We start from the raw sequence: 258,599 nt of genomic DNA, 5'->3' as shown, positions 1-258,599 counted from the left end.
TGTAGCAGTGTGTTAGTATTATCCTCACGACAATCACCCTGTGTGGTGGATGGGGCTGAGAGAGCTCTGAGAGAGCTGTGTGACTGACCCAAGGTCGTTCAGCTGGCTTCAAGCGGAAGGGTGAGGAATCAAACCCGGTTCTCCAGATTAGAGCCCTGCTGCTCTTAACCACTACACAAAACTGGCTCTTCACTAGATAGACAAACACAAGCTTTTTATCTGTTTGCTGCATTTTCCCTTGCTTTATAGCCAATGTTTGGTTCCTAAAATGACACACAGCAATTTGAAATACAGATATTAATAAGAAACAAAATATGCTTAGGGAAGCATAGGGACAATGGAGGAGGTGCCTTACTGCTGCCTCTTCTCTCTCTGGCCTCACTGAAAGAATGGTAACTGGAAGGTAAACAGTAAGGGTGGGGGGGGCACAAGATTCAGCAAGGCCTGAATTCCCTTGCTTGGATACACCAAAGGTGAAATCGCAAAAACCAGCAACTACAAAACCCCCACCCTAGTGTATTTGAATAGCACCTGTTCTGATTGTGTTTGTATATGTCACAACAATTATAGCAATGACATCCACACAGGACAGTGACTCTTTCTTCTGTTTTAGAAGCAAAGGGATTAGCGCTTTTGGCATGGTACCTAGGATACAGACTCATTTGACTGTTTATAGCAATAGTTAGTAATTCTGTCAAGAAATGCAGAGACGGTACTTCTGAGGAAGAATCGCATGCAGCCTGGGAGGTAAGGCATGCAACTCTGTTCCCTAAATGGTCCCCCTCCAGGTATATCCAATTCTTGCATAAAGTTTCTAGCAGATTCTAGCATCCATCAGTGTTTTAAGACTGTCTATAGACCTTGAGCTGGGGGGTCTGCAGTGGATCTACAGACAAATTTCTTAGGGTTGATTCACATCTTAAGAAGGCCACATGGTGACATGAGGCCACCACGAAGACTTGTTAGATATAACTCAGGAATGCCGTGCTGAGAACTCCTTTCTCAAGCATGCAGGGACTCAAATTGGGTCAGGGCTCCAGTGCATGTGTAGAGAAAGGTTCCCCCTTCTTCCCAACCTCACCCGTATGTTTTCCTGACCTGAAATGGCCCCAGAGATCCACTATTTGCCCTGTTTGGGAAGCTTACATTTAACCATCAGTAACTGTGAGTTTCCTCAGTGGGTACATTGCGGCTCTCCTGCCCTGTTTTAGTTCACGAAAATGGTGCAAGGAAGACTGAAGGCCTTCTCCTAACATGCCATAGTCCCAGCCTGAACAACCCCCCATCACTTGGAAATTAAGTTCCCATCTGGGTGCTCCCAAAATACATCTGTACAAAGATAACTTGGTAAGAGACAGGGACTATAGACTAGGCTATTGAGTACTGTCTGCTGATGCAGATACCCTCCTACCATTAAGTTCAACATTCCTAAAGATATGTTAATTATCTACTCTTTAATTTAGAAATGTTTCATCTGTGTGTTCAGCTTTATGCTCATTTTCAAATTTGTGACTACCATTCTCTGTTCTGTTTTCATTGAGTATCTGTTTTCACTGAATGGCCTAACTGTTGAACATACTGTATTTTTGCTTTGTGAATGTCCTAGTTATTGATTATATTGTATTTATGTGTCATATGTAATCCACCTTGGATCTCACTGTGAAAGGCAGACTATAAATAAACAATTACAACAACAAAGTCCATGTGGGGGAACACACAGACTTTGTGACGTGTGTGAATTGGACCTTAAGACAGACATGTGAACACCCAGGGCTTTTTTTCAGCAGGAACGCGGGGGAACGGAGTTCCGGAACCTCTTGAAAATGGTCACATGGCTGGTGGCCCCACCCCCTGAGCTCCAGACAGAGGGGAGTTTAGATTGCCCTCTGCACCGCTGAGCAGCGCAGAGGGCAATCTAATCTCCCCTCTGTCTGGAGCTCAGGAGGCGGGGCCACCAGCCATGTGACCATTTTCTCTGAGGGCAACCCACTGAGTTCCACCACCTCTTTTCCCAGAAAAAAAGCCCTGTGAACACCCAAGGTGAACTGAGTTTGGAACCAACTGGTTCTTCCTGTTTCCAAGAGACATTAGCTATCCAGAGTGCTCACTGGCTGGCTCTTGTGGCAGTCATGAAGTCAGTTGTCTCCTGCCTCCCCACGTGATGGTTCAGAGCACTGTCTGGAACTCCCTTTAGTCTTCCCTTCAGAATCTGCCAAAGCTATTATCAGAGGGAAAAGTTGGATGAATATCCACACAGGTATAGTGTTCCCTACTTCAAGCTGCTTTCAGATGTCTCCGATACCAATCATCTCTCTCCCAACAAGGGTTTACTTCCTAATGTTTACACTAAACTGCCACACACACCCCACTACACAAGGAACCAGTGCAGCATGCATGTGTACATACACATGTGCACACATATACCAACTGCAGCCACATACATTAGAACTTTTCCTAACCCCAAAGGAAGAAAGACACAGGAAGCTAATATGGGTAAGAAAAATAAAGGAGGCAGAATGAATGAATGAATGAACGAATGAACGAATGAGAAAATTAGAAGGAAAAATAACAGGAAAAAGCCATAGAAGGAAAATGAATTACTATTCAATTCTAAATAGAAGGATATAACTATAAGTGCATTAAAGTCAATGGGATTAGAAGAGTATAACTTTGCTTCAAACTGAAGCATGAATGAATGAATGAATGAATGAATGAATGAATGAATAAAAGAAATGGAAGAGAGGAAAGATGAGAAGTGAAAATGACAATGAAAAAAGATTTGTGGAAATGATACCAAAAGCAAGATAGGAAGGGCAGGGGGGGGGAATGACATAGAAAAACAGGAAAAGTGACAAAAGAGTAAAAGAGGGAGAGAGGTGACGACCCAGGAAAGTATTTATATTATCATTCTTTAAAAAAATAATAATCTATTTTCAAGACACAGCTTAGCTCCTTATAAAATACCGCACGTCCACCTATGCTAGGAGTTCTCACTGCACAGTTCCACTGCCCACTGCACAAAATATGGTCAGCTGTACAAAAGGATAAGTCAAGCCTCTTGGAAATTTAAGTTTAGTGTTTATGCAGAAAGGTTATTTTCTGGCTCCATGCAACAGAGACATCCAGTGCTAGGCTAACTTGATGGTACGGGATCAGCACTCCTTCGGAAGAGTTTGTAAGCATTGCTCACAGGAAAAGAAAACATGAAATGAATGGGAGCAGCAACTCATTGAAGATATAACAGGTCGAAATGTTGAGAGTTAATTTCATCTAGTGTGAAAACAAATGGCAAGATGGTATCATCATTTTGTTTCCAGCTGAATTCAGTTCTGTTCAAAAAGACCTCATTGCACAACCAGATGCGCAAGTTTTTCCACGACCCAGATATCCATGAGCCTACACATGCCTAGATTTCTGTTGGGTTGTAGCCAATGTTTTAACACTGGGTCATGTCACCAGAGCTGTGGGAACTGTACACCCCACAGATGGCCCCAATGAAATCCGTGACATCCTATACTGATGTCAAAGGACTGACAATATGAGAACCCAAGAAAGACGGTTCTGTGGCTCTTTCTGATTGACGTCATTTTGAGAATGTAAATGAGCCTCCGAATTCTCACGAGGGAGGAGTTCAAGCCTATCCAAAACTTCCAAGGATGGTCCCAGCTAAAAATTTACCCCCGTGTTAGGATTCCGTCTTGAAACCACTGGACTGCATACAACAGCAATGTTTTCATTCTTTAGACATTTTATACCATTGAGGAAACTTCATAAAGAGCAATTGAAAAATGATGTTCTTTCTTTCCTCTTGTTTAAAAGGTTCCATGTGTCACATTGCTTTGAATAGATGGAAAGCAGATGAGGCCCCCCAAAATGGGGGCGGGTAGGGGAAACACTGGCTGGCAATGTACAAATACACACACCCCACATTGGCTGCAAGTTGAAATAGACACATACTCATGATCTCATTTGAACGCTGCTTATATTAAGATTCTTAAAGCTCTTTTTAAAATCCCCATGGGGCGTATTTGCTGAAGACTGTGATATACCATGAAGCTAAACAATTTTTCTTGCTGCAAAAATATTGACGGAATCTGAAATTCATTATGGACAAAGCTTTGCATTCATACTTTGCTGTTGAACATGCCATGTAAAAGGAGTTTTTCTGATGAAATTCTTATTACAAAACAAAGAGTTTACAAGTCTGCATCTGTAGCTTCTTCCTCTCTTGCAGGAATTCTTAGGTTCTGTGGCTAGGAAGAGAACAATTGGCCACAACAGATGAAGGGTTTCTGTGACTCCCAAGGTACTCGCTTCCAAAAGAAGCTACCTATTATAACTCCAGATAAATATGTGTTTTGGTCTTGCCACTTTCCAATCAGTGAGTATTCCTTACACGTCTCTGCAACAGATGTAGTTAGTTCAATCACTATAAAACCACCTGTTTTCAGAACTGTCTGCCCATTGCATTTCTGCCTGAATTCCATCTTTAGCCTCACCTCCTTCCAATCAGGCTATCTAGACCAGTGACTCATGAATACATACAACCAAAGCACTATTCTGCCCCAAATGGCCTCCTAAAGGCCATTTTTACGGAACTGCCAGAAGCTTAAAAAGGTGGATGCGCCAGTGGAATACTAGCCCATGTCATGTCTTTAGACTGCATGTTCTTTGAGAAACAAGACTGACTAGTGTGTAAGCTTTCTGCACCATTTTGAGATTTCAAGATACATCAAAAGCAATCAGCCATTCAGTTTTGTAAACATTCTCTTGAACACAGATAGAATGTTATTGCTTAAAACAGAGGTGGTGAGAACAATGTAAACCATTTTGGGTCCCCATGGAGGAGGAAGTGGAGTATAAATGAAGTAAATAAATAAATAAGGGAGATGATAAATGAGGGAGACAATAATGGTGACTTAGTATTTATATAGCACCTTTTAGAGAGTTTAAAGTGCTTCATGTCCATTATCTCAATTAAAGACTTACAATAATCCTGCAAGATAGGCAGGGTTATTTATTTACTTCCGCAGCACTTTTCAACCACAAAAGGTATCCAAGGTAGTTCAGAAAACGAAGATCAATTAAAAAAAAAAACCTCAAATCTGCTTAAAATGTAACAGGAGGTAGTAAAGCTTGTTGCTATCATGTCAATCAATTCTTCAAAGGCCATTTGGATCCGAAACGTTTTCAAAAACCTCTAGGTGGCTCTTCAGAAATGGTGCAAACCTCACCTCCCAGGGCAGGGAATTCCAGTTCGATGGCGCAGGCACTGAAAAGGCTCTTCTGTGGATTTCTCTCGAGACAAGCTGATTCCCAAAGAAAGGCCTCAACCAACAATCTCGTTCAGATATGGTTGATATGGGAGAAGGCGGTCCTTCAGATACTTTGGACCTAAAACACTTAAGCTCTCAAGATCAAAGTCAGCTCTTTTATTTGGACTTGGAAGCCAGCAAGAAGGCAGTGTCATTTATGTAGCATTATTCTTACACATTCATTACACACTGGAGAGATTTGGGAAACCCAGGTTCAATTCCCCACCCTAACATGGAAGCTCACTGAGCGGCTTTGGACAAATTACACACTCTCGACCTCACCTCCCAGGGTTGTTGTGAGTAAAAAATGGAGGAGAAAAGGATGACGTATGCTCCATTAGGTCCCCATTGGGGGAAAAGGCAGGGTATAAATCAATTAAAAATAGAATTACTGGAGTTTCCCATCCAAATGCTAGCACCTGTACTGCGTACTAGCTGAAGCCTCTGCTCCATCTTCAAGGGTAGTCCCACAGATAAAATTACAGAAGTCTAATTTTAAAGAAATAAACAACAACTTCAGATGTTAACAAGGCCGCTATTCGCATAATTGCTGAGAGGACCATGTATGCTTCTCTGATCTTCTCAGAGGAAGTGTATGATAAAAAAGTGTTCTCTTGGAAGGCTGAGAGTGCCTTGCTTAAGGCTACCTAGTGAGTCCTTAGCAGAAGCAAGATTCAGGCCAGAAACTTAGTACAGACTCTCGGGCCAAAATCATATAGGCACTCTAAAGCTCAGGAATGCTAAGTGCAATAGTAAACCAAACAAGCACTTTCAGGGTCATGAGGGAATGAGCTGCTTCACTGCCCTAACTCATGACTGATGAGTCGATAGTTCTAGGCTGCCTAGAACACGAGTTTTGAGTTCCTTATTTGCAACACTCCAAATGTAATGTATGATGCAAGATCTTTAAAAAACCTGCTGACGCTGGAATTTCTAGCCTTGTGTTGTTAAAATTAAGTCTTGCTTAAAATCTACCTCATTTCTAGGGAACACTCCCTCCCCAATATTTCTTCATTTTACCATTAAATATATTAGACTTGAATGTTTTTGAGAATAGACAGTGATTGCCAAGCCGCATAAAAATGCTTTATTTGGGGGGTCTCCTTATGGGACAGCAAGAAAGGTATGAAGGGCGTGTTATACCTTTACTGAATCATCTTGGAGGCATTTTGTGATAACTGTTGCATTTCATTAAAGTTGCAAGAAAGCAGACTTCTCTGCCCTCCCCCCTCCCATTAAAAAGAACACTGAACAAAAACTCAAATGATGCAATGTTTTCCCCTTCTCTTTTTACCTGGGCTGGAGGAATGTTCTGCAAAAGAAGAACTATACTGGGGAGATTTCATCTCTGTTTCAATTGGTCATCAGAGCTGAAGGAATGCGTGAAAAAAAAATGAGCCACTTATGAATACGATCAGATAAGGAATTGGAAAAGCATTGTTCGGGGTGGGGGGTGGGGGAGAGACCACAAGGAGATGAAAAATCCTGGCACAGCCTCTGCCAAAAAAAGTCTAGAGAACAAAAGGATCTTGACAGCTTTGAGATATAATCGGAACACATCTAAGATAATGACATGGCAATTTAATGGAAGGTAAGTATGAATAGCTAATCATCGTCATAGGTGAATGGAACCTCCAAAACCAGAGGCAGTACCCCCTGTGAATATCAGTTGATGGGGGAGCAAATAACAGGAGAAAGCCATTCCCTCAAGGATTTCTTGATGCATCTGGCTGGTAACAGGATGGACCCTTGGAGAGGGGTGGGGGAAGGATGGTCCCAAACTGGAGAGGGGTGGGGGAAGAAGGGGGCTACTCTCTTCACTTTCTTGGGAGATAACAGCAGAATTTACAACTCAACCCTCTGCACGTTTACTCAGAAGCTACTGTGACTTAGTTGAGGTATACACCCAAATTATACCTTGAATTGAAACCACGAGCATCCTCAGCACAAGTACAGGAGCTAATTCGACCTCAGCCATCAAATATAGGGTGCAACTCCAGGTTTCCTGGGCTGCCTTCTTTTCCTGTGCTTTTTATTTCTTTGTCCTAGTTTCTCCCTGACCCTATTCAAGGCTGAGGAGCACTGACATCGCAATCAGAAGGTCCCAGGTTCAACCCTTAAGAACGTAAGAAGAGCCCTGCTGGATTAGACCAGTGGCCCGTCCAGTCCAGCACCTTGTTTCACACCTTGTTGGCCCTGGAGGGCCAACAAATGGCACAGAAGCCAAAGCCTGCCCCTGAGGTTGCCTCCTAGCACTGGGTTTACTGCCTTTGAATGTGGAGGTTCCCTTTACCCACCATGGCTAGTGGACATTTTGGACCTATCCCACTGAATCTCTCTCACCCTGCTTTGAAAGACCTCTGTGCTTGTGGCCATCACTATCTCCACTGTCATGGAATTCCACAGTTTATTGCTCGTTTCTCTGTCCTGTATCTACTGCCCACCAAATTCATTGGGTGCTCCCTAGTTCTAGTATTATGGGAGAAAAGACTTTCTATCCGCTCTCCATGCACCTTCTGCAGTAAAAGGGTCATAGGCCGCGGAGGCTGAGAAAGGCTTTTCTCTCCCGGAGACTGAGGAAAGCTGCTGCCCCTCCAAGTAGGCGATCTTGAGCAAGAAGGTCTAGCACAGCAGAAGGCAGCATCATAAATTCATGTATGCATTCAGAACACAAAGCAATGTAGGGATTAGGACCAGATAAAAAGGAAGGTGAGGCAAAACCCATAATATAATGCAGAATTAACAACAGGGCAAATGGAAGAATCCAAACTTGACATATAATTGGGTTTCTTTCGCCACTTTACAGAAGGTCCTTTTATTGTGGCCCTTCAAAGCACGCAGGCCATAGTTCATAGAAGGACTGCCTTGTGCTTCTACCCAGAGCGGAATGCATTGAATGCTACATACCCCCTTAACCGCAAAACCACTTTCATTAGTCCTGCACAGCAAATATGTGTGTAACATTGTATGTTCAACAACAGTGCACAGTAATTTTTATTTGCCATTGCTTTAAAGTTTTAAGGGGTTTGTGTGTGTGTGGGGAGGGGATGTCCTCTCTCCTCCTCTATTTTTGGAATGGTTATTTATTTTCTGACCCACCAAAAATGATCTGCCTTTTATGTGATAATCGACATCTCTTCTTTATCCTGTTTCTCATTCACCAAGTTGATAATGCTCTTAAGATACTTCACGAATTCAATCCGGACATCTTCAGGTTCTTCCTCGAGACTGGAGTGTATCAGATGCAATCTTTTCAGCGGCGAAGCTGTCAAGTTCAAAAGGAAAACAGTTAGAAGATGGAGAAAGGTGAAGACTAACATACGAAGCTGTCTTATACAATGTTGGACCATTGGTCTTCCAAGTTCAGTGTTGTCTTCTCTGAGGTCACAGGCAGCGAATGATCTTTCCTAACATAGATCCAGAGGAGTCAGCCGTGTTAGTCTGTAGTTGCAAAATAGTAAAAAGTCCAGTAGCATCTTTAAAACTAAAAGTTGGTTAGTCTTAAAGGTGCTACTGGACTTTTTACTATCTTTCCTAACATCCACTCCCAAAAGACCAACCCATTTTTATGCAGTTAACAGGCATGTGGAGCTCCAAGTCTGGTTGGGACTGTGCTGCATGTGAAAGAGAGGTTAGGCCTTACCCCGCACCCACAACCACCAGCACCATTTTCTTGATCTGAAATGGCCCCAGCAGGGCACTATTTGCACTCTTTGGGAAACATATAGGCACTAATATGGTTATCTGTAGATTTCCCCCCAACAGGGCAAACCGTAGCTTCCTGGAACCATTTCAGATTGGGAAACTCCTCCCTCCTATCACAGTCCTGATTAGAAGTGGGGCATGTGCACCTGAGAAGCTGGGAGATCCAATCATGGACTGCCACAGTTTTGTCCTGCTTAGCCTTAACACTCTTTAATTGTAGACGCCTAGAGTCTGAACCTGGGACCCTCTGCAGGCAAAGATCCTGCTTTACAAGTGAGCCACAATCCCTCTGAAATGAACATATTAACATGCCTTATACAAAGTCCCAGCAGTCCATCTACCGTTCCAGGTCGAACACCTTCTAAAGACCTTTCAACAAGAGATGCCAAGGACTGAACCTAGAACCTTCTGAATGCAAGCCACTGAACTGCGGCCCCTTCCCCTAAATAAAAGTATACTTTTAGTTAAGTGCTGGAAAAATCAGAGTTGCAGTCTTACGCAAAGTGAGGTTCTCTTTGTCTCCTCCGCTGCCGGGCTTGTGATGTGCAATGAGCAGGCACTGGCTGTCAAGAAGCTGCCGCTGCTGAACGAAACAGGAATACCACATCTCAATTTCCTTCAGGTGACTGGGCAACTCTGGGTTGAAGACTATGATCACGCCATGGGAATCCTTCATCAAAGCTGGCCAGCAGGTCTCAAACCTAGAAAGGTAACAAAACCTGTAAGATATCTTACTAGGTAGAGACTTTGCACCGCTTTGCAAATTTTTATATGCAGGCGGTTCATTTGCATTACCTCTCCATTAACATGGTAGGTGCCAGGCCACAGAAGGCAAATATGTGGCTCTTCTTCTGACGAAGGGAGCTTTGACTCTCAAAAGCTTATACTCTGAAAATCTAGTTGACCTTCAAGGTGCTGCTGGACTCAAATCACGTGGCACGTGACTCCTCTGGAGCCACCAAATCTGTGCCTTGCCAGGCATTTCATTTTTTAAAAATAAATTCAATGCATTTTAGAAAATCTGATAAGCCTGTCCCTTTTATCAAAAGGATATTCCTTCCAGGTGGAATGACCAAGAGCCCCGGCATTGCCCAGAAAAGAAAACAGAGAAGGTCCTAATCTATATTGAAAGAAATGTGTTTTTCACACGGGGACAGGCTCGTGTAGTTTTCCTGTTGCTGCTGCAGCTGCTAATATGGCACAATGGTGACAGGGCTTCCCGCAAAGCAGGTTTCCTTGGTAGTTTTTTTTTAAAATGTTATATCGATATACTGTTATACCAAGGATGTATCAGGTTCTCAGCTTTAATTTTTTTAAAAAAGTCTTTAGTCTATTTTGCTGCATTTTCTCTGCAAGAAAATGGGCCACATATATTTTTTTTAAACGAAAGCTAAGAATTCAGAAACCTTAACACATATTTTAGTTTAATGGTATAACATGACTAAACTGCCAACTGGCCAAAAAAGAAAAGAGAAACCCTCTACAGTAGGAAGAGGAAATGGCTACTGCAGGGGACTGGCTGTTGTGTGGGCAGGAACACGAAAATACAAGTTTTTTGCAAACATGGCAGCCACCCAGGCTTTGCTGTGATCCTTCCCCAAGATTTGGAGCAAAGCAGCTTTCAGAAAGATTGGAAAAAAGACTAGGAAACCCTGAGAAGTTCACAAATGTGCTACAATGCTGTGGAGAAGGAAAAAAAGCTCACTTCCCCACAGCATTGAGTTCAAGGCAACTATCCAAAGAAAGCCAAACACAGGGACATGCATATAACACAATTCCTGATGACCTACAAAATTAAATTAGACTTTTAAGAAATCCATTGGATCACTGTCCAAGGGTGAGCCAATTAATGTCAGATTTAAAAGTATCTCATGGCCAAATTTTCTAGCCACAGAAAGTGACAACAGCCACAAATTTTCACCTCTAGATGGTCATTTATACTTAATACCCTGCTATCCATCTCTAAAATACACAGTAGCAAATGCCTACATTTAGAGTCAGCAAGCTATATAAAACAGACCTACTTACTTGTGGTCACCTCCACAATCCCACAATTCAAACCGATACTCTGTGCCTTTGCTGCTTTCATTGATATGGGGCTTTTCATATTCCAGGATTCTAAAATTAAATACAAATACACACATGAAGACATCAGTCTGTAAGCTTACTTATACTCCCAGCTGCCACTAGAAACATACACACACTCATACGCACCTCCCCAATCCAACAACCCCTGCAGACTTTGAAAAGAGAAGCTCCTGTGCATGTGTGGCGCATTCCACGGCCGATTCCAGATGGCCAGTAATTGCGGTTTTTCTGCGGAAATAATCGCTTACCGGCCACACGTTCACTTTCGTCTCCATCCGCTTTGTCTCGCAGCGTGCCGTGCCATCCCGCTTCCGGATATTCGCACGGCCAACTGAGGTACCCGGGATTGGTTGTTTCCTCCCCGTCACAGTTGACGTCGGGGGCCTTCATTGGTTTGCATTTCAGGTTTTTTTTAAAAAAATTTTTTTTACGTGTTTTGCGCAAATGCGCAAATGTGCAGGTATGCGAATACGCAGCGTCAACTTTTGTGCATTTGTGCGCATTTGCGCAGTTCAATGTGCACAAACGTGCGACTGCGCAAATGGCGCCCGGTTTTAAAAAAAAAAATTAAGGGAATATTGTTTCCGGCCAGCCGCCAATGGAAGGAAGGAAAGGGGAGGGCCTCTCCACGGCGACGAAGCGTCCAGAAGTGTGCAAACCCGCAATACGGCGTTCACACCGTCCGCTTCTGGAGCGCAACGCAGCACCATGAACCGGAGGTAAGCAGGGACGGGACATTACGGGTTTTTACGAGTGAGGTCGCTGGAAAAGCGAAAGCACTCGCTTTATTTGTGCCCATCTGGAATCGGCCCAGATCAGAAGTACAGTCCTGGATGCCACAGCCAACCCCTTCCTCCAATCAGCTGCTCAACTCACACTACTCAGTATTCCATTCCATCTGTGCACAGGTTTACATTGTACTGGAGCTGTGGGCCAATTATGAGGCACATTTCATTCACCATGTTTCAAGGACAAATGGAAATCATGTCCTTTTCCCTTTAAGTATCCCAGTGTGTTGGACTATGTGTATACTAAACATCAACACTCTATGTCTTGGGGAAGTGCCCTGTCAAGTTCAACATCCTCAATAGCAAGTGAATCAATTTAACAATTAAATAAGGCTGAAATGGAGGAGGGGCAGGAATTAATTTAAAGGAACGCGTTCAGTTTTTTCCATTACACTTCATTGGCAGAGAAGAACCCATGGCTTGATTAGGTAAAGCAGTTCCTTTCACCTCATTTAGGACTCACCTCACCCCTTGAGTTGGGACATAACTGCCGATGCCTTCTGTGCTCTCAGACAAGAAGTTGGCCAAGACAGATTTTCCAGACTGTCACAAATGAGTGCAGAAGTTAGACCATCGTGAATAGTAATACTTTCCTAATACAAAATGCAGTGCAACTTGTGCATTATACTAATCTTGGGATGCTCAAAAATAATAGTCACTATTCTCAGTATTTTTTAAACAGAAGTCCAATAAGCCTCCCCCTGCCTAGTGTTATGGCAGTCAGGCAACTAATACATTCTTACGGGAAGATTTTACCCTTCCTTGCAAGGAGTTCAGAGCACAACCTGTAGCAGAATTCCATTTTATCATCACACTATTCTTATCTAGGCTGTGCCAGATTAGACAACAGGTATGGATCTTAAAAGATGGAATGTACTTGCCACTGCCCCTCCATAAGAATTCCCTGCCCACAGAAAACTTGCACATCAGAAATACGGCCAAACTTTAAATGTTAGTTTTCTAAATGAAGTTTTCTTAAAATATGAGCATTCAGCTATGTGATCCCTCAGGTGCAGCCTGAAGCATTCTAGTCCAATTTTCTACCTCCGTGAGTGCTAGGCCATAGTGATTTCTCCCACAACTTGCAGAATGGCACTATGATCCCAGTTCACAAGAACACACTTTCCACTGTGACACAACAGATCTCATAAACCAAGATTACACAGAAGATGAGTTAATTTATTTAGATAACTTCTACCATTCTTTTATACTAACAAAGCTTAAAACCATATCAATTACCTAAAAGCAGCAAAAATATGAAAGCAAAATTCCTGTTTTATTCTGTCCCAGCATCTGTTATACAGACACCTACTACTTCTGTACATGAAACATCCTTTTCCTAATGATGACTGATAATATTAGAAGTCAAAGCTAGCTCAAATCAGTCCAACATCCTCTACCCAACAGCAGCCAGCCAGATACCTCTAGGAAGCCTACAAAAAAGGAAAAGAGGCATGCCCTCCTCCCTTATAAATCCCCAGAATGCTCCAGAACTCAAAGATCTACTGTTTAAGTACATGGAGGCTCCACTCTGGTCACATTTAGCAAGAACGTAAGAAAAGCTCTGCAGGCTGAGATCAAAGACCCATCTGGTTTTCCCACAGTAGTTCATCAGAGGCCCCACAGGAAGTCCACAAACAGAGGGCTATTGCCCCCTCCAGTAATGGCATTCAGAGGTACACTGCCTCTGTACAGGGAGGCTCCACTTAGCTAGTGTGACTTAAAGCTTTCCATTTCGAGGAAAAAAGGTCGAATGGGGGGGGGTGTTTTGTTGCAAGGACATGGTTTAAATAAAGTTAAAAGACATTTAATTGGTCTTGGAGCTTGCACAATAGCGACCTGACCTCTCAGTCGCTAGTTGAGCTCAAGGCCTCCCCAAGCCAGCCCGAGCACCCACACCTACCTCACTGGGGCCAATGAAGAGAATCTTTACTATCAGCATCCCTCCCGAATAGGCCGCGCGACCTCGGCCTCGCCTGAAAAAGCAACCCGAGCGCAGGCGGGCAAACGGCTTCAGCCAGCTCCACCCACCTCGGCTAGGCAGCGTTGCTAGGGACGTTGCTATGGACAGGAAAAGGTCGCCCCGCCCACAAGGCTGGCAAGGAACTGCTTATCGCCTCCCCCTCCCTGCGCTCTTTACGGGTTTACTTGAAGCTTAATTTTCTCACTATCTTCAATGGGGCTCATTACCACAAGAAGAAGCGTGCAGGAGGATTGTCGCTTTATTTGCTAGCAGGGCTTACAATTGCAGCTCAGCAGTGGAAGTGCCCCACTTTTGTTCCTCTATCCCGGAAGAGCTTCACCTGTTGAATTAGTTACCTGTGTCATGTAGATGCTAAAGATACAGGAGACCTGTTTAAAAAAAAAGGCATTTCTGGAGGGAAACAGGAACTCCAACTGTTTTCTGGTCCCTCTGGGAATTGCCCCTATCCTGTCGTCTGTATATTTGGGGGCTGTCTTATACTATCTTATAGCCCCAAAGATGGCACCAAAGATGATTTACAGAAAGGGGAATAAGTAGGGTTGCCAGCCTCCAGGTGGTGGCTGGAGATCTCCCGGAATTACAACTGATCTCCAGGTGACAGAGATCAGTTCCCCTGGAGAACATAGCTGCTTTGGAGGGTGGGCTCTATGGCATTATACCATTCTGAGGCCCTTCTCCTCCCCAAACCCTGCCCTCTCCAAGCTCCACCCCCAAAATCTTCAGGAATTTTCCAGCCTGGACCTGGCAACCCTAGAAATAAGAGAGGTACATACTTTGTAAACCGCTCTGAGTGGGTGTTAAGTTGTCCTGAAGGGCAATATAAAAATCAAATGTTACTGTTATTATTATAGACCTCAACAACCTTGTCTAATTAAACAGCCAAACTACACAAAAATTCAGAGCAAGCGATGAACAAGGAGTTAGCATAACAGAAACTACACAGCCCAATATTACTGATAATTGACATGTTGATTAATAACCTGTGAAGCTTCCACAGCCATAAAGATTGTTGTTGTGAGGCCTTTATTAGGAATTCACACAGCAGGTCTTACAATAACTAATAGACATCCCCAGGAGCATCCTGGATAATTAACTTAGTGCACTGCTATAAATCTGTTCATGGTTTGCACTTGAATTACTGGCAACAGCTTGCCTCTCTTACTTCCCTTTCTGTAAATCATCTTTGGTGCCATAAATATCTTTCCCCAACCATTTTCTTTCACATACTGGTTATCCCAGCACTCCACCTACCACCCCACCAATATATCTGCTTAAAGATTTAGCTTCCTTTTTTTAAAAGAGCCATATTTGATTCCTTATTGAGCTCATCTAGGCCCCCTTAGCGCAGTAGTACTCACTCCACAGCTTGCGGAGAGCCACATTCACAATTACCATTAAGCAAAAGAGTCAAGGTAGGACCACCTGTCAACCATAAGCCCCACCTGGCAGGGTCTTGACCACTTTCCTGAAACGTGGTAGGTACCATACTGGGAAACGATACTCTGAAAAGCCACAAGCGACATTACCCAATGTGGGTCCTGAGCCACAGAGTGAGTATCGCAGCTTTAGTGAGAGTTGCTAGGGCTTTTATTTCTCAGGAATCAGCTTCCTCCCTTCCCAGGGATGCCAGAAGATAAACCTCTGTGTTTGCACACAATGCTTAGTTTGTCATTGTACTCGCAGCTGTTGAACGTATTTCAAGACAAACAGGTTTTTGAAGCTCTCAAACACACTCAATTCTGCAATTTGACTGCACACTATATAATATTCTATTTATTGGTAATATTTATGTTACCCTCTTTTTACCCATAGGTGTACAAAAGGGTTTAGAAACATCACGCAATTCTGAAATAATAATTTTAAAGAAATCATTAACTTAATCAGCAATAATTTTAAAAAAATTAAAAATAGCAACAATCATTGTAGGCAGCGGAACCAAGAGTGAATTAAAACAAAAGCCTGAGAGAATAACAAAGAGCAAAATCGGGTTACAACAGATCACCACCAGATGCCTTGTTTCAATATGTTACTGTCTTTCAGTTGCTAAATAAAAACTTTGTTATTCTCTCAGGTGGGTAGTTATGGTATGCAGTTGAAGAGCAAGATCTGGGTCCAATAGCACCTTAAAGACCAACGAGATTTTCAGGGTATGAGCTTTCAAGAGTCAAAGCTCTCTTCGTCAGATACGAGGTGTGCACTCCTTGTATCTGACGAAGGGAGCTTTGACCCCAAATCTCCAGGAATTTCCCAGCCTGGACCTGGCAACCCTATGTACAGATTCATATAGGTGTTGGGTGTGTTCTAATCTAGGGTAAATTTTTAATTCATGCAGGATGGTAACACTTGAGTGACTCAAGTTGAGTCATGTTTACCACATTAGATCTTCCCCGGAATCCTGTGACTGATGTAAGTGTTCCACGGCAGCCAAGTATGAATGCCTCAGCAAACAAACTGATATGGGACAGAAAGTTAGAAGACCACTGGCCTAAAGATTCACTTCCAGCTACAGGCCTGATGGAACAATTTATGGAAGCCCTTTTGAACTGAAGCTTTCTCAAACACACCTTGAGAGTGTGAACATCTGGTCGGCAGATGTGCCCCTGTTAGATCCTCTCAATGCCAAGTTGCAGTGCTAATAGTAGTTTTAAAGCCAGGATTGCAGCAGGAGTTTGGGGTGATCGCTGTGGTGTTAATAAGTCCTGCTCCTCTGCTGGCAATGAGATGTTTGTTAAAGAGGTTTTGACTCGTTTTGGAAGAAGGAGCATCTTTCAATATATTATTCTTAAAAAAGTCCCCTTTGAAAAATTTCCCATCCTGCACTGTAGATTGTTTCATGGTGAAACAAAACAGAAGTCCAGGGGCACTTTAAAGAATAACATCATTTATTTCAGTATGAGCTTTACTGAGACACAACTCACTTCTATCTGAAGAAGTGGTCTGTCTCATGAAAGCTTGTACTGGAATAAACGTTGTTAGTCTTTAGTCCCTGGACTTCTGTTTTGTCTTGTTACAATAGACTAACACGGCTACCCCACTGTTTTATGCTGGACATTCCAGACATAAGAGTTATCCTGTCCCTACTGCAAAATTATCCCTACCAGCTTCCCAGAGCAGAAGCACTCTGGGGAACAGATCACCTGTGAGCCAACTATAGCTGACTTCCCTTTTCTCCTCTGTGCACCTTCCACTGTACGAACATAAGCAGAACCTAAATGGGTCATACCATCTGCTCTGGCACCCTGATTCCCACACTGGCCAGCCAGATGATTCTCAGAAGCACACAGGTAGGTCACATTGGCAACTTTTCTCCTCTGGTTGTCTCACTATTTAGTACTTAGAAGTATTCTGCCTCTGTACATGGAGCTCCATTCCCTACTATCACAGCTAATAAGATGAACCCTAGATGTGACTGTCCAGTCCAGACTCCAGCATCCTCTTTCTTACAATGGCCCTCAGATGACCTACTAGCTGGACAGAGTCCAAGTCTGCCCCCCCTTTTGCACATATCCCCCCAGCAACTAGTAGGCACAGCTATACTGCTTCTGAACATGGAGGTTTCATTTCACCATCATGGCTAATTGCTAGGCCTGTCCTCCATCCTCCAGCTTGTAGGCTTTCTGGGGTATCTGGTTAGTCACTTTTGGAAACAGGAAGCTGGACTAAACAGACCACTCCATCAGACATGTAGGGCTCTAATAATGTTATCTTAGGTAGCCGTTTTCTTTCCCCTACAAAGCAATTGCCAGTTCCACAGAGCAACAGTAGCACCTAGTGGCTGAATATACTACAATTCAATTCCTCTGCTCTGTTGCCCTTAACCTGCGATGATTGACAGGTTTTTGCTTGAGGGGCTGGCTGATTTCTCCCCCAGCCTCCTGATGTGTTCTGTTTTCTGTTAAAAAAAAGAAGCTGAAATCCAAAACTATGTTTTCTCCCCTCTCCGTTGCATTTTCTGGCTCAGACATCGGATTCAGGATTTCTTGCCTGTCTTGTTCTGTAAGTGGGTGGGCCACCCGTTTCCTGCTCTGTTGCTTCTGAAGTCTCACTGCTCTCTCTCACTCTCTCTTAAAAGGATCAAGTGGCTTGTCGAGCAAAGGTTGGTGACCTCATTGCATTTGATAACCTGGCATAACTCGCTGGTGTCAAAGCAAAGCAACTTGATACGGCCTGAGAAATCACGATTTTGAGATGCTACAAGGCGGTCTTGCATAGTTATTTACTTCTGGGGCAGCTCATTCATCAACCCCAACTCCCTTGACAGGCTAACATTTGAGACTGTATATGGGGGGGGGGCGTGGAGGAGGTGAGGGAGCTCTCTTGAATCATCTTTCACTCACCCCAAAATTGATTCCTCTTTGCAGGTTGTATTTCTTCCTCGCTGGAGTTTATATTCTGTAAGAGAAAACAAAGTCTACAAGCTTAAGTACATTTCTGGCTGCTACAGGACTCCTAACCCCCTAGCAGTGGTTCTCCGAGGTCCCAAGCAGAGGCCTTTCCCAGTTGTAGGATTCTGTACCCATACTGAACCCAGAATAGGGTTGCCAGCTCCAAGTTGGGAAATTCCTGGAGATCTAGTGTGTGAAACCTGGAGAAAGAGGGGTTTGGGGATAGAAAGGACTTTGGCATGGCATAATTCCAGAGTCCACCACCCAAAGTAGCCATTTTCTCCAGATGAACTGTTCTCTGTGGCTTGGAGACCAGTTGTAATTCCGGGGGATCTCCAGCTACTACCTGGAGGCTGGCAACCCTAACCCAGAACCATCTACATGCAGAGCATTTATTTGTTAAGAAAATACTTTGTAAGCAGAGGGTCCCGGGTTCAGTCCCTGGCATTTACCAGCCAGTCCTTAAGAATCTTGGTCCCAGGCTGCTTAGGTAGAGAGTCTTGAGTTCTCCTTCAGCCTGTCCTGCTTCTTTACACAATAGTAGCTGGGAATCCATCACATGTGATCTTCATCTGGTGCTGCCATGTGCATACCTGTGCCCTCATGGTATACACATGCACAATTCATATGAGGGAGTCACATTTACAGCATAGCCTTCTTATGTACACTCAGCAGAAACAGCTTGTTTAGATATTTTTCCTGGTGTACACCCTTCAGTGCCAGTAATATAGGCATCCAGACAAGAGGATCAAAACCTGGCTTGGTTTTAGGGTTGCCAACTGCCTGGTGAAAAAAAATGACCTGCCCCTTTAATAGGGGCTTCATGGCATGTTATTTATCAGGTGATATTATTTACCTCCGTGCCACGAAAGGGTTCAGCTGTCGACTTCCACATATTCAGCCTGTTAAAGGCACATTTTCCTCCAGGCCTGTTGGCAACCTTACTTGGTTTGTAAAATTCTGGCGTATTGGCAACTTTAGTTTCAGTTCCTCATTCTGCTGCTGGGTTGTTTCTGTTACCTTTTGCTGTGGTCTGTGGGAGCCCTGGAGAACATGAGAACATCTTGGGGCGGAGACAGGCAAGCATTTTGAAGCTTCGGCTGCCCCTTTCTGCACATGAAACCTCTATTAGACAGAAAGGGCATTTTTCTCCAGGGCTGTTGTCAACCCCACTCTGTAGCCAAGGGACCCAGTGCCAGGGAACTATTATGTATTGAGCTAGTTTCAGGTAAAGCTAGGCTCCTCAGGTCTGAAATCCTATTGGGTAGTAAATTAGCAGCAGACAATCGATTCTCTAGGATGCGGGCCAATTGCTGTTTGGTAAACAAGTTGTGTTGTATTCAGGGCATGCAAATAAAGGATCCTAGTTGCATGTGTTCCTGTTTGTGGGTCACTGAAAAGCGGCATAGTTTGGGTGTATATATCTGGCTCTTTCGGGAGCATGGTGGTCAATTGTATTTGCAATAAAGATGTTCTGATGAGCTGAAATCACTATGGGCCGAAAGCACGAACCTAATACGAACAAGGCAGGATTATGCATTCAGATATCACATGTAACCATGGTTAATAATTCAACTTCAGGCCATGGATTCAGATCCTCCTTTGGCGGACTCCCAGATATCTGGGAGAAAGGCGGGTTTAAAAATATTTCAAACAAATAAAAGTACATGCACTTTAAAGAGTTTTTATCATTATAGATTTATCGTTTATCATTCATGTTTTATTTATGTGTTTTATTTGCTCAGTCGTGATGTCCTTCGGCCCCATGCAATAAACATTCTGATTCAATCAAATAGATTAATTACCAGTTAGTGGAATGACAGGAGTTCAGATGATCACAGAATGAGTTTAATTAAACCAGAGCTTCACATGATGTTTGACCAGAGCCACAGAGTAGAGCATCGCATGCAGAGAGAGTTTTAGAGGCAACCAAGGGTTCAGAACTGAGTGGACCCATTGTTTCAATTCCGCATGTAGCAGAATGCAGAAAAAGGTAATCTTCCATAGCCTAAAATGGTCATAATGCAGAACCCCCTTCAGACTCGTGAAAGAATTATCATGTGCCCCTGATGGCTATTTCACCACGTGGAAGAGAACAATTATGGGAACCAAGCCCAGGGGAACAGCAGGAATTCTTCACCTGGTGATGACATTTCTGTGTAAAACTGAGTGGTATAAAAACTCACTCTAAAACTTCTCACCAGGATCCCACCCCATATTGTGTCTGTCGCTTGCTGTGTAATACAATTGTAGCTACTGTGTGCGTTACGTGCCATCAAGTTGCTTCCGACTTAAGGCAACCCCGTGCGTTAATAACCTCCAAAACATTCTATCATTAACAGTTTTGCTCAGGTCTTTATTTATTTACACTCTGTTTTTCTCCTCAATGGAGACCCAAAACAATTTACGCCATCCTTGTCCCATTTTACCCACACAACAGCACCCCTATGAGGTAGGCGAGACTGAGAGAGAGTGATGGGCCCTAGGTCACCCAGTGAGTTTCCGTAGTGCCGTGGGGATTCAAACCTTGATCCTGGTCTGGCGTTCCAACCATTACTCCACACTGGCTCCCAGAGAATGACGCACAGATTGAAAATCTCAAAGAAATATCCCCACAGATGCAGTGAAAGGTTTGAATAATGTATAACAGGAAGAGTACTGCAATGCCAGATCGCATTACCAGAGAAACAAGAAACAAACCAATGAGACAGAAGTTTTGTACCTGAGGATGCTGTTAGGAATTAGGATTACCTCCAGACAGCCCAGAGTGGTTCCTTTAGTGTGAATAGACTGAGAAGATAAACCCCTGGGTAGAAGAAGAATACCAGAGATTTCAGTTGTACAGCAACAGAAGAAGAACAACGGAATCTGGCATCACGTTTTATTTGCAGAAAGCTCTCCCTGCGGCTAAGCAGAGATGCCTCTTGAAAAGGGTGAAGGGGGGTTAATCAAATTGATTTGGACAAAGTCCGTGGAAACAAGAAGAGTCCTTCATTTGGGGGATGAGGAGCCTGTGAACAAAACACAGAGAGGAGTGGTATGTGGAGGGGAAAGAGAGAGAGAGAGAGAGAGCGGCTGATCTGGCAAACCTCTTCCAGCCTCCATGTGGAATAAGTTACCGGAGGGGGGTCCTAAGATTCAAGCCAAGCTGGATGCCTGGAATGAAGTGATGGCAGATGGGCGGCAGGGGGGAGGCGGCTGCAGGATGGAACTGCTGGGGGGGAACCGCTTCCACAGTAACGGTGGGCGAGGCAGTGGCTAAAGTCCAGTGGCTGAAGAGAGGACCTGAGAGCCAATGTCTGCCTTTGCAGCACACTCCTCGTGAAGCTTTGGCCAGGTAGCAGTTTCACTACCCCGGAGCCACATTAAGACATGCATAATACCTGAAACCATATAATGTCTGCATTTAAGCTGCTGGAAAGAGCTCTTGGTTGTTGTTGTTCCTTTATGCCACATTACCCTAGCTGTGCGAGTGGTGCCAGACACAGTTTTGTAGGTGACACAGACAGGCTTTGTCCCCAAGGGGCTTACAGTTTAAAATTGTGAGGAAAACTTTCACAATATCCTGTATGAAGTACGTCTTTCTCCCCCTCTTTTCTCCAAAAAAAAAGAGTGTGATTCTCCACTCTACCAGGAAACTCACTGGATCTTGAACCAGTTGCTCCAGGGCTGGTCTACCTCATAGGGTTGTTGTGAGGATAAGGATGGGAAGAACCTGTGTATGCTGCTCTAAGCTCTTTAGCATAAAAGTGAGATTGAGATAAATGTTTTTCTCCTGCCCTTCCTCCATGAAGATTAAGTACAAGGATCCTCCCCCCACTGGCAACCCTGTAAGGTAGGCAGGCATATTATCTGGCAGACCCATTTGTTTAATCCCAGGTAGGGTTATCAGTCCCCCGGTGGTAGCAGGGGATGCCTCGCTTTCACCCTTCACACACACCCCACTCACCTGGACGGCAGGCAGAAAGGCACAAGAACGGACCTCCCGGGTGCGCTCCTGAGGTGACGCGATGATGTTATTTCCCGAGAGTGACATCATTGCACCACCTCGAGAGTGCTCTTGAACTTTGCAACGGGCCAATTTGGATGCCAAACGGGCTGAATTGAGGCCCAAACTGGCCCACTGTGATGTGCACATGCACTCCTGCGATGACATCATCTGGAAGTGATGTCACTGGAAGTGACGTCATCAGACAGGCATGGGAGCACACATGCACGCGAGTGCCTGCCCTCACACCGGGAGGGTAAGGGGAACTTTTAACCCTAATCCCAGGTGTCCTGCTGTCACTTATGAAGCAACAACAGAAGTGTAAATTTGTGAGGCCCAAAGAAAAAGAGTCCGATGCTTGGGGCCCAAAGGAGAACGAGGAGTCCAATTCGAGCTTCCCAAACCCCTCTGAGGAGTGCAGTTTTGAGGGCAAAAAGTAATCTCCAGTCTTCATTTTAAAAAATGTCTGAATCAGTTCCTTGTTTTTCTAAGTCAGTTACGCAGTCCTGGTTTCCCAGGCTAATGTTCAATCAATATCTTTATCACGCTCTCTCTCTTTTTCAAAAAAAGACAGTTTTAGAAGTCTCTATTACAGTAATAGGATGTCTGGTTTATAAGGTCGGGCCTGTTCCTATTTCTGGTTTGCTCTTCTCCCAAATGAAGCCTTCCTGATAAATGGGCTGAATGGATATTTTTTTTGGCTGCCTCTGCCTCCGGACTGCACTGGTTCCAATTTATCAGCATAGTTTTGAGAAATTGTGCTGATAGGGCAGCTCTGATAGGCACCTTGGGGGGAAAAGACAGTCTATTTATTACTGTTAATGCGGGCAATTACATGACACATCTCCAAAAGAACTCTGAATGAAACATCGTCTTTCGTTGGCCCCTTCCAGCAGAAGTTGCTGTATTCCCTCTCCTTCGCAAATTCTCCCTGGATCTGGTGACTTTGATAAAGGGAAATGACTGTGCATTTCCAGTTTGGTGTAGTGATTAAGAGTGACGGGATCTGGAGAACCAGGTTTGATTCCCCACTCCTCCACTTGTAGCCAGCTGGGTGACCTTGGGTCAGTCACAGCTCTCCGGAGCGCTCTCAGCTCCACCCACTTCACAGGGTGATTGTTGTGGGGATAGTAATAACATACTTTGTAAACCACTCTGAGTGGGTGTTAAGTTGTCCTGAAGGATGGTATATACATCGAATGTTGTTGTTGTTGTTGTTACATTAATAGAAAGTTGAGTACTAAGTTGGGCCCCAAGGTACATCGGTTACCCAAGGGGAAGTGGTTCAAATATCTACAAAATTCTCTCTGCTTTAGGATTTTAAAATGGGTTTCATAGTCATACCCTGTCTCCCAGGGAATCCTGGGAACAACAATTCTGTGAAGGCCTACAGATCTCTTACAAGAAATTCTCAGCATCCTCATTGAACTACAGTTCCCATGATTTTTTGGGGGGAAGCCTTGACCTTGAGCCTTCTAGAAAACCAAAGCAATTTTATAGCAAAGTCCTGTACATGAGATATAACTGCATATATCTAAACGCACATGGAGGCTTGGGTTTGAACACGACTTGTTTCCACCCATGTATGCTTACCATTGTGTGAACAAAGACTAGGGTTGCCAGCTTTTAGGGGGCGCCTGGAGTTCTCCCAGAATTACAACAACAATTAATACCCAATATTTGCCCTGCTGAGCTTTCCAGTTGTTCTGGAAACCACCCCACACCCTGCAATGGCACTTATTTTACAGATGCATCAACAATGTTTTAAAAATATGTTCTGGTTAGCCATAGGTGAACCCCATGAGTTAAATGAGTATCCCATTTAAATCCAGGGCTTTTTTTCAGCAGGGACGTGGTGGAATGGAGTTCTGGAACCTCTTGAAAATGGTCACATGGCTGGTGGCCCCGCCCCCTGATCTCCAGACAGAGGGGAGTTTAGATTGCCCTCTGCGCCGCTCCAGTGGCATGGAGGGCAATCTAAATTCCTCTCTGTCTGGAGATCAGGGGGCGGGGCCACCAGCCATGTGACCATTTTCACCAAGGGTGATTTAAACTTTTAAAAACTCCCCTCTTGTTCCAGCTGACCCAAAGTGACATCATTGGTCCTGGGAGCGTATGTGCACTTTGCACTTGCGCATGTGGTACCAGAGCCACCACCTCCAGCCAAGAGTTGCCCCCTGTGCTGGCAACCCACTGAGTTCCACCACCTCTTTTCCCAGAAAAAAAACCCTGTTTAAATCCAATATAAGAGTTTACTTAAACGGGGCATGATGACCCCTAATCCTATTCTCAACCCCAACTGGGCCATCTGATGAACCCTGTAATCCAATCCAGACATTCATAAATAACTTGTTTTGTGGTCTTCGTGGGTTCATGCTACTTTAGAGGCAGGGTATCTTATGACTGAATGTTCTCTCCCTATGTTAAAAAAAATCCCTACTTATGGAAAGCTAGCAAGTCATGTATTAATTCTCTTTGCGTGTAGGGAATTTCTGACAAGATCAAGCGTTCAAACAGCTGATCTCCCTAGCATTCCAAAGTGATACCGTCCCAACAGGATTGGCTCCAGGCTAAAATTACACCCTATGCCACTGTTCCAGCACTTCCCCTTTCATCTAACCATGAAACCCTAAACAGGGCTTAGACTGGAGTAGCTCTGCTTAAGATTTCACTGTAAGGCCATTTCCACACACCCTTAAAGGGATGGCACACTAATGGAACCCTGGCGACATCTTTGCAAAACGGATATGGGCCATTTGGCTTCCATTTTTTCGGTGCCTTTTCTGGGGCCGCAAAAAAAGTGCCGGAAAAACAGAAACAAAATGGCCTGCAACTGTTTTGTAAATGGAGACGTCTGGATTCATGAGGAAAAGCTGCCAGCATTCAGTGAGTGGGCTGTCCCTTTAAGGGTGTGTGGAAATGACCAGATTCTGCCTTTACCCTATTTTTTCTATTGCAGTGACACCTCTGATGAATGTCCACCATGCTATGACATCCCCTCTCAGAGATGACAGTGGAAAATGCTAAGCAGAGATTCACTCTTTGTCTGCACTTGGATTTAGTGTAACGAGAAGGCAAAAATTCTCACTGAATTCACATCAAAACTCATATCCTCTGACACATTGAATCTCACGGCTAATTAGAAACAGAGATCTACGTGTTGGTAACATCCAGTAGTGCTAGTGCTGGTATGTTACTGTGAAAGCCTTTTTTAAAAAAGGTTATCTGCAGAGCATGGGAATACAGTGATGACGAGGGGCTTGCGCCAGTCCAGGCTGCACAGTCCAGAATTCTGTCACCCCAAATAGCCAGTGAAAGATGTTTCAGACAGATGTGCTCAGATTCGGAGGACATCTTCAGAAATGACAGAAGTGTGGAAGAAACAGGAATCAGAAATGTCTCTGATTTCCTGTTTCTGCACTTTCCCCCCTCCAATTTTTCTCATATCATCCCTGTGAGATAGGTTAGACTGAGACTATATGACTTGCCCATGGTCATGGCAGAATGGGGATTCGAACTTCTGTTTCCTGCATCCTAGTCTGACACTCTATTCCCTTCGACACACTGGTTCTCAGTTTTAATTTATTTAGAACATTTATGCCTCGCTTTTTCTCCACAGATACAAGACAGCTAACAATGCAACAATGAGTAACAAGGACAGAAAATATAACTGTCCAATTAACAACAAGCACAAAAATTAAACACACAATTTTTTAAAAAACACACATAACTGAAAAATGCATAGAATTAAAATCACACAGAATAAAAAAAATACATAATTTGAATAAAACACAGAATTAAAAAGAATGCAGCTGAATCTTGCTCAAATAATTTACTTTCAAGAATACTTTCTGGAGTAAAATTGCAGGATTTGAGTCTAGTAGCACCTTAGAAACCTTAGAAGCCATTCTCCCGCCGGGAGCCTCCCTGGGGGAGCAGCTGGGTGGTTAAAAACATCGTTTGCCGCATATGAGCATCTTTGTGGTTATGAAGGTTCTGTGCCTGGGGAAAGATAATGTGATTAATTGTATACGCTGTAACTATTTGTTTGGTGGATTAGATTCTCAAATTGTACATTGACTGCCAATGAAATTTATATAATTGTGCAGATTACATGGTCTTCTTGGACTGGTTGTTCCTTCTTGGTTCTGCACCTTAGAAACCAACAAGATTTTCAGGGTATAAGCTTCTGAGGGTCAAAGAGCTTTGACTCTCGAAAGCTCATACCCTGAAAATCTTGTTAATCTCTAAGGTGCTATTGGGCTGGACTCAAATCCTGTTCTACTGCAGAGAGCCAACATGGCTTCCTACCTCCATGGAATAAAACTGTTTTGCCTACCTTTCTAATAGTGCAGTCCTAAGCAGAGTTACTTCAGTCTAAACCCATTGATTTCAATGGGCTTAGATTGGAGTAACTCTTCTTAGGATTGTACTGTAAGTATAGTGAGTGCAAAAAACTCCCCACACCCACCCTGGTAGGCCATTCCAAAGGACAGGGCTCCCCACAGACCAAGCCCATGACCTAGCGGTTGCGTACCAGCAGTACTGAGGAAAGGCTCCGTACATAGAAGTCTGTCTGAAGAATATAGCTGGCTCACGGGATTACATTGGATAATGTGGATGGATAAATACAAGGGCCCTAGGCAACAGAAGGCATTCAAGGGCCTGCCATCATGTGCAAAAATTATAATTGTGCATTACTCCCCCACCCATGTTAAAAAGTGCAAGCTTCCAATGTGGCTCTTCAGAAGTTCAGTGGCTGGGAACACTGGGTGTGCAAACTTTAATTTATTTCATGTTAACAATAAAATACTCAAACTGAATGCTCCAATGCCAGAATTAATTGGTAGAAATTCTACTTGCTAAACCAGAATTTCTTTCTGGAGCACAAAGAGAGAGAGTCTAGAACAGTGATTCCAATGTTTTCGGTACAGTGACCCACAAGTCTCAGTTTTCTTCGTGTGGTGGCCCATCCAGGGCTGGCCAAAGAGATTGAGAAGGAGCCAGGGTGGGTGGGTGGTACCTGGTTGAGGAGATGCGAGAAGATGGCAGACGGCAGCAAAGACATGGTTGAGAATAATAATAATGGTGGAATAATAATAATAATAATTAATAATAATAATAATAATACAGGGCAGAATTATAATAACAACAACAACAACATTTGATTTATATATTGCCCTTCAGGACAACTTAACACCCACTCAGAGTGGTTTACAAAGTAAGTTATTATTGATGGTTGTTGTGGGTTTTCCGTGGTCTTGGCATTGTAGTTCCTGACGTTTCGCCAGCAGCTGTGGCTGGCATCTTCAGAGGTGTAGCACCAAAAGACAGAGATCTCTCAGTGTCACAGTGTGGAAAAGGTGTTGGCAGGTCATTTATATCTACTCAGGAGGGGTGGGAACTACAACTATGTCAGGAACTACAATGCCAAGACCACGGCAATACAGCCCGGAAAACCCACAACAACCATCGTTCTCTGGCCGTGAAAGCCTTCGACAATAAGTTATTATTATCTCCAAACAATCACCCTGTGAGGTGGGTGGGGCTGAGAGCGCTCTGGAAGAGCTGTGACTGACCCAAGGTCAGCTGGTTTCAAGTGGAGAAGTAGAGAATCAAACCCTGTTCTCCAGATTAGAGTCCTGCCACTCTTAACCACTATACCAAACTGGTATATACATCAAATATTATTATTATACTTATATATGCCTCTTTTTCTCCTCCTCTCATTTCTTCTTGTGCTGAACAGCTCCCACCTACTCTCCAACCTTCCCCCCACCCTTCTTCCAGCAACTATGATAAAGTTACAAGTTGCCAGACAGCTTCCCACCTCCCATTATTGTTGCAAAAGGGGAGGGCAAGGTGGGAACAGGAGAAGCTGGCAAGAAAGGAGAGGAGAGAAAGAGAAGGATGCAAAGGGCAGGAGCAGCCATTAGAGATGGCTGGCCTACGACCCACTTTCAGAGGCTTTGCGACCCACTTTTGGGTCTCGATCCACAGGTTGGGAAACACTAGTCTAGAACAATAAAAGGAACAGATGAGTATAAATGGCAACATTTGGAAACCAGCAGAAGAACGTTTTAGTCTCCGGGACACTCTGACCTTAAGTTACAATTCTTCGAAAGAACTTCAAAGGGAGTTTCCCACAAGAAACTAGGGAATAATTAATCATGAAGTCTGATACTCTTCAATTAGGTCTTAATCATTATAGTGGATTTTTGTCATGCATTTAGCTTTGCAAGTAGATGGGAATCACATATTATTTAAGGAGTGAAGGGTCACTGTGTTAATCTTGTATACATTTGCATAGAAATGTGCCAGATTCTTTTGATCCTATTTTTAAATATTTTTTCCCTCCATGCCTGTGCATGAATATCTGTCTGCTGAAGACACACTTCATGAATTTGATGCATAATGTTCTAGGCCTCTCAGAGGGCCAGAGACTGGGGTTTGGGGGGATGCACTGTGGTTAGAGAGTTGGCCTAGAACCCGAGGTTCAAATCCCATTCTGCCATTGCTCGGTGACTTTAGATGTGTCACACTCTCTCAGCCTTACCTACCGGAAGTCTCTCTACACAAGGCATCTTACATGGGGACGCTCAAGTGACTTTCTGTGCAGTCTTATATTCAAGTGTATTCTGTCTCCCTAGCGGTGCATGTGTATCCATAATGGGAGAACAAGTGTAAGATCTTTCACTTGATCCTATTTGTGTCTCTCTACACAAGACATCTTATACAGGGATGCTCGAGTGACTTACAGTGGAATCCTAAGCCCAGTTACTCAAGTCTAAGCCCATTGATTCCAATGAGCTTAGACTGGAGTAACTCTGTTTAGGATTTCACTGTTACTTTCTGTGTGGTCTTATATTCAAGTGCACTCTTGTCTCCCTAGTGGGGGAACAAGTATAAGATCTTTCACTTGATCCTACTTGTGTGGTTGTTGTGCGAATGAGGTGGAGGAGCGGAGAATGATGGGATAAGCTGCTTCGGGTCCTTACTAGGGGAAAAACAGGATATAATTTAAAAAAAAAACAAGCAGTGAGACCTGGGCCACTTACAGCTTTTGAGATCCCTGCCGACAATAAAAATGATGAGTGTTACCATTTTTCACCTAATAAGGTGCATAAACACAAGAGGAGAAATGTAAGGCCTTCGTTGAGGTTTATAGACCAAGACCAAAAGATCCTCCTACAATTCCTTCTGATTGCCCAGTGCCCAGGGATGGGGGGAATCCAGTCCATAAATGTTTATGCCATAATAAATTGGATAGTCCTGGAGGTAGCAAAGATTCCTTTGTCATCTGCTGTTACAGACCACCAGGGCTACCCACTGGAATTCCTCCACTAGCACAGAGGAGCTTGTAGAAGCAAAACCCAACATAGGGGTGCTGTTAGTCCTGGGAAAAGAAGGAAAGAGGAGACAGGTCTGCACAAAATCTGTGCGTGCCCTGTCGGGATTTTCTAACCTGCGGACCAGCCCTTCAACTCTGGAGCGAAAATTTGGGTACAATCTCAGCCCTTTCTCTCTGCAACCCAATCAGGAAGAAAGGGAAAGGTTGGAAAAAGCAGCTCCAGATTCCTTACTCTTTCCCGCATGGTTCTCTTGAAACATTTCCCAGGCTGGCTGTTAAGCGTTGCTTCCCACTGCCTGTTCCAACCCAGCTGCAGCAGAAGCGACGCCCCTGAAGGGTTAATCCGCCCCCCCCCACCTCCCGCCCCCTTTCGGAGGGAGCTGCTGAACCAACCTCGCTCCGGTTTGAAAAGGCACCCGCAAGATGCCTGTGCGCCTAGGGCGCACCGAGGCAGCGCCGGCCGCTTGGTGACTTTGGAAACGGGCTCCGGGCAGGTCCCCGTTAGCAACCAAAGAGACCAGCGACGGCCCTTCTCCTGCCTCGGACCCCCCCCCCCCCAAGCCCGCTGGGGTCCTCCTCAGCCCGGGATGCGGCCGTGAGCTGCTGGTTTTTGGAGACCCCCCGACCCGCCTCCCTTAACTTGCGCGCCGGGGTCGTTGCATTCCAAGCGCCTCTCCAAGATGTGCCTGACTCTGTTCCTGGCTTGGTGCTGCTGCTGCTGCGGGTGCTTTTGGGGCTGTGCCTTCGGGACGGGATTTCTCTACCAGTTCCCCGCCTCGGCCCTGCAACACAACTACCCGGAGCAGAGCTCCGCAGGGCCCTCCGGCAACGGCTTTCCCAATCGGCGGTGAGTCCAAACCATTTCCAGAGCGGCACTATTGGCAGCAAGTGGTGCGAACGGCAATGGCAACTTCAGGCTTAACTGGGACGTGCCTATTCTCTCTTTCGGGGAACGGGGTGTCTTTTATAAATAATAAGTACTGGGGCTTAATCAGGTGGGTGTTTGAAACGAAGGGAGCTCTGGCTCTCCAAAGCTCCTACCCTGGGAATCTAGTGGGCATTTATGCTGCTACTGGACCCGGTCTTGCTTTTCTACTACAGACCAACACGGCTGCCCACCTGAAACTGCCTTATATGGAGTTAGATCACCGGTCCATCTTATTCAGAATGAAAAATAAATAAATAACAAAATAAAGGCAATGGATTAAAAAGTTGCTTCATAATACATAGTAAGAGGCCGTAGATCCTAGATGCATAAAACAGAAAATATAGCAGCAACCTGCTAACAGGAAGCCCAGGTGATTGATGATGTTACCTGACAGGTGGTATAGTGAGGACAGCATTCCAACTGACAGAGTGCCATTACTGAAAAGGCCCTGTCTCTACTCTCCACCCCCTTGCCTCAGAAGCAGGAGGGCGCACAGAGCAGAGGATGAGGTGCTGATCAGAACTGGTGGGCAGGTGGATATGGGAGGAGGGGTTCCTTCGGCTACCCTCCTCCCAGGCTGTAAGGCTCACTCTTTAACCAACCAGTTGCCATGTGAAGCCATCCATGCCACGATGAAATGGAGGTAGGGAGAATGTTGTAAACCACTTTGGGTCGCCACGGGGTAGGAAAGTGGGGGGAAAGTATAAATGAATTAAATTTTTAAAAAACCAAGAAACCAAGTGATATACCTGCATGTGTGAAGCTGCTCTCTGAGACCTTCAAATGTTGTGAGCTCCTGACCTAGTTTGCATTACTGTGTGAAAACCGCATGTGGACCACAGTTGAGCGCTGCACATTTGTTTCACTGTAGCGAACACAGATTTAGGAAGCAGCAACCGCAATCGTCACATGTGATATGTACGCTTCACAGTTTTCCTTATCAAGTATTTTCCAAGTTGGGAAAGCATAATGTGTGATTGGACGCATGTTCAGGGAAACCCCCCTTGTAAAAAAATTATATGCCCCTCTTTTTCTTGAGGACTCTTTGGATGCACTCCACTTTCAGAGGGGAGGTGGATGGCTACATAAGATAGGCATTTCTCTGTGGTTGTGCCTTGTCTGTAGAAACTCCCTTAGCTATTCATCAGGCACCTACTTTGATGAATTTTCATGCGCTGGGTAAACATGTTCGTTACTTTCCTGGACTTTTAATGATGTTTAAGTGATGGGTTAATAAAGTCTCCCACTTTTTTAACCTATTGGAGGTTTTATTCAGTTCTTATTTATTGCTGACGCTGACCTGGATAGCCCAGGTAAACCTAAAGTTGTCAGATCTTAGAAGCTAAGCAGGGTCTGCCTTGGTTAGTAATTGGATGGGAGACCTCCAACAAAAACAAGGGCTGCAGAGGCAGGCAATGGCAAACCACCTCTGTTAGTCTCTTACTGTGAAAACTCCACCAGAGGTCGCTATAAGTCAGTGATGACTTGAGGGCAGGAATTCATTTCATTTAGTACTGACTAGTGGTCTTTGCAAAGGGAAAGAGGGTACATTTTCAAATGCTGTCCTCCAAATCTCTCCCTTCAAGATACTCTAAGTCTTAGGGGATTGACCAAGCTAATTTCCCCGCCTTGGTCTATTTTGTACCTCTTAGAGCATGCTCAGTCCCCCTCAAGCAGTTTGAAGGTGGGACTCTCTTTTGGTTCATATACAAAGTCATATTTTTCTGCATACCTGGGAAGGCCCCTAAGTAAGTTGAAACTGCTATGTTGTCAGTAGCTGACCTGGTTATGCTGCTTTTGGGATCATAATCGAGCCCATCTACTTTAATACTAGGAGAAGTGAGGTTTGTTTTATATCTATGTCTAGATTCCGTTTTTCAGAGGCCCTATCAAAGCAGGAACTCACAATTCTGTACAGTATGAAAATCTTGGCCCCTGTCCACTAGAAGGATACTCTTTGTGAGCCACTTAGTGGTATTCAGACTACAGCTTTTCCAATCCTGAACTATGATCCAGTGCGGTCACTAGGGCTTACTCGTGTACAAATGTATTCTAAAGTTTGATTTTTTAAATACTGTTTTCAATGATTGTGGTTAGCTGCTTTGATAGATTTTGTTCCCCACCCCCAGACTAACCAGTAGGTGGCATTTCAGATCAGGGGAAAGGAGACTGCAGAGAGCCGGAGAGTCACTCCACGATCAGGACTGTCTTGTGCTAGGAGCTGCACACCATTCCTTCCAAGTACTTTGCCTAGGCCAGTTTCTTGTGCTATGTTTTAGGACAGCCAGAAGACAAAGGACATGTGTAGAGCATTCACAGGGAAGGAAGAGTGAGCTGAAATGAAAAATTAATCTACTAAAGCTTTAGACATTGCTAACCCTTGGAGGTGATAGTTAAAAGGACATTTGTTTTATCTTTGGGTTCTGGTGTGTTCTTACAACATGGAATGCAAAGACAACGTTCAAGGTGGTCTTTCCTTTGGCCTTGCGAAGACGGCTGTGTTGTAAAGCAAAGAATGCAACTTGAGGAATGCTTGCATTCCTTCCAACTTGAGAATGCACGCATCTGATGAAGGGAGCTGTAGCTTTTGAAAGCTTATGCTACAATAAAGTTGGTTAGTCTTAAAGGTGCTACTGGACTCTTTACAACATGAGGAAAGTTTTCATGCCTAACACCCAAACACACAATTTTGACCCCATCTGTGTAATTAATTGTTACTGTTTTGAATTGCACTGAATTATTTTTTTTTTGTCATTAACTTCCTTGGGCCTTTTTGCGCAGGCGATTTTTGCTGCTTTTGGCCCCATATCTCTTCAGGGGGAGTTAATTCTCTGGCATTCAGAAGAAAACCTGAAGAGGTATGGAGCCAAAAGTGGCAAAAAAAGGCCCTTAGTGGGTCATGCAAACCGCTATTCTGAATAATGCTTTTTATGGGTAGGGTAGGGGGCCCTGGGGCTGAGTTTAGGGAACCAAAGGGGTGGTGGCCCTCAAAAGTATGGGAACCACTAGTCTGTAGGAGTCTTACATACAGAATATAAAGAGGATTGGAGATAGGGTTGCCAGCCCCCAGGTGGTAGCTGGAGATCTCCCAGAATTACAACTGGGCTGTTTCCACACGGCTTACCTTCTTCCGGAAAACAGCATCTTCACGCGCGAAATTGCGTGACAAGATGCTGTTATCGCACAAGAAGACGCTATCATCACAGAAGACAGCATCTTCTTGTGCGATAACAGTGTCTTCCTAGCATGATTTCGCACGTGAAGACGCTGTTTTCCAGAAGAAGGTAAGCCATGTGGAAATGGCCCTGATCTCCAGGCAACAGGGACCAGTTCCCCTGGAGAAAATGGCTGCTATGAAGGGTGAACTCTATGGCATTATAACCCACTGAGGCCCCTCTCCTCCCCAAACCCCACCCTCTCCAGGGTCCTCCCCCCAAATCTCCAGGAATTTCCCAACCTGGACCTGACAACCCTAACTGGAGATGATAACAAGGTAAATCTGTTCAGTTCCAGGAGTGGTAGGATGCCCGTTTTGCATACACAAAAGTTCCCAGTTCAGTCCTTGCTACTTCCATGGCCAAGGAGTGATTTCTGAAGTGGAGAGTGTACTAGAACCTTTTTTGCTGCATCATGTTCCAAAAACAGGAAAACTGTGTTCTATGTTTGCTCATGTTCAAAATTTCAGAGAGCAGCTGTTTTATGCGTTCCACAGAAAATGGAGGCAGACACCCTTGAGGTGGAGAGAAAGGCTCCGTTATTTCACAGTAGTCAGCTGGGTGCAAGAAGGGCTCATCCTCAGTCCTTATGAAGGAACCCGTCGAGCCTCTTGGAACACCTTTGTGGGTTCCAGTTTGAGAAATGCTGTACTACAGTAGCTGTTTTGTTTGGGAGATCCCTCAGCCTCTGCTTGATTTGCCTGATGGGTATGTTTGTCCTGCTTCCGGTAGCAAAAGGAAACCATATTCATTCATTCATTCATTCATTCATTCATTCATTCATTCATTCATTCATTCATTCATTCATTCATAGTCTGCCTTTCTCACTGAGACTCAAGGTGGATTACACAGTATGAGATTAGGACCATTTCCATACACATTGAATAATGCACTTTCAATGTACTTTAGCAATCCTTTGGAAGTGGATTTTTTGTTCCACACATGGAAAAGCAGTTCCAAATGTTCACTAAAGAGTATTGAAAGTGGATTATCCAATGTGCATGGAAGCAGCCTAGTACAATCGGTATCAAAGACATTTCAATACAGTATCAAGGACATTTCCATAAACAATGCCATAGGGTAAATAGATACGAGTTTAAAAGTCATGGTATTAGCAAGAATCCAGTACAGAGTAGAAGAAATACTGAAACAGAACAGAATCAATTCTAGGACTGACATTAGACAACATGGAGCACAGTTGGTACATAGGAGTACTGTACATATTTAAAGCAACAGATAATATGTAAGGCAATATACTGGTGAGGAAATCTATGGTCCCTAACTCATTAGCGAAGCATCTGAGACCCCCTCCCTAAAATACAGCCCTCCCATTTGAGTAAAAAGCCTTTTTGAATAGTTCGATTTTGCATTGTTTAGAGAAAGCCAGGGCTCTCCTGACCTCCTCAGGCAGGTCATTCCACAGGGTAGGGGCCACCACAGAGAAAGCCCGTGTACAGGCTGCTGTTGACTTCATCCATGTGCAGCCTGGCACCTGCAGGAGACCCTGTTCAGATGAGAGAAGCTGCTGTGGAGGAACATAGGGAGGGGGGCAGTCCCGTAGGTATGCCAAACCAAAGTTTTACTTCATTTGTACCAGGCCTCTCTCCCCAAAGGGGCTTATATAATTCATCTGTCCTTCATTTTTCCTCACAACAACCCTATGAGGTAGATTAGGCTGAGAGGATGTGACTGGCCCAAGGTTACCCAGTGAGCTTCCATCACAGAGGGAGGATTTGAACCTGGGTCACCCAAATTCTAATCCATCACTCGAGTCAGTAAATCACACTAGTATGATGTAATGTGTGAGGTTGACTTTGTGTGTTCTAAACATGCCAGCAAGTGCTGTGTTCACTCTACAGCTGTGGGTATCTCCAGCAGATGTTGGGAAAGAACTTTCGCTGCCTGAGACCCTGAGAGCTCCCCTATCCCCCAACCCTCAGAATAAATTTTTGGAATGGGTTTACAATTCAGTTCATGTTGGGACAGCAGGAAAATCTAGCAAGACTGCCTTGTGTAAAATTAGAGTGTTCACACCCTAGGATGTGTCTCAGAATCCTGAGGGTTCCTCTACCTCAGTAGACAAGACAGCGTGGACATAGAGCTAGAAGATTACTAGAGTCACATGGCATCATTCTCAGCACTTCTGGTCTCAAACCGAACAAGCTTGGGGGCCATGAGGAATTAGTGGCAGGGGGAACAACTGGAAAGTTACACTTCCCCTCTAACATCTCTCCCCTCAAGCATTCTGTGAACGTTCAGGGATATGAGCTGGAAAATCAATTCCCTTCAAAGCTGCTCTCAGCATTTTATGTCCCCTGGAGCATGCTCAGGCCTCATTAGTCTGGTTTTATCTCTTTCAGCTATTTTACAATGTTATTTTCTTCTCCATATTTGGGGAATCTTGTATGTCAACACTTCAACCTTTCGTGTGTGGGGATCCATTGTGCTGTATTCATCACCCGCACAGGAACCAGTGACTTTACTATTCGGTATATGAATTATTTTCCCACGTTAACTTACAATGCAAAGACCATAATGGTTTCAGCATTGCTAGGCCAAGACCTAGAATGACCCCACTCTATTGTCATGTGGTTGTTGTCTTTCAGGCTGTGTGCAGCTTTACTCTTTTGAGTAGACATGGGCATGAATGAAAATACAAATAAAATTTTGTGACGAATTGGGTTGATTTGTGTATCGTGAAAACATGTTTCATGGGGGTCGCATTTGTCACAAAATCCATGACTTTTGGGACCGATTCATTTGATTCATGAATGCTTCGTGATGCCAGACAGGCTGGCACCGATCCATTGATTCCCTGGCAACATAGGCCTGGAATGTTTGCGTACCTTTTTTTGCCGTGGAAACCCCAATCTTAGCCACATAACCTTGATAGGCAGCTTTCCCTGCCAACCTGAGATCTCCCATTCTGTTCTATGAGAGTAACGAGCTGGGGAGAGATGGGCCTTCCGTAGCCATGGGAATACCAATCTCACCCTTCAAAATCCTGTTTGGCTGGTCTGTCTGCCAACCAGAGAGCTCCCATTCTGCTCTATATGAGCGTTTCTTATATAAGCCACAGCTCTGTGCCTCCTGCTTTCAGTTCCAGTAGACAGAGGGAGAGGGAGGAGCTGTTGCTGGGATTTGGAGTGAGAGAGAGTGGATTTGGGAGCTTTGGGCTGGATTTGCTGCTGCTTCAAAAGAGACTGAAAAGACTCTTTCTTATTTTCTGCTTTTGTCCTTGATGGGAAGGTTGTTGGGTGAGGGTGTCTCTGAAGCCTCCCTGCGGATTTGGCATCTCTGGGTATGAACGGGGCCATTGTAGGGCCTCGGGATCTGACGAATCACAAACCTAACGAATCATTTCGTGAAACGGGACAATTTCGTGAAAGTTCATGGTTCATGGAACACAACAAACCACGAAACTCAAGGTTCGTTTCCCCCCCCCCGTTTTGTGCCCATCTCTATTTTTAGTCTATGGAAAGGAAGAGCTGAAAATTATAGAAGCCAGGATGTTTTTTTCTGCCAGTAGAGGGAGCATTTCTGATTTCTAGGACAATAAGAACTTTCATAATTTTTGCTCCAGTCCCAGATAGCTCTATGAGAAATCTCAGGGCCAAGCCAGAGACCTAAAAGATCCCTGAACATGATCTTCTGTGGATCTTCTTCTTCTTTTAAATAAAAGTTAATAAGGCCAGGTGGCTGCTGCGAAGAGTGTGGAAAGGTTTTTGGGGGAAGAGGGTATTTAACCCTTTCCTGCCATACAATTTTCATAGTTTAAATTGCCTCTCCAGAGCTGTTTCGCAATTTAAACTTCCGCCATTTAAGTAACCCTTCTGAAGCTCTGATGCTGCTAGCAATTGCACCTATCTTTTGCCATGTGGTCACTGCATTAATTTCTTTTAACAATACAATCACAAACTGGAACAAAAACTAAGGCAGAGCAACAAAAGAAAACTAGTAAGGCACCACAGGAAGAAAATTACATACCTTCAGATTATGCAGACTGAGTTTGTGTTCTGATCATATTAAGAACTAAAGGGCCAATTCACACATTACAAATTTCACATGTCCCCCGTATGCCTGTCAACAAATATGGTCTGGAAGTCCTGTGCTCAGAATTTCAGTCCCAGGCATCTATGCACCAATTTGGCTTGGGACCACAGCACATGGAGAGAGGCCTCCCCTTCCCCATTTTCCTCACCTGAAATGATCCCAAGGAACTGCTATTTGCTCCATTGGGGTGTAAGAAGTGGAGGACGGTTACACGTCCCTTTCTCAGGTTTCACAGGGAGACAACGAGAGAGTCGGGAAGATGGAGCTGTCAAGAGTCTGTCCATCCTTTTTTCCTACTGTTTTGAAACTATTTGAAATGTAGATTGTGTTCTCAGGGACTTCCTTCCTTCCTTCTTGCCCCATACCCTCCTCTCTTTGTCCTTCTTCTCCATCTTGCAACCAGGGGAGCAGGAGATGCCGGCCGTTTCCACACTACTCACCTTCAATCGGAACGCCGTGGAACATTATGAAAAAAACGCAAAAGATAGCATTTTCTCGTGTGAGTTTTGTGCGACTGCGCAAAACTTGCGTGAGAAAACACTATCTTCCGGGTTTTGTTCACAATGTTCCGCTGCGTTCTGATTGAAGGTGAATAGTGTGGAAACGGCCATCATTCTGCAATCCGTTATCCTTCTAGACTAGCTAGGTTATCCCTACCATTTCCTATCAATCATGGAATCCCGTTAATAAATAGATTCATATTTCTGTGTGAGTTTCTCTCTGTACATGCACTCTGCAATGCAGGCTCTCGTACCCACTCTGCTGCTTCTAATATGCTTGCTTGCTAACATGGTGAAACTTAGGTATAGCCCATCAGTGCCTGTACGTTTCCCCAGTGGGATGTTGGAAAAAAACCCTGACCTGGTGCAACTTAGGTTCCAATTTGGTGTTTATAGAAACATCTGAAGTTGTCTTATACAGAGTCATACCCGTGGTCTGTTACAGGCAATATTGTCTACTCAGACCAGCAGTGCCTCTCGAGGGTTTCAGGCAGGGGGCTTTCCCATCACATACTACCTGAGCCATACTGGAGATGCTGTGGATTAAACCTGAGACCTGCAAGCAAAGCAGACGCTCTATAACTGAGTTTATAAAACTGATTTGTGGGAGGTTGAGGGGGTGGTAAGCGTGAGAGCTGGAGGAGCTCTGGGGCGAAGAGTGCTGAATTTTGAAGCCCCGAGTTCCTAACCCCTCTGTTCTGAACTCACTGTCTTTAGGAAAGTTTTGGCTTTCCTTCTGTATCATGGGGATGATGCTGACCTATGTTACAAAGTTCTTGTGACAATGTACACAAAGAACTTTGAATGTTCACAAGCACTAGATAAAAAGGATTTTTTTAAAAAATGTATATACCATCGGCTGGCACAGAGCCTCCTTAGCCCCCTGCAGCCTACAGCCCATAAGAATCTAACATTAAAATCAATAAGAATACAGGCAATGAAACAATTGCCATTTATATGTCAGTGTTAAAATCACGGGGCCAGAGTCAGCATTAACCTTGGCAGAATAAATATGGGTTTTCAGCAGCCTCCAGGAATGGTGCCACTCAAGCCGCACAAGGGAGGGAATAACTCTTAATATGACAGCATATGGGTTTACTCCTCTACCTGTTGGTGCAAAGACTTTGCAGGGTTGGGAGACAGTTGTTGTTGTTGTCTCAGATGCACATGTAAGACTGAACCTGGGATAGAACCCGCATAGGGTTGTCATGCCAGCACTGCTTTAGCAAATGTTGGGAGATTTTGAGAGCAGTGCTTGGGCAGGGTAGAGTTTGGGTAAGAATTGACATAACTTCTGGATGATGTGCTAGGAATTTCCTCTAATCTCTATGATAAAGACCATAGAGACATGGGGAAATTCCTAGAGTCAGTATGGAGGCAATTTTTCCTCTTGCTCCTCAATTTCTCAAGGGTAGGGAGTTGAGGGTGGGAGTTTACCTGGTATAGATGGGCAAATAGCAAGCCTAAACCAGGAAAATAATGGTGTCGGGGTTGAACCCCACAGAGCATTTCTGCTGACAGAAGGCTTTCTGCCTGCAGAGTGTGTCTTCCTCACCTCGCAGCCTCTGCTGGATTCCCAGATATCCCCTGAAATGCTGTTCTGAGTTCCCCTCTCCCAAGAACAGCATTTCAGAGGGGTGTAGGCAAAAATCCTGGACTTGCAATACTACGCTACCACTTCTTGGGTGAGGCTTACACAAGCCCAGTGTCTCTCCCCCCCCTCCCAATTTGTTTCTTTTGCCACCTAAAAAGGCCCTTCAATGACACGCCAACTTAAAACTGCTCATTGATATATTCCAAAGCAAACTGGCCAGGTGATACTGCTTAAATCCGAGAGGGCTAGAAACTTGATACTTTTGAAGAGAGGAGGGGGGCTGCAGCCCAGTTCAGAGCTTTTATTAGATGTTGGTCTAACATTTGCTTGGCTCCTGTTCAGATCTGGCTGTAGAATAAATAAATGTAAAGCTTGCTTCGTTTCCTTCTCTCCATCTGGCCCTGGCAGACTTGAAGGGCTTGCGGGGGACCTGCTGTTTCTCTCCCTCCCTTCCCCCGCCCTTTCCTTTTCAGTTCCTTGATGTGGTTTATCCTTCTGGGAGTTGGACTTTGCATTTGACCCTTCCACAGAAGGCTTGAGTTAGGAGGTCAAACTGAACATGGCAGAAGACGGGGAGGGGAGTTCAGAAGGGGGTGGGTGGGGAAGGGAAAGCGAAGAGCCACCACCTTGGAGAAAGGCTTTGTGTGAAGGAATGGCTGCAACATCAGCTTGGCCAAAGAAGACAGGCCTCTCTTGCAGCACTTTGGCTTTGCCTCCCTCGCCTCCGGGGACATGTGGCATCTGTGTCCCCAGATTGTGTCATTATTTGGATGAGGTTTGAGCTGGAAAAGGGGTGGGCGACTGTTTGACCCTGTAAACTTCATCGCTGCTTTGACGTTTTGTTTCACCAGCATGCTTGCTGTATCGATTGTTTCTAAACTGTTGCATTTTTTAAAAAGGAACTATGATTTTGAGGAGTGTTTCCCCCCCTGCTTAATCATTGGGGCCCTGACCTCGATGGCCCAAGCTAGCCAGATCTTGTCAGCTCTCAGAAGCTAGGGTTGGCCCTGGTTAGTGGGAGAACATTATGGAAGTCCAAGGTCACTATGCGGAAACGGGCAATGGCAAACCACCTCTGCTCGTCTCTTCCCTTGGTGGTGGTGGTGGTGGGGTCACCATGTCAGCTGTGACAAGATGGTCCTTTATGCCCAATTGTTGGATGCTGCCTGTTGGCAGAGACTTTGTGGCACACAAAAGTTGGGGTTCCCCAAACGAAATGCTAAATCTTAAAATAGTCTTTTCCTGTATTGCAAGCCACAAAATTACTCCCAACTAACTAAAAGATACCCCCGAGGATCTTGCAGCTTCCACTGCCTCACAGTTGTTATGCCCGCTGCCACCCTGACTCCCCCACTGGAGCTGGGGGCAGCCGATGCTCTTTCCCTCCTTGTTAGCCAGGCATCTTTAAAGATGGTGGAACTTGCTGCACCATCTTTAAAGACAGGTGGGGAATTTGGATAGAAGGCATGCGACCTACTCTGTCTTCTGGGTGTGAGAAATGGGGGTACTGAGCGGTGGTGGGGTGGTGAGAGGACAAGGACAGCCCTCCTCATACAGATGCTGGCTGATGGCTTCTTCTAACTACACAGCTCTAACTTCCCCAACCCTAAGCATGTTTCCTTGAAAATAAGGCTCACAGGATTCCACGGGGTTTACTTCCAAAGTCAGTGTGGGCAGGACTGCAGCTTAATTGGAGTGCTTTTTTGGTGTAGTTAGGAGCAGCAGGACTCTAATCTGGAGAGCCAAGTTTGATTCCCCATTCCTCCACTTGATGATGATGATGGTGATAATAATAGCATTCGATTTATATACTGTCCTTCAGGGCAACTTAACTCCTATTCAGAGTGATTTACAAAGTATGTTATTATTATCCTCACAACAATCACCCTGTGAGGTGGGTGCAGCTGAGAGAGCTCTGAAAGAGCTGTGACTGACCCAAAGTCACCCAGCTGGCTTCAAGTGGAGGAGTGTAGACTCAAACCTAGTTCTTCAGACTGTGGTCCCATTGCTGTTAACCACTACACCAAACTTGGGCCGTTTCCACACAGCTTACCTTTTGCTGGAACACAGCATCTTCATGCACGAAATCGTGCCAGGAAGACGCTGTTATCGTGCGATTTTGCACGAGAACATGCTGTGTTCCGGCAAAAGGTAAGCTGTGTGGAAACGGCCTTGCTCTCTCACTTGAAACCAGATGAGTGACTTTGGGTCAGTCACAGCTTCTTGGAGCTCTCTCAGCCCTACCCACCTCACAGGGTGATAGTTATGGGCATAATAATAACACACTTTGTAAACCGCTCTGTGTGAGTGTTAAATTGTCCTGAAGGGAGGTATATAAATCAAATATTATTATAGACAGTACCGCTGTGCCTACTGGGCCTCCTACCAACTGTGTGTAGATCTCCCCATGCTCCGGTACGTGCTGTATTTTTCAGGGCAAGGCGTCACATGTTCCAAGGTTGTTTGTACATGGTAAATATGCACACGGCCTGTGTTCACACAACACGGTGTCTGCATGTATTAAGGATGGCTTTAAACGGTGTTTTTTCATTTAAAAAATGTGCCAGTACGCATATACAAGGGAAGGGAAGGTGGCATGGTATAGCCCAATCTTGTCAGTTCTCAGGCTCATTGCTTGGATGGGCAACCACCAAGGAAGACTCTGCAGAGGCTGGCAATGGCAAAACACCTCTGCTCTTCACTTGCCTTTAGAGCGCCTAATTGGGGTTGCCATAAGCCGGTTGCGACTTGACGGCACGTACGCATGCACACACTCGTATATAAAGTTGTGCTGATTTCCTCCAGTTCTCCCCTCCCTCTGTAGATCCCGGCTAGAAAGCAGATACTCATGTCTACTTTCGCTGGCTGAGTGTGGTGGGCTTCAAGACTGAAAAAGGAGCTGGTACTCAGTACCGGTGCGAAGCATCACAAAAAAGCTCTGGCTTTAGAAGGGGATTAACCAGATGCATGGAGGAGAGAGGTCCACCAATGGCTACTAGTCCTAGTGAAAATGAAATTAACAAGCCCTCTGAGGAGCGATCTCCGCCAGCTCTGTATAGAGAGGTGAAATTGACAGAGCCATTGGCGCTGTCTTTTTAAACTACGCTTCCTGGCTAACATTTCGTCTCCCTACACTTGAGCATCCTTGTGTAAGATGTCTCATGTAGCGAGACTCTAAAGGGAACCTCCATGTTCAGAGGCAGTCAACCTCTGAATAACAGTGCTAGGAGATAACATCAGGGGAAAGCCTTGGTCTCCTTCCCCTGTCGGTTCTCTAGAGCAACCGGTTGGCCACTGTCAAGCAGGATGTAGGACTAGGTGGACCGCTGGTCCGATCCAGCAGGGCTCTTCTTATGTTCTGATTTTCTACAAATGGTGCCCCCTGGAGTCCGGTGTGGCTGAATTCCATGTTCAAGCCAGTTGGAAAGCCACACAGTATGCAGAACAGGGAACTCTTGCGACTTGGCAGCATCCAAAGGGGAAGTATTTGGAAGTTTGCATGCTGCCCTTCTGCTAATTTGCTTTTGGCCCAATTTGAGCAACTGATCCATTTAACTTGGCATGCATCCCCTTCTCAGTGTGCTTCCATACACTTTTTCCCCTCCCCTTCAGCCCAGGGTATTGCGGAACGTGCCGTATTTCTTCAAATAACCACCCCTCTCTCTTTTCATGATTGGTCTGGCTGGCCGTGTACGAATGCCACTCAGAATACAAATTCTGCACTGTGTAGTAAATGCATTTTCAACCGTTCTTAAAGGAGCACTTAAAGCTGACAGGCAAGCAAGAACAGCTTATCTCTGTAAATGGAAGCGAGAAGCCCTGGCTTGTGTAAACTGAGTTCAAACACTGGCTTTCCTCCTTTTGAGTCATTAGGTGACTAGTTCACAAGTTCATGGTGTTGCTGAAGTTATGTTCAGCAAAATAAAAAGTTCTCTTTAAAAATATATATTTTATTGCAAAAAAAACCAGTCTGTTCTGGCTTCCTGCTTTGATAGCCCTAAGGACTGCTTAAAAATCAGTATAAAATACCAGGAATATAAATCATTAAAATAAACAGGAGTAAAGATGCAGCTTGCAGCACTTCAATAATATGCATGTACAAAATTTGTATACTGCTTGTTTTGGTGATTTTGAATGCTAGTTTTTAGCCACTTGTAATCTGCATTGTTTTTAAATTGCAAATTGCTTCTTAAAAACGAACAGTGGCAGTCTTTCACTTCAGATTTCAAAACAGGAATCCCTAAACATAAACTTAAAAAAACAGGTGGGCACAAGAATGTTTGTCAGTTTCCTAAACAGAGGCAATCCTTGGGGTCAAACTAGGGTTGCCAGCCTCCAGGTAGAGACTGGAGATCTCCTGGAATTACAACCACAGAGATCAGTTCACCTGGAGAAAATGGCTACTTTGGGGGGTGGACTCTATGGAATTATGCCATGCCAAGGTCCTTTCCCTCCCCAAACCCCACTTTCTCCAGGTTTCTCCAGGTTTCACTCCCCAGATCTCCAGGAATTTCCCAACTTGGAGCTGGCAACCCTAGGTCAAACACACCTCTTGAGCAGAATTCCACGGCACTGGGACTGCTACAGAAAAGGCCCTAGTTCTCATGGATGGCAAGTTTGCCTCTACACATTGAGGCCTTGTTGGCAGACTTTAAGGCAGAATTCAGGTCCTCACTCAACAATGAAGCTCACTGGGTGACCCTGAAGCAGTCATTCTTTCAGACCACCTCACAGGGCTGTTGTGAGGATCAAATGAAGGCGGGGTGATCTATGTAATTGCCCAGAGCTCCCTGGAGGAAGGATTCTCCACCTTCCACCTGGAGGCTGGCAACCCTGCCTATAAGACTAACACCATTTGTGGTAGGGTATGAACTTTTGAGAGTCACAGCTCACTTTTTTTATATACCTGAAGAAGTATCTGAAGTATCTAAAAAAGTTGGCTATGACTCAGGAAAGCTCATACCCTACCACAAATGTTGTTAGTCGTATAGGTGCTACTGGACTCTTGCTTTTTTCTACGGCTACAGACAGACTACCCATCTACCCAGACTACTCAGACTACCATCTACAGCTACCCATCTTGATCTAGCTCGATAAGGAATGGCTTGTTATTTTAGTCAATGATATACTAGTAAAACTATTCCAGTAAATGGCCTGTGAAATGGCACTTCCTGGTACCTTTGTGTTCACGTGTGTGCATTTGTACGATACATACTAGAGATGAAATGCTTCCATGCCCTGCTTAGATTTAACTTCATAGCTGATCACCCTCGAAGGACGTTGGGGCTAGAATCATCCATTTAAAAAAGGTCTCTCTAACAGCAAAAACAGGGATGATGACTAACCAGGGCCAGGTACCAGAAAATAGTGATTGTCATCGATATACAGGGACTGTTGGAGTATATTATGAAAACCCGGTCATGCAGCAGAGACAAGTAAATGAGATTAGAATCATGGGAAGACCAGAGGATAATGCTAATGCCAGGCCAATTTATGTTTGCAGAGTTGCATGATTGGGGGGGGGGAAGCAAGGAAGGAACCACAGAAATGCCTAGGGTTGCCAACCTCCAGGAGGGTCCTTAAGAACCCCTGGGATTACAACTGATCTCCAGGCTACAGAAAACAGTTCCTCTCAAGAAAAAATGCAGCTTTGGACGATGAAATCTATGGCATTGTACCCTGCTCCCACCCTCCCCAGATTCCGTCTCCAAAACTCCAGGAATTTCACAGCCTAGGGTTGGCAACCCTAGAAATGGCCCTCGAGTTATCTAACCCCGGTGAGTGGGGTAAATTGGATTTTCCAGCACATCATTTGCAAGGGTGGCAACGTCACTAGAAGGCCCGGGAAGGGTTAGTTCCATTGCTGCAGAAAGCCCTGAGCTTGCTTGGCCCCAAGGCTATGTTGGCCGGCAGTTTTCGCCCTTCACTCTGTGATGTCTGATGCTTGAAATGAAACACTCGCTTCTGGTATCCATTCCGTGCTCCTTGACGTGGCTCAGATATTGCTAGAAATAATTGTGGTTCTGCTCTATTCTGTAGAACCTACCATCCATCTCCACTTTGGCAAAGTCTTCCGCTATTTGGCAAAGCTCCCTTCCATTATGACTCTCCACAGGGGGTCTGCACTGTGTGGTGCGTGGGAAATTTGGATGTCATTCCTCTTCATTACCTTGAAGCCCATTATTGTACTGTGCAGTCAGGCAGTTGGGGGAAAAAACCCAGGATAGAATGGGCTGGTTCAGCTGGCTGAGGCGTCTCTGTCTCGACATTCCTTTCTCAAATTGTTGTATATTTCTTCTGTGAGCTTTTTAAAAAAAGAAGCCATTTGTGCCCAACAAAGTAAACGATGGCATTTCTCCCCTTGCTTATGGATTGTGCACTGGCTTTGCTCTGATAACTCTGCAAGTTAACATAAAAGGTGATGGATGTTTGACAGTCAGCGTGGTGTAGTGGTTAGAGTGTTGGACTTGGACCTGGAAGACCCAGGTTCGAATCCCCACAGTGCCATGGAAGCTTGCAGAGTGACCTTGGGACAGGCAGGTCATGCACTCTTAGCCTAGCATGCCTCTCAGGGTTGTTGTGAGGTTGACGACAGGATGGTGTAAGAAAATTTGAGCCCCCATCAGGGGAAAAGGCAGTAGGGCATAGATGAAGAAAATACATAAATAAATACAGGGCTTTTTTTCAGCAGGAACGCGATGGAATAGAGTTCCGGCACCTCTTGAAAATGGTCACATGGCTGGTGGCCCCGCCCCCTGATCTCCAGACAGAGGGGAGTTTAGATTGCCATCCGCGGAAGGCAATCTAAACTCCCCTCTGTCTGGAGATCAGGGGGCGGGGCCACCAGCCATGTGACCATTTTCACCAATGGCGACTTTAAAAAACTCCCCCCTTGTGCCAGCTGACCCAAAGTGACATCATTGTGCGGTCCTGGGAGCATGCGTGCACTTTGTGGTACCAGGGGCACTACCTCTCACCAAGAGTTGTCCCCTGTGTTGGCAACTCACTGAGTTCCACCACCTCTTTTCCCAGAAAAAAAGCCCTGAATAAATATAATTTTGAGATTTTATTATTCAGTTTAATCTCTGTGCTACAAAGCAATTTAGAACCCTCTCCCTCCAATATTTGCTTTGCAGGCAGAAAGTCCTGGATTTAATCCCTGCTACCTATAATTCAAGGATGGGGAACAGATATTGGGGAAAAACTTTTCTCTGCCAGTGCTGTAGATCCACTGATAGCCAGAGTGGATAGTACTAAGGCTACTTCCACCTGGAATTTTTTCTGTGCCTTGTCTTCCAAATTAGTGTTTTTTTAATTGCAGAGCTTCCACACAGCATCGTGTTGCAATTGTCCGCTTTCTAGATTTACCCATCCTCTTTATACTCTTTCCCAAACTTTCTTTACTCTGATCTTTTCAGAAAGAGTGCTGTCCAAGCACATTAGCAAGTCATCTGGAGTCTGCAGTGAGCATCTTTTGGCCTTGCAAAGATCGCACCCATATTGGAGCCATTTTCTTACCATTTGCCCCTCGTGGGCACTATTTTCCTAGCATTTTTGTCTCCACCATTGCACCAGAAGATCTTTTGAGGGTTTGTGTGGAATAGTGGTTACAGTATTGGACTAGAATCTCAGAGACCCAGGTTCAAATTGCTTGTCTGCTGTGGAAGTTTGCCCGGTGACGTTGGGTCAGTCATGCACATTCAACCTAACCTACCTCACAGGGCTGTTGTGAACATAAAATGGAGGAGAGGAGAATGATGTAAGCTGCTATGAGTTCACATTGGGTAAAAGGCTGGGTAGAAATGAAGTAAATAAACAGAAGGGCCTTTCCAAACTTTAACAATTATAGAATAAATAAGAGCCCTGTGGCGCAGAGTGGTAAGCGGCAGTACTGCAGCCCAAGCTCTGCTCGCGACCTGAGTTCGATCCTGGTGGAAGCCGGGTTCAGGTAGCCGGCTCGAGGTTGACTCAGCCTTCCATCCTTCCGAGGTCAGTAAAATGAGTACCCAGTTTCCTGGGGGTAAAGTGTAGATGACTGGGGAAGGCAATGGCAAACCACCCTGTAAAAAGTCTGCCAAGAAAATGTTGTGATGCGACGTTCCCCCATGGGTCAGTAATGACTCGGTGCTTGCACAGGGGACTACCTTTACTTTTATACAGTACAATTTGTGCTCATTGTAACACAGCAACCCATACATCTTCCCTCTCCTCCTCAAATCCTTTCCAGGAAACTACCTGGCGGCAGATGCTTTGTTAATGGAACGGCCTTCCTTGTCCCCTGTTTGGATTGGCTTTATCTGGTTCTATTGACTGCTCTTGATGTATTATTTTACTGGGCTTTTATTCTGTTTGTAAGGTCTGTTTCATGGCTCCTACGGACTTTTCTTTGATATGGTGGCCTATTGACTTTTTAGAATTTTTAAAAATGTTTTGGTATGATGTTATCCCATTTTGCAGGAGTACATGTGCACCTCAGCAAAACAGAAGAAAAAGAATCTCGATGTAATCATACATGCAATTTGGAGTGTTTTCTCATTGTCCATGTGGTTTGAGTAATGGGGGGGGGGGCATGCAAATGAAAGGAAGGAAGTGCAATGAAGGTTGTGGTTCTATACATTAATTCTATACCTGAGAGCCAGTTTGGTGTGGTGGTTAAGAGCACAGGACTCTAATCTGGAGAACCGGGTTTGATTCTCCACTCCTCCACTTGAAGCCAGCTGGGCGACCTTGGGTCAGTCACAGCTCTCTCAGAGCTCTCTCAGCCCCACCCACCTCACAGGGTGTTTTGTTGTGGGGATAATAATGGCATACTTTGTAAACCGCCCTGAGTGGGTGTTAAGTTATCCTGAAGGGCGGTATATGAATAGAATCTTATTATTATATTATTATTAAAATTCTCCTAACTAAACTGGAATGCCGCGCAGAGATTAATTCTAGAACACTAAGAAATGGGAGGGGGACTGCTTATCAAGGTATCACAGTTTCCCCTTCTTTAGACAGTGACAAGTGCTTCTGTGACAATAGATATTACATCGGTTTCCATCCTATTTGCATACCTCTCAGACCTGTTTGCATGTCCAGCAACCAACGTACTCAGGGAAAGGACAAAGATTGCCATGTGTGACAGACCTGGAGGTGAAGGGCCAAAAGAATTAATGGGGGCACACAGCAATGACCATTCCCACCATTTGGCATGCATTTTGCTAGCTGAAGATAATGACTCACCCACCCTTTTTTTGGGTTAAAAAAATGCAAAAGTTCACATTGCTTTTATGGAATGAGATCAGTCCCCTTTCCCACTAAGCCAGTGACCTTTGGGTTTTTATTGAAATGCCTCTCCCATCTCAAGGAGAAACAGGATCTCTCTGGAATGAAATGCTATAAGGAGAACTGGGAGGTGGGGAAGCTCTCCCCAAAGCAAAACACTTCCACTGTTCTCCATGTCCTAAACTGATCTGCATTAAGCATAACACAGAGACCTTTATCCTTACGCAAACAAGAAGATAATTCAATGCAGTTGTCTTCACAGATAATGAATTTTAAGGCAAACCACAGCCTGGAGAAGCAACTTCAACCCTGCAGAGCAGCAAATCAATATATCTTTTAGGTCTACTCTGAACATCCCATTACGCTGTAATGGGATCAAGAAGTGGGACACAGGGTGGGGCTATGTAAATGAGGAGGTGGGGCTACAAACGTAAGAAACTGATTGCTTCTCTTTGACTGGGACGGCCAGTTCCAGACATAGTGAAGACATTTGAAGGAGCAGAAGTCCTTCGGAGAGTTAAAAGTGGCAAAGCCGGGGGTGCAAAGGTTGTCTGCATGAGTGTCTGTCTGCATTTCCAAGCCAAAGGTCTACCTCCAACCAACAGCTTTTGTACAATTAATGGATTTGTTCGCCTCTCTGTAACCACACAAGGAAAAGAAGCAAGATTATTTGTTTGGAAAAGATGGCCACAGTCCAATAAAGAGTCTAGCCCTTTGCAGTCATTATGATTTTAGCTCTCTTACCTTGCTTACTGGAACAACACCACATATATTAACTCCTGTAATACAAAATACTAAAAGAGTCCAGTAGTACCTTTAAGACTAACCAACTTTATTGCAGCATAAGCTTTCGAGAATAACAGCTGTCTTCGTCAGATGCATCTGACGAAGAGAGCTCTGGTTCTCGAAAGCTTATGCTGCAATAAAGTTGGTTAGTCTTAAAGGTGCTACTGGACTCTTTCACTATTTTGCAGCTTCAGACTAACACGGCTAACTCCTCTGGTCCTGTAATACACGCTGTCTTAATTTTGCGTGAATATGGCAATATGTGTATTTTCCAACATCGGTAAAAAAAAAGCAAGATTCGGGTCCAGTAGCATCTTAAAGACCAACTAGATTTCCAGGGTATGAGCTTTCGAGAGTCAGAGCTCCCTTTGTCGGATACCAGGAGTGGGGGTGGGGTGGGAAGGGAGCTTTGACTCTCAAAAGCTCACACCTTGGAAATCTAGTTGGTCTTTAAGTTGCTACTGGACCCAAATCTTGCTCTTCTACTACAAACCAACATGGCTACCCACCGGTAAAAAAATACTTTCCTATCACATGTACCGAACCTGGAAAAAACATGTACTGCCCTATTCATACAAAATGGTGATCGTTTGTGCATGCAGTTACATGAAGTAGCTTTCTACTGAGTCAGGCCTCTGGCCTATCAAGGTCAGTATCGCCTATCTTGACTGGCAGCAGCTCTCCAGAATGGTTTCAGGCAGAGGTCTTTCACATCACCTGGCCCTTTTAACTGGAGATTCCAAGGATTGAACCTGGGACGTTCTGCATGCAAAGCAGGCACTCTGCCACTAAGCCACAGCGCCTCCCCAAAGGAGAGGATTGTGTATAATGAGATAGCAGTGCCCAAAGACTAATGACCAGGGCTTTTTTTCAGCTGGAATGCGGTGGAACGGAGTTCCGGCACCTCTTGAAAATGGTCACATGGCTGGTGGCCCCCCCCCCTGATCTCCAGACAGAGGGGAGTTTAAATTGCCCTCCACGCCAAACGGCGCGGAGGGCAATCTAAACTCCCCTCTGTCTGGAGATCGGGGGCGAGGCCACCGGCCATGTGACCATTTTTGCCGAGGGCGATTTAAACTTTAAAAAACTCCTCCCTTCTTCCACCGGACCCAAAGTGACGTCATTGTGTGGTCCTGAGTTCCACCACCTCTTTTCCCAGAAAAAAAGCCCTGCTAATGTCTGAAAACGATGTAAGTATGCCAGACTGGAGACCCAAGGGGGTCTAGAAATTTCCTGAAGCAAAGTTGGCAGTTAATAGATAAAACAGTGTTTCCCCATAACAAGGATAGTCCATCAGTATTTGTATGTATATACACATCATTAGCCAAGATAATGAAGGGTAATCTATGTATATTTATAATGGTTGCCTTAAAAGTCAGCTAGTCCCCCGCTCCTCTTTTAATTCTACATAGAAAAACTGGCTTTAATTAGCCAAGATTAATGAATGCCAAACTATGTATATCTATATTGGTTGCCTTAGAAGTCTGCTACCCGCCCCGACCTCATTAATTCAACATAGGAAAACCAGCTTTAATTCAGTATGTCTGACAAGGAACCCTTGATGGCATTCAAAGAGGTGTGTACGTTTAAAATGTTTGTAACATACTCAGATTTCTGGGCTGAGGGTTAGACTTTAGCCTCTGGGGGTCCTCGTAACCCTAACTGGGACAGCTGCTAACCTCCAGGTTAGGGGTGCCAACATCCAGTTGGGGGCTGAAGATCTCCTGGAATTACAGTTGATCTCCAGGCTGCAGAGACCTGTTTCCCTGAAGAAAATGTCTGCTTCGGAGGGTGGACTCTATGGCATTATACCCTGCTGAGGTCCCTCCCTTCCCCGAACCCTGTCTTCCCCAGACCTCACCCCCAAAGTTCCAGGAGTCTGCCAACTCAAAGTTGGCAAACCTATAGACTGGTCTTGAGTAAGGGTTAGCAAGCTAAGTCTGATGGGGCAGTGTCCTTTTCGTCCACCTAAGCCAGCCTCTCCTGCTTAGGGTTGCCAACTCCAAGCTAGGACATTCCTGGAGATGGGGGAGGGGGGTTGGAGCCTTGGGAGAGCATATGGTTGCCAGCCTCCAGGTGGTGGCTGGAGATCTCCTGGAATTATTAGTGACCTCCAGGTGACAAACATCAATTCCCCTGGAGAAAATGGCTGCTTTGGAGGGTGGGCTCCCTCACCTCCCCAAACCCCACTCTTTTAGGCTCCACCCCCAAAATCTCCAGGAATTTCCCAACCTGTACCGGGCAACCCTAGGAGGGCAGGATTTGGGGATGGGGGGGGGCGGGACTTCAGCAGGGTTTAATGCCATAGAGTTCACTTTCCAAGGCAGCCCTTTTCTACAGGGAAACTGATCTCTGTCACCAGGAGATCAGCTGTAATTCTGGGAGATCTGCAGCCACCACCAGAGGATGGAGCTCTATTGAATATGGCTTCTAGCAAGTAGTCAGACTGATTGAAGGTACCCATTACAAAGATTGTCTAGAGTACAATAACCGTATATCATTTAAATATTCATGCATGGGTTTATTACGACCATTCTCGGAAACATTCCCTTTCTCTCTTTTACTATATCCCACTATTAAATCAAAGATACATTACTGTATTATAAAGTATTTAACAATATTCATTGTTATACTTTTCTTACCTCCAAATTAATTATATAAGATCCTGGGACATCTGCAGCCTGAGATCTTTTAATTGGAAATGCCAAGAATAGATCCTGGGACTTTCAACATGCAAAGCTTGGGCTCTACCATCGAACCACTTCATGCATAAGACAGGTGCAGACAATGTCATCCCACGGGGGGGGGGGGGCAATTAACTTTCCAGTTCTTCTCCCTTGCTTTTTTCCACCCCACCTTCCTTCCTTCTTTCTGTTACTGCCAAGTTCAGCGTCTTTGACTGATGGCTTGGTACAGTGCCCCATATGTCTTGGTGTTTATTTCCTTTTGGGGGGAAGTACAAAATCCTGGGATGAAATTCCCATTGAGCTGGCTTGGCCCCAAGATAAACCCTCTACCTTCTGGGATTGTCGTTCTTTGGAAAACAGAGCGAGGGAGCGACGATTTGTGGAAACCTCACGGTTGTTTTTCCAAGTGCTCTTCGTTGGCTCTTGTACCTACGATAATCCCTATGAGGAAAGAATTAAGAGTTATGGACTTTTCAGTTTTGGGGGGTTGGGGAGGAAGAGGATGGGGGAATGTGGCAGAGTTTTATTAGATAACACATGGTGTGGAAAAAGTGGAAAGAGAGAGCCCTTCCTTCCTCTTCAAAAATAGTAGAAGCTACAGATGAAAGAACCTACAGTGCATGATTAACTTATGGAACTCAGTGCTACAGAATGTAATTTTGTCTGCTAGTGTAGGTGGCTTTAAAAGGGGGTTGAATACATCTGTAGAGGACAGCCCATCAATGGCTATTAGTGGTGATATCTAAATGGAACCGCCATGCTCAGAGGCTGCATAGCTATAAATACCAGTCGCTGGAGGGCAAGAGCAGAAAGAAGCCCTGCCCTCTGTGTCCCTGTTTGTAGCGCATCTGGGAGCATTTGGGTGGCCACTGAAGAAAACAGGATGCTGTACCAGGTGGTCACATCCACCAGGGCTCCTCATGATATGTACAAGAAGATATATGGCTTGTGCCAACAGCCAGCTGATCTGAACCACTGGCCAGGGCCACCCTGTTCCCCAGTGGGGGCATAATTTATTTTTATTTATTTTATTTATTTATGTTATTTATATTCCACCTTTCTCACTGAGACTCAAGGCGGATTACATAGTGTGAGATTAGTACAATTAGCGGCAAAGACAAGGGCAGGCATTTCCACACAGTGTCAAGAACATTTCCATAAACAATGTCATAGGTAAATGAATACAGTTCATAATGAACTCCAGGGTTTTAAATCTGATTCCTGTGACCCAAAGGAGCCAACCAAAAGCATTCAGGAGCCAGTAAGAACAGGTGGTCCAATTGGTCAAGTTGAATCTAGACGTTGAACCGGTCTAGATTTCTTAACATGGAAACAGATAACTCCCCCAAACTGGGGGATAATTGGATGTGTGGAAGGGCAATGGGCTCACACCTGCTTTATTTCTTTATTTAAAAGAGCTCTCTCATGTCCACCCACAACACAGGTTGATTGTTCTCAATATAATAATAACACACTTTGCAAACCGCTCTGAGTGGGCATTAAAGTTGTCCTGAAGGATGGTATATAAATCGAATGTTGTTGTTATTGTTATTAAAATATTTATACGCTGCCTTTCCTCCAGATAGGATCCCTAAGGCTGGACTCTATTTATGAAGTAATATTTTCCTGCATGCCTTGGGAATCATCTACCGTTGCAGATACTCCTGTTTTGCTGCTTTATCAATTGCCATTCTGCCATCAACAGTGAAATTCAATGGGCTGAGACTGGAGTAACTCTGCTTAGGATTTCACTTTAATTTTGCTTTAAGAACAAGCAGGAGGCACTTGAGGCACTGCAAGATGTGGGGTGTAGCTCAGTGGTAGAGCATCTGCTTGGCATGCACAAGGTCCCAGGTTCAGTCCCCAACATCTCCAGTGAAACAGGTAAAGTCATGTAAGTCATGTAAAAGACCTAAGATCTGGGAGAGCCACTGCCGGTCAGAGAAGGGAAAGACTGAACTCAACAGAATAGTGGTCTGACTCAGTGAGCCGACGAGCGCTTCACGTGTTTACAAGATAAAGAATTTACCACCCAACCCAAGTCCACTCCCTTCTGGATTCTATAATCCAAACCTTGAACAGGCTAACATTCCCCATTTCCCTTGCCTCGCCCTCCCGTATACTCTCACCGAGCACATTCATCAGGCTATAGGGTGTGTGTCCTTCTAGTGAATTTGTGAAGTTGTATTTTTCTGCATACCTGGGAAGTCCCTGAAGTATAAAAGAACTTCAGCCTTGTCTGTGAGCAGCTCCGTAGTTTGGATTTCCTGATTGACACGAACCACCCACTTTATAACAATTATTAGGTATTTCGAAAAATAAAATAGCGGTACAGCAGAATTCGGTGACGTCTCTAGAGGGGATCACAAGAAAGAGAATTGTATTTTGACAGAACAAATGCTTTCCTTTCCAAGCTGTACCCCCTCTGTTTATACCCAGTGCTTACACAATTGTCTGAAACTCAATTAAGCAGTGTTAAAATATCCTTTTGAGACGAGATTTTTCCCCTCCCTTGTTTGCCTTGGTCTGATGTGTTGGAGTGCCATCAGAGGTTCTTAAAATGGAAAATGTTTCACAATCTGCAAATATTGATTTTTAACTGGATAACCAGTTTGGAAAATTTGAGGAACACTTTTTTAAAAAAAACATGCTAAGAAGTGCTGCACAAACGCATGGATTTTGTCTGAAATGGGAGGAAATCATCCGCTGCTTCGCTACAGTTGCCAGGTCCCCTTACCCTCCTAGCAGGAGCAGTGAGACCTGACATTCACCTTTTCTTGCTCCTTGGGAAGTGACGTTATTTTTCAGGCTCGGGAGCATGTGCGAGCTTTGCAGTGGGCCAATTTGGGCCCCAAATCGGCCCACTGTGAAGAACGGGAGCATTCTCAGGGTGGCACAATGATGTCACTCTCGGGAGTGATGTCATCGTGCCACCCTGGGAGAGTGCGTGGGAGGCCTGTTCCCCCCCCCCCGCTGCCAGCCAGGTGAGTGAGAACAGGGGGGACTGGAGGGTGGGAGCGGGGGATCCCCGCCCCCACCAGGGGACCTGGGATCCCTATTCTTAGCAGATAGAAACCTCCTGACTTCAGAGTTCTTCCAGAATTGCAACTACTCTCCAAACGACAGAGATCAGTTCCCCTGGAGAAAAGGGTACCTTCAGAAGGTGGACTCTATGGTATCACATCTCTGCTGAGGTCCCTTCCCATTTCAAACTCCACCTTCTTCAGGCTCCACCCCCAAATCTCCAGGAACTACCCAATTCAGAGCTGGCAACTCTGCCTTCCCTGGTGGCAGAGGACATCATATGTTTACAGCAGTGCACAGGCAGTGAGTGGGTTGGCAGTTGTGGGCCTCAGCTGCTGCCGTACCGGGGGGGGGGTGCTGCTGGCTATCTTGATTAGAGTGAGGCAGGTTTGAGAAGGCCCGAGGAGCATATTGAGGAAATGGGACGATTACAGCCCAGGGTCATTGACTGGAACCCCCCCTCCTACCACCTCCCACCTACCACCCCCCAATATAATTATTAATTACAGGTAGGCCTCCAAGACTGAGATGTTCCCCAGGCATATGGTTGAGGCTGTTCCAATAGTCATCCAGAAAGCCAACTGGCCTCCTGTCAGGGGGGGGGGGCGTGTGATCATCTGCCCCCCCCCATATCAGTTACAACTTGACTGAAAGGCCTGTACCCCCTTCCTTTTTGCCCATCCCTTTGTGTTTTATTGGCAGGGATGGGAGGTGTAAGGTCACTGTCTGGGGGTGGTGTTAACAGGAATTCTGCGGTTTTATTGCAGTCTTAATGTAAATTATGTTTTATTATTGTAACTCGCCCTGAGCCCCTTTGAGGGGAGGGTGGGATAGAAGTTAAATTAATAAATAAATCACTGTAACCTTTATGATTATCAGACTACTTCTGAGCATGTTGGGTTTTCTCTGCCCGCTGCTGTTTCAAGGTAGAGACCACGTACCACCCACGTGCCCCACCAGGCAATGTCCTTGACTGCTTTCCTGAAATGTAGGGTGGGTGCCACATTGGGGAACAAAAGAGTCTCAGGTGGTGTGACCAAGAACCATGTGGCTCTGAGCCACTGAGTGAGTATCATTGGTCTAAAGGAGAAGAAAACCGCAATGGAAACTTGAGGCCGTAAAGCAGTGTTTCCCATGGAGGAGCCCCTAAATTAATTTTTCAAATCCTGAGGAACCCTACCTATGAAAACATGCAATGGCCAGAAAAAGTTGGTGGCGGGGAGTTCAATTCAATTAATGTGAAACTGTTGTCGAGAAAATTTATTTGTAAAGAGTTTCTTTCTCTCTCACACTCAGCTTACATAACCTTAATAACCGTGATATGTTTGGAATTTTTCAGAGTATTTCAAAATTTTAATTTTTTTATTCCGTAATTTCTCATGGAACCTCTGATGATGCCCAGAGGAACTCCAGAGTTCCCCAGAAACTGGGAAACACTGTCATAATAGCAATGATTTATTGGACTGTAGGGACTTGCTTGTTCATCAAGGGCAACTGAAGAACATGGAATCGAATGCACCAACTCCTTCCTGGCCTCCTGTCTGAGCAGCTCCTCCTCCTTATGTGATGTGCCGCATATTCTGCACCTCCCCACCATGGACTTCAAAGACTGTCATCCCCCCCCCCATTCCTTCCTGCTCTTCAAATTACAGCTCCATGTGGTCAAAGCCGTGTCACTCCCATAAAGATTAGAGGGTGCATCTGACAGAAGTGGGAAAGCCTTTAATAATGTTTTATTGCTAGGAAATCCTTGATCCTAGAATGCTGGGTTTAACTGCATAGGGTAATGTAAACAAAGCTCGGTCTTCCCCGCACCCCGCTTTTAAATCTGTTTTCTAGAATTTAGTCCTGCTTAACCTATTTTTCACCTCATCTTGCTTTCTCAAGGTTTCCTGGCATGAAAATGACAGCTGCTCCTTCCTCCAGATTTGGGGTGGGTGGGATGCTGCTACTCCAAGGATAGAGTTCAGTTTTCTTGTCAGGGTCAAAAATGGATGGGGGGGCCTGTGACTGGCTCTGCCCAGCATAGTTTCAAATACAATTACAACTATACAGAGACCTAATTTGGATTGGGATGCTGCATGGGGACCCCAGCCTTGTCCGTAATGAGCCTGGTTTTGCTCTTTTCATAACTGGGATGTTGTTATATTTATTTATTTGTTATTTATAGTACACCTTTCTCGCTAAGAGCTAAACTATAAGAAACGAATTACATGAGGACACATACGTGAAGGGAGTTGCAATGTTAGCTGGGAAGCTGAGTTTTAAAAGAAATCGGAAGGCTTTGTCAATTTCCCCTCTGTACAGAGGAGAGAGGGGAATTTGACAAACCCTCTGAGGAGTAATCTTTGCTGGCTCTGTAGAGAGGGGAAATTGACAAAGCCTTCTGATCTGTCTTTTAAAACCCAGCTTCCGGGCTAACATTGTGACTCCCTTCTTGTGAGCATCCTCGTGTAATTTGTCTCTTGTAGTTTAGCTCTGAGACTGAAGGCGGATTACACAGAGTGAGTTACTACAGTCAATTTCAATAAATAATGTAATAGGATCTATAAATGCAAGTTTACAAGAATTTAAAGCCAGCAGAAATCTCATACTGAGCTGAGGACATGCTGAAACAGAGCATAAGCATATGTTAAAAGACATTAACCAACATAGAACTACTCAGTAGGATCATACTCAAAGCAACAGATAGCACGCAGCAGTCTATGGTCCCTGTCCTTCTACTGATGCATCCTTCTGAGGCCACTTCCTTACAGTTCAGTTCTCCTAAAAAAGCCCTCTTGAATAATTCAGTTTTGCATTCTTTGCAGAAAGCAAGGGGAGTGGGAGTTTTTGCTGGGCCAATTCCAGACGGCCCTCCCCATCCCGAAACGTCGCGTGTCGTTGCGCGGAAAACGCGTTATTTCGCGTTTTTCGTGCGATGACGCACGACGTTTCGGGATGGGGAGGACCGTCTGGAATCGGTCCTGGAGAGCTAGCATGGTTATAGTGGTTTGAGTGTCAGCCTAGGATCTGGGACACCCAGATCTGAATACCAGCACAGCCATGGAAGCTTGCTGGGTAACTTCAGGCCAGCCACTTTCTCTCAGCCTAACCTACCTCACAGGGTTGTAGGATAAAGTTGAGAGGAGACTGATGGAGGAGATAGAATGGAGGAGAGAAGATAAAATGGAGGAGAGCCAATTTGGTGTAGTGGTTAAGCGCAGCAGGACTCTAATATGGAGAACCGGGTTTGATTCCCCACTCCTCCACTTGAAGCCAGCTGGGTGACCTTGGAACAGACACAGCTCTTCCAGAGCTCTCTCAGCCCACCCACCTCACAGGGTAATTGTCTTGAGGATAATAATAACACAGTTTGTAAACCGCTCTGAGTGGGCATTAAGTTGTCCTGTAGGGCAGTATATAAATAAAATGTTATTGTTGTTATTGTTATGATGATGATAATGTGGTAAGCTGCTTTGAATCTCCATTGGGGACAAAAGGGGGGGGGTATAAATTTTTTAACCATGTTGTTCAATGATGGAAATTACATGTGTTGACAACATGAAGGGCCATAGCTTGGAGTTAAGTGCATGCAAAAAGTTGCAGGGTCAAAACCTTGCATGTCCAAGGGATCAGATACAGCAGCCTTGCGAAAGAGTTCTGCAGAGCCTTAGCCAGTCAGAACAGAGAACATTGAACTAATGGCACAGCTCAGTATAATGCCATTTACTGTGTTCCACAATTTTTGGGATAATAAATGTCCAGGCTTTAAAATAACTTCCTGGGTAGGACCAGGGTTTTTTTGCAGCGGGAACGCGGTCGAACGGAGTTCCGGCGCCTCTTAAAAATGGTCACATGGCCGGTGGCCCCGCCCCCTGATCTCCAGACAGAGGAGAGTTTAGATTGCCCTCGAGCGCCAAGCAGCATGGAGGGCAATCTAAACTCCCCTCTGTCTGGAGATCAGGGGGTGGGGCCACCGGCCATGTGACCATTTTCGCCGAGGGCAATTTAAACTTTAAAAAACTCCCCCTTGTTCCAGCTGACCCAAAGTGACGTCATTGTGTGGTCTTGAGTTCCACCACTGAGTTCCACCACCCCTTTTCCCAGAAAAAAAGCCCTGGGTAGGACTGCTGATTTGCGGTGTTTTGATGCATTTATAGATCTCTGTGAGTTTTTGTACCTGTCTTCCAAATAAATATCTTTGTCGTGACAAACAGTTCTGCCTTTGCCGACCTCCCGCTCTTCTCTTCCCCTCTGCAGGCACTGGTGTCACTATACAGTCACCCGGACAGTTTCCTGCCAGGTGCAGAACGGCTCTGAGACGGTGATCCAGAGGGTTTATCAAAGCTGCCGGTGGCCAGGACCTTGCGCCAACTTAGTGAGGTAAAAGCCCTCCTGACAATTTAGCCGGGATTAATCCAGTTGGGAAGCGGGGAGCAGGTCTCTCCAGGGGATAGACAGCAAAGAGGAATTCACCGCCGCGGCTCTCCGGGGGACCGGGGAAGCATTCCGGATGTGGCCAATTGAAAGCAGGCCCTGGCATTTGGCAAAGTTCCTAACGTATCTTTCTCACAACTATCTCCTTAAGAGACCGGTAGGGAGGACGGATTAAGGATTTCACAGTGGTGAAATAGTGGATTATATTGAAACAGTGGATTATATGATGTAGTTCATGTTTTATGTGTTTATTATTTGAAATAAATAAAAAACTATTTTTTTTAAAAGAAAGGATTTCACAGTGGGTGTTCAGACCCATGTGTGTTAGATCACTATTTGGTTGTTACTTTTTGTTTAAATGAACTGAATTAATGGTATTAGCATTGATAGTTTTTTAACTGCCCGTTGTAGCTGGGGAGGGGCCATGACTCAGTGGTAGAGCATCTGCTTGGCGTGCGGAAGGTCCCAGGTTCAATCCTCGGCCTCTCCAGCTAAAAGGATCAGGAGGAAGACGATGTGAAAGACTTCCACCTGAGAGCCCGGAGAGCTGCTGCCAGTCAGAGTAGACAATACAGACCTTCATAGGCCAAAGGTCTGACTCAAGATATGGCAGCTTCCTAACTGAGTCAGACCTTTCATCTTGACATGTGTGCATTTTAGAGCTGCAGCAATGAGCAAATGATTGTGATTACCTCTGCCCTACCTACTCAATACATTTTTATCTTGCCCTTCCTCCAATGTGATCAGGGCAGCCTACATGGTTTCCCCTCCCTTATTTTATTTTCACAACAACCCTGTGAAGTAGAGTCTCTCTACATGAGACACCTGGGCACATGTTCATCAAAAGCTAGGAGCTGGAAAGTGTAGTTTTAAATGACAGAGCTGGCGGAGATTGCTCCGGAGGTGATGGATTCTTTCACAGCCCACTGCCACCTCTGGCGTGCTGGACTGTCTCCCCGTCCAGAGCTTTTGCCCTGCCACCCTTGCTGCTTAAAACTTCAAATTAACCAAGCCTTGGCAGGGCAAAGGCTCTGGAAGGGGAGACAGTCCAGCTCACCAGAGGAAGCAGAGGGCTGTGAAAGAATCTGTCCCCTCCGGAGCGATCTCTGCCAGCTCTGTCATTTAAAACTACGCTTCCTGGCTAATATTGCGTCTCCCAACATGTGAAGAACATGTATCAGAAATATTGTGTAGAGAGACTCTAGGTTAGGCTCAGAGAAAGAAAATAAATGATCCAAGACTATCCAATGAGCTTTGTGGCAGAATGGAGATTTGAACCCAGGTCTCCCAGAATGCTGTAACCACTACACAACTGTCTCCCCAGTTAAAAATAAAAAGAGTTGGGTCAAGTGTCTGGCTTCTCAGTATGTGGCACAATGCAGATATACAACAGAAGCCCTGTAAAAAAAAGATCTTACATTACAATAGAGGGGGGAAAGCTCTCCTTTTACAATTAGGAACCTCCCTCTTCAACCAGCCTATAAACATGTCTTGGTTAATCACCTGAATAGAGTTTTAAATCTCCACTGCGTCTGGTGTGAAAGGCAAAATGGTATATATAGAAGCAACCTTGAGCCAAACTCTATACGTTCCCAGCACAACTTTGCTGTACATATCTCTGTTTCCTTTCAGACTCCCCAGCTGTGGGTTGGGATTTGTCTCCTTCTCTTTACGCAGTAAATTTGTCTTTAGATTTATCAGAGCAAAATTTGACTTAAAAACTTTTTTTTAAAAGAAGTCCAGTTATTTCACATATCTTTTGAAACATTTCCCACCAAAAGAAAAACCCTTTTCCTTGACTTGCTAGCTTTCTGTATGCAAGTTGTTTTTAGTGTGGCGCGGAGCAGCCAGTCTTGTGAGTTTACACCTGAAGCATTTTAATATTTTAAAATTACCATATATAAGAACAACATTGTGCTCTTGTGCATCATAAAAACATCGACATTTTTGGCACATGTGGTCCTAGTTTATTTTGTGTTGATATTGCACAGATGGGCTGTTGCACTTCTGTGGAATAAGTGAAATGTTTTCAGGAAAGACGACTAATTTGTGCAAACCCACAAATCTCAAAGGAAGAAACTTTTGCATGAGTTAAATCCCTCCAAAATTCTCCTTAGCTGTGGAACTTGAGGCATAGTGGAGCTGAGCTCCAGGACTTAGGCTGGAGCAGCTTTCTCAACCTGGAGTTTAGGGCCCCCCGGAAGGAATCTGCAAAGATCTCGAGGTTTTCACAAGTTGTTAGTAAACTCAGAGCACCATGGGCTGACTGGGAGACCAAAACAGAGCTGGAAAGGGCTCAGCCCCTCCCTTGTCCCAATGGAGGGAGGCCCGGTTTGGGCAAGTTGCACACAGTGCCTGGCTTGGTGGTGCCATTGCCCCAGGGTTGGCTAGCTGAGCAGATGAGGTGGGCACTGCTGCGACTGCAAGTCTCCTTGCTTTCCCCAGCCAACTGGGCCCAGGTGGAGGAGGGTTAGGAGAGGTGTAGGGTTGCCAGGTCCCCCTAGCCCCCTGGTGGGAGATGTGGGACCCGGCTTCTACCTTTTAATTTTCACTTTCGTGCATACAGCATGCTTGTGCTCCCAGCTTGGGCGATGACATCACTTCCTGGAAGTGACATCATCATACAGGTCACGGACCACCCTGGGAGCACTCCCACACTCCCCAGGGGGCGGAATTGGGCCCAGTTCAGCCCGATTTAGGCCCAAATCAGGTCGAATCAGGCCGCTGTGGAGCACAAGAACATGCAGTGCCACTAGGGTTGCCAGGTCCAGGTTGGGAAATTCCTGGAGATTTGGGGGGTGGAGTTTGGGAGGGGAGGGGCCTCAGTAGGACATAATGCCATAGAATTTGCCCATCAGAGCAGCCATTTTCTCCAGGGGAACTGGTCTCTGTTGCCTGGAGATCAGTTGTAATTCTGGGAGATCTCCAGCTACCATCTGGAGGCTGACAAGCCAACATGCCTCCTGGGGGTGCACCCTGCGAAGCACGTCCCCCCCCTGCCGGCTAGGTAAGCAGAGGCAGGGATGGAGGGTGGGAGCGGGGGAATCCCCTGCCCCTGGCAGGGGCTGGCATCCCTAGAGAGGTGCCCCCCAGGCCATCAACTCACCAGGACTTTTCCCCAGGGGCCATAATGGCTGCTCCACCCAGCAGAGGGCAAGGTCTTCTTGCACCCAACTGACGAAGGGTCTGATTAGACGATATGTTAAACATGAGTGGGGCTGGGAGGAAACCCAACCTAACTCACACTGTGACTTCGGACTCACCTTAAAAATAAAGGTGGGCTGCCAAACTGGCTCCCAAAACTGGGGCAATGGCAGAAGGAGCTTCAGCATTCCCTCCCTTCCACCCTGTGTGCTGTCAGTAGAAGGAAGAGAACAAACAGCCTTTCCCTTGTGGCCATTTCCTTCTAGCAGAAGTGCGCAGGTTGAAAGGGACTGGGGGAGAGAATGCTGAAGTCCTTCCTCCTGCCGGCTGGCTTGTGTTCGGGAGCCAGTTTGGCCCCCCAGAAGGTGAGTCCCAGGTCAGGGGTTAAATGTGAGTATTGTCTAATCCAGGGGTCCCCAACCCCCGGTCCATGGACCGGTCCTGGTCCATGGCCTGTTAGCAACCGGGCTGCACAGGTGAGTGGCAGGTGAGCGCAGACCCGGCTCTAGGGAGCAGGCGAGGGAGGTGGTCGCCTATCACCCCCAGATGGGACCGTTTAGTTGCAGGAAAACAAACTCAGAGCTCCCACTGATTCTGCATTGTGGTGAGTTGTATAATTATTTCATTATATGTTATAATATAATAATAGAAATAAAGTGCACAATTGTACCATTCTGAAACCACCACCACTACCCTCAGTCCCTGGAAAAATTGTCTTCCACGACTCCGGTCCCTAGTGCCAAAAAGGTTTGGGGCCACTGGTCTAATCAGATTCTAATGTGAAAACGGAGCCCAGAGGAGGCAGGGACGCTCCATTCATGCATGGCTGGTTGTGTGCCCTTTGAAAAGGACTTGTCCGTCATGGGGCGAGCGACATTGAGGGAGGCTGTACACCCAAATAGGGGTCCTTGGGGTGCCACAGTTTGAGACCTGCTGGTCCAGAGGCACATAATACAGCAACCTTTCTGCAGCAAAAGCAAATCTGGATCAGGTCAATGCCTGGATGTGCTTCCTTCCTCTTCTATACCACCTTGGGTTCAATGATGGGTTGGATGTCCATGGAATAAATAAAAGTAATCGGAGAACAGAAGGAATCCACTGTTCTTCACTCTCCTTCTCCATAAATGGAATTGGAAGTCCCCACCCGGAAGAATCTCTGGAGTGTTGTGCTGGCGAAACAAACCAGATGGGAGAGGAAGATAAACACCAGGCTCTTATCTTGCAGAATGGAAGCAACTTTGATCCCAATCTGAAATACAGTTCTGTGTGCAAATGGCTCGCCTTCCAAAAATGCTAAACGTTGCAGGGAAAATATCTTAAACATGCAGGAAAGAGATACTTCCTGTGTGGTCTTCCTGGGCCCCCATTCTCCGCTTTTCCTTGACCTGATCCAAACGTAGTCTCCGCGGTTATTTTCTTGTCATACTGACTCACTTCCACCCTTAAAAAGCCTTGTTTATAAAACGAACCTGTGATACGTGTAGAATTTTTGTTACTTGTTCAAAATGATGCACGAAAACAGCATGCTTTTCAAAACGGAGAACTGTATGCTACTAGGTTTAACCCGTTGTGCAATTTCCAACAAAGCGTAGATTCGACACACGCGGCAACAATAACGCTAGGGCACTGATCACTCACAGCATGATCTGAAGCAGAGTTATGCCTTTCTAACTCAATTGCAATCAATAGTCTTAGAGGATGGCACTGTCGGAGAACTTGATTGGCAATCAAGTCGGAATAGGAAAGAGAATGACCTTGAACACAAAAATGTGCTTGTGGAACTCCCTGCTACAAGATACGACAACGACCACTAGCTTAGGGCTTGTCTACTCACGCCGCAGAATGAGATGTCAGAGTTCTGAGGTTGTTGACTGAACTGTTTCCATCTGCAGGGAGCAGATCACATTTTGAATGTGCTTTGGAGGAAAAGCTCACTGCCTGTAGACAACTAGCACTTCACAGAGCAAGAACCTTTTGTACCATGTCCTAGCTTTTTTACTTGCAGTTTTTGAAAGAGCATTAAAATGAGATCTCCCCATCTTTCAGTTTGAAGTGGCACAGTTCATCCATATCACCTCATTCTACAGCCAGCCCATGATGATAGCTTTAAAAGGGAACTAGACAAATTCATGGAGCATAAGTTCATCTGATACCCCACGCTCCCTGCCTTTATGCGTTGCTGAGTCCCCTTTTCTGCCTACTCTACTGCCTCTCCGAACCTGCCTGAGGTAGCTCACCCACCCCAACCAAAACTAAAATCAAGCACTACAATAAACACAATAAAAACAAATAGCAATAAAATCTATCAGCAAAACAATCCAAGTCAATAATATAAAAAGCATAAAAACAGCAAATAAAATCTAGCCAAGGCATAAAACTACATCAAACAGAGTAATCTAAAACGATATTGATAATGCACTGCAGTCCTCATCCTAGGAGCAGGCCATAAAACAGCTAAAATAGTTGGGACTCTTTAGTACAAAGGCTGGATAAAGCTTCTCTGTAGCCTAAAGAAATCATTCTAGATTTCTCCCTTTTCTATCTCTTCAATGGGGGCCAGTGCCAAAGTCATCGTTCGCCTAGGACAACCTGGGGCCGATGTAACTGGGGAACATGGGAGTCATTCAGGCTAGCTGGAACCTACCCTCTCTTCTGTTTTGAGCGAGCCCTTGAAGAAAGAAGAGACGTGTACATACTTGCCAACAGCTATGGCAGTTTGTCCCCAGCTGTTGGGTTACCCTGTCTTCATTCTTGGCTTTCTGAGCAACTGCTACAGGGAGTTGTTGGTAATGCTGAGCTTTTCTGGAAGTCAAAGATGGCCATAAGCCTGTCCCTTCTGTCAAATGATTCCCAGTTGTCTCTTTGCAAATAGCCATGATTTTTTACTCTGCCCCCAAACAGTACTATTTTGGATAAGTGTCTTGAACACGCAGCAGGTTTATGAATGTTATCGCTTGTAAAAAAAGCAGAGGATTAATTGGACAAATTGTTACGCAATTGAGCATGTGGAATGCGATGTTGGATCAGGCTTGCATTCGTTTATGCTGCTGTCTTGATTGTGGAACATGATGTGAAATGTGGGTAATCTGCAACCATAATTTGGGTCTGCATTGTATCGACCACATATCTCTTCAGGTAGACAACTGTCCTTGATATGAAAGGTGGAAATAGTCTGTGAGCATAATGAGACAGGTTTCGCTCACTCTAGCGAAGGGATAATGATGAGTGCACGTTAAATTGTCTTTAATGTGCTGGAAACATAGGATCGGCGTAAAAGTAAGGCACTTATTGTGCAATCCAAAGCACTGTGACACCCTTCTAAGCCCCCTTACTTCAATAAACCTAAAAGGGTATAACTTTGTTTAGGACCGCACTGTTAATTTTGAATAAAATGGATAGGCAGATTTTATCCCTGTTGATCTGGACGGTGTGTTTGAAAATCTTTTTATTTTATTTGTTTTTTTAACCAAAAAACAATACCCAGAGAAGAAATAACAAAAGCAAAGCAAAATTACAGGACGTATTGGCCCTGTCACGAGCAGTAATCTACCATTTCCCTCTAACAGTGCAATCCTGAGTTACTCCAGTTTAAGCCCATTGATTCCAATGGGCTTAGACTGGAGTAACTCTTCTTAGGATTTCACTGTTATTTTTGGTTTTAACCGATTCTTTTTTACTAGCCAGCATCCTTCATGATATGTTCTCTGTTTCCTGCATTGGGGGGCGGGGGGATCTTGTTGGCTTTGGCTTTGTTGTGAGATCTTATCAGTGATTAAATCCCTCATTTTTCGTATCTATTGAGATTTGAAAGGGGAATGAAGGCACAGCTTTTAACAGTGCAGAGCTGGCCAAGTTGAGTCTGCCTGATGTTTTGCTTGTGTTAGTTACAGGACCCTCATCAGACCCACATACAAGATCTCCTACAGAACGGTGACTGCCCTGGAATGGCGCTGCTGTCCTGGGTTCACTGGAAGCAACTGCGAGGAAGGTAAGCCCCTTGGGACTCCTTTGCATGGTGGCGAAGGTGGATGCGGGTTGAAGCTTCCAGCTGTCCTGATTTAGCATGAACAGCACCTCTGTTTTACCGCCAGTTCGTACAGCTTCTTTTGCTATTTCATATATTTATTATTAATCATTAGTTTCGGGTTTGCTGTTAGACCCAACATGGCGCCGGGATGTTCAGACATCAGAGCTGGCTGTTTGGCACAACTGCTGTCATATCAGGAATCTCATGTGCCCACCTGTCACATGTGTGCCTGTATTCTTTTATCTGATGCACAGATTGTAAGGCTGTTGAAATGAAATGGACTCTGTCCTTTAGCTTCTTCATAAAATGTGAAACCTCTCGTGGCCATGGAATTAAAACATAATTTGTAGTGTCATTGGGGGCTGTAGACCCATGCATAAGGGTTGGGTATATGGAATTAGGTTGAGCTTCAAGGGGAAGGGAAGAGGCACTGGAGAACTGTGCCTGGAGAACTGTTGCCTAAGTTATCAACAGCTGATCCCAAACCTGAAGATGAAAGGAAAACAGAGATGTTTGAGCCAGCTTTTTCAAGTGTGTTACATTTTCTTTGAACTAGTATGGTCATCAATTTCATTTCCTTCCCTCGCAACTTAGCTCTCTTGCAGTTCCCAAATATTGGCCTCTATTTTTTCTGTATTAGATACATATGATAGATGTGTAAAACTGGTCCCCCTCTTTCAACTGATACCACCATCTCCCTGCATGTTGATATGGCATAGTTGGGGCACTTATCCTTTTAAGCAGGTTTTGGTATGCAGATCTGGATCCATTATTATGCATTCAGTTAAGATCACCATCCCTGTACTGGCAAATCCTGAGAGATATTTGGGGTGGTATGGTTATGGAAGGTGGAGTTTTCAGGAAATGTGACATTGGATCCTCCGCAACATTCTAGGAATTCCCATAGTCTCTATGGTAAAGACCATAGATACTGGGAAAATTCCTACAGCATCATGGAGGATATGATGCCACTTACAGGCGGTGGTTTGGAGAGTGTGATGTGACTTCTGGATGATATTCGGGAAATCCCTATAGTCTTTGTGGTCTTCACCATAGAGACTGGATAAATTCCTAGAGCATCAACATCGACACTCTTACCCCCATCTTTCTCCCACTCCTCAAATCTCTGAGGGTGGGAGCTTGCCTGCGGTGGGCAAGCAAATGGCAAGCCTACATCAGATGCAAGCAATTGGCTTAATTGCACATTACATTCCTCATTCAAAAGCATCTCTTTCCCAAGCAGCATAATGTAGACACAAGTCATTTTTTGTGCATTGCATGCAGAATTGACTTAACAGTGCACCGTCTTGTGCATGTAGGCATGGTTTTTTAAAAACCCTACTGACATGACATGACATGACATGACAATAACATTCTCAAACTTCCTCCTATTCATCACGACACTTCCAGTTCAATCTTGGGCAGTGTTACACATATATAAGTCAACTAACATCAGTGCAATTGCTGTGTTCTTTCCTGGGATTGAACAGACATTCTCTGTTTCTTTTTCTATTTCTTTATACCTTTTGCTGGTTGCTACTTTTTTGCTGTTTGTTTTGTGGATTAATTTGTATAATTTGCTCTCGTTGTAGGGTCTTTATAGGTACAATATTATGTCACTTATAGGTGTGTTATACATATTAAGCATTTTGCTAAATTATTGATACACAAGTAATGTTCTAAAAGTGTACACTGATGGGGAAAAGTCGGTGTCAGGAAACAAAAAAAGTCATCACAATAAACAAACCATGGGTTAAATTAACAGCATAGCAGAATGAAACCAAAACAAGGATTTTTTTTCCAGGTCAAAAGAGCAGGGGAAAGAGATCACAAATCATCTTTATTGCCCGCAACTGCCGCAGTGGTAAAGATATGGCTTTCACATCAGGAATGGGAAATTATGGGTATTTGCATCAACCTTAGCATTGGGTCAAGTGTGTATGTGTGTGAGAGAGATTCTGAGCAAACCCTGTTATCAAGAAAGTCTTCTAGGAGCTGGCTTTTGTTTCCTGAACATTTTATTTGCTTTTTTTTTTTTAAGTGTGGGGTTTTATTTGGAGCAACTTTGGGCTGGGGTGGGTGTGGGGTTGCATTCTCTAGTGTTCCTTTCCCAACCTCCTCCTTTTTTTTCACCAAAGATGCAATCTGTCTCTCCTGTTTGCTGGCAACCCCTTGCGTTCTGATAGAGTGAACCGTTGTTCGCTCCGCTCCGGAGTATTACCGCATGACTTGACCCTTTGCTAATAGGTTCAGGTTTTTGGAGAAAAGTAACCACTTAACCATCACCAGCTGGTGGGCACTTCTTTAATGCTGACGGCTACAGATTGTTTAGATTATAATTATCTAAGGAATTTTAACTCTTAACCGGGCAGCCGACAAAGAAGGACCCCAGCTTGCGGAGGAAGTCTGGCTGGTAGTTAGCTCCAATCGGCAGTGTGAGACTCAGACTTTAGATCTTCTCTGCAGATTTCCTTTCTCCTTGTAGGAGAACTGCCGATCTTCATCGTGGTCTGTCTTCCTTCCGAAGATATGTGCCATGGCTGTGTTTACTCAGGCTGTTTTTACACAGTATGTGCTCTCAGGTTTCCCACAATGGGAGCCACTGTTGGGTTCTTAGGCTTCCCTGAGGCTGGACTCATTGCAAGTTCCCATGAAAAGCTTGGATCCCGGTAGGACAAGAAAATTCATGGACGCTTGTCACACATTTTCAAATCACATGGTTCATTGCTAAGCTGAAGTAATCTTAGCAAAGACGATCAAGTTATGCCCATGTGCACCCAAGATACGAGGATAGCCGATCTGCTCCGTAGAGCCCCACAGAAGAGGGAGAGCCAGCAAGCTGGTTACAGTTTCAGACTAGAATCTGGGAGAACCAGGTTCAGATCTCTACCCTGCCATGAAAATGGGGTTGTCAAGACTTTGATGAGCTCCCACTGCCCACCACTGCTCCACTTGAAACAAAGTTTAAAACCTGGCAGCGTTGTGCGTGTGATGATGTCACTTCCAGCGAAACCTGGACGTATGGCACATAGCTCTAGGACTCATCTAAAACTTTATGGTAAAGCCACAGACTTTCTGGCACTTCCTAGAGCTACCTGTCATCACTTCTGAGTTTTTCCTAGAAGTCACCTCATCACACCCATGAGCCCCCACCACGGTCCCTCTCCCAACCCTCCTGCAGTTACCAGGCTTGGCCTGGCAGTCCTACATGAAAATTTACTGAGTGACCTTTGACTGGTTTCTGTCTTTCTGCCTAATCTACCTCACATGATGGTCTTTGTTAGGATAAAAAGGAAGAGGGAAGACCAATGTTGTGAGTCACTTTGGGGCCCCATTGGGAAGAAAAGCAGAGTATAAATAAACTGGGGGCAAGGCACTGTATGTCATCATAGGACACCTATAATAACAACAACATTCGATTTATATACTGCCCTTCAGGACAACTTAATGCCCACTCAGAGCAGTTTATAAAGTATGTTATTGTTATCCCCACAACAGACACCCTGTGAGGTGGGTGGGGCTGAGAGGGCTGAGAGAGCTCCAGAGAGCCGTGACTAGGCCAAGGTCACCCAGCTGGCTTCAAGTGGAGGACTGGGGAATCAAACCTGGCTCTCCAGATTAGAGTCCTGCCTTCTTAACCACTACACCAAACTGGCTCTCTGTGGCTCACACTACTTTACACAAATGCTTTGCCCAAATGCTTACAAATTGCTTTGCAACTATGCCTCACACTGCTTCGCACAAATGCTTTGTGCAATGGTATTCTACATTTAAAACTCCTTTCTTATCTCCTTGCCTGTTTTGAACTGTCTCATCCAGGAAAGCTTTCTCTCTTCACCAGCAGTTTATCCTACGCTAACCCATACCCTTTTGATATTGAAACTTTAATTATTTCTTCATTATCCTAGTGGTTTTGATCAACTGTACTGACTTGCAGCCGCTCCTATTTCTTAGCGCTACCAGGGCCCCGTGTGCAGTTACAGCTTGCTGAGTCCAAGCAGCCAGCTGTTGCTCTGCGCGGAGGGCAATCTAAACTCCCCTCTGTCTGGAGATCAGGGGGCGGGGCCACCAGCCATGTGACCATTTTCAAGAGGTTCCGGAACTCCGTTCCACTGTGTACCAGCTGAAAAAAAGCCCTGCATGTACCCATTGATTGCATTTGTATTATTGCACTCCAAAGAAGTTCAGGGCAGCATACACACTTTTCCCGTCCTCAAGTTTGCCCCCACAACAACCCTGTGTTAAATTGCGAGAAAAGACCAGCATGCTGTACAAAGAGCTTCATTGGATGAATGGGGCTCTCCCAGCCACTAGCCAGGCTCTCTAACCACTACGCAACACTGGCTCTTTTCTGGACTTGGGGTGTAAGTTTGCTGGAAACTATTGCCCAGCCTTTTGTCAAATCTTGTGCCACTAGGTAAAGCATAGATCCAGAGGAGTTCGCCGTGTTAGTCTGCAGTTGCAAAATAGTAGAGTCCAGTAGCACCTTTAAGACTAACCAACTTTATTGTAGCATAAGCTTTTGAGAACCACAGCTCTCTTTGTCAGCTCTCTTAGTCTTAAAGGTGCTACTGGACTCTTTGCAATTTAGGGAAAGCATAGAAATGTTTCTGAATCCTTGTGGGACAGCTCACAATTTCTTTCCCTTATACCCCCCCCTCCAACTCCCCGACACTATAAGTCTATAAATCTCAGCTGATGACATGGTAGCAGCGAGTGCTGTCATTGGTTGAGGAAAGGCTTTGTAGTTAGGGCTTAAGAGCCTATCGAAGGGCTTGATCTGGTGACTGCAGAGATGTCTAGCGCTACCATCAATTTCTGGCAATGGAAGAACCTGCAGTCAGCTAAAGATTCCTCGCTGCACCAGTAGGCAAGATTGAGTCTATTGTCAGCCCTGTGAAGGCTTCCATGTCTGTTTTTCTCTCACTGGTCTGAGCAATAAGAACTAATCCAGCACAGTTAGGCCTAGGGTGGTGTAGCGGACTGGAGAGACCTGGGTTCAAGTCCCTATTCAGCCATGAAACTCACAGGCCAGCCTGTCTTTTCTTCCACCTTACTTACTTAGGGTTGTAGACTGGGGCCAAAATGTGATTGATTTCCACCTTGTTCACTTGGACCGAGCAGGAGTTGGGTCAGACAGTGGTATCTTTTGAGGAGGTATTTGAAGGAGGAGAGAGAAGCTGCTTAACAGAACCTTCTTTTTGCAAATGGATTGGGAATCACACCTTTATGCTCTTTCCCCAAGCAACGAAAATCCTTTCCCTGGATGGATACAGCAGGAGCTTATTGTTCTCCTTTTATTTTCTCTTGTCACTTCAGTCTGATAAAGGATTCGTTTTGGTTCCAGGGCTATACAAAATGTTTTCAAGCGATTCACTTCACTCTAATAAATATCTCTGCCTCCCCCTCCCTTTCCCCTACAGTTCCCTTTTTGTAGGGTCAGGAAGATGACTTTAGCCTAGTTAATGCTGCCGAGAGAATGATTTTCCCTCACTGCCAATGAAAATGCCAGAGAACCCCAGAAGATGTCCAGCATTTTTTTTATCCAGATGGAAGAAAATCAGGACTCTTGTAAAAATGGACTTTGGGACTTTTAGGAAATGGTTGGATTTGATAAGCTCTGTGGTCATGCTCTTTTGGGATTCTATTGCTAGCTCTGTCAGAGCGGGTAGCTGGATTTGTTTGCTGCAGCCAAATCAACCAAAAGTCTTCTGGCACAAGCTTAAAAACTAACCCATTAGTTGTGCTAGAAGCTTTAGTAGAGAGACAGTTTGGTGTAGTGGTTAAGAGTGGCAGGACTCTAATCTGGAGAGCCAGGTTTGATTCCCCACTCCTCCGCTTGAAGCCAGCTGGGTGACCTTGGGCTAGTCACTTAAGAACGGCAGGACTCTAATCTGAAGAGCCAGGTTTGATTCCCCACTCCTCCGCTTGAAGCCAGCTGGGTGACTTTGGGCCAGTCACAGCTCTTTCAGAGCTCCCCACCCACCTCACAGGGTGTTTTGTTGTGGGGATAATAATGACATATTTTGTAAACCGCTCTGAGTGGGCATTAAGTTGTCCTAAAGGTGGTATATAAATTGAATGTTGTTGTTATTATTATAGCAGAACCCACTTCATCAGATGCATGAAGTACATCCTCAGCAGTCAGATATATACATGGGTATAGTCCACCAGAACTTCTGCCACAACCTACTTTTTTAAAAAGAAAAATGATGAGGCCAAAGCCTGTAAAATAGGACTGGTTTCAGGTTGGGAAAGTAGGAGAAGGCATCAGGTTTCTGATCCAAATTGGGCTTGCATGCTCCTAAGAATTAAGTTACCATTAGGGCACTCCCAGTACACGTCTAACTGAAACACGTCTAGCAGCTGCAGCCAACTTGTGAATCAGTCCTTAGTGGTAGCCAAACATTTTAAAGAACTTATGCAACAGAACTCATGACAGGGAGGTGACATGTAGGTAGGAGGCTTGGTTTTTATTGGCTGGGAGTGGGTTGAGCTTCCACCATGCCCGGAGGCAGTAAGCCTGTAAATACCAGAGCTAGGAAGCAGTGTAAAGAGAAGGCTTTGTACTCTGTGCCCCGTTTATTGTCCTGCAGGGAAATTGGCAGGTCTTTGTGTGATATAGGATGCTGGAATAGATGGACCACTGGTCTGACTCAACAGGGCACCCCTGGCGCTCTTAAGTTCTCCACTGCGACGTCCCGTCCTCAGTGCAACTGGTTGTCCCTTCCCTTTTCTCTGATGCATCAGTGGGGAATGAACACTATTCCAAAATCTTTCTTCTTCATTCAGCAGAGATTGAAAAATTGTGGTACGAGCCTCTGCATGGGGCAAGCCTAGTTTGTCTGTCCCAAGGAGAACTGTAGCAGAGAGTTCTTAGAAGTTTGAAAGCCGGCATGTTTCGTTGCTGGACGGGAATAGCCCTCTGGAGGGGAATAGTCTAGGCTGAAAGCCAGTTGATGCCAAGTAAGCAGGGGTGAGGGAAGCAGGGTGAGGTCAGCTGGCAAATAAATAAGTGAGCAAATATGTGCAGCTTGGTTGGAGCGTGATCTTTCTCAAGAGTGGCTCAGACTGAGTAGCCAGATTGGTTTATAGTGCCAGGTACAGGGTTTGTGCATCTGGCCAACCATCCAGTTGCCAGCTGCAATACCCTGTTCTGGCACTGGGAGTGCCCAAGAGCAACACATAAAGGAGCAACGGTTCCCTCTTCTGGCAAGCTTCTGCAGTGGTGGCAAGGCTTAAAGTGCTCACTTGGGTCTGCCTGCCAGAATCTCTGGTGTGCGGAAGGCCCTACGTCATTTGTGCCCTGGAAGTGCTTGCTGCTGACCCCCAAAAGTTACAGTCATGGCATAGCAGACTGCAGACATTGCCATTCTGATTATTTTTCCTGAATGGTGGCAATGACAGTGAGATTGGTCCCTCTTCCAGGAGGAATGGGTAGCATGGGCGCATGCAGAGAAGTGTGTGGAAAGGACAGTGTGCTTGTGAGGGGCACTAGCGGTTCCCTTGGTCAGAGCTCTCCCAGACCTAGAACCTGCTCTGATCTCTTTTGCTTTGTGGTTTCATTCCCTTGCCTTGAGAAATTAATTGGGCATGCCTGGTGTCTGTTTAATACCTGGGTCACTTGGCCTGTTTGGGGTATCCAGCAAAGCCGATAAGATAATGAAGTGAATGAACCCGCGTTGTTGCTTCAGCTTTGAAGTGACTCGACTCCACCAGTTTTGCCGGATCATAAGCTTGACTTGGTTTCTCTCTGTCTCTCTTTTTGTGGAGCTAAAGGGATTTAGCTGCAACAGGAAATGAGCGTTCTGAGCCACCCAGTCTGCCGAAGCCTGATATAAAGACCATATGGAAGAGGGCAGCCCAGAGGTGATGTGGACTAGTTATTGCAACCGTGCATCAATTTGATTGATTAGAATCCAAGATGAGGCTGACGTCTCAACCCAGCCCTTTCCTCCTCCCTATACACTTGGAAGTTCAAAGCCCAGGAACCATCTCTTGGGAGGCAAAAATGTCCCCAGCCAACTCGGAATCCCGGCGCCAATTTGACATTGGCTAGCTAAGGATGACCGTGTTTGACTTTGCTAATATCTGATGTTGGCTCTCCTCCTCAATTTGAAAAAAAAAATTATTCTTGTAACAAAGAATTGTAAATTCAGCATAACTGAAACTAAATCGCTTGTCCTGAGTGGCTGCTGTGGTGGGTTCCTTGCTGTGAGAGTGCAGAATGTGGTGTTAGGTGCAGAAATGGGCTGGCTTGTTGCAAATCTCTTTGCAAGTTTCTAGTTCTCAAGGTTGCCAAGATATGCTCAAAAGGGTATATCTGAAAGCATCGAAAATGAGGTATAAAAAGGTCACCAGTGAGAGTTATGGTTCTGCAGCAGATTGATAAGCGATCATCTTTCTCTCCATAAGCTTCCAGCTGATTCCATTATATCAAATTCCCATTAAAGAGTCAGGAACTGGCTAAACGTTAAAAGCACTTTTGAATTGGCAACATATTTGGTCTCTGTGGAAGTAAATAATCTTAGAAGGGCATTTACTCTAGCTGGGTGCTTTGCTCTTCCATCTGCAAAGGCAGGTATAATAAAATCCCTGATCTAGGTTATCAATGGCAGGTATAATAAAATCCCCTATCAAGGTTATCGACGGCAAGTATAATAAAATCCCTGATCTAGGTTATCGAAGGCAGGTATAATAAAATGCCCTATCTAGCTTATCGAAGGCAAGTATAATAAAATCCCCTATCTAGGTCAAGTCTGTAGAGCATATGTTTTTTAGCTGTCCATTTCATAGGGAAGTTCACTTAGCTTTATTACCCTATTAATTGATATGATCCTCAGTCATTTAATTACTAATAAAGCAAGGCTACACTGGTTTTTATCTGATAAAAATGTTTTGCATATCAAGTTGCTACATTCTGTGCTTCAATTCTTAAACTACGGGAATTGCATTTTAAAAGCTCTTAAACTGACTTTTTCAACCTTTTAATTGTATTTTCCCTTAGTATAATTGGTATGCTGGTCTTTATGACCGTAATAAATAATGATGATGATGATCAGTTGGCAAACTCTCCCCAGGATTAGAAAGGAGATCAGTTATGCAAGCCAGTCAAAACTGTAGAAATGAGGGGATATTTGCTCAAATTTGTATATATTTGTACAAGATGCAGAATTTAGCTTTTGTCACTGAAGAACTAGTGAGCATGGCGCAGGATTTTGATTTTTTTTTTTAACACACAAAGAACCTCTGCCTAAGGGTCACAAATGATTTTCTCAGGCCCCTTGTAACCTGATGGCAATTTACTGTTATGCTATAACAGTTGCAATTCTAGAAAACCAGTGTGGGGAATCAAAAGGCTGATGCCGGCAAGACCATTAGGCAAGCACGGCGATAGCAGAGCACATTAAATCTATGCTTCAAGGAAAGTCTTTGAGATGATCACTTGCTTGACTTTTAGAAAACAAGTTCTTCTTCTTCTTCTGCATAGAAAGAGGTCCAAGATGCCTTGGGGAAAGTCTGTAACCTTCCAGTTTTGACCACCTAGATGAGTTTCATTTTCCTGTCCCGGGCTGCATGGCCAGTGTTGTTGAGAAGCCTCTAAAGATGCCAACTTTCCAGACGGAGCCTGGTATTCTCCTGGAATTTCAACTGTTCTCCAGACTGCAGAGATCAGTTTTCCTGGAGGAATTGGCAGCTTTGGAGGGTGGACTCTATTGCATCACATCCCCGCCGAGTTCCCTTTCCATGCTCTGTTCGCCCCAGGCACTGCCTTCAAACCTCAAGTATTTCCCAAGCCAGAGTTTGCAATCCTGTCCATTGGTCCCCAGATAAAGATTCCCTCTGGCTCCCACCCTCCTACATTTGGGCTCTCCTTGTGTTCAAAAGAACCAGGGCTTTTTTTCAGCTGGAGCGCAGTGGAACGGAGTTCCGGAACCTCTTGAAAATGGTCACATGGCTGGTGGCTCCGCCCCCTGATCTCCAGACAGAGGGGAGTTGAGATTGCCCTCCGCGCCATGTGGCGCGGAGGGCAATCTAAACCCCCCTCTGTCTGGAGATCAGGGGGTGGGGCCCCCAGCCATGTGACCATTTTCTCTGAGGGCAATCCACTGAGTTCCACCACCTCTTTTCCCAGAAAAAAAGCCCTGAAAAGAACACAACAAGATGCTTGATTTAGAACAGGGACGATGCAGCCAGTTCCTCCAGCAGCACCTTGCTTGGCTTGCTAGGCCCTTGGAATTCAGTCTCTGAAGATCGAAATTGGGTATCTGAAGAAGTGAGCTGTGGCTCATGAAAGCTCATACCCTACCACAAATTTGGTTAGTCTTATAGGTGCTACTGGACTCTTGCTTTTTTCTACCGCTACAGCCGACTAACACGGCTACCCATCTTGATCTACCTCCTTGGGATTCAGTACCCTTCTTCCTCCACCGTTGCTTTGCTCCATGTGGCTGGGGGAGGAGACAGCTAGCTCAAATGTGCAAGGGGAGATCATGGTGGGAGGAGACGCATGGATTGATTGATTAGATTTTTAGCCCTCCCTCCCCGCAAGCAGGCTCAGGGTGGGTTACAATCATAAATAAATTACAATAGATAAAACCAATAAAATACATCTCAGTGCAAACTTCCTCCAATCTATATGATTCTCCCACTGAGGAAGAGGCTCCTACGTTGGAGAAAGGATAATTAGGCTGACGGAAGTTTCAAACTTTCCCCAGTGGACTGGAAAGATACAGGCCTTTGAATATTGGATGGGGAAAAAGAATGTTCAACTATTACTATGGCCTGTCCCAGCTCTGATCCTCCCCAGGCACAGGCAACTTGTAGGCTGACATGGCTGGTCTGGCACCACAGTGCCTGGAGCTGACTCCACAGCTTATGGGGCCCTAAACATTAAAAGCAAGATGGGTAGAAAGATCCACTTGCTTTCTCCATCCCTTCTTCCTGGGGGAGAAAGCAGCGTCTGCATCGTCTGCCTTCCTTTAACCCCCATCCGTCAAAGGTTGGCAGCAGGCCTTCCTGGGACTTTGGCTGCTGCCCAACCCTGCCAATTCCTAGCACCACCCTGGCAACAGTTTCTGTTTTATGCTTAAATGAAGGATGGGAGGGATTGAACGAGGTTTCTTTGACCACCAGGAGACTTTCTGACATTTAAATCTGCAGTATAGGACAACACTGGCCACTCCTGGCTCTGGTTAGCTTTAGTAAAGTGGCTGTACCATATCCTGGAAGAGCTAGGATGGACGTGACTCAGCATGTGTTAGCTGGGGGGAAGAGAAGTATTTTTCTTCCAGGTTTAAAATTGACAAGTGGTTTTGATTTTGCACAAAAACACACACACACAAACTCCTGAACGTGGGTTAAAAATTATGCCCCGCCCCAATCTTGATACTGCTGTAGGTATACTTCACTCCAAATTCATTTTTGGGCTCTTTTTGTAATGTGTCCTTGTGCTTCGATAGGATGTTGGGCGGGACAGACATAAATCAACTGAAGGGACTAAAAGCTATGGTGACCAGTATGTGGAATCCACTCCATAGAAAACTGGAAGGTCAAATCACAACTAGAGATGGGCACGAACCGCATTATGAACTTCAAAAACTCACGAAAATGGCGATTGCGCGATCGCGATCCGACGGTTCATGATAGGCCACAGCCAACGAACCAGCGTTTGGAAGAAGGCTGGTTCGGTGTGTTCGGCCGCGGTTCGGGAAGCCAGACACTCAGGCGCCAGCAATCAATTCCCCTGGCAATGGAGCCAGGGGAATGCCTGAACTCTGTCTGCGCTCCTTCTGTCGTCCTGGAAACCTGAATGGAAGCCCAGCTTACCTTGATCGGCACGTCTTCCTTTCAACCACGGAGCTGCAAAGCGGTTACAAGTTGGGAGAAGACACCCAGGGGAGGGAGGGGGAAGAGGGTGTCCTGTAGCCACGGGCACTCCAATCTCACCCCTGCAAACCCTGATAGGCAGCTCTGATGGCCAAACACAGACTTCCTGTGTTACGCAATGGGACCTGTGCTTATAAATAGCTGTGGGCTCCCAGGCTGGGTTTCACTTTCAGCGAGCAGTGAGTGGGACAGAGCTCTTGCTTGCTACTTGCTAGCCTTTGGGGAGAGAGACTGAGAGTATAATTCAGTTTGGATTTTTGTGGGAGTTTCCTGTGGGAGAAGGTATAACTCCAAGATCCCTTTTGCAATCTTGTCCGAACTTGGGTGATGGCTGTAGGAGAGCCTGCAAAAGACTCCCCGGGAATATGGGCTCTGTAAGTGCCACAGAGGCCATTCCACGTCCCACGAACCGCAAAGCTGTTCGGCAATGGAAAATGTTTGTTGCGGTTCGTGATCTCGGGATCATAGTTGGCATCAAACCGCAAACAGCTGGTTCGTTAATTTTTTTTGGTTCGTGCCCATGTCCAATCACAACTATGAAGGGATCCTAATGCATTTGTTTCATTATGAAAGTCTAAAGTCCAAGCTGAAGTTGGGATGAGGAGAATATTAAGTCAGTTGTTATCAAGGTTCCCATTTTGGTCATTTGTGAGTTAACCCCCCTTTTCTAAACCTCCTCCTTACATAACAGCTGCCTTGACAGCTGTCATTTGATTTGCATATTTCCTCTGCCGCCCCTGAACAACAGCAACAAAAATTCTTTGTGATGTTTGTTTTGGAATCTTCTTGAATGGAGTCCTGCCCATTTCCCTGTTTGAATCAAGATTTGACTGTGTTTTTAATTCCTTGCCTACCAAATATTCCCAGCGTGACTTAGTGGTGTTATCACATAGAAATCTGATTAGCAGTACTCCCCGTTGCATCCAGCAACTTGGACAAGAAATCCATCAAACCATTTGGCAACCGCGACACCCGCTAAGGCAAGCCGTTTGATGCAGTCTTCTTTGTGCTGGAGCTTGACTGTTTCCATTTGTGTGTTGAACAACAACGGGCATCAAACTCTCACACTGGAGTGTATCCAGTGATGGTGAACAGCATGGGTGAGGTTGCATCCTACTTTCCTGTGCCCACCTCCACCCCACCTCCAATGCCTCTGGCCATCTGTACAGAAACATATGGTTTGAAGGGAGCCAAATTCAGTGTGCAGAACTCCAAGCGCACTCCATCAATTCCTGGATTATGCCATTGTAGGGATGGCATGAAGTTTTGGAAGAAGACTTCCTGATGTGGCAGGTTGGGAAGTCGCTTTCTGATTCTTTCCCTCAATCCCTCATACACACAGAACTTTATACTGTCCCATCCAACACAGCTAGATCTTGCAAAAAAAGGGAGGACCTAGGGTGGGGCATTCATTGTTGTGCTTAAGAGCTCATTTCAGTATTCCCCGTCCATCATGTTTTGTCTTCCTTGTGTGATGTGGTGGAGACTACGCTCAAGTCATAGCCGACTTATGGTGACCCCTTGCAGGGTTTTCATGCCAAGAGACTAACAGAAGTGGTTTGCCATTGCCTGCCTCTGCAACCCTGGTCTTCGTTGGAGGTCTCCCATCCAATTACTAACCAAGGCCGACCCTGCTTAGCTTCTGAGATCTGAAGAGATTAGGTTCACCTGGGCTATCCAGGTCAGGGCTCTTTGTGTGATATCCCAGGGTAAATGTCTGTTCCCATCACGCTGCATGAGATTCAGATTAACAAATCTGTACCCAATGTATGATAAGATCCTTCCGACCACTTAGTAGGAGAGAATATATAACTTCATAGATTTAACTGATACACTGTTTTCTTTTAGACTCAATATATAGGCTTGGTGTGCTTACGGAACTCATTTCCAAAACATTTCTTCATTCAGTGCATAATTACATCATCATTAATTGATGGACTTTGATACTGCAAGATTTGGTGATGGGTCATTCTTTTAGATAAGATAAAAATGGATGAGATTCATGGGCCGATAGGTCTATTAACAGCTATTAAGCAGGAGGGCTAAATAAAACCTCTATGTTCGGAAGAAGGGTGCACAGAAATAATAACGTGCTTGGGTGGCAAAGCCAGGCCACCTGCAAACAAGAGAGTGGGTTCTGGGGGTTTCAGAGGACTTTCCCTTCAAAGCATACTTCAAAAGCCTAGATTGTTGAGAGTACATTAAAGCCCATTAAAGTAAAAAAAACCCATGGTGAAATGTGGACATTGACCTACTCAAGCTTCCAAGATTTACAGAAATCAAGAGGGAGAAATTTGGATTCAGGGAGGATTGTATAACCTCCTCCTGCTGCTTGGTTGAGAAGTGGGAGAAAATTTGGGGCGGCGGGAATTGACATTGTGTTAATACCACATCATTTACAGAACAAACCCAGAAGTGATGTCACTGACTTGGGTGTAGGATTGCCAATTCCAGGTTGGGAAATTCCTGGAGATTTGGGGGTGGAGCCTGGGGAAGACAGGGTTTGGGGAGGGAGGAACCCCACCATGGTATAATGCCATAGAGTCCCCCCTCCAAAGCAGCCATTTTCTCCACAGGAACTTACCTGTACAGCCTGGAGATCAGTTGTAATTTCAGATCTCTAGACCTCACCTGAAAGTTGGAAACTCTAGGTGATGCTCTAGAATTTACCCAGAACTCTGTGATTAAAACCATAGAGTTCTGTGCAAAACCTAGAGTAGTGATGTCACTTTCAGTTTTGCTCCAGAAATAATGTTATGACATCGGTGCAATGCTGATCATCAGGATCAGAGAGCTAAACTGCAAGAGATGAATTATACGAGAATGCTCACGTGAAGGGAGTCGCAATGGTAGCTGCGAAGCCAAGTTTTAAGCTATGTCAATTTCCCCTCTCAACAGAGTCAGCAAAGATTGCTCCTCAGAGGATTTGTTTATTTCCTCTTAGCCTCTCAAAAGGGGAGGTAAAACTAACAGAGCCTTCAGGGAGGCAAAGAGGAAATAAACCCTCTGAAGAGTGATCTTTGCTGGCTCTGTAGTGAAGGGAAATTGACAGAGCCTTCCAATCTGTCTTTTAAAACTTGACTTCCCGGGTAACATTGCGACTCCCTTCATGTGAGCATCCTTGTATAATTTGTCTCTTGTAGTTTAGCTCTGAGTCCCCCACGCTGGACAGTCATGCAGGGCTGCCTGGAGACAAAGTAGGATTTTCTGCATACTCAAAGGACTCATCTGGATATTCTGGAAAATATTAGTTCATAAATTTAAAAAAGACACACACATCCTTCCCAAAGCTTTTAATGAAGAATGAGCATGCTATTGGACTTACAGAATGTTTAGGGCAGCTGAGAGTCTCTCCATATGAGATGCCTTGGTGCATGTCCATCAAGTGTCAGGAGACGCAATGTTACCCAAGAATTGTAGTTTAAAAAGACAAAGCTTGCTCCTTAGAGGGTTTGCTAATTTCATCTTTGCCTCCCCGAAGGCTCTGTCAATTTCACCTCTCCAGTCTAAAACTGTGAGATCGCAACCAGAAGGCAGCGAGGAATGGAAATGGGCTGGAGCTGCCTTCCAGAGCTGGACTTGGACCTGGAGAGGTTATAATGGGCTGAAGTTTCCCTTCTGGCATTTCACAGCCTCTTCACACAGCTCCAGTGTACAGCAAAGCCTTTGCCCTGCCACCGGCTCTGTCTTTTTAAATTACCCTTCTCGGCTACCATTGCATCTCCCAACATGTGTTCTTCATGTGTCAGATGTCTCGTGTAGAGAGACTCTGAGCTGAGCATGCATTAAAAGGGAAAGAAAAACAGGCTTACTCAAGTTGCTGCTAAGCTTATAGTATCCCAGAGGGCGAAAATTTGTTTTGGAGGTTAGTTTACCAATTGTTTCTCCCTCCCTGGTGAATCCTATAAGGTCTTCTACTTCTTCCCTTGACTATCAGTGCACTGGAAAAGAGCTATTTACAGACAGTTTGTATTTTCTGCCTTCTGGGAGACAACTCCAGCTATGCAGATTAATATTCCTTTGTAACTCTTTTTTCCCCCAGAGAGAACCCGTCCCCCGCCCCTAAAAGAACTCGCTTGTTGAAAGTGAACATGCTCATGGCGCTTCGAAAGCATGTTGAGTACAGGAGAACATCAGTTAAGGGGGCAGGAGAGGAAACAGGGACAAATGGGTAGAGGAAATTTCCAGCCTTTTATCCCACTCATGATTCCTTGTGGACAGGAATTTCTGTAGAGACATGGAATGCCCAAGGTAGATAGAAATGAATTATATTGCAGGTTTAAGCACAGAAAATAATATTTAAATGAATACATACCAGGGTTTTTTGGTGCATGTTCATTTAATTTTTTTTTAACCAGAAAAGGATGATAACTGGAAACATTTTGAAATGTTTTTGGAAAAGGCAGGATCCATCAGCCTTTTCAGCCCGTTTTTTGGAGAAAGGAGAGTCACAAGGAAGTGCATGTCGCGTTTTGGCTCTGCTTGAGATCTTGGTAAAATGAAAGCACTCCCAAAGTTATGAACTTATCTTCTTATCAGCAAGCTGCAACCTCAGCCTCCTACCAGATGCCATGTCCCCCGCCCCCCCCATCTCCCTTTTGGGCTGATGAGCGTTAAGTCCTGCTGGAGATCTTTTTATCTCCCTTTTGCCTTAAATCTTAGATTCTTTTTTTCTTACTGGTCTCAGTTTCCCTTCTCTCTGAAGTAGCCTGCCAGTTTCTCGACAGCTTCCACGCACACGCTGGGGTACATGCCCTGGGTGTATGTAGCGATCAAGATGAAGGATTTTGTCTTCACAGCCACCAGCCCGTTATCTTTGCCTTTTGCGTAGATAGCGCATTCATCGGCCCGGACACACTGGTAATCCCGGTCTTTGAAATAAAGCCCGTTTCTCCTTATGTGGAGCAAATTCTTGTAGAAAGCATCGATGAAGAACTGGGTGTGCGAGTGGACACCAAAGCCAGGAGTGGACGCCAAGACTTTTCCATCATTGATTCTGATGAGAGCTGCATTGGCTACATGCTTTGTTCTGGTGAGCCCATGGATCAGCATGCTCTGGGCCTGGTTCATTTTGTTTCCTACGGCTGTTTCCACTGAAGGGCTCAGTTTCTTTTCTGGTTGCCAGGCTGCATGTCAGCCTTAACGGCCAAAGGTACTCCCTTTGCCTCCTGGGAGATGTAGTTTCTCAACCACCCTGAGAATTCTCTGCTGGAGATTCCTACAGTTAGTTTAAGATCCCTAGAGGGAGCGAATGACAGTTTAAAAACTGGCTTGGATTGACATTTCCATCATCTGTAGACAGAGCTTTCTGGTTACTTCTGATGTCATCTTTTTATTATTATTGTTTTCTGCAAAGGAAAAAAGGGACAGCTGCCCAGGAGAAACAACAGAGAAATTCAGGACTTTAAGGGAGCTTTGTTCAGACAGCCGTATCTCCCCTTCCCCTCCACCCCAGTAAAAGACAGAATCAACAAAGGACTTCAGGTTCTTTTGCATTTAAAAAACGTTTCAATGTATATCAGGTTACACACAAAAAAGGAACTGAATAATAATTAAATAATTGTTAATGTGACTAACGTTCAACAGCTAGATCCAGAGGAGTTCGCCATCTTCGTCTGTAGTTGCAAAATAATAAAGAGTCCTGTAGCACCTTTAAGACTAATCAACTTTATTGTAGCATAAACTTTCAAGAACCACAGCTCTCTTCGTCAGATGCATCTTTATTGCATTTTTATCCTGTCCTTCCCGTAGGGAGCTCAGGGCAGTGTACATGGGTCTCTTCTCTCCATTTTCTTTTCACAACAACCCTGTGCAATAAGTTAGGCCGAGAAACTGCGACTGGCCCATGGTCAACCAGAGGCTTTATTATTTGTACTGGGATTTGAAACTTGGCTCTCTTTAGTCCACTGCACTAACCACTATACATTACTCTCACTCCATTCATTAGCCAAAGTCCTTTCCTTTGTCACTGTCAATCTTGTCTGCATCAGTATGGGTAGATACTCTCTGTGGCTTTCCCCTCTCGTGCTTTCCTTCATGCCTTTAATAGGAACCATACCTCATAAAATCTCCTGCGAATTTGAGATTATCTGTGGTATTTGTCACTCTTCCCCCCCTTTCCAAGGTTTTTTTAAAAAAATGTAGATTCTAGCAAACAAGAGACTGTAAAAATGATTCTCCAGAACAGCTGCTTAGAGAGAGAGGAGTGGTTTTTTTTATATTTCTCTCCTTCCCCCTTTAATCACCCCTTTTGCTGACCTGAACCCGGGCAATTATAGACCCTGGCTATTGTAAACTTACCACAAAACACAAGGCATACCTTAAAATGATGTCATGTCTAGACGTGCCATTCAGGTATAAATTATTGAGAAAAAGTAGCTCGTTCGGTGGTTAAAACCACAAAAAAAATTAACAAGATCTTTTTGTGTCTCTCTTGTGTTCATTTGCTCTCTTGGATGGCTTGTGGTGGCTCGAACCAGGAGAATTCTCAGTTGCCTCTTGGTTTTGGCGGGGTGGTGGGTGGGTTGGGAACTGTAATTCCCCCTCCTTCCCACCCCCCAACTGTTTCATTTCCTATTACTACCATGGGGTGGGGAAGCCTGAAAGGAGGTCTGAATTTTTTCTAGGGTTTTGCAAAAGAATAGCTACAGTTTTGGACACTGTCAAAATGTTACTTACAAAACATACTGCGATTGCTATTTGAGAAGATGGAGCTTGGGAGCCCCTGATTATGAAGGGTGTATTTTCTGGAGACAAGATAGGCTTGCCAACCTCCAGGGGCCTGGAAATCTCATGGGATTAGAATTGATCTCCGGACCTCCAAACCTCCTAAAGAAATTAGCTGCTTTGGAGAGTGGATTCTCCAGCAGTATTCCCCACTAAGGTTCTGCCCTCCCCAAACTCTGCCCTCCCCATGCTCTAACCTCAAATCCCCAGGAATTTCCCAACCCACAGTTAGCAGCCCTAAAGACAAAATAGTGTAGGATAGCAATGTGCCCTCCTACTATTCAATTCAGGAATAATCTGGAGAAAAGGCAACTAAGGGCCAAACCACATGAGACAAATTATACGTGTCTGTGCGAGTGAATGTAATCATGTCTGTTCCTACCTGCCCGTGTCCATCTTCCTCGAGGTGAGCACGTGTCCTGTAGCCCTAGTGTGTGCACTTATGTGCTATACGTGTAATCACAGTAGTGAGTGTCTGCAGGCAGGATTAGTGATTTGCCACTGTGGAGCGGCCACTTCTGTCTGCTTCCGCTTCCCGACCAGGAGAAAGGTGGGGGAAGAAAGGGAAAAGGGATGCTTGGCGGGAGGTCTGAAGAGAAATGCAAAGGGGGAAGGGGGCAGAGGGTGCGCCTGGTGGAAACTTCTCTTTTAAAATCATCAGTACAGCCCATCTCCCAACCAGGAGAAAGGTTGGGGGCAGATGGGGACGAAGGGGAGGGGAAGAAAGAGGGGGAAAGGATGGAGGTGCATGATGGGATCCCGCATTATGGAGGAATGCTGAAGAAACCAATGCCAGCCCGAGCCAGAATGAACACAGGGATACAGGCAGTGCGGCTGCGCTGTGCGAGTGGACAGGAGAGCAACAGGGAAACACATATAAGTGCATTCGCATGCCATTCACGGGACATTCATCTTGTGTAGTTCTGCTCTCATTTTAGAGAATAGACACTGATTGTCTGAAATTCTTTTTCTTAGTGGATTGTTTTAAAATCAATAAAGCCTTTTGGCCTTGCTGTTCTTCTTTTGATCCCATCAACAATCCAGCTCGGTGCTGTGGTTAGAGGATCAGGTAAGGACTGGGGGGTGGATTGAATGTTATGGCCTTTGTTGAGAGGGCCAGTGGCCTGTGAGGCATCTCTCCTGGCTGAACCCGGGCTGTGATGCAAGGGAAAGGTTCTGCTAGTCTTGCCAGGGCTCCTTCTATGGCAGAAGTCCTCCTGCTTGCAAGCTTCTTTCACCACACTGGAAACTGAGGGCCAAGCTACACATGACGAATGACACTTGAACGGCAAGTGGATTGAGTGGAGGGCAAGTGAACAGGGAGAAATACACTTGCCGTTCAAGTGTCATTCGTCATGTGTAGCTTGGCCCAGAGTTTCCAATGATTCCTAGAGCTATACTTGATCACTTCCAGATTGTACCCAGAAGTGATGTAGCGACATTGGTGGCATCACCATATGGTTGCCAGGTCCCTCTCGGTGCGTATGGGGGTGGCCTGGCACTTCCCTCGTGCTTTGTCGGAGTCTGCTTTTTGCATGCACGCACCCAGCATTTGCATGATGATATCACTTCCAGGAAGTGACATCATCACGCCGGCCACAGGTGTGCTCCCATGCTTTGCATGGGGCAAATTCAGCCTGTTTGGGGGTCAAAATTGGCCCAGCAAAGCCAGAGAGCATGCCTGAAGCCAACATGATGATGTCACTTCAGGAAGCGACATCATCGCACCCCACTGAGAGCTCGCCCAATGTGTGCTTTCCCATGTTGTCTGCTGGTGGCGGGCAATCACTGGAGGGTTTGCCACCTCCTACCAATACTAACACCACAAGGAAGGCTCCCCTGACACTAGCTATGCAAATCAGGATTGACCTCCCACCAATAGCCAGCAATTGGTGGGCAATGGGGCAAACTCCTGGGAGATTTCCCACCAATGGCAGGCAACTTGGAAGTCTGTGTCACCAATGTCACCCCCCCCTCATATTCCCACCCTGAGCCCTCCCACTAGTTGCCAGCTGCAACCCTCTGTGCAGGTGCCAGGCCAAATCACATGGGGAGGGTGCTGCTATTGTTCAGCAAGGTCACACAAAAGGGGCTGGGGAGGGCTTGTTCATGCAAGCAAGGAGGGACACTTTCAAGCTGAGTTTTCCAGGCTCAAAGCTCAGCCTGAGCTTGCCATTTTCCTACAGGTGATTAACCCCCCTAAGAACTTGAAGAAAGGGAGAAAAAATGGCCAAAAATGAACACCATAGTGCCACACTATGTCTCTTTGATCTGGAAGTGACATCATGATATGACATCACTTGATCGTTGACCTGGAACTGTCGTTGCAGAGCACGGCATCACAAAGTGGCATGATATCCTCCATCCCCCCTGAGATCCACCCTCCCCAGGGACCCTTCCCCCCGGATCTCCAGGTATTTCCTGAGCCAGTGCTGGTAATCCCATGTATGAATGCAGGGGCGGCGCCACTGTTGAGGCGGAGAGGAGGGGCCTGTGGGCACCGCGGGGCCGGAGGGGGTGCCGGGGGCTGAGGCGTATGTCCCATGCCGCCGCCAGCCAGCCCCATGCTGCCACCACCGCACGCCCCCAGGCGGGCACAGCAGTCACAGGCCAGGGACGACAGGTGGTCTGGGCAGCCTCCACGTGCCGCCCCAGCTACCCACCGGTGGCACTGTGTGATGATGTCATCACATGATGACATCATCATGCAGTCCGGGGCGCGCCTGCGAGGCTGGCCTCCAGCGCCAGAAACCCTAGCGCCAGGGCTGTATGAATGCAATATGACGCTTTGAAGAAGCAGGAAAAAACATGCTTCCCCACAGTACTGAACTCTGGGCAATTAATTTGTATGGAAGTGGCTCTTCTCCTGTGTTTTCCTTTAAACGGGCACTTAGGGCCTCTCAACATTCTGTGCCTTACAGATCATGCTCAGTCCTCATCAGGCTTACTGGGGGGAGGTTGTTCTTTTTCTTTTTTTGTTGTTTTTAATTTATAAAAGTTATATTTTCCTGCATACCTAGGAATCCCCTGAGCAGATAGAAGCCCTGTCCTTGTTCGTGGGTGGCCTGGCTTTGCCGCTCTCCTAATTGGCATAGGGCCCAGGCACTTTACAGTTTGACAGACTGATGAGAATTCTAGGCTATATTCAGGTTCTGCATAGTTATTTTAGCAGCTCCCAGAAGTTTGGGGCATGGCCAGTGGAGAGTTTACATTTTCTTTTGACTAGTAGACCCCATACTACAAACTGCTTCTGAAATCCACCTCGGTTTCAGTAATGGTATATTCCTCAGGGTTGGAGGCTACGTTTGAAGAATGCAAAGCCACCCCTACTTTCGGGGTGCACAGAACTAATTGTGCTGTTCTTTAGGTACCATCCCGTATGAATGCCAATGTCCCCAAAATGTGGACAGAGGCCTTGGCTCAGTAGCAGAGCATTTGCTTTGCATACCGAATACCCCAGATTCAATCTATGGTATCTCTAGTTAAAAAATGATTAGATAGCAAGTGATATGAAAGATCTCTGTCCAAGACCCTGGAAAGCTGCTGCCAATCAAAGTATATATTTATTGAGAATGTTTCTGTGCTGCCTTTCCAGCCATATAGGGTCCCCAAGGCAGAAAACATCAGAACATTTCAGTATTAAAACAGTATCTTCTTATAGAAAAGACGAGCTGTACTGGTGACGACTCAACATTTATCCCCACACAGACACACTTGCCTGCTCCTCCACGGGAATGAAAGCTGAGTCCTCGGCAACACAGCTTGCTGAGGAGACCCCAGGCAGGCTGTTGCCAGCGGTGGGAAGGCCCAGCGTGGTGGAGCAGCCAAGGTCCGTGCCGGGCCTCCCTGCCATCTCAGGTAGGGTTGCCAGTCCCCGCAACCACCCTCCACCCCTGCCCCCACTTTTCTGGCCAACAAGGAAAGGCCGGGCAACGTGCCTCCCAGGCACACACCTTGTTGGCATGGCCCCGAATCAGGGTGAGATTGGGTGGCTGCAGAATGCAAGAGCACTCCAGTGGCCTTCCCCTACCCCATGCTACTGGGTCTGTAGCTGCCCGATCCTGCCCAAATTGGAACTGAATCGAGTAGCTGCGGAGCACAGGAGCACTCCAGCGCTCTTCCCCCCCCCCCAGCACTTCCGGGCCTGCAGCTGGCTAGATTGGGCCGGATCGGGCAGCTGTGAAGCATAGGAGCACTCTCGAGCCCTTTCTGCCTCCCCTGCAGCTGCCTGACTCGTGGCCAGATCGAGTGAATGCGGAGCATAGGAGTGCTCCAGGGCCCACTGTGCCCCCCCCAGCAGCACTGCTGGGCTCTGCAGCAGCCCGATTCAGCTCGAATTGGGCCCATTTTGGGCCAATTCAGCCTGCTGCGGAGCTCAGCCAAATCAGTTTTCTAGAGCCTGTTCTATTTCCCCCCACAATGGGCTTTGTTACTAGTTTATAGTATATATAAAACAAACAATTCACACACACACAAACACATGTAATCCAACCAAAAGGGCCAATGGCAGTTATTGAGATTTGGGAGTACACCAAACAAAATTAAAAAGTTCTCCCTCGGCAGAAGACAACAATAGGGGCAGACAGACAAATCTCCCAGTGGAGGGAGTACCAAAGTTTTGGTGCCATGACTGAGAAGGCCCTTTCTCAGCTTGTCCTCTGTCTAGCCTCATACGGTTGGAACACCCAAAGCCGAGCCTCCAAAGAGGACCAGAGTGAATGGGTCGGTTCATATGGGAGAAGGAGGTCCTTAAGGTATAGGGCTTTAAAGGTCAATACCAGCACCTTAAATTGGGCCAGAAACAAATTGGGAGCCAGTGCAAATATAACAAGACTGGAGTGACATGGTCCCTACAACCTACTTTAGTCCATATTCTGGCTGCAGCATTCTGTACCAGCTGTAGCTTCTGAACAGTCTTCAAGGGCAGCCCCACATATAGAGTGCACTGCAGTAATCTAATCTAGACATTGCACCACAATGGCAAGATTTGTCCTGCCCAGGAAGGGCCCAAGCTGGTAAAATATACTTCTGGCCACCGCGGCTACCTGTTTATCCAATAGAAGGCCTGGGTCCCAGTAGCACCCCCAAGCTACAGACGTGCTCCTTCAGGGGAGTGCAACCCCATCTAGAACAGGAGATATCCCAGTTCCTGGGTCAAACCTCTGTTTCGTTGGAACGAAGTTTCAGTTTGTTAGCCTTCATCCATCCCAAAACTGCCTTCCGGCACCTATCCATGGTTTCCACAGCCTCTCTGGAGTCTGCTGGAAGCAGCTCTGGTTGGGAAGTTCTAGAACAGCTTTGCAAGGGTAGTGATGGGGATTTTCTTGTAAATTTTGTTGGAGAGTAAGGGTGTTCTTCTAAGGGTATGGCTCAGTGGTGGAGCTAGGGGTGCCAACTTCCAGGTGGTGGCTGGTGATCTCCTGGAATTACAACTGATCTCCAGGCCACAGAGATCATTCCCTTGGAGAAAATGGTTGCTTTGGAGGGTGGAGTCTGTGGCATTATACCCTGCTGAAGTCTCTCCTGTCCTCAATTCCCGCCATCTCCAGGCTCCACCCTCAAAATATTCAGGAATTCCTGACCTGGAGCTGGAAACCCTAGGTGGAGCACCTGGTTTGCGTGCAGGCGGTGCCTTGCTCAACGCCTACATTCTCCAGTCTCGTATAGCAACTGTTAGGAAAGGCTGTTCTATGCTTGGAAAGCCACTGCCACTTACAGTACAGAGTTAAGTAGAGCAGTGATATATTGTGGTTTCATATGTTATTACCTGTTGCTTACATATATACTAGTTGAGCAGAGGGTACATAAGCAGGGATGAATACAACCAGTAGCACTGTACCATCATCTGTATTTTGAGATGTTTTAGCAAGTTTTAGTATGTATATGTAGCCTGCCATTCAGGCCTTATGTTTTAAACTTGTTTTTAATCTATATTGGTGCACATCTATAATAAATACTCTCTAATATATATATTTAGGTTGTTACTTAACCCCTCTATTTTGTTCACCTATTGGCTAGTATCCCTGCGGTTCCATGTGCACACAGCTCTGCTCTCCCAGCAAATCTACAACTGGTTTTAAATTGGAAAGCTGTTGCTTGCCTACCAGCCTGTCCTGACCTTAGGGCTGCTAACACTGCCAGGTCCTCCTGCCGAGAGGATTGGGGGCCTGGCACTTACCTCATGCTGGCAGCGTGACAATTTGCGTGTGCGCTCCAGATCCAGCATGATGTCACTTCCAGAAGTAACGTCACCACGTCGGCCGCAAGAGCGCTCCCGCGCTCCTCACGGGGGCAATTCGGTCCGTTTGGGGCTCAAATCGCCCCCAAATGAAGCGTGGGAACACTCCTGTGGCCAGCGCAATGAAGTCACTTCCAAAAGTGACATTGCCACGCTGGTTGGGAGTATGCATGCGGTGTGAGTACCAGAGGTGCCTGCTGGTGGCGTGCAACTTCCGGGAACTTGCTGGGCGATCAGCGGTCGAGGGGGCAAATCCCTGGGAGTTCGCCTGCCACTGGCGGGCACCTGGGAACCCTACCTGAGCTGGAAGGACTAGTAATCTAATTGCATAAGATAGCGTCCATGTTTAAAGCAGATAGAGCCCCTCTAGTCCAGCCCCCTACCAGCTTCAGAATCACAGGACTGCATTTTCTCGTTGCCACTCCTACTTTGGCAGTGTGAATTTGTATAAGCTTACTAGGAAAGGAAGCCAGGCCTTTTTCTCTTTTATTTCCCCCCACCCAGTACCTTTGCTGCTGTCTGCACATATCTGTGTTGGAGAAGTTTAAGGAAAGGCAGGAAATGAAAAAGAGGATTGGATTGCAAGATGCGCCAGGAGCTCCCAAGAAGGAATATAATACCTCCCTCACAACTTTTTTAAAGAGGCTTGAGTTCCAGGGACCAATACTTCTCTTTCCAGGTGCATAAAAAAAAACTCGGCACTATCTGCAGCTGATTGGCTAACCGTAACAAAAAGCTTAAATGGCCAAGTTTGCTTGGTTCAGTACAGTGGAGAGGTCTCATGTAAAAATTGCTTTAGAAACTGGCTGCATTCAAACATCATGGCAAACACATTTAAACTGAGATGGGGCACGAACACAGCTTGTTTGTTGTGCTTGTGCAATTCTTCCTGTTCCTTCTTCCTCCTTTTGCAGGCAGAAGTTGTGGAATCACAACTGCGCTGTTGTTGCTACCAGTTTTAATTGTTTATGTTGTATATAATGTTATGTTTGTTATTGTATGTTTTATTGTTTAATCTGTATGTTATCCACTCTGAGCCTGCTTTGCAGAGAGAGAGGACTACAAATCCAATGAATGAATGAATGAATGAATGAATGAATGAATGAATGAATGAATGAATGAGAGCTTGATGAAAAATGTTCTGGTTTAATCAATTCACAGTGATGTCCAAACGCAAGCACGGGAGTTTGTTCACTCGCTATTCATCAGGATGATCAAATCCCAGTTGGTGGGAAGTAAACAAATTCCGCTTTGCCAAGGGCCTGGCATTTGGATGTTCCAGTTGGCAGCAGAGGGTAGGACGCGAAGCAATGGGCTAAAACTACATGCACAAAGGTACCGGCTGGATATTAGGAAAAAATTTTCACAGTCAGAGTAGTTCAAAAGTGGAATCAGCTGCCTAGGGAGGTGGTGAGCTCTCCTTCACTGGCGGTTTTCAAGAAGAGGCTGGATGAATACTTGTCAGAGATGCTTTAGGCTGATCCTGCACTGGGCAGGGGGTTGGACTAGATGGTCTGTATGACCCTTTCCAATTCTGTGATTCTATGGTGTGAACGGGGGCTTGATCAAACCAGGAAGTTTTGAAGTGGCAAGTATGGCGAGAGAGGACGGAGAAAGGGGAGTGTACAGCACACAGCAACCCACAGTATTCATGCCCAGTTCAGCCGCATCTTGGTGTGGGGTCTGTATGCAACCACCTCTCTGCACAGCTGCACACAGTGTTCTGTGGAATGTTGTATATATCACATCTAAGAAAACGGCAAATTTTTCTGCAAACATGGTGAAATTGCGGTGCTTGACTGTGATTATCAGATGTGCGTTGATCACTCAGTCCGGTTCAGCATAAAAAAATACCTCCTGAATAGGTTTGCATTGGGGTTTTTCAGAACTGAAGATTTATTTATTTTTATTTATTTATGTCATTTATAGTCCGCCTTTCTCACTGAGTCTCAAAGCGGATTACACAGTATGAGATTAGTACAATCAGTATCAAATACATTTCAATACAGTATCAAGGACATTTCCATAAACAATGCCATAAGGTAAATAGATACAAGTTTAAAAGACACATGCCGTTTCCTCACTACTCGCCTTCATCTGGAACGGGGCACAACGTCGCGAAAAAAATGTGGAAGATGCTATCTTCCGCATTTTTTTCATGACGTTGCGCCCCGTTCTGAATGAAGGTGAATAGTGTGGAAACGGCCATAGTATTAGCAAGAATCCAATACAGAGTAGAAAAAATACGGAAGCAGAACATAATCCATTGTATGACTAACATTAGACAACATGGAACCAAGAGAGTGGGGGCTCTTCTGACTTACTCAGTCAGGTCATTCCACAGGATAGGGGCCACCACAGAGCCTGGCACCTGCAGGAGACCCTGTTCAGATGAGCAAAGCTGCTGTGGAGGAACATAGGGAGGGAGGTGGTCCCATAGGTATGCCGGACCAAAGTTATGAAGAACTTCGTATGTAATAACCAATACCTTGAACTGAGCACGTACCAAAATGCTTCTGTTCCAAACATTAAGGACTGCTCAGATGGACACCAAATGGTAGAAATTTTTTAAAAACACATAATTAATTTACGACTAATTTTTCTCCAATACCTGGTCAACAGATCATAGTAATGCTACAGCAGCTGTAACTTAGGAAGAGATAGGGCGGTATAACGACAGTGTAGCGGTGGCAACTGTGATTACCTTGCCAGCACCCAAAGCTTTTCACCTTCCCACAAAGATTAAATGGGTGACCGAGGACTGCCGTGTTAGGGGTTGATAGATTTCCTTTCTCCTAATTTCTCCCCGGACCTCCCTTGCGGTTAATGAACCAACTAAAGGTTGTGTAAAAAAATCAGTTTATCATCAGAAAGTTTGCAGAATTAATAGGGTAGTGGCTGATTCCAAAACCCCGGCATAAATTACATCCTGGAACTCATTATGTCTTGCTCCCTTCGACAGGAGGAAACACGGTCTGCATCGTGAAATAAAAGACATCCTGAAACTTATTATTCTCTCAGAGAAAAAGACAAAAGGAGCCCAAGGAAGGACGTTATAGGATCGGCGGGTCTAATAAATGATGTGTTGGCATCACTCTTCCACCAAGATGTGGATTAACAACAGATGTATTACACTAATGTCTATTTATACGTTAATCTAAAACAACTGCATTGCTGTTGCGGACAGGAATTCTGTAAATGCAACTCCCTCCACAGCCCCCCCCCCCTTACTCAATTCCAGTTCCAGGAAGCTGCCAAGCCTGGGAAAGTGATGCTGGATAAGACCAAAGGGAGACTGATGGCAGGTTGAAATCTTTGGGGAGAAAAGTCATCCTTCTTTGCATGCCAGCTTCACGTGAGGTGGTCACGAGGAACGGGGCTTTCTCTGCAGTGGCCCCAGCAGGCTTTAGAATGTACACCCACCCAAGAACCACTGATGATGGAGTTCTGAAAACAGGCTTTTCTTTTGAAGATGTTCAACTCCTCCTCCCCCCACCAGTTTTTTTTTAAACACTCAGCTTTATTTTATGATCTTATCACTTTTTCCTTTTGGTTTTTGCACTTGTTGCTGTTGTTTTCAGATCTTAAGTTTTTTGGTGGGATTTTAGGTTGGGGGGGAGTATTGCTTTAGTTTTGTTAATATTTTTAACTTTTAAAAATAGGTATGTATTATTTTTATTTATTTATTTTATTCGATTTGTATTCCGCCCTCCCCACACCAGCATTTATCATTTAGTTTTGTAGTTAGCCACTTTGAATACTTCTTAAAGTAGAAGGTCAAGATATATGTTTTATATATAAATGAACAGTGTGTTAAGAGTAGAACTGCGGTTTTGGGCTGGTCTCTTTAGGTTCATAAATAAGCTATAGTGTGATTGCTTAAGAGTTTGCCAGACCGATAATATACATGGTGGAGATTCACCTAGTCCCCAACAAAAATTCCAGAAATACTGAGATTCTCTGCCATTTCAGTTAGATTACAACTACTCTGCTGGGGCACTAATAATAGTAAAAGTAGTCCCCTGTGCAAACACTGAGTCATTACTGACCCATGGGGAGATGTTTTCTTGGCAGACTTTTTACGGAGTGGTTTGCCATTGCCTTCCCCAGTCATCTACACTTTACCCCCAGGAAACTGGGTACTCATTTTACCGACCTTGGAAGGATGGAAGGCTGAGTCAACCTCGAGCCGGCTACCTGAACCCGGCTTCCACCAGGATCAAACTCAGGTCGTGAGCAGAGCTTGGGCTGCATTACTGCAGCTTACCACTCTGTGCCACGGGGCTCTTTTTAAAAAAAATTATTTTACTAATAATGACCTTATTACAATTTTCCTTCCGGTACTTGGCACGCCCACCTGTTCTGCAATTGCATAATAATTGTATTACCAACATTGGTTTGGGTTTTGCCTCTTATCTGAGGAACTGCACCCTTCTTACCTTGTTATCTCTGCTTATGCAAACGCTTGAAAGGCTTTTGAATTAAAACTAGGATTTGGTTTGGCACCAAACTAGGATTTGTAGCTGGTTTTGTTAACCACGGTTTGTACTAATGGTGGTTTGGTTTGTTGTGATGTCTGCATTCACAACCCACAGTTCGTTGACTACTCCTCTTGCTCACACAGCCAGTAACGTAGGAAGGGATGTTTTCCTTACTGGGAGGTGGGACAGAAGCCAGAAACAGGCAAACTCAGATTTGTTCCTTTCATCTGGTAGACTGGCTTGAGTTGATTGCACAAACTATAATTTATCCAGGTCTCTGAATGCTGCTGGTGGGGCTGTAGCTCAGTGGTAGAGCATCTGTATTACACGTAGAAGGTCCCACGTTTAATCCCTAGCACCACTGCTTTTTAAAAGGGTCAGGTAATAGATGATACAAAAGACCTCTTTCTAAGGTTTTAGAGTCTGTCGCCAGATAAATTAGACAATATCGGCCTTGATAGACTCACAGTGAAATTCTAAGCAGAGTTACCCCAGTCTAAACCCATTGAAGAGCTAAGCTAAAAGAGATGAATTACACGAAGATGCGCATGTGAAGGGAGTCGCAATGTTAGCCAGGAAGCTGAGTTTTAAAAGAGATCAAAAGGCTTTGTCAATTTCCCGTCTCTACAGAACCTCCAAAGATCACTCCTCAGAGGGTTTGCTAATTTCCTCTTTGCCTTCCAAAGGCTCTGTCAGTTTCACCTCCCCTTCTAAGAGGCAAAGAGGAAATAAACCCTCTGAGGAGCCATCTTTGCTGCTCTGTAGAGAGGGGAAATTGACAGAGCCTTCCGATCTCTTAAAACTCAGCTTCCCGGCTAATGTTACGACTCCCTTCACGTGAGTGTCCTTGTGTAATCCGTCTCTTGTAGTTTAGCTCTTAAATTGGAGTGACTCTACTTAGGATTTCATTGTAATGGTCTGAGCTGGTATGAGGCCGAATCGTGATCAACAAGGATCTGTGGCCAATCACAGCTCTTGGATGAGTCTACCTGTATGATGCATGTACTTGTTGCCATGATACGGTTCGGATTTTGTGCACCTAAAACAACTTGGCTTGATCCCTTAAAAATGTTATGTAAGTGACTGAAAGAGAGTAACCCACCAGTTAGGAGATTATTGTTCTAAAATTTCATGCCTGTGTGTGTGTATATGTATAACATGCACATGTATAAGGAGAAAAAAATTCTCTCTCTCTGCAGATCTATATATCTAGACCTTTTCTCCTCTCCCAGATGTTGCTGTCGGTATTCTTTTTCTTGGCTGTTTCTGGCTTTCATCTCTAAGGGAGTTTCAGAAGGGGGGGGGCAAGGAGTAACTTAATTTACTTCATGCTGCTTCTTTAAATCTCCACCTGCGGTGTGCATTGTGGAATATCAAGGGGAGGAACTGATGGGCAAATAGTCTTGCAAAGAAAGACTCTCTCTCCCCCCCCCCCTTTGAATTTTTTATTGGTGAATCAAACTTTAAAGGCTTAACCCTCCTCCCTTCTGAAAGTCCCCGACTTCAACAGGCGCACACCAAAACTTTTACATTTGATCTCTCCACGGAGTTCATGAACTGGTTGCTAATCGTAACTGTGAGGGCTAGGCGTTTGGGAATATCGCTAATCAAATAAACTGCTGACTCAAAGAGGCTGGAGAAGCCCAGACTAGTGAATTATTAGGTTTGACATCATGTTTTATTTATTTTTTCCTTGTGTTCAGCTGTCTCCGGCGAGGAGGCTCTGTCTGGCATAGGAGTAGAGTTTCTAGCTGAAGCAGATGCCATATTCCTGACACATGAAGCCACTTCTCAATGAACGTGTGCTCCTCTGGCTGGCTTTCCTGAGGTTTTGCCAGGTGGGGAAAGCGGCGGGGAATTAGCCGTTACTACTATACATATAAATGTGTATATATAGCACTGACACGAGGTTGGATCCACTGAAGGATTTCTGCGGATGGAAAGGGGATAATTCAATCCCCCCTTCCCATGGCAGAGGTAGGTCTCCTCCCTTGCATGCTGTTCCTCGGGGCCCTGTATCCCCCAGGAGTCTCCCATTTGGGGGGGCTTTGCAGAGTACAGCAGGGGCATGCGTGAGAAAGCTGTGCCGTGCTGATGGAAAACTCTCTCATTAGTGGAAATTTTTGGTGGATCCATGCCAGTGTGCTAGGTGCTGGACAGAACTTGGAAGCCATCCAAGGTCAGTTCCAGGTTTTGGATGATGTCCAGTGGACACCCCTCCAGCGGACCACTAGGGTAGAGGTAGAAGAGGCAGGGGAGCAAAGGGTGATCACTGTTCCTTGTTGGCATTGTTTCTTACTCACTTGCCCAGATAAAGGAGCAGGCACTGATGCCTGGTGTAGCAGCCGCTGCACGTTCACTGTGCTGTGAGCAGTAGCTGCTGCTTCTAGATGCCATCGTGGGTTGCTTGGGCAGGCAAGCAGCCAAGGGTGTGCTGCAGCCAGCTTGACCTGCCTTCAGACTACCTGATGGAGGTGTGAAAGAGGAGGAGCCAAAACTTCCACCTATGGCGTCGGTATGCATGTTAAGCGAGGAAGGAGTGGCAGGCGGGACCAATCTTTCCAGAAGGGGCCGGTGCCACCATTTAGTGTGTGTGCGTGTCATTGTGTCCTCCCCCGCCTCCATCATCTGTAGATGGCCAATCCAACAGCACAGGCTGTTGACCTTATAAAGGAATAAGTAAAAATAGCGAACTAAATTATATTAAAAAACAACATTTAAAAGACATTAACTTGTATGTCTTTTTTTGGATGGAGACCAAGACCTTTCACTCGGGGAGGGGAGCTAGAGAGTGGTACACTCTCTACTTAAAATGTTTTAAAAGATTCTAGCTGGGGAAAATATGTGAGCACTCCTATTTATTCATCCATGGGGGGGGGTAAATGTGGCTGGGGAGGGCAGAGTTTTATAGTTGGAATGGGTTAAAGAGCTCCCCTCTTCTACGCCATTCTCCCTTCTTCCAAAGAAGTCCCAGCGGCCACATTTGGAGAAGACAACAACTGTTCCTGGAAGCAAATGCAAGACTAATGCTTTGTCAACTGTGCTGGCTTCTGATTTCTTCCTGGGCCCATTTCAAAGGGCTGGTTCTGACTCTTACTGTCCAAAACTGCTTGAAGCCAAGATACCTGAAGTGAAATAAAACAGAAGTCCAGTAGCATCTTAAAGACTAATTTATTGCAGCGTAAACTTCTGTGAATCAGACGCACACAAATCTAGGAATCAAACTCTGACCCGAAGCTAGATGCTAACTTTGGCCCCATTTACACTCGGGTAATACTATTACAGAATCTAATGACATCAGCTATACCGTCTCGGGCTCATTCTCCCATGTTAATACAATGCAACAGAAGCCCAGCGGCATCTTAAAGGCTAGCAAAACTCCTTCCAGCAACAGCTTTTGTGAGTCACAGGTCACTTCAGCAGATGCTCAGTCTTGCAAAAGCTTATACTGGAATTAATTTTGTCAGCCTTTAAAGTGTCACTGGACTTCTTCTTTAGTTTGCTGCAACAGACCAACATGGCGACTCCTTAGGAACTAGGGATGCTAACTCCAGGTTGGGAAATTTCTGGGGATTTGAGGGTGGAGCTTGGAGAGGGGCCTTAGCAGGGTATAATGCCATGGCGTCTACCCTCCAAAGCAGCCATTTTCTCAAGGGAAACTGATCTCTGTAGTCTGGAGAGCAGTTGTAATTCTGGGAAATCTCCAGGTCTCACCTGGAGGATGGCAACACTATCTGGAACTTTACCTTCTACCCATATGAACGTGCCTTGGATTTAAGATGAACTGGTTGTGCCATCCTTTGTGAACCTGGCGGGTACATCTGACGGGCCCTTATCGGCTGTTGGCCCCAAACTATGGAATTCTTTGTCCCATGAGAGCCATCTGCCCTCCCTCTCTTTTGCATTTCAGTATTGTCCAAAATTTGTCTCCTGGAACTGAGGAGTCTTATCCGTATTGCTGCTAGTAGCATTTAGATCTCGATTACTCGTCATTTTATGGATGAGTGTTTCATTGTAATTATCTTCCTTTGTGAACTGCCTTCAGTAAAGTTCCATATAAATGAAAAGGCAGGATATACATTTTCTAAATCAAGATAAAACAGAGGGCCAAGCTACACATGACGAAAGACACTTGCCTGGCAAGTGGATTGAGTGGAGGGCAAGTGAACAGGGAGAAATACACTTGCCATTCAAGTGTCATTTGTCACTTGTAGCTTGGCCCTGAGGCTACTGTATTTTGGTCACATCATGAGAAGCCAAGATTCTCTGAAAAAGTCAATAATGCTCGGAAAATTGGAAGGTAGTAGGAAAATAGGAAGACCTAAAATGAGATGGCTGCACTCAATAAAAGAAGCCACGTCCTCCAGTTTGCAAGATCTGAGCAAGTTTGCTGACAATAGGACATTTTGGAGGTCTCTCATTCATAGGATCCCCATAGGCCAGAGGTGACTTGACAGCATATGACATATGCAAACACAAATCAAGATAAATGGAAGATAGGGGGACCTCTCATCTTTCCCTGGGTGGATGAAAAAGTGGGCGGGTGGGAAGAAGTGATTTTGAGTTGAAAAAACATTTGGGTCACACAGCCTGTCTCCACCCACCTCTCCCCCCCCCCCCCAGGTGCACTCTGCTCCAGGCTGCTTTGGATGAAAAAAACGGAGAAATGAATCACATCTGTGATGTGTACTTCAAGCCTGAGTCAAAGGCCCTTTTAATCAGTATGCTTCAAATCAAAATATATCTGCCATTTAATATGCAAACTGTCTTAGGTTGTTAGAGACTTCAAACGGCCACATTAAAGAGCGGAATGATGCATTGTTTTGGCCGTGACTGGGTTATTTGGCTTAATCACTTTAGAAGTTATTTGGCTAAATCACTTTAGAAGTGATTTAATCTCGGAGCTTAATTGAATTGTAGGTGTCATGTAAAAAAAAAAAGATAACACTGCACGTACAAGGTAGATTTAAGAGATTTCGGAGTTGGTTTTGGAGAAAGTGAAAAGATTTAGGGGAGGGAGTGTAGAGATTTAATCAGATCACTGGCTAATGATAACATGCTTGAAATCCATTGCTGTTTTCGTCTTCATGTTGGATACACGCTGCTTCTAGCATTGCCTTTTCACTCCATGTGTGTGGAACGTTTAAATAATATGTATTCAGTGGGTGAGTTACGTTCCTAAAGTGGGTGATATTTGAACTATATGGGTGATATTCTAATAACGTATTTTGTGGGTGAGTTGCGCTCGAAAACCTCAGTGTAGAACAGTGTAGCATAACAGTTAGTGTCTATGACTAGGAGATCCGGGTTCCATACTCACCCAGCACCACAACATTCATGGGTGGGGGGCAGCAGTAGGCTGGTATTGCATACTCTGTAGGCTTGTGGGGTGCCATCTTTGCTTTATGGGGGTGGTGGAGTGATGTTGCAGTGTCTCTTCTGGTTGTATCCAGAAGTGAAGTCATGGCACTCGAGGAATTCCCTGATCTCTATGGTAAGAAAATGGCAATGCTAACACACTCTCAGCATGCATCCTTTACAGGGGTGTTGAAACAAAATAAAGCCTAGTGGTTAAGCGGTTGTGCTGTGAATCAGCACTCTGCTGCTTTGAATCACACTTCTGCCATGAGCTCAGAAGGTGGAAGGGTTCCCAAGTGCCCACCAGTGGAGGGCAAACTCCAAGGGTTTGCCCCTGTGCCTGATCACTGGTGATTGGTGGGAGGCAAGCCATCTGGCAATCGCCTGCCTCTGGCATGCAATCTGGGCAAATGTGGCACGTATGTACTCCCCGGGGAGGGGCAGCATCACTTCCAGAAGTGACATCATTGCACTTTGCGTGGGGCTGTTATGGCTCTAAACAGGCCCCAACACAATGATGTCAGCTCCAGTGAGTATTGCCCCCCCCCAGTTGCCTAGGAGACCTGGCAATCCAAGTAGGCAGCCTTGGGTAAGCCACTCCTCTCAGCCCCCGCTCCTCAGCTGTATTGTGGGGATAATAATAACACTGACTTTGTTCACTGCTCTTAGTGGGGCTCTAATCTATGTAGAAGAGTGGATATATACATGCTATTATTATTATTATTATTGCTAGTACTGCTGCTGCTGCTGCTATTATTATTAAAATGAAGAAGAGAGAAAAGGAAGAAGAGCTACATATGCTGCCCAAATTCCTTGGAAGAAGGACAGGGTAAAAATGTGATAGAATAGAAAGGAATTATGTGAGAGAGTGCTCTAGACCCATAGAATAAACCTATACCATTGTTTGTTTCTTCCCCCTACCCTGGTCTTCATCTGCCACATGCGTGGCATGCGTGACTTTTCTGTTTCGTCTGGTGAGTCCTCGCCAACCATCCTTCCTGTTTGTGTTTTGTTTAATTTTTTAAAAGTCGTTTATATATATAAGTACTTCCCAAGTTGGTTTTAATGTTTTTGATTGGGGAAGGGGGGGTGTCCTAAGTTCGGTAGAAAGGCAGCATAACTTTTAAAAAAATAAAATAAATATTTGTTCTGGACATTTTCATCCCGCCCGTTTTTCTTTGCCAGTTTTCCCATTTCAGTCATTTATTTTATGACATTTTTTAAAGCACACTTCATTTGTATGGCCTTTTACTCATCCCTATAGCTATGGGTGGGACATCCAGGGGCAATACTCCACCTAGAAGTTGTAGTCTGCCGCCAATAGCATTGTTGTTGCCCCCTCCCTTCTGCTACTGCTGTGTGCTTTCCTTCTCTGGGGATCTCGCTGGCTTCCTCTTCCATTTCTGTTTTCAGCCAGGGTGCAAAGAGATGTGGTAGGCTTTGGCACCTTTGTTCTCTCCGCAGCCCGTGCTTCAAAAGAAAGCAGGTTAAAAAACAGCAGTTGTGCAGGAACTCTTGGTCCTTCAGGAGGGGATTCATAACTCTACTGAGGTTCCTGACCCATAAATTGAAGACCACTGATCTAAAAGGAGCAACTGGCTTTTCTGAATGTTGATAGTTTCAAGAACAACCCCTTTTCTCCATGTGCCAGGACTAGGGTTGCCAGCCTCCAGGTAGCGGCTGGAGATCTCCCAGGATTGCATCTGGTCTCCAGGCCACAGAGATCAGTTCACCTGGAGAAAATGGCTACTTTTTTGGCGGGGGGGGGGGTGAACTCTATGGAATTATGCCATGCCAAAGTCCTTTCCTCTCCAAACCCCGGTTTCTCCAGGTTTCGTCCCCCAGATCTCCAGGAATTTCCCAACTTGGAGCTGGCAACCCTAGCCAGGCCCCCAATCCAAATTGGTCCCTCTTGTGTCTGGCAGCAGTTCTCAGTGTGGAACTCCAGGAACACACCTGATCTCAAGCCCTGTTGGTAACCACAAGTCCACAATGTGGACTTAGTAATGAGAACTGGCCCTCAGAAGCGGAACTGCTAGAGGAAACAGCACCAGTCTGCCCTGAAGCAAACCTTCAGCTGAACCTGCTGAGGTAGAGGTGCAAGGAACAAACTGATGTGCAGGGGGGGCGGGAAAGGAAAAAGAGGCGAGCAGTAGCAGCAGTGTTGGCAGCAGCTGACAGTCACTTTAAGAGAGTTTGAGGCATGGGACAGAACTGGAAGCGGAGAAGTCTCTTTTCTGCTAAGAGACTAAACATCTCTTATTGGCGATTCAGCTTTCACTTATAGTTGGTGGAAGGGGAATTGGGAAAGAAGGCTATGTTCTTTCAAATGCAAATTCTGCTCATTTTGTTTTGTTTCTTTTCTTCACCTCAAAAAGTGCACAGCTTGAGTAAGTTCCCCAGAAAGCCTCTTTGGTAATTTAAACCTTCTTGGGGACTCATTCAGTGTGTGGTTTAATCATCATTAAAACAGTAGATTAAATTGCCTTTGGAAAACACAAAACTACTTGCAATACCACAGCAACTACCAGGTGGTTTGGTACACAGGTGTTGCGGCCCCCTCCTTGGTTTCAAACCAACCCTTTTAGCCCCATATGATCATGGATCCTTCTGGCAGCCGGGCAAAGCTGTCAGGAGGAACGGTAGCCACAGAGCAGAGCAACTTGCCCTTCCCCAGGATATAAATATATTGATAGGGGTATATGCTGAATTTTTCAAATAAAATACAATTACCTCATGTACCTCCCATCCCGCCACCTGGTCAAGGCAAATGTGATGCTCCAGGTTTTCATTCTGACCTACAAGTTGTAGCCTTCATGGTGGGAGGGTCATTATGGTGAATGGGCTTGGGAGACCCAAGGTCAAATTCCAGCTCCCCACAAAGCTGACTGGGGCTGTTACCAGATGGGGGTGTGAAAACGTGGGCTACCATGGCAGCAGCTGCCCCCTACCCATGTTCCTTGTGTTGAACACAACTCCACCTTTAAAGGGATGAAAGGGGGTTATGTGAAGCTTTGCCCTGCCTAAAAAGTTGAGCTTAGTTAATTCCCATCCGGTAACTGCAGGGAATATCCACGTGGACCCTCCATCTGCAGTTTTCCCTTTTCTTTGGAGGAGAAGAAATAGGTTTATATTGTCTTGGGAGTAAAGGGAAAACAGAAGCCAGACGAATTATGTCCCGACTGGCCATAGTATTGTCTGGACTGACCACTTTACTGCCTCTTCCTGCTGTCTGTGCCCTGAAGGTTCCCTGTGTGGAAGCAGCTGGAGTGACCATGGGTCAGCTTAACTATCTGCCATAGCAGTCATGAAGATAAAAGAGGGGAGGGGAATGGACCATTGATATGAACGCATTCGTGGTCTTTTGTGCAATCTGTTTCTGCTAAGGTTGCCGCTGATCCCCCAGTAGGTAGCAATACAAAAATACAACCACAAACACTAACTAAATATAAATCATTTTGCTTTTTTATATATCATTAAGTGAACATTTACATGAAAAGTGCAAGAGATATGTGATTGCATTAAATATCACATGCCCTGCCTATTTAGTGCTCCCATGCTTCCCGGCCCAATTTGAGCCCCAAATGGGCTCACGAAAAGCAGGAGCATGTCCATGGCCTACGTGATGACATCACTCCTGGAAGTGATGTCATCATGCTGCACCAGGAACATACATGCGCTCTTTGCTTATGTGCAAAAATCATCAAACAGGTGTGTGATGAGTTCCCCATCCCTTCCGCCGGAAGGGGAAGTGGACCTGGCAATGTTAGTTCCTGCGCTACACGAAAACAAAGTTAATGACATTCTTCGGGCAGTCACGTGAAGATTGTTTTGCAGATTCCTGACACAGATTACTGTCAGTGCGCATATGCACACTGATAACATAAAGGAATAAAGAGAGGAATAATAGAGAGCCAGTTTGGTGTAGTGGTTAAGAGCGGCAGGACTGTAATCTGGAGAGCCAGGTTTGATTCCCCACTCCTCCACTTGAAGCCAGCTGGGTGACCTTGGGTCAGTCACAGCTCTCTCAGAGTTCTCTCAGCCCCACCCACCTCACAGGGTATTTGTTGTTGTGGGGATAATGATGACATACTTTGTAAACTGCTCTGAGTGGGTGTTAAGTCATCCTGAAGGGTGGTATAGAAATCAAATGTTGTTGTTATTATAAAAGATATGTTACTCATGGATGGGACTGAAGCCTGTGGTAAACTGTGCATGCAAAGTGATCTGTTTTTAAAAATCCAGAAGTGAAAAGCCATGGGGAATCCGTTTTGAAAACAAAGCCAGGTAATTTCGAACTGCGGGTTGCAGGAAGGAACTCCAAGAACCATTTCAGAAGCATCCTTTAAGCAGCCTCGGAGTTTCACTGTAATCTGAACCGTCTCGTGCTCATTTTATTGCTGGCTGCTCCTAACTAGTATTTACGATTTGGGAGATCCCTAATTTATCACCCCACGTAATGTCTGAGTCACATGGAGCTGTCATGCTGAATCAGACCCTTGTTCCATCAAAGTCAACATTGTCTACGCAGAGTGGCAGCAGCTCTACAGAGTCTTAGGTAGGGGCCTTTCACATTACCTCCTACCCGATCGGTTGTTGTGGGTTTTCCGGGCTGTATTGCCGTGGTCTTGGCATTGTAGTTCCTGACGTCAATACAGCCCGGAAAACCCACAACAACCATCGTTCTCCGGCCGTGAAAGCCTTCGACAATACATCCTACCCGATCCTTTTAAACGGGAGATGCTAGAGACTGAAACTGGGATTTTCTACATGCCAAGCAGATACTCTACCATTGAGCCACGGCCCTTTCCTAAATACATGTTCTTCCTTGCATTAGTTATGGGACTCTTATCTGTCACTCCAATTCAGGTGAAAATGAGCTTTCTTCTATTTTTTTTTTATTCTTGTCCCTCAGCATGCGAAAAGCAGCCCTCTATTTGTAGCCCCATGGAAGCCCGTGAAATGTTCGTGGTCCCTTCAGAGTTCCTTGCCCTCTCGATGTATACTTCTCTATTAAAATAGCCTTCTGAATGGTTTTGCTCTCTCTGGAAAGAAGTTATAAATAGCTACACAAAAGAAGGCACCAAAATGGCCAACACTTCTGGGGTGGGAGGAGAAATGTTAGCATCTGTAGGAGAAAGATGATGGACCAGCTGGACTGATCCTGCAAGAGAACCAGTTTGGTGTAGTGGTTAAGAGCGGCAGGACTCTAATCTGGAGAGCCAGGTTTGATTCCCCGCTTGAAGCCAGCTGGGTGACCTTGGATCAGGCACAGCTCTCTCGGAGCTCTCTCAGCCCCACCCACCTCACATGGTGTTCTGTTGTGGGGATAATAATAACATACTTTGTAAACTGCTCTGAGTGGCCATTAAGGGCGGTATATAAATCGAATGTTGTTGTTGTTGATGCCCTTATGTTCTTCGCATGTGGTTCCGCCCCTACTCAGCTGCAAAAGGGGATGTGATGTCAACCGTGAGAAACCTGACTCCAGGCAATTGAGACTGGTAGCCCCTTCAGCCTTTAGAATTCCCCTCCCATGCTCACACGCACTGGCCTTTTTTTTTTTTTGGAAAGACAAGGGCACTCTTGTGCAAGACGAGGTGTCAACTTTGAGCTCATTGGAACCAACACGCAAGCCCTCGGTCAGCTTCATGCCCAAGGAACTGCACGAGTTTCCTCTTGGCCACGGGCTGGCTGATTCATGGGGTGTTTCCCTTGCAGTTTGCACCACCAGCTCATGAATTATTTAAAGCTAAAATAATAAAATCCATCGGCTGTGGATCCGTTTTATGACTCTGGTAATGCGGGAGAGGTGTGAGCAGAGGGCGTGTTGTTCTACGCCTGCCTTGTTCCCTAGAGTTCTGCAAGTGGGCGGTCAGCATTTTCTGCCTGTGGCGCCAGGCAGGGCTTTTGCAATGTGAAAATAGCCATGCTGGCTCCTGTTTCCTACAGCATCCAATGAGATGACTCTAGGAATCCCACCAGCAGGGAATAATAGAAAGAGTCCTCTCTTCTTGTTTGTGCCTCCTCCAAGATCTGCTCCAAGATCAAAGGTATACTGCCTTTGTACATTCCTTACCATCATAGCTAACAAGAACATAAGAAGAGACTTGCTAGATCAGGCCAGAGATCCATCCTCCTGTTTTCTGTAGTGGCTACCAGACGTGGGGTGGGTGGGGAAGGCTTTGCTTGCTCCTCAAGCGCACCTGATAGGCCGCTGTTGTGTGTCCAAAGCGCTGACTTCAATGGGCACTTTTTTCGACCCGACACAGGCATAATTTCTTTATTGAGTCCACTGCAGCAAGCTTTGCTGCTGGTCCCCTAGCTCCCCTGGCTTTAAAAGGAGACTAGACACAATCATGGCTATTAGCTGTGATGGTTCAATGGAGCTTCCATGTGCAGAGGCAGTGTACCATTAAGTAACAGTTGCTGGAGAGAACAAGAAGGGGAGCACTATTGCTTTCTGACTATTTCCTGGAGGTACCACTGCAGGAAACAGGATGCTGGATTAGGGTTGCCAGCCTCCAGATGGTGGCTGGAGTGCTCCAGGAATTATAACTGATCTCCAGCCAACAGAGATCAGTTCCCCTGGAGAAAATGGCTGCTTTGGAGGGTGGACTGTGTCCGGGGTCTGAGGCCCAGCCCCCGGACTTACCAGGAGGAGAGGACGGGAGGCAGCCAGGAGACAGCTACCTAGCCACCCCAATGGACACCCAGGGCCAGAACCCACCGACGCCAGAGGGAGGGAAAGAAGCACCCAAGCCTCAGAGAGTTAGATGGGGTAGGTGGAAGCCAGCTAGCCCCACTCTCTGTGGGGAGGCTAGGAGCCCAGGCAGAGAGAGTGAGGACAACCAGGAGGGGACCAGACCAGAGGGAGAAGGCACAGGAAGGAGGGACAGCCAGCCAGCAGCAAGCCAGCAACCTTACATGCAGTAGAGGAAAGGCAGCACAGGGTCACACCCCAACTTGCAGGCAGGCTAGAAGGGCTCAGCCAGAACCAGGTGGGGCTGCGAGCAAAGCAGTCACAGGTAGGGCTGCCTGAGGCAATTAGCAGAGAAAGTCCAGCAGCCAGCAAAGCAACTGCAGGAGTGGCTACCCAAGGCAGCCAGCAAAGCAACCACAGGTGTGGCTGCCTAAGACAGCCAGGGCCGTGGCTAGAGTGCTGGGGGCATGGCTGGCAGGTGGAGCCAGGAATGGGTGAAGGGATATAAGGAAAGTCCACCCACAGGGCATGGTGGATTGTTGTGTAGGAGTATGATGGAGTTTAGGGGGAGGGGGAGGGGGAGGGGGAGGGGGAGGGGGAGGAGTAAGAGTAAGAGTAAGAGTAAGAGTAAGAGAGAGAGGGGGGAGGGGGGAGCTGGGAGGAGGAAGAGTAAGGAAGATGAAGGAGAGGAGGAAGAGTGAGCCTGGAGGCTTTGGAAGACAAGAAGAAAGGGGAGGCAGCCAGGGCTCTGTTAGGTCGAGCAGGCCTGCAAGTGGATTGAGAGGGAGCGAGGGTGAGGTATACCCCCGCTCCTTCCACAGAGCGAGAACCTGCATGGCCCCTGACGGCTTCCCAAGATCAAGCATAGCGGCGCCCATGGCAGAACCTGACAGATTGTGTGGCATTATACCCTGCTGAGGCCCCTCCCCTCCCCTCCCAAACCCCACCCACTCCAAGCCCCACCCCCCAAATCTCCAGGAATTTCCAACCTGGAGCTGGCAGCCCTATGCTGGATACGGGATTAGATAGACTTTTGGGATCTGGAGTGGATAGTACGTTAAATGCCATTTGGGTTGGGGGCACTTGGGCTTTTTCTGTTAGTGAAAGCATGTGGTGTGGAGGGGAGGGAATGGCGAAGCTCCTCCTACCTCTGTTTGCACTTGGGAGTCGATTTGTGCCCCCTCCCATTGTAAAGGTGATCATCGGATCATATGTTAAATATGAGTCGACCTGGGGTTTCCCTCAACCCAACTCATATTTACCGTATCGTCTAATCAGACTCTGGGCTGAATCCAACAGAGATGCTCTTGTAATTCTTTTTATTCCTGTGAGTTTCCCAGGCCACTGATGAATACAGGGCACCAGAATAAATAGAGTTTCTGTACAATCTAGCAATTGCCATTGCCATATTCTTGTTCTGGCCTTGATCACTGTACCCCGAAGAAAATGGAAGTTCTTAAGTCCTGCCTGCTTCATGCCTCTCCCACAGATCAGGTGCCACAGCTCATGTGTGCGGCACCTCCTTTTTTGGTCTGGTTCTTTTTCAGTTTGCAGTGGGCACAGTATATTTTTGAAGCCTGAAATATTACAAACATATTGAAAGCATATGCTCTTGGCGTAGGGGAATTTTAAAAAAAGCCATCTCAATAAACTTAGTGATGAGGAAAAATCACTTTTCCTAGTGGTTTGGAGTTTTTTTTCCCTCTTCTTCTTCAAGACAAAGTGTTGGAAAAGGGCAAATTGGCTGCAGGTTGGAAAGTTGGCATACTCTGAGATAGAAGCTCTACCCCCTTCAGCGCTTCCGAAGCCCCGAAGCATCATGTAATGGTAGAGAGGCAAAAGACCTGGAAAGACAAGGAAAGTTTGCCAGCTCAGATAAACTGAGAATCTAGCTAGGGGTTGCTTTGAATATATATTTTCCACTGTATGGGGCTGGCTTAAGTATCTACCTAGAATAGTTTTGCTGACCCTTGAACGCTTTTCTGCCTTAGGCTCTCCAGTAAACGGAGACACTCAGTGGGTGACCTGGTGGCACGCTGCTCTCCTGAGCCCACCTAACTCCTGGAGGAGTTGTTCTCTTCTCTCGGAAGTGAATGTGTTGCCTGGGGGTGCCACGGTGCCCACCTACACTTTTCCTGATGCTCGATATGTATTTTTAGAAAGTGGGCAGGGCCAGGAAGGGCTTTTGCTCAGGAAGGCTTCTGATTGGCCTCTGGAGAGTTGATTGGCTGGGCAGATTTTTTTAAACAGTTGTTTCAGGAACAGCTGCCACCATAGCATATTGGTGGGTACCAGGGATTTTTTTCTGGGAAAAGAGGTGGTGGAACTCAGTGGGTTGCCCTCGGTGAAAATGGTCACATGGCTGGTGGCCCCGCCCCCGATCTCCAGACAGAGGGGAGTTTAGATTGCCCTCTGTGCTGCTGCAGTGCGGAGGGCAATCTAAACTCCCCCTCTGTCTGGAGATCAGGGGGCGGGGCCACCAGCCATGTGACCATTTTCAAGAGGTTCTGGAACTCTGTTCCACCACGTTCCAGCTGAAAAAAAGCCCTGGTGGGTACCATGTGGGCAAAGTCCCAGGGATTTGTTCCCTTGCCCGCCAATCTACCAGCAATCAGCAGGAGGTAGCAAGGCCCCCGGAGGTTGCTTGCCACTGGTAGGCACCCCAGGAACATGCATGGTGTGCGCACTCCAGGGGAATGCAATGCTGCCACTTCTGGAAGTGATGCCGTCGAGCTGGCTGTGGGAGTGCTTCCACGCTTTGTTTGGGGCTGATTTTGGCCCCAAATGGGCTGAATTGGCCTGGCGCTGAGCGCGGGAGTGTTCCCATGGCTGGCGCAACAGTGTCACTTTCCGGAAGTGATGTCATCACGCAAATAAATGCCACAGCACAGGCATGTGAAGTCAAAGCACAGGGCCAACACAAGGTATGTGCCAGCTGGGCTGTATTTGGGGGAGGCAGGGGGTCGCTTGCCCAGGGCACCACCAAAGAGAGGAGGCGGGTGCAGCTGCTGGCCGGGAATGTGGGGAGCTGTTGGCGGCAGCATGGGAGGCTGTGTGTGGGGGAGGGCTAGGAGGCCGCCCTAGACACCTGCCATGCCAACAGGGTGGCCAGCTTGCTGGGCACCAAGCTGGCCCTCTGGCTCCTGCAGTGGCTGTTAGAGAGGAGCACGCAGAGCTGGCAGCAGCAGTGCAGGCGGCTGTGCAGGAGGGCTGGGAGGCTGCCCATGCCACCCTGGCTGCCTGCCTTCTGCGCTGATTGGGCGGCCAGCTCGCTAGGCACCGAACTGGCCCTCCAGCTCCTGCGGCAGCTGCTAGCCAGGAGCACACTGCCAGGTAACTAGTGGGGAAGCGATGGCCCAAATTGTGGGAGCACTCCCAGGGGGCGTGCATGCCCTGAAGTGATGTCATCGCATGGTCCTGAGAGTGCACGCGCACTTTGTATGCGTGCATGTGTGGTGACAGGGGCTCCACCTGCCAGGAGTTGCCCTGGGTTCCTGCAACCCACTCTGTGCCGCTGAGTGCCAGGTCCCCCCTCCCACCAGAGGGTATAGGGACCTAGCAACCGTAGTGCTAGGCACTCACACAGGCACCACAATGGGGATGGGTGGGAACAATTGCTCTAGGGGCAGAGGAGAGCCTTGGAGTGTTCCTAAATGGCAAGCTTTTTCTTTCCAAGGGAGTGCAACCATTCTCCCTAAAAAAAAATTCCTTTTTTGTACTTCTGCAGTTACTCAAAGGAGAGGGAATCAGATCCAGATGAAGGCATAAATAAAGACTAATCAGGCTTGGATGAATCCCCTGCAGCCCTTCTAGAATCGCCAAATAAAGACCCTTGATTTAGGGAGGAAAGTGGTCCATTAAAACTGCAGAATCCTCATTCATTGCCTCGATGTAAGACATTTGTTTGTTTTCTCAGCAGGTTGCGCCAGGGCAGAGTGCTGAAAAGTTGACCCCCCCCCATTTAAATCGAGATCTTTAAACAAATCAGAGCCTGGGGGAGGAAAGTTGTTCACAAATGGATATTGATTGGGAGGGTAGCCAAATGTAGGGTTGGTGGGCAGATGGTTTGCTAAGAAGATAAATAAAAGATAAATAAAAGGAGTAAGGAGAGAAGATATCTGAAGGCTGTCGCCTCGCCAGAATCTTTGTTCTCAAGAAGGCTCGTCCAGCGTCAACCCTTCCTAATAGGGGCTGCAGTACTGGTTCCAGGCATCTGGCTCTTTAATATATGATAGATGCCCCTTCCCTGGAGTATATCTCTTGTAGACATGGGCGTGGGCTTTCCTGGACATCACTAGACTGGGTCTTCTTAATCAGCAATTGCCTCACTGCTCGTGGAGCTCTAAAAACTGGGTCAGGAGATGATCATCTCTTAGTTCAGGGCAATGTTGCTTGGGGAGGGCCAGCTTAGGGCTGTCAGGTCCTTTCCTGCTTTCTACTTCCTCTTCCAGGTCAAATGGTTGGCTATCTGGGCTCTCCTGCAAAGCAAGGTTCTTGCTTGCTATAGGGAGGGGCAAGTGAACTACCGACATTTGTGGTCTTTCTTTCAATGCATGGTGACCAGTAGCACTCTTTTATGAAGATACGAACTGGTCCTTCACCATCACTGATCTCTGTTGCATCTCATGTTTGTATGTATGTTTGCTCCTTACTGTTGTGGGGCAGGGGAGGGAAGCCTTATGCCCTAACTTCTACCCCCCCCCCAAGCCTTTGGGGCAGGCAGACTGCCCATCAGCAGGGGGAGAACAATGCCTGGGCTTCTACCTACCCCCATTCCTGTAGGCATGCCTGCCTGCCAATATAGTTAGGCAAACTTTTTACCTTTGTGCCTTGCAGGTCATATAAGCTGATGGCTTATTGTAGGGGAGAAGATTTTGTCTTTCTTGTTCTCTTCAGCCTGTAGACAAGCTGCCTCTTATTGGGGGGCAAATCTAGTTTCTACTTCTATCCATCTGGCAATCTATCTACCCCTACCTGTCAGTATGTACAAGCAATGCTTTTAGCTGTTTTCGCTGCCTGGTAGATGCAAGCACAGGACCTGCGTTTATATACAAAATCAGAAAGCCATCTCCAAACCAATAAGCTAGTGAAATGATGGAAAGAAAGTGGAATTGCTGTACACAGAAATTCCAACAAGGACAAACCTGTTTGGTAAAAAACTTGGCTAACTGTTCTGGTTGGAAAGTGTCCCTGTCAGGCACGTATCTGTTGAGTCATCCTCTCTCCACTCCTTCTATCAGCCTGTAAACTGAAACAAGAGAGCAAGGTGCCAGAACAACTGAGATTGGAACTGTTCCTTGATGCTGAAAAGAACTCTGTGTGAACTGGAAACATTTCAGATATGCATAAGTCGCTGTTGTTTGGGTCAGATCTTAATTAGTGAAGTTCCTACTGTACACACACACACTTGGTAACAAATGCACATTTTAGGCATTCTTTAGTGTTTCATTAGGTATATGAGAATTTGCAAGAATAGGTGCACAATGACCATGTAGACTGAAATCCATGAGGAAGACACATGTTGTCCCCTCCCCCTCTATTCCCACAAGCACACATTCCTAACCAATATGTGAAGCATTGGAACTTCTCAAGGATCCAATTCCTGGCCCAGACTTCTGTTTACCTTGGAGATCTGCAGCAACATCTCTCGGTTGCTTTGCCTAAATATAAGAAGCAATTGTCAGGCACACCAAGTTCAAAGCTTTCCTACCTATTGTTCCCCTTCTGCAAGCTTTCAGCACTAGATTGTTATTCATTGTTGCTACACATCTGCTACTATCAATGCAATGCTATTTGCAGTAATTTTCAAACCATCTAATCTGTGAGGCACATTTCCCCAGCATTGAATTTAAAATTGGGGGCACTCTTCCCACCCAGAAGGCTTACATTTAGAGTATGAATTATCTGCCTGCAGGGGAGCTATCTCAGTGTTTCTGCACATCTCACAGATCTCATGAGAGGAAGGGCAACACAGCACAGCGATCTATGTAGAGTCACTCCAGACATTCTTCCATTGCCTTCTTCCAAACTGAGAGCCAGTTTGGTGTAGTGGTTAAGAGTTAGGGCTGCCAGGCCCCTTCACTCCCCTGGCTGGAGATTGGGACGCTGGCTCTTACCTCCCCTCCTTCTCCTTGTGTTCATGTCACGTGCTTGTGCAGTGTGCGCACACTCTTGGCTGGCGTGATGATGTCATTTCCAGGAAGTGACATCATCGTGTGGGTCAAAGGGCGCCCCAGGAGCGCTCCCTCGATCACAAAGGGCTGAATTGCCCTCCTGTGGAGCCTGATTCAGCCTGGGGGGCACCAGGGGGTGCCCTGAGGGATGTGCCCCCCCACTGGCACAGTAAATGGAGGCGGGGGTGGGTGGGAGGTGGGAGCAGGGGATCCCCTGCCCCCAGTAGGGGAATGGCAAGCCTATTAAGAGCAGCAGGACTCTAATCTGGAGAACCAGCTTTGATTCTCCACTCCTCCACTTGAAGCCAGCTGGGTCACATGGGTCAGTCACAGCTCTCTCAGAGCTCTCTCAGCCCCACCCACCTCACAGAGTGATTGTTACGAGGATAAAAATAACACACTTTGTAAACCGTTCTGAATGGGCATTGTCCTGAAGGGCGGTATATAAATTGAATGTTGTTATTATATTCAATTACTGCCTATTCAATCACACTGGATGCACATTATCAGAATTTCCACTTCAGGTGTTGGTTGCTAGGTCGGAGGTAAGCACAGGGCAATGAGGGAGATTTGAGGGGGAGAGGCTGTCTCCAGAGTGGCTGAATGCAGAAATCACTGTGGATGTGGAAATCCTATGGAGGCTACTTAAAAAAGTTGCAAGGCCAGAGCAGCGACTCGTGTAGAGAGACAGTAGGAAGGCCCCTCTGTGGGTGAACTCATTGAAATGGCAGGAATCTTTCAACGACGTCCTCCACTGTTCAGTCTGGTTTAAGGCTGTTGACTCCAACTTGGGAAATTCTTGAAGACTAGGAGCTGGTGACTGGGGAGGGCAGAGTCTTGGGAGGGGAGAGGGCCATACAAAGCTGTGATGTGACTATAGGACTTCCATTTCTCCTAGAGTCTATGGCACATAGGATTCCCAGGTCCCTATACCCTCCCGGTGGGAGCGGAGGACCCAAGACTTACCTGTTGTAATCTCCTCGCGCTCCAGTGAAGTGCAGGAGCACATCTGTGGCTGGCACGATGATGTCACTTCAGGAAGTGACATCACCCTCCTGGGAGCATGCCCGGTACACGCTTTTGGTGCCTGCCAGTGGTGGACAATCACTGGGAAGGGGTGCGTGTTGCCACCATGGGCAACTGGGCAAACCCCTGGGAGATTGCCTGCTACCAGCAGGCAACTGGGAAGCCTAATGGCATACCATAAGGGTCCACCCTCCGAAGCTGCTGTTTCTTCCAGGGGAACTGATCTCTGGAGGTCAGTTGTCATTCCACCTGGAGTCCGACAATCCTAGTCTAGGTTGGCCCAAAGGAACCCCTGAAGCAGTCGAGTGGAAGAGCCTTTCCAAAATGCTGAATGGAAAAAGTTTAGACCCCCTCTGCGGCTTCAGCCTCAGTATCAAATATGCTTGGAGAATGTCCAGCTGCCTCTTCATGCTTTTTCTCACATTGTTGCTGGTTGGAGTCAGGCCTCTTCTCCGATTCCCTTGCCTCTTTTTCCTCTTTATGAAGCTGCCATTCCCTCCGGACTGTTCTTGACGGGCCTCCAGATTGTACAACCCTGAATCCAGGTGTCTGAAATGAATACGAACTTTGTATAAGTCATGGGATGAGAGGGAGGGTGTAATGCTTTCAAGACAAGGAAATCCCAGATAGACGTCTGGACAGTATATCACCCCTTGGTTCGTATCTGACACTGACTCAGCGAGTTTGAGATGAATCCTTGACCTTTGGCTGGAGGAGGAAGGAGAAGCAATAACTTCATGACTGTGTTTTTTGGGGGGCGGTGAAGGGAGCCTTTCTGAATGGCCATTGCAGCTGCTTACGAGGATACAGCCGCACCTGCACCCCAATGTTGCGGGTGGGTTTTACTGTCTTCTTTCTTTTGTCATGTACTTGGACTGTGTTTGTTTTCTGCTCTGGAGAAAAGTATGTGATTGGTTTCCACTATCCCTGTTTCTTGGCACAATCAGCCATGTGTGATCAATCGCTCCTCGGCTGTTAGAATAATGATTCGATTGTGAATTTCAAGCAGCATGCTTCGAACAATCAGTTTGCTTTCCTGAGCTCTCCCTTTCTGCTCCCCGTATTACGTTGTGTCAAGTAAACCAGTAAATTGGAAAAGAGGTGCTTTCTTGGCTGGCTGGATTCTATTGAGATGGTGGAGCTGGTGGGAGTAGCTTTTCTCTTTAGTCTTCCAGCCTTCCCATTTTGCCAGCCTGACTCCCAAAACGGAATGTGTTCAAAATGGGATCACCAATACTTTGTGCAGTCTTGTACTGCTGCCTCAGAGTTCTGGTTGAATTTGGAAATTTCTGAGTGTGTGTCAGATGGGCTGTTTTCACACAGCCAAAGCCTCTGGAAGATCGCGTGAAACTCATGGAATGAAGCGTCTTCCTAGTACGATTTCCTGGCACGATCCTGTTTAATGGTGCCATTTCTGATGTCGTCACGCCATTAAAGGGGATCGTGCCGGGAAATCACACTAGGAAGACGCTTCATTCCGTGAGATTCGCGTGATTTTACGGGTGCGTGTGAAAACAGCCATTGCTGAGTACAGCTAATTGGACAGGCACAAGAGGAGGTTGTATCCTTGAAACATAGCTGAAGTTAAAATGATGCATGGCCTATTCATGATGGAGCATATATAACCCTCAGCAAACCGTGTGTTAACAGCTGCCAGATTGGATACCACCAGCCATGCAAATGCAAAACTACTCAAGAAAGATTCATTTTAAACTGTGAGCTAGCAGTCAATATGAACATACGGGCACTTGCCTCAAGAGGACACCATTGGGGGCATAATCCTTACTTCTGTGGAACCCAACCACTACTGCTTTTTCCTTCTTTTTTCATGTTAGCGTGGAGTAGAGTTGCCTTGTTGATCACTTGGCAGGAAAGTGGGGTGGGGTGTGGACAGGGCTTTTTTTCAGCAGTAACGCGGTGGAATGGAGTCCCGGCACCTCTTGAAAATGGTCACATAGCTGGTGGCCCTACCCCCTGATCTCCAGACAGAGGGGAGTTTAGATTGCCTTCGGCACAGAGGGCAATCTACACTCACCCCTGTCAGGAGATCAGGGGGTGGGGCCACCAGCCATGTGACCATTTTCGCAGAGGGCGATTTAAACTTTTAAAAACTCCCCCCTTGTTCCAGCTGACCCAAAGTGACGTCATTGTGCGGTTCTGAGTTCCACCACCTCTTTTCCCAGAAAAAAAGCCCTGGGTGTGGACATGGGAGGGCAACACTTCACTGATAGTATGATGTCATGTCCAGGCCCAACCCAGAAGTTGCATCATGCTGTTGGCAGAATGCTCTAGGATTCATCGGAAACCCTGTGGTTTTATGAGGTTTTACTACTGAAAAAGTCCTATCTCTGATCGCCACCAACCTCACCTCTGAAGGCAGGGTCACAGGGAACAAGACTTGTGATGCAGATCTTAACTGGTGGGAGGAGGCAGTCCTTCGAGTACTCTGGCCTCAAGCCAGTTTGGTGTAGTGGTTAAGAGCGGCAGGACTCTAATCTGGAGAGCCGGGTTTGATTCCCCACTCCTCCGCTTGAAGCCAGCTGAGTGACCTTGCATCAGTCGCAGCTTCTCAGAGCTCTCTCAGCCCCACCCACCTCAGAGTGTGATTGTTATGAGGATAATAATAGCATACTTTGTAAACCGCTCTAAGTGGAAGTTAAGTTGCCCTGAAGGGTGGTATATACATTGAATATTATTATTATTATTAAAGCTAAGAACCAACACTTGAAATTTTGTTCCAATACAAATGGGCAGCCAGTGCAGATCTTTAAGCACTAGGGTGAAATGACAGTAGCTTGGGCAAATCCACATTACTCATTCTAAGTCGCATGTTCCCCGCATTCCCCACGCAATCCTGAGTGCCGGTCACATTACCTCATTAAACAGACGCATTTCATTTGCATTTCTCCCGAATATGTGGTCACAGGTTTTCAACGGGAGTTTCACGGTGGCCGTGAACGGGCCAATGCGCAATTTACGTGGTTTTTTTAAAAACCACCCCCCTTCCTGTCTCTCCGGGCGTTCCGAGAGTTCCTATTGGCTGATTCAACTTGCAAGTGCTCCGTAGTCTGCAAAGACTGTTTTTGACTTCATAGCATTGGATTTATTGATTGTGCTGTTTCTGAATCAAATCTGGTAGTTTGAAAAATCATTTTGGGGTGAATCCATCCTCAGAACGGACTCGCGAAACTTCCTTTTTAACTGTTTTTTATTTTTTTATTTTATATTACTGTAATATCGAAATTATGAAATATCGAAATAATGACACTCCAAGGAAGTGAAACTTCAGTAAAATTCAGGCACTGAACTGTCCTGCATAGGAAATGCCCGCGAAAGCTTCCCACATGCTTCCAAATTTCCAAAAAAGAAACGGGAGAGAGCCATCAGTGCTGTCAGTGGGGGAAAGAGAGGCATCATTATCTTCAATGATGTTTCTTTATAATGGAAAAGTGCGCTCAAAAAAATAAAAAAAAATATGGGCGGGAAAAAAAGGTCCCGCCCCAAAAAAGCGGTTTTCGAGCGGCCGTGTGACCGGAGGGACGCGCGAGAAAGACGGATTGGAAGCAGGAATGTGAACGAAGAGGAAAAAATCACGGATTGGAGGCAAACGGAAGATATCCGATAAACATGCGGGTAATGGGTGAATGTGGATTTGACCCTGGTCTGCTGGATTTTGGACAAACAGAAGTTTCCAGACCATTTTCAAAGGCAGTCCCACATAAAGCACTTTACAATAATTTAATCTGGAGGTAACCATAGTCAGAATTACTGTGGCTAGATCATGCTTTTCAAGGAATGGCTGCAGAGGGTACATCGGCCAAGCTGATAAAAAGTGTTGGCAAGAATTTTGAGAACCAGTTGCTCTAGGAGTTGCTCTACAGGGTTCAAGTCCTTCTTCAATAAAAGGCTGATTTAAGAGTTAAACCCTTTCAAATTTGCAGGTGGGAGATAATATTGTTGAATTCTTCTCTATGTGTAACAAAAAAAATAGCTTCTAGTAAATAAAAAAATCCAACTAGGGGCCAAGATAGAAGTGATAAAGTACACTTCAATGGCAAGTGAACAGACTCACGTGTGTTCCTCCCTGTTCACTTGCGCTCCACTAGATTGAGTGGAGTGCAAGTGGAGCGCAAGTGAACTGGGAGGAACACACGTGAGTCTGTTCACTTGCCATTCAAGCGTAATTTGTCACTTCTAGCTTGGCCCCTAGTTGATCAGGGAGAAAAGTTAATCCCGTTCATTTGAAATTGTGATAATGTTCTTCTTGCAGAGAACATTTGACATGCCATTAGGGTTGCCAGGCCACAGCTGGCAGCCCCTGGAGGAAATGGGGGCAGGGCCTGGTGCGCAAGCATCATGCTGGCATGCTTACGAATTTTTGGTAAAACCCAGAACTGACACGGCAAACAGTGAGGCATTTTGCAAAAACTGAAAGGCTAGAGCATTTATCGTGCCTCTTCTGGTTTTCACTTTTCCTTTCCCTGCCCTATTTTCTCCCACCAAGCACCCATGGTGCCAGGTAGGGTTGCCAGTCCCCCTCTGGGGGCGGGGGATGCCCTGCTCTCACCCTCCACCTCCCACTCTCACTTACCTGGCCAGTGAGGAGGGGAACGGGCCTCCCAGGGCGCACTCCCAGGCCATGTGGCACGTTCTTGCATGCTACAGCAGCCAATTTGGCCTGATTCAGGCTCAATCAGGCTGCTGCGGAGCACAGGAGCACTCCAAGACCCCTCACACAGCCCAGCAGCACTCCTGCACTCCGCAGCAGCTGGATTTGGGCCAAATCGGGCCCGATTCTGACCCCTGTGGAGGGCAGGAGTGCTCCCAGGGCAGCACGTAGCCTGCATGATGTCAGTTCCCAGAAGTTATGTCATTGCACAAGCCAGGAGTGTGCACGTGAGGAGAACTGACTCAGGTCTCCAGCTTCCAACTCTAGTGCCAGGTAGGCTTGCCAATCCCCCTCCTGGGGCAGGGGATCCTTTGCTCCCACCTCCTCCCCCCGACTCCACTTACCTGGCCAGCGGGGGGGGGCATGCTCCTGGAGTGCCCCTGGCGGTGCTGCACCCCTCCCAGGTGGTGTGGCACGCCCCCATGCCTCGCAACGGGCCCATTTCAGGCCAAATCGGGCCCGTTGGGGGGGGGCGATTCAGCCCTTTGGCGAGCACAGGAGCGCACGCAGAAGTGACATCATCACACATGCCAGGATCGTGCACATGCTGTGTGCGAGAGAGAGGAGATGCACTGAGGACTTCGGAGGGTAAGTGCCAGGCTCCCAATCCCCCGCCGAGGGACTCAAGGGACCTGGCAACCCTAGTGCCAGGTGGCAACAAAACAGGACACCAGAAAGTCTCTTGCTATAGCGAAAGGTCCCTAATTGTGATCGCCATGCCAGAAACCTACTCCTTCCTCACCTCATTTTGCTATCAAGTCACTGACAGTGCAGAAGGTAAACGCTCTCCCCGTGGTCCAGTTTTCCATGCCCTTTGGAGGTGCCCTTTGGCCAAAGGTCTGTACGCAAACTTGGTTAATAAGAGATCCTCCACAAACTCTGCTTTGTCTGTATTTGTGTCTCTACCTGACCTTTGCTTAGAGAAGCAGGAATCTAATTATGTATCCTTTCTGTGCACTCCTGCATGGTCTGTAATAATATAACCATATAAGCACAAGAGACGTTTGGCAAAAAACAGAAGATACTATATTTTGTTTGATTCACGTTAAAGAAGAAAAGCTTATTGGTTCCAAAACGGCATCTAATTGTTTCTCAAATGACCCACAGAAATCTTTGCCTTCACAACAATAACGTGCTGGATCAAGCTACACGGGTTGGGATGATTTGCTACTTAACTCTTGTCATGTTTATTGCTTTTGGGATGAAAAAGAAGGAAGCTCCCAAAGGCCTGTTTAGAATTTTGCTGTTCTGTAATTTCCATGTTTCCTTGTTTAGTGGTCAGACTTGGAAATGTTTGTTGGCATTCTATGTATGTAAAATTTGGTGCATGGCTTGGAAGGGAGAGTGGATTCTAAACCTGGCTAAAGTTGCTCCAGAAATTCTCCTCATCTAAAATTTTCCTCCAGCATTAGAGTTTTGAATTAACTGATCTTATTCCTGAAGTGAGACAGATGTATCAAGAATTGTCCTTTAAAAACAAAACTGTTCTGGTCTTTATCTCTTGTTTTTTAATCCTTGTATAGAATACTTTTTGCACTAGCTTTCCATTTTTTCCATTCCTTCATGCCTTTTGCTTGCCTTTACATTGTAGAAGTGTATGTATGCATTACTATAACATCTCAAGAGAGCAAACTTGACATTGTACATAAGGTAGTATAGTGTGTGACATCTTCCAAAGTGCAGGAAAGCGTAGGTATCTACCAGTAAAACACCGCAAAATAAGATTAAGATATTGCTGTGCAATTTGCAATACCACCATGTTTTTGCAATGTTTTATCAGTGTACATATGCACATTGTTAATGAGGGGGAGGAGTACAAATTAACTAAAAAGCGCAACGACCTGCACTTCTCCACTTTCTAAATTGATTTTTAGAAATTCTCCCAGTTGGTCTGAAATTAAGAAGTAGCATAACACTGTTCAGAGTGAATCCATGAAGCAATAAAGGAATGAGGGGGGTGGGGGGTTCCTTGCTCTTTTGCTGCTTTTAGAGTGGATGTTTTATTATTTCTGATTTTGATGATTTGTTATATTATATTATGCTGGTGGGTGCCATGTGAGCCAGGTGGGTTGAGGGGCGGAATGTAAAATTATTTAAGTAAAATAAAATCCTGACTTCAGCCCTAGAAGATGATATTCAGACTTGCTTAGTCGTGGTGTGATCAGGCGATTCCCAAATAACTGCTGATTTGTCCCTGTCTATAAAGCTAAAGTCTGGGCCACAGCTTTTTCTCAGGATGTGTGTGTTATGTGCCATTAAGTCGCCTCCGACCTATGGTGACCCTATGAATGACCTCCAAAATGTCCTATCATTAACAGACTGGCTCAGATATCAAGATAGTGGACAGTATTCGATTTTGGAGCTTCCTATCCAGGCGCATCCTACTGCGTCTCTGACTGCAATCCATGGATCTATCTGGTCATGGAACTTCAAATCAGGGTGCAATTCACTAGAGTGCTTCCAAAATCCTCCTCCTCCAAGCTCCTTCCTTGATTTTTGAGTTCCAGATTACACCGTTTCCTTTCCCAAGCAGTACCAATGGATAAGGAACCCTCCACTTCCATTTTTTAAAAAAATTTCAAATGTTGTACCATGCTGTGCTTGCGCAGCTTGTCTCAGCTTTTAGTTCCTTCAGCTTGCTTGCAGTTTTTGCTCCTTTTCCATTACTAAGGGTAGAAACCAGTGGCGTAGCATGGCGGGGCAGAGGGGCCATGGCTCCGGGTGCATAATTTTTAGGGTCGCTGCACCATGGAGAGCCTGTGCTGCTCTGGCCGCCTGCCACGCCAACGGGGCAGCTGGCTCGCTGCTGAACTGGCCATCCTGCAGTGGCTGCTGGCCAAGTGGCGGTAGCATGGGCGGCTGTGCCATAGGGCTGCCAGGTAAGGGGCAGGGAGGCGAGCGGCCCAAATCATGGGAGCGCTCTTGGGGGGGCGACCATGCCCTGTGTGATGATGTCACTTCCCGGAAGTGCCATCATCGCATGGTCCCAGGAGTGTGTTCGTGCTTTGTGTGCGCATGTGGTACCAGGGGCACCACTTCCTACCAGGAGTTGCCCTGGGTGCTGGCAACCCTTGCTATGCTGTTGGTGGAAACTGGAAATACATGTTGCTTAGTACCTAGGGGCGCTCAAGTGCAGGATTGTATGTGTAGTCCTCAATTCACATGCAGGCTGTTCTTGTTTGGTGCACATGAATGCCGCTTTCATGGGAGCTCCCTTTGTGTGACTGCATTTGCAAGTAATTCCGGAGGTGAAGCGCCAATTCAACTCATTGCTGCAAGAATGAGTACTGTAGGCTCCTTTGACTTGCCAGTTGTCAAGATCTGATTTTAATGAATGGATGTGGGGGAAACTGGGATACTTTTAGCAATTGAGGAGGAACTGATATCGAACGTGTGAATGTATTCACATGGAGCAAATTGAAGTGTGACTGTGCAAATGAGTGCATGGAAAGTTGGAGGGGGGACACATGAAATGAGGTTCACTTGAGCATCCCTAGGTATTTAATAACATGTATTTCCACCCTAAGACACACTTGCTCATTGACAAAGCAGAGCAAAAAAGTAATCTTGGTGCAATCATAAGTTACAGTTGCATCAAAATGTTATTTGTGTGGCCTTTTACTGATGGGCAGGAACTAGAGTTACCTGTCCCCCAATCAAGGTAGAGGATCCCCCACTTGACTGGCTGGTGGGGGGAAAGGCCGAGAATGCACTTCCTGGGACATGCTCCTGGGTGGCGCACTCCTGCGCTCTGCAGTGGGCTGATGGGGGCCCCCTCATGGGTTGAATTGGGCCCATTTGAAGCCTAAATTGGCCCACTGTGAAGTGCAGGAGCTCTCCAGGGGCCCCCCACAGCAGCAGGCTGATTTCAGCCCCAAACGGGCCAGATTCAGCTCACTGCAGAGTGCGGGGACACTGCTGGGAGGGCCCTGGAGAGCTCCCGCGCTTCACAGTGGGCCAATTTAGATGCCAAACATGCCCAGTTGGGCCCCAAACGAGCCAAAATCAGCCCGCTGCAGAGCCCGGGAGTGCTTCCGGGACAGCATGGTGCCCTATGCAATGATGTCACTTTCAGGAAGTGACATCACACAGCCTGGGGAAGATGAATGCTGGGCATCTCACCTCCCACTGGGAGGGTAAGGGAACTTGGCAACCCTAGCAGGAACAAGTGCACCAGGGTTAAACATTTCATGAAAGGAATCTTGATGCAGTCATCTGTACAGCTCCATCAAAATTACTTTTACGTGCCATTTGGGCGAAGGGCATGGAGGAAATGTTTCAAACCCACAAATAAATAAACAATGTGAGGGTGTTTTTTTTTTCTTTTTCAGTGTTGCAATCAGGGCTTTTTTCTGGGAAAAGAGGTGGTGGAACTCAAGACTGCACAGTGACGTCACTTTGGGTCAGTTGGAACAAGGGGGTAGTTTTTTAAAGTTTAAATTGCCCTTGGTGAAAATGGTCACATGGCTGGTGGCTCCACCCCCTGATCTCCAAACAGAGGGGAGTTTAGATTGCCCTCTGAACCGCTCAGCAGCATGGAGGGCAATCTAAACTCTGTCTGGAGATCAGGGGGCGGGGCCACCGGCCATGTGACCATTTTTAAGAGGTGCTGGAACTCCGTTCCACCACGTTCCCGCTGAAAAAAAGCCCTGGTTGCAATGCAGATGTGCCCTCCAGAGAAAAAAATGCAACTGAACTGAGGGAACTGATAACACCACGATCTAATTTCAACATTAACTTCAGAAGTTCTCCTAGAATTAAGGAGGAGTGGCACTCAGGGTAGAGAGAAATTTCAGAACACTAAAGGAACAGAACAAAGGAAATTTGCTCATCCCCAACAGCTCCTTAAGAAATTAATTAATGTAACCATTAAATCTCTAATTGCCCCAGGCTATGCAACGGATAAAACACATAGATTAACATAGTGAGATTCATGGGCCTATTGCCATACCATTTACTCATTCTCCGTTTCTGTGTAATGTTTAACTGCTGTGCACACATGCTCCTGCGCATAAAAAAACCCATACAAAAATGACGCACATCAGAGTACACTACAGGCCTGTGGTTTTCTTTCTGTGAATACAGAACGTGACCAGATTTTAAAAAGGGAAATGAATAAAGTTGTATGAGTTTAGGCTACTACGAAATCCCACAAGCTAGACTTCAACAAGGATAGAAACATGGTTAAGGTTTCCACAGTAACTGCAGGTAACCTAGCCAATAACCTTTCCTCCTTTATTGCTACCTCCAACCCTTTGGTCAGAGTCCAGCACAGCGGCCAACCATGATGTAATTCAGGAAACATCACAGCTTAGACCTGTGGAACCTCACTTCTTGCCATGTTCCTAACAACCTTGAGAATCTTTTTCTGCAGCAACAACAGATCATGTTTGGCTGAGAAACTCTCTAGGGGGTACTGTGGAAAACCAGAAGTGACTAAGCTATGAGAAATATGTGGACCACTGGAAATGTTTTATTTTTGGATGTTGGGGAATAAAGGGTGGGTGGGAAAGGGTGGGAATAAAGGGTGGGTGGGAAAGAAAGGATTGGAATTAGAGTGGAAGGATGAAAAAGAAGGGATTGCAGCAAAAGTGGACAGATGGAAAAGTGGAGGGATGGAAAGGGGATTGGAAGATGTCAGGGTGGCCCCTGCCATACTTTGCGGGGTTCATTGGGGGGTTACTGTTGCAGACCAGATCTGTGCCCTGCTTTAAAAGTGCCAATGCAGACTGGTGTGTCCAAATCCTGCCTGGGAAATGTTATCTGTGGGAGAAGCTCTGAGAATGCAGTTATCTGTGAGCCAAGCTACAAGTGATGAATTACACTTGCCTGGCAAGTGAACAGACTCACGTGTATTCCTTCACTTGATCAAGTGGAGCGCAAGTGAATGGCAAGTGAACAGAGAGGAATACACGTGAGTCTGTTCACTTGCCAGGCAAGTGTAATTCATCACTTGTAGCTTGGCTCTGAGTTACCAGGGAGATGAAGAGGATCCGCGGACTTAGTGAAAACAACAACTTTATTTACTTTTATTTTACCTTCTGCAGCTTATTAGATGTGAACTTAGAGCTTAGTTTCGGGGGGAGTAGAGTGGGTAGTAAAGTGGGTAGTGCCTGAAGGGGTGGGTAGTGCCTGAACAATTTAATACTTAACAGGGGAAGAGGACAGCCATTCTTATCAAGAAGGTTCTTCTATACTGAACTCTTAGGTTATCAATAAAAGCTTTAACTCATGCATCCTTGAAGTCATTCAGTGAAGTTACTTGAGATCTAAGCTGGCAGTCTCTGGCAGAAATAAAATGAGGTGGAAAAGAGGGTATTGGAGGAAGTGAAGTGGGGGGATGGAAAAGAGGATTGGAAATAAAATAGGGAGATGGGAAAGAGGGGTGTGACAGTCATCCCCAAAGTCCCACCTATCCTTTAGGGCTCTGAACCAAGCCTTGGGATTTTGGCCTCATGCGGATCAAGTGATTATCTGCCAATCAGAGCCCCTGGAACTCCACTGGATGGGAGGGGGTTAGCAGGGCTCATTTTGAGGGGGAACGCGCCGGAACGCAGTTCCGGCAGTTCCCCAAAGAGGTCACATGATAGGTGGCCCCACCCACCTGACTCTCAGCCATTTTGGGCCTGTTTCAGCCTGGATTAGGGCCGAAATGGCCCGGATTGGACCTCTGATGGGTGGTGGATCACTCTTCCGCTCAGCAGCAGCCTGATCCACCATTTTGGGCCCCTTTCGGCCATTTTCAGCCCCTTTTTGCCATTTTGGGCCCAATTTCGGCCCTGAATGGCCAGGATCGGGTCCAAAACAGCCAGGATAGGTGATGTCAGGGGGTGTGGCATATGCTAATGAGTTATGCTAATGAGTTCCTCCAGCTCTTTTTCTACGAAATGACCCCTGGGGGTTAGTATAAGAAGGGGGAGGAGAAACTTTTTTCTTCAGACAGGGAATTGCAGCTTTGGATGAGAGCTGTAACTTAGATAGGATTTTTATTTGGCTTTTACTTAGGATTTACAGTTAGGAAGAAAATTGTTTTTAGTGAGACAAATGTGCATCTCATTAAGAGACTGTCAAATCTAACTTGTGTCTACAGGTTATATGACCAAGGGCTCTGAGTTCACTGAGCACCCTACAACCTGAACACGAATCCTGTCACTTGAGGAAATAGGTTCTAGGTTCTAGGTTGAGGAAATAGGTTCTTGAATGCTGAGGGAACCTAGCTGGAGAAAAAGGAGTCAAATCTCCTCTCGGTGTTTGTGTACATGTTAACTGAGGCTCAGTTTCAACATGTTAACTCCCACCAGGAAAATTTATAATCTCTAGGGAATGAAGTAGGATTGCCAGACTGCATAAAAAAATAGATAGGACCCTGGAGTTCATATGCTCCCGGGCCTGGTGTGATAACATCAATCTGGAGTGACGTCGTCGTTGGCCACTCCCCTGGCGCTCAGGAGGCAAGGTGGGTGAGTAGGCCTGCCACTTTTCAGGTGCATCGGAGGAGGCTGGGCCAGCTGGTTTCTCTTTTGGCACTTAGGTGAGGGAGGGGGCGAGTGGGCCTGCCGCTTCCCGGGTGCGCAGGAGGAGACTGGGCCAGCTAGTTGCTCCTCCAGTGCTTGGGTAGGTGAAAAGGCCTGCTGCTCCCCGGGTACACAGGAGGAGGCTGGATGCTAGAAGTAGGGGGGAGGGGAGGGGGAGGAGGAGCCTGCACAGAAAGATCTGCTGGCACTGCCGTCCAGCGGGACATACTATCGTTCCGCCGGGCCTGTAAGACAGAGCTGTTCCGCCAGGCGTTCAGTGGTTGAAGGGGGCAGTGCCATGTCGGCCTCCCACCTTTGGGGTGGGGGTTTCTCCCCCACCATTGCACCTTAATGTATTTGGTTAATTTATTTTATTATTGTTTATTGTATGTTGATTTTAGAATTTTTTTTTAATTGATTTTAACTGATGTTCAGCGCCCAGAGCCCCTGAGGATGGGCGGTTTATAAATCAAAGTAATAATAAATAAATAATAACTTATGGATGCCAGCTGCCCCTTCTCTCCCACGCAAAAACAATTACCAAACATTTATGTGCCTTGTACTTTAACCACATTTCCCCCAGACAGTCCGTGAAAAAACGGACTGTCTGGGGAAAACCAGATACCTGGCAACCCTAGGGTGAAGTGGAGAGCCAGTTGTACATTATTTCCTGAAGGAGGGACTAAAGAGCGTGGGACTGGACAGCCATAAATCCAGAGGGTAGTTTACCTCAGAAGCCTCTGTCTCTCTTCTCGTCTCCCAGCTGAGGTCCCTCCCCTCCCCAAACCCCACCCTTCAAAGATTCCTCCCTCAAAATCTCCAGGAATTTTCCTACCTGGAACTGGTAACTCTAATAAGACACTAAAGTATAGAAATGGCTGACTGGGGATTGAAAGTAAAAAAAGAAAGCCTGGAAAAGGAGGAACTCAAACTCAAGTGGAGCCATCCACTGTAGGAGTACAAGCTTGTTGGGTCCGAATTAGAGATATTGCCAAAGTTTGTAATTAGTTGGTTTGGAATATGAATGATGTAGTGTTCTGCTTTGTTACAAACTAACCTGCATTTCTCCCTAAAGCATTTCTGTGGTTTAGAGTGTAATACAAGACTCTGTGCATGTGCAGTTGGCATGGGTAGGCACACGCGCAAAAGTTTACCCTGAATGTGCCTTTCATTGATTGCTCTAAATGATGGGGCCAGACTACTTGGCCAAGCAACCTTTTGGTTGGTTGGTATCTTCTCCTTTGTGGTCTATTTTCTTGATTAATTTTTGCAATTCTTCCTATGGTTATTTTCCTCCTAATCCAGACTTAAAAACTTGTTTTTGGCTATGCTTGTTTGGGGAGGTGGGGGGCGGATTGAATTTTAAGTGACTAAAATGAGTACCCAGTTTCCTGGCAATAAAGTGTAGATGACGGGGGAAGGCAATGGCAAACTACCCCGTAACAAAACTCTGCCAAGAAAACGTGATGTGACGTCTGACACAGTGCTTGCACTGGGGACTACCTTTACCTTTTTTACTTTCTCCATTGAAAGTACTAGGAAGTACAGATCCTAGAGGGTTACATGGGCTGTCGTCACACGGGCTTTTATTTAGCGCTAAAATGGCGCTATTTTCCAGCAAACACCCACCTTATTCCAACACTGTAGCGATTTTCTCTCTTCTGCTTTGTGCTTGATAGTCGCGCTATTTTGTGCCTGTGTGAATGCCTCACATCGATGTATTTCGCCTCGCAACGTCCTATGCCCTCCCTTCAATCCCAGAATCCATTTCTTCCTGCGACTCCCCCTTTTTTTATTTTATTATGTCCTTATAACGCCATAACGCCATAACACAATGCAAACTTTCTGCTGAAGTAAAAATGACTCAATCGCCATGGCAGAGTCTTCAGCGATGGGGATCACGTCAGACAGGGAGTTTTCTGTGGGCAAAGGGCTATTTATATAATTTCAAAGTTGGAAAAACAAAAGGGTCGTAATGTTTTGCTCTAACGGAATGTTTATATGCTGTTATTCCGTTATAGCGGAATTAAACGCCAGAATAATTTTTAAAAAGGGGGAGGAGCTGCTTCTGCGCGGTTAGAGAGAACAGAACAGAGTGCTTCGGTGTGGACAGCTGGTGGCGCGAAGAGCCGTTAGGTGACCCAAAGAAACGTTACTGTGCCGATAACAGGTAGGACGCTATATGCTGTAAATTTAACGGAAGAGATGCCCGTGTGACGACGGCCATGATAAAGTGAATGCATGTAGCAGTATTAATGTAGAGAAATCTTGAAAAACAGGTGAATTTTCCTGTAAGTCTTGTGGAGAAAGCTCATAATTATCAAGCTAATTCCGAATTGAGGCAAGGGAGAGTTTGCTCAGTCACGAGTCATGATTAGCCAATTGTACTCATTGCAGCTCAGCAGAGCCGTAATGGAGTAATCTTCAACATAAATTATGGGATGCGGTTTAATAAAGTACAGTGATGTTATCAATTGAATGATAGAAATGGTCCCTTTGGCACAGAAGGCCTTAATTCATGGTATATTTTATTACATTCTTGGTCAAACAGGTGATCTGGTTAGCATTGCGGGAGAGGATTCCACCCCCTCACTCCCTCCCCCTCCATTTTTCACTTACCTTATGTTTCGAACATATTGCGATAAAAGACGAGGGGCACCCTTTGAGACAAAACAGATACAGTCAAACAGTTCATAAGGTCTAGCCGCCATGGCCCAAGATGTAAACATCTGCTTAAAATAATGTTCTACCGTGAAGAGAATAAAAAGGGGATTAAAATTTTACTTCCTCTTCCATGTCTGTATGGTTGTCAGTTGGAAACCTGATACGCCAGGCAAATATCATTCCTTGCAATGGCTGGCTGGAATATGATTTTGTGTGTTTGGGAAGAAGGGGGGTGGGGAGAAGGGTAAAGGAAGAACAACTGGGATTGTTTTCGTTTCCAGATTTTGAAATGGAAATGTGTTTTAGGTTTTTGAAACCGATCCAGCCAAGCAAAGCACTTTTAAGCACATGCTTCAACTTTGCTATTGAAATCGATAGGACTTCATTCAAAGTGCTTAACTTGACTGGAATGCCGACTGTTGGTTTTCCCCCCTTGTGAACAATCGTATTCTTTTGGAAAGTTCTTTCATTTCCTGGCGTGCTGCCATTTTTAACAAATTAATTAAAGAACATTTTTGCTAGGGATTTTAAAGTGCTTCAGACGTGCATAAACTTTTGAGAACCAGGATTTTAATATCTTTACTTTTCAAAATAGGAAAGTTAGATTTTTCAGAGCCTCTTTGTAAAGTGCATTCTTTTTTGATAAGGCTAACCCAATGTTTAGCAATGAAAAATGTGTGTATTCTCCATATGCGAACGGAATTAACAGTCCTTGAGGCCATGAATCCTACTTTCACTCACAGTTTGAAACACACTAGGGATGCTACTTCTCTTTTTCTAATGGGAAGGCTCCAGCTGATCCTCCCTGGTCTCCACTTCTGCTTGGATGATCACAGGGGACAAGGGAGAGGGGGGAATGGCGTTACTACCATACCTTGTCATTTCCAGCCAAAAAACCAGAATTGACATAGTGCCATTCTAGGAATCCCCCAGATCTCTGTCATCACACCATAGAAATCCACTGGTTTCCTAGACTATCACGTGACGTAGTGATATCACTTCCTATTTTTCAGTTGGAAATGACATCAAGATGTCATGGTGATGCCATTTCTGCCTATTTGTGCCACTGAAGCCTCCCGTCGCGGGACTGTCAAAACCTGTCAACCCTAATACACACACATCATACAGAATGGATAATTTCAGGATTTATGAGCAGGGGCGTACCAAAATTGATGATTCAGATAGTCTGCATTGGCATAGGGATGCTATTGAATTTTGGAAGCTTATTGATTGGATCCAGATAGCCCTGGTTCAGTATTCTCCTTGTGCATATCTAACTCATAAGGCTGCAAGACTATGGATGCTTTCTTAGGAATCAGCCCCCTTGAGTCACATTGGACTTACTTATGAGTGTACTTGCTGACCGCTCCCTATATCTTTATTTTCACCTAATTTTCTGTTTCTTTACATTGACTTTTCCCATCATATTTTGCATTTTGGTGGGGGTTGTTTATGTCAATAAAACAGCGTTATAATATAAACAACACACAAAATGAATTGATGCCAGTAAAATGCATACAAAATGTTTAAAAGAAATCAGTGAATCACCAATATAGGGAATGAACATAGGAACAAAAGCATTAACTAACAGTGACCATGCTAAAGAAACAAGAAAGGAAACAGAGCCAGTTTGGTGTAGTGATTAAGAGTGGCAGGACTCTAATCTGGAGAGCCAGGTTTGATTCCCCACTCCTCCGCTTGAAGCCAGCTGGGTGACCTTGGATCAGTCATAGCTTCTTGGAGCTCTCTCAGTCCCACCCACCTCACAGGGTGATTGTCGTGAGGATAATAATAACACACTGCTCTGAGTGTGACATTAAGTTGTCCTGAAGGGCGGTATATAAACTGAATGTTGTTGTTGTCGTCGTTATCTCTGTTCCTATGTTAGCGCCAAAAACACATGCAAGAGATCGTAGGCCCATTTCAACACATCTTTTCCAAAGAAGAGGAGCTGAGAGCTTGCAAGTCAGATGTTACACATCCTGCATAAGATGGTCACATCTGCATCGAGTTTTTTCCCCCCACAAGCTGGCTACCTGTGTGTCATTGGCACCAACATGCATTCTTACTCTCTGATCTTGGGGGACAGGAACTTGTCCTTTACCCCAATTAAATAGTAGTGATTTCTAAAATGAAGAGCTCCTGGGCAGACACCATATCTAAACAATGCCAGATAAATACAGTCTTTAAAAATCAGACCCCATCCCATAGAAGGTTCACTAATTTATTGGAAAAAAAACCCAAAACTTTAGGGAGCTGGGGGGAAAAGACAATTTATAAAACCAGCAGGAACATCACTTTCTTAAGGCGTAATATAATCTGCTAAACATACCAAATAAAATAGATACATATGAAAATAATCATTTGCAGTCAGATAATGACATCATCGATATTCCAACTTTCATATGAATGGTTCTTGTAGAGTCCAAAAAACAACTGTATGTCTTTCAGGAGGGTTGCTGTGTTTGTCTGTGGCAAACAAAACAAACAAGTGTCCTGTGTCACCAGACAAATAAGTGGGTTCTAAATCAAATCAAGCCTGAATTCTCCCTGGAAGCGAAAATGACTAAACTGAAGCTGTCATACTTTGGTCACATCACGAGAAGGTAAAGCTCACTGGAAAAGACAATGACTCTAGGAAAAGCTGAAGGCAGTCGGAAAAAGAGGACCCATTCAAAGATTCGTAGGATCGTGCGAGTATGATGGTGATACGATGCCCATCAGATTCGGTACTGCTGTGACACCACAAAGCCAACTCGGATTTCGGGCAATGCTTCCTGACCTCACTCTGAATTGGTAAACAATTTAGCTCCCTTCTACAACTCCCCCCCTACCAAAAATCATTGAAATTGGGGTTGTTCTTTGTGGCTTCCCAAAGCTGTGGATGTAAAGCACCTCTTGCTTTTAGCTCAGCATTCATCATATTTCATTTTCAAATCAGAACCAGAGAAACCAGGGTGCCTTGAGCTTTTGATCGTTGGATTCAGTAACAAGACTATGAAGCGAACGCTTCCACCCCTGCCTCTGTGGTTCACTGTGCAAACAGCACTGTGGGAGTCCCTGTATGGCTCCCATAAGCTTTGTGTGCTCTCTGGCCTTTGAAGCATGCATGCTGTGTGACATCAGAAACCATCACTCCATTGTTGTGTCATGCTCATCTGCCCACATCTTGCAGTCTGAGCACAGTCACTGGGACTTCAAAAAATCCCTCAACTAGAATAATCTCAGAGGGGTAAATTGGATACAGAAGGTTCTATAGAGCTGATTGTAAAGGCATAAACAGAACGTTTGTATAATAGCTAATACCGAAAGAAAACACAATCATTAAAGAGGGTTTGGGGAGTTGGAAACATTATATCCCCTGAATATTTTTTGTCCCTGCATTTTATCCCCCTGGTGTGTTTTTTGGGCCCATCATTAAAACTATGCCGTAGTGGCTAGAGTGTCAGGCTAGGATGTGGGAGGCCTGTGTTCAAATCCCCACTCAGTTATGAAGCTGAAAGACAAACTAAACATTATGAGTGACACAAGTGAGGATGTCGGTTCCTGGCCTGACATGCTGTCAGAGTAGGGTTGCCAGGCCCCCTTATCCTCCCGGTGGGAGGTGGGAGGCCCGGCACTCAGCATCTCCAAGCTGCATGATGATGTCACTTCCTGGAAGCGACATCATCGCCTAGGGCATCATGCCGCCCCTGGGAGCACTCCCGTGCTCCGCAGCAGGCCAATTTTGGCCCGTTTGGGGCCTAAATTGGCCCACTGTGAAGCACAGGAGCTCTCGAAGACCCTCCCAGCAGCGCTCCCACACTCCACAGAGGGCTGAATTGGGCCTGTTTGGGGCCAAAATTGGCCAGCTGTGGAGTACAAGTGCGCATCCTGGGAGGTGCGTTCCCCCACCTTTCCCCCCCACTGGCTAGGTAAGTGGTGGGGGGGGCAGAGAGTGGGAGCAGGGGATCTCCCACCCCAAATGGGGGACTGGCAACCCTACATCAGAGGTAACAACTCATATAAAGTTGGTCTATTAATCTGAAAAGTGCTGCAAGAGGTAGGTAGGTAGGTATTTATTGTAACGGTCCTTAGACCAGCTATACATAATAAATCAAAGCGTAACAAGATCAAATGCTGCAAGAGGTAGAGGAGGGGCTTCCAGCTTCCTTACCTCACCATTCTTGCCCCTTTCTCAGGCTCCACATGTGTAAACCCACTCTATACAAATCATTACACATGACAGCATGTCGGCACCCGTGTCACTCACAATGTCTAGCATAGCTGTCAGTGACAATCCAATACCAAGTTATTTCAACCTAAGCCCCTCGCTGTGGGTCACCTTAGGCCTCTTGCTCACTCTTGGATTCTCCTTCTAGGGTTGCCAGCTCCAGGTTGGTAAATTCCTGGAGATCTAGGGGAGGGGGGTGCAGCCTGAAGAGGGTGGGGTTTCGAGAGGGGAGGGGCCTCAGGTGGGTATAATGCCATAGAGCCTACCTTCCAAGGCTGCCATTTTCTCCAGGGGAACTGAGCTCTGCCGTCTGGAGATGAATTGTAATTCTGGGAGATCTCCAGCCACCACCTGGAGACCGGCAACCCTAAGAGCTGCCCTGAGCTCTTAGGTGGAAAGGCAGACTAAAACATGAACAGATCGAAAAGGGGAATGTTTAGCACAGTGCAATCCTATGCACGTTCATCAAAAGTCAGCTCCACTCACTAGTAAATTTTAAGTTTTCTCCAGGGATTTTAGCAAAGTATTTTTTTAAAAAAAAATTACGTTGGGCTTTGTTAGCACAACCTGTGGTTTGCTTTAAAGCTTTACCTCAGCTACCAATTTCCCTTCCTGGTGCCTGTAATTTTTTTTATGACTATGCTAGAATTACTTAAAGTGCTTTGTACTTAACGATGTCATTGAAAGACTCGATGACTCTGCGCCCAAAGTACACACTTCCACACCCTCTCAGGCTGTGCTTGCACTTTGCCAGAAGAAAAAAAAAACATAGAGGCAACACACCAACGTGGGACATGTTGCATAGCAGATTCTGCAGCAGGCAAACTGTGAGTATGTGTGGGGGGAGACTTGTGTTGAGTGACTAAGATAAATTACAATCTTGATGTTATTGCTGGGCCTTCAAACAGGAAACTCCAAAGTCGGTGAACCCAAGGAAAGAACAACACAAGCAAGATGTGCTTTCTAATTGACTCTGGATGCAGTTCCTCCTCCTCTTCCCCCGATCCCTGGACAATTCTCCCCCTCCGCATTTCCACTCGTGCTTAACCCAACGTGGAATCAAACGCTCAAAGACTACGAAAAGATTTTGCAAAAATGTTGAAGCATTCCTGTTTTGTTACTTGTATGGATTTTGGTAGATAGGAAACCTGATTGTTATCTATCCAGAGGAGTAGCCCTCCCAAGTTTCATTGAATAGACTTGAGAAGAATTCTGAAAAGACTTGCTTAGGATTGTTCCCTAATGGTGAGATTTGAGTTCAGCACCTTAGATTTCCAGTGAGCTTGCAAGAATCAAGGTACTTTTGTCAGATACAAGCCCCTAATGGTACAATCCAAAGCAGAGTTTCACCCTTCTAAGTCTGTTGATCTTAATGGACTGCTTAAGATTGGCCCGTAAGTCTGTTGCAGCAAACTAAAACAGAAGTCTCTTATTGGCATTAATACCAACAAAAGTTAACAACAACATTCAATTTATATACAACCCTTCAGGACAATTTAACACCCACTCATAGCGGTTTATAATTATCCCCACAACAATCATCCTGTGAGGTGGGTGGTGTTGAGAGAGCTCCGAGAGAGCTGTGATTGACCCAAGGTCACCCAGCTGGCTTCAAACATTGGCGTGGGGAATCAAACTCGGTTCTCCAGATTAGAGTTCTGCCGCTCTTAACCACTACACTAAACTGTTATTCCGCTCTAAGTTTTCCTGAGTCAAGCCTCACTTACTCAGAGCCAAGCTACAAGTGATGCCTGACACAGGTTGGTCACTTGTCAGCTTCCTTCAAGTTTTGATGGGAAATGTAGGCGTCTTGGTCTTGCAGCTTGGCTCTCCAACTGCTGTCCAATGGACTTTTCAACTGTCACTTGTCCAACATTCTGCCAAGCTGCCTACATTTCCCGCCAAAACTTGAGGGAAGCTGACAAGTGTCCAACCTGTGTCAGGCATCACTTGTAGTTTGGCTCTTAGATATATGGGGTTTCTGATCATCTTACAGAATCCTTCTGTCGATGTTAGGTGGATGATCTATTCATTGGAGTGGGAAGCCAACTGGCTGCATGTTTCAGGAACACAAATTCATGTGACATGTGAATTGGGCGACGTATAGATTTTCCCATGTGAATACATCTGGTCCATTCATTTGAACCAGAACCATGGATTCTGGTCCACTGGAATGGAAGCTGAACCTGCATGGAAAATCCACTCATTGATGTGCCTAGCTGGTGGGTGGGCATGCTTCTTTGCATGCCCAAAAATTGTCCAAAAAAGAGGGAAGTGTTTTTTTGGACACGGCTGGAAATATTCCTGAAGAATGGCAGGCAATTTTCTAGTCAGCCATAGATGGAACAATGGAGCATCAAATGTTGATTGAAGATTAACGGCGGGAAACTGAAAACCCAGCCCAGCTAGAGCAGCTGAAGTTATTGAATTTTTCAAAGACAAAACATATGTAAAGTTAATCTCCCTTCTGTCTTCAGCCTTTCCCCCCTGCAGCTGAAAGAAGATCCTTTCTTTCTCCTTCAGCAACATTCTCCAGTATTCCCTGTGGCTATCCCTGGAAGGCTGGTAATCCCTTAACTGGAGCAAATTGTAACAGATTTCCCCTTGACCAAACTCTCAAGCTTCATGTCCCACAGCCAGACTCCCTCGCTTATCAGTTTTCAAAGAGGGCTGGTTTAGCTCAGCTAGGAAGGTCATCGGAATTATATCTGTGATGGCTTTGCTTGTCAAACACACACACCACCTCCCAAAATTTTGTACAATGGTGAAGATGCTTTGTGCTTTTCCCCAGATTCAAGGACGTGCCATCCATTGCCTGCTCCTTTAATCCAGAGAGATCCACTTTTTAAGCTTCACAAACATGTGGATCGTATTAGAAGACTTAGCACTTAGTTTGCACAGACATGATATTGGTTCAAAATGAGATCCCTCCCAGAAGTACAACTGATCTTCAGAGATCAACTCCCTGGAGAAAATGGCAGCTTCCCAGAGTGGACTGAATGGCATCACATCTCCACTGAGTTCCCTTCTCTCCCCAGGAACCGCCTGTAGGTCTCCAGGAATTTCTCAAGTCTGAGTTGGCAGCCCTACCCCCACAGCTAGAGTTCATAGAATCGTAGAATCATAGGATCGTAGGGCTGGAAAGGACCTATAGGGTCATCTAGTCCACCCCCTGCAAAGTGCAGGAAGTTCACAACTACCCGCCTCCCTGACTGCCCCAGTGACCCCTGCTCCGTGCCCAGAAGATGGCAAAACACTTCCAGGATCCCTGGCCAAACTGGCAAGTTTGTTAGACTTTAAAGTCTAACAAGTCTAAAGTCTAACAAGTTTGTTAAACTGGCAAGTGGCATTCTAGAAAAGGTACTTGAACCTTGAAACCAGGCTGTGGCCCAAATGGGAGCAGTAACAAGGGTTTGTGGTGTCTCTGGATAGCGATGGGGAAAAGTTTGCGGCAGAGATTGTTGCTACATAGGAAGAATTCCCTGTTCTGTTCTCTTTTCCACTGTGAATGTCCAGATTTACAGGCTGTCCCCTCCCAGCTGCTGTCCCCACCGCCCCGCACGTGGGACATTTTAGCTTAAATTATTCACACTTGTGATATTGCTAGAATGTTAAAAGACAATAGTGGCAGCTACCAAATAATTAAACGGGCATAATTATATTAAAAACTGGCAAAAAAGATTGCAGCAACGAGAGGGGGAAATGGCACCAAATGCGGATGAGGAGGTGTGCAAACCCACACCTCTTTCCACACTTTCCCCCCAACTTCCTTTGTGGCCAAGATTGCAGGAAAGAACGTACCAAAGCAGGTTTGGGAAAATGCAGCGGGGAAACCCAGAAGGTTGGCAGAAGCACGTGCTTGTGGTGTGGAAGCTGAAATTAAAATCTTCTGTGATTGGGGCTGGGGGGGGGGGGGAGGCAGAGCAAGAGCTCTATGTGACGGCAACAGAGGTAAGTTAAAAACTGTGTTGCGAAAGACTTTTAAGAAATGAATATTTTAAAAAAACGAAAGGCTCCTGCAAGCATGCTCTCAATATCCATCCACTGGGGAGATTACCACTCCCACCCTCGGCCCCCTGCCCCTGCTTACCTGGCTGACAGGGGGATGAGATGCACCTCCTGGGGCCTGCACCTGGGCAGCGCACTCCTGCACATCACAGTAGCCTGAACTGGGTGCTGCAGTGTGCAGAAATGCTCCTGTGCTTCATGGCAGCCCGAATTGGGCCCGATTTGGCCCCCCTGCAGAGCGTGAGAGCGCTCCCAGGGCAGCACGTGGCATGCGCAATGATGTCACTTCCTGGACATCAAAAGGAAGGTGCTGGGCCTCCAACTTCCCACCGGGGGGGGGCTGGGGGCTGGGGGACTTGGCAGCCGTAGTCACTGCACTGACTTTGACTTCTTCCAATCAATATATCCCAGGAAGAGGTGGTAAGCTCTGCCCTAATCCAGCAGAAGCAACACTTCTGAATTTCTCCCCAGACTTCAGAATTTTGAATAACATGATGAACCTGTTTCTCAAAGTGCAGTCAGTGCTAGGGTTGCCAGCCTCCAGGTGGTAAAGAAAACAAGGGGCGGCCCCAGGTCCAAGCTGAGAAGACCAACAAACCGGGGAACCACAATTCTAGAAATTAATTATATATATTTTTCCAAAGTGCAAAGTGCAAAAGTGCTAGATAAGTTTAACATGCATCATAAATATATTTACAAAATACAAAATCCATCCAATAGAACATCAAAATCGTCACAATTTCAAAATCTCAAAGTCCATCCATTTATAAACTGAATCTTCACCGTCCGGAATATGTTTGAAACTTTTAAAGTGCAAATGCTGGGTACAATGAAAAAAGCCGGTGGGAGGGGAGACTTGTGCAAGTTGTTTGTTCTTTCACGGTCCAGAGTAGAAATAATTATTTAATAGACGCCGACGGGAGTTTGCAGGCAAAATGTTATTAACCCGTTTCGTGAGTGAAAAAAACTCACTTCATCCTGGGCATAAACATAATCAGACCGGAAGCACTGTAGGAGTAAAATAATTCAATTACAAATATACATATACATTTCATAATACAATGAAAGCACAATCAAAAATGTACTCACTATCCATAGATGCACAACACACTCCCCCACCGCTTGCAACAGAGAGATTCACGGACTGACGGTTAATGGATCAGACAGCAATATTATAACACCAAAGGGGCCGAATTGAATAAATGATTTATTTGATATTGAAGGAAGGTCCTGCAGGAGCCCAAAAACTTACAGTAGGGGTTATAGAAAACAAGAAAAATCGATCTCCAAATTTAATCCATGTGGAGTCAGGGAATGAAGTTGGAAAATCCATTTGGACTCGGAACGCATTAATAGCTTTCCTATGTCCGAAGCGTGTGGGCAGTCCAATTGTTCATTTACTGAAACCTTAAACTCATTGCAAGGATGGCCATACTGTTGCAAGCGGTGGGGGAGTGTGTTGTGCAAACTCCCGTCGGCGTCTGTGCCCTCTTTAATTCAGAAAAAGTGGCATATAAATGCAGAAAGCCCAGGCACAGGCTGCTGCCATGTGATGCTGCCACTCAAAACCATAAGAATGGAGCCTTGTTTACAAGTTACAGGGGATGCGTGTACAATCCATGTACTTTGCACACTTGGGTTTTCTTTATACGCGCATCGAGTAACTTTCACATTACATTCAGTGCATGGATAGCTGGGCGTGTGATTTGAATGAATGAAATCCTGCTGTCAAGTCATAGCTGACTTATGGCGACTCCTGGTGGGGTTTTCATGGCAAGAGACTAACAGGGGTTATGCCATTGCCTGGCTCTGCAATCCTCGTCTTCGTTGGAGGTCTCCCATCCAATTACTAGCCAAGGCCGAACCTGCTTAGCTTCTGAGATCTGACAAGATCATATGTGATTTAAATCCTACATGTATCCAGCTAATGGTCCCCGGTTTCACTTGTAAAGTGAATATCCAGGGCTTTTTTTCAGGGGCAACGCGGGAACGGAGTTCCAGCACCTCTTGAAAATACTCAGCAATAGTGCTCGAAAATAATATGATTTCAAAGAATCCCATATGTTTCTTCATCATTTCCCTCTTGAGAGTTCCGCCACCTCTTTTCCCAGAAAAAACCCTCTGTGAATATCTATTGACTCTTTACAGTATTTCCACCACCACCCCTAAAAAAAAGACGTGTCAGTACTCATAATGTTCTCTGCCTTGGGGGCTCAAGTTCGCCAGCCAAAAGAGGTACCTGTACTGCAGAAAGAGGTGTTGGTACTGTGTACCATTGCATACCCCCTCCACTCCAAGCCCTGGCTCTTTCCTACAGACAGATAAATACAGGCAGGATGTACATGCATTCGTGTAACATATGAACATGAATTTGGAAGATGGGCAGGTATTACAGTAGGCAAGGGAGAATAGATGAAAGGAAAATAGGGAATCATTTCCAAACTTTTAAAAGGATAAAGCACTTTCTTCAGGTTGCAATGTGGAATCCTTACTTTTAAACCCTTGCTACCTTGGCAAATGGCTCATGGCTCCATTGCTGTTTTCTTAGCACTGAAACGTCAACCCCACATTTGCAGGATAAATGAGATTTGTCTTCTCCCTTCCATTGCAATTGGGATTGCTGCCCCTAAGTGGTTGCATAGAGGAACTAATTGGCTAGTACCTGTGACTTTATGGATGATAAGACACAAGGATTGCTCACATAACACTGTTTTGAAAAGGTTTGTTTTTTAAAAAAATTTTAAACCATTTTCTAGGATAGGGGTAAGAACCCTTTTGAGTTACTTATAAGTAATAAAAAAATATCCAGAGCTCCTCCCTCGCCACTGCAGATTATTGAGTTTTGTTCTGCCTTAGAAATAGAACATGGACTAGGAAGGACACTAGAAAGGAAACTATCAGCTAAACTGCACAGAGAAAAATCCTATGAAATCCTGTGCACTTTTTTTTCAAGCCTAGAGCAAACCTTTTTGAGAGCTTTCCCTGCATCTTCATAGGGTTGCCAATCTTCAGGTGGGACCTGGAGATTTCCTGGAATGACAACTGATCTCCAGCCTACAGAGATCAGTTCCCCTGGAGGAAATTAGTTCTTTGGAGGGTGGACTGTCTGGCATTATATCCTGCTGAGGTTGCTTCTCTCCCCAGGCTGCACCCCCAAATCTCCAAGAATTTCTCAACCTGGAGATGGCAACCTTCACCTTTTAGGGCCTGCACAAGCTACTCTGTAGCAGCTGGTAGGTCACAAAATATGTTAGAGTCTGGTGGGAGGGCAAGCACTTTTTGCTGTCCACCTGAAACAGGATGAACGATTGATCTCTATCCAGATAACAACAACAACATTCGATTTATATACCATCCTTCAGGACAACTTAACACCCACTTAGAGCAGTTTACCAAGCGTGTTATTATTATCCTCACAACAATCACCCTGTGAGGTGCATGGGGCTTAGAGAGCTCTGAGAGAGCTGTGACTGACCCAAGGTCACCCAGCTGGCTTCAAGCAGTTCCATGTTGTATCATCTACCCTTTGCAGCTTGGCAACGAAGAGCTTCACCCTTTATGTTGTCAGTCATGCAGATGACGATGACTGGCAGGACACACCAGCACGTGTGGGAGCCTCTTCCTCCACCATCGCCCTTAAGCATGCGGGCCGAGTTTTAACAGCTGTTTTGCAAGTGATTTAATTGTTGATGTCTAAAAGTGCATCCCATTAGGGAAACTGTAGCCTGTTACTGGGCAGACTACGCCCCGCTGTACTGAAAGTGAAAGCAGAGTAAGGGAAAAAAGAAAGGTGGAGGAGAAAGTAGATCGCGGTTGTAAGAGGGACAGAAGAATCAAAGGTGACGTTTAGAATAGTGTCGTGTGTTGCTTCCTTGCCTGCATTAAGCTACAGAAATGTGCAAAGTATCTTTGCCTCAACAATGACAATGACTGTCAATGACAGTTATGTGCATATAGGGTTGGACCCACATTAAACTGGCCATTTCCGCCCTTTTCCACTACAGGCTCCCCTCGTGTTACCCTCCAGACTCCCTCCACGGGCAGCATTTTGTGGCCATCCATGTGGGAGAGAAGATGCAAGAAAGGTCTGTTCTGCTGATGGGAAAATTAGTCAAGTGAGCAGGGCCTTCAACTTACAAAATGTCTCATTGCTAGGAAACCCCCCTCCCCATCTGAAACCCCAGATTCCTGACAGATCACATGTTTTTTTCCCTTGCATTTCCTAATCATTATGGGAAGACAGAACTCGAGTCTGTTACCTTGAGACTTAAACTGCAGTAATTGGCTTTGCAAGCCCAGCAGCTGTTACTCACCCCTTTGGAGACCCGTGATGATTTTCAGGTAACCTGAGAGTTTTGGCAGGAACTTTAGCTCCGGTCAAAGATCACTGGTACATGGGCATTCCTTTATGAATGATAGCAGCCACCAGAGAATCCCCTTTGGATATTTGCAGAAAACTGTTGCCTAATTTGTAATATTTTTTTTTCAGGAAGAGAATAGAACAGTGGAGGGGGAGGAAAAAGGGGAGAGTAAAGAATTGCAGAAGGGAAGGTTCATGGCACAGTGTAAGGGAAGTGCCTCTTGTACTAACATTACAATTCTAATCCATTGAAGTATCTCTCAGCCAGTTCCCAAATCATAGATGACTCCAATGAATGGCAAGAAGGAACATGCGTTGTCCTCCTGCCCCAATATTTTGTTCCTCCAGCTTTCAATCACAATACATTAAGTTCTTATGACACAGACTAAACATTTAAAAACTATTGACAAAAATGTAAAAGGATAAGACCAGTGGTCCATCCATTCCAGCATCCTCTTTTACACAGTAGAGAAAAGGTGGCCAATAAATATTTTAAATAACTAACTAAATGTCAGCACTAGAATATCATTATATTTCTATCCCATTGTAATAATAGGTTCAGCAGGTTGCCTGAATACTCAGTTTTCTTTTTCTTTTTTTTGTAAAAAAGTAAGTCTCAAACCCTTTCCCTTGCGGAGATATAAAGGAAAAAGTTGTTTTTTTAATGAAAGGGGGATTCAGAGAAGCTGCTGCACCTATTGATATAACAGGGTAGCAATATTATATTATAGTTCCAATAAAATGATATTATAGTGCCAATAAAAAAACGCCCCCCCCCAGTGGTGGTGGGAGCAAAAAGCCACTGCAGGTCAGGGAAAATGGCTGCCATGTGGGCCAGAAAATCTGAATTTACCCACCCACACAGTAGCCACAGTATTTTAATCTAGGGTATTTAATTGTTTTATTATTTTAAATCGTATAAATTGTGAAATGTGATTTTAAATTCTGGTTGTAATCCGCCCTGAGCCTGCTGATGTGGGGAGGGCAGAATATAAATTGAATATAAATAAATAAATACTGCAACCTTTCCCAAAACTTCAGAGCAAGCAGGTTTGAGAAAGATTGGAGAAAAGCTGGAGAGACCCTCAGAGGTGCAGGAATACATCATGATGCTGTGGGGAAAGCTTCCCCAAAGCACCGGACTTGCGGCAGATAACCCATGCGGAGGAACCCTGGTTTAACCAGGTGTAGGGGTAATCATAAACAGGAACCTGTAACCATGCATGTATAAAGTGGTCTGGTTATGCTCCAACATGTAGGAGTAACATTTCAGACAAAGCTCATCACCACGATTAAAACAAAATGAAACAACATTTCTAAAGTTAACTATTTCCCCCCAACCAAGACCGATTTTTAATCCAACAGTACCATTTTACACTGTTGTAATGTTCTGCTTATGTTTTTTGGCATATGACCAGAACCTGAGGCTCTGTGCGCTCATATGGTTTTGATAAAACCCTGTACTCAGACAATACGTCTTCTCGAACATGTCTTCCTGTAAGATCGGAGCATGATAGCAAGCAACTAATATTTTATCGGTAGCAGATTAAATATCTGGAGCAAGGGCTGCCGTGGATGTCAACTAGCTAGGAAGGCATCAGGGACACAAGTCATCTATGGCACAAACCTGTCACTTTTCAAACATTCAAAAATATGTTTTATTCAGAAAGATTGAATTTTTTATTAATTTTCCTCTTTTGGCCATGTTGCTTTGGAAGAACTGTCTGGCAATGGAAGCTGAAATTCTTTCGTATTCTTTCACATTTCCCTTTTTTTAGGTAGTGCTGATTTTAGTGCATCTAAGCTGTTTGGCTAAGCTTTATCTAGCTGCTTTTTTTTTGCAAGCTTGTTAGCTTGCTAACAGAGATACAAAATGACAGCGCGATCTGGATTGGCAACAGAGTGAATGTAAAAAAGGAAGGTAAATTAGCTGCCAGAGAGATGGATTTAAGGTCTCTCCAGACAATTAAATTAAGGAAAGAGGATACGTTCCCCTTGGCTGTGTAATTGGGTGAGCTTCAATCCAGCCCCAGTAGCACAATATTCGGAGCCAGTGTGTTGCATTGGCTTAAGTGTTGGGCTTGGAAGGAGGAGATCTGAGTTCAAAATTCCTACTCAGCCATGAAGCTCAATGAGGCTTCTTGGGAGTTCGGTTCCATCTTGATCCAAATTGCAATACAGTATTTCAAGTGGGGCCTCCTGTACATTTTGCCTTAGTAGGAGACAACCGTGATACGACACTAGAGATTGGATCCTCCTATTATTTTCTTGGTCAAAATATCATTTATATATCTGTTTATATCTTTATTGAATTATTTTATGTATATTTATTTTAAAATCCATTTTAATATTCATTTTTTTAAAAAATATTTGCCTTGGGGACCCTATTTGGGTGGCAAGGTGACGTAAAAATGTTTTAAATAAATAAATCTGTGGTGACACCTACTGGCACTCCCTCCACAAAGCTGTTATTAGTGTCCCATTGGAGAAAATACAGGGATCGATACAGTGGCCGTTTCCACACGTCTTACCTGCCTGCGGAACATCGCGCGAAAGACCCGGAAGACACCGTCTTCTCGCGCGAAATCGCGCCAGGAAGACGCTGTTATCTGGGAGTTTGGGGCAAAATCGTGCAAAACTCCCAGATAACAGCGTCTTCCTGGTGCGATTTCGCACGAGAAGACGGTGTCTTCTGGGTCTTTCGCGTGATGTTCCGCAGGCAGGTAAGACACGTGGAAACGGCCAGTATCTGGGGAGGGAAAGTGGTACACAGTATAGCCCAATTTCACCAGATCTCAGAAGCTAAGCAGGGTCAGTACTTGATATGGGCGACCACCAAGGAAGACCCTGTAGAAGAAAAATAGTAAAGAGTCCAGTAGCACCTTTAAGACTAACTAACTTTATTGTAGCATAAGCTTTCAAGAACCACAGCATGCTGCAAGGATGCCGGGCAACTCTCAAAAGACTTCACTTAAGGAGTTCTTTATTGATCAGATGCCAGTTTCATGCACTTACGCCATCCTTGCTAGGACTGGTGGCTACACACAAGCCTAAGGCAGATAAAGGTTCCCCACGTCTACTCCTAATCCCCTCCCCTTCCTCCTCACGGTCCTCCAACTCTGCAAGCAGGAAAACAGGCTGTGGGATTCATAAACTTCTCGAGGCCAGGCAAGCTCCCAGACTCAGATTACGGCAGGAATCAACAAACACTTCCCGTTCTCAGTTTCCCACTCCAGGTACAAATGACAGAACTCACTACAACAGCATCATCTTCACCTGCAGGGATATTAAATATGACAGGTGACCCTGAGCACCTGACACATGCATCCGACGAAGAGAGCCGTGGTCCTCAAAAGTTTATGCTACAATAAAGTTGGTTTGTCTTAAAGGTGCTACTGGACTCTTTACTATTTTGTAACTGCAGACTAACACGGCTAACTCCTCTGGATCTATGACCTGTAGAAGAAAGCATCGGCAAATAGGGATGTACACTGAAAAAAGTTTCAGTTTTGATATCAGGGTTTCCAACCAAGCTCTGTTTTGGTTTTTTTTCCGGGTGGAGCATTACCGATTTGGATCTAATCTGGGGTTTCCATGTCCCTTTTATCTCCCAGCGGGAGGGGGAGCTGGCACTTACCTGGGTGATCTTCTCACATGCACGCTTTCTGGAAGTGACATCATTGTGACAGTGGAGAGTGTGCCTGCTGCGTGCTGGCCTGGAAAGTTTCTTGCCTCCCCAGCCCATTCCCCAAGAACTTTTTCCTCTGCTGGCCAGGTGACAGGCAGCCCTAATCTAATCTGTTTGATTTTTTTCTTTATCATGAATTTTGGCCCTGTTCTTTGCAATGAGACATTCAAGGCTCTTTGGGGCAGCTGTTTTTTGCAGTTAATGGCACCAAAATCTCACAAAACACAGGCCTCCCTCTAAATCGGGTTGCCAGATTCCTCTCCTCTGCCACCGGAAGGGTAGGATACTTGGCACTTACCTTGTGTTGGGCACAAGGTTATTCTTTGTGCATGCCCCAGGGCTGACACAGTGACATCACTTCCAGAAGTGATGTCATTGCACCGGCTGTGTGAACACTCCCGCGCTCTGCACGGGGCTGATTCGGCCCATTTGGGGCCCAAATTGCCCCCAAAAGAAGTGCAGGACGATCAGCAGGCAAGGGAACAAATCCCTGGGAGTTTGCCTGCCGCTGGCGGGCACCTGGGAACCTTACTTCTAAACCTTTAACCCACTGAGTTTGAGCTCACACAACAGAAGGGTTTGGTGTTTACGGACCCCGAAGAATTATTTGGGAAGGCATCAAGGTTAAGTGAGTGTTGGGCAGCTACATATGTGCACAGTTCCTTTCAGGGGTGGGGGTGGGGAGAACATTAATTCCCCTTCCTTCCGTGTCACATGTCTCGACTTGCTTTCAATAATAAGTGTTAAGATCTGGTTTCATTTGACACTCTGAGACTGAATGTTGAAGACATGGGCCGTTTCCACACGGCTTACCTTATTCTGCAAAATAGTGAAATCTCACATGAAATCTCGCAAGAAGATGCTGTTATCGCGTGAGAAGATGCGATAACAGCGTCTTCTTGCAAGATTTCGCTATTTTGCAGAATACGGTAAGCCGTGTGGAAACGGCCATGGTCTGGGGAGATCTTGGTTCAAATTTCCCCTCAGCTTGAAACTAAGGTGCTGTTAGGCTTATCTTTGAGCCATACTCACCTTGCAGAATAGTTGTGCTGTTAAAACAGGGTTAACCATACGAAGCTGAAGTTGGTTCCCAGTTCCCAGTTCCTTATTAGCAGTTCCTAATTCCTTATTCACAGAGCAAAACACAAATATTGGGGGAAGTTGAAATGCCTAGAATAAAAACTGTAGGTGCACATAGCATATACCTCTGTATTCAGTGGACTCTCCCCTCTAAGTGGACATATACTGGGTCCTCCTACAAAGTCCAGTTCTTGAGTTAACAGCTTCAAAGTTGGGTAAGAGTTACAAGCCCTCTATATCCCCAAACAATCTTGGATGCCCCCAGATCACACAGCCCTGCCCTCATTAGACTGTCCCCTACAACCCCTACAACCTCTACAGGCAGGTACTAGGACCTCCTGTTTGGGCTGCCTCCCAGAAGCTGGTGTTGGGAACAGCTGCGAATAAGTAACTGAAATACAGAGATGTATGATATGTGCTCCTACAGTCTTTATTTTGGGGTACAGAGCTTTTCAGCATCCCTGCGAATAAGGAAAAGGGAACTAGGAACCAGCTTCAGCTTTGCGCTAACCACCATGAACAGTGCCCCTGTACAAGGAACAGAGGTGAGATAAAACAATAACCAAAGACTGTTTTATAGCCTCCCTGGGAGATGCTCCCTTGAGAGAAGCCCGCACAACTCCTTCAGTTTAACCGAACTAACTTGTGTTAACAGACAGCAAGTAAAGTAGTGCACTTGGCCCTGAAAATAATATAAATATAAATCAAAGATTAAAATAGTAGGCTGTCCTGAGCAGGTGGAAATACTGTTTCCAAGTTAAACGATATTACTACTTTGGCATTCTTTCCTCGGGACTATCTCATAATCCAGGGTTCTTTTCTTTTTCTTTTTTTGAAAAGGGAAATATTTATGAAACATATAACGCATACGGCCTTCTTTCCGACCAGCTTTCAGGCTTACCTGCCAAATGCAGCGGGTGTCAGCCAAGGGAAGCCGGATGTGGAGTTTCAAGGAATCTTGCAGAAATACCTTCTTTATGCACTTCTCTGGAATATGTTTCTTCCAGTTTAGCACAGGGCTATTGAATCAAATATCTGGTCTAGACGCAAGTTCCCCCCAAAAAAGCAAAGACCAAATTTATGGTGGTGGTTTGGACTGTTCTTGCCTCCCTCTTGCAGAACACTGGAACTAGGGTTGCCAGCTTCAAGTTGAGAAATTCCTGGAGATCTGGGGGGGTGAAACCTGGAGAAACCTGGAGAAAGTGGGGTTTGGGGAGAGAAAGGACCTTGGCATGGCATAATTCCATAGAGTCCACCCCCCCCCCCCAAAGTAGCCATTTTCTCCAGGTGAACTGATCTCTGTGGCCTGGAGACCAGTTGTAATTCCGGGAGATCTCCAGCCACTACCTGGAGGCTGGCAACCCTAACTGGAACTCAGATATCCCAGTGAAGATAAGAGGCAAGGCAGTCAAAAGAGAACCACTTCTTGACACCAATACATACCAGATTTGTGGAACTCATTGTCTCAGGAGGTAGCTGGCTGAGGTGGCTTTCAAAGGGGATTAGACAACTTCATGGTACAGAACCTTCATATTTAGCATCCATATATCTCTGATATATCACTGGGGGGCTGTTTCAGCATCTGCTGCGTGAGACTGTTTAATGGGAGATGCCAGGGACCGAACTGGAAAGGTCACTTCCGCAAAGACATTGGCCCTTTCCTCTGTTGTCCGCCTCCCCACCAGAAGGCATTCAGACATACACTGCCTGCGAAGGTTCCATTTAGCCGATCATCAGAATGCCAGCAGACAATGGATGAATTGCCAGAAGACCTTTTCCGGCAAGAGGACCTTGCCTGTCTGAGTTGCTGATGCAAATTGACATCCCTGTGCCCTTTGAGATGCTCAGCAAAGTCGTCTGACTGACATGGCTGGATAGATCTGTTGGCATGTTTGGGGATGCATGCTAACATCTCAGAGCCAAGCTACAAGTGATGCCTGCCACAGGTTGGACACTTGTCAGCTTCCCTAAAGTTTTGATGGGAAATGTAGGCATCCTGGTTTTACAGCTTGGCTCTCCATTTAATTGAAGTTTACAGACCCCCCCCCACACACACACACAGTGGAGGGGAAGGGGGGTGCCCGGTGAGAGCCCGATGCCTGCAATCCCCTCCCGACCGCATGTTCTCCCTCCCATAGACTGCTGCTCTGTAAACTTCAATTAAATGGAGAGCCAAGCTGCAAGACCAGGATGCCTACATTTCCCATCAAAACTTGGGGGAAGCTGACAAGTGTCCAACCTGTGTCAGGCGTCACTTGTAGCTTGGCTCTCAGTCTGCCGGCTAGTACGTGTGACTGGTCTGACCGTAGCTGGTCTGGGGGCAGGTTCTCCGTACCATTGAACTAGCGCTGCTGCTAAAGGGGTGAGCCTAAGCAGGTCTACTCAGAAGTAAGAGTCATGTTACTCAATGGGGCTTACTCCTTGGAAAGCATCCTTTGGATTGCAGCCTCATTTAGGAGACCTTGAAACATGTTTTTTCCCAGTGTTTGAAATGTGTTTTCCCCCAAATGCTCTGCTCTCTCAATGCTCAAAATATCTCTCCCCTCCAAAAAAGTTCTGCTGTCCCAATGCTCAAAACACATTTTATCCCAGTCCCATTGCAAGATAAGCAAGTTCACATCCTCTCAAATTTTGAACTGGGCTCATTATGGATTTCATGTTAGGGAGGGAGGGATATCAACCAACCAGTCCCCCCCTCCACCTTCACTTTTCAAATATCCCTTTCCCTTCCCTTATCCCAGACTTACTGGCTAGAAGGATACCTTCAAGGAGCCCTGCTTTTGCAGAGCAAACTGAGTTTTCAAATACTACATTTTGGAGATTGTTTGATTCCCTTCAAGGGTTGTCTCTACTTTGCTTAATTTTCCTTTATTCTTTTGTTATTGTAATGAAGGAATTTGATTGAACATGTCTGCATCTTTTGATCAACCCTCTCTGAATTTTGGGTTTTTTTGTTAACTGGGGTTGTGTGTCTGTTGTGCATCCAGTTCAGTGCATCATTGTATCATTCTGAATAGTGTTGTGGGTCAGACTGCATTTTCAGCAAAATTATCTTTCTCTTTTTTTTACCCCAAAAAAGGAACGTCTCTTCGCTAGCCAAGCATTATATTTAGCTGTGCTGAGACATGCATCTAAAAGGCATCCAAGAATGCTAAAAATGGGACGCAAAGCTGACCTTTCACAGGATGTGTGTGGCTGTCTTTAAAAACCAAAATACAAAGATTCAAGACAGTAACCGTGTGGTGAGAAAAGGCATTGCCGAGCCCTTCCAAAGCCTCATTCTGGTTTGGGTACGATGCACATCACCTCATTCTGTTGCTCAAACAACTTTTCAGCTTTAAAAAAATAAGCGTTTAGAAACGTTTCTCCATCTTGAGGCCAGTTCCCGGGACTAAAACAGAGCTTGGCCAGACAGGACAAGCTTTGGCTTGATTATCAACCTCCCTGACCCAGGGACTGACTGTGTTGTTTCCCAGAGCTATGCCCACACGGCATTGAGCGCCAGTTGGTGGCTTTACTCTTAGGGCTTCCTGCAAGCCATTCTTGTGTCTCCTGTTGGAGGCACGCTGGTGTTTGTTGCTGGATAAGAAAGAAAAGATATCCAAACTGTAACTGGCTTCTTTGTCAGAAGTGTGAAGGTACTGATGCCCCCAGCAAGACAATCCCTCCCTCCCTCCCTCCCTCCCTCCCTCTTTCTTTCTTTCTTTCTTTCTTTCTTTCTTTCTTTCTTTCTTTCTTTCTTTCTTTCTTTCTTTCTTTCTTTCTTTCTTTCTTTCTTTCTTTCTTTCTTTCTTTCTTTCTTTCTTTCTGTACATGGTTGTTATTTGGGTTGCCCCAGTTTTTGTTGGGAGGAATGTGGGTGCATAAATATTTTATAAAAATTCATTCAATTAATTCTGGAATTGGTGCGTAAACGATTTGCCGGTGTTCAGTTCATAGAATCATAGGGCTGGAAGGGACCTCCGGGGTCATCTAGTCCAACCCCTTGCACAGTGCAGGAAATCCACAACTTACCCCTCCTGCAGTGACCCCTGCTGCATGCCCAGAAGATGGTAAAACACCATCAGGATCCCTAGCCAAACTGGCCTGGGGAAAATTGCTTCCTGACCCCAAAGTGGCGATCGGCCTTACCGTGGGCATGTAAGAAGGGGCCATGAGAACTAAGCACTGATGTAACCCTTCCTGCCCTCCCTCTCATGAACTCACAAAATCAGCATTGCTGTCAGATGGCCATCTAGCCTCTGATTGAAAAACTCCTTCAGTTAATTTCCCCCATGCTATTGACATACATGTGCAAATTGACAAAAGCGTCCCCCCTGCAAGTGTTCATACACAGGAATGCATCAGGGATTTGAGGGGGGATAGTGATGTTTCACTGATGTGCATATGCTCCTGCACATTGGTCAAACACTAGACAAACAGTGAAATCCGAAAAAGAGTTACTCCAGTCTAAGCCTGTTGATTTCAATGGGTTTAGACTGGGCTAACTCTTCATAGGATTGCACTGAAAAAGAATTCTGATACAACCATATGCACCGCCGCACCAAGATTGCTTTTTTGCAATGTGTACTCAGTGGACATGTGTGCATCATTAACGTCATGGGGGGAGATGTAAGTGAACCAAAGAAATTGAATACTGTGGCAAACGGTGTGCTTGGTACAAAATCTATAAATAAAAGATGGCACAACAGAGAATTCCTAGTGCAGCAGCTTCACTCTGGGAACCAGAATGTATCATCCCAAACTCCAAAATTTAGGGGCAAATTCAGATGAGAATTTTGGAAGCATCCCTTCTAACAACTGCAATGTGAAATCTGTTAGAAATGCAGATGGAGGGGGGGGGGGAACCAAGCTCAGATATGTGGCTATATTTTAGGTCTCCTGCAATGGCTAATCAAGACGCAGAGGGGGGTTTCCAGGGGAGGTGGAAGGTTTCCGAGGAAGAGACTTTGTACCTCAATTACCATCTGCAGATTTACTGTAAGCGAAAACTTTGGGAGCACTGGCACATCTGTTAAGCAGATGAGCGACCCGAAAACACAGAGGGGTTTTGTGAAAGAGAAAAAATGGCACATGTGGGGATTGGGAGGCTCACATTTGGATATCTGTCTTTTGCCATCCCCTGGAAAAAAATACCATGGACTCAGCAGAAATTGAATACGGACTGCAATGCAGGCAGTAACCCATTTACTCCAGAGTAGTCCCACTGGAACGGCTGGCGGTCTCTGCATGATGGAAACCCAGGTTCCAGGACTAGGGCCATTGGAGATCAATTTTGTGGCCGCACCAAAGACATTGATCTGTCTTTCAAAATCATGTGCTGCAGTTATGCAAAACTAGACACATAAGGGCCATATTGGAAAAGTAAGTGTGAGCATCGTCATTGCGCTTGGACCAGCAGATGAAGCCAGGTGGCGCTGTAGATCTTTGAGTTGCTAGCAGGATTCCCTTGGAGAATGCCTTTGGTGTCATCAAATATACAGATCCCCAGCAGTTAGGAAGGCTTGTGGCTTGGTGGTAGAATTGCATTGCAGACAAAGGATCTCAGGTTACCAAGTTTCCATGCTTATGTGGAGATGCTTTGTCAATGCTGCCACCTAGTGGTGCTGATTTATGCGCAGCATTGGTCAGGAGAACAGGGGTCTGCAACCTTTTACAACTAAAAGAGTTAATCTATGTCGAATTTCACAGCAAGAGCTCAACAAACTGCTTGTATAAGAAAGACTATTTGCCTAACAGAAACTTTACAGTTTAACATAATTGATAGTTGACATGTTGATTAATAACCCATACACTTTCCACAGCCCGGACACCTGGCATCGCAAGTACTTTCTTAACAAATGGCACACCCAAGTTCTCTTAAGAAGTAAGAAATATACCCAAGAGCATCCCACCACACTGGCATAAATTGCACATGAAAGTTCAGTTTCAAAGGACCACTTGGATTTATTGTCGAAGGCTTTCACGGCCGGAGAACGATGGTTGTTGTGGGTTTTCCGGGCTGTATTGCCGTGGTCTTGGCATTGTAGTTCCTGACGTTTTGCCAGCAGCTGTGACTGGCATCTTCAGAGGTGTAGCACCAAAAGACAGAGATCTCTCAGTGTCACTGAGCCAAGATCACGGCAATACAGCCCAGAAAACCCACAACAGCCATCGACCACTTGGATTCCTGGCAACTGCTCAGCTCTATCTTATCCCTTTGTGTAAAGCAGAGGCAGGCAATGGCAAAGCACCTCTGTTAGTCTCTTGCCATGAAAACCCCACCGGGGTGTGGGGGTGGGGGTGTCTCCATAAGTCAGCTATGACTTGAGGGCAGATTTTCCAAAGCATATCTAAGAAGCCACTTAATCCTCTAAAAAGCTTTTCTTCCCAGCCACTTCACATACTGGTTATTCTATCATCCCACCAACCCCTCCAATATATATATTAACTTAAAAATTTTGTTTTCTTTTTGAAAGAGCCAGATTTGGTTCCCTACTGAGCCACGTGTGGCTCTAGAGCTGTACGCTGCAGACTCCTAGGTTAGAAACTGGATTTTCTACAACCTGCTGGATCAGACCAAAGGCGCAACTTCTTCTAATCCAGCACCTTGTTTCCCGTAGCAGACACTCATATCCTTGTTGGAAGATAACAAGGAGGCCTTAAAGTGACAACCCACCTTTCTTATCCCCTCCTCCCAGGAAGCATGATTCAGAGATAATTCTGCTCCTGAACATGGAAGTTCCATTTAGCTACCATGAACAATAGCTGTTGACAGATTTATAACCCATCGTCATGTCTAATAGAGTGGATGACTCATGCTGGTCATGGAAGAAGTTAAAAAATGGACCATCCACATACAAATTAATGGATTTCTACATATTCAGCGGACCATAAAAAGATGACTGTAAATTAAACAAAAGAGGGAGGGATACTAAAAATGGCCTAATGAAGACAGAGTATGAACAAGCTGGTGTGTACTGTTGAGAGCAAGTGAGAGTCAGTTAAAGAGAAAAGGAAAACCATGGTAGATAGGGAAATTGTCCTCACGAGCCTGAAGAGTTTATAAATCATGCTGCCACCCTATTGCCACCACCATCATGTCCATGGTCTCAACCCTACTTCTGGGTTTTCCCTTGATGTGACACCAGTCCTCTCTAGGAACTGCCCAAAGCCCTATGGTTTTATCATAAGAGTTTTGGATGAGTCCTAGAGAGGAATAATATCACTTCTGGGTTTTCCCAAACTGAGGGCAGATCTTCTACCCCACTGGGCACGTGGCTACCTTATTTCTATAGTACTAAGCTTGTCTTTTGAAAAATAATTTGTATGAATTTGTTTTTAATACAAACAAGAATATTGCCTACAATCGGAGCTCATAACTTTCCCTCAAACGCACTGAATTTTGGCTGTTGTTTTATGTAAAGGAAGGAAAATATATGATTTCTGAAGTTATTAGACCCATACATCATGTATTGTTTAAATGTAATATGAACTGGAGGAAATAAGGAATCATAGGGGAAAGAGAAAACTGTTTGGAACTACACACATACGCACAGAGACAAATCTCCCCCATTAGGATTGCATAAGCTCCTTAGGGCTTTAGCAGACCAATTTACTCACTGGTAGCAGAAAGTGCTGTAGAGTCACAGCCTACTAATGGTGACCCCTGCTGGAGTTTCCAAGGTAAGAGACAGATAGAGGTGTATGTCATTTCCTGCCTCTGGAAGTCCACCCTGGTCTTCCTTGGTGGTCTCTCATCCAAGTACTAAACCAGGGCTGACCCTGATAAGCTTCCTATTAAATCTGGGCCCAGAACCTATTAAAAGGTATACATAAAACTGGACCTCCATAAACTAGTAGTAGGAGGGTAGCAGAGTAGCATCAATTGCAGAGAAAACATGATGGGTGTTTGGAGCTTGCTGGCTGGTATAAGTGTGAGAGAGAAAATAACAAACTTACACTTCTTTAGGTTTAGAAAAGAAGTAAGAGTTCTTTATTATAGGAACTCCATACTCTGATAGGAAAGAGGAGATATAGATCCCTATCTACCTATCGAGTCTAAGGATGCACATGGATTGCAGGACAAGTCCTGCATCCTTGGTGCAAGATGGAGAGAAGAGGGAGAGTTGTGTGACAAAGAGAGGAAGTGAAGGACGGCACAAAGAGGAAGTCCTGAGATTAGCAATCCACACATCAAAGGCTAGTTCAGAACAGTAAAGAGTAAACAGATGTCCTCTCTCTTTTTAACTTTCTGGTTTGTCCCCTTCTAAAACCTAAGGAAAGGGACAGCATTAAATCTCCTAACACTTCCAAGATCTGATGAGGTCCAGTTAGCCTTTGCTGTCCAGGTCTCGGCAATTTTCCCAGTGCCCTCCCCTTTTCACTTTTAACAAACTCTTAGTTATTCACGGCACCCTTTGGTAGATTTACAAAATCATGATTCTCTGCGTACCTAGGGATTCCTCTGAACTTGTCATCTGAGCACGGTCATTTGTAGGATTTTATCCTTTAAAAAGAGACTTTCAATGCAATCCTAAACAGGGTTGCATCATTCTAAGGCAGTTGACTTCAGTGGATTTAGAGCAATGCAACTCTGCTTAGGATTGCACTGATAGTTTTTTAAAAGGCTGCTCAATGCATGCTGGATCTATTTGGTGCATTGCTTTTTTCAGGGGAAACATCTTAATGTCCCAAGTGCCACCCTAAGCAAAGTTACACTCTTCAAAGTCCATTGATGTCAGTGGCTTGAGAGGGTATAACTCTGCTTAAGATTGCACTGTTAGCCAGGGATATTTTAATTCATTTATTTATTCAAAATGTTTTACGTTTTGGCTATTATGATAGATGCAGCTAACAGAGCAAATTTTCAAAAATCCATCCCTTCTCAAAATTCAAATATTATCCCATAAAAGGTCATTCCAAAAAGCCAGAGGCTCATAATAAAGAGGATTCATGAGCAGTCACACCCACTGAGATCAGTCCTTCAAGAATTTCTCAGGCATTTCAAAAAGAATGTTTAGCAAGCACAGTCCATGAGGAAGCTGAACCTCTCTGTAAAATGCTGTCGGAAGGTGGAAAAGACGGCGTGAGCGGATCACTTTGGAAAGCTGTTTCTAAAGAGCCAGAGCCAGAAGCTAAGAGTCTCTCTGTATGAGACATCTGACACGTGAGGAACACGTGTCGGGAGATGCAATGGTAGCCAGGAAGGGTAGTTTTAAAAAGACAGAGCTGGTGGCAGGGCGAAGGCTTTGCTATACACTGGAACTATGTGAAGGAGATGTGAAATGCCAGAAGGGAAACTTCAGCCCATTATAACCTCTCTAGGTCCAAGCCCGGCTCTGGAAGGCAGCTCCAGCCCATTTCCATTCCTTGCTGCCTCTAGTTGCAATCCCACACAATTTTAGAATGGAGCGGTGAAATTGACAGAGTCTTCAGGGAAGGCGAAGATGAAATGAACAAACCCTGTGAGGCGTGATCGCCACGGGCTCTGTCTTTTAAAACTATGCTTCCCAGCTAACATTGTGTCTCCCTACACTTGATGAACACGGACCGAGGCGTCTCATGTAGATAGACCCTACAGCCATTGTCTTTTTCACCACTGGTCTGCATGAGTGGGGAGAAAAAGTGAGAATGCCCCTTGCTTTTGTACCCTTGATTTCACCAGCCAGTCATTTGGTAATATATCGTGCAAATTTGTCCCAATCCAAGATGTAATGAAAAAAGAAAGGGGGAGGGGAGAAACTTTAACCCCCTAAAGAGCTGGATGACCAAAAAGATTGAAAGAAAAACATACATATACAAGTGCCATAACCAATGTCAAAAAAGTCCCCAAATCTTTAATGAAGTTCCAAGAATTAAAATTGTATGATTAAAACAATGTTTGTTTGTTTGTGCATTTATTTATTTAATTCGACTTGTACCCCGTCCTTCCTGCGAGTGGGCTCAGGGCAGCTTCCGACAGAATATATTGTTAAAATACAATAAAACATTATTGCAAATAGCATAAAATCCAATATTAATACACATTAATACCAACAGCATCAAAATCCAGGCGCCACCAAACAAATCAGGCCACTACAGAGTCACCATAACCACGGGCACCGCCATGATGTAACTCCAGTGCGGCTGCAGAAGGAGGGTTTGGTGGTCAGAAGAGGGGACAAAATGCTGGCCCCGAGTCAAAGGCCTGGTGGAACACCTCTGACTTGCAAGCCCTGCGGGATCTCCATTGGGAGAGTGTTCCACCAGGCCAGGGCCAGGGTAGAAAAGACCCTGGCCCTAGCTGAAGCCAGCTGAATGTCCCTCAGTCCGGGGACCACCAGAAGCTGTTTATCCAGAGAGCGCAAGGCCCTGCGGGGGGCATAATGGGAGAGGCGGCCCCGTAGGTATGTAGGTCCCAGACCATGAAGGGCTTTAAATACTAAGACTAGTAACGTCAACTGGACTAGGATCTCAACTGGGAGCCAGTGCAGCTGGCGTAACACAGTGCGGATGTGAGCCCGAAATGGCGTCCCCATAAGGACGTGTGCTGCTGCATTCTGGAGCAGCTGTAATTTCTGGGTCAAATCCCACAGGCTGCCCAGCATAGAGTGAGTTGCAGTAGTCCAATCTAGAGGTGACTGCTGCATGGATTACAGAAGCTAGGTTCTGGTTCCATATATTTAAGTACTTTCCCGTGTTATAGAAATTATACCCATACACCTAAGGATGCCCAAAAGGGGCCCCAAATGGCCAGGATTGAGCCCAAAACCACCAGGATTGGGCCTCTGCCAGGCAGGGGAGTGTTCCCCCGCCTGGCAGAGGTGCGATCCTGGCTGTTTTGGGCCTGAATTTTGGGCCCAAGTTGGGCACAAAATAGCTGAAAGGGGCCCAAAATGACCAGGATCAGGCTGCTGCCGGGTGGGGTTGTGTTACCTTGCCTGGCAGAGACCTGATCCTGTCCATTCTTGGCCCGAAATAAGCCCTAAATGGGCCCTAAACAGCCCAGTTTGGGCCTGGGTCAACCTGGAATGGGCCGCTGCCAGGTGGGGGAACCCTCCTCCACCCAGCAGTGGCTCGATTAGGGCCATTTCTAGCCCAATCCTAGCCCCAAAGGGCCCCAAATGGCCCAAACAGGCGATTTTAAAAATACCCACGTGACACCAGTCACGTGGGCATTTTAACGAGGTGCTGGAATGCTGTTCCAGGGTTTTCCAGCCCAAAAAAAAGCCCTGCATTTGCAGGCATCTTAAAAATGACCAGGTACTATTACATACATCATTATGCACATGTAACCAAATGCGTTTCAGCTGTGAGCCCCTCCTCAGTGGATTTTATTTCTTTTATACCTATCATATATTATAGAATGCCTGACCAAGCACTAGATAAACGTACAAAAGAGGTAGATTCTTATGTAGCAAGTAGGTCCCATTTCCCCACTCAAATAGAACAGGATTCCCGAAGATACATTAGCGTAGATGATCTTTTTCAGTAGTCCAGATGTCTAATTATAAGCCAGGTCAGGATAAATCAATTTAAGAATGGTGCGTGTAACCATAAGGAATCCAGAAGTATAATAGAATTCCTGTTTATTTTCCCAAAGAGCACCATTTTTGGTGGTTGTATGCAAGACAAGAGAAGGTTTTTTTTCTGGCTCAGTTATGAAGAGTATGGGGCCAAATGCAGAAACTGGTGTGTGTGTGTGTGTGTGTGTGTGTGTGTGTGTGTGCGCGTGTGTGCATGCGTGCATGTACATGCATGTGTATGAATGTGGGGGGGGGGGGCGCGACCAAAGGATTATTTGTTTTGCAAAACTGGAGAATGTAAATTAAATAATCCAATCTGCTCTTATTTTTTCAGCTTTCTGTATAATGTTTTGACAAGTTGTCAGTTTTCTTCTTTGCAATCAATTCTAAGCTTATTGCAAAGCTATGTGTTCATATTTTTTTAACATACAAAATAAAGAGTGAAATAGGCAGGATCCAATACCCCTAGCTGATTTAAATGTGTGGGTGTGGTCACATGGGGAGAAGCGTTCCCTAAAGTAATTGTGCCAATTTGGATAGCATGTCAGTGTTTGTTTTATTTGCTGTCAAGATGGGAACAGTATCACTCTTCCTTGACAGCAATACGTTTTGGGCAGCAATTCTTCTGGCTGCTCTTGGCTGCCATGGATCTAAGTATCCCAACTTTTGCCTGAGGGAGCAGGCGGGTTTGTTTCGTCTGTTTTGATGGTGGATTTACACCATGCAGAGGGGGAGCTGTGTACTATAAGACATGCTTTTGATCTGACTCATCCCTTCCAGAAATGAAGATCAAACAATTTCCCTGTCCCCTAGAGCCAAGATATGAATAAAATGCTAAAATAGATTTCTAAAAAACCCTTAATACATTATAGGAAGACATATCTATTGTCCTGAAGTTCTAATAAAAAGCCTGGCGGCTTGGGGTCTAAAGATTTCCTATGTGGTGAGATCAGATATTTACTAAATTTGTGTCTGTTGTTTGCCTATTTAATTTTTTTGGCGCAAAAAAGAGATACTTTTAGAGGTGCTGAAATACTTATCCCCCTCAAAAAACTTTTACTTGATGTTCACTGCCTGTTCCTAATCATTCTTTTCTTGATCTGCAACTGCTTTTGTGCCTTTTTTTTCCCAAGGAAAAACTAGATTGTCTTTTTCCAGGGAATGGGCATCCCAACCAATCAGGGATCACACAGTGGATGTGAGGATGTCAAGAATGCTGCATAGCCAGTTTGATTTGTCCACAGGACAAATTGAGGTTGAAAGCAATTATTCCGGAATCAATATTGCCCTTACTCTGAATGGGCTAACACTCAGAACTGGCCTACTTTTAGAGGGACTTACAAAAAACAACCCAAAGGGGAGAGGGATGCATACCTATTGCAGACCCCTGGCATTACCCTTGATTTTCCAGTGGTTCTTCCTAAAGTGATACATAGCAGGCCTCAACATGTGGGTGGAACTCATCAGGAAAAAAAAAGATTCACCATGTGAAATCGATCAAGTGAGTGGAGAGAAGTGACCTTATTCTAGCTTTACATCAAAAGTCTTCTAGTATCTGAGACGATAGCCCTGCTCTCTCTGTACTTGAAGGTCGGGCTCCTGGGAGTCTCCTTATGTCTTCCTCTCTACTGAGATACTAACTCCAGACAGGCCTGGACTGGCCCTTTAACTTACGAGGAAAATTGCTGCTGGGCTGCTGGGCTGGATGCCAGGGCAGGAGGAAGTGAAGGGTGAGCCTGCCTTTGTTATCGCTGCCAAAGTCTGAGAGCAGAACCACAAGTGACAAAAGGCACAGATTGGACTCTTGTCAGCTTCCCTCAAGTTTTGATGGGAAATGTAGGCAGCTTGGCGGAATGTTGGACAAGTGACAGTTGAATAGTCCATTGGACAGCAGTCAGAGAGCCAAGCTGCAAGACCAGGACGCCTACATTTCCCATCAAAACTTGAGGGAAGCTGACAAGTGTCCAATCTGTGCCTTTTGTCACTAGTGGTTCTGCTCTGAGTCTGAGTCCAGCAATCCTTTGAGTCCAGCCTCCCTGAGGCTTAGCTCATCTTACTCCTGGGCTGAGTAACTTACTCCCATCCTTGCTCCTAGACTGAATGTTATGCTGCTGTGTCAGACGTCTTACAACTAGATTTGCCAGTGTTGCCTTGGTAAATGCCAGGAGATTTTGAGGGCAGTGTAACCTCACTTCCTGCTAAGGGTCTAGGAATTTCCTCTAATCTCTATGGTTAAAAACCCAAGAGACTCAGGGAAATTCCTAGAGTGTCACTGTCACGGGTACAGGACACCTCTGTCTCGACACAGCTGAGGGGAAGAGGCACAGGCTGCCCTGTTGGCCAGTATCACTGATTACAAAACTGGCAATGAGAGAAAGTCTCACAATTGCCTAGGTAGACTGCCACCAGTCCCTTTGACTATCCCAAGGCAAAGGAGAAAACTCGTTGTGCAAAACTCTCATGACGTTGCGCAAAACTCTTGCGAGAAGACGCTATCTTCCGCGGGTTTTGCGTGATATTTTGCGACGTTCTGGGAGCAGGAAAGCAGTGTGAAAAGGGCCCTGGTTATATAAAATCACAAGACAGAATGTGGGGATAAAACCAAAAAAAAGTCCTAAAGCATATATGCTCTTTCTAACACGAACCCCAGTAATTCATAAAAGGCAAATTAAGTTGGTATTGAAGGTGTGGAATTCACAGCCTTCGGTCAAGAATCAGAGTAGTTAGGCAGCACAACAAATCTAACAGAGGGAGCCTCAGCGTCCATCCAACTATCCAGCCAGAAGTGAAGCAAGGGGCGAGTTACAGTTGTCTGTTATCGACACCCACCACAAGCTTAAGCTCCATTATTGAGTAGTCATTTTTATGCCAGTTGGAACCAGAGTGACCGAGGCCTGGGGCCAATCAGGTTGCAACTGCTGACATCACTTGAAGTGTAGATGTCTACGTAAGGAGAGAGGGATGTGTCAAGTCTTGCAGTCCTTGGCACACTCCCCAGTAGGGTTGCCAGCCTCCAGGTAGTGACTGGAGATCTCCTGGAATTACAACGGGTCTCCAGGCCACAGAGATCAGTTGACCTGGAGAAAATGGCTACTTTGGCAGGTGGACTGCATGGAATTATGCCATGCCAAGGTCCTTTCCCTCCCCAAACCCCACTTTCTCCAGGTTTCACTCCCCAGATCTCCAGGAATTTCCCAACTTGGAGCTGGCAACCCTACTCCCCAGTCCTGCAGGTGCAATTATCTCAAGGAGAGCTCAGCCATGGAGGCTCGACTATCTATCAAGCTAGACTGTCTTATCTTATCTCAAGGACAGAGGCTGAGAGTGTGACAGTAACTTGTTCCTAGAGAGAGACAGAGAGGCCTCTCAGGGGAAAACAGGGGAGTGCGGAGGAAGGCATTTTCCTAGCAAGAGGCAGAAAGCCTCTGAACCAGAGTTTCAAGAAAGATGGCTTCTGTCTAAGTTAGAACATAGCAGTTTCCGTTACAGTCACTACAGAGGCCATTTTTTCTTGAGAGAGGGGAATTGGGGGCCTGAGGGTGCGAGTTTACCCGGCACAAGCAGGCAAATTGTGAGCCTAAATTGCACCCTAGTCATTCACTTCTTTATCACATGTTATGGAATACACAGGTTGTGGAGTTTCCACCCCCCCCACACACACACATCAGATATAACACAGTCACACATGAATTATAGTTTCTTCTCTATTCCTACTTGTGCGGTGCCAGTTTAGGATTAACTGCATCTTTTTTTCAGTTTCAAACAGTTCTTAGGAATGCCATTTGGGAGAAACTAATGTGTTTCCTGCTAGGCTTATAGGTTTTCCTAACAAGCCCAACAGTTTACTCTTCTAAAAAATGACTCTTCTTGATTTATCGTTGGTACATGACACCAAAGAAGATTGCGCTAGGGAATTTGAACACTTCTAATAAATGCTGGAAATGTAAAAAACACGAGGGCTCTCTGTACCATATGTGGTGGACGTGTGAGGTAGCCAGGTAGTACTGGGGAGAAATAATAAAAGTAATAAGTGAGATTTTACAATTTCAAATCAATAAGAACCCAGAACTCCTGCTACTGAACTTGGGAATGGAGAACATTCCAGCCCAATATAGGACAATGTTATTTTACATGACAGCAGCGGCCAGACTTTTGTATGCGCAAAAATGGAAAGTACAAGAAGTGCCAACTATTGAGGACTGGACCTACAAATTGCTGTATATGGCCGAAATGGACAAAATGACAAGAAAATTGAGAAATCTGGACCCAGGACAGTTCAACACAGACTGGGAGAAGCTGAAGCAATACTTGTTGAAGAAATGGGAGGTGGGAGGAGAACTGTGGCAGTTTGAGAACTATTGAAACATGATAAAATGCAGAGGGGGGTGACTTTACCGGAGGGTAGAGAGAGAAATGAAAATGTCTAAGCAGCTATCTTGTTAGATTGTTATATATAGAAAAATATATAGAATATGGACAGAAAATAACTAACTATAAGGACCGATTAATTAATATTGTTTCTGGTATAAATGTGTAATATGCTAAATTGAATAAGTCTACCTGAAGAAATATATGGATCAAATTGATTGATTACGTTTGACGATAGTTATATAGATGTATAATTAAAGAAAGAGGAAATTAATAATATAATTAAATATAACTAAAGTAGAATGAAGATAAGATATGCAGAAAAAGTAACATACAGAATATAAGTTAAATTGGTTGACTTATATGAATGCATGGATTATATGGTTCATATGGTTTATGGTTTATAGAAATATTTGAAATTATGAAATTATGAAAAATGGGACAAATTGTTTGTCTATTATGGAAGAAGGGACTTAAAGATAGGGTTCAGAGTATTAAAATAGTTAAAGAATTATTGCTTAGATTAAAGGGAAAGTATATGTTTGTTAGATAGATGAATTTAAAATGAGTAAGGGAAAAGGGACAAAGGGTTGGAAAACTGTTGGAAGTCTACAAAAAAGGGGGGAAAGGGAGGGGGTTAGAAATTGGGAAACGGGAATTGATTGTAATGTGAAATCAAATGATTCTAATTCCAATAAAATTTTATTAAAAAAAAATAAAAAATGACTCTTCTAAAATTGACTTTGTTACTCATCATTTGTTATTTTGAAAACTAAGTGATAGATGGTTTTTTTTAAAAAAATTATAGGCTTCTGATCCTTCTGACATCAACCAGGTTTTTGCATTAGCGAAGGTGCACTTCCTGACTTTGGGATGGGCTTTTTAAAAACTCGTTAAATAAATACAGATAAATATTTCCCTTTTCTCTAGAATGTATGAATTGCACAAGACTCACGGATATGGCCGAGAGGTTGAGCACACTTGAAGCAAAGGTAAGCGACTTTTCTTTAAAAAGAATTATAAGTCGTTTGGATTGTAGTTGATTTTAAAAATCAGTTGCAACAATTCACGAAGATAACGTTTATCAGTGACTATTAATGACTGAACAGAACCTCCGTGTTCAGAGATCATGGTGGTGGTAGAGAACCCTCAAATCATAGCTGACGTATGGCGACCCCTGGTGGCAAGAGACTAACAGAGGTGGTTTGCCATTGCCTGCCTCTACAACCCTGGTCTTCACTGGAGGTCTCCCATCCAATTACTAACCAAGGCCGACCCTACTTAGCTTCTGAGATCTGATGAGATCAGACTTGCCTAGGCTATCCAGGTCAGGGCTTAGAGGTAATATCTTAATATCACTTGCCAGGAGAGTAATAGCAGGAGGAAGAGGTTTTGACCATTAGATCTATTGATCCTTCTGGGGCATTTATCGAGACACTGGGAACAACAGAATGCTGGACTAGATGGGCTATTGGGCTGATCCAACAGGGCTCTTCTTATGTTCTGTTAAGGAAACTCGGCGGGGGGGGGGGTATGTTTGAATCTTCATTCAGATAAGAGGAGACATTCGAAGTGGGCAATCGGGAGAAAAGGGTGGTCGAGAGGACACTAATTTATTAATTTAGTTAAAACATTCTTTATATTGTGTTTAATAAAACAATAATATGATGGGGGGGGGAACCCAGTCATGTAATTTCTTCTGGGAGTAGAAGAGTAAGATTTGAGTCCTGTAGTGCCTTTGAGACCTACAAGGTTTTTAGGGTAGAAGTTTTTCAGTGTCAGATGAAGAAAGGAACTCTGACCCTTGAAAGCTTATATCCTTGAAATCTTGTGGGTCTGTAAAGTGCTCCTGGACTCAACTCTTGCCCAAATATATAAATAACTCAATAAAAGCAGCGTGAACCAGCAATAAAATATTCATAAAACACAACAGCCAAAAGATGTGAAACAGCATGAAAGCATCACTGGAGTAAACAAAAACAGCGGTAGAGAAATGAAAACTAATAACATCGTACATGGGGGGGAAATTATTCGTAGGAGGAACTTAAAACAGCAATGGGATGATAAAAGGTCTGCGGCTTAAAAGGGATCAAGGTTCGTACCAAGCAAAGATTCAAGGGGTTGTTTCCCAAAGTAAAATGCCTTGACTGAAAAGCCTGGTTCTTGATGGGAGTCACACTTTCAGTCTACAGATGCTGACTTTCTGCTGGAGACGAAAGAAATGAGTTGATGATTTGTGAATTTGACTTTTTAAAAGATAATTTGGGGAAATTAAATAAAAGGGGGGACATAGGGAAGGTTATGTTTATATATTAATAAGACTACAAGAATACTGGTTATAATGATATTATATTTGTTGTAGAGAAAACTGAAAATTGTTTATTATATATGTATTAGTTTCTTTTCTTTATTATTTTCCATTTCATCTCTTGTTTTTTCTCTTTTTTCTTTTCATATAATTTCTTTTTTACTTTTCCCTTTTGTGGGATTTTAATCTTTATATTAAAATAAAAAATTTAACCACCAACAGAGATGTTCATAATTTCAGTGTGCTTTTGGACCCGAGCCCTTGTTCGAGGGCCAAGTAGCACCATTTTGGCACAGTTGTTAGTCAGTCTATGATCTAAGAGTTACCAGTTCTCACTCTGGCATGGAAGCTCGCTGGATAACCTTGTCCCATTCACTGTCTCTCAGCCTAACCTATCTCACAAGGTTGCTGTGAGTGCAAGATGGGAGGAGGAAGACCACGTACTTGTCTCTGAGCTCTGTGGAAGAAGGGTGAGATAAAAATGTATAAATAGATCAAACAGTGATCTAGAGTCAAAGTAACTTCCTCCCTTGACTACTGTAATACATTGTACATGGGGCTACTCTTGTAGACAGTTCAGAAGCTACAGTTGGTTCGTAATGTACGGCCTGGTTAATTTTTTTTTAGTTTAAAATTTTATTGTTTTTAAAAAACAGTTTGGTTTAGTGGTTAAGAGCGCAGGCCTCTAATCTGGAGAACTGGGTTTGATTCCCCACTCCTCCACTTGAAGCCAGCTGGGTGACCTTGGGCCAGTCACAGCTTCTAGCTTTCTCAGCCCCACCCACCTCACAGGGTGATTATTGTTGTGGATATAATAACAACATACTTTGTAAACGGCTCTGAGTGTGTGTTAAGCCATCCTGAAGGGTGATATATAAATGGAATGTTGTTGTTGTTATTATTATTACTACTGCTACTTAATAAAAAGTCAAGGTTTGTCCATCTGGTCATGTTCTTGTCAAGTTAATGTGGGAACGTGGCATTTGCTCTAAGAGCCTGAATGGAGTCATAAATAACAGAAAAGAAACCCTGTCCTTCTCCGGACAAGGGGAAGGGACTCTACTCCATCCCTCTGGGGGACAGTGGCCCATGCAGGCTTCACTAAACCAACAGAAAGGAAGGTACTTGGTGAGGGGGGAGTCCGGACCGGGCCGGACTTGGTTAATTTTTGAAGTTGTATGTGGGGAAAACATTTAAATCATTCCACTGTGAGATGCAGTGGTTGCCAGTAGACATCTGGGCTAATTCAGTAGGTGATTATGTTTAAAGCCCTTTACAGACCTGGCCTGGACTACCTTTTGGGACAGTTTGATCTGCCCCCACCCTCTGCTCACAGAGGTATTTTGACTGGGCAATCCATGAAATCTGAGGCGCAGATCTGAGGAGAGAAACTTTGCCTTGAAATCCAGGTCTGCCTAATCATGTAGAATAATGGGGTGGTTGATTTCAAGACCACAAGGGAGTGTGCATGATGACAAGTGGTACAGAGTTCTCCCTCCTTCCCTCCCTTTAGCTTATCTCTCAGAGACTCTCAGTCAATATCACTTTTCCTCCAGCCAGGCTCCAACACCAGAAGTGAGTCTGGATAGGTGAAAAACATCTTGTGAACAGTCTGTAAATGGATGAGAGGACATGCAGCATTCTGCTGCCCGTGAAGACTGGACCCATCCACTATTTTATATTAGGTACAAGTGAATTTGCCTGTACCCCTCCCAGGAACAAGCTGCCCTGACTGAGGCCTTTCGCAAAGTTAAGAGAGTCTTTATACCTGCTGATAATACCAGATTGACCTTTCCCTGACCTCCCAGGCTAGGAAACTTATGCAGATCTCCATGTGGGAATTGTTTGCAGTTCTACCACCTTCTAGCCAGCAACCTTTTTCCTGTGGAGCGCTTGGGTTGCACTCAGCCTGCCAAGAGAACAACATCTCTCGTTTGGCATTTGAGATGATTTTGGGTGGCCTTGGGGTGGTTTCTGGATTGCAGTCAAAGATAGGGTTGCTAGGTCCCTTGGAGCCCAAGCTGGGGGACGGGAGGGTCTTGGGGGGACTTGGGAGATGCATGGGGGGGACTTACCTCGGGAGCTCTTCCTTGTCATGCTGGGAATGATGTCATTCCTGGTGTGACAAGGAAGAGAAGGTGCTGATTTGATGAAAATTGGTCCCCAAAGAGTTGATTTTCATCAAATCAGCCCTGTGGAGGGGGCTTTCCTTCCTTTTCGGACCAAGAATGGCGTCATTCCTGGCACAACAAGGGAGAGCACCAGAGTGCACTCCCACATGCTCCAGAGCTCCTGGGCCCATTACCTGTGCTTCCCCCCCTGCTGACCATGTGAGTGGTGGCGGGGGGGGGCACAAGCTGGGAGTGGGGGATTCACTGCTCCCACCTGGGGACTGGTAACCCTAGTCAAAGAACGGATGACATGGACTGAACACAGCTTCTCAGAGAATGTGCCGTTACGAGACACTATACCGGTCATAAAGCTCATAAGCTAATTGCCCGCCTGCATCTCATAAAGAATCGTGTGCAAGATCTGGTCTTAACGTCATGGCCTGAAAAATCTTTTTAAAATATTTGTCATGCCCAGCCTGATGAAGAGTTCTGATGGGTTTGAAAGCTTGGCACAATGTTTTGTGTTAATTCATTATTGCTGTCAAGCCCTGCCCAGTCCTGTGGGATTTGCAAGGCAAAGGTTTGCCACTGCCGGTCTCTGGGTAAGTCCCTGGACTTCCCTGGCAGTCTCTCATCCAAGTACTAAACAGGGGTGACTCCACTTAGCTTCTACGATCTGATGAGATCCGGCTAACCTGGATCATCCAGATCCATTTAGCTTGTCCTAATAAAACAGATCTCATTCTTGTTTTTGGATCTTGGTTGGAGCCTTGTGAAGCTTTGCTCATCTACTTCTGTCTACACCGAGGTAGCAGCTGGGCTGGAAATTGGCCTAGTGATGTGAATATCTCCTTGTTGAGGCATGATAAATATATTAAGTCAGATCGAGTTTTCCAATGTTATTGTTCCTTCCACCCATCTATTTGTAATAAAAATCTGTTGGAAGGTTATAGATGGTCTGCCTCTAATTCTCATTTCTAGTCACTCTTACAACACTTTCAGTAATTGTCTTGAGTTGATATCACCCATTCCAGTGCAAGAAGCAACTGCCGGCGATCCGAACACGAGGAAATAGCATTACTCAAACCCCAGACATTGATTGATTCAGTGTGTGTGACTGATAAATGACCCACATAGCGTTGGTATGAGTACTGTTTCTCATAATAGGATCTCTGGACTCTTGTTCCAGAATGGGGAAAGAATTCTATTTAATATATGGTTTGGAATAACATAAATAGAAAAAAAACCCATGCCCTCTCTATATAGTTACAGGTCCTGATCTCATTTCTTAAAAACCCAATATAACCATTTAATTTAAACATCCTCTCCTTTAAACATTGTATGCATCTACACAGCTTCATTGATCAAAGGACACAATCTTCCTGGTTGCCAAGACTGTAGGGTTGCCAGCTCCAGGCTGGGAAAATCCTGAATATTTGTGGGGTGGAGCCTGGAGAGGGTGGGGGGCAGTTGGTGAGGAGCCTCATTAGGATATAATGCCATAAGGTCCACCCCACAAAGCCACCATTTTCTCCAGGAGAACTGATCTCTAAGGCCTGGACATCAGTTGTAATCCCAGGAGATCTCCAGCCACCACCTGGAGGCTGGCAACCCTACAAGGCTGGCTGACTTATGGGCCTTGCTGGTGCCAGCAACTCATTAACAGGTGTACCACCACACCTGGCCCATGGAGAAAACATAGTCAGGGCCAGATTCTAAGACTGGGCAATTGTAGAATATGCACAAGAGTATCTAACATGTTAGCTACCATAAACTTGCTAGCTGCTGAGGAGTATCTTGTGCCTCCTCCTAAAAGATCCAAGAAAGAACTGTGAAAAGATCTCTTCTAGGCTTTTTAAAAAGGCTTTTATTTCGTAGGTCTTTTCTCCATGCTGCTTAGCTAATAGCTTCATTTCCGGCGTCCTTCCTCGTCCATATTCTGTTTTGAGGACAGAATAAAACTCGGTAATATGCTGGCAGGGAGTAGTTTGGGATATTTTTCATTACTCAGAAGTTATTCTTTTTAAAAAATACTTTTTATTTTATTGATAAGATTAAAAGCCCAATAAAAAGGGCAGAAAAAAGAGAAAGAAAAGAAAAAGAAAGAAAAAATGAGAAAAAATGAAAAGAACAAAAAATAAAGAAAAAAACAAAGGAAAATAATACATATTCCATTTTCCATTTTTCTCTACAACACCTATCATATCTTTACAAACATTATACTTGTAGTTTTGATACCTCTAAAATTTACCTTTTCAATACTGCCCACCTTCTATTTATTTTCCCCAAATTTATCTTCTTATAAATCAAATCCACAAATCATCAGTTCATTTTTTCTCATCTCATGCAGAAAGTCAATAAGGAGTTTTCAGTTAACCATAAAGATAGACTTATGTTTTATCTCTGATCAGAGCTGTTAGCCATCTCTGCTAACTCCATCATTTTTACAATCCAGTTATCCATTGAAAGCAATACTGTACTGTTCCATTTTTGCGCATATAAAAGCCTAGCCGCCGTTGTAATATATAAAAATAGAATGCCATATTTATTTTCCAACTGTTTGTCCATTAGTTCCAACAAAAAGACTTTTGGTTTAAATTTTATATTGATCTTCAAAATTTTCTGTATTATATGAATTAGCTATCAAAAACTTTTTGCTTTAGAGCAAGTCCACCAAAGGTGATAAAATGTTCCTTTATGTTGCTCACTCAGAAGTAGTCCTCATTAAAGGTTGGTGAACCCTGATATATACACCATCCAACGTATGGCTTGGTTTGCTGTGTTTTGCATCTAGATTCTCTTGCTTGAGGCTGCTGATCGTGCCCCGCCTTCTGAGAATGACTTGCCAATGGCGAGGACAACTGCCACGTGGTATGATGAATTGCTGCCAGATGCCATTCCGTTGGCCAACCCAGGGACCGTACTCCGGAAGCCGATGGGAGCTGTAGGTGAGCGTGTTGCGAGGGCTTTCCTCCTAATTGCTGGGGCAGAAACCAAAGATGTAACCAGAATTGATCGCACTTGTATGTATCCTTATGTGCACCCACCTTTGTCCAAGAGTGAACATGGGAGAGATCAGCCTGTATTGAACAAGGGAGAAAGGACATCAAAATGGGGATCTGGAGAGAGCCGGACCAGAGTGAATGATGTATTCAAGATCATCTCTAGATCTGTTGACCTGTCAAAGGCATTGACAGGTCTACGTTGACAGCCCTAGCAAAGAGGAGGTTGTCTGCAAACATTTTTGCTTTAATCAGAAGACATCAATGCCAAATAAGCAGCAATGTAGCCTGACGGCTATCAGCAAAGTTCAGGGAAATCTTGCTGCTTTGAGCTTCAGCCGGTTGCTGAGATTTAGGAAAACTTGCTACCGTTCACGAAGGTTGTCTGTTTTCTTATCCTGAAAAGAGACAATTGTCTCAAAGCAACTGCTGCTTTTTGATGCAGCTGCTTCCTTGATCTTTCTGATCAAGCTTGATGGTCAAGAAGGATGTGTACTCTGAGAAATATTCAGACCGTTTGGCAAGACAATGTGTAATTTTTCATGCATTTTTGTCCTCTGACTGATTTCAGACAGAGCCTAAACAGTTTGCTAGGGCCAGCGGCTGAATGCTGGATTTGATTTTCAGTGCCTGCTCTCAGACCTAGAACACTTGAAGTAATCATAAAGGAAAGACAGTATCTGAGCATATGCAGAATGCCACACTCTCATTACCTCTAACTAATCACAGGCAATCTTCACATATTTGTTTGGTTTTATTGAAACATTTATACCCCTCCTTTCCTTTGTGGGTCAAGGCAGTTTATAAATCTAAATATAAAACATACGAAGTATGATAAAATTCCTGCTATTTAGAATTAGAAGAAGGAATCCCAGAATGCATGGTGCTGTCTTATCAGTATTACTAAAGCGCTCCATCATCTGTGCTCCATCATCACCTCTGAAATCTTCATCATTTGAATTTCGCCCCACATAATGGAGTTCCAAATCACCAGGTCTCATTTCTGAAGCAGAATTGGTGCCTTAGGAATCCTCCATGCTTCTTTTTCTAGTTCTGAATTTTTTATGGACTGTTTATGCACTGTTTATTGCTGCTTTTAATCCCTTCATGTCCTTCTCTCCTCTCATACCTTACCAATGCATGCAGACACATGGCAAAAACATTACCCCAAAAGCCCAATCATGATTGAATGCAGTATTTCATCAAAATTGTATGTTCTACTCATGTGCCAGTACATCTGTGTACATTAATGAAACATTGTAAAAAAGCAATTTTGATGAGCTTGTATATGTAGTTGAGTCAAGATTCTTTCCCCCTGTGCACAGGCCTGCATGTGCACATATCACCAAAACACTGCACAAAAGAATGTTGATGAAAATGATGTTTGATCATATTGAGATTGCTTTTTTTCTGTGTTTTATCAATGCGCATATGTGCATCAGTAACCAAGAGAAGAAATGACATGCAAATGAACTATGGAAAGCTGTGCAGCTTCAGTTTTGAAATTAGTTTTAGAAATTCTGCCAGTTAAACCTATACTTAAAAAGAATGGAACTCAAGGCAGGGTGAACACAGGGAAAATTCATTTGTCTCTCCCTTGTTGCATCAAGAGCTAAGAACTAAGCATAAAGCACATTTTCTAAAACGACGAGTATCAGGACAGAAGATGCACGAGATTGCTTGCTTTTCTAAGGGAAGTCTAGAACCCAGTGCTTATAACCTTTGTTCTGGGAACTCTAGACTCTCTTACCCCAAATATCTGGCGGGTGGTTGCAATTACCTAATGACAAGGGATTGGCACTCTGTACATGCTTGAGTTGGGGTAGGACTACTGCACATGTATCTTTTCTTCTATCTTAGGCATGGTTTTTCATACCTTGGGGCCAAATGTCTTTTGTCTTCAGGGTTACCTGGACCAGCTGGGAAACCAGGAGCCCAAGGCCCAAAAGGTGAAAAGGGAGAAGTTGGTGACCGAGGGCCAGCAGGACCACCTGGTGAGTTTGGAGGTGATTTACCCAAACGACAAGGGTGAGAAATGTAAGAAATTTATGCATTACGTTGCTGTGCCTGAGAGCTTGTCTCAGTTATACCCGCTGCCTGAGAACTCGGCTTGTTGAGAACTGGGAAGGCTGTTTCATAGTGGGCAAAAAAGGAAGGAGGTTATAAGTATAGGGATGAGAGGATCCCCCCCCCCTCCCCCAGTATTCTTTTATTATTCCAAAATTTCTTCCCGGTGCTACTGTGTTCCACACCTCTTAATTTCAGTTTTACATGGAGAATTTCTAATACTGTTTCCAGGACTAGAGCATGGGAGGGAAGGCGGCATGGTATAGACTGATCTCATCAGATCTCAGAAGCTAAGCAGAGTCAGTACTTGGATGGGAGACCACCAAGGAAGACTCTGCAGAGGAAGGCAATGGCAAACCACCTCTGCTTCTCACTTGCCTTGAAAGCCCTTTGCTGGGGTTGCCATAAGTCGGTTGCGACTTGATGGGACAAACGTACTTGACTGGAGCATGAGTGTTAGTTGCAGTTTTCAGTTCCTTTATATTTTTTCCTTTATTACTGCTACTATTAATAATAACATTCGATTTGTGTACCACCCTTCAGGACAACTTAATAGCCACTCAGAGTGGTTTACAAAGTATGCTATTAGTCTCACAACAATCACCCTGTGCGGTGGGTGGGGCTGAGAGAGCTCTTGGAGAGCTGCAGCTTCCCCAAGGTCATCCAGTTGGCTCTAAGGGGAGGGCGTGGGGAATCAAACCCGGTTCTCCAGATTAAAGTCCTGCCGCTCTTAACCACTACACCAAACTGCACATGCACACATTGACAAAGCATTGCAAAATGTGTGCATGATCTGCATCTCCATGGAAGGAAACAACTGCCGTTGTATGCATAAAGTTGCCTTATAAACAGTCAGATGCAACTGCCCACCTTGTCGCAGCTGTAATATCTCTGCATGGCTTAATGCAAAGACATTTGTACGGTGTCTATACCCATGAGTGACGGCCTGCAACTAGCAGTTTGGACATCCCCCAAGGCCCAAAGGCTAGAAAAGGGTCTGCTGAGCCATGGAGGAAGAGAGGGTACCCCTCTGTAGTGTTCCTGCAACCCCTCTGTGTGTCCTACATATAATGGCATAGCCTGATACGAGAGGTTTAGAATTGGGGTGCTCTGGCCCTGTAACTCACCAAGAAAGTTCCTTGAGGGCCATTGCCTTGGAAGGTCTCTGGCAGCTAGCTGAGCTGAGTCCCATAAGTGCTGGCAGCCAGATCAGCTTCTTTGTGGGCTAACCTATTTCAGTGTGATAAAGTTAACCATGGGGGGGGGGGGGAGAATGCCGAAAGAGAAAACTGTTCAACCCGGTCCCCAGACACTCAAATTCAGGGGCACCTGATGAAGTTCATGCACAGTAGATTCAAGACTGATCAAAGGAAGCACTTCTTCATCCAGATTTTGTTCTGAATTTCAGGGCTTCTTGGACCTCCAGGACCCAGGGGCTACCCAGGTGAAACTGGAATTCCAGGTCCCCCCGGACCACCCGGACCACCGGCATCATCAAGCCTCCCATTAACATTTCAGCAAGGGGTTCTGTACTCGCTCCAGCCTACAGCGGAAAAAGAAAGTACGTCTTCTTGGTTTTGAACAAATCCACCTAGTCCTGACCAATGTGTGTAAAACAGCTCCGTCTAAGCCATGGAAGAGTTGTTGGTCGATGAACCACCAGTTTTTAACAGAGGTGGGCAAGAACCGAAATACAAACTGGAGTTCATCATGAACTAGGCCAGTTCGTGGTTCGTGAACCAGTGGTTCATGGGAGCTCTTTTCTCACGAATTTTTCACTCGGTTTGTTTGGTTCGTATTTTGGTTTGTCACTGCAGACAGCCTGGCAATGGATGGATGGGCTCTCTGCAGACCTTCTGTTGACACAGAAGTGATGTTTTCACGAACCGAATGAACCAGTTCGTGAACTGGGGCAAGTTCATGAAAGGCCGTGGTTCGTGAAATGCGACAAACCTCGAACCGCATGGTTCGGAATTTTCCTGGTTCGTGTCCATCTCTAGTTTTTAACTAATTGAGGCTCAGGCGGCTTTAAAATGGGATTTGACAAGTTTGTGGAGGAAAATTCAGTGGCCGTGGGATTCGACAAATTCAGTGGCCGTGGTGGCAAAATGGACCTTCCAGCTTCCGAGGCAGAATACCTCTAAACACTGCTAGGGGGATGGTGATAGGGAAGGGATATTATCCTGCTCATGGGCTTCCTAGATCCCTCTGTTGGCCATTGTGAAAAACGGATACTGTTCTAGATGGACCATTTATCTGATCAAGCATCAGCTCCTGCGTTCATGTTAGTATGGTAGTTAGGACTGAAACCTCCATGTTTAGAGGCAGTGTACCTCTGAATATCAGTTGCTAGGGTTACGAGAGGGGATGAAGCTTTTGTTGCTATGCCCTGCTGGAGGACCTTCCTTGCACCTCTGTTTAGTCACTGCGGGAAACAGGATCCTGTTGGAATAGATGGACCTGTTATGTTTACGTTCATGGATTTATTCTGCCTCAACTTCCTTTAAATTCAATGTGGAGCATTTCTGAACTTAACACTTTACTTATTATTTATACTCTGCCTTTCCCACTATCAACAGTAGCTCAAGTTTCCTGTTCACTGGGGGGCTGATTTATTTCCCATGCAGACTACTGATGCAGTCAAGCTTATTTTGCTAGCCCGATATGCTCAGCCACACGTTTGCTGATGCGCCAGCACAATGCCAACAAAGAACAGTTGTATGCATTGGTAACCTTTAGGGAATTAAAGGAGACAGACATGAACACAAGGATGTTGCCAAAAACGGGCATGTGAAGCAGTCTGTGTGAGAATCAGAAGTTTTTTATAAAAAAGGAAAAACAGCCAATTTTACCTCTGCAAGGAAGCTATAGTAATTTACTGTACAGAGTTACACCTTTGTAAGTCTACTGAAGTCTACACACTCAGAAAGGTGTAACACTCTGCCTAGGACGGCACAGTTAGAGCTTTAAAATCTGGCGGGAATTTCAGATGTGGAAAATTTCACTCATCTCCCTGAGTTTACCATGTGATTAATATATTTTTTTGGAGTAAAAAACACTTTAAGCCTGGCCCGTCCATGATCCATGCCTGTCTGCTGCATGCTAGCCACTGCAGTACAACTGTACCGATGGGAACGTTCGGAAAGGGTAGCAGAGCTCTTTTGAATTAATCATCTCCAGCTTCCCGGCTCCGCTTCCTCTTCCCTTGGCAGGCCTGGGGTGTGTGTCTGCGTGGGAGAAAGGTCTGGATGCATTTTTAATCGGCCAAAGATTTCAACAGCCTTGCTCGGTTCTAAATTATTTATATTGCAGCAAATGAGTTACGGTCCGATACATAGATTTTTCTGGGCAAACTGGAGAGCACAACAGCGGCCCTTTTGCTTCAGTTACACACAATAGATTTTTTGGGCATGTGTCCAGTTTGTTAATTCTGGCTTCTTAAAAGGGCATGCCTGTTGGCTGGCTATTTATTAATTATGCCAGTTGGAGCCAGTCGCGATGCCCAACTTGCCAGGGTCTAGGCATTTCAATGAAGCAACCCTCAAAAATTGGATCTAGTTCATAATATAGGAACTTGACGACTAACCGGAACATGCCATCTCTGGGCAGACAAAAAGGAAATCCTTCATCACCCAACTCAATAAATATCTTATGGAATTTACTGTCTCAAGATGTAGTGAGGTCCATTAACTTGGACAGCATTAAAGAGGTCTTAGACCTACACAGGGAAGGTAGATCAGTCAACCACTATGAGCCATGATAGGTAAGTGGAACCTCCATGTTCAGAGGCAGTATACCTCTTGTTGAGGGCAACAACAGGTGAGGGCTATTGGTGTCTTGCTCAGTTTGTGTATGTCCAGGAGGATTAGGCAGTTTAATGCAGAGGGATTTTCTGTTATATTAGTGGTCTTACATAGATCTTGGTAATGTTGTGTATAGTCTTTATGCTTAGCTCATTTGGCTTGAAGTTAGTGGGAGAAGCTGATTCTCCAGTGGCCAGTAAAAGCTGGCTTTTTACAGATTTCTCTTTTTTAACCGCACACATCTGAAAACCATCAGCATGAAATTCCAAGCTATGGACAGCAGAGGGCAGCAGATTCCAGTTAATGGACTGCATTGTGTTGTGTGCTCAACAGCTGCAGCTAGTATATAATTTACCTGTTTTTTTCCATTAATGCCTGGCTGTAGCTAAGCTGAGTGTTCTTTTTCTGCCAGTGTTTGCTTACAGCAAGTGAGTTAGAACGCTCCTGCCATTATCTTTGCTTGCCAGCACAACTGTGCAGAGAGCCACAGCTATGGTTATCAGTAGGGATGTGCGTTTCGGCATTCAGAATGCCGAAAGAATGCCGAAACAAAAGTGTTTCGGCTTCTTTCGGGGAATGCCGAAACGTTTCGGGGAATGCCGAAACGTTTCGGGTAGCCGAAAGAAAAAAGCCGAAACGTTTCGGGATTCTTTCGGCTTTCTTTCGGCTTTTCTATGGGAAAATGCCTCCGTCTTCCAGGACGTCTGGAGGAGGCATTTTCCCACCGAATAAGCCCAAAATTGGTGGGGACCTTCCTCTAACCCTTCTCTAACAACCACCCAAGTTTCAGACAGATTGGACTTTGGGGGGCCATATTATGGCCCCCCAAAGCAGGTCCCCCCATCCTCCCATAAGAAAGCGAAGGAGCAGCATATTGTTAGCATGCTGCTGCTGATCTTTCTTCATTATTTCCTATGGGGAAAAAATGAAGAGGCAGGCTTCCTTTGCCAGGGGTGGCATTTTGCATGCAAAATGCCCCCCAGCCCTCAGGGGCCCTTCTCCCACCCCTCCTCCCACCCCCCACCAAGGCTCAGCCTGCTCCCACTTGGGGGGGCCATTTCATGGCCTCCCCAAGTAGGTGCTCTAATCTCTACCACTGACAGCTGGGGGAGGCTTGTGTTGCCAGGGGTGGCATTTTGCATGCAAAATGCCCCCCAACCCTCTGGGGCCCTTCTCCCACCCCTCCTCCCACCCCCCACCAAGGCTCAGCCTGCTCCCACTTGGGGGGGCATTTCATGGCCTCCCCAAGTAGGTGCTCTGCTCTCATCTCTACCACTGACAGCTGGGGGAGGCTTGTGTTGCCAGGGGTGGCATTTTGCATGCAAAATGCCCCCCAGCCCTCTGGGGCCCTTCTCCCACCCTTCCTCCCACCCCCCACCAAGGCTCAGACTGCTCCCACTTGGGGGGGCCATTTCATGGCCTCCCCAAGTAGGTCCTCTCAGCCCCTAAAGTCCACCCCTTACAGCCCCACACAAACCCAATTCCCCCCCAGCTGCCACACACAGACCCAAATCCCCACATTAGCCCCTCACAGACCCAAATCCACCCCCACCTGCCCCACACCCATAACCCCAGGAACAGGCTGGCAAAGGCCAGCCCTCTCCCTTTGTTCCCTATGCTGGGAACTTCTAAACTCTCTTTCCCTGGGCAATTCTGCACAGCCCAGGGGTGCCACAATGGTGGGCACACTTCTGAGTGCCAGCTGGTCCCTGTGAAAGAGCACCTGAACCACAGACACCCTCCCTCAAATTCCCCCACCACCTACAGAGATGGCTGGCCAGCCAGCCCCATTGTTCCCTATGATGGGAACCAACTGCACAACAAAGAATAAAACAAGAACAACACAAAATAAAGTTTTAAAAAAATTATATTCTCCCTTCCAAAGTACAAGTAGGCAAAGCATTATGACACATTACACCAGCAGTCCCCCACACAGAAAAATTAAAACAAAACTCACTTAACATCAGAGAATCACAAAGCATGATTCCTGTCAAAAACACTTTATTTCTTGAACAGCTTTAGGTTACACAGCAGGGGGGAACACCAAAGGGCATGGCAGCACTATCTTACACAAAAATAACACAACTCACTTCACATCAGAGAATCACAAAGCACAATTCCTGTTAAAAACACTTTATTTCTTGAACAGCTTTAGGTTACACAGCAGGGGGGAACACCAAAGGGCATGGCAGCATTATCTTACACAAAAATAACACAACTCACTTAACATCAGAGAATCACAAAAACACAATTCCTGGCAAAAACACTTTATTTCTTGAACAGCTTTAGGTTACACAGTAGGAGGGCACAACAGGGCATGATAGCAATGTACTGCAAAAAATAATACAACCCACTTCACCGTTTTTGACAGCAATTGTGTTTGTGTGATTCTCTGATGTGAAGTGAGTTGTGTTATTTTTGTGTAGTACACTGCTTTCCTGCTCTGTGGTGCCTTCCTAAAGCAGTTACAGAAATAAAGTGCTTTTGACAGCAATTTTTTGGGGTGATTCTTTAATGTGAAGCGAGTTGTGTTATTTTTGTGTAAGATAGTGCTGCCATGCCCTTTGGTGTTCCCCCCTGCTGTGTAACCTAAAGCTGTTCAAGAAATAAAGTGTTTTTGACAGGAATCATGTTTTGTGATTCTCTGATGTTAAGTGAGTTTTGTTTTAATTTTTCTGTGTGGGGGACTGCTGGTGTAATGTGTCATAATGCTTTGCCTACTTGTACTTTGGAAGGGAGAATATAATTTTTTTAAAACTTTATTTTGTGTTGTTCTTGTTTTATTCTTTGTTGTGCAGTTGGTTCCCATCATAGGGAACAATGGGGCTGGCTGGCCAGCTATCTCTGTAGGTGGTGGGGGAATTTGAGGGAGGGTGTCTGTGGTTCAGGTGCTCTTTCACAGGGACCAGCTGGCACTCAGAAGTGTGCCCACCATTGTGGCACCCCTGGGCTGTGCAGAATTGCCCAGGGAAAGAGAGTTTAGAAGTTCCCAGCATAGGGAACAAAGGGAGAGGGCTGGCCTTTGCCAGCCTGTTCCTGGGGTTATGGGTGTGGGGCAGGTGGGGGTGGATTTGGGTCTGTGAGGGGCTAATGTGGGGATTTGGGTCTGTGTGTGGCAGCTGGGGGGGGAATTGGGTTTGTGTGGGGCTGTAAGGGGTGGACTTTAGGGGCTGAGAGGACCTACTTGGGGAGGCCATGAAATGGCCCCCCCAAGTGGGAGCAGTCTGAGCCTTGGTGGGGGGTGGGAGGAAGGGTGGGAGAAGGGCCCCAGAGGGCTGGGGGGCATTTTGCATGCAAAATGCCACCCCTGGCAACACAAGCCTCCCCCAGCTGTCAGTGGTAGAGATGAGAGCAGAGCATCTACTTGGGGAGGCCATGAAATGCCCCCCCAAGTGGGAGCAGGCTGAGCCTTGGTGGGGGGTGGGAGGAGGGGTGGGAGAAGGGCCCCAGAGGGTTGGGGGGCATTTTGCATGCAAAATGCCACCCCTGGCAACACAAGCCTCCCCCAGCTGTCAGTGGTAGAGATTAGAGCACCTACTTGGGGAGGCCATGAAATGGCCCCCCCAAGTGGGAGCAGGCTGAGCCTTGGTGGGGGGTGGGAGGAGGGGTGGGAGAAGGGCCCCTGAGGGTAGGGGGGCATTTTGCATGCAAAATGCCACCCCTGGCAAAGGAAGCCTGCCTCTTCATTTTTTCCCCATAGGAAATAATGAAGAAAGATCAGCAGCAGCATGCTAACAATATGCTGCTCCTTCGCTTTCTTATGGGAGGATGGGGGGACCTGCTTTGGGGGGCCATAACATGGCCCCCCAAAGTCCAATCTGTCTGAAACTTGGGTGGTTGTTAGAGAAGGGTTAGAGGAAGGTCCCCACCAATTTTGGGCTTATTAGGTGGGAAAATGCCTCCTCCAGGCGTCCTGAAAGACGGAGGCATTTTCCCAAAAAAAAACCCCGAAAGAATGCCGAAAGAATGCCGAAAGAATCCCGAATCCCGAATCCCGAAAGAGATTCTTGTTTCGGCTTTCGGCTTTAACGGTAGAGAATCTTGTTTCGGGTAATCCCGAAACAAGAAAGCCGAAAGTTTTTTCCTTGCACACCCCTAGTTATCAGTCACTAGCAGAGTTGGGTTTGACCATCAACTAGGCTAGAACCCTGCTCCTTGATTCAATGCATCTCCGTCCTGTTCATGGGCTTGGGTTGCTTTATTGGGGCTTTGCTTTGCTCCACCCCTCTGTGTTGTGATTGGTCCCTGCCACGTTTAGGCCCTGTATAAAGGTCCTCCTCCTGGCAGCTAATTTCCTCTGGTACACCAAAGCACCTCTGCATGACTTCTCATAGATTCTGCACTTGCCTGTTCTCATACACTCCAGCTGTCCCTATTTTGTGGTACCTCTCCCTAGTAAATCACGGTCTCGGGGATGTTAAAATGTTTGGTGTGAGTTGCTACTTGGACTTTTCATTCTCTCTTTCTGAAGTCTCTGAAAGTGAAATGTTAAAGCAGGAAGCTTGTGTCTAGGTTGTGCATAAACAGGGCTCATTTCAAGGGGGAACATGCAGGAACGCAGTTCCAGCAGTTCCCCAAAGAGGTCACAGGTGGCCCCGCCCACCTGACTCGCAACCATTTTGGGCCCGTTTCGTCCTGGATTGAGGCTGAAACGGCCCAGATCAGGCCTCTGACGGGTGGTGGATCACTCTCCTGTTCAGCAGCAGCCCAATCCTGACCATTTTGGGCCCCTTTTCAGCCATTTTCAGCCCCTTTTTGCCATTTTGGGCCCAATTTCGGCCCTGAATGGCCAGGATTGGGTTCAAAGCAGCCAGGATAGGTGATGTCAGGGGGTGTGGCATACGCAAATCAGTTATGCTAATGACTCATTTCCAGTGATAGCAAAGGGTGTGGAATGTGCTAATGAGTTATTCTAATGAGTTATGCTAATGAGTTCCTCCAGCTCTTTGTCTATGAAATGACCCCTGTGCGTAAATAAATGCACGTGCAAGAAAGAACGCAGCCTGATCTCAACAGATCTCAGAAGCTAAACAGGGTCAATACTTACGGGTGGCCACCGATGACGATGCTGCAGTGGAAGGCACTGGCAAACCACATGCCAATTCTCATATTCGACAAATTCCTGAGAATGTCAAAGTAGTTTTTTTAAAAAGCTTGTTTCTAGTCCTCATTGTTATGGAGATAATGCAAAACAGAGTTGGAAGTAGACTTATGAGCCCTTGTGTCTAACCTAGTCCTCAATGCTCAAAAACGCTCGGGCATAAATATCTCCGTAAAAAGAATGGTGCATTGTAAAAGAAATACTTAAGTTGCAAAATGAGTGTTTCTTCCTACACATATCTGTCTGAATATGTTTATTACAGTATTTATATCCTGCTATTTTGTTATCAGGCTTGCAGTGGGTACCCAACATGCTATATTGTACAAAACAATTGTAAATCGATCGGCGGATTTCAAGGCACTTTGGTGACATTAATTTCCTTCTTTTTTCTATCTAATATAGATGGAGAACCTCAGCTAGCATCCACAGTCATTGATACTGTCCTGGCTGGTTTGCCTGGACCACGTGGTGCTCCTGGCCCTATTGGACCCCCAGGTAATAATGAGGCAAAGGTTTATTTTGTTTTATTTATTTATGTTCTTTGTAGTCTGCCTTTCTCACTGAGACTTAAGGCGGATTAAGTCCATGCAATCAACAGCTGGGACATTGAATAAACAATGCAATAAGGTAAACATAGCAGAAATTTGAAAAGAAGCATAACATTCAAATACATACAAGCATACAGAGATGAAACATTTCTGAGTTGTGAGTGTATTCTTGTATATATTTATTTCCTTCATTTATACTCTGCCTTTCTCATTGAGACTGAAGGTGGATTACTGTGCAGTTAAAGCAATGCAAACAGAACAGTATAATACATACTGTTAGGGTTGCCAGACCCATGCTTGGCAATCCCCGGAACTTTGAGGCAGGACAAGGCGGGGAAGTGATGTGGTGACATCATTTCCAGGTAAAAACCTGTAAGACCACAGACTGGGCAGATTCCTAGAGTGTCACTGACATGACACCTGGGCATGATGTCACCCCATCCATGATGTCATTCCCTCGCTGGTTTCTTTTCTTTTTTTAATTTACAATTTTTTATTTCATTTTATAGAATATACATAACACAATAAACATAGAAAGTACATTCAACAAGAAACTGTTATCAAAAGTAACTATATTTCTTTTATGAGTAGACAATTTCTCTATACTGAGACGAATTTTCTTCTCCTTAGTAGTATAACAATTGTTTATATTGATCTCCTTTGGGGTTTACTTGTAACATTGCTTTGTTTGATGATAGGTGCTCTAGAATTGGGAGCCACGGTTCTGAAAAATGGGACCTGTATTTCTGATTTTCATACCGTGCTAGACGATCAGCTATTTTTTTCCATTATGAAATAGTCCCGGAGTCAGTTATACCAATCAGTAATTGTTGGGGAAGTTTTCTGTTTCCATTTTGATGCACTTCCTGATTTGGTTATTAACAAAAGAATCCAAATTAACTTAATCCTGACTTTCGGTATTTCATGGTCTTTCCAATGCCTTAACAATATAATCTCAGGACTTAGTGGAATTGCATAGTTCAATATGATTTTTATTTCCTGTACTACTAACTCCCAGAATTTCCCAATATATTTACAATTCCACAAACCCTTTCTCCCCACATTGTTTCCGACAGTAAGGTGAGTTTACCTTGTTTATAGTGTGCATCTTAACAGGGGTCATGTACCAGTGTGTTAATAATTTTACTGTTTGATGGTTTGTGTTTATTTTTTTGTGGTGAAGCTATACGTTTGCCAAATTTCCAACCAATCTTCTTCTGTTAAATTTAGTTTACATTCTTTTTGCCAGATACTCTGGTAAGATAAAGGTTTGTTTTTTTTTATTTTGGCTTCTATTAAAATGTTGTATAATTTGGACTGATTGCCTTTATACAGTTTAATTAGCCTTTCAAAGTCTGATATCGGTTCCTTAAGACTTTCTTTCCCACGCTGGTTTCTTGTGTTGCAAGAAGGGGTGAGACCCTGTGGGGGCAGAAGGTTGTCTCGCACAATGGGCAACTTGGCAAGCCTACATATTATTAACAATGCAATAAAACTTGGGAACCTAGATCCATGCCATGATAATATTGAGACTAGACTACTATAATCATTCTACATGGGTCTACCTAGGCGATGAGTAATAATGCACTGTCAGATGTGCAGAGCCCTTTACTAAGAAAAATATGATTAAGTCCCTGGCCTGAGGAATTTACAATTTTTAAAAAAACAGACTCAAGGGAATGGAAGGAGATGGAGGCAGAAATAAAACAGGGGAAGAATGTATGTCTGCTATGCATGCATTCAGGAAATTCTTTATTTCTGTCAGGGCAGGGGACTTCTGAGAAACATTGAGTCTGGAGGAGGAATTTGAAGGAAGGGAAAGAGGTAACATCCTACAGAATGTTCTAGGCTGCTGTCCCAGGTGAAAGAGGCAGTGAGGCTGAATGGGCAGAATTGCTCAAAGGGACTGGTGGTGTTTGGCTGTCTGAAGGTGGGGGAGCCAGAGAGGTGAGGGATGCCTCCCCTCTCTGAGGTAGTTTTGTCTTGCCCTGAAATGAGAAACCCATTCCTGCTGATTCAGGTTCCATTAGATACATCACCGCTTCCCGTTCCTAACACTAATTTACAAATAAATAAAACGTCTTAAGCGGCTCGTCTGCCTGAGAGGCACTCTGAGCCGACCTCCCATCATGCTTACAAGAGGATTTTTGCCCTTCTTACCACAGGCCTCCATTTAGCCTTCATTTTCTCACCGCCTGGCCTTCTGTTTGCCAGGGTATCTTTAATTATTGAGGCGTCTTCAGTTTCCCCGGTGGGTGTCTGATGCTCGCGAGGGCTTCAATGGCAACAATTAGAGTTCCATTCAAAATGCGTCTATCTCTTCTCTCCCCTGCCTCCACCCAAAGATCTACAGGTGTAATTAAGACATTTTATTCCCCCCCCCCCTTGAAAGGGAAATAAAGGTAATAGGGGGCAACTTCTTAACAATGAAGCACGTCAAGTGGGACTGTTCAAATGAATGTTCCAGTTCTGTCAAGCATGGAGATGCAGCATGCTGGGAAGGGCTCTTAAAAATGAATTTGCTTGTTTTATTGATTTATTTTTTTAAAGGAGGATAACAGAACGAGTCTAGGGCTGCTAGTTTTGTTTTAACATTTGAGAGCCAGTGTGGTTATGACTGGAGGACGCCTCGTTTTAGATCCCCACTCCAGACCTGATACTGTTTCTGAGTCCATCTCCAGGTCCTCTCTTGGCTCTGTCAAGTAGATGTACACTGGGAGTTTTCCGTTGAACTTTAGATTTTGAGACTCATGGACACCCGTTCAGATTGGAACCCCATCCAGCGCCCACCTTGCCAAAGGTGATGGATCTGATGAAGAGAACTGTGATTCTCGAAAGCTTATGCTACAGTAAAGTTGGTTAGTCTTAAAGGTGCTACTGGACTCTTTTCTATTTTGCCCCTGGCCACAGGTCACCCTTTGCCCCCCTAGTCTAGTTCAGGGTGATTCACACTTTTCTTCCTCCGGTAGGCAGTGTGGAGAAGGGAGAAAAGAGTGAATTCCACACTGCCTACCGGAGGAAGAAAAGTGTGAATCACCCTGAACTAGACTAAGATAAAAGGGGTGACCTGCAATGTGTCAGGGGGTGGGTGGGGGTACCACCTCCCTGGTACTGTGGCACCTACTTGTTTCCCGTCTCTCTTGCAAAGCTAGCAAAGTGATGACAGCATCCTTGGAAGGGAAAGGGGGAGGAGAAGGAGGAGGGAGATCGGCTCCCCCCCACAACTATCTGCAGAGATGAATCTTTAAAACAACAACAAAAAAAGCAAGCTCCATTTGACCCATGAAGTGCGAGTGCAGAGTGACCACAAAGAGCAAGAGAGGGAGCGGTGGGGAGAGCGGCTGGCCAGCCCACAGAGGGAATCCCTACACTGGTGGTTCTCCCTGGTGGAGAATCGCAGTGAGCAGCCGTTCTTTGTCACACTACACTTCCCAGGGAAACTTGAGGGAACCCGACACATGAAGGACACATGTCGGATGTCTTGTGTAGGTTAGCCAGGTCTGGTGCCAGACTTTCTGGCGCCTGAAGCCGGGGGCAGCTTTAGGCTGTTGCCGCTCCCAAACACACATGCGAAAAGTGCATGTGCACCTGAAGGACGTGATGACAGCACTGTGTATGACATCATCAAGCAGCACGCCGCTGCGAGCCGGCCTCATTGGCACGCAGGTGACCTCCCAGCCCTTCCGCTCAGTTGCCCCGCACTGCCCTGGCCGTCTGCTGTTCCTGGCCCGCAGCTATGTGCTGGTGGTGGCGGCAAAAGCACGGGGCAACTGAGCAGGAGGGCTGGAGGCTGCCCACTCAGACTGCCCCACGTGTGGCAGGCGGTTGGGGTGGTGCATGGGTGGCTTCCCAGCCCTTCTGCTCAGCTGCCATTGGTGCTGCCACCAGCTCCACAGTGCCAGCCCCCGCCCCCGGTGCTCCCTCCAGTGCCTCAGTGCTCAAGGCGGCTGCCAGACCCGCCTCTATGGATGCGCCGGCCCTGAGTTTAGCTCTTACATGTAGCCCATATAACCAGTGTTGCCATTCACCTTGTGGCAGTGGGCAACTTCCCACCCCTAACTTCAGTTTCCTGCTCTCGATTATTTCAGTGGCAGGAGAAGAAAAAGGGTAATGTTGATGGTGACCCTCTAGGAATTTCCCCCATTCTCTGAGGTAAAGACTGTACAGACTGAGAAAAATTCTAGAACGGCATGGAAGGGAGTAACATCCGCCCTCCAAAACTCCATCCTCCCCAGCCACTGCCCCCCAGATCTGGGGCTGTTTCAGGACTGGAAACATTTGAGATGTGGTGTGCATCTGACTGGAAAAAATCCCCACTCAGCTGTGAAGCTCAGTGGGAGATGTAGGGCCAATTTCTTTCTCAGGGCCTAACCTACCTCACAAGGTGGATGGGAAGATAAAATGGAGTCAGGGAGAACCATATAGGCCACCCTGAGCATCTTGAAAGAAACTCAGGTTTGTGTTATGGATGCTTATACCATAATGGATGTGTTAGTTGTTCAGGTGCCATAAAACTCTTCATTGTAGAGGTGGGCAGCAATTTTGGCAACTGGGACGTCTCCTGATGGGCTGATGGCCTCCCTCCCCATCTGGGCCAGGCCACCCAAGGAATGAGAAGGGCTGTGCAGATGGAGGAGGCACCACTCCTCCCACCTGAGGCCCATATGGCTGGGTGAGGTAGAACCAACCCCTCTGTAGACCAATGCAGAGGATGCCCCCCCTTCCGAGCTGCTTAGTAGGCTGCCCCTCACTCCCTCCTCTGGATGGGCAGGGCCCTTTTCCTGGGCCGTCCCCCCCAGTCCCCCCTGCTTCATTGTTATATGGATTTTGTTTTAGAGGGAGGGGAAGACTGAGAGCTAAGCTACAAGAGATGAATTACACGAGGATGCGCATGTGAAGGGAGTCGCAATGTTAGCCAGGAAGCTGAATTTTAAAAGAGATCGGAAGGCTTTGTCAATTTCCCCTCTCTACAGAGGCAGCAAAGATCACTCCTCAGAGGGTTTGCTGATTTCCTCTTTGCCTCCCGAAGGCTCTGTCCTTTTCACCTCCCCTTCTAGGAGGCGAAGAGGAAATAAACAAACCCTTTGAGGAGTGATCTTTGCTGCCTCTGTAGATGGGAAATTGACAAAGCCTTCCGATCTGTCTTTTAAAACTCAGCTTCCTGGCTAACATTGCGACTCCCTTCACGTGCTCCTCCTCGTGTAATTCGTCTCTTGTAGTTTAGCTCTGAGAATCTGAAGGCAGCACCATTGCCACAGTAGTGGAGAGATCAGTTTCCGTTTTAAGTAAGAGAGTTTCTAAAATGATGGTTGGTCTAAGGGAGTGCAACTGACGAGCCTTTTGAATTCTGAGCTCTAAAGGATGGTTTTTAACACTGATTGGTTTTACTAGTTTCTGAGGGTTGTAAAACGCATTATGTGATTTGATTTGTCACAGTGAATTACTGCCGTTGCTATTTCAGGATAGAAGCTGAATTTTGAGCAGTTATGCTGAGGAGTAGGGTAAAATATTTAAAACACAAAATAAAACCACTCTAATCTAATAGTAAACTGGCTGGCCCCTATACAGATCCCTGAAAGTCTCACAGTGGAACCACCCACAGATAAGGTAGGGGTATCTCTTTGCACTTGGGGATACTCCAGGTTTGGAAGAAAACATGACCTTATAAATGAGAAGAAAAACCTGAAAAACTGGCTTAATAAGGACTGAGCCTGCTGTGGGGTGCATTTTGACCCGAATCGGGCCGCTGTGGGCTCAGGAGCTTGCTGTAATGTGGCCGGCACCTGAGAGTCAAAGGGGGGAGAAGAAATCTGTTTGCTCAAGCCCGTAAGAACTTAGAAGATACTGAGAAAGATATTTGGACGTACTTGTTACTATGGACTGACCAAGGCCAGCTTCTATTCCCACATGTCTTGCCCTTGTTAATCAAGTATGAATCATTGTGTCTGTCAAACAAACCTTTAAGTGTTTTGAATCAACATGTCACTTGTATTCCTTCTTTTGAAATCTCTCTTGATTCTCTCAACTGATGATACGGCTTTTCCCGCACCAGGCCCTCCAGGATCATCGGGTCCCAAGGGAGAACCAGGAACAGTGGGTGCACCCGGGCTACCGGTACGCAAGCCGTTTATTGTTTTATGGAAGGGGACAAGGGATGAACAGATCCCCACCTACCCCTGTTCCATCTCAATTACCTTTTGCTCTCTGAACCAGGGGTCTCCAACAGGGTCCCTATGGACACCATGGCATGCCTGCGGGTGGCCGGCAAACCCCTGGCAATTTGCCTCCTCGTCCGCTGATCGCCCAGCAATCGATGGGAGGTGTCAAACTCCCAGAGGTTGCCCGCCACTGGCAGACACCTCAGGAACGCACGCCATGCATGTGCTCCCAACTGGCACAGCAACGTCACTTCTGACATCATTGTGCCAGCCGCGGGAGCATTCCTGTGTTTCATTTGGCCCGCGGTGCCGGCACAAGTAAAGTGTCAGGTCTCCAGCCCTCCCAGCAGGAGGGTATAGGGACCTGGCAACCCTACATAGCACCCACTGAGTCCTTTCCTGGTGCCCACCATGTGTTTTTAGAAAGTGGGTAGAGCCAGGTGGGGGCTTTGCCCACAAAGGCTACTGATTGGCCACTGAAATTTGATTGCGCAGATTTTTGAAAATGTTGCTTCGGCAGCAGCTACCACAACAGCACAAGGATCTTCACTGTGTGACTGAAGGTAAGATGCAGCGGCCATTTTGTGGCTGGCTTAGGGTTGCCAGGTCCCTTGACTCCCCCAGCGGGAGATTGGGAACCCGGCAACTTCCTCGCCATGTGCCCTGGGTCCTGGCTTCATGCGCATGCACAGTGAACTCGTGCTCCTGGCTTTCACAATGATGTCACTTCTGGGAAGTGACATCATCATGTGTGTCAAAGGATGACCTGGGAGTGTCCCTGCGCTCACCAAGGGACTGGCACATGCGCTCCCGGCTTGCACGGTGATGTCACTTCTGGGAAGTGACATCATCATGTGGGTCAAAGGATGACCTGGGAACACTCCTGCACTTACCAAGGGACTGGCACATGCGCTCCCGGCTTGCACGGTGATGTCACTTCCGGGAAGTGATGTCATCGTGCTGGTCAAAGGGTGGCCTGGGAGTGCTCCTGCGTTTACCAAGGGGCTGGATCGGCCCACTGCGGGCACAAATCGGCCTGAAACAGGCCTACTGTGGGGTGCATTTCGACCCAAATGAGGCCGCTGAGGGCATGGGAGCCTGCTGTGCTGGCCAGGGGCACACCACACTGCCTGGGGGCACCTTGGGGAGTGTGCCCTCCCGCCGGCCAAGTAAGTGGATGGGGGGGAAGGCTGGGAGCAAGGGATCCCCCACCCCAGGTGGAGGAATGGCACCCCTAGGCTGGCTCCACCTCCTGCGGCAGCCATTTTGTGTTTATGCCCACTATCCTGGACTAGATTCCCAAAGGTGCCTGCAGGCTCAGAAAAGCTCTGCTCTAGACTTGCTTTGTGTTCTTCATGGATAAGCTGCCAACTCCGAAGCTGAACCAAGAGTGTCGGCTCAGAAGTTGGCTGGATTGCCCAGGCTGCCCAGTGAGCAAGACCGTACTGTGTTCCCTGCATCGGACACATTACCGAATAGATACTGATGGCTTTCTGTTTCCCTTCCCTTTATTTCCAAGGGCATACCGGGTTCAGCAGGGCCACCAGGATCAAAAGGCTCCAAAGGAGACCGAGGAGAAAGAGTGAGTGAATCCTCTTCCTAGCGCATCCCCATTGCCAGTACTACAGCCTCTGCTCCTCCCCTTCTTACTTCAAAACACTCTCTGCCCCCTTTTCCTCCTATTTAAAATGTATACTTGGTAGTAAAAGGAGGCAGACGGTGAAGGAGAGCCAGGGCGGTCCAGTGGTTAGAGTGTCAGACTAGGATCTGAGAGAACCAGGTTCTGCTCTGCCATGCAAGCTTGGGCCAGTGGTTGTGGTTGTGGAGTAAAGTGGTTGTGGAGTAAAGTGGAGGACAATGATCTAAGTCACCTCGGATCCTCATTGGGGAGAAAAATGGGGGTATAAATAAAATAAAATTTGGCTATGCCGCTGGCAAAAGCCAAGCAGAACTCCTTCAGAGAGGATAGATATGGACCAGAATGCTCATTCCATGGAAATGCATGCCTTCAGGTCCTGTTATTGTTAAGGAAAAGCAGTTGTGGAGGGGATTTTGAGCAGAGTTGCAGCAAGAAAGTATTTGGCACAGGCTGACTTGGAACAGAGAAATGATGGGCAGGGGAAGGGTGAAGTGCCCCTTTTCCTCTGCTGCTTCTCTACTCAAAATCTCCCCCTCCCAAGTGGCTTTTCTTTTAAAAGAAAGATGATGTTGGGAGCCCCGTTACATGTCTTTGTGCAAAACCAATAGTTAATTTCTGTACCTCTAGCTGTACACAGAAAAACAAATAGTCATTACTGATTTGGGGATTTTATTGAAGAGCTGTGACAATCACATGCTCAGGCTGGGCTTATCCAGAAATATTATTAATTTATTCTTCCTTTCGTCCTCATATTCTCAGTTATTAATTAAGACTTATAGATCAGAAGAGGAAAGGCAGACAGGCAGACAGACAGACATAGGCTCAGGCAGGGCTTATCCAGAAATATATATTACATTATTTAGTTATAGATCCAGTGGAGTTGGCCGTGTTAGTTTATAGTAGCAAAATAGAAACGAGTCCAGTCGCACCTTTAAGACTGACCAACTGTACTATAGCATAAGCTTTCGAGAACCACCACTGTCTTCATCAGATGCATCTGATGAAGACAACTGTGGTTCTCGAAAACTTATGCTACAGTAAAGTTGGTTAGTCTTCAAGGCGCTACTGGATTCTTTTCTGTTTATTTAGTTAGACATTTATGCACCACTTTTTTCCTCAATGACGACCCAAAGCAGCTTCCTTCGTCTATGTTATCTTCACAACAGCAACCCTGTGAGGTAGGTTAAGCTGAGAAAGAGTGAGTGGCCCAGGGTATCCCAGTGAACTTCCTTGGCAAAGTGGGGATTTGAACCTGGGTCTCCCAGATCCCAATCCAACCCTCTAACTGCTACACCATGAGGACTCAGTTCATCTTGGAACCAGAATGGCCTGCCTTTCACTGATGAAGTAAACCCATGTCAGGGCAGTTACGTTTCTGGTTGCAAGTGGGAGCTCACAGATTCCTCACATATAGAAATCTAGTGTATCAGGGAGAAGGGTTCTGTCCTAGCTATTTCCCTGACATGTTAGGATTCTCTGTACAAGGAGAAGGGTTTTTTTTTTTAAAAATTAAATACATTTATTTATGTGTTTGTTTGTTTGTTTCATTGTATTTCTATTCCGCCCTCCCCACAAGTGGGCTCAGGGCAGATTATATCATTTAAAACACAATATAGCCTAAATATGCAAATTAGCCATAAAAACAATATAAAAACATTATAAAATCTTAATGTTATAAAAAAGGTAAAGGTAGTCCCCTGTGTAAGCACTGAGTCATTACTGACCCATGGGGGGAATTCGCACCACAGTGTTTTCTTGGCAGACTTTTTGTTATGGGGTGGTTTGTGACGGGCCTTCCCCAGTCATCTACACTTTACCCCCAGGAAACTGGGTACTCATTTTACCGACCTCAGAAGGATGGAAGGCCGAGTCCACCTTGAGCTGGCTACCTGGACCTGGACCATTTTCACACTACTCACCTTCTTCCGGAACGCTGTGGAACGTGGCAAAAAAACTGCAGAAGATAGCGTCTTCTCGCTCGAGTTTTGCAAGATGTTGCGTGCGAGAAGACGCTATCTTCCGCGGGTTTTGTGCCATGTTCTGCAGCGTTCCGGAAGAAGGTGAGTAGTGTGGAAACAGCCCTGGCTTCTGCCAGGATCGAACTCAGGTTGTGAGCAGAGCTTGGCCTGCAGTACTGCAGCTTACCACTCTGCGCCACGGGGCTCTTACATAATCAGTTATAACAATAGTAATAAAAGAATAGTAGTGAACTTTGCTATAATTTTCAGGTGCTATTAAGATGTTAAAAAGCAGGGGTGGGGGTGGAACATCTGATGGGGAGGGTTAAAACATTCATTCATGCCCTCTCCCCACATGGCCTAGCCCAGCCTCAGCCGTATGCTTTGCGGAACAACTTTGTCTTACAGGCCTGGCGAAAGGACAACAAATCCTGCTGGGCTCTGATTTCAATGAACAGAGAGTTCCACCAGGCTGGGGCCAGGACCAAAAAGGCCCTGGCTCTGATCAAGGCCAGGCAGACCTCCCTGGAACCAGGGACCACCAGTAGTTGTTTTTCTGCTGATCGCAGTGTCCTCCGGGGCATATATAGGGAGTGACAGACAGCCCTGCAGATATGCTGGTCCCAGTCCACTTTGGGTTTTATAGATTAGTACCAAAACCTTGAATCTGATCCAGTACTCCACTGGCAACCAATTAAATACATGGAGGCGATGGCAACTTTCCCAATTATCCAAATTCCATTTCTTGGAAAATCCCAGTTAATTCATCCTAATTTTACTCCTAACAGGGGCAAGCAGGGCTGGCTGGAGAAAGAGGAGTAAAGGGCTTTCCTGTAAGTGATATGTTTATGTCTGTGCCTGCTGGCCCTCGGCCAACTCATAAATGTTAGATTTCATTCCTCTTCGCTGTGTGCCGCTTTTTAAAGGGGCCTGGGGGAGAAATTGAGGGTCTGGGGTTTCTACTTTCCTGGCGGGATGAGCAGCATAAAACTACTCTCGCTGGGCTGGTTGTCAGCAGCCATTGCAAATGAGGAGAAGGGGACGCTTAAATTCCCGAATGCCCCTCATTTGTTCCAAAATGTTCTGTATCCCCCCTGAGATTTGTGGATTGCCCCTTGAGGGTGGGGCATATGGTCCCCATTAAGAACCACCGGTTGATATTCTAGGACAGTGGTACTAACTGTGAGGCTCAGGGAGAGCCAGGGTCGCAATCACCCTTAACCAAAAAAGCTACATTTACTACCATCCCTGGCGCAAGGCCTGCACCTCAGGAAAGCCTGCAGCTTACCCATTCCTCTGCTGGTGGCTATTTCAAGGTGGGAACCAATTACCCACCACAATCTTCATCAGGCAAGGATCTTGCCCACTTTCCTGAAACATGGGGCATGTGCCACATTGAGGAACAGTGCTCAGAAGAGCCACAGTTGGCATGTCTAAAAGCCACATTAGGATTGCCAGGTCCCTCTATCCTCCAGGGGGGAGGGTTGGGACCTGGCACTTATCTTTCGCCACCCTGATTTGAATCCTCGTGTGCGTGCAAGGCGCGCTCATGCTCCGGCAACAGCATGATGACATCACTTCCGCAAGTGACGTCAACACGCTGAGTGTGCAGCAATGTCACTTCCACAAGTGACATTATCGCACTGGCTGCAAGAGCACTCCTGCACTCTACACAGCTCAGATTCAGCCGGTTTGGGGCCTAAATTGACCCCAAATGGAGCGTGGGGATGCTCCTGCGGCCGGCATGATGGGTAGGAACGCACGCACGGCACGCATTCCTGAGGTGCTTGCCAGTGGCAGGGAAGCTCTGGGAGTTTGCCCTTGCCTGCCAATCGCTGGGCAATCGGCAGATGAGGGGGCACATCCCTGGGAGTTTGCCCACCACTGGCAGGTACCTGGGAACCCTAACCACACGTAGCTCCCAAGCCACTGAGTGTCACTGTGCTTGGATATCAACTGAACTATATCTGTAGTGATTATGCCAACAGCAACCTTGTGAGGTAGGTTAAGATGAGAGAGGGTGTCTGGCCCGAGCTCACCCAGTGAGCTTCTGGGGCAGAGTGAATATTCAAGCCTGGATTTCCCGTATCCTAGTCTGACACTCTAACCCTTACAGCATTGTAGCTTAAAGCATGATTCTTTCCCAGATGTCACCCTTGACCATGTTTGCCTTCTCTGTATAGCTCTTTCTTTTTTCCTCCTGGAAATGACAAAAGTTGCTTCCGTCTTTCGCCAGTCATTCTGCAAGAGCCATCATCTACCCTGCCCCCAGCTTCCTTCACAAGAAGTGTCTAGAACTTTCCATGGCTCGCTCTTTCTCTCACTTTTAAAAAGCACAAACAAGATTGTCCTCTGCAAAGAGAAAGATCTTGAGTGGCTACTTCATGAGTGGGCTGTCTGACAGACGTTCAGTGGCTGGCATGATTAAAATGGGGGCTCTTTCTCCAATTAAACATTGAACACTGGTGGAGGACTATGTCGATTTTTAATATGGGATTTTACACAATGTTACTTCAGGGAGAGGGAGGTAAATATCATTAGAGTGGCAGTCCTTTGCTTATTTACTCCATATGTAAGTCGGTAGGATTACTTTGGAGTAGAAATGGGCACGAACCAAAATATGAACCAAAATTCGTGGTTTCGTGAACCAGTGGTTCATCAGAGCCCATTTCTGATGAACTGTTACTAACTTTAGGCCGGTTTGTTTGGTTCATTTTTCGGTTCATCACTGCAGACAGCCTGGCACCAATCCATCAGTTTCCTAAGCAACAGGGGATGGGCTTTCTGCAGACTTTCTGCTGACCCGGAAGTGCCGTTTTGCTGACTCAGAAGTGACATTATCACGAACCAAACGAACCAGTTCACGAACCAGGGCAGGTTCGTGAAAGTTCATGGTTCGTTTGGTTCATGAGTCGCAACGAACCACAAACCGCATGGTTCGGTTTTTTTCCGGTTCATGCCCATCTCTGCTTTGGAATAAGTGGTTGGTGGATTGCAACCCAAAGAAGCTACTGAAGGCCTTTCCCTTGGAGGGCACTTTTCTCCCCCTGAGGAAAGCAGTTTTGAGACAATAAACTCTGGATAAAATAATAAAATCTACATTCTGTTTATTTTGTTTGTAGGGTGATCCTGGCAAGAAAGGTGAAGAAGGAGACAAAGGTGCTGATGTAAGGATTCTGTCACCTTGGTAGCGCTAATTATATTTTCACCCCCATCCCTCAGCGTAAAACATCATGAGAATAAGATTGCTGGCTCAGACGAAAAGCCTTACTATTCTATTTTCAAAAAGTTGCCAGCCAAAAAGCCTCTGGGAAGTCCCTCCTCCTGGTCTACTGTCATTCTAAAAAAAAAAAAAGGAGGGGGGAAGTTATCCATATCCATGGAACTGTATTCCCCCCCCCCCCGCCCCTAATTTGGTTGTAAACTTGTATTTTTGTGTTTCTTTGTTTCAAATCCCCAGTGGGGAGAAATGCTTAAATACATTCACATAGAAATAAATTGTGACTACTTAATAGTGGAATTTATTTTCTGTAAATAAGAGATATAGTTCAAGAGCATGCACAAATGATTTTTGTTCCCCCCTTCTTTTTCTCTGTTGTAGGGTGAAGGAGTCCAGCAGCTTCGAGAAGCCCTGAAGATTTTAGCTGAGAGGGTGTTGATTTTAGAGCATATGATAGGAATTCATGGTGAGTGTTGAGCAAGTATTTTGCCTTTTTGAAGCAGAGCCGAGCTTATCACAGACAATTCTATGCACATTAGAAGACAATTCCTTGCCATTAGAATTCTGCTCTATAAAACCACGTTACAGGAGATGTATTGTGGCCATATGGCTTTGTAGGTGGTGTGACTTGCATCTTATTTCTACAGTGAGTCACAGCAGGTTAATTTTGGCTCTTTTCACATGTCTTACCGGCTGTGCAAAATCGCGCAAAACTCCCGGAATGAGGGTGTCTTCCTGGTGCGATTTCCCGTCATGACTCTGGTTTGTGGCGCGATTCGCCACAAACCAGAGTCATGATGGGAAATCGGGCCAGGAAGACGCCATCGTTCCGGGAGTTTTGCATGGTTTTGCGCCGCCGGTAAGACATGTGAAAGCGGCCTTTGTCTTCATTAAGGTCATCTTCCGAGCAGCCTCTTAACCAATTTGGCCAACTTACATTGATTAATCTGTATATATTTATTCTGTCCTTCCTTCAAGGATTTCAGATGATCTACACCATCACCCCAGATCTCTGCTTGTCACTTACTTCCCACAGATGAGGCTTTATAACCCAACAGCAGTTTCCTTTTTCTAGTTATTATTCCCAAATATCAATTAGCTTGACTCATTTAGACTGTGGCACAGTTAATGTATAGCTGGGTCACGTTGCTGCTCTGTTATGCCACTTTTCAACCTCACAGGGTTGTTGTGAAGATCAAGTGGGATGATCAGATATTTAGTATGCTCCCGGACAACAACAACAACAACTGCACGTATATACCACTCTTCTAGATAGATAGATTAGTGCCTCACCCAGAGCAGTGAACAAGTTAGTGTTATTATTATCCCCTCAATGCAGCCGGAGAGCTGGGGCTGAGAGGAGTGACTTACCCAAGGCCACCTACCAAGCTCATGGCCATAGTGGGATTCAAACTAGAAGAATGCTGATTCACAGCCAAACCATTTAACTACTGTGCTACAGCAACTCTGATGTCCAAGATTTGTTCTTCTTGAAGATCACCCACTGTTAAAGATACAGCTGTGAAGATACAGTCACAAAAGCTGGCAAATAGGAATGTCGTGATGGTGTAGATCATCTGAAAGCCATGAAGGAATGACAGAATAAATATATACAGATCAATCATTGGATTCCTCCAGTCAGGGCTGGGTTCCTCAGCTGGCCTTCTTGAGGAGGTAGAGAGGAGATAGCCAGCAACTCCTCCTGGAGCCAACAACTCATGGAGAGGAAAGTTTTGGAGATGCTGGATCCTGTTTCAGGGCTGGAGAATTTGGGCACCATTTAAAGAGCAGCACATCGTTGACGATTGAATTTACAAATTTTTGGAGCTGCCAACCCTCAGTTGGTTAGATTAATCAATTATAAATATTTAGATCAGCCAACAAAGTGATTACAGAATAGGAGTAATATGCATGTTTCGCCTAGCTCCTGCTAATAATCAAGCTGCAACCTTCTGAACCAACTGGAGTCTCCAAGTTGGCTTTGAAGGAAGACCTATGCAGAGTACATTACAGTAGTCTAGTCTCAAAGTCACCATGGCATGGATCCAGGTGGCCAAGTTGGCTGTGTTAAGGTACGAGTCCATCTTCTGGGCCAAATTGAGTTTGCAGAAGGCATTTCCTTGGTCCCTCATATTTATGGGACCGACTCTCTACGTATGCCCCCCACAGCAGCTTTGTTCATCTGAACAGGGCCTTCTGCAGGTGCCACCCTACAATTGAGCAAAATCAATAGCTGCCTGTACATGCTTATTCTCACCTAGTGAAATGGTCTGCCCATTAAGGTTAGGAGGGGACCCACTCTCCTTGCTTTCCACAGTCTATGAAAAACTAAAAGGAAATGGTTGAGAAAATTGTTTTGGTTAAGGGACAGGAACTGTGGACTATACTACAGTGTACCTACTGGATAGTCTGCTGCATTATTTACTGTCTCATGTCTAATTGCTTATGCTTTGTTTCAGCATTGTTTTGGCTCTGTATTGGATTTCTGTTTGTATTCAAGTTTCTGCAGCCCATACCCTGTTGCTTTGTTATTGAATTTCCGAGCCATTGATCATATTGATTCCCACTGTGTAATCTGCCTTGAGTCTCAGTGAGAAAGGCATACTATAAATAATGCAAATACATACATGCATACTGGACTCAAATCTTGCTCTTTTTCTGCACCTCTTCTGCTACTTTCACCTGAAACTATCTTCTATGATGGTATTTCTTCCTAACACATATATGCGTCGGCTGAATACAAATACTTTTTCCCCATCCAAAATTCATGTTTTATTTGATACCATTTTATGCACAATTTTATCAAAGAATCTATTAAAGCTAATACAAATCAACAAAGATTTCTTTAATCTCATGATTCCTTATTATTATTATTATTTGAATTATTCGAAACACAGTCAACAATAAGCAGAGGTCACATGTCATTATTGATTGGCCTTGCTAAGCTGATACAAGTTTCTGCTGGAGACCTAAGTATCAACCAGATATCGGCATAATATGTACGCTGTTCCAATTACACCGATATCTGGGTGATACTTAGGTCTCCGGCAGAAACCATTATTATTGTTGTTGTTGCTGCTGCTGTTGTTTTGTTGTTGTTGTTGTTGTTATACTGCAGGTTGGGAGGTAAGTTATTTTTAGGTCTTGCCACGGGCACCAAAATGACTCTATCCCCCTTTCTGTCCACTGGGATTCCCCGTACAGTCTGTGCTTTCCACTCTTTCTTCTTCCCCTCCACCCTGTCTCTCTTTTAAACCACAAACCCCTCCCCTGGTTTTCCTTTGTTTTCAGATTCTTTATCTTCCGTTGAACCAGGATCAGGCCAAGATGCAATCCTGGGCGCCCCGCAGCGAGCAAACGTGAAAATCAAACGGCATTATGCAAACCAGCTCCTCTCTTCACTGCTGGATGGCAGCGAGACCAAAGGAAGAAGCAACAGAAGCAAATAGGACAGCAGTAAGTTGCCTGATTTCCCACCTCCCTTAGCTGGTTTTGGAGCTCGTAGGAGGCAAGTGGAAGCTTTGTTGAGGAGAGGTACCATTCTGCAACCTCCTTGAAAGTCTGAGGCTTGTCTACGATAATTGCCTACTAGTTTTATCATTTAGACTTGCCATTTGCCTGCTGGCAGCATGCAGTCCCCCACTTCCACCTTCAATCTCCTGCCCTTGGTAATCTGAAGATTGGGAGGGAAAAAAGAGAGTAGAAGAACGGTGTTTATGGTGACCTGCTAGGAATTTTCCCCCAGGTCTTTATGGTCTTTAGCATAGAGATTAGGTGAAATTCCTAGAGTGTCACTTGGGACATCTGATTTTCTCTACTTATATATTTTTCCATGCGTATGTTTTTACTCCACACTTCCTCCAAAGAACGGAGGGCAGCATACAGTATACATATCATGTATGCTGAGACTGTATACTGTATGTCAGAGTGAGATCTGGGAGACCCAGGTTCAAATCTCACTCTGCCGTAGAAGCTCACAGGGTGACCTTGCCTCACAAGCTTGTTGTGATGATAGAGGAGAAAAATGTAACACTACACCACATGATCTTTTAAATACTTTTCATAGTCAGATTTATCTGTGCTGACTGGATCTTTGTTATCAATCACAATTTGCTCCAAATAACCATAAAATACACTTTTCCATCTCAGTGCTATAAGATGGACCGTTCCTTAATGTGAACCACCCCTGTGACTGGATAACTTCGTAAGGCAATTGAATACAAAATCCATATTAATGTAGCCAAAAGAAATTGGCTGGTATCCACTAAGCATGGAGCTTTTCTCCAGACCAAAGAGATTTCCTCCAAGTTAAGCTGCTGTTCTTCTTGAGGAAGAGCCATTAAGTCAGAAGGAAGCTCAGGCTAGGAAAACGTCATCTAGTCTAACATAGGATATAGCCCAACCTTATATAGTATAGTTCTAGGTGTCCCCAGTGTGGCACCTATGGATACCATAGTGCCTGCTGACACTTTTCCTAGTGCCCACCAAGTGTTTTTAGAAAATGGGTGGGGCTTTTTGCCCAACAGGGCTTCTGATTTGCCATTGCGGATCTGATTGGCTGAACATATCTTTAAAAACATCCCTGTGGCAGCTACCACTACAGTGTTTGTTTTGTTCTCTCTCTCACTCCTCCTTTCCAGTGTATTTTTCAAAATTACCCTTCTTTTCCCCTGCACTTGGGCTTCCTCTGTATGTATGTGTCTGGCTCCACCTCCCATGGCAGCCATTTTGTGGTTGCACCCACCACTATTTGTCATCATTCCAAAGGCGCCCACAAGCTCAAAAATGTTAGGGACCCCGGTAGTTTATATGATTTTCCTGTCTGAAGGCTTATTTCTGTAACAGGTACTTTTACTGGTAGGTCCAACAGCGAAGGCTGAAGAGATTCCGGAGACTTGGGCACCGTTTGATTCCTGTCAGAAGTCCCTGCAGGCCAGGATGGAACACACGTCGGAATAGGATACATTCCTTAAACTCTCCATGAGCTTTAAAATGTATACCTGACAGTACAAAGTCATATTTTTGTCCTTGTGTACATATCCACCTTGGGTGATAACATTAATGTCCAGAAACCATATGAAAGACACTGATATCTCAAAGGGTGTCCTGATGACTCTTAAATCATCGGTTTTTCAAATTTCTGATCTTCAGAGAACTCTTCCCACTTGCTGTGGAACCACCATTTTGTTTGCTGTGGTACAGGGATGCATTCTAGAAGATTCCAGGGCATGATTCTAGGATGTGTGATCAGTTCAGGCAGAGCACTGGAAAAGTCAGTAGAAGCACCACCACATGTCTTTCTTAAAACATACCAAACTTTCCCCTTTGAGTGCACGTTGCAGAAGAAAATATATTGTGGTGCTTTAAGTGGGTAGCCGTGTTGATCTGCAGTAGAACAGCAGGATTAGAGTCCAGTGGCACCTTAGAGCCCAAAAAGATTTTCAAGGTACAAGCTTTCAAGACTCAAAGTTTTCTTATTCAGACACCTGTAGTGGTTGAGCTTTCTTTCAGAGAAGCTTGCCCTCCACCACTTGACCTTTTCTTTGAAGGACCTGGATAAAATTCTGAGGAACATCAGGGTTTCCAAGAACTCCGTTTGAAAACTGTAATTCTAAATTAGTCTTCTTCTCTGCCCATCAACACAGCCTGGATAGGGATATCTATCAGCTAATGTTTTAATGGTCTAATCACTGCACTTTGTGGTCAAAAAGAAGGGTGTAAATTAGGGATGCTTCTGAATTTTGCAAGTTTGCCAGTTCGGTTTGAATATCACTGTTTCGATTTTGCTCTTCCCTTGTGTACATCAAACTTAGGAAGCCCTTATTTTCTGTCCATTTTCTCCTTATTTCTTCGTGCCCAATTTCCCCCATAAAATATACTCATTGTTCTACATTATTCATGCATCAGTAGATCAACATGGTACATTATACAGATAAACGACATACATATGAATATGGTGTAAATGGCAGAAAAAATCTGCAGAAGAAACCGATGAATTTATCTGTGCCAGCATCGAAGATAAGTGGACCGAAATTGTTCACAATGACAATGTGGGGGAACAAAAAGAATCAGCAAAGGGCAAGTTCACCTATATGAATCCTTTAACTAAATAACTAAAATGGTATCAGATCTGTCAGAACATCAGTGTTAGGGCTTCTAAAATCCACCTGTGATCTGCCAGATTTCCATCTTGGCTGCCCGCAAGATTTTGCCCTAGCTCCTCCCATGACCCACAATTCCATTCCAGTTCTGCCCCATTAATTTCTTCCAGGCTCTACTGTGGACTGCTAGCTCTTCTTTGGCTCCGCTCCATCCACACATCTGACAGGGACTGGCAGGATTGCCAGTACATTTATTTTCTGCCAGCGTTCCTGTGGCTTTCAAAGTCATATTGATGGAGAAGGTGCAACAGGTGATGCTTTTCCAATCGCTGCATCACTGTGCTGGGGGGGGGGGAAGCTACATCTGTTGAATTCCTGCCTGTAACAGAGCGGTAAAAGGCATAAAAGTCCTTACCTGTCCTTAGGTATACTGTTTGAAGTATGCAGGGCTGACTTCCCCAGACGTTGCTCAGCTAGTTTTCTGGCTTAATCTTCTCATCCGATCCAAAACTTGGTTTTAAAAAACAAAATAATGGCCCAAAACTGGTATTCTCAGGAAGCTGAATTATTTTTCCCCGTAAAACTGCTTGCGCTCTTCTTTGCTTATGCGGAATAGCAGAATCCAAAATTCTTGTGTTTCAAGAGCTAGTTTACACAGCCAAGGATAACTGGTATTGTTTGCAGGGAGGACAAATTGTGTGTTTTCTTAAAGATGTAGAATCCCTAAAAATTATTTACTTTATCCATTGAGGAAAGAACAATTTCGATAAAATGAAAAGGGGCGAGTGGGGCGGGGGGGAAGGACTCCCTATAGCTGTAAGCTGTACATCATGATCCAATGTGTGTTTACTCATAAATAAGCCCCACTGTGTTCATTGGGGCTTTCTCCTAAGTAGCCATCTGTATGACTGCTGTCTGGTTGCACTCAGCGCAGCTCATAGGCACTTCACATGCGCTCCATGGCTAGTTTCCCACATGTATCAGTTTGCTGTGGATCAATCTGATGTGCTTGTCGGTTCAGATTGTTTTGCTTCTATCTCATCTCTCCCTGTGGGATGTACCATGCTGCTCCCTCCTTTTCTCCTGTCAGTCATGTCTGTTCCCATTTCTTTCAGCCGTTCTTCTAAGCTTTAAACCTTTCCTGGTTTCACATGCTCTCTTTTCTTCCTCCTTCCAGTTTAAGGAGGTTTATACCACCTTAGAGGCAGAGAACAGAGGGAAGCTGTATGTGTGCTTCAACAGAAACTCTGATCAGTAAGGAATGCAAATTTTTTAAAAATGTGACCCCGGTCCCTCCTAACTTCTTCCACTGAGGGAGAAGCCGTGTAGTGGGGATATTTAAAAGATCACATCACAGTTGTGCAAGCACCCTTACCATGTGCAAACTGACCAGGTCCATAAGGTGATCTGAACATATAAAATGGCTCTCTCTTCTGAGTAAACGTAGATAGGACCGCCCTGTATGTACGATGAATTTACTTTGGTGAATTGGCTGAATTTCTTGAATTGGCTTCTCTCAAGAGATGAAAGCACACTTGCTTACTCATGATATTTTGGTCTTGGTGGGTTATTGTACCAGAGAAAGGAAAAGAAATCTTTCAGGGCAGCCCTCCCTTTGAATGGTTGTTTTCGTTCATTAAATAGAAAGGTATTTTGTTAGTATCTCACAATGATACCCTTGCTGGAGGATTTTATTTCCATTGAATCAACTATTGATCTGTCAGTTGGTTGCAAGGCAGATGAATAAAGAAATAAACGTTCTTTCGTTGGTTGAAAGATATAACCAAAAGCTCAGTACTGTACATCAGTGGTTTCAGAGCCAAGCTACAAGTGAGGAATGACACTTGCCTGGCAAGTGAACAGACTCACATGTATTCCTCCCCGTTCACTTGCCATTCACTTGATCAAGTGGAGCACAAGTGAATGGCAAGTGAACAGAGAGGAATACTCGTGAGTCTGTCCACTTGCCAGGCAAGTGTCATTCCTCACTTGTAGCTTGGCTCTCAGATGACCAGCGCTCTTACAGCTCCTTTGTATTCTAAGAAGGTGCTGTAGATTGATTGATGTTTCTTGTAACCTAAAGACCAAGATACACTTTCAGTGCCAAACAGGGGACTCAAAATGCCAACTGCTGCTTTTCCCCTGCAAAGTGACAGGGGCTGGGGCACAGGTGTAGTTTGCAGGGGAAGCGATGTAATTTCCTGTGGGGAAAGTGACCGGCAACAGCTGCTTAACCAGTCCCATCCCCATTAGTTTCCCTCTGCTATTCCCTTTGGGGTTCTCAGCTATGCATCAAGCACACAAAAGGGAAGGGGAAAGTTGCAAAGGGGGAAACTGCAGACGTTGCAAAAGTTAGAAACAGGTGTATTTTTTTCTCCCCTGCAACCCATTCCTTCCTTGCCACACACACACACACACGTGCAGCTTGCACTGGCAGCTCAGGTTCCCAAGCTCCTTACGAGTCAGTGCAATCATAGCTCAGCCCATAAGCTTGTCTCAAGCCGGCATTCCCGCCTTCTGTTTTCCCTGTTCGCAGAGTGACCAAACTACCTGTGGTTTGCAATTGCTGTGAAATCCACCGATGCAAGAGGTGCTATTAATGTCCACAGAGCACATTTTCAAGCAGACATGTGTGTTAAGTAAGATAGTGTAGTTGAGTCAGACAATCTCTATATAAATATATATTAAAGTGATATATTTTTTAATTTATATCCGTGTGTTTTGTATGTTTGCCAATGTCCCGGCTTCTCTTAAGTGTAATAAGCTTAACAGCCATTTGATCTCTCCCAAACTGGTATCATGAAGTTTTTTTCAATTACAATGCTAATAGTTTTCTTTGCATTAAGCACCATTGATTTAACAGCTGCATGTAAAGCAGTGAGCCCTGAACAGCAACTGAATTTCTGGAAGGGACACTGGAGTCAGGGAAAGAGGGCCATGCCTTAACTTCTGCATACCAGACCGGGTTGAATGTCTTGTTGTCACTGATGCAATCATACCCCTCTTTTGATCCTGTGCTTCAAGGCTGGCTCCAGGTTTGGGGGGCCTGGGCAAGATGCCCTCCCTACATTAATTGCGATGCTCTTTGGCCATAAACTCACTTACTGCTGCCATTCTAGAAGATACTCCTTTAAGCCCCATTGGCAGGTCTAATAAGAGTCATGTTCCACTCACACTATAGCTCCAACCTGGAAACGGGAGAGTGCCCCAAGGGCCTCTGGGAAATGGTCACCCATTTCCTAGTAGGAGTGGCTTAACCAAGTATTTCATGGTGGGAGTGGCTTAACCAAGTATCTCTGATTGGCAGTGGGTGCTCTTCCAGACACTGGATCTCATGCCAAACTATGCTGTTGGCCTTCCCTGGGTTAGAAACTGAGCCGGTCAGGTGATATCCTTCACAAGTCCTCATTGAGCCTCCAGTTGCTGACCCCTAACAGAAGGAGGGAGAAGTCCAGCTTTCTTTGGTGTGTAGATCATGCGTTGTTACTGTTCAGGTTCACTACCTTCTCGGTCATTGTATCTGCATTTTTTTTCCTATTTTGCTATGGGGTTTCATTACTGTATATGGAATGTTTTGTACTCAGCCTTTTCTTTGGGGTTTGTTTGCTTATTTTTTTACAGAGCAGAGTGGGAACAATATTAAAAGAGCCCACAGATACCCAAATGCCTTGTTATTTAATGCACTGAGAAATAAAACATACTGTACATGAAAACAGAGTGTGATGCTTTCTTTAACAAAGCAGCCGGGGGTGGGAGGGGTGGTGGCGTCTGCATGAATGTTGCTGGGAAGATGCTCATCTACAGAGCCAACCTGGCTGGGCCAAAACCAACGTTCAGTAATTTGCCTCCAAAGAAACATTGTCCATGGGAGAAAGTTGTTTGACAAATAGTGTTCGAATCACTCAGAAAAAGATTGCTCGGATCGCTTGACCCAATCGGATGCACCAAGAGCCAAGATGGCAGCACTTACAGTGGAGACTCTCTAGGAGACAACTTGGCCGTTTTCATACAGCTTACCAGCCACGAAACATCATGCAAAGCTCCCGAAATGACAGGGTCTTCCTGGCGCGAACATCGCTGTCATTCCGGGAGCTTCGCGCAATGTTCTGTGGCCGGCAAGCAATGTGAAAATGACCCTTAAATGGCCCTCCATGGTTTCCATATTACTTGGTCACCTCCACTGCTGGCCCTAAGAAGAACAGCCTTCTATGGGGAGGAAAAACTGCTTATCTCAGGAGCTATGTATCAGCAACAGCACTAGTGGCGCCGTAAGGACACCTGGGGGAGCATTCAAGTTGCTCTCTGGAATGTCCACAATCTGGGATGCTTATGTGCCTATGAATCTGATTGGATGTGTAACATAAACCGATGTGATCCAAGGCTGCAGTGGCCATATGTGGATTCTCTAACAGACATGTAATGTCAGAGGCAGAGGTAAGGGTGTGTGTGAGTCGGGGTCCACAAGGCAGCCTTGGGCAGAGGCAAGGCAATGTGGTATATTGTTCAGAGCATCAGACTAGGATCTGGGAGATGCAGGTTCGAATCCCCATTTTGCCAGGGAAGCTTGATAGATGACCTTGGGGCAGTCACACACTCGTAGCCTAACCTACCTCACAGGGTTGTTGTGAGGATAAAATGGAGGGGAGGAGAACAGCACTGGGGAGAAAGGAGGGGTATAAGTGATTAAATAAATAGACTGCAGCCAGGATCAGCAAAACTGAACACTGGTCTGCACCCAAGTTGCTCAGCCTGGAGGCAGAAACTTTTTATACTTTGCAGGCTAGATCCTATGGAGCCCTTCAGTTAATTGCCCCAGCAGCTCTGATCGAATGGAGGGTGTGCTTCTGCTGTTGGTCATAGGGGAGGGATGCTGTGGTACAGAGAGCAGGCCAGCGGCCCTCTGTGGGCCCAAGCAGTACTTGGCAAAGTTTGGGGAGTTGCTGGCTGGGCCCAGGTTCTGGGCTTACAGCACCTGACGCTTGAATTCTCCTGAGAAATATTGCCATACAAACCACATTCACTGATGCCGAAGTTGGGTGCAACAAAAAAGGAAGGTATTTTTGATGCAAGCAAAAGAAAAGGACCACCCCAAACATGAGTACTTAAATCTTATAGTCTCTGTGATTGTATTGAGTGAGTCTTGTTTGTTCATTTTCAAAGCTTTGCTTTTCCTTGTTGTCATCTTCTCTTGTTTTGCTCCCCTTCCCCATCCTTCTGTAGGGCTGTCAACTCTGGGTTGGGAAATTCCTGGGTATTTAGGGGGTAGAGCCTGAGGGGGTGGAGTTTGGGGGTGGGAGGGACCTCAACAGGGAAGTGATGGCATAGACTCCGTCCTTCGAAGCTGCCATTTTCTCTAGAGGAACTGATCTCTATAGTCTGGCCATCAGTTGTAATCCTGGGAGAATCATAGAATCATAGAGTTGGAAGGGGCCATACAGACCATCTAGTCCAACCCCCTGCCCAGTGCAGGATCAGCCTAAAGCATCTCTGACACATATTCAACCAGCCTCTTCTTGAAAACTGCCAGTGGGGGAGCTCACCACCTCCCTAGGCAGCTGATTCCACTTTTGAACTACTCTGACCGTGAAAAAGTTTTTCCTAATATCCAGCCGGTACCTTTGTGCATGTAATTTAAGCCCATTGCTTCGAGTCCTGTCCTCTGCTGCCAACTGGAACAGCTCTTTGCCTTCCTCCAAATGACAGCCTTTCAAATATTTAAAGAGAGCAATCATGTCCCCCCTCAACCTCCTCTTCTCCAAACTAAACATTCCCAAGGCCCTCAGCCTTTCCTCATAGGGCTCAGTCTCCAGGCCCCATCTGGAGGGTGGCATCCCTAGTTACATAAAATCTGTTGGGGGGAACATTAAAATAGCCCAGTATAAGCCAAGCTCTGTCCATTGAGAATTCTGACACTCCTTTGGAGATAAGGAGAGGTGGTTGAGGGGGCACACCTGGGAAAGGAGGCGTCCCTGGACACATTTCTCCATCAGCCATCTGTATTAATCTGATATCCCCTTATCAGTTAGTTCTTCTTGCTGCTCTCTTTCTTACTGCCTAGGGACAAACAGCTGCTAAAGGAGCAAAAGGGATGCAGACTGATAGGGAAAAGAGAAATAAGATAATCAGAGATAAGACTGATGAAGGGATTCCATATGATTTTCTTTCCTTCTTTGCCTCCAGGGACAGACTTAATAAGTCTCAGGGCCAAGCTACAAGTGACGAATGACACTTGAACGGCCAGTGTATTTCTCCCTGTTCACTTGCCCTCCACTCAATCCACTTGCCGTTCAAGTGTCATTTGTCACTTGTAGCTTGGCCCTCAGTCATTGGGTCCCGTATAGTTACTTCTCTGTGATGTGGAACAAATTTGTTGTATGGAGAAGTATTCATTTACTCAAGCCCCTATCCACCATCAACCAAAGCAGCACAGATCGAGAGTGTTAGCAAGAACTGGAGCAGAGTTTCATCCATTAAAAATACTAAAATATGAATCGGTTGGTGCGCCAAAGGCTGGTAGTTTGGAAGAAGATGTACAGTGAAGCGGAGCTTATATCAAACCAGAGTTTGGCCCCAGAATGGTTCAAACCCCGCATGTCTCCATACTCCTGCCTTTGGTGCAACATTTCCTCTTCTCAGTTCTTTCACCATTCCCTCTTGTTCTGTATAAATGAATGTAACTCTCTCTTGAACGTAGTGTCCCACCATGCATGCACGCACGCACGCACGCACATGCGCGTGCACGCGCGCGCACACACACACACACAGCCTGATTTGTCTCCCATCAGGATGCTGGCCACAAAGATAACACTAACCTCTCTCCACCCAATAATAGGTGAAAATGTCTCTGTCAGCCTCAGTCACTCAGAGAGAGTCTTCACGGAGATGCCTTCTGACAATGCCCTTCCCATCTTGTTAGCCTGATGTGGTCTTTAATGGTTTTGAAAAGCAGTGAATGTCAGTCTCTGTTCCTTGGTAATCACAGACTCTGGAGGGGTGGAGGAGAAGTCATGGAGAAACCTAGAGAAGAACCAAAAAAGTCCTAGAGTTCCCTGCTATCCCCAATAGCCTTCGTGATCCCTCTGGATCCTTCCCTCAGTTCTCTGTCTTCCACTAAGCTGAAGCTGGTTCCCGGTTCCTTATTTGCAGCTCCTAGTTCCTTATTTGCAGAGCAAAACACAAATATTGGGGGAAATTGAAAAGCTCTGTACCCCAAAATAAAGACTGTAGGAGCACATATCATACACCTCCATATCCAGCGGACTCTGCCCTCTAAGTGAATATATACTGGGTCCTCCTACAAAGCCCAGTTCTTGAGTTAACAGCTTAAAAGAAAGGTGTCCATGGAACAAATCAATAAGCAGAAAGGGGGATACCTGCACCCAGAAAAAAATCTTTGGGTCACCCCAAATCACACAGCTTAGCACTCTAGAGAATGTCTCCTACCTCAAAATAAAATTCCCCCAATATTTGTGTTTTGCTCTGCGAATAATGAACTAGGAACTGCAAATAAGGAACTGGGAACTAGGAACCAACTTCAGCTTCGCCTGTCTTCCCATCTAAAGCTACTTATCTAGAACCTTCCTATCAACACGATGAGCCCCTCCTGTCCCCACACCTTTTACAACTTTCTTTTGCCCAGCCAAACTGGCTTGTCACCTCCCTCACAGAAACGGCCCTGTTTGTCAACTTTCTAATGCTGACATTTTGTACTCTGAGCAGTTAGAATGCCTGGTTCGCACCACTGTAATTTCCCTGAGCAAGATCTTTTTTGCTCTCTGGAAGCTATATTTGTTCAACTTGGGTCACGAGACAAAGGCCAAGAAGTTGTATCTGATTTTCAAACTCTGATTACACTAAAAACGATAATTAAAAGCTAATAGAAGAAAAGGAGTCCTTTTATGAATTTTCTCATTCTCATTCACGGGCAATTTGCAAACAGAAAGAAACAGTAAAATTTGTCTCGCTGTTGTGCTGCAAATATCATACCTTGGTTTTGCAAAACAACATTTTGTTTTTGCTAACTGCTTTCATGTTTTTCAGCTGAGAGACAGTAGTTTGTGATGGTGTTTACAAAAGAACGGAAACCTTTAGACACCCACATGCTATTTAACACTCTCAAAACAATCTTTGGGAACGTTTAGGGTTTTTGGCTGGAGCAACAATACCCACCACCAGATGGAGCTGTAAGACTGTTTGAACTGAAGCCAGAGTCCGGTCTGGTAGCACCTTAAAGACCATCTAGATTTCCAGGGTACGAACTTTCGAGAGTCAGAGGTCCCTTCATCAGTAACAGTGGTTTTCAAACTCTCTCCCTCCCTCCCCACCATCCTCAGGTCTGCCACAGAACCTCTGCTCACAGTCCTGGATTCCAGGGCCTATCTTATGTTACAGTCATACCTCATTCACTGTTACCTCACTTGACCAGAGGACTGCTGGAAATCTATGGCTGTTTCCACACATCTTACCTGCCTGCGGAACATCGCGCAAAAGACCCGGAAGACAGCGTCTTCTTGTGTGAAATCACGCCAGGAAGATGCTGTTATCCGGGAGTTTTGCACAAAATCACAAAACTCCCGGATAACAACGTCTTCTTGGTGCAATTTCACACGAGAAGATGCTGTCTTCCGGATATTTCGCACGATGTTCCGCTGGCAGATAAGATGTGTGGAAACGGTCTATGACTGAATAATCTGGTGTGTAATCTGTCCTAAATAAATACATTAAAAAGACACAGAAAGGGGCCGATATATAATCAGGGCTGTACTGCTGGGGAATTGGCAGTTAACTCTTTCCCCTAGAACATTTCCTTGATCAAAACTGATTCCCTTAGAGTGGTTTTAGCCCTGGTAGGGTAAAAAGACATTCACAATGCTACACTCCTTTGCTTCTTTCCTCTGCCCTCATGCTCACACCCTTGTTTCCATTCTCTATGATGCCTCACGTATCTTTCTCGTATTTTATTTAAACATCTTCTACCGGCTTTCGAATGTCTCACCTCCTCCTTATCTACCTACTCTTCTTCTTTTCCATTCTCCTTCCCTCTTCTTGTACCCTTGTCCTTGGTACATCCAAAATGGTATCCTCGTTTTCCTGATTTTCTTTTTTCTCTTGATGGGGTGATTTGGAACTCCACAAATGGGATGAAGAGAGTTTCAGAAGCATCTTTGGTTACCACTGAATATGACCGTTTGGTGGCTGAACCACCTCAGTAATTGTGATGTTCTTTTTTTCCTGGCTCTCTTGGAAGAATTTTTGTATTTTTGGCAATCTCTAATGCTAGCGGTGCAAAAGATTTCCTGTTAAATATTCAATTTCTATCAGATTAATACCATGTTTACCCTTTGAGTGCTTTTACTATGCTGGGTTATCGTTCTGGTCTGCTTGCCAAGGCTCCAACCCAGTTATGTAACACACAAAAATGTCTGTTTTGGCTCCTGCAAAGAATCTTTGTGTGTAATTATTCATCTAAAAGATTCGGCAGGTATAACAGCTTCCCCTCCAGGGGTTTAATTGTGTAATTGGATTACATCCATAGAAATTAAAGCCAAAGTTTGCCCCTCAGTTAAGCCAAGCAATAAGTATTTAATGGCCATATCTCCAACAACAAGCAGAGTATGAAGCTGAGAAAGGTGGAAAGATATGCAAGCTTTTTGCCCCTGAGAAATACAGGCAGTTCCGCAAGCCACTTTTTGCAGCTGCAAACACTGCCAAAAAGACCATTTCTAAGAACTTCTCTGCTCTGGATCAGTTCAACAACCCATTTTGTTTAGCAAGTTAACTGTGGCCAGATGTTTTTCGAGGCACGCCCCCCCCGGACTGTATAACATTTACCAGTTCGCCATCCACCCCATGGGCTTTGGTTGTGGAGGGATTGTGCAATGTGAGTGCCGCAGGGTTTTATTAACTGGAATTGTTTTTATTAGGCTACCTTGTTTTTATACCCTGATGTGATCCGCTCCGAGTCTGCTTCGCAGGGAGAGCAGAATACAAACAAACAAACAAACAAACAAACAAACAAACAAACAAACAAACAAACAAACAAACAAACAAACAAACAAACAAACAAACAGGGCCAGAAACCTTCCCCCTCCTCAGTATTTCCCCTCAGCACCCGGTATTCTTCCATGATACATTGCTTCAGTACATGGAGGCTTTATTTATGTATTTCAACAATCACTCCCTTTTTCCAAAATAAACTGTTGCAAGCTGCTTACAACTCAGAAATCTAGAAAATAAAAACCATACTTTTAAAAGGGCAACTAGAGCATAGGAAGACTGCCAATAACTCATCAATGAGGAGAATAAAGGGCAACAAGTAATTTTACACAGGGTCACACATAGAAAAGCCACAGAAGAGCTTAGGCAGGTTAAATGGAGAGGGATGTCCTTCATTTGGGCACAGGATATCCCTGTGCCCAAATAGTTTGGGGCTGTAAAGGTTTGAATTGTGTGGCGCCAAACAAATTGGGGGCCAGTTTAGATCTTGCAATATGTCCCTATCAACCCCTTCAATGTAGGTATAAGCTAGTCAAACAATCCCATACAGATTTTACTAGTTACAATTCTTACTCTCCAAGCTTTTTTAAAAAAAATATTCATTTCCTTCGACTGCAATAGGACAAACGTATCTGAGTGCATCTTTTTTGCTTCCCTTCCCAACGTTATGAAATTCTCAGAGAATTAGCCTTCACTTGAGGGACCCTCCCTGCCAAATTTCAGGTGGGTTGCAAGAAGTGGCCCCATTGTACAGGTCATTAATACTCACAGAGCAGGACTGAAGGGTTATTTATTACCTCAGAGAGCAAACAAAAGGGCAGAGCAGTCCATAAACATGTTAGTTACGTGGGAAAGGAAAAAAATCGGAGGCTGTGGCTGCTTTCAAAAAGCCCAATTTGGGGGTGCAGAGGAGGAAACTCTGAAAACATGGAGCTACCTTATACCAAATCAGACCATTGATCCGTTAAGGTCTATGATTCTATGATTCCAAGCTCAGTATTGTCTACTCAGAGCCGAACCACACGTTACTAATTTCACGCGAATGACACGCAAACCAATTTACATACTGGCAGCAGCTCTCCAGGGTCTCGGGCGGAGGTCTTTCACATCACATACTACCTAATCCCTTTAACTGAATATCCCAGAGATCAAACCTGGGACCTTTGGCATGCCAAGCAGATGTTCTACCACTGTGCTGTGCCTCCCCACACATAAGCACACAAATGCTAATCAGGAGGTTCTTGATGCTGATGTCCCTGCCACACACACACACATTTCAAAGACGCTGAATCATTCTTCCCCATCCATGACCAGCCCCTCCCTCCTCCTGCTTCTCTGGAAAATGAAAGATGAGGAGGTTTCTGAATTTTCTCAAATATCCAAAGTAATTCTGCTTGCATTAGATCTTGACGAGCGAGTTTCTGACAGCTCATACCTAGAAATGTTGGCGCTTTTATGAAAAAAATTATTTTCATATTTGCCGAACATGTTTTTTTCACACACGTTCTTGCTGTTCTATGGTTGGGAAAAGATTGGCTACAATGGTTGGATGGATGTCCAGGATAATACCAATAGCTTGTTCTGAAAAAGTTCAAAGTTTGTTATACTTATTTCATGAAATAATAATAACAACAACATTTGATTTATATACCGCCCTTCAGGACAACTTAACGCCCACTCAGAGCAGTTTACAAAGTGTGTTATTATTATCCCCACTACAATCACCTTGTGAGGTGGGTGGGGCTGAGAGAGCTCCAGAGAACTGTGACTGACCAGTAATCAGTATAATTATTACGGTCAGAAACCAAAAGTAATAACATACAACCTACAGTCAAGGTAAGTCGCATTATTTACAGAGCTGTCCAATAAAATTCCAGAGTTCGGATTCTTAAATATTTAAAACCTTAAGACCTGAGTTCCCTAAAACCAAGTTGTTAAATACTTAAATCCCCAAAGTTATAAAATATTTAAATATTTCCCCCTATAAAATACTTCCTAATCTGTATGGTCTGCACAGCGAATTTTGCCGTCTTTAATTTCTTGATCCTTGTCGGCTGTGACTGACCAAGGTCACCCAGCTGGCTTCAAGTGGAGGAGTGGGGAATCAAACCTGGTTCTCCAGATTAAAGTCCTGCCGCTCTTAACCATTACACCAAACTGGTAGTCTATGGTCTATGGATTTTGCTATGGTCATGTATGTTTCATGTCATGGCACTTATATTAGATAGCGAAACCCCAAAGACCCCTAAACCTCTCCGACTCAGATTGCGTAAGGCTATCTAATCTTTTTGAAAGCGCTCTGGTGGGAGTCTTAAAATTGTATTCTATCTTTTAGATCCAAGATAGAGAAGATAAGGGTTAATGACAGGTATGCATATTTGCTTTTAATCTGCTTGACATATAGGATTATTTTATGTATCTTTGTGATTCTTGTATATTTGACTGTTTCAAGATGGAACATACTGGTTTTAAACAGGTCTTAAAAGACAACAATGAGTGATTTTTGGCTGGGATACGTGAGTTTCACTTTCCACTTGGGATAAACAAACTTCATACTTCTCTTCAGTCAGAAAACTGTCAGTCTATAAGAAAGAGACTGAAGAAGAGAACAGCTCTTTTAAAACGGATTTATTGCTTAGTGGTTAGAGCTTTGCTTTGAAACAAACAAAGAGACACTTAGGGCCAAGCTACAAGTGACGAATGACACTTGAACGGCAAGTGTATTTCTCCCCATTCACTTGCCCTCTGCTTGCGCTCCACGCGATCCACTTGCCATTCAAGTGTCATTCGTCACTTGTAGCTTGGCCCTGAGTTTTCACGTGGCTATTTTAAAAAGAATGTGTCCCCCAGAGATCAGATATACTCTGAGACAACTCCTGTTGTTTTGTGCCTGCTGTTGAAGTTCAAGTTTACCTCATGAAGGCCAACGGCTTCCTTCCTTCCTTTCTTCCCCCAAAGATTCCCATGATTCAAGCACCAAATATAGTGCTCAGAGAAAACAAGTTGCACATGGGTGTCTGTTATTGTATAAAATTGTCTTCAAAGTACAAATTATTTGCCAAAGGTAACCCCCCCTCCCTATACTTTAATATCCCTACAAGTCAGCCATATATCGATTCCCTTCTGTTTTAATCATTAAATACCATGAGTTAATTCATTGCTGCATGCTTCACTAATAATTTACAGAGTTTTTTATGTGCTATTGGAATAAAAATGCACATATATTGTTATATGATTTTTTTTCAGTTAATTGAATTCCTGGGAGATTTATCTGCTGTTCTATTAATAAATCTTAATATGGTCTGTAAATGTTCAATTGATATTTAATTAACCCGAAGTAACGGCTTTCTAAAATGGAAGTTCAAAGGGTTGCTTTTACCTGTCAAGCATATTACAGTAGGATGAAAATGTAACATAATCTGCTAACAAGAATAACAGAATGTAAAAAGAAGACTTTAAAGTTTCTGTCACATTAAAGTTGACAATATTTGAAAAGGCAAAAATGAAATTTAAGGCCTCACCCACTCCGTGCCTCTTTTTTTGGAGAAAAAAGTGTCAATACTTACATATAAGGTTGTGCCGATTTCCACCAATTCTCCCCTCCCTTTGTAGATCTCCATTAGACTGTTTCTGAGCCTCTGGCTGAGAGTCTTGCTGAGGAAAAGGTGCTCATACTCAGTACTGGTGTGTACTGTCACTCACAAATCATCCAACCCTGGCCTCCATCTTACCTAACAAGTGACTTTAGACTGTCTGGCAGCTGAGGCAGCAATTCAAAATGGCACCCTCCAGGAACAGGGCAAAACCGTCTCATCTCTAGGGTTGCCAGGTGTCTGGTTTTCACCCAGACAGTCCGGTGTTTCTGTGGACTCTCTGGGAAAAATGTAGTTAAAATACCAAACAGCAGGCTTTCATGCACTGCCTCTGCCTCCTCCCCCTCCCACTGCTTCTAGGCAACTCCATTGCTTTCCTGCCCAGCCTGGTTGCTTAGCCTCCTCTGCAGTGCTGCCCAGGGATGGACGGCCAGAAAGCCCTCCTGGCCTCCTGTGTGGGGCCACCTGGCAATGGCCAGCTAGCCTGCCAGCCCAGCCTACTGAGCGGTGATGCTCAGGAGTGGCTGGTCAGTCTGGCCCCCTGCCTCTTGCATAGTGCCAGGGGGAGTGGCCAACTATTGAGCCCGCCTGCCCAGAAGTGAGGTGAAGCGATGATGCCACTTCCAGTAGTGATTTCATCACACAGGGGCCAGGAGCGCATGTGCTCAAAGATCAATAATAACATGAGTGCTGCCTTTCTCTCCCTGACGTCCAGTATTCTTCCAGACCCCATCTGGCAGCCCTACTCATCCCTGAAGTCGCATTCAGTCACAACAATGGTCCTTTCTACCCCGTGATCCTGGGGCTGTACTATTTGACCCATTTTGGTGTATATTCTTGGGTTTCCCCGCCAAGTAATGTCCCCCAGGATAATTTCCAATCAGAAAAATGGTGCTGGGGACACACACACACACACACCCATTTTCTATGTCCGTCACAATCACAAACTGAATCAGGCATCATACATATGAAAATTAAGGAAAACTTGCAAGTCATCATGTGTGACTTGCATCTAGACAACTCTGTCAGGTTAGGCTAGAACCTTTTCGTAGGTGTTATTTTTCTACAGTCAGTTTCAAGGACATTTCAATAAACAATGTAATGGGTTTATAAATGCAAATTTTCTAAGATTTAAAACCAGCAGAAATCCAGTACAGAGTTCAAGAAATGCTAAAACAGAACATAAGCGATTCTACGACTTATACATTAAACAACATTAAACAACAGATAGCACACAGTAGCACATAGTAGTAAAGTCTATGGTCCCTGCCCCTGATGCATCCCTCTGAGACCACTTCCTTACGGTCAGCCCTCCTATGTGAGTAAAAAAGTCCTCCTGAATAATTCAGTTTTGCTTCATTTGCAGAAAGCCAGGCGAGTGGGAGCTTGTCTGGCCTCTTCAGGTAGGCCATTCCATAAGGTGAGAATGCAACGTAGGGGCAGCTGTTGATTTTGCCCCTGTGTGAGATGGCACCTACAGAAGGCCCTATTCAAGTGAGCGAAGTGGCTGTGTTAGAACATAGGGAGAGAAGCGGTCCCGTGGATATGGCAGACCAAGGTCATGAAGAGTTCTGTATGTGATAGCCAATACCTTGAACTGGGCCAGGTAACTGATAAGTAGCCAGTGGAGTGACTGCAGAATGGGAGTAATAATTTTTCTCCTAGCTTCTGATAACTGAGCTGCTGCAATTGATTTGTTAGAGGCTGTGTGTCAATTTTAATTGCCAAGTTCATGTTGTTGTGTAGCTGCCATTCGTTTACACAAAACAATTGAACAGTGGATCACGTCCTCTGGAGATATAACTGTCTCTCAGGCCTAATTCTCATGGAGGTGCTGAGTGTCTATCAGGGTTGTACCACCTCTGCCTGCAGGTAGTAGCTCGCATGGCTGAATACTTCTCCATACAAAAAAGGACGTCTCTGCTCATAGAAAAGGAAAATTAGAGACCTAGTGTCAGTTCTAGGGACGGCAGTCCAGGGCAGATAGACTCCCAAACCCCTTCCAGCAAGCACTCCAGTGCATTGGATGAAAAGGTTTTATTTTAGAGATCCAGTAAGTTCATGGGTACATCCGTAGAGGGGTAAATTGGCAGGAATGGGGATACAAGCATAAGCACTTTGATAAGGAGTATGATTCCCTCCCTCCCCTCGAGCAGTTAGCAACGAGGCGCGAAAATCCCAAAGTCTCATCAGAACACAATAGCTTTGTCTGGGCAGAAAAAGGTAGACGATTACAAGGAATCCAACTCCCTCTGTCTCCTGTGAAAAGTTACAGTACAGCTGCAAGGTCAGCAAGCCGACTCCAGAGATAACAGGCTCAGCATTAGTACTTTCGTTTTTAGGCTGGCCAAGGATGGTTACAGTATATGAGCATAAAATGAAAGCATACAGGATATCAATACATTGATCAGGTCAATACAGAGAGCAGAGAATATATGAATGGCATGGATGCATGGTATGCAGACATGACACCTAGCCTAGCCTTTCCCTGACATGCTAGATTTCTATGTACAAGGAATTTTAAAATTTTTATTTGGCAAGTGACACCTTTAATTTTTGTTTTGGACTGCAGATGAAGAAGACTTATAGCACAATCCTAAGAACAGTTACTCCAGTCTAAGCTCTTTGCAACCGATGGGCTTAGAATGGAGTAACTCTCCTTAGGATTGCACTGCTAATTTCAAACACTTGATTCTGCCTGTGTTCAAAATGTTTCTGAAATGCAGGGATACTCAGAGACTCAATGACAGCTAAATCTTCTCCTTAGAACATGCCTGTAAGCCCATCATTTCCGCTAATCACCCGCTAGCTACTAAATCATCTTAGCAAGTGTTAAAAGCTTTCTATTAAACCTATTAATATCACCCCTACCCACATATCAACATCAGCCAAATGCTTTGAAATATTTTGCTGTCCATTTAAACCCGCTTAGCTCAAATGTGGAGGCTGTACTTGTCTATATTTGGCCTGCCACTGATTCCTGGGACAACGTTTTCCTGAGTTTTGTGGGGACTCTTGCTGAGGCCAGGGCATCTATTTATGCATTTATATTAAGATGTATGACACGCTGTTCCAAACAAACAACAGGCTTTTAAGTCAAGGAAGCAGGGTTTATTCTAATGTGCAGCTAGGCAGATTTTACAGTTTAAAAAAAAGATGGTGGGAACTGAGATTTTGTGCAGCAGGGTGCATGGGATTTAATAAGGAGGTGGAGTGTTTCTTAAAAATAAAGAAATGAACGGGGGAAGAGAAGAAGTAGAAAATAAAGCACCCTGATCTGGATAGCCTAGGGGGAGCCTGCTCCCATCAGATCTCAGAAGCTAAGCAGGGTTGGCCTCGGTTAGTAATCGGGTGGGAGACTTTAAATGAAGACCAGGGTTGCAGAGACAGGCAATGGCAAACCACCTCTGTTAGGCTCTTGCTATGAAAACCCCACTAGAGGTCGCCATAAGTCAGCATTGATTTGAGGGCAGGACTTCATTGTCAGAAGATAAAGCACACTGTCATTTTCCTCCCTGCCTGCTTGATCCCTCCCTGCTTGTTTTATTTCACTGTCATTTTCTCTGCATTTCTACTTTCTTGTGTCATTTTCCTTCCTTCCTTCCTTCCTTCTGTGTCGACTGCTCCAAATAATGGGTTTCACTTCTGCAAATTACAGAGAAGCTGGAGACACACTCAGTACTGATACAATGTCCCAAGGATAGCAAGGTCTCCCGATCCAGTAAGAGACTTCCCACCTGCAGCCTCCATAAATTGGGGAGCAGGGAATCAGCATAACCCTAACAGTTATGTCATCGTGGTGGGGTGACACTTTAGGGTAAAAGCTCTGAGTTTGGGGAAATTATAGAGTGTTGCCTCAACTCAATGACATCACTTCTGGGGTCATGCTGGAAGTGACATTGTAGCATCGGAGAGATGGCTAGGCCAAGTTAGAGAGAACCAGCAGGGTACATGAATGAGAGCAGCTATGCTGGGACTTGGAAGGCAACACAACTGTTTCAGCTTCCCATCTACTGCTCCAGGTGGTTCATCACACAGGACAGCCAAACACAGACCAGATCTTGCTGTAGTCCCAGATGGGCGGGGTTGTTAACCTCCAAGTGAGGTCTGGAGATCTCCCAGAATTACATCTGCTCTCCAGGCTACAGAGATGAATTCCGCTGGAGAAAATGGCTGCTTTGGAGGGTGGACTGTATGGCATTATACCCCCTCAGGTCCATCCCCAGGCTCTGCTCCCAAATCTCTAGGAATTTCCCCGCCCAGGGTTGGCAAACCTTCTCCAGGTGGGGCCCACAGTTCTCCTGGAATCACAACTCATCTCCAGACTACAGAGATCAGTTCCCCTGGAGGCAATATCAAAAAGAGTCCAGTAGCACCTTTAAGACTAACCAATTTTATTGTAGCATAAGCTTTCGAGAATCAAGTTCTCTTCGTCAGATGCCTGATCAAAACTGGATGCATCTGACAAAGAGAACTGTGATCCCCGAAAGCCCACACCAGGCGTCACTGGGCTCCCCCAGACCACGCCTCTGTAAAGGGAATCTGTTACCTGTGGTAATGTGATAACCATTCATAGTCTCTATTCAGTCCCAGCTTGACAGAGTCAAATTTGCATATGAATTCCAATTCAGCAGCCTCCCGTTGGATTTTGTTTTTGAAAGGTTTCTGTTGAACCACAGTGACCTTTAAGTCTTTGATGGAATGTCCTGGTAGATTGAAGTGTTCTCCCACCGGTTTTTGGACGTTTCCATTTCTAATGTCAGATTTGTGTCCATTTATTCTTTTGCGTAGAGGTTGGCTGGTTTGTCCAATGTACAGAGCAGAAGGACATTGTTGGCACATGAGGGCATATATCAGATTGGAGGATGAACAGCTGTTCATCTGGCAGGGTGAGCTGCGGTTATCGAAGGCTTATACTACATAGTAATTGGATACTTTCACTGCTACAAACTAATACGGCAAACTGACTGCACACCAAAAGGAGATGTTTACATTTCCAAGCAAAGGAATGTTTTGATTGCCTTCACGCTAATTGCATTCTGTCCCCTTGTGATATATGTCCCCTTCTTTCCCCTCTCTCTCCTCCTCTTCTGTATCTGCCCAGTTTTGATCAGGCATCTGACGAAGAGAACTTGATTCTTGAAAGCTTATGCTACAATAAAATTGGTTAGTCTTAAAGGTGCTACTGGACTCTTTTTGATTTTGCTACTACAGACTAACACGGCTAACTCCTCTGGATCGATGACCCTGGAGGCAATGACAGTTTAGGAGGGCAATCTCTACTGTTTCACACCCCTGCTGGGCTCCTGCCTCTCCCCAAGCTCTGCCCTGCCCAGGCTCCACCCCCAAATCTCCAGGAATTTCCCAACCCAGAGTTGGGCCACCCTACTGATGCCCAAATGCCAGCTAAAGAAAAAGGAAAGGCCGTTCTGCAGGCAAGCCTTTAGTTTCAGGCATTCACACCTGATGCCTGTTTTCTTTTGGATGTTCTGCGGAATACCCAAGTGCAAAAATAATCCAAATTCCCAGGTGGGTTTTTTTGTTTGTTTTGGTTTTGGTTTTCTCTCACTCTCAGCCTTCACAGTTGAACACAGCAGCGGTAGTGAAAGGCAGAAAGTAGATATAATTAGAGGGAGTTGCCACTTCGACTTATCCAGAGCCTGCCTGGGAGGGGAGAAGGGCGACATCGTTAAATCTAGGCGCACCAATTGTTCCCAGAGATTACAGCTGGCGCTTCCTGTACCACCCAGCTAGAAAAAATTAGCAGGTGAGCAAGTCTGGTGTTGTTATAGAATGAATCGCCATGCTACGCCTCTCAGCCAGCCCGCTTTCTCTGCCACTGGATTTGTGAAATTGTCTTGAAAATTATTGCCTGAAGAAATGTCTCCTTGCTGACCTGCTTAAGAAAGAGATGGCACCTCTTGTTTTCCAGCAGAGTATCAATTTGGACCATACAAGAGCCTCCCTACTTAGATGTCTTTTTGAGTTGTCCACAAATTCTGCTTGAAGCAAAATTTCAACAGGTTCCTATTTTGGCAAAGTGGGCACAGGATCTTTGAGATGAACAAAGAGTTCTGAAAAATTTTGCACAAGAGTTCTGTGCAAGTAGGGAGTGATCAGTGAAGGCTCCCTAGATAGTTGTGGATTTTCCGGGCTCCCTAGATACTTTCTATACCTGCTTATATCTTTTTCGACAGTGGCAATTCCTCCAATTTTTGCTGCTAGAACTACTATAGCATAGTGGTTGGGTTGCAAATCAGCACTGCTGAACCAGTACTCTGTTGGTTCGACTCCCACTACTGCCATGAACTCTGCAGGTGGCCTGGGGTAAGCCACTCCTCTCAGCCTCAGCTTCCAGCTATATTGTGGGGATAATAATAACACTGATTTTAATAACAACATTGACTGTGTTCACTGCTCTGAGTAGGGCAGTAATCTATCCAGAAGGGCAGTATATAAACACACTGTTGTTGCTGTGGTTGTTCGAAACTTGTGGGTAGCAATTTTGTGCATGCATGGGTGCTGTACAGTTTTTTATGTGCAATTTGTACAGTCTTTAGACATATTATGTGTCATTTATAAGAGTAATAGATATATCATATATGACACTGTGAGTTTTCTGTGCTGTCAAGTTGCCTCCGATTTATGGTGATCTTATGAATTAATGACCTTCAAAATGTCCTGTCATTAACAACTTTGCTCGGTTTACTGATGCACAAACAACATTGGACAATGTATATCTTTGCAAGCAAAATTCAGAGCAAGGAACAACATAATAACATAAATAACATTCGATTTATATACCGCTCTTCAGGACAACAACGTCCACTGAGAGTGGTATACAAAGTCTGTTATTATTTATTTATTTATTTAATTTTACTTTATTTTTAAACCGCCCTCCCCACAAGCAGGCTCAGGGCGAGGTACAACATTGATTAAAATACAACTTAAAATCCTCACGACAATCACCCTGTGAGGTGGGTGGTGGTGAGAGAGCTCTGGAAGAGCTGTGACTGACCCAAGGTCACCCTGCTGGCTTCAAGCGAAGTGGGAAATCAAACCCGGTTCTCCACATTAGAGTCCTGCTGCTCTTAACCACTACACCAAACTGGAAACAGAAATCAGTGAGAAAATGAAGGATTGCAGGTTTGATTCAGTCAAGAGAGGAGTAAAATCAAAGCAGATATATTGAGGCACCCATGAAATTGTTAGGGCCAGTTGTTAGTCAACCTGTGCTATGGTTTCATCTGCTTCTCCTAAAGTCATCAGGTCTCTTGAGGCTCATATTCTGAGATGAAGGGGTGGAGCCTGGGAGTTAAGAGGCAGTGCCTAGCATATCAGAGAATGGAGCCTGATAGGAATAGGGGAGGAGCCAAATTATGCCTTTTGAGGACAACACCTGGCTGCTGGCGGAATAGCTTGATCATGCCTCTTACCTCAAGGCTGAAGCCCTCTATGGATGTTCACACAACCTGGGAGCCCACCATCCACGTGTTTTGGGAGTGCCCGGGCCACAATGCACCCAATACGCATGGTCACCATCTCAGGTGAGTTGGCCACTGTGTAGATTTCCCATTCAGGCACAGCTTCCGTTCACATGAACCAGAACTCTGGGTTGTACCCGCATGGGAAATCCATTCATTGACTAATTCACACAAGTAGAGAGGCAAACACACACGTTACATATGACCATGACGCTGAATTCACAGGCTGGGTCTGGGGTCCTCATTCCATGAACTTTGTCTCATGGCAAGTGCTCCTTATACATTCGTTTGCATTTTTGTCAGGAATTTCAGTTCATGTCTTTTTACTGATATGTGAAGAAGGGGGGGGGGCACACCAAGGCAAGATGAAGAGACAATTGGTACAGAAGAAAAGGAATCTTTAACAATTGTACAACTCCTACATATTTCACATGCAGCTTCATCAGGGGGAATCTTCCGGATTCTGTTTAGTTCCATTCCCATATATTTTCTTCTGCACCAATTGTCTCTTCATCTTTGCTTTTACTGATGTGTGCATAGTTTTGATTCTATTGTGTTCACCCCTGTATGGTTTTGATATATCTTTTTGACATGTATATCATACATATAATATATGTATTCTATCAGTGCTTAGTTCTCATGGCCCTTTCTTACATGCTCAGGGTAATGCTGATCTCCACTTTGGGGCCAGGAAGCAATTTTCCCCAGGCCAGTTTGGCTAGGGATCCTGACGGAGTTTTGCCATCTTCTGGGCATGGAGCAGGGGTCACTGGGTGTGTGTGTGTGGGGGGGTAGTTGTGAATTTCCTGCATTGTGCAGGGGGTTGGACTAGATGACCCTGGGTGTACCTTCCAACCCTATGATTCTATATGAATTATGTCAAATGGTGGTTTGTTGATCCACTCTTGAAAATTAGTTTGGACTTTATGGGGTGGATCAAGAAACAAGTGTGAAAATAAAGACTCAAAATTCCAAAGGGGATTTTTGGACTGAAACAGCACAGATGAGAGTCAGCCCTAGTTTTGGGCAGCCTTGGCCAGAGTCCCCACCTGCTGTTTCAACTCCCTCCCTCTACCTTTTCCCAGTACAGAACAACCAGCAAGCTATTTCATCAACTCCCTTCCCTCGGGCTGCATGTTCCCTGTTAATCGTCCAGAGTATTAACAGGTCATCAAACAGAGAACTCACTGAGTAATCGTAAGACTGACTAATGACAAGGTGATGCTATTATATATGAAAAGGGCTGCTTCTAATTGCTATCCTTGGTAGTAAGAATTTCCAGCTTGAGCCAAGCTGCACTCTAGCCACAGGTGCTGGGTGGCTTCTGTGGATCAACAGATGCTGGTTTGTTCACATTTTCCATGTGAGAAGGATAGGGCTCTCTTGCCGGTGAAGCGCAGGGGTGAATGCTCGGATTGGGTTGGGTTTTAATTATATTTGCTATAAGTGGAATGGAACTTTTTTGAATCCCCACCCCCACCCCACGCAGCTCATTGATCTCCATCAAGTATTGCTCCTGAAAAGGATCCCGAAGAACGATATGAGAGGGATCTTGGGTAGAAATAGGGAATTGATTGGAATTGCCCATTTAGTTTGGATCCATCCCGTTGAAAGATGGCTAAGGATGATTTTGCTAGATTATTTATATGCTTTTAGGACTCAAAGAAGTAATAGATACTAAGAATAGAATGGCCTGTGAGGATGGGGCCCATCTTTCAAGATGAGATGCCGTTTAGAAAGTAGGGTGGAATGGGGAGTGCCCTCAAGTCATAGGTGACCTATAGTGACCCCGGTGGGGTTTTCATGGCAAGAGACTAACAGAGGGGGTTTGCCATTGCCTGCCTCTGCAACCTTTGTCTTCGTTGGAGGTCTCTCATCCAATTACTAACCAAGGCAGACCCTGCTTAGCTTCTGAGCTCTGACAAGATCAGGCTCTCCTGGGCTATCCAGGTCAGCTTAGAAAGTAGGGTAAAAGTGATTTATAGGTGGGGGAAGAGTCAATGTTTGCTAAGGTTCTTCAAAGTACAAGAAGCATCCTTTGGGGGGATTCTATGAAAAGGGCTCAAAGACAAATAAAAAATGTCTGCAGCATTGCCAAGCAGTTCCATAGCTCTAATCCTCACACACTTTCATGTTCCTCTAACTTTGCATGGTGGCAGTAAGTCTCCAGAGTGAGCACCATTGCAATTTATTTATTTTACTTTATTTATTTTAAACATCTAAACGCCTCTGTCCCTGAAGGGGGACTCCTGTGATATCTCATACAATATTATCAGGGCTGGATTTAGGGTTGCCAATGCCCAGGGCAATCCGAGACTGGCATTCCCTTCCCCTGTGTGTGCCTAGTACACGCGCGCTCCCGGCACTACGTGATGATGTCACTTCCATGATGTCATCATGCAGGGGCCCAGAGGCGTGCTGCCCGCATGGCAAGCTGGCTGCCCTGGCGCACGGTGTACCATGGAGCTGGCAGTGGCAGCACGGGCAGCTGAGCGGAGGGCTAGGAGGCTGCCCGTGCTGTTCGCCTGCCCCGCTGAAGGGGCAGCCAGCTTGCAACGCACTCCCTGTCCTGCACATGTGTCCGGTGCCCCCACTTTGGCAGCTGTGCCCGGCGCCTCCACTTCGGCGGCGCTGGGGACAGACTACTCCCCCCTGCCCTCCCATCAATCCGACCCTGAATATCCATCTCCTTTCCTCCATTTCATTCTCACAACAACAGCCCTGCAAAGTAGGTTAGGCTGAGAGAGAGTGACTGACCAAAGATTACCATCAAACATCTGTGACAGAGTGGGGATTTGTACATGGTTTTCCCAAATCTTAGACCAACACTCTAACCACACCAATTCTAAATGGCTGCCGCAGGGCTGTTTTTTCAGGCGTCTTCCACCTTTGGATACACTGAGTCATACATGAAGACATCATGGAGGGCGAATGACATCATTGAGGTCAACCCTCCCCGTGAATTAGTTTGGCTTGTTTTCAATGATATCATTATACAGTGAAACCTAATTGGCTATGGAATTACTCATTACCAGGAGTTTTTTTAAATATGCAGAATATCCATAAGAGCAGGCTGTGAAGACACTCTGAATCAACACGATACTAAGGCAACTGAGGAGATGAATATTCCGAGACCGGCCGTTTCCATGTCTTAACTGTCACACAAAATCGTGCAAAACTCATGGAATGATGGCGTCTTCATGGAGTGATTTCCCATCATGATTCCATTTTGTGGCACGATTTCTGACGTCATCATGCCACGAAACGGAGTCATGATGGGAAGTCATGCCATGAAGATGCTGTCTTCCTGTGAGTCTTGCGTGAAGAAGTGTGGAAATGGCCCAAGTCTCTTATTTTGACCCAACAGATCTGCTACAGAAGTTTGTTACAGTCCTTGGCATGACCACTTCAGGACTGGCCCCTAGAATGGACTCCTCATTGGAGGAAAAGGTGGAGAGTCCATCCATGTCTCCCAGCCTGTGGGGGTCAGCTTTCCCTCAGCCACACCTCAGATCAACAGCCCTGCTTTGCTTTCCTCCAGCCTGACAGGATCACTGGAAAGAACAAGCCTACAAGGAAACAACCCTTCAGGTTGCCCGCAGGCCTTGAGAAAAAACAATGTCCTGCTCCTATTAGAGGCTTAAAGTGTGGAAATGAGCAACTGAAGCTTTTCATGACATGGAAGTAAATAACATTACCTGGTACATAATATCCCATTAAGGCTCTGTGAAAGGGTTGGGACCAGGGGTCATTTCATAGAAAAAGAGCAGGAGGAACTCATTAGCATAACTCATTAGCATATGCCATAGCCCTTGACATCACCGGAAGTGTGTCATTAGCATAACTGATTGCATATGTCATACCCCTTGGCATCACCTATCCTGGCTGTTTTGGACCCAATCCTGACCATTCAGGGCTGAAATTGGGCCCAAAATGGCAAAAAGGCACCCAAAATGACTGAAAGTGGCAATTTGGGGCCCTTTGGGGCCCAGATCAGGGCCGAAACAGCTCCGATCTGGACAGTTTCGGCCCCAATCCAGACTGAAACGGGCCCAAAATGGCTGAAGGTCAGGTGGGCGGGACCACCTGACATGTGACCTCTTTGGAGAACTGCCAGAACTGCGTTCCTACGTGTTCCCCCTCAAAATGAGGCCTGGTTGGGACATTTTTTTTCCTTCAGGTCTGCTGGGAGCACTATTTAATCCTGTGTTGGCCGCCCCTGTGCCAGATTGCTGTATATCAATAGCTCCTCACAGGGTCACACCCAACAGTTATCACAAGATGAGGACATAGAGCAGAATCACAAGTGACAAAAGGCACAGATTGGACACTTGTCTGCTTCCCTCAAGTTTTGATGGGAAATGTAGGCATCCTGGTCTCGCAGCTTCGCTCTCTGACTTTTCAACTGTCACTTGTCCAACATTCCGCCAAGCTGCCTACATTTCCCGCCAAAACTTGAGGGAAGCTGACAAGTGTCCAACCTGTGCCTTTTGTCACTTGTGGTCCTGCTCTTAGAAACAACACTCAGAATGGGCAGGGCTGTATCCCTCGGACACGAGAGCCTCGTTGGAAAGACTGCTTCATATTGATTCACTTCTTGTATCTATCTAGTTTTTGTGTTTTTAAGGCCTTTGTGAGGGATCTAGAAAAAGTTTCTGGAGAAAGGGCATATACCTTTTCTCAATAAGTGAGTAAAAGGGCTTTCTTTCCAGTTTGCTAATCTAGCAAAGTTGACCCAGACACCAGTGCTGCCCAGAAGAGATCACAGTCCTGTTGTTAACTTGTAGTTAGTCAATAGGCCAGATACTTCCTGTACCTTGCACAAGAGTAGCTCTTCTCTAGCCCCCAGCCTCCTGCCTCCAGAGGACAAAATAGCCCTAGTATTTTTTAAGCAGAAAAGCAGTGAATGTTCTGGGAGACCCGAGCCTTTCTATTCTCTGGCTGCTTTGCCTCCCACAGCTAACAGTCATCTTATTAACTGCAAATGTTTTTTTTAAAAGCATGAAGCTGATCAAACCTCTTCCATTTTTTTAAAATGTTGATTACGGCGATGAGTAGGAGTAGTGCAAGAGGCCTGGGTACCCCGTAAGATTCTTTTGCTTCATGATACTGTAAAAGTCCACTTTTTCAGTAACCACGGGGCAGCTAGTATTTTGTGTGATTTCCCCCCCCCCACCCCGATCTGTTCATGAAAGTATCCATTAACAAGGATATGGATTAGAAGCACCCTCTGTCTGGGTTACAGTTCCAACCCACAGCTTTAATGGATTCTCCATAATTGGTTATGAATAATTTGCTATATTTCCTAGTGGCTTTCTAATTTACGGTGGCATTGTGCACTCCCCTCCCCAAGTAGCATCAAGAGTTCCATACAGTAGGCTTTTAAATTGAGAGGCTGTAATTGAAAGCAGGTCACCACTGCTTAATATAGCAATTGCGTTTTGACCACAAAGCTCTACCCCGAGTACTCAGGAGGAGAGATAGTTCAATGAGTAAGGGTGACTCCAAAAAGCTGGATCCAGAAAGAGTAGCAGAGAAAAAGTTTGTCTGTGTATGTGTCTGTGCTAGTAGTGTGTAATTGATGGTCCTGGATAAGGGGAACTCATTCCCCCATCTGTATTGGTACATCCGTCCAGTTCAGATATGCATCACAAGGGTGCTACTGCCTAGAAGGCCCTGCCTCGTGTGCCATGAGTATCAGACCATGCCAGTATTTGGAACAGCGTCTCATCAGATATCAAAAGCACTTGGTGAAATTCTTATGGGAAACGTACTTTTAAGTTTATGTTCCATCTTAAAAGGTTTTTTAAAGATCTTTTGTTATTACTATGATTAAAAAAATCTAAGTGAACAGTTCCCTGCAGGAATTGTTTTTATTTATTATATTAGCTTATAAGCTTGAGGGTAAGGCCTTTTTCTTTTTAACCCATGTACAAATAGTCATTTCCCCCACATCTATTTGCTACCATTTTTTTTTCTGATTTGCAGCTCCATCGGCACCATTCCCCTCAAATTTTCATTGAGTTTTCTTCTTCACAAGAAGTCATATGGACAATCCCTGCCAATTAGAGATCATATATTTGAATGGAATGTTGTCACAATGATAGGTAGCCAATCAGACTTGGCTAGCTGCTGATGTCACTGATGGCAAATGAGGCACCTTCCAAGAAGCATTCTCACAAGGTCTCGAAAATTGCCAAAAGGGTTGGACTGTTCAGTGCTGCTGAATATGTTCATTAAAAGCCGTATTTGCACCAGGGACACGTTTATTTACCATTTATTTATCATCTGTAGTTTTACATTTTTTTTAATAGTGTTCGGTAGAGATGGGCATGAAACGAACCATGGAACAAAATTCCGTACGGAATGGCTGGTTTGTTTGCACCGAAACATACGTTCCATGGGAATCCGTTTTTATGGAACAAACTAGTTTTTCCAGCCGTTCCGTGGCCGGTTTGGAGTTTCACAGACCATGTGCCAGTTTCAACCCATTGGTTGAACGCAGCGTGTGTTCTGTGAAACTGACAGTCATTGCACAGGAGCTTCAGCAGCCAGTGCAGGGCAGTTGAAACGCCACGAACCACGAACTGGGAAAAGGTCAGAAGTTCGTGGTTTGAGGTTCCGTGGAATGCTACAAACCACAAATCACGTGGTTTGGGGTTTTTTGGGTTCGTGCCCATGTCTAGTGGTCAGTTTAATTGTTCAAGATGCTGAAACTGGAATTAGATTACAGAGATTATGTTTCCTTTTATAATTTTAATGTGTTTTAACTGTATTTATTGATGTTGTTAGCCACTCTGAGCCCATTCACAGGGAGGACAGGATATAAATCTAATAAAATAAATAAAAATAAATTTTGAGTCAGAAGAGAAAACCTCACGCTGCAGTCTTTTTCTCCCTATAGCAAGGGACAACAAAGGACTGCTTATAGTTGTACCTAATGATTGGTGATCCTCACAAATAACACTCAAAACGAAAGCTACCTTATTAATAATGCCTATATTTCCCCCTTTAACTGATCATCCATGTTCTCAAACTGCTATGTCCATAATTTCAAATATTGTTATATATACACAGTGTCACGCAATTGCTTAAGGGAAGCAGCGGCTTTCTCCAGTGCACAAACCTCTGTTGTCAAGTGATAACGAAGGGGCAGTGAGTCAAACCTGAGACTTCACTTTGGTCAGCCAGTACTTGATTCTGTTACAGGTGGCTATTTCAAGCTACAGAATCTGTCCATCAAAATCTTAACAAGAATGGCGTTGGGCCAGCGTACCTACAGGACTGCCTCCCTCCCTATGTTCCTCCAAGGCAACTTTGCTCATCTGACAGGGTTTCCTGAAAGTGCCACCCAGAATATGGGCGAAATCTATAGCAGCCTGTACATGGGCTTTCTCTGTGGTGGCCCCTACCCTGTGGAATGACCTGCCTGAGGAGGACAGGAGAGCCCCCACTCTCCTGGCTTTCTGCAAACGATGCAAAACCAAATTATTCAAAAAGCCTTTTTATGCAGACAGGAGGGCTTTATTGTAGGGAGAGGGTCTCAGATGCTTCACTAATGAGTTAGAGACCATAGACTTCACCACTATGTTGCCTTATGTATTATCTGTTGCTTTAAATATGCGCTTCTATGAGCTACCTGTTTTTCATGTTGTCTAACGTCAGTCCTAGAATTGCTTATGCTCTGTTTCAGCATTTCTTCAATCCTGTATTGGATTCTTGCTAACACTATGTCTTTGTAAACTTTTATTATCCCTGTGGCATTGTTTATGGAAATGTCCTTGATATTGATAGTACTAATCTCACACTGTGTAATCCGTCTTGAGTCTCAGCGAGAAAGCAGACTATAAATGACATAAATAAAATAAAATAAACAAAGCAATGGGCCACAGACTGGAAATGCTCAAATCTACATTCCAGTTCCAAAAAAAGAGAAACCAAAGATTGCATCAACTATTGAACCATGGCATTAATTTCCCACACTAGCGAAATGATGCTCAAAATTTTACAATTAAGACTCTTACCATATATGGAACAAGAAATGTCAGATGTTCAAGCTGGATTCAGAAAAGGAAGAGACAGTAGAGATCATATTGCAAATGTATGGTATTTATGTATGGCAAATGTATGGTACTTATGTATGGCACTTTTTAAGTTCATGAAAAGTGATGGACCGTATTAAGAGATATGGGTAAGCAACATGGTATAGCCCAATCTTGTCAGATCTTAGAAGCTAAGCAAGGCTGGTACTTGGACTGGGGAACCACCAAGGAAGACTCTGCTGAGGAAGGCAATGGCAAACCACCTCTGCTTCTCACTTGCGGTGAAAGCTGCTTGCTGGAGTCGCCATAAGTTGGTTGTGACTAGATGGAACATCCATACGTACGTTCTTCCGCACATGCACAGAGAGAGAGAGAGAGAGAGAGAGAGAGAGAGAGAGAGAGAGAGAGAGAGAGAGAGAGATACTTTAGTTGGTTTTCTTCAAATACAGGTAATTCATACACATTTTGAAAGTCAATTTTTCTTGGGTGGAAGTGTTGTTATTTAGAAGCAAAAGTTGTGCCTTTTCTATTAAAAATTTGGAAAAACTGAAGTAAAGGTTAGATGGAGGAAGACCTAAAACAAGATGGCTTGACTCAATAAAAGAAGCCACGTCCTCCAATTTGCAGTATCTGAGCAAGTCTGTTAACAATAGGACATTTGGGAGGTCTTTCATTCATAGGGTCTCCATAGGTCAGAGACGACTTGACAACACATAACAAACACAAAAACAAATAGGTACCATATCATGATTCTATTAAGAATAGAAAAAATAGGGTGAAAAAAGCAAACCTGAAAGAAGAAAATTGAATTTCCGCAGCGAAGCCAACATATTTAACAAGACACAAGAGTGAATGAATTTTTGTGATATTTCAAAACTGGAGGTGAAAAGTTTTTGCAACAGGTTAAAATGCTGGTCTCTGATGTGGTCTCCATGGGTGGCATGGTGGCTGCCAATGTGTTTCTTTGTACTCGCTTGTTTTCCCCCCGAAGTAAAGCGGTAAAGCTTTCCTCAACCTCATTGGAACAGGTGGTGCTTCAGAAGATCCCCAAAACCTCCAAATTTGGGTCTGTAGGATGTTCCCATTTGGAAACAGTTGCCCTCATTACAGTATCATGCCTAGATTGGGCCTTCCCAACCTTCGGTAATTGCTCCTCATGGCAGCCATTTTGTAATGGCCCAGCTTCTCATGCCAGCTGTTTTGTTGAAGCATCCACTATCCTTTCTTTAAAAGTCTCCACAGGCTCAACAGGGGCCATTTCCACATGGCTTACCTTCTTCAGGAAAACAGCGTCTTCATGCGTGAGACGCTGTTATCGCGCAAGAAGACGCTGTTATCACAGAAGACAGTGTTTTCTCATGTGATAACAGTGTCTTCTCACGTGATTTCATGTGTAAAGACACTGTCTTCTGGAAGAAGGTAAGCCATGTGGAAAAGGCCGGGGTTGGGAACACCCACCTTAAACTTTCAGAGGAAAGGAAATAAAGGAGTGAAAGAGGGGTATGATGAATTTGAACATGAAGAGAAGGAGAAATAGAAGCATTACCTGGAGTAAGACAAAGCAAGAAGGTGCAGATGAAAAAGGAGGGCAGCTCGTGTTTTGCATAAGTTCAAATTAAGAAAAATAATAGAAAGAGCAGCAAGACCTGAACATCATTACAGGTGCTAATTTTTTTTGCAAGTGAATAAGGATTGCCTATCTTTTTGAATTCAGACTTAGATTAAACAAACAAACATCAAACAAGCCCTGTCATTTAGTGCTCCAAGGGTGAATTGCCAGATCTTCTAACATCCTCTCCGGTGCCAAATTCTGTGGGGCTTCCCCAAAGGACTTGTTCTGTCTTTGAAGTAATATGTCTTGTGACCCAATCTTTCATGTTTGTTCAAGTCAGCATTTACTAGTGAAGAAAAAATCATGGCATGAGTTGTTGATAAGGTTTACATAGAACTCTTGTCTGAAATCACAACTATGGATAAATCTCCATTGATCAATGCTGATGTCCCTTGAGAACAGTAGGAGAGGAAGAAGATCAAGTAAAAGAACGTATGACTAAATGGGTGAAAGATTGTGGACATGATATATTAATGGAGCAATGGGAAAATACGTGGACCAGAGGACTGAAATTTACATTAAGCTCTAGTATTAAAGAAAATTTTTACAACATGATGTATCGTTTGTATATGACTCCTGAAAACTTGGCTAGAATGTATAAGGGGGTGTCAAATGTATGTTGGAAATGTGCTAAACAAGAACAGACATTTTTTTCATATGTGGTGGACATGTAAGAAGGCAAAAAAATTTTGGTTGCAGATATAATCATCAATTCAGAAGATTTTGAAGATTAAAATTCAGTTGAAACCAAAGACTTTTCTGTTAGGAATAATGGACAGCCAGTTGGAAAAAAGCTTTAGAACTTTGTTTTTATACTTTATTATGGCGGCAAGAGTACTTTATGCACTAAAGTGGAAAATTCCAACATCGCCTACAGTGGAGGAATGGTGGACAAAAGTTTTGGAGTTTGCGTCAATGGCAAAACTTACTGCATTGATTAGAGAAAGGACATTCGCTAACTTCTTGACTGAATGGAAACCGTTTATAGACTTTTTGCATGAAATGGATAACAAGGATTTGATGACATCTGGATTTATGGATTAAGAAACATGAACAATAGAAAAAAGGGGGTTTGTGACTAACCTAGAATAAGTGTGACTCTAGAAAATATATATACTTGTTGCGGAGAAAATCTGAACTCAACCTGCAGTGTAATTTAGGGGTTTTTTTCTTTTTAATTATATAAATATATGTATTGTTAGTGTGTCTTATGTTTAGAATGTTGTATTTTTTCTTATTCTCTATCCTTATTGTTTATTGTTTATAGTTTATAGCTATTATGTTATGGTTTATAGTTTAAATAAAGAAAATTCTACCTGAGAACAGTAGGAAAGGGTCTACCAATGTTGATGAAAGTTAGAAAATAATGAGTTCGGAATAGAAACTTTAAGAGCTCGTTATACTTTTATTACAATTCGGGCACTCTTACTTTTGAACTCTTAACTCTATTTCTAATTAATGAGACTAGCGGTGTGCATCTAGAAAGTTTCCATTTTAGTTTCGGTTCCAGGAGTTACATAACAATTGTGGCTCATCATTACTGGTCTGTTCCAGCTGGAGCAGTGCTGGCTCAGAACTGATCCATTTCGGGGTTTTCTTTCATGAGTTTTGGCCTCTTGCACGTGTTGGCTGTGCATGTTTCAAGAGGGTGAGGCTCTGGGGCAGCTGTTTTTGCACACAAACGCACCAAAATCACACAGAAAACACAGTCCTCCTTCTAAACCATTGACTCACTGAGTTTGAGAGTATATACCAATGGGGCTCTGCTCTTATGGACCCTAAAGAATGGGGAAGGCGCTCATCAAGGTGAATGTTGGGCAGGAATTTGAGGGTGTTTCTGAGTTGGATGTGTGTTCCCATCATTAATAGTGACTTGAATAAAAAAAGTTGATAGATGCATTATGACAGTATACCAAAGAAAACATTATGCATATGAACGTGTCTATATTTATAAGATTCACTCACTAATATTGTACTAATATTGTACTAATATTGTGCTGTTCCAACCAGTGAAACCATGTTCTGTTGGATAATCAATACTGGAGTCTGAAAAGCTGAAAAACTGGAGATTCTGGCTATCTCTGATTCTTTTCTAGAGGTCCCAGATGCTTCCATGCTCCACCCATAATCCACCCGATTTTCATTCTGGGTCTGGATTCTGCCAGGCTCCAGCAATCATTGACTAGTTTCTGTCAAGCTTCCACCATATCGCACCACACACCTTAACTCTGCCCTTGGTCCTTGAGAGTCTGGTCCAGCTCCTCCTTGTAACTACCAGATTCGACCCTAACTTTGTCCTGCCCCTCTAAACTAGGAGCATCAAACTTATTTGATCCAAGGGACTGCTGACCTAAAGGTAAATCAGTCGGGTCATGTGTACGATAAATTGTCAAAATGCAAAAACATTCATTAATTGAATCCATATTAATGATAATTAGTATTTGAGTTGGTATTTAATGAGGATATTAATGCTAATGAATATCAGTGCCACATTAACTAACCAATATTTATTTAGCATGACATTTTTGCTACTAGCTGCCCAACAGCTGTGTTCTTTAATCTGTTCATATTTAGATCTCTGGGTCTTTTCTTCTTTCCGTAGAGCCACGTTGCTGTTTTTTATTTATGCACCAGGGGTAAGGGAGAATCACAGGATGGAAAAATGTGGCTAACTTTTCATCCAGAAGTTTGCACGGGGAAGGAAATCTTTTGAGCAGCAGCCATCTTTGCAGGCACTTCCCTCTTTACTTTTGAGTTCTTCCACCATTCCCTGGACTACAATCACTGATTCTTCTCCCACCACACCTGGTTTAAATAAACCTGAAAAAATGGCCAGACTTAGACTTCAGCTGCAACATCTGGAGAGAGTAGATGATGTTAATCGTACATACAGAAGTATATGTTTTCCAGCATACCTAAGGGACCTCCTCTCCCTGTATGTGCCCCGGAGAATGCTCCGATCAGCTGGAAAACATCTACTGGTGGTTCCTGGCCCCAGGGAGGCTCGGTTGGCCTCAACCAGGGCCAGGGCCTTTTTGGTCCTGGCCCCAACCTGGTGGAACTCTCTGTCTGAGGACACCGGGGCCCATCAGGATCTTCTATCATTTTGGCGGGCCTGTAAGACGGAGATGTCCCACCAGGCGTATGGTTGAGGCCAGCATGAGATCCTCACTGAGCCTCCCACCAGCCTCTCACTAAGTGTGGGGTTATACAGTGTCCACCGGCCGGCTGCCCAACACATGGGTACAGCACGGGGCTATGTAGTGCCCATTCGTTTGCTGACCCACATATGGGTTGCAGTATATTATCTGTCCGCTTCCCTCCCCCTGTATGTTGATGGGCAGGAATCTGGAATTGACCCCATCTTGGGACAGTTAGTATCTGTTGTTGATTTTATGATGAACTGTTGTTTTATGAATTGTTTTAATATTTGCATTATATTTTTATAACTGCTGTACCTCGCCCTGAGCCCGCTTGTGGGAAGGGCAAGTTAGAAATTTAAATAATAATAATAATATACACGTGTGCTCATGGAGCTGTGTGGGAGTTGCCTCCTTGTGGTGTTGAGCCCGTTGCTGCTGCCACGGCTCTGGTGATGCAGGCAGTGGGCACCTCACCCACATCCGCTTAGTACAGTTGCCACCACTGCACCAGTCATTGGCTCAGGACAAGTAAGTGAATTGTGTGCTTATTAATTATTATCTATAGTCCACCTTTCTCACTGAGGCACAAGGAGGATTACAAAATATGATAAAAACAATTCAATCAAGCTGCAAATGTTTCTGATAAACAAGAGAATGCAATGGGGTTATGATGAGTGAAGAATTAGAAAAACAATGCAAGCAAACAAAAACTGTCTAAGGCAACAAAACTGACTGAAGTTTGCCATACCATACTAAAGAACGAAATGATTTGTGCCCTCAAGTCATAGCTGACTTATTGCCCCCAGTGGGGTTTTCATGGCAAGAGACTAACGGAGGCGGTTTGCCATTGCCTGCCTCTGCAACCCTGGGCTCTGTGTAAGGTCTCCCATCCAATTACTAACCAAGGCTGACCCTGCTTAGCTTTTGAGGCCTAATGAATGAGATAGAGCTCTCCTGGGCTATCCAGGTCAGGAGACCATACTAATGAGAGGATTACAAAAGTAGAAGTGTTGAATTGCAAAAAAAAGGTGCTGATGCTTACCACAAACATTGCAATATACTATAGTATTGTCCCTTACAGAAGCGACAGCCTGAAGTGACCCATTATTACCTGAGGGACCACCTCTCCCCATATGTACCTTGGAGAGCTCTTAGATCTGCAAGTAAACATCTACTGATGGTCCCTGGCCCCAGGGAGGCTCAGCTGGCCTTGACCAGGGCCAGGGCATTTTCTGTCCTGGCCCCAACCTGGTGGAACTCTCTGTCGGAAGACACTCGGGCCCACCAAGATCTTGTATCTTTTTGGGGGGCCTGTAAGACAGAGATGTTCCGCCAGGCATATGGTTGAGGCCAGCACTGGATCCATCTAATTAACCTCCCTGCTGGTCTCCAGTCAGTGGGGGAGGGGGGAGTATATGGTCCATCTGCCTCCCCATGCTTGAGGAGTTAGAGGTTCACCAGCTCACACCTCCACCTTTTTCTTCCCTTGTGTATGGTGGGCAGGGGAAGGGGGAAGGGTGCCCCATCTGGAATGTGGATATCCATGTTTGCACTGAGATGATATTTTTATTGGTTTTACCTATTGTACTTTATTTATGATTGTAACCCGCCCTGAGCCTGCCTGCGGGGAGGGTGGGCTAAAAATCTAATAAATAAATAAATAAATAAATAAATAAATAAATAAATAAATAAATAAATAAATAAATAAATAATATTGTAGTTCTCCTATCTGTATACGAATGCCCTCCTGAACTTTTCTGCTTTGCACATCCTCAGCCAGTGTCCCTGTGTGAAAGAAGGTGAGACCTCCACTGAGGTAGCTCAGTGTGAGACACCACTATGCTTCTGTGACCTGAATGGCCAGTATGGTGGCAACGGCCTGGCGGACTGGAAGAAGGTGAGGCGGGAGTACGGTTGCTAACTCCGGCTTGGGAAATTCCTGGAGATTTGGGGGCAGGGCTTGGGGGGATATGGAGAGGGGAGTGAACTCAGTGGGGATGAGATGTCACTCTAGGATCTCCGTTTCTCTTGGATTCTATGGTATACCATAGAACTCACCCTAAAGATACCTCCCATCAGCAACCATTGCTTCCTGCTGCCACTTCATTGGCTGAAAAAGAGGGCTACACGGGAACCAAACCTACCAAAAAGGAACCCCAAATCCCCCATGTACACAAATATAAAACCTATAACTTTTAAGTTTTTAATTTTTTATATACATAATAAAGTGCAGAGTGCTCAATATAAAACTAATCTAATACCAAATATATTGTCAAGCTTCATTGGCAGCAGGATTTAAAAATTATCATTGACATGACAGTGTGACATCACTCCAGGGAAAACCCAGAAGTAACATCAATGGAAGTGGAAGTAACACCAATGGAAGTTTTACTTGGAAGTGACATTATGTTGTCATGCCAATGGCACCCTCCATGTCTCCGGCTCCTAGGGTTGCCAAGTGTTCAGTTTTCCCCTGGACAGTCCTGTTTCTTTTGCCAGACTGGGGGAAACAAAGTTGAAATACCGGACATCTGCCCGTGCCCACTCGCCTTCCCAGCCTGCTGCTGCATGGTGCGCACTCTCACTCTCCAACTGCCCAGCCTGCTGCATGCCCAGGGAGCAGACAGCCCACTCGCCTGCTCTGCCTGCTTTGCAGCATGTGCCTGGGGAGTGCCAGCCTCTTGTGCTCCAGCAATGACATCACAGAAGTGATGTCATCATGCTGGGTTGGGAACACTCATGCATGAAAAAAGATAAGTACCAGACCCCCCCCCCCCATTCTGCTTTTTTGGGGAAAGCTATCTGGCAACCTTACCGGATCCAGCTGGTTGTCAGTCATTACTATTGGCTGGAAACCCTTATTCATCCTCTGCCCTGCATTGTGCAGGCTGCCCAGGATTCTCTGGAGTAGGGGCACTGTCTTGGCCATCTAGACTTGGGAGTGTAGACTGGAGCTTGAAGGCTGGGCTTGCACTTAGTGCTGGGTTGACCCAGCAATGCAGCCCTCTCAAGCCTCAGCCGGTGCTTTGGTCAGGATTTGCAAAGAGGTTTTGCTCTCAGGCCCTGTTCTGGACCCAGGTAATGCTTGCTGCCAACTTGGTACTTCACCTCAGTTGCACTGCCTGGGCCTGGGCCTTCTGCTGGTGCTGTTCTTATGGCGTGGGAGTGGCCCCTAAGGAGCAATGCACCTGGGTTTGTGTCTGGGCTGGTGGAGGCCTAGTGACTGTCAGAGGGAGTGGTGGTAAGGTCTCTCTTCCAGGCTCCGGCAGGTGGCCTCTGGCGCAGCTGGAACATGGTTAGCAGGGATTTCTGCAATGTCAGGCCCGTCCCGATCTGTCTGGGCCTTCCGGGCCTTCCGGCCTCTGGCACTGGCTCCTCAGGTTCTTCCTCCGAGTACTCTTAGTTGGAGTCACTGGGCTGGTCAGGGGAGGTCTCGACACCCTCTGGAGCTGCCATTTTCTCCAGGGGAACTGATCTCTGTCATCTGGAGATTTATTTATTTATTGATGTCATTTATAGTCCACTTTTCTTAATGAGACTCGAGGCGGATTACACAGTGTGAGATTAGTAAAATCAATTTTTTTTCAAATATTTGCTTTTATTCTGCACATTGTGAAGAATTATATTCTACAGACGCAAAAATGTTAGAAATTTAGCTCAGTATATTTAAAATACATAATCACTACCTCCCCCCGCAACATACACAAACACCAGACTTATGAAAACCGGGTAGCACTTGTACAGTCAATTTCAAGGACATTTCCATAAACAATGCCATAGTTATAATTCTGGGAGAACTCCAGGCCACACCTTGAGGTTGGCAACTCTAGATGGTGGCAGTATTTGTTTGTTTGTTTGTTTGTTTGTTTGTTAGACTTCTATCCCATACTCCCTGCAAACAGGCTCAGGGCAGGTTACAACAATAAAACATAAGTTACATTAAAACATCACTAAAAATGGAAAATTTCTGTAACACCACCCCCAGACAGCGACTTTACAACCACCACTGCCAGTGTTACATAAAGGGTGGCAAGGTCTCCTTACCCTCTGGGTGGGAGGCAGGAGACCTGGCACTCACTTTTTCTAGAAGTCTTCATGCGCGTGCTCCCGGGCTGCACCATGACATCATTTCCGCTCTGCAGCGGGCCAATTTCAGCCCATTTAGGGCTGAATTGGGCCCATTTGGAGCCAAAATCAGCCCGCTGTGGAGCACAGGAGTGCCGCCGGAGGTGAGCTCCTGTGCTTCACAGTGGGCCACTTAGGCCCCCAAACGGGCCCAATTCTATTCATTTGGGGTCCAAATTGGCCCACTGCAGCTTGCGGGAGCGCACCACACCACCCGGGAGTACACCCCAGGAGGCACATTCCTCTGCCTTTCCCCCCACCAGGCAGGTAAGTGAAGGCGGTGGGTGGAGGGTGAGAGTGGGGGATTCCCGGTCCCCAGCGGGGGACTGGCAACCCCGGGTGGCAGTGGCTGCTGGACGTGGGTTGCCTCAGAAGCTACATCTGCCCTTGTGGAAGGCCTGATGCGGCCCCCATGCTTTATGTCTGACACCCCTGCTCTGAATTCTTGCAGACTATACCTAGTGCTAGTGGCTGTTTCTGAAATCCAATATGGCTGCTTTACTGTAAGTTGAGTAAAAACAAAGACTGCAAGCTATTCTTGGGCTATTCCATAACAGCCGGGGGGGGGGTTGTTGGGGGGAGGAGGGTGAAATGAGGACATAATTTGACTTTCTCTTTGGTTTAAACTTCCGGGCTTCTCCTGTTGCTAAAGCTTTCATGCTGGCTACTGGGCTGTGGAACCTCTGAGCTAATCCCCCTCAACTCCCTGCCTTTCCTGGCAGTTGCAACAAAGGCCTGAGGCGAAAAGTGAAGCATCAAAAGGAAAATTAACATCTTCTATCAGCAATTAGAGGAAATTATGTAGATATAAATCTTGTTTTATACCTCCTCATACATGTTTTTCATTCTTTACCCTTTGATTTTGGTTCTCCCTCCATCCCATTTCTTCACCCTCTTTCCATCAAAACGGGGGGCGGGGGGAGAGTTAAATTCCCTGCTGTAAAAAAAGTGGTGTAATTAGGTGGATGTTATACCTGGTATTTTATTCCACTGAAGAAGAATAAGTTCTTTTGGAGCTTGCTCTTTTCCATCTATCTCAAATGAAGCCCCCCTCTCCCAGAGACTCAGACCTGAATCTGTCTTCTGTCAGTGCAGGGAAGCAAATAAAGATTGCACATACGTTGAACTCCATTACTGTGTTTTCGAAACGATTCTCCCCCCCCCCCCATATCATTGAGGAATGTTCCAGCTTGCTGCCTCTGTCCTGACCAGTCCTGGATGCTCCTAGGAAGAAGGCCTAGCCTCATAAATATCTATTCTCGGGCTACGTCACGAAGCTTGTAACCTAATTGTGTTGCGATAACATCAAACAGTCCTCCTGGATCCCATACCTGGCAGACGGCCATCTTTATCTTTGAACTGATCTGACAGGCCTGATGATTGATCAGATCATTAGCTAGTAATATAGGTGTGTTACTCACTGTGTGCCAAAAGCCTTCAAGTATTCTGTTTCCTTGACAGGGTTTTAAGGCACATTGGTGTGCAGGGAGGGGGAGAAGGAGTCTCGGAGAGGTGAAACGGTGTGCTGGGCATGTTGCGTTCCAACTCGTAGCTGTCCTCGTTGAAGCATTCTTCACCTCTAAGCATGTTGCTATCAAACAACAAAAGCCATACTGACCTCCTTTGCAAGGTAGTTGTGGTTCTGGGGTAGAGCCAAAGGGGTGGCAGAAGATCCCAGAAAGGGTTGCCAACCCGCAGGCAGGGCCTGGAGATCTGGAATTATATCTCCAGCTGACAGTGATCAGTCCCCCTGGAGAAAAAGGCTTCTTTGGACAGTGGATTCTATGGTATTACACCCTGCAGAACTCCTCCTCTTCCCAAACTCCATCCTCCCCATACTCCACCCCAAATCCCCAGGAATTTCCCAGCATGGAGTTGGCGACCCTAGTCTGCTCACATTTGCAGGTACAAGCTAGCTAATGTTTGGGAAAAAAACATTCTTTGCTTAAGATTTCAGAAAGCTGCTGCCTACAATCTGGCCCCTACACATGCTGCTGAATAATAATAACAATAATAATAAAGAATATGGATGTAAAGTCGGGCTGTGCTGAAGGCTCACAGGTAGGCTTGGTGACTCTGGCTTGGGAAATTCCTGAAGATTTGAGAAGGTGCTTGTGGAGGGCAGGGTTTGGGGAGGGGAAGGTGCTCAACACAGATGTGGTGCCATAGAGTCCATCTTCCAAAGCTGCCATTTCCTCCAGGGGAACTCCTCTCTGCAGCTGTAAATCTAGGGGAACTCCAGGTCCCACCTGGAGGATGGCAACTCTACTCACAAGGTTAAAACAGTACAGTACAATCCCAGAAAACCAGACACAGGATATATTTTTATGTTAAAACAAGCCACAAAACCACAAGCCATAAAATCCCTTTTGCTAAAGTAGTACACAGTCTATTTTATCACCTCAGAATTCTGCTGCCTTATTACCACCTCATTCTGTGGCATATGTGAAGACCAGGCCTGAGGCAGTTTTGTATTCCTCTTGGGAAATGATCTCTCTCTCTCTCTCTCTCTCTCTCTCTCTCTCTCACACACACACACACACACACAAACACTTTCTCTCACTTTCACACACACTTTCTCCCTTTCTCTCTCACATACACACCCTCTCTCTCTCACACACACACTCTCTCTCCCTCTCCTTTCTCTCTCTCTCACACACACACTCTCACTCTCTCAGCCACGACTACTAGCCAATGAGGTTGGGCATATGGTGAGGCCGTAACCAGTTTAGGCGCTAACTCAGTCAGGACTGCAATGTAAAGTGCCATGGAACTAAATTTTTTTAAAAAAATGTTTTTACAAACTAAAAGAAAACTTCATAAAAATTTTGAGCAAGCGGTCAACAAAGAGACAGTATAAGAAAGCGCATTTGCACAAGTGAAAATACAACTTAAACATTATAGAGAATTGACATGTTGACTAATAACCCATAAAGTTTCCGCAGCCCAAACACTGGTTGTTGTGAGTCCTTGATTAGGAAGTGGCCCACATGAGGTCTCACAATAAGTCATAAATATACACAAGAGCACTTTGCACTATTCTTTTAGTGTGCTGACATGCATTTGCATGTGGCTTGCACGATTCCTGGCAACTGTTCGCCTCTCTCATTTCTCTTCCTGTAAAGCATCTCAGAAGTCCGTTAGTCCCATAAAAATCTCTTCCTGCCATTCCTGTCACATAATGCTTGTTCTAGCATCCTGCCTACCCCTCCGATGCACCTTCACTTAAATATTTTCTTTCTTTTTTTTTAAGAAGCCATGTTTGGTCCACTGGAGCTGCTAACTCAGTGTTGGCTCCCGGCAAGAAGAGCATTACACCAATATACCAGCATCCCATCTGGTTTCATGACACTGTAAATCAGTAACACCAAATTGCTGCCCCGCCCCCCTTTACCCCTGCAACCTTGTCATGCAGTGGTCTGGAACTTGAGGTCCTTGGCATGAGGTATCTTGCCATAGCAGAAGATCTGAGACCCCTACTCTGGATCTATTCGTTGCAAACCTCTAGACCAGATAGATGGCAGAGGTGAGATTCAAACTGACATCTTCCTGACATCTCAAGTAATGCACCAATTCTCCCCACAAGCCCCTACCCTCCATTTCATTTAAGCTTCCACAATCTCTTTATGTGCACAACAGCTAACAAATTCCTTTGGGGAAAGAAAAGTTGGCTTGTTAAATCTTGCTTTTAAATTCCACTTGTACACAAGTGGAAATTTTCCCTTGGTCTCTAGAATTCATGTTCCTCCTTTCTGCAGCCATGTGGGAGATGGCCAGCTGAGAGACAAACCACACATCTCTCCCCCCCTTTCCAATTTCATGCTTTGACAGCTGTGTACATATTTCATGCGCTCATGAAGCATACTGTCACAGAGACAGGTGTCCACATTCTAAGTTTAACTCAAAAGATTAAAACCGGCATCCACCGGGTACAAAGAATGTGCTTATTTTAATCTTCCTTTTGCTAGACATGACACACCACACACATTGCTTCATGGAGATAGGCTTAAAATACTAGAGATAAGACATTCTTCTGTTTCCGGCAGGGGAGGAGGAAGGGGCAAATCTCATGCCATTGTGTTTGAGAATATCCCAGAAACTAGGGTTGCCAGCTCCAAGTTGGGAAATTCCTGGAGATGTGGGGAATGAAACCTGGAGAAAGTAGAGGTTGGGGAGGGAAAGGACCTCAACATAGGGATGCCAGTCTCCAGGTAGTGGCTGGAGATCTCCCGGAATTACAACTGGTCTCCAGGCCACAGAGATCAGTTCACCTGGAGAAAATGGCTACTTTGGCGGTGGACTCTATGAGATTATGCCATGCCAAGGTCCTTTCCCTCCCCAAACCCCACTTTCTCCAGGTTTCTCCAGGTTTCATCACCTAGATCTCCAGGAATTTCCCAACTTGAAGCTGGCAACCCTACCTCAACATGGTATAATTCCATACAATCCACCCTCCAAAGCAGCCATTTTCTCCCAGTGATCTCTGTGGCCTGGAGATTAGTTGTAATTCCAGGAGATCTCCAGCTACCGCCTGGAGACTGGCAACCCTAACAGAAACACATGAACACAGCCGATGCAGGTACGTACTTTACGGGCAGAGGTTGCAACTGAAGTCCTTGGTTCTGGAACAAAGCAGGATTTGTGTTTATTTTGAAACACTGGATGCCCAGACCTGGCTTAAAATGGTATCATCTCAAATACAATGAAGATATTTTATGTACATGGAGACCAGAAGGCAGCACCAAGCAGGGTTACCGCTTGAAAGAATTAAATTCACTTTGAATTTTCAAGGATTTTTCTGACATTATTTTTTATTTTACATTTAATAATAATAACATTCGATTTATGTACCGCCCTTCAGGACAACTTAATACCTACTCAGTTTACAAAGTATGTTAGTATTCCCCACAACAATCACCCTGTGAGGTGAGTGGGGCTGCGAGAGAGCTGAGAGAGCTGCGACTGACCCAAGGTCACCCAAATGGAGGAGTGGGGAATCAAACCCGGCTCTCCAGATTAGAGTCCTGCTGCTCTTAACCACTACACCAAACGGGCTCTCAAAAAAGAAGCAGACAGTCCTGATGTTAAGGGCTGCTTTTGGGTTTCTCTTCACAGCTGAAATGAATGGGACATCAGAAACTGCCTCATGCTGTCTCAAACCATTGGGCCCTGTGTGGCTCCCTCTAACTGGCAGCCACTGCCTGGCAGAGAAAGGCCTTTCCTATTGCCCACTACCTGAGAGACTTCAATCTAAAATGGCAAGGCTTGAGGACATCGGGCCTTCAGCATGCCAAGTGGGTTCTCTTTGTCATGGTTCCATGATACGCATTTCAGGCAGCAAATATTGCTTGCTCGGATAATTCCCCATATTTAAAAAAGAAGGCTCCAACACTAAAATTAATAAGAAAATGGATCAATCTTTATTTACCTGAGAGCCAGTTTGGTGTAGTGGTTAAGAGTGCGGGACTCTAATCTGGAGAGCTGGGTTTGATTCCCCACTCCTCCACTTGAAGCCAGCTGGGTGACCTGGGGTCAGTCACAGTTCTCTCAGAGCTCTCTCCGCCCCACCACCTCATAAGGTGTTTTTTTGTGGGGATAATAATGACATACTTTGTAAACTGCTCTGAGTGGGCATTAAGTTGTCCTGAAGGGCGGTATATAAATCAAATGTTATTATTTATTATTATTATTACCTCATTTATACCCCATCTTTCTCCACAATGGCTACCTAAGGCAGCATCTTTTGTTCTCCTCCCCTCCATTCTATCATCATAGCAACTCTGTTAGGCTGAGTGTGCTGATTTGCAGTTTAACCACTAAACTTAGCAAGCTTCCATGGAAGAGAGGGGATTCGAACCTGGGTCTCCCAGATCCTAGTCAGCCATTCTACCTACTACACCACACTGGCTCTCAGTGATATTTTTTGAAATTTTCTGATGGAATGAAACCTCAATGAGAAATGAAACACATGGAAACTAGCATGTCAAGCTTATATTTCCCTTTGCTTCTGAGCTGGATAGGAAAACACTCTGGGCACCTTTCTTTACCCAAGCCTTTGAACTCTTCCTGCCAGATATCTTAATCTGTATGCAGCAGGGACAATTACTCAGAATCACTGATTGGGTATTAGCCTGTCTGTAGCAGTAGAACAGTAGCACCTATAAGACTAACAAAATTTATGGTAGGGTATGAGCTTTCATGAACCACAGCTTACTTCTTCAGATACCCTACCACAAATTTTGTTAGTCTTACAGGTGCTACTGGACTCTTGCTCTTTTCTACTGCTACAAGATCCCTGATTGGGTAGGCTCACCTGTGTGACTGATCCAGCAAGGAGGAAGAAGCAGCCAGGAGAAATTGGCATCAAAGAAACCACAGCCTTAGGAAGCACTTTCCATTTCTCATTTGCCTCAGTTTTGTAATTGTTGGTCTTTTTCTTCCTTTCTCCCCATTTTCCATCACCTGCCCCCCATTTACATAAAAGTGATGCAAAAATTTGCGTTGAAAATGCATATATTTCAATGGGGGAAAGATAAACCTGGGGTGAAAAGACAGGTTCAGGAGTTCGTAGCTCACCGGCGGAGAATTAAAATAAAAATAGGAAATATTCAAAGTGGCTTTCAACATTTCATCTTGGCCTTTTCAGGCAAGCTCTGCCCCCATAAAGGCCTGGAGCTCACCTGGCAACTTTTCCTGGAATTGGAACACTTGGTTAAAATTTCGAATGCACGGCAACGCTCTTGCCCATCAAATAGTTGATGCGTCAGATTTCACCTTATTCCAAGCGAGTCAGTTCTTTGGAATGCAGACTGTCGCATTTTTGCTGAGAAAGAGAGAAAATCAGAGACGGGGGCGGGGGAGGCTCATATGTATCGGGTCCAATGTCGTAAATTAGACAACATGTCTTTCACCATAACGCAGGGTAGACAGCACACCTCCGAGTTCTCCTTGCTCACCTTTGTTCTCTCTGAGTCGTCTTGGCCAGGAGCCAGCGAGCATCAAACCTGGCGTGGAATGTTCTAATCAGCCCCCACAATCTCCTCTATACACTTTTAATTTGTTTGAGTTGTGTTACATTTCCCCCCATTAGAATATGCAGGCATTTGTTTCGTAGGGCTTACCCAAGGCTACAGTTATGCGACTGCAGAAGGCAGAGAGCCAAACGGTGCTAGTGGGTCGCTCAGGCATACTTGGAAGCCGCATGGGGTTTTGGAAGGCTACCTGTTCTCGATCTCATTGCTAGCGTTATTGTCCCCTTGCTAGAATTAGGAGGAATTTGAAGGATACTGCCCATTTGGTTCCCTGCTGCAATTCAGTTTCCCACCAGCAAGGGGAGGCAGTGATTCATCAAAAATACTTGATGCCAGGATTATGCAATTGCTCTCTCTGACCTATGGCTCCCGGGCAGTCAGCATTTCTCATGCATGCTGCTCCAGTGACTGCCAGCTTCCTTCTCCTGCCCCTCTGTGGTACTGTGCAGGGGGAAATTGAAGTGAACTCTGTCCTCAGATGTGCCCTCTTAAAACATGGATGTCACATTGAAAGGAATGTGGTGGTGCCCACTGGATGCTCAGCCTGTGGTTGTTGAGTATGTACTCCAGTGCTTTGGCCTTTCCTTAGTATTGCTCTTTTCAGCTTTAAAAGACATGTGGGGGCTTGTTGTGCAAACAACGAAGGGTCCTTTTAAAAATGTTACCTTCGTGGTATGAGAACCACTGCAGCATAGGTCTTTCATGCTCGGGCAACTGTAGATACTCTTGCACTGAGGAGAGGAAACAGTGGAGAGAAAAGGAGTGTGGGCTCTTCCCACACAGCCTGTGGAGTCTGATGTTGTGCTTGGAGTGTGAATGGAGTCATTCTTTAGCTTCATGCTCTGAAAACCATTCTATATGATAAAGAGATTCAAGTGGCACATGTACCACCCTAGACAGCTGCGGGGAGAATCACATGTTTGAATGCTCAGGAAGAAATAGAAGAAGAAGAAGAGCTAGCGCAGCAGAAACACAGACACCTCCCTATATGTAGAAAAGTAGCTCCTTAGGATGACACCTTCCTGACATGCTAGTATTCCACATGCAGAAGGATTTAGGAGCAGAAGGAGCATTCAGACATGTGATCCCTCTGACTGGTACCGTCCAATGAGAACTGCCCCATACGTTGCTTCTCACTAGACTGGTTCACGCATTATAGTGGATGCGCATACATCCTATGTACACTTGTTTGTAAGAAAGAGCCAATGTGGATTCATTTTATAAATAAAACTGGGGACTAGTACTCTGTAAATATCAGGTTTCAAACACACTTTCAGCTGTACATTAATTGAATGTAACATGTGAATTACTCAACACACTAACAACAGTCACATGTACACTGTGTATTTATTGTATGTGAGTTCACCATAATTTGTGAACAGGGCTACTGCTCCAAATATCTTGAGTAGAGATGGTTTCTAAACATTGTCTCATCTGGATCTGATGTTCCAAATTAGCCAGCCCTGTTTCCAAAATGGATCAGATTCATTAGGAATTGTTCATCGTGGTTCTTTAATCATTTCCACTCAGCTTTCAGTTTCTTCGGTTCATTCATTCATTGCCTTCCCGTGCATTACTACCATGCATATGGGCATTGAAAAAACATTGCCAAAAAAGCAATACGTGAATTGGTTGCATCCAGATTCTTTTTGTGTGGTGTTTAACAAATGTGTGCATCTGCTTCACAAAAAGACTCAGGATGTATAGGCACATCACATCAAGGATACTTTTGTACCATGTTTTTGTCGGTGCACATGTGCACATCCGTATCATGGGGGTGGGAGAGAAGGTGCAAAGGACCCTGGCTCAGTGGCAGAGCATCTCCTTTGCATGCCAAAGGTCCCTGGTTCAATTCCTGGCATCTCCAGCTAAATGATCAGGTAGGGGGTGATGTGAAAGACCTAGGACCCTGGAGAGCTACTGTCAGTCCGAGCAGTCAAAATTGACCTTGATACACTGAGTAAACCTGTTGGCCTAAGGCAGTTTCACATATTCACGTGAGATGTGGCAAAATGCACAGATCTTATTCCTGAATGAATTTTAGCTGAGCTGGAATTCAGGATGAGTGGAATGTGTAACAGAGATGGAATCAGGGAAACCCTCTCCTCCTAATTGCTGGTCATTTCCTCTCTGCTTCCTTGCTCCTATGTTGCAATTCCATGCAAGCCACACACAAAAAGAACAAGCTATGAGTCTCTTGGTATACGGTAGGTCCAAACCCTTTCCAGCACGCGTGTACTAAAAATCGAGCATCCAAGTCATCTCCGCAAGGTTACGCCATGGTTGGTTTTACAGTGACTGCTGCACATATTTTACAGCTCTGCCACGGCTTTTCAACTGCCCCAATGCTGCAACTGCTCAGGAGAACAAGGAAGCTATTGAAGAATTGTGCCATTTCTGCAGTCTTTTCCAGGCGTTGCCACACAGCAAAACAGAACTGCTGCCAAAGCGAGCCTGTAAAAACCCTTTGATGCGTCGATGTTTGGATAAGCACAAATCATGTTAAGTGACACTTGGCCCAATGTTTGGACGGGGTTGGTGGAGACATTGGCAGACATCGTATATGATCCATAACCTATACAATCTACAGTTTTATGGCACAGGCTGTCTCCTGGGAACTCTACTGTGAAGAAGACCATCCTTTTTGCTGGGTGAAGGTTTTCTTGTCTTTTTGTGACCAGAGAACCTGAGTTTCTCTTGAGCATGAGGAAGGAGGAAATGTGTCTGTTGAGGGGGACGGTCAACACCGATTCATGAACAATTGGCTACAGAAAGAAGCCCGTTGAAATGTTTCTTATCCCAAGCTACTTGGAATGAGTAGGACTTTCCAGGAAGTCACACCCATGAAAAATAAAGACCAGGCCCTGCCCTGAGGAACTTACAGTCTACATTTGGCAGACAGAGGAGATGACAGAAAAGAGAAAGAAGATGCTAGGAAGGAAGGAGTGGGTGGCAAATCCATTTATGCTTTGGCTTTGAGGATGAGGACGTGGATCTCTTAATGCTCTCTCTGCCCCCCCTTCAGATGTTCGGTCAAAAGGCAGCTATTGACCTAGTTTAATGAATTGGTTTCTGTGAATGGGACTTTGCAGTTCGTTTTCTTATTTTGCTGGCAATGCTCTGTGAGGGCCCACTAGGGTGTAGTGGTTAGAGTATTAAGCTAGAAAAGGGGTTCAAATCCTCACTCAGCCATGGAAGTTATTGGGTGGGTTGCCAACCCTTTTCTTGTAACCACCAGGAGCACTGGGGTGTGTGGAGACTGGAAACTGGTGTTGCACAGTGCCATAACATCACTTCCGGCTGCATACCCAGAAGTGATGTCACAGCACCAGCAATACTTAGCAATTCCCCAAATCTGTATAAGATACACAACAGGAAGTTACATCACAGTATCATGCACTGCTGGTTTCCCTCCAGTTTTGCATCCCATGGCAGTAGGACCCTGGAGTGCCAGGGGCAAGCTGGCACCTCTATCATTAAGTGACCCTGGGTCAGCCACTAAACCTACCTAGGAGATGCTATGAAGTTACAGTAGCGGTAGAGAGAACCATGTATGCTCCTTAGACAAAGAGGTGGCATTAACGTCAGGATAGATATTATTTGGTTTGTTGTTCGTTGATTTGCATTATATTGTCAGGGACCCCTCTACGGGGAACGAAAGGTGGGTTAGGAATATTTTTTAAAAGTATAATAAAAGACTAATACAAGTTAAGGCACAAGGTTCATGGGAGAGCAAGAAGAAACTTCCAGTCGTCTGTTTTCACTCCCACCCTGAAAGGATGCATTGACAGTCCAGGAGGAGGTAAAACAAAAGTCCAATTACACCTTAAAGATTAACAACTAACAACATTTCTGTATGAGGTTTCATGAGTCACAATTAGGGTTGCCAACTCTGGTTTGTAAAATTCCTGGAGATTTTTTTGGGGAGGGGGATGAGCAGGAGGAGGGCAGGGTTTGGGGAGGGTAGAAATGTGTCGTTTGGAGATCATTTGTAAGTCCAGGCAATCTCCAGGCCTCATTTGGAGGCTTGCAACTCTAGCCATAGCTCACTTCTTCAGATATGTGATCAAAGTGGGAATCTGTTTTGCAGACTAGTGCAGTAAATAATAAAATGCCTCTCATTGCAGCTTGCTTAGCTCCTCCCAAGGCTTTTAGATGAAAATGACGAGTTGTACTCCATAATATGTTCCCCCTGCGGTCATCAGAAGAGAGAGTCGAAGAGGCTATGTATGATGTTGAAGTCTCTTCCTTGGTGAGATTTCCCCAGGCACAGCCAATACCCTCTCAACCCCCATCTTCAACCCATATGGGATAGAAAATTGTGGGGGAGGTCATGTGGAGAATTTCTCATGCAGCCGTTTTTCTCTGAGCTTCCTTACAATTCCATCGTCTTCGTTTCTGTGGTTTTCTACTCATTTCTCTGTAACTTTCTCAAACCACTTTTGATTCAATTTTGCAGAAACTCCAAAGAGTGATGAAGTACAAATGGAGAGAAAACAAATTGAAAATGGTGTTGTGAGGAAGTTCAGAGGGGGGGGGGGGAATGTAGCAGTGCAGCACCAAGAAAACCTGTGTGTGAAAAGCCCCTGGACTTCAGGCACAAAAAAGTCAAGGGTCTCCGGATGCACTACCCAGACGCGGTATCAAACATGGATAAAAAGACAAGAAACAGCACAGAGGCAGGATAAAAGGGACTCAGGAGTCTGAAAGCAGCAAGGGGATGGAAGGAGGAGATTCAGCGATGGGTGAGGAGAGCTGGAAAAGAAGCAAACAGGTTTCCCAAAATTGTGGTTTGGTCGTTGGCGGAGCTGCCTGGTGCTTAAAATTGATTAAAGCCTCGCTTCCCCTCAACGCCCATTCGCTAGCAGGCAGGTAACGTAAGGCGAAATGAGCTCCGGCATCTCTGTCTCCGACAGAGCCAGACAAGTTTTTTCAGCCTCCCTGGCGTCACTGCAGACTGTGCCACCAGATAAGGCAGCATTTTTTGTCTGCAGGGTTGGAGGGGGGGGGGGAGAGGGGCAGTGACTTTGGTTCGGCAGATACAACGGATACATGTACTTTGCGTCCCAAACGGTTTCTCAACAGGCTACCCAAATGCATTTGCCACAGATGTTAATTAGATGGGAGATGAGAGATAGACGTATACGTATATCAATTTAATATTTGTGAGCATACAACCCCCCTATCGTTGGATCACTGAGAACAAACACAGCAGCACCCACACACCTCCATACAGATACACAGGCCGCAATCCAGTACGGAGATAATATACCCTTCGGCATTTTGCACATGGAAAAAAAAAACCACAGGGAGATTCTCATGTGCTTCTGAATTATGACACTCCTATTCTCATTCCCATGTGGATCTGCATTGCTAACGGCATTTCTTTGCCTGCCGTGCTTGGTATTTATTACCAGTCAATTGCCCATTCTGCATGGATTTTTGTTCTTTTGCTTCAAAACATCACTGATCTGGATAACCTAGGAGGGCCTGGTGTTGTCAGATCTCAGAACCTAAGCAGGGTTGGCCTTGGTTGGTAATTGGATGGGAGACCTCCAGCGAAGAGCAGAGTTGCAGAGGCAGGCAATGGCGACCCACCTGTTAGTCTATTGCCATGAAAACCCCACCAGGGGCCACCATGTCAATTATGACTTGAGGGCAGGATTTCATTGTCTTTTCATCCTAAGGGGGAGGGGGGGAAATTAAAATGGAGTCAGCTCAAGGCTTTGTGGGGCCTTTTGGCCGGATGCCTAGAGGCTCTCAGTCCCAAGAAGGCCTATCTTTTTTGCTAGCTTCAACTTCTCCCTCTGGACCCAATTCCTGCTGCCCCAGAAAAGCAGTGGAAGCAGTCCTTTCTTGTTGCTCTTGTTGCTGCTGACTTGGTCAAAGAGAGCAGGCCACAGGCATCTAAACATACACACACATAGAGTCACACAAAAGACAGCTATTTTAGGGAGTATTCTCTACACATGGAGCAGCAAAAATAAATCCCCCCCTTTTTTTGGCATGGGAAAACAGCTTGCGGGGAGGCAGGAACCCTTCCATCCCCTGTGGTGGTATTCTCCTTTATTTTTTTGGAGCTGTTTGCCACAGCTGCTGTGCAGCTTCAGGGAACATGAGGGGGACCTGGACCTGACTTGTTAAAAATCCACACGTCTGGTTTAGCTCTGATCAAAGAAAATGGAGAGGGAGACCTTTTTATTCCTCTTTTGTCACTCTAGAACTCAGGAATACCCAATCAAATTCACGGGCCATCGATTCAAGGCATGCAAAATTAAGTACATCTTCAAACTGCATGGCGTTAATTGAGATACTCATTGCCTTATGATGAAGCCACGGCTTCTGGCTTACGTGCTCTGCAGATGACTTCAGTACTAGAGGTGGTGCAGACTGGATTGCCAACTCTGGCTTGGGAAATTCCTGGAGATTTGGGGGCAGAGTAGGATCTCCTTACCCTTCTGGTGGGAGGGCCCCCCGAAACTTACCGTGTCTTCATGATGCTTGCATGATGATGTCACTTCCAGGAAGGGTTCCTAGTTGCCTGCCAGTGGTGGGCAATTTCCCAAGGGTTTGCCCCATTACCTGCAGATCATTGGCTGAATTGGGCAGAATTGGATAAAGCATGGGAGCACTGTGTGATGACATCACTACCCAGAAGAAAAGTCCTACAGGTAAATGCTGGTTCCTCACCTCCCAACCTGGCCACCCTAGATCTCCAGGCTGAGATCTCCAGGAATTACAACTGATCTCCAGGTAACAGAGATCAATTCCCCTGGAGAAAATGACTGTTTTGGAGGGTGGACGCTATGTGATCTAAATTGTAAGTATAATTATGTTTAAAGAAGGAATTCTAGGAAGGGTAACACAATCTGGAAATTCTATCCCACGACTCGTTCTCTTTCTTCAGCATTTTCTAAGTCCAGACTTGAGAAGGCTGCATTTCACTTCCCCCTTCTTCCCTTTAGCCAGCTCTCAGCTGCTTGCAATGTTTCATGTTCCTAGTGCATTGTAAGGTCTAATTGTGCTTTTTTTTAAAAAAAACACGTTGATATTATATTATATTATATTATATTATATTATATTATATTATATTATATTATATTATATTATATTATATTATATTATATTATATTATATTATATTATATTATATTATATTATATTATATTATTCTCACGGATGCTGAAGGGGGATTACACGGTTGACAAGCAATGCAATAAGAACCATATAACACAAACAACAGTGAATAAAACTGGGTTAGAGCACAATGCACTCAAAACAGAGTAATACATATAAATACTGCAACTGTGTCAATCGTTGATAGATTGGTAAATGCAATAAATAAGCAGTGTAGAAGTGTGCAAGGAGCAAAGCATCGAGAGCCACCTAAATGTTATGGGCGCTAACTTTTTCTCTAAACAATTACATTTGACACTTTTTGTGGAATGACAAAAGTTCCGGAGACCTCCTGACTTTCTCCTTATCAGGGAAACACCGATAAACTTCTCCATTTATGCCAGTGGCCATTTTAACCCTCTCGTTGCAGCGATTTTCTGAAGTTTCATCGAGTGCTTTGGGAAGAAGGACTTTCCCTCGTTCACTCCAGCAGAGAGTGCAGATGTTGTGGGACGTGTGCTGGGTGCTGTCCTTTCCATCCAAGCTCTGGTGAGGCACTTGTGGCCTACGCAGACCTCTCGATGAGGATAAATCTCTAGCAATCTTAATTAAAAATCAAAAGGCAAGCAGGCTGGATAAAGAGGGTTGGTTATCTCTTCTAAGAACAGAACTGCAGGGGAGATCCCATCATTTGGTGAGCCATCACACCTTGCATGTTGCAAGTCTCCTCATAATTACTTCTGCATAATTTTGTTGGCATCAGTTCCAATGGAATTTGAATATATAATCAGAAGTCAGAACAGAACCTGGATGATTTGGGAACGGTTGTCTCATTGGCTGTTGGGGGTACGAATTTGTTCACTAATGATTCAAAATGAGGTAAATACTTCCAGCTGCTTAAAAAAAGAGGGAGGGTCTTGTTGGGTCAAATATGACCCCACATTCTTTCTTTCCTTTTGCTTGTATAGAAGGCCTGGTCTATGTGTGCAGCAGAATTAAGTGGGACAACTCCCCCTCCAAATGGTACAGTCCTGACATGATAGAATGCACTGTACCATCATGAGGTGGAGCTAGGACTGCCAGTCCTGGTCTGGTAGTCCCAATTGTTGGCAGGGGAAAATGGGGGGGGGTATGCATTACTTTGATACAAGACATCACTTCTGAAACGACACTGGAAATGACATCATCATGTCAGGGCAATGTTCTAGGATTTCATCCAAACTCTTTGGTTTTCATCCTGGAAGTGACATTGCGTGTTGAAATTCCTAAAGTTTGACTATCCCTGCACCTTGAAACTTCCTGTCAGCCCCTAGGTGGAGCAGCATACTCACTGAGAAATTGAGGGAGCAATATAAGCAGGTCTACTCAGAAATAAGTCCCAGTTTATTCAATGGGGCTTAATCCCAGGCAAGTGTTGTTAGCTTTGCAGCCTAAGGGCCAAGCTACAAGTGACGAATGACACTTGAACGGCAAGTGGATTGAGTGGAGGGCAAGTGAACAGGGAGAAATACACTTGCTGTTCAAGTGTCATTCGTCACTTGTAGCTTGGCCCTAAGTTATAAATTCAGAAGCCCTGGGTTATAACCTTTTCTCTGCCATGAATTAGGTGACCATAAGACATATGCCACTGTTCCTCCATGCATTCTAGGGCAAATAATACTAACCTACCTCGCGGGATTGTTGTAAGGCTTGTATGTGTAACGTGCTGTACAAATACTCAGTTTTCTTAATTCTTATAATTTCAGAGCGCCGGAAAAGCCACACATTTTTGAACGTTTCAAAAAGAACTCACTGCATGTAGAAAAATGAATACCTTTTCATGGACTATGGCACATAGTCATGGCACATAGTCATGGCACATTTTTAACCCACTCTTCCTCTAAGGAGCACAGGGAAGCAGGTATAATTCTTTCTTCCTCCATTACATTCTCACAACAGTCCTAGGAGGTAAACTAGGTTGGGAAAAAAATTATAAGTAGCCTAGGGTCACCCATTAAGAGGTAAGGTACACAGCACGTTTTTTGTTCAGTCATTGTCACTATATCCACACAGCAGCTGCAGGGGATGTCATTTTAAAAATCAGCAGGAGCCCATTTCAGCTCGGAAATACAGCATGGGGGGAGGAGGGGCTCCTGCCTCTGCTCTAGACCCTTTTCCCAAGCACAAATCGGTACCTGCTGATTTTTAAACTGATGTTTTCTGCAGCTGCTGAGTGGCTTGCGGAGAAAGTGAGTAAAAAACACATCACGATGTTTGGCCTTGAGTTTCACAGCTAAGATGGGATTTGAAACTGGATACAGAGTTAAATTTATGTGCATACTAAATAATCTGCATTTTAAAACCTCAGATTATTATGAGGGACCTGTAAACATTAAACAATTACTCAAAACTAATGACTATTTTTGGTAATACTATAGGGCCTTTTAAACTTGATACATTTTAGGGCCTTACCATGTCTTATTTCTGCCCAGCCTTGGGTTTCTTAAACACTGCAGTCATGATACCTTCCTTCCCAGACTCTTAGGTAAAGGTAAAGGTGCAAGCACCAAGTCATTACTGACCCATGGGGGGTCATCACATCATGATGTTTTCTTGGCAGACCTTTTACAGGGTGGTTTGTCATTGCCTTCCCCAGCCATCTACACTTTACCCCCAGGAAACTGGGTACTCATTTTACCGACCTCGGAAGGATGGAAGGCTGAGTCAACCTTGAGCCGGCTACCTGAACCCGGCTTCCGCTAGGATCGATCTCAGGTCGTGAACAGAGCTTGGGGTGCAGGGCCACTCTGTGCCATGGGGCTCTCTTCCCAGACTCTTATGATCATTTAATATTAATATTAATATTAACACCTGCCTGAAGGAGTATGGTCCACTCACCTACCTCTGGATCCAACCCCTCCCCAGGCCTTCTTGGCTGGCTTCTGTCCTTACTTCCCGGGGACCCTAGCCTGCAATTCCTCCATCCAACCCTTCCTTTCTCCTGGTTGCCTCCAACAGATCAAGCTCACACAGGCCTCATAATTCCCCTAAATTTTTACAAGCTTATTCATGTTTGCTGTCAAACGCATGAGTTAGTTTTCTGCAGGCTATTCCAAGAGACAAACCATTAATTACTGCAACAGCACACAATGTCTCTTCTTGAGAGACACATTTCAAAACGTTTTTCAGAAATTACATAGCAGTGTTGGTAAACCAGGTAATACCTACTGGACTGCCCAACAATTTCCAAATTGAAAAAGGAGGGGGAAACCCATCAGGGAGCCAATTTCCCAGCAAATAAAATTAAACCAGGGTGCTACTAACATATCTTCCAACATTTTATTGCTGAAAATAAGGATACTCTCCATTCTACTTGGCAAGAAGGACTATTTAACATGTCTCATCTCTGACGTTTTGATTTGTGCAGATGTGTTTTTTTAATTATGCTCTTTCGCCAAGGAGCGTATTTGTTCCTCCCATCCTCGGTTTTGCTTTAGGAGAGACTGCTACACTTGCAGGTAGGGTAACCAACCTCCAGGTGGGGCGGGAGTTCTCCTAGAATTACATGATCTGTACACAGGGCTCATTTTGAGGGGGAACATGCAGGAACACAGTTCCGGTAGTCCTCCAAAGAGGTCACATGTCAGGTGGCCCTGCCCACCTGATTTCTGGCCATTTTGGGCCTGGATTGGGCCCAAAGTGGCCAGGATTGGGCCTAAAACAGCCAGGATTGGTCCCAAAACCTCCAGGATCGGGCCTCTTACGGGTGGTGGATCACTCTCCTGCTCAGCAGTGGCCCAATTCTGACCATTTTGGGCCTCTTTTCAGCCATTTTCAGCCCCTTTTTGCCAATTTTGGCCCTGAATGGCCAGGATTGGGTACAAAACAGCCAGGATAGGTGAGATCAGGGGGCGTGGCATATGCTAATGAGCTATGCTAATGAGATATGCTAATGAGTTCCTGCAGCTCTTTTTCTACAAAATGACCCCTGTCTGTACACAACAGAAAAGTCCCCCCCTGGAGGAAATAGCAGCTTTGGAGAGTGGATTCTAGGTCTAGGGCATTATAACCTGCTGAGGTCCCTTCACTCGCCAAACTCTGCCTTCTCGAGGCACTGTCGCAAGATCTCCAGGCAATTTCCCAAGCTGGAGTTGGCGATCCTACTTGCTTGCTTTTTCTGCAAACTTTTGCCACCTGATCTGGGCTCTATCCTAATGAATCCATTCTAGGATGTCTATCATTTCTTTGGTCATAGATCCAGAGGAGTTAGCCGTGTTAGTCTGTAGTAGCAAAATCAAAAAGAGTCCAGTAGCACCTTTAAGACTAACCAATTTTATTATAGCATAAGCTTTCGAGAATCAAGTTCTCTTCATCAGATGAGTTTTGATCAGGCATCTGATGAAGAGAACTTGATTCTCGAAAGCTTATGCTATAATAAAATTGGTTAGTCTTAAAGGTGCTACTGGACTCTTTTTGATATCATTTCTTTGCAATGCTCTCCCGTCGCCTCTCCCACGCAGCTCCTTTTGCGCAAGGATCTTCTAATAAGTACATTACAGATGAACCGTTCT

The 258,599-nt window shown here is 45.3% G+C and overlaps 3 protein-coding genes across 4 annotated transcripts; 1 reads left to right on the top strand and 2 right to left on the bottom strand.

The window, feature by feature from the left end:
• Positions 1–6,387: 6,387 nt before the first annotated feature.
• On the bottom strand, positions 6,388–13,912 carry IFT22 (intraflagellar transport 22). 2 transcript variants are annotated; one of them, XM_055001480.1, is made up of 6 exons: positions 13,800–13,912; positions 12,360–12,439; positions 11,049–11,138; positions 9,519–9,721; positions 8,415–8,580; positions 6,388–6,685 (listed from the first exon to the last, which is right to left on the bottom strand). In XM_055001480.1, the coding sequence occupies exons 1-5, from the start codon at positions 13,836–13,838 to the stop codon at positions 8,432–8,434; spliced, it is 561 nt and encodes a 186-aa protein (XP_054857455.1). In that variant the 5' UTR covers positions 13,839–13,912; the 3' UTR covers positions 6,388–6,685; positions 8,415–8,431. The 2 variants fall into 2 exon arrangements, with proteins under 2 accessions (XP_054857455.1, XP_054857454.1); XM_055001479.1 differs by having other exon boundaries at positions 6,388–8,580.
• A 16,372-nt stretch (positions 13,913–30,284) lies between these two features.
• Positions 30,285–199,256, top strand: COL26A1 (collagen type XXVI alpha 1 chain). Its single transcript, XM_055001831.1, has 13 exons — positions 30,285–30,451; positions 59,901–60,023; positions 67,106–67,209; positions 164,823–164,884; positions 171,106–171,259; positions 173,218–173,307; positions 174,789–174,941; positions 182,687–182,779; positions 188,885–188,929; positions 193,386–193,420; positions 195,710–195,754; positions 196,189–196,273; positions 199,099–199,256. Exons 1-13 carry the CDS (start codon positions 30,285–30,287, stop codon positions 199,254–199,256), a joined length of 1,314 nt encoding a protein of 437 aa, XP_054857806.1.
• On the bottom strand, positions 83,470–84,230 carry PFN4 (profilin family member 4). The gene has a single exon (XM_055001681.1). It carries the CDS (start codon positions 84,205–84,207, stop codon positions 83,821–83,823), a length of 387 nt encoding a protein of 128 aa, XP_054857656.1. The 5' UTR covers positions 84,208–84,230; the 3' UTR covers positions 83,470–83,820.
• Positions 199,257–258,599: the final 59,343 nt, after the last annotated feature.

The sequence above is a fragment of the Eublepharis macularius genome, chromosome 17 (assembly GCF_028583425.1).
Source record: "Eublepharis macularius isolate TG4126 chromosome 17, MPM_Emac_v1.0, whole genome shotgun sequence".
Lineage (NCBI taxonomy): Eukaryota > Metazoa > Chordata > Lepidosauria > Squamata > Eublepharidae > Eublepharis > Eublepharis macularius.
The sequence above is the reverse complement of the archived record's forward strand: the minus strand, read 5'-3'. Positions and strand labels throughout refer to the sequence as shown.

Coding starts and splice junctions, on each gene's coding strand:
- PFN4 (XM_055001681.1), bottom strand. CDS start 84,207: ATGAACCAGGCCCAGAGCATGCTGATCCATGGGCTCACCAGAACAAAG.
- IFT22 (XM_055001479.1), bottom strand. CDS start 13,838: ATGCTGATAGTAAAGATTCTCTTCATTGGCCCCAGTGAG. Junction 9,722..11,048: donor GATTGTGGAGGTGACCACAA/GTAAGTAGGTCT, acceptor TTACCTTTCTAG/GTTTGAGACCTGCTGGCCAG. Junction 8,581..9,518: donor CAAAGAGAACCTCACTTTGC/GTAAGACTGCAA, acceptor TGAACTTGACAG/CTTCGCCGCTGAAAAGATTG.
- COL26A1 (XM_055001831.1), top strand. CDS start 30,285: ATGTGCCTGACTCTGTTCCTGGCTTGGTGCTGCTGCTGCTGCGGGTGC. Junction 30,452..59,900: donor AACGGCTTTCCCAATCGGCG/GTGAGTCCAAAC, acceptor TCCCCTCTGCAG/GCACTGGTGTCACTATACAG. Junction 196,274..199,098: donor GCATATGATAGGAATTCATG/GTGAGTGTTGAG, acceptor CTTTGTTTTCAG/ATTCTTTATCTTCCGTTGAA.